The sequence below is a fragment of the Callithrix jacchus genome, chromosome 5 (genome assembly GCF_049354715.1).
Source record: "Callithrix jacchus isolate 240 chromosome 5, calJac240_pri, whole genome shotgun sequence".
Lineage (NCBI taxonomy): Eukaryota > Metazoa > Chordata > Mammalia > Primates > Cebidae > Callithrix > Callithrix jacchus.
In genome coordinates this window covers 36,754,190-37,042,547 of record NC_133506.1, presented here as the reverse complement: position 1 = coordinate 37,042,547, position 288,358 = coordinate 36,754,190, and the positions used below count along the sequence as shown (strand labels likewise).

The following is a 288,358-nucleotide window of genomic DNA, read 5'->3' as shown; positions in this document are numbered from 1 at the left end:
TGATCTCTGAAACCAAGTAGACTCATCCATGTAAAATTATCCTTGATGCAACCTTGGATTTCTATTTGCCTCTCTGTTAGTCATCTATTATTGCACAACGAATTACCCCAAAATTTAACAGCTTAAAATAACAGGCATTTATCATCTCATAGAGCCAAGGAGTGACTTAACGGGATGGCCTGGCTCGTGGTCTCTCATGAGGGTTCTTTCCATCAAGGTGCTAGCCAGGGATTCAGTCTCTGAAGGCTGGACTGTATTTTTTGTACAGACAAGGTCTCATTTTATTGTCCAGGTTGGTCTTGAACTCCTCAGCTCAAGCAATCCTCCTGCCTTGGCCTCCCAAACTGCTGGGATTACAGGCATGAGCCACTGTGCCCGGCCCTGCTTCTCCTGCATTCTGCTAGTGACATAGACCATTGCTGGTACTACATAGGAGGGGACCAGATAGGGTTTGAAAACCAGGAGGCGGGATCTTTGGTGGCCCTCCTAGAAACTGGTTATCACAGTTTCCAAGAACTCCCTCTCCCCAAACTCCACCTAAACTCTGGAACAGGGAGGTGTGCAAATGTCACTGTTTCAAAATATAGAGGCACACAGCAAACAGTGAATATACTCTGTCCTGGTAACGCATGTTTTAAGCCCAGTAGAACTGCTTTTCCTCAATTATACTTGAGCATCATGCCAGAGGCCTGCATAGAAGGACATTATAAGAAACAGCTCCAATTAAGTCATCACTGTATTGCATCACTGTTCAGTCAGCTGACCCCTAGGAGAAAAATCTCTCTTTAGTCTCAGGGTCAGGAAAAGTTGAGCTTCTCCCAAACAATTGTTTTTCTAGAATTTTGTTACAACTAACGTTTCCCTCTTAACTCTGGCTGTTCAGAAGCTCACAGCCAAACATGTAAGCTGTGATCTTTTTGAGCTAATGTCATCATGGAGTTATTTCTTCCACTTGTTTTCTATTTTCTCCAACTCCCTCAACTTTTTGTCTTGTCCTTTTGTATATTTTGTACTTTTGTAATTCCTCTCAAAGCTTCTGTGGATTGAGATGGAGTTTAAATACACAGTAAATTAGTTTTTGCCCAAAAGACTAATGACGTGCATGTGCCATCTAGTGGTGAGAGAGACAACTGCCAGAATAGAAACCTACCTAATTTTTCAGATGTTTTTTTGATGGAGAGGGGGGAGTAGTGGGCAAGGGAAGAGGAGGGAGACCAGGACCCCCTCTTCGTGCTTTGTCAGGAAATTGAGACTACTGAGGATTAAAGGGACTCTAGGCAGGGCCAAGGAGCAGGTGATTCAATGGTTAGAACTGAAGATGATTTATTGGAATTTGAAGAAACAGTCACAAAAATACTGAAGAGTGAGGAAGGCACTGGCAGCAAAAAGGTTAAGGAAAAAAAAAGTATTAGGAAAAGTAAACAATGAAAATAGACCTGATTCAAGCAAATCACTTGAAAGGTACTTAATGTAGGTTGATTGCAGATGTGACCAGCCATTTTTTAAACATTCACATTAACTGTAGAAAGAAGCTTAGAGTCCAGTGTTTTTCTTTTACGTGAGAGAAAACTGGGGCACAGAGGCACTGAGCATCTTGTTCAAGGTCACACAGCCTATGAGTCCCAGGTCCAGGGTAACTCCTAGACCAGTCCTTGTTCCCTAGCACCATGCTACTCTTAACTGTATGTAGCAGACGCTCATTTGGGCTTTCATTTTGCACACAGGATTTCAAAATAAAAATGAGATCATCACATAAAAATGCTGGATCCAGCATATTTTCAATAAATTACTACTTGCTGGTTTTTCAGCTACCCCCTTGGCCTACCCCCAAAATGTCAGAGTGGTGGTTTGAAGCACTGGCTTCATTCATCTTCACCATGTGGCAAGTCATCAGTTCACAATGAGAGAGAAGGATTCCAGAAGCCAATCACAGTAGGTGAGGGAGCCCCAGTCTGGGGAAGATAGAGTAAATGCACTCATCTACCGTGTTAACCTAGCATCTGCTCTGGGCCAGGTTCCGGGTAGGATGCTGGGGTGGCAGTATCAACAATGCACTGGCCATGTCTGGAGCTATACATGTACTATCTCTCTGTACCCCGACACATGCATTATTGGGCACAGCTTCGGCTAAAACTGAGGCATAGCCTGGATCTGGAGAGCCCCTGAAGACCCAGCCCAGGGATCTACAGTCTCAAGTTGAATGTCTTAGAAACAGCCTGAAGATGGGGACCAGTGAGGGTGCTAGAGATACTGCCTAAAAAGGAACTTGAGATGTTACCATACTGAACAGTACAAATATTGAACATTTTCATCATCCGAGAGGGTTCTATTGAATAGCATTAGCCAAGAGTACCCTTTCCTGGATTTTCTGTTCCTCTGAGTCATGCCAGTTCTCCCACACCCTTCAAAGACTGACATAAGCAGAGACTGATATGAGCCACTGATTCCTGGAAGAGGCAGAGCTCTGGTACAATGGCTGTTCCAAGTTGACGTCCTCAAAAGTACAAATGACACACCAGAGACAGAGGGCATCTAAAGTTGTTTCTTAAACTTTCCAGGCTTCTGTGCTGGTAAAGGGTGCCAGATGGGGCAAAAAGAACAGAAGGAATATTGAGGGGCTCAACGTTTGTGATTAGAAAGACCCAATTTCCTATCAAGGTTCTCCATTACTAGTTGGATAATCTTTAGGCAAAGCCTTTGGGCACCAGTTTTCTTGCCAGCAAAAAGCTGAGAACTATGATAGTCACGAAGATTAAACAAGCCAGTGGATGAGACAGTGTCTGGCTCATGGTTAAGTGTAGATTTCTTACTCATCTCTTCCTGCCCTTTTGGATGCTAATTTCCCCTCTGCCAAGGATAAGAGCCACATGTCACCTTCTCATCATAGTGGAGGCTAGTCATGCCTAGCTGTGCTACTCATTCTCTTAATGAATATTTGTTATGAAAACAGCAACTGCCTGGCCTCGTGTTCTGCATCAAACAAAGATAGAAAACATATCCCCAAGAGCTCACTGTCCCATGAGAAAGACTGGCAGGCAAACCAAGTTATATAGTAGGGGAACAAGAAGTGAATTGAGAGTACACAGGGAGAGAGAACAGAGGTGGTGATATTTCAGCTAAGACAGAAAGCGTGAATAGAAGTTTGCCTGATCAGCAAGCATTTGGGAGAGGGCATGCCGAACAGAGATAAGAGCACATGCAAAAATGGAAGACTGGAAAGCAGGGTAAATCCAATTATGAAGGTCTCTGAGCACCGTGCTAAGGAGTTTGAGCTCAAACTTGTAGGGGACACAAAGCCTCTAAAAGGAAGTCATCATATTTGAGTACTGAACATATTTCTACATTGCCAGTGTGGATACGGTTTAGAAGAGGCAAGACTCACGCCTGTAATCCCAACACTTTGGGAGGCCAAGGCGGGAGGATCACCTGAGGTCAGGAGTTTGAGGTCAGCCTGACCAACATGGAGAAACCCTGTCTCTACCAAAAATACAGAATTAGCCAGGCATGGTGGTACATGCCTGTTATCCCAGCTACTCTGGAGGCTGAGGCAGGAGAATCACTTGAACCTGGGAGGTGGAGGTTGGGTGAGCTGAGATCACGCCATTGCACTGCAGCCTGGGCAATAAAAGCAAAACTACATAAAAAAAAAAAAAAAAAGAAGAGGTAAGACTGGCAAAAGGAAAGTGAGTCTCAATTTGTTCCACTTTCCCCCATTTCGCTGCGCTCCAGTCACAAGGGACTTCTCTGAGTTCCTTGAATTACAAAATACCAAGCTCTTCCCCACCTCAAGGCCTTTACACTTACTGTTCCCCCTGCCTGGACCACTCTTCTCTTGGCTGTTACAGAGCTTCCTTCTCAGCCTTCGTGTCAAGCATTTCAGACCACGCATTTCTTTCTTTCCCTAATCAATCTAATTTATCAGTTTTCCTCCATTATTCTCTCTTGTAGCATCCTGGGGGTGGGGGTGTTCTATTTATCACAATTTGACATTTTATTCTTATTTGTATTATGTGATCAATAGCTGTCTTCCCCATTAGGCTGTAAACTACCATGAACATGAGGTCATGTCTGCCCCCATTCAACACCATGTCCCCATCACCCAACACAATGCCTGGCACTGCGCTAACAATAAACACAGGACTTAATAGACTGTGACAATAGCCGAGATGATCATGGCTTAACCTAAGGAAGTAGTAGCAAACCTGGAGAGAAAAGGCTAATGCTACAGGAAGTAAACAGGATAAGTCTTGAGGCAGAATATAGCCTGGAGGCACAGAACTTAAGAACTTACTATAACTAAATCAAGTGAAACATTTCAGCTATGATAAGAAGTATCTTCTTTATGAGGCCAGAAGCGGTGGCTCACGCCTGTAATCCCAGCACTTTGGGAGGCCGAGATGATCACGAGGTCAGGGGTTCAAGACCAGCCCGGCCAACATGGTGAAACCTCCTCTCTACTCAAAATAAAAAATCAGCTGGGCATGGTGGCGCACGTCTGTAATCCCAGCTACTCAGAAAACTGAGGCAGGAGAATCACTTGAACCTGGGAGGCAGAGGTTGTGGTGAGCCGAGATCGTGCCATTGCACTCCTGGCAACAGAACGAGACAAGAAAAAAGAAGGGAGAAAGGTCTCTTTATTTACATAGGCTATACAACTAGTAAATGCCTTTGTAACTTTACTTTAGCCTCTTCATTTACATAAGGCGCACATCAAGTAACCAATGGAAACCTCTAGAAGGTATTGAAACCTCTAGAGGGCAATTAAACCCCAGAAAATTCTGTAACTAATTCTTGAGACCCTATACTCAGCCTGCTCCCACCCTGTGAAATGTACTTTCGTTTTCAATAAATCTCTGCTTATGATGCTTCATTCTTTCCTTGCTTTGTTTGTGCCATTTTGTCCAATTATTTGTTCAAGACGCCAAGAACCTGAACACCCTCCACTGGTAACAGTTTGAGACAAAAATCCGAATCAGTTCCGCCTGTACAGAGTTTCAACTGCACTTCTAGCTGCCTGGGCAGGTCAATCACCTTTTATCCACCACGCCCTCCACATTCCCCTCGTAAAATGAGAACCACCCCCTTGCAGCTTGGCTGAGCGCATGTCCTCAAACGCAGAAACAACAACGCTAGGGCTGAGGCCGAGGATCGTGAAGGCTCAAAAGAGCACACCTGCAAGAGCTGCAGCCGGTCCTCGAGGGCGGAAGTCACTGCTTGATCTAAGTCCGTAGGGTAAAATGGCTCCCCCATATGCGGAGCACCATGGTTCTTTGCAACCTCATAAAGCGTCCGATAAGCAGCAAGGGCTGGGGGGTAATTTAGAGCCAATATCATTTGTTCCTTTTACATACTTTCGCCATTTCTCAGAATTCAAAAATTTGTTTAATCGAAATACCAGCTTGAGGGAAGCTGAAAACTACAGAGTAGAAGGAAAATCTCCGCTGAGGTATAACCAAGAGGTAGAGATGGGAAAACGTTCATGCGCAGCACCCCCTGGCGGGAGGGAGGAGCTGGTGTGGAAGATCCGCCCAGCCTGCCTCTTTCGCGCTGGTTCCGGTCCCACTGGGGAACCCCCGAAGTGCTAGCGAGTCCCGGAGACTTTCACGTTACCACATTGCCCCGGAGACCCCGAGGCCGGCCTCAGTCTTCTCACAAAGGGAGGGGCCGAGTCGTGGCTCGCTTCCTCGCCTTGAGAAGCGGGTTGTTTTAATCGAGCAGGTTTCGCTCTTCTCCGCCAGCCTGTGAAGCTCCCAAAACCGTGGGGCCAAACCGGCACCGAACCCGTCTAATGAGCCAGGGGAAGTAGGCGCCGCAAAGCCCTCTGGGAAATATAGTTTCTGGGAAGGCGCCTCCTGCTGCCAAATAGAGCCGGGCTCGAGGAGCGTTACGTGTCCTGTGCAGCCGGCTGTTCCGGGACGTGGCCTTTCCCTGAGCTGCTGTTAGGAGAGGCGCTCAGGTCTGGGAAGTACCTGCTGCCATCGCCTGCCCTCGATCTCTGGACTAGCCTCCAGAAGTCGACGCAATCTCTGCGTCCTCCCTGTTGCCCAAACCGGCACTGATCTTATATTTAAACACACTGAAACTTCTGGCTGTCCTTGACTTGGAGTTGACTTGTAGGCTCTGTAGGACCTCACCATGTTCTCTTACTCATGGCTTCTGCGGCAGCCAAAATGAGCCACTCCGTGTGCTTCAGAGCTTTAGGGAATAAACCATTAACCAAGTCATTTGATTGCCTCATCTTTGGGAACCTTTTCCACTACCTGTTCACATTCCTTGTATTCACCCATGACTGTCCCTCAGAAACTTAAGTCCTGGACCCTTCTGCATTCTATCAGTCCTCTCCTAGTTTCATTTCTTCTAGCCAACCTAGATCCTAAGAATCCTCTCCTGCTTTATTTCCTTCTGTAACAACCTCAAACCCTGGATTAATACAGTTGCCTATTTGGGTCTATGAGGTGCAGCTGGAGGCGGGGACTACATCTCCTAATCCCACAGGTTGATGCCACTACAATCAAGGTTTCAGACTTCAACTAAGCCCTAAATTCAACCAGCTGGTTACAGCACGGGGTAGGGGGAGAGGGGAAGGAGGCTAACCAATAGAGAGAAGGGGTCTGCTGCCAAGAGTCCTGGTGGGAATACAAGGCTTTGGTAGGACTGTCTTTATTGCCTCCCATCTCGCCCCTATACTTCATGTTTGTACTAGAATGGCATGAGAATGAAATGCAGAATTGATGCAGGCAAACCCAAAAACGGGTTCAGCTTGGGAGGGTTCTTGGCTTGACCCAGGAAAGAATTCAAGTGTGAGCCAACAGTATAAGAAAGCAAGTTTATCTGAGCAACAGTGTACAGGAAAATGTCTGCTCCATAGGCAGAGCAGAGCTATCCCATAGCAGAGTGCCCTGAGTGGCACTCATGGATTGCTGGCTAGCTATCTTTATATTCACTCGTTATTACATGCTTAATAAGGGACAGGTTATTCACACACTTTCTAGAAAAGGGGCAGAGAGCTCCTGGAGCCATATAAAGAAACTTCATATAAAGAGAGTTTCTTTCATATAAAGAAACTTACCAACCAAATGGAGAGCAAAAATAAATAAATAAATAAAAAGCAGGAGTTGCAATTCTCGCATCTGATAAAATAGATTTCAAAGCAACAAAGATATAGTGGAAAAAGGATCAATGCAACAATAAGAGCTAACGATCCTAACACCCAGATACATAAGACTCATAAAGAGATTTAGACTCAACGAGACAGAAAATTAATAAGGATATCCAGGACTTGAACTCAGATCCAGAACAAGTAAACTCAATAAATATTTATAGAGCTCTCCATTTTAAATACACAAAATATACATTCTCCATCTTAAATACACAAAATATTGATTGGCCATTATTAATACCCATTTTTAGAATAAAGCTACATTCCCATTCTCTCTCCCTCTTTTTCTTCCTCTCCTTCACTCCTTTTTTTTTTTACTTTCTTTCTTAAAAAAAAAAAAGAAAGAAACTTCAGGATTGTTGCCGTGGCATTTGTAAAGTGTCATGGCACTTGTGGGAGTGTCTTATGCAAACATAGGATAATTTCCAGTCCTAGCTAGTTTGGGCTGGTTTCTTTGCTACTTCCTGATCTGATCAGCAGGGTCATGATCAGTAGTCGGAAAACAAGTCCTGCTGATCTCCTACCTCATTACCCCCACAGAGATTATATACTCTGGACTAGTATATAATCTTAAAGGTTTGTAAAAGAGTGAAGAACCATCTTCTGTCACTGCCTCCTACTGATTTTGCGGACATAAGCCCTGCCTAGCTTTAGAGTCGTAAAAATCTCTAGATGCCTAATCTAAAGGGCCCAAAGACAGAACGTCTTTACTTACCAGGTCAGAAGACAGGATGGGTCAGAAACCTTGTACCAGAATCATCTTCACATGGAATTGTTGTAACCTAGTTGACACAAACTTTACAAGGAGGTTAAATACCCAAGGGTCAAAGACTAGTAGTAACAAAATAGCCACTAGAGGTCCTAAGAAGGGTGAAAACCAACTACCTGACAGGAGAGATACCTTCATTGAATTCTATTGGCAGGGACAAAAACGGTTTCTACTGGGGGAAAATTATCTGGAACTACAGAATAGAAGAATTACAATTAGGAGGAAGAGGAAAATTTTTGCTTTTATGCTCATGCACAGCAGCATGTTACTTATCTGTATGCTTGCTAAACAATAGCTTTAAGCCTTCCGGGGGTTCACAGCGTATGTCATGGTGTCCTCCTCTTGCGCCTGTGGGGATTTATGAGAAACAGGATTGATTCTGGACAGGTGTACCCAGCTAGTGACTCCCTGAAGTATAGCAGCTGCGGGGATGCTTAACAATGCCTGGTAGGGTACCTTCCACTTTGGTTTAATTGATCCTTGGGATCCTTCTTTCCAAGTTTTTAATGGAACTCTGTCTCCTGATTGCACAGGGGAGTTATTCTTTTTCTTTGTGAAAAAGGGCAATACCTTATTTTCATATTCTTGAAGGGCCTTTTGAGCCAGGTCTTTTATTAATATGAGTAAGCATTCTATGTATCTCCTCATCAAACAGGAAGTCTGAAGTGAAAAAAAGGCCTTCCGTAGGCCATTTCAAATGGGCTAAGTTTTAAGGTTCCCTTCGGAGCCATCCCAATGCACAAAATGGTTATGGGTAGAGAAGAGAGACCCAGGTCTCTGAGGTCTCCTGACAGAGTGTTGGTAATGTCCTTTTTAAAACATGAAGGCTGGGCGCGGTGGCTCAAGCCTGTAATCCCAGCACTTTGGGAGGCCGAGGCGGGTGGATCACGAGGTCAAGAGATCGAGACCATCCTAGTCAACATGGTGAAACCCCGTCTCTACAGAAAATACAAAAAATTAGCTGGGCACAGTGGCGTGTGCCTGTAATCCCAGCTACTCAGTAGGCTGAGGCAAGAGAATTGCCTGAACCCAGGAGGCGGAGGTTGCAGTGAGCCGAGATCGCGCCATTGCACTCTAGCCTGGGTAACAAGAGCGAAACTCCGTCTCAAAAATAAAAATAAAAAAAATAAAACATGATAGGCTATTTCTACCTTACCTAAGGACTGAGGCCTCTAGGAGGAGTAAAGATAATAGATAAGGCCTAAGGCTGAGGAAACCTGCTGGATCACCTTAGCTGTGAAGGAAGGCCTCTTATCACTTTGCAAACGTTTTGGTAATCCAAGGCTTGGGATGATTTTTTTTTTTTTTTTTTTGAGATGGAGTTTTGCTCTTGTTACCCAGGCTGGAGTGCAATGGTGTGATCTCGGCTCACCGCAACCTCCGCCTCCTGGGTTCAGGGGGATGATTTTTTTAAGTAACAATGTGGTCACTTCCAGTACTTTTTCTGTCCTTGTAGGGAAAGCTTCTATCCACCAGATGAAAGTGTTATAAGTAAGAAAGCTTCTATCCACCAGATGAAAGTGTTATAAGTACTAGCAAATACTTTAGTCCTCTCTAAGGTGGCATCTGGGTGAAATCTATTTTCCAGTCTTCCCTAACGTATATTCGTCAGTGTTTTACAGGTTTCAGTACAGGTGAGGGCATAGGGTGGCTTCCTGAGTTGTTATAGGCACAGAGTTCACAGGCCCTGTGACCCTTTTTATAATCTGCAATGGCCCCTTCCGCACAAATATTTGAATAGAGGTTCAATTTGGATAGACACTTCCCCCCAAATTTGAGGAGTCGTGGAAATGATTATTTCCCATTGCTCAGCCTCAGGGAGAAAGAGTTTGTTGCTTTCTAGCAACCACCCTGGGGGGTCCTTTTGCAAACTTCTGTTCTGCCGCTTGAATTTCCCCAGGTGTGTAGTTTGACACTGCTGACCTGAATGGAGTACCAGGTGTTTGTGCAGCAGCCAGTAGTACCAATCTTCCTTTGGCAGTGGCCTTGGCTGCTATGGCTGGCAGGGCATTTCCTGTAATCATAGAGGTTTCTCAGTTTTGGTGTCCCCTGCAGTGAATAACTGCTTTGTCTTTTGGGAGTTGAGCAGTGTCTAAAAGTTTCAAGATCTCAGAGTGATGTTTTACAGGGGCCTAGTCCTTCCTTTCATATGGTAACATAGGCACAAAGTACCAGGAACCCATATTCAGAATCAGTAAATATATATACACACACACACATATATATACTCATACACACACACACATATATATATACTCATACACACACACACATATATATATACTCATACACACACACACATATATATACTCATACACACATACATATATATATACTCATACACACACATACACACATATATACTCATACACACACATGTACATATATATACATATATATATATATATATACACACACACTTTTTTTTTTTTTTGAGGTGGATTCTCACTTTGTAGCCCAAGCTAGAGCGCAGTGGCATAATCTCGGCTCACTGCAGCCTCCACCTCCAGGGCTCAAGAGATTCTCATGCCTCAACCTCCCAAGTAGCTGGGATGCACCACCATGCCCAGCTATGTTTTGTATTTTAGTAGAGATGGGGTTTCACCATATTGCCCAGGGTGGTCTCCAACTCCTGAGCTCAGATGATCCTTCTGCCTCAGCCTACCAGAGTGCTGGGATTACAGGCATAAGCCATTATGTCTGGCCAGAATCAGTAAATATATTGCCTCTTAAGTCTTTTCCCAATCAGAGGTCCCTAATTAGAGTGATTAATTCCACTTTTTGAGCAGAAGTCTGGGGAGGTAAAGCTTTGGCCTCAATAACTTCTTGTTGGCTAACCACAGCATAACCTGCCTTCTTTATTCTCTCAGGAATAAAGCTACTCCCATCAGCAAACCATTTAACATCAGGGTTAGGCAGGAGCTTATATTTAAGGTTAGGCCTGCTAAAGTAGGTCTATTCCACAGTTTCCACGGTTCTTGGGACATGGAGTCCAGCAACAGGGTAGCAGAATTTAAACCTGACATACTTTAAGTAAACTCTTAGGTGAAGAGCAGAAGGGTCTACTACTTAAGCAACTGACTCTCTGTTAGCCATTAATGTCCTTTTGCTCTAGGAACTAATGTACTTGATTGAGTGGGAGAAGTAATGACATCTAATTTTTGTCCCAAGGCAGACTTCCTGGTTTCTTCTACCAATAGAGTGGTGGTGGCCACAGCTCACAAGCATCCTGGCCATCTGGCCACCACCTGGTCTAGCTGTTTAGAGAAATAAGCCCTGGTCTAGGATTATTCACTAGGCTTTGAGTTAGAACACCCAAAAGCTGTCCCTTGTTTTTCACCCATGTAGAGAGTGAAAGGTTTTTCTACATTTGGGAGTCACAAAGCAGAGGCCGTTCCCAGATTTTCTTTTAAGGTTAGGAATGCCTGTTGGCAGCTTCCATCCCAGTTCAAAGGCTCGTGATCATTCCCTTTGAGAGCTTCATAGAGTGGTTTTGCTGTGACCCCAAACCAGGGAATCCAGATACAGCAGAATACAGCCATTCCCAAAAAGGTTCTTAACTGTTTCTTAGTCTGATGGCACTAGAGTGCCAGAATGATCTCTTTTCATTCCTGGGCTATTGTCCTTGTCCCAGGAATGAGCATGTATCCCAAGTATTTAACGTTTGGAACAGAAATCTGGGCCTTGTGGGGGAATACCCACTTCCCTTGTTTTCCCAAGAAATTAAGGACCTGAATTATATTTTTATCAGAATCATCAGGCCTGGAAATTAATAGGTCATCCACATATTGCAGGAGGGATCTATTCACTAAATGTAGTTCCCTGAATTCTTTTGCCAATGCATTCCCAAAGAGATGAGGACTGATCCTAAAGCTTTGGGAAAGAACATTCCAGGTAAACAGAGATGTAGCATCACCATCTGGATCAGTCCATTCAAAAGCTGAAATATAGTGGGAGTCTGGGTGCAAAGGTGTACAAAGGAAACCATCCTTTAAGTCTCATACCATGAATCAATTAGCATCTTCAGGGACTTAAGTCAATATTGTATAAGGGTTAGGAACTATTGGGTGGACTAAAACTAATGCCTCATTAACTCCCTTCAGATCCCGAAGAAATCTCTATCCCTCACCTGTTTCTTTACAGGCAGGATGCTAGGATGGAGACTGACAGGGTTGTAATAGTCCTTACTTTACAAACTTTTCTATCAGGGGCCCTCTTTTGCTTCAGGTCTCAAAGGATATTGTTTTTTCCATGGGTAAAATATTAACAGCTCTATCAGAAACTTCTTGTCCCAAACAGAAGAGTCTACTTGAGAAGTAATACATAGTGGAAGGAAGGTCTTTTCTTTATCTGTATTAAGTCAAGCACTTAGAGCTAGAAGTAGTGCCCCTTCCCAGCCTGATGCCTTTTTGTGAGGCTTTCCAAATTGAACTGTGGCCTGTAATTGGAAAAGGATCTTCCCAGTAAAGGAATAATGCACTCAGACATAAGATAGAACCTGTGGGAAAACATATAGTCCCCTACAGTGCAACCAAGGGGATGGGTGAATCACCTAATTTTTGGCTGGATATCAGTCTTATACCTTGTACAAGGTACAAGAGTTACCCAAGGCTCCTCTGTGGAGATGGTAAGGTGTCCAGTGGGAGCCATGGGGAACCTCAGTCCCGTCAGTTCTCTGTTGTCTTGGCCATTACAGGTTTGGTTGGCCCAGGTTCCCCTTGGAGCCTGAGGCAGTCTCTTTTCCAATGGCCCTCTTGCTTATGGTAGGCACACTGATTCTGGCCTAGGGGCCAGCAAGTTCAGGGGCCTTCCTCTGGGCAGCCCAGACACCAATCTTGCAACAATTCCTTTGTAATGCACAACCTTGAGGCAGCAGGTAGTTTAAGGCAGCCACTAACAACTGGGCTCTCTGGCTTTTTCTTTTGGTTTTCTTCACTTCCTCTGCTCTGTCCCTATTGTTGTAAACCCCAATGGCCATGTACAAGAGTCGACTCATGGGAGTTTGAGGTCCCATTTCTGCCTTTGGTAACTTCCTCCTAATGCCAAGGGTATATTAAGTAATAAAATGCATACCCAGGAGAGCTCACCTTTCCTAGGAGTTTGGGTCTACATTAGTGTATTTTCTGCGTGTCTCAACCAAACAGCCCTGAAATAGAGTGAGATTTTTATCTCCCTTCTGAGTGAACTTCTCTAACCTTGTCATAATTAACTGGCTTAACCACACATTTTTTTCATACCTCCTGTTAAACAAGTTGCCATGTGATTTCTGTGTTCCAGATCTTGGGAACCCCTCTGGTAATCCCATTGAGGGACCAGATCCAGAGCTGCATCTCTCCTCACATGATAAATGGCATGGTCTTAGTTACCAGTTGCCATTCCATTTGCATATTCATGAGCAGTACCCAGAATCCTTTGTTTCTCCTTTACAGTATAGCAGATAGACAGTAATATTTGCAAGTTATGCCAAGTTAAGTCAAAGAACATGATCAACTGAACAAACTTCTCTGTAAACTTCCCTGGATCCTCTGAAAATCAACCAAATTTCTCCTTGCATAAAGCCAAATCAGACATAGAAAAAGGCAACTGTCCAAGCACAGTGGCTCACACCTGTAATCCTAGTACTTTGGAAGGCTGGGACGGGTGGATCACTTGAGCCCAGGACTTTGAGACCAGAGTCAGGCATCCCAGAGTCAGGACAACAGAGGACCTCTCAAAATTAGAAAAGAAGGGGTTAGAAACAAACAAGGAAAGTGTCTTGCCTTACACTGAACAGAAACAATTGCCCAAATAGCTAAAGGAAAGACCACAAACACAACAACAAAATAAATGTAAAAGTAAAACATGGCAATCCTTAGAGACTAAAGAGAAAAAAGAAGGTCCAGGAGAAAGGGTGACAAGGACATGCCAGGTGTACTACCATTCTGGACACTCACATGATGGGGACAATGCACTACCAAGCCAGAGGCTCAGTTCCCATTTCCTGGTTCACCCAAAAAGGTTGATATTGAGGGGGAATGAAGGGAAGACTGACCTTTGTGTATGGAAGTCAAATGATGCCAATCTGTCTTAATTTAGAGTTTGGGTGAAGGTTTCCTTCAGGTTCCCTTGTCTTGTGAGTTGCCAAGAAAGATGATGGCTCTAAAAAGAGTCCTTGAGGTGCAACTCTGCAGCACAAACTGCCCTAGAGTTACAGCGCCATAATGTTACAGTTCCACAACTCTGATCTGCGCTGAGTCCCTTTGTCCCATTCATCATATTTCCACTGTTTGTCCCATCTGGGTCACCAGACTGATGCAGGCAAACCCTGAAATTAGAGCTCAGCTCAGGAGGGTCCTTGTCTTCACCCAGAAAAGAATTCAAGAGTGAACTGACAGTGAAAGAAAGCAGGTTTATTTGAGCAACAGTGTACAGCCACGTGACCACTCCATAGACAGAGCAGGGCTACCCCATAGGCACATTGGTCCAGAGTAGCATTCATGGATTGCTGGCTACCTATATTTATACCCATTCTTAATTACATGCTAATATGGGGTGGGTTATTCACAAACTTTACAGAAAAGGGGTAGAGAGTTCCCAGAATTATATAAGATAACTCTGGGTCATTACCATGGCATTTGTAAACTGTCATAGTGCTGGTAGGAGTGTCTTATGCAAATGCATTATAATTACTAGTCCTACCTGGCTTTGGCCAGCTTCTTTGCTACATACTTCTTTGCTACATACCATTTAGACCCTGACCAGTGCTCAGAAAACAAGTTCTGCTGATTTCCTATGTCAAAACAAACCAAAACATTAGTCGTGAGAATATTCTAGAAAGACAAGTTGGTAAGATACTGTAAAGACTCAAACAGAAATGTAACATAACGTATAAAGAATGAAACAAGAAATAGCAAGGAAATATAGCAAAGACATTAAATCAGTGTAAGTTAAGAGTTAAATGAACCCAGAGAGCAAATGATAAAGTCCTTTAAAAAGCACTATGATGGAAAGAATGGGGTATTCCTAGTGGAAGGTTGATCTCAAACTCCTGAGCTCATAGGTAATGTTTTGTTAGCTTTCCAGAAAGATTAAAAGATTATGCCCAAAATATTCCCTTGAGAAGTGGCAGGTGTAAGAGGGCTCTGGAAATCAGTAAGTAATCTAGCTTCAAAAAACAAATAATTTTTAAAAAGGAGTCTCTTCTTGAGGAGAAATGGAGATCCAAAACAGATAGGTTTGGGGGCATCAGAGCCTCCAACTGTTCTGCATCTGCAGAGGCAGATTCCCATGCAGTCTGGGCTCCTATTGGCACCGAGGCCATTAAGCCATCTCTGAGCCCCTGCTGGGGGCCACACACAGCCTGAATCCTCTCAGGAGTGTACTGCCAAGCACTGGAGAGGTTTAGTTTGGTTTTATTCTTATCATGATCATGTTTTATTAATTTATATTTTTCATTTCTCTGTAACATGAAGTCTATTTGTCATCCCTGAAATACCTTAAGCCAGATCTATACTGTTTTCACATACCATGTAATATTTGATGTGATTAAGAAAAGCTGTGCTTGCTCTGGCAGCACAAATTCTAAAACTGGAATGTTGCAGAGAAGATTAGCACATGGCCCCTGTACAAAGATGAAACACAAATTCATGAAGTGTAAAAAAGAAAGAAAAGGGCTGGGCGCAGTGGCTCAAGCCAGTAATCTCAGCACTTTGGGAGGCCAAGGAGGGCAGATCATGAAGCCAAGAGATTGATACCATTCCTAGTCAATGTGGTGAAATCCCGTCTCTATTAAAAATAGAAAAATTACCTGAGTGTGGTATCACGTGCCTGTAGTCCCAGCTACTCAGGAGGCTGAGGCAGGAGAATAGCTTAAACCTGGGAGGTAGAGGTTGCAGTGAACCGAGATTGCATCACTGCACTCTAGACTGGCAACACAGCAAGACTCCATCTCAAAAAAATAAAAAGAGAAAAAATAAAGTAAGTAAGAAAGAAAAGAAAAAGCAGTAAACTGGTGCAGGAACAGTTAACTGTAAAAGGTATCACTTTGAAGGCAATCCAATCTATTACCCTTCTACATTTCAACCTTACCACCTGATTCTAAATTTAAATACTTGCTGTTTACCAACAGGAAATTACAACTCCATTTACATGTGTCTCTGGGGGAAAAGCACGCAAAGAATAGCCACATCTTTATATATGCCAGGCAAATATCTGGAACAAAACAAAATGATTCTGGAATCCCACATGACATTAATATTTTAGGAGTGGAGCACAGGATCCCCAAAGAACAACAACAAAAAATCCCCAAAACTTTACATTATAGAAAAAGAAATTACATACACATCAATATTGATTAAGAGCAATATATCTCAAACTACTTGTGAAAAATCAGTTGGTTTTTGTTAGTTTTAATTCATTTCAGCCAATACTTTTGTGAAATAAGAGTTTATTTCTAGAAAAAATGGTATTACAGTAAATTATAGAATGCAAAATACAAGCCTCATTTTTTAAATTATTGATTGATTCAGCACAAATAAAATCACTCTAAAATTGCAGGAAAAGTTCCCACACACTTAGGCTCATCTCTATATTTAGTTCATGGCAGACCAGGTCACCAACCTACACTTGTTCAAGGACCATACTTTGAATGCACTGAGATAAAACATCTAAAAATGGAAATCTTAGCCTGGCACAGTGGCTCACCCTCCTAGTCCCAGCTACTCAGGAGGCTGAGGGAGGAGGATCTCTTGAGCCCAGGAGTTTTGGTTGCAGTGAGCTATAATAGCACAACTGTACTCCAGCCTGGGTGACAGAGCAAGACTCCGTCTCGTTTTGTTGTGTTGTGTTGTGTTGTGTTTTGAGACATGTCGCTCAGGTTGGAGTTCAGTCATACAATCTCGGCTCACTGCAACCTCCACCTCCCGGGCTCAAGCAATTCTCCTGCCTCAGCGTCCCAAGTACTAGGATTACAGGTGCACACCACCATGCCCGGCTAATTTTTGTATTTTTTTGTAGAGGCAGGGTTTAGCCATATTGCCCAGGCTGCTCAGGCAATCTGCCCGCCTTGGCCTCCCAAATTGCTGGAATTACAGGCATGAGACACTGTGCCTGACGGATACTCTGTCTCTTTAAAAAAAAAATGAAGAATGAAAAAATCATAAAAATTGAGATATTCCAGAAGCATATCGTGACATACAAATCTCCCTGCCTCACACTTCCATTATTTTTACAGTATTGGCCTTTTTGAAGTAGTAATAATACATAGTTTAAAAGGTGAACCGGGAGTGCAAGGTTTAAAAAAACAAGAATCCCCTGTATTTTCTTTCACTTCCCAACTCCCAATTCCTTCGTCCTTTCCTTCTGCATTCCTTAATAATAAGCATATGATGCTAGTTAAGTGACACGTCATTCCACATAATACAAATAATTATACAAATAGTCCAAATAATAATGATACACATCACCCAACTTAAGAAATAAAGCATCAATTCTACAGTTTTAGCGCTGTTACACTCCTTGATTTCTTACCCTCCTGCTGAAAGGGAAGCACATCCTGAATTTGGTATTACTATACCTTTTTTTTTTTTGAGACAGAGTCTTGCTCTGTTGCCCAGGCTGGAGTGCAGGTGCTCAATCTCGGCTCACTGCAACCTCCACCTCCCAGGTTTAAGCGATTTTCCTGCCTCAGCCTCTGGAGTAGCTGAGATTACAGGCACTCACCACCAAGCCTGGCTAAATTTTGTATTTTTAGTAGAGATGAGTTTTCAACATGTTGTTGGTCAGGCTGGTCTCAAACTCCTGACCTCATGAATCTCAGCCTCCCAAAGTGCTGGGATTACAGGCATGAGCCACCGTGCCCAGCCTTACATCTTTTGATACTTTTACTATTAGGTTACTGCAAAGGTAATTGCAGTTTTTGGGCCAGGAGCAGTGGCTCACACCTGTAATCCCAACACTTTGGGAGGAGGTCAGGAGTTCAAGACCAACTTGGCCAACATGGCCAAACCCTGTCTCTACTAAATGCAAAAATTAGCCAGGCATGATGGTGCATGCCTGTAATCCCAGCTACTTAGGAGGCTGGGGAAGGAGAATCTCTTGAACCTGGGTGGCAGAGGTTGCAGTGGGCCAAAATTGCACCACTGCACTGCAACCTGGGTGACACAGCGAGACTCTGTCTCAAAAGAAAAAAACCTAATTGCAGTTTTTCTGTCATTAAACTGCACCAGCCTAATAGATACGTCTATATTCTAAAACATGTTACTTTTCATGTTATTAAGTTTTATAAAAATGGTACAATACTTTGTGAAACTTATTTTTTTAACTTAACATTATGTTTTTGACAGTAATTCACAATGACACATCTAGCTATGGTTCATTAATTTCTTCTGTTGCACAGTGTCTCGTTATATGAATATACCACAATGTATGTCCCATTCTCCTCTTGGTAGACATTTGGGTAATTTCCCTTTTTTTTTTTTTTAATTGTTACAAACAATGTTACAATGAACTTTCTTGCAAATGTCTCCTCTTGTACATGTTAGGAGTGGTGGTGCTGAGTTGCAGGACATAGGCACATGAGCTTTAGATAGTGCCTACTGAGTCTCCAAAGTGCTTGTGCCAATTTACACTTACCTCTGCAGTGTATGAGAGTTCCCATTGCTCCATATGGCTACCAACATCTGAAATTGTCGGACTTTTCCATTTTCCCAATATGATGAATTTAAAATGGCGCTTTATTGCAGTTTAGTGTGCATTTCCCTGATTCTTAATGAGATTATCTTTTCATACATTTATTGCTCATTTTGGTTTCTTATTCTATGATTTACCTGTTTGACTTTTACCCATTTTTCGAGGTTTTATAAAATTATCAATTTTTGAGTTGTTTATATGTTCCAGATTCAAATACTTTGTCAATTATGTGTATTGCAAACATTTTTCCCCAATCTGGGTTAGACATTTCCTTCTTTTTTTTTTTTTTTTTTTGTAGAGATGGAGTCTCACTATGTTTCTCATGTGGTCTGGTCTTGAACTCCTGGCCTCAAGCAATCCTCTCACCTCAGCCTCCCAAAGTGCTGAGATTACAGACATGAGCCACCGCGCCCATTTTCCTTTCACCTTATTAATGATGGTTTTCAGAACCCAGGTGTTTTTAATTGCATTGATGTTAACTTTATCAACTTTTTTCCTTATGAGTTGTGTTTTTTATATTTTAGTAAATTTTTACTTTAACCCAAGAGTGTAGATCTATTCCCACATTCTAAAAGTTTTCTTAATAGGTTCCTGAATTCCACTTGGAATTTTATTTGGTCTGAGAATTCCAATTTTATTTTATTTTTATATATATGAATAACAAATTACTCACTTTTTGAAAAGTCTATCTTTTCTCCAGTTATCTGCAATGTTGCTGTATCATATATATTAGATATCAATCTATGGGTGTGTTTCTGTGCTGTGTATTCTGTTCTGATGGTCCAGTTATACATCTTTGTTTTCATGCTGTCTTTTTTTTTTTTTTTTTTTTTTTTGAGATGGAGTTTTGCTCTTGTTGCCCAGGCTAGAATGCAACGGCATGATATTGGCTCACTGAAACCTCTGCCTCCCGGATTCAAGCTATTCTCCTGCCTCAGCCTCCCGAATAGCTGGGATTACAAGCATGCGCCACCATACCCGGCTAATTTTGTATTTTTAGTAGAGATGGGGTTTCTCCATGTTGGTCAGGCTGGACTCGAACTCCTGACCTCAGGTGATCTGCCCACCTCGGCTTCCCAAAGTGCTGGGATTACAGGTATGAGCCCCTACACCTGGCCCCTAGACCACACTGTCTTAATTACCACATTTAATATGTCTTGTTGTGTGCTAGGGTGAGTCACCCATTCTCTGCTTCTCATTGTGTCTTATCTGTTCTTATACATTTCCATTTACATTTTAGAATCAGTTTGTTAAGTTCCAAATAAATACATTAGAATTTTGATTAGAACTACAATAAAATCTACATATTCCTGTGGAGAACTGACATCTTCATGATATTACATTTTTATGCCCATGTTCATGTGTTTCTGTTTATTTAATAGGTTATCTTTAAGATTTTGTCATCACTTTCTAGAATTTTTTCATAAAGGTTTTAAACATCTTTTGTTAGCTTTATTGCAACATACTTTATCCTTTCTTTTCTGATGTTATAAATGACATTTTTTAAAAATCTTATTTTCTAACTCTGTCTGAAATGCTTAAAAACATTTGAATCACTTTGCTAAGCTCTCCTATTAATTCTAAAAGCCTGTTTTTGTCAATTATCTTGGCTTTCTCTATGAAAACAGTCATATAACCTGTGAATGCTTTTATGGAAGTGACATACAGTACGCAAAATGCCAGCTCCCCAAAGAAGTTTATGTCCCAGTCCCCCAAATCTGTGACCAAGGTACTTTATATGACAAAATGGACTTTCTATATGCGACTAAATTAAGGATCTTAAGTTGGAGAGAGGTTGCTGGGTTGTCCAGTTGGACCTAATGGTCTCACAAAGGTCCTTTAAAGAGTGATGTGGTTTTATTTCTTTTTCTTGTCCTCGCTGGCTCTCCAAATACAATGTTGGATAGAAAGGCATTAGAGGACACCTTTGTCATCTTCCTGATTTCAAAGTTTTCCTTTTAAAACTTTATCATTACGTATTCTGATGTAAATTATTAGTAGAGCATTTTCATCAAGTTAAAAAACTTCCGACTTCTAGTTGGCTAAGATTGTTTTTAACTTAAATAACTGCTAAGTTTCATCAAATATTTGTTCTGTGCCTACCAAAATAATCATGTAGATGTTTTTCTTTACATCGATATGTAAAGTATTTTGTATTAAAGTATTTTGCAATAAAGCTAACAAAATAATCATGTAGATGTTTAGTATTACTGTTTATATTAATACTAATGTTTTAATTTTTAAGTTGGATCGATTTTGCATTACTAAAGTAAGACCAGAGTGATTCTACCACATTCAGCTTGCTGACATTTTCTTTAGAACTCTTGTGTCTATGCTAATAAGTGAAACTGGCTGTGGTTACGCGTCTTCTGCTGTCCTCATCTGGTTTTTGCTTAGGGTTATATAGTCTGTACTTCTGTTTTGGTTGATTCTTTTCACTTTAGAAATTCCTGTAAACATACTTCCACTTGCCTTCATTTTCCCATATAGTTATATTACAGTTTTTGTTCCAGTCAATATTTCACATTATCAGAATTACATAACTATTATATGCTATTGAGCCACATGATATATCTATATATCCTTCCCTGTACAACTTTTGGACTTAATAAATAGCCTTTTTCTCTTCTTTTCTCTTTTGCTTTGTTTGTTTGTTTGGGGCTTAGTTTCTTGAAATTGTCATGCAGAACTGTAAATCTTTTCTCAATACACTGAAATATTAGGAAACTGATCTGTTGCATGTTTTTCATGGAGAAATCCCTCTTGGAGATCTCTTGTTGTTTTGTTCCAACCTGGATATCTTGTGCTCTCTGCCTACTTCCAGCAGTTTTGGGGGGACTTCCTTGGACTAACATTCTTTATATTCTTTTTGTTTCTTTCCTGTATTGGAATCTGTGTTTCTATGGTTCCCATTATTTCCTCTATTTACTGGCTCTTTTTGGTGGCGTATATTCTCTCATTTTGAGAAAGGGTAGGTGGAAGATAAAATTTTTGAGGTCTAACTTGTTTGAGCGTCTCTTACTTCTGCTCTCTCGCGTATTACTTTGTCAGGTCTAGAATTCTAGGTAGGAATCTTGTTCCTTTAGAATCTTAGAGGGCTATTGTCTTCCATTTCCAGTCTTGCCAGTGAAAACACCAACACTATTCTGATTCTTGGATTTTTGTATGTGAGCTATTTTTCATGCTCTTATGATAGTCTTTATCTCTGATGCTCTGAAATTTCATATATCCTTTGGAATTTTTTTTTCCCTCATTGCATTGGACTGTCAGGTCCTGTAAATCTGAAAACTCACATCCTTAATTCAGGGAGACTTTATTATATTATATGGGGTGTGTGTGTGTGTGTGTGTGTGAGAGAGAGAGAGAGAGAGAGAGACTTAACATACAGGTAATTTAAGTTACAAAACATAGTAGTAAAACAAATTCCCAAGAACCTACCACCCAACTTAGGAAATGGAATATGACCAATGCCTCAAAACATCTGTACTGACTTTTGCTGATCTCATTCCATCTTCTCCCTCACCTGCTGTGCCTCACCCCCTACAAGTTACACAATCATTCTTGTGACTTTTTCCCCAATTATCTTGCTTATTTTTATTGTTTCACTAAATATGTATGCACCACTAAACTATAGCTTATTTACTTTTGCTTGATTTTGAACATTGTAGAAATGGCATTGCACAGAGATGCCACACTTCCGTGATTTGCCTTCATTCAGCGTCGTCCCTAAGAGTTACCGGTATACATGGCTATGGTTCATTACCTTTTCACTGCAGCATAGCAGTCTGTTGTGTGAAGATACCACAACTTAGTTATTTATTTTCCCAACAGCAGGCATTACGTTATCCCCTCTTTTTAAAATCCTATCTTATCTACAAATGTGATCAATTCTTTCCCTCATTTTCTCTCTTCTCTGTGAAACTTAGTTAGTTATTGGATCTTCTGGGCTAAGGTCTGTTGATTTTTAAGATTTCTGCTGTTATATTTCACATTTTCCTTTTTTCAACATTTATTTTGGATTCAGGGGATTCGTGTGCAGGTTTGTCACTTGGGTATATTGTATGATGCTAAGGTTTGGATTACAGATGATCGCATCACCCAGGTGGTGACCATATTACCCAACAGGTAAAATTTTAAATTTTCTTTTTTTTTAACATATATTTTACTGCACTTTAGGTTCTGGGGTACATGTGCAGAACATGCAGGATTGTTGCATAGGTACATACATGGCAATGTGGTTTGGTGCCTCCATCCCCCCATCACCCATATCTGGCATTTCTCCCCATGTTATCCCTCCCCAACTCCCTACCCCCCCATCCCTCCTCTAGTTCCCCCCAACAGACCCCAGTGTGTGATGCTCCCCTCCCTGTGTCCATGTGTTCTCATTGTTCAACACCGCCTATGACTGAGAACATGCAGTGTTTGATTTTCTATTCTTGTGTCAGTTTGCTGAAAATGATGGTTTCCAGATTCATCCATGTCCCTACAAAGGACACGAACTCATCTTTTTTATGGCTACATAGTGTTCCATTGTGTATATGTGCCACATTTTCCTTGTCCAGTCTATCACTGATGGGCATTTGGGTTGGGTTCCAGGTCTTTGCTATTGTAAACAGTGCTGCAATGAACATACATGTGCCTGTGTTTTTATAATAGAATGATTTATAATCCTTTGGATATATACCCAGTAATGGGATTGCTGGGTCAATGGAATTTCTATTTCTAGGTCCTTGAGGAAGTGCCACACTGTCTTCCACAATGGTTAAACTAATTTACTCTCCCACCAACATTGTAAAAGTCTGCCTATTTCTTCTTATCCTCTCCAGCATCTGTTGTCTCCAGATTTTTTAATGATCGCCATTCTAATGGGCATGAGATGGTATCTCCAGGTGGTTTTGATTTGCATTTCTCTAATGACCAGTGATGATGAGCATTTTTTCATATGTTTGTTGGCCTCATATATGTCTTCTTTTAAAAAGTGTCTGTTCATGTCCTTCACCCACTTTTGAATGGGTTCGTTTGTTTTTTTTCTTGTAACTCTGTTTTAGTTCTTTGTAGATTCTGGCTATTAGCCCTTTGTCAGATGGGTAGATTGCAAAAATGTTTTCCCATTCTGTTGATTGCTGGTTCACTCTAATGATTGTTTCTTTTGCTGTGCAGAAGCTCTGGAGTTTAATTAGATCCCATTTGTCTGTTTCGGCTTTTGTTGTTAATGCTTTTGGCATTTTAGTCATCCTTGCCTATGCCTATGTCCTGAATGGTTTTGCCTAGTTTTCTTCTAGGGTTTTTATGGTGTTAGGTCTTAAGTTTAAGTCTTTAATACATCTAGAGTTAATTTTAGTGTAAGGTGTCAGAAAGGGGTCCAGTTTCTGCTTTCTGCACATGGCTAGCCAGTTTTCCCAACACCATTTATTAAACAGGGAACCCTTTCCCCATTGCTTGTTTCTGTCATGTTTGTCAAATATCAGATGGTTGTAGATGCGTGGCATTGCCTCCGAGGCTTCTGTTCTGTTCCATTGGTCTATAGCTCTGTTTTGAAACTAGTACCATGCTGTTTTGATTACTATAGCCTTGCAGTATAGTTTAAAGTCAGGTAGCATGATGCCTCCAGCTTTGTTCTTTTTGCTTAGAATTGACTTGGCCACGTGGGCTCCCTTTTGGTTCCATAGTATTTTGAATTTTCAAGGTCTTTTATTCTCTTTTTTAATTTAATTTTATTTATTTATTTTTTAGACAGAGTCTTGCTCTGTCACCCAGGCTGGAGTGCAATGGCATGATCTCAGCTCACTGCAACCTCCACTTTTCGGGTTCAAGCAATTCCCCCACCTAAGCCTCCCAAATAGCTGGGATTACAGGTGCATGCCATCACACCCAGCTAATTTTTGTATTTTTAGTAGAGGCAAGGTTTCACCATGTTGGCCAGGCTGGTCTTGAACTCCTGACCTAAGGTAATCTGCCTACCTCAGCCTCCCAAAGTCCTGGGAGTACAGGCATGAGCCACCACACCTGATCTGGATATTCCATTTTATAGCTTACTATTTCACAGTGTTCATGGATACCAGACTTACAAGGTTTGGGATTTTCTTGAAATTTTATTTTGCTTTCTGCAGTCTGTTTTCCTCTACTATGGCTGGTTGGGTGGCTGATTCACTTATGTCTCTGTCTTTCACGTTAGAAGCTCCCCTTTGATGTCAAGTGGTGCTAACCTATCTACTCAGACATAATAGTAAAGGAACCAAAATGGTAATTTCAAGTTCTGTGTGTATGGGTGAGGCTCATCTGCCAGTGGACTTCACAGTGGGATGATCAGGTGGGGATCCAGCTCTTTCATTGGGGAAACTTTGTTAGTAGGTCTTTTCTCTTGGCCTCATCATTATCCCCAGAGGAATCTTCCATTCTTCTTCCTGGAGGCTATAAGCTTGTCTGCCATCATGCTGGCTGCTGAGCAGGAAAAGCAAGTTGGAGGTTTTACCATCCACAGGTAGATGTCCACTTAGTGCCCATTTTCAGTATAGTGCCCTATTCTCAACTGCACCTGACATCTCCAACACTAGCATCTCCTCATTTGAATGTCCCATCCCTTCCCACTATAAGGGAGATAGTTGCCCAGCTCGTGTAGAAATGAGGTAGAAATCTGGGAGTCTCACTGCTCCTCAGACAGATAGCCAAGATGTGTGTCCTGTTTTCATCCCCACCCCTTGAAGCTTTGTCGTTGTCTGGGGTAATATCCAAGGGTCGTTGGGTCGTGCCAAGGAAATCAAGGACACGGACACACACAAGGAGTGAGTTTAAGAGTGAAGGTCTAATAGGCAAAAGAAAGAGAAAGGAAAATAGCTCTCTCTTCTGCAAGAGAAAGGGGTGCCTGAATGAGACTTCTGGCTCATGGCAGAGTGCACAGGGTTTTATAGACAGGCTTGAGGAAGCGGTGTCTGATTTACATAGGGTCCAAAGATTAGTTGGACCAAGGGTGATGTTTATATAGCATGTGAGGAACCCAGCCACCCCAGCCTAATCTTCTTAGGGAAATGGAGTCTTTGCCTGACCAGAGCCATGTTGTCTGCTCCCAACAGACACTTTCCTTGCACACTTGGTTGGCAAGGAAAAGGGAAGATGGAGTCCTCATTTTGAATAGACCCAGTCCCCAAGTAGCCCCTTTCCTATTGGCACAACTGCCAACATTCACCCATGCAAGCTTCTAGCCTGCTTTTCTACATCTGCAGCTTGATTTTACTGACTGCTCTTTCTTAGAAAAGAAAATGATTTGGAGGCTGCTTTTCATTAAAAGGAAAACCTTACCAAGGACGTCCTTACCTTCCTAAATAATTCCTTTTTAACTCCTATATCACCCTCATCCCCATCTTCGGGGTATTCCAATAGGAGTCCTGCAGTAAGAAATCTACTAGCTCTCTTTCACTGGGTACCACCCCCCTTTTCAGGTTTAAATATCAACTTTCTCTGCTCTTCTAAGTAAATTACCACTGACTCGATTGACCACCCTCCAAAATTTTCTTGGCATTCGTGATCTATTTCTATATCCTCTCTAAAACCCTTTGTCCTTATACATTTAGGGTTTTATTTGTTGTCATGTCTCCACTGTCATTTTGAGGCTTTGAGAAGGAAGAAGATATAAAGGCATATGTTTCAATGTCGCTATCCATGATGCAGATGTTAGAAGGTGGGCAAGTACCTGAGGGGAGAAGCACAAGAAACTGCAGGCAGTCTGCGGGCCTCGCTCGGTGTCTGCAGCAGCCTCTGGTTTTCAGGGGCCTCCATACCGCTGGCTGACTGTCTGACAGAGTCGGTATTCAGTAATGTGGCAAGTCACAAGGAATTCTCTGCATGTGTATTCAAACCAGTGACACTTTTACAAAAAGCAGCTAAGGAAGGTGCTGTTGAATTGGAGAAAAAGAATCCATCACAGTCAGAGCAAGCAAAAGTCTAACGGAAAAGCATTGACTGCCAAGATCTGGATAACCCTCTCCCACACCATTACTGGAGTTAATTCTGGGGAAGGAGGAGAGGAAGACAATCTTGAGTGCTATTGAGAAATAGCCCAGGGTAGCAGAGTTCACAATAGGAGCCCCAGCTTGGTCTCCAGGAGTCAAGGTGGACATGACTCCAGCACCCGCGGTTGAGTTCCTGAAGGAGGAGAACAGCAGATTTCTCATCCCCAGTCAGAGGCATCCCCACTAGGGCAGGACATGGTAAATGACTACACCCACTACCTTGCTTCCAGTGTGGACAGAGGGCCCCAGACAGGAGAGCTGTGTCTGAAACAGGATGATAGGTTGCCACCTTGCGTCTGGCAAACCAAGGGTAGATGGGGCAGGTTATGAATGAGGACAGTGTAGTAGCCCCCTGTGTGCCCAGGGCTCTGAGACCCAGGATTGGGGCATCTTCTTAGCAATAACCAGAGAAGCCCCTTTCTAGAAGGGGAGCTGAGCAACTCCATATGGAATTTCTGAGAGATGGACCCCTGATTTGATGTGAAAGCTCACTCTTTTCTTCCGATGCTAAGCATCTGGAAACTGAAGTCATCCTGAGAGCTAACTCATGCCAGATGGGAGTCAGAAAATGGGAGAAGAGCGTGGAAGAGTAGCTCTTGTCTTCCTGAGTAAGCAAGCTGACTCCACATCCTTTGGGAAAGCTATTGCTCTTGTTTTTTTTTTTTCAGAGACAGGGTCTCTGTTGTCCAGGCTGGAGTGCAGTAGCGCTATCGTAGCTCAATGCAGCCTCCACTTCCTGGGCTCAAGCAACCCTCCTGCCACAATTTCCCAAGTAGCTAGGAGCACAGGTGCACACCAGCATACCAGGATAATGTATTTTTATCTTTTACTTTATGTAGAGATGGGGTCTCCCTTTGTTGCCCAGGCTTGTCTCAAACTCCTGGCCTCGAGCAATCCTCCCACCTCAGCCCTGCAAAGTGCTGGGATTACAGTTGTGCACCACCTCACCTGGCCAAGCTGTTTCTGCTTTCTACAGAGTGGAAGAACTCACATCAATGAGGAAATTGTTCACACAACTGCCTTTCCACTCATGAAGCTGAGGAAGGGAGGAAGGAAGGAAAGACAACGGCAGACACTGTTGGTGCCTTGCCCATAGCCCCTCAGATCCCTGGACCATTCACTGTGCTCATCAGCTTCCCACGTGCCTTCACTCCCAACAGCCTGCACCTGCCTCTCTTGGTGGAGAGCTTGGGAATTAACATCTCCCTGGGACAGCCCTTAACAAATGACTGTCAAACACAGGAATACAATCCTCCAGCTCTTGCTCCCTGGTGGGGGAAATTGGAAGGTGTCTCCTGAGTTCCCAGGAGAGACTGAGCCAAAGCAGCCCTTCCCGCCCTCTGCCTACTGCCGTTCCTTTGCCTTCTTTCTCTCCTGGTCCCACTTTCCCACCCACACCCAAGCAGTTTTTTTCTAGGAACACTTCCTAGATAAATAATTTTTATAGGAATCCTCTTCTCAGAGTCTGCTTCCGAAATCTCAACCTAAGACAGCCTCCTATTTCAGAGTCCTTGCTGGTTCACTGCTACTAGAAAATTGAGAAATCAAGTAGCCCTTTCTTTGTTTATCAGACATGTTAAGGATGCTGTGGGTGTAGGAAGGTAGATTCTGAGGTAAGGAAAGAGGGGAAACTTCAATTGTTTCTTCAAATTCAAGGCAGAGAATTGGGCCTCTGAAGGGAACCTGGAAGTGGTAACAAGAGGAGGGAGCTGGGAGTGTGTGGTGGAAAAGGGTTGAGCAGGGTGCGAAATCTGTCTGTTGCACCGAGCCTTCAGCAAGGCTGCTGCTCACGTAGACTGTGTGGGTGTGAGGTTTGGGGCAAGGGTATCCAATGAAAAGGCTGCTTGGATGCTGCAGTGCAGAACAGAAGAATGGGATGGAAAAGCAGAGCAATCCTCCAACTGAACTCAGTTCGTGGAGACAGAAACTCTCAGCCAGAGAAGGACATTATCCACCATGAGCATGCCACACCCACCCACTCCCACCCCCCCACTGCCCCCACATCCCCTACCCCCTGCCCCCACACACACCAATCCACCAAGAGGTTGAAAGGAATAAAATACCTCCCTTGAGATCTGGATTATGCATGCAAATGATCAACTTGAAATAATTATTGAAGGGTAAGTTCTAAAATCATCCTAAGAAACTATCCAAAGGCATCTATAACCCTAAAACAGGATTTCCTAATGATTATCTGTAAACAGGATCCTGCCACAAACACAGGAGTTAATGGAAGGTGGGCAGTGCAATTAGAAAAGATAAGCTAAGGCAGTGAATCCCACACACATAATGCCATAATGCGGGACTCAGAACACAGCATCCTTCCCCCTACCTATGACCTGAGCCCCTTCCCTGCTGCCCTAACCCATGGCAGAGCCAGCATAGCCCTGGGACTTCCTCCTCTCTCCCCAACCACCAGGGACTCTGCAGCCTGTGCTGATAGCCCTGCTTCTGCCTGCCCTCCCACTCCCCAGCCCTGCTGCCAGCCGCCCCCACCATGCGGCCTGGGTCCTAACGGTGGATGCTCCAGGGCCAGTGAGTTCTAATAAAAACAGGGAGCAGGGGACCTGCCTCTGAATCCGTTCCTGTCTCTGACTCTTTCTCCCTTTCGAATCTTTATTCCACAGACACTGATTCACCACATACTACTCAACAGTCTCTGTCCCTGTCTCTGTTTTTGTTTCTTTGTCTGTCTCTCCCCGACTCCATTCCTGCCTCTCTCCTTGTCCCTTCCTTCCTCCGTCTCTCAGCACATCTTTTTTTCCCTCTACCTATCCCTTCTCACAGTCCTGGCCTCTTTAAATTAAATTGGTCTATGCCTCTGAAGACAGATGATGCAGCAAATTTGACAATGCCCACAGAAACTAATGTGCCACAATGCAGTTTGCACTAACAAGTTCACTGTTTTCTGCTATTATAAATAACCATGTGATGAACATTACTTTAGATCTCCATCTACAGATCTGATTAATTCCTTCAGCTTGCTGTACTCCCTAGATATGGTGTTTTTAAATCAAAGGGTACAGGCATTTTTAAGGCTTATTGTAGGTTTATTTGGAAAAATCGTTTTTACAGCAATGTCATACATGTAACTGGACTCCTTTAAGGTCATACAATTTCAGATTTAAAATGGGGTCACGTGTTTTTCCAGGGTCCCCAAAGACATTCACATTCTGATTATCTCTGCAGATTATGGGGTTTCTTAAGGACCTAATCCCATTTCTGCACACTTAAATATTAATTTATCTATCAGTTTGTTCATCAGCACATGTGCCAAGCCTAGTAATGACCCTGGACTGCACCTTGGTGATTTAGAGACTTTCCAAAATCATGGGCAACTCCCTCCTTTTATGGGCTCAATTTTAGTATTTGGTATTTTAAAAATCAAAAATAGGCTGGGCGCAGTGGCTCACGCCTGTAATCCCAGCACTTTGGGAGGCCGAGGCAGGTGGATCACAAGGTAAAGAGATCGAGACCATCCTGGTCAACATGGTGAAACCCCGTGTCTACTAAAAATACAAAAATTAGCTGGGCATGGTGGCGCGTGCCTGTAGTCCCAGCTACTCAGGAGGCTGAGGCAGGAGAATTGCCTGAACCCAGGAGGCGGAGGTTGCGGTGAGCCGAGATCGGGCCATTGCACTCCAGCCTGGGTAACAAGAGCGAAACTCCGTCTCAAAAGAAAAAAATAAATAAATCAAAAATAAAATGGAAGTTTTTGAGTACTATGAGACAGAATGTGATCAAAGATCATTCTATCCCCCATTTGTTCTCTCTCCAGATAGCACTGAAACAATGTTCAACACTCACCTACGCTGCCTTCAGTCTCTGTTGGTTGAGACTTCTCCTTTTTTTAAATATCTAAACAACTTCAGATGTCCTGTAATTTTTAAAACACTTCACTGCTTCAAAGAAGGCAGGTGTCTGGGCCTCTTTTATTCCTCTCCTAGAGTAGAATTCATGGGCCATCATGCCCACCCATATGCTTTTACCTCGTTTGAGATAGGTTCAATGGACTGGCCCCTCATTATCCACTGGCAACATGAAAACACCAAACGTTCTATTTTTCACTTCCTGCAATATATGCTCACAGATCTTGGTGTAACTAGCCCAATAATCACAAGTTATAGCTTAAGACAAGTGTCAAGGGATGTTTTTAAGTCCTCAAAGTTCTCCCAGGCCATTCAGATACACTGGAAGCTCATAATCTAATGTGGGATACAGGCACACCAATCAGATAATATCATAGAATAATGGCTTTTCTGCAGTTTTACTGTAGGTGGGATTTGAGGGGAGAAAAAAGGGCAAGAGTCCTTGAAAACTATGCATGTGGCAGCTAGCTACTGCTGCATAATGAACACTGCAGTAACCTCAGTGTTGAACAATATCTATTTGCGAGTTTCTCATCCAGGTGACTGGATGGGCATTGACTCTCACCTTGTCTAGGCTTAGATGGGCTTCGCTCCAGGCCATGTATTTGGTTCAATTCTGTTCTGTGCATTTGAGGCCTCCTTGTGGCTACCTGGTTATCATGGCAAAAAATAGGCATGCAAGAGACCAAGCCCAACATGGAAGCACATTTTAAGCCTTTGCTCACATCATGTATGCTAACATCCCATTGGCCAAAGTAAGTCACACGAAGAAGCTCAAAGTCAAGGTGAAAGGAAGAACATTCCTCCATGGAGACATAGTGAGAAGCAGTGAATATTTGCTGAATAATAATCTAATCTAACACAAACCAGATCTTGAAGAACCAAGGGATATTGGTTTTTCTCTAGGGAGAAGTGAGATATTCTGTTCCATAGGAAGGATCACATCAGGAAAAGCTGACAGATACAAAGATGCAATTACATTTAGGAATTATGGGTGGCTCAAAGGACAGAAGCTCAGGACACTTGTGAGAGATATTGAGGACATGTAGCAAGCTGAGGCAGGATCTCAAGGTTGGAAGGAAACCCAAAAGACCTAGACAGCTTGGGGCACAATAAGAGTCCTGCCTCCTTGTTGGCGTGTGTGTGTGTGTGCATGCGTGCGTATGGTTTTGTTTTGTTTTGTGAGACACAGTTTCACTCTGTCACTCAGGCTGGAGTACAGTGGCACAATCTTGGCTCCCTGCAACCTCTGCCTTCCAGGTTCAGGGGATTCTCCTGCCTCAGCCTCCCGAGTAGCTGGGACTCCAGGCACGTGCCATGATGCCCAGCTAATTTTTGTATTTTTAGTAGAGACAGGGTTTCACCATGTAGGCCAGGCTGGCCTCAAACTCCTGACCTTGTGATCCACCCACCTCTGCCTCCCAAAGTGCTGGAATTGCAGGCATAAGCCACCACACCCAGCCTTTGTCAGGTTTTCAGGGAACTCCTGCCCTATCTCTTGAAGTCTCTACTACCTGGTGGCAGGGAAGAAACTTTCATCACTCCTCCATGTTCTCCAGGCAAAAACATTACCTCCTCTTCACTGTCCAAGTGTAGAACCCTGCTAACCCTCCCTTTCCTCGTCACCTCAGCTATCCAGCATAGCATGTAACAAATCCTTATTATATATAAGCCAGAATGTGTAAACAGCTGGGAGTTCATTTCTCAAAATGATTTTTTTCTGATAAGGCATATTTATTGAAAGAATGGCACAAAATGGTGAATGTTAAAGACCTACTGCCTGTCTCCAGAAGTAGCCACTCTTCAGGTTTGGATGTACAACCTTCCAGATTATATGTAATATAATTACATAAGTAGAATCATATATTCTGTGAGGTTTAACCAGATGTTCAATATCAACTCAAAACATAGCCTATCACATTCTTTTTCATGGCTGTATAGTATTTTATTATATGGCTATGCCATCATTTATTCAATCAATCTCCCAATTTTAACCACTAGAAATAATACCCTAAAGGATATCCTTGTAAATACATATTTGCTTACTGATCTAGTTAATTTCCTAATCATAAATTACTAGCAGTAGAATTATTTGTTCAAATTGTATACCCATTTAAAGTTTTCATACATATTGTGAAACTGCCTGCCAGATGGTTTTACCAACATGTATTCTCAGCAGTGGTGTCTGAAAGTGGCTTTTATTCACACACTTGACAGCGCTGGATATTTAACACATTGCTAATATGAACAGTGTTATCTCAGTTCTTATTATAATAGAGCAATGACTTTTTTATTTCTTTGTAAAAAAAATTTTGAACTAGAATTCTCTCAGCAGAGCTACCAATAAGTATGAGGGAAGACCATCGATATTTTAGGAGAGAGGAAGTTTTAAGATAAAAGCTGAAATGTCAAAATAAACAGGCTTGATAAATAAAACTAAGCTTGTTCTTTAAAAAGACTAAGATGAAGAAGAAAAGGAAAAATGACTGTTAAGCTTAAGCAAAAAATTGAGAGAGAAATCGCATAATGCCAGGGATCAGGAGTAGGGTCTTTATCCCCACATATTAAGAAGAATTAAGTTATTCAAAAATGTTATGTTAAAATTTATGTTAATGTACCTGAAAATTTACCTAAAATGAATGGTATGCCATAAAAGTATAAGCTCTTAACATTGATTAACATTGATTCTAAGAAATATATTGATGGGATGCAGTGGCTTATGCCTGTAATCCCAGCACTTTGGGAGGCCAAGGTGGCAGGATTGCTTGAAGCCAGGAGTTCAAGACCAGCCTGGGTAACACAATGAGACCCTGTCTCTACAAAAAAATGTTTTTAAAAATTAGTTGGGCATAATGGCAAGCACCTGCAGTCCTAGCTGCTTGAGAGGCTGAGGCAGGAAGATCCCTTGAGCCCAGGAGTTTGAGGCTACAGTGAGCTATCATAGTGCCCCTGTAGTCCTCTCTGAGTAACAAGCAAGTACATGCCTCTAAAAACTAAAACAAAGCAGAAGGAACCTATATACTAAAATCCATTGATAAAACTGAAAAGGTAAATAATCTATGCCCGTAGGTAATTCTGTCCCAGGTGGTTTTATGAGGAGGTTTTAGGAAATCATATTAAAAATACCGTTTCTATGTTGTTTAAACTAGATATTTGAACTAACATCAAAAAAGATCCAATTTCATTTTATAATACAAAAATCTAACCAGGCTCTTGCCGGTATAAAAGTCTTAAATAAAATATTAGTAAGTCATACCCAGCATATATTAAAAGAATTATGTACCATGACCAAGTAGTGTTTATTTCAGGAAGAACGATTTGTTCAACATTAAGAAATCTTTGTTGAACTAAGCATCCTTTAATATATCAGATAGTGAAAGGCAAAAACCATATGATCATCTCAATATATGCCCAAATGCATTAATTAGAATATAACCTCCATTTCAGATGATGATAACAAGAATGGTGATAAACACTTCAGTAAGCAGAGAACAGAGGGCTCAGGGACACTTTATAAAATCAGAAGCTGCAAGCAGCAAGCTTTATAGTAAAACATTCAACATTGGAGGCATTTCTTTTAAATGGGATGCTCACTATTATTGCCATTAATCAAAATGTTTCTGGAGTCTCAGAACAGCGTCATTAGGTAAGGAAAAAAAAAAGGGAATAGATAGTAAAAGAAACAGCAAATTATCTGTATTTCAGACTGTAGTCTTTTCTTCTTAGAAAATCCTTGAAACTCAACAGTAAATATTACTGAAATTAATAAGAGAAGTCAATAAAGTTGTTCAATGCAAGAAATATGTATCTATGACTTTCTTATATTCCAATAATAGCCAGTTAGTAAATTGCACTGAAAAGAAATTTCATTCATAATTTCAACAATGACTGTAAATAACTGTGTGTAACTATAACCAGAAATACAGAAAAAATATATGAAGAAAATTCTAAAATATTCCAAATAAGAGCAAAAGTTGGAGAAGTATACCACAATACGTGGTACAAAAATGTTAAATTTCATTTCATGGATTTAAAACAGTTGCAGTCAAACTCCCCATGGGATTATTTTTGGAACTTGAAAGACTGATTCTAAAGTTGTTTACAAGAATGCATTCATGCAAAGCATCATGAAATTTTTGCGTGGGATCATAGCTGCACAGAATAAAGACTACATTTCCCATTCTCCTTTGCAGGTAGATGTGTTCATGTGACTAAGTTCTGACCAATGGAAGCATTTTGTTGCTGCATCCAGAAATCTTTAATCCTTTCCCCTTCCTCCAACCGCTTTCTCTATTCTGCTATGTGGAACACAAAGTATGTGGATGAAAGTGTGCAGGCTGGACTTTCAAGATGAAGTTCACATTTTAGTAGTGGCAGAGCAGAAAGCTGGAAGGAGCCTGGGTTCCTGGAATTTTCATGAAGCAGAGACACCATATCACCTCCAGATTAACACGGGGCTTAACATGAGAGACAAATGAACTAAATATCTTATTTGAGCCACTGTTGTTTTGGGTGTCCTTTGATCACAGGTGAATCTAATACTATTGATATAACCCTTCATATTTCCTCCCATGCTTATATAATTATGTTGAGACCAATACAAACAAATGTAGGCACACGTAAGTTTTATGCAGTTTTCTGTCATTGTTTTCTGGGAGAAAAAAAAAGAAACAAAAAACCTCTCTTCATCTTGTTTTTCCTCAGTAAATACATTGTGAAATATTATCCATGTTCATTGGTATAATGCTAATTCATGGTTTTTGTGTTTTGTTTGTTTTGAGATGGAATCTCACTCTGTCACTGAGGCTGGAGTGCAATGGCATAATCTCTGCTCACTGCCACATCCACCTCCTGGGTTCAAATGATTCTCCTGCCTCAGCCTCCCAAGTAGCTAGGATTACAGGCATCTGTCACCACGCCTGGCTAATTTTTCTATTTTTAGTAGAGACAGGGTGTCACCATGTTGGCCAGGCTGGTCTCAAACTCCTGACCTCAGGTAATCTGCCCGTCTTAGCCTTCCAAAGTGCTGAGATTACAGACATGAGCCTCTGCACCCAGCCTAATTCATGTTTTTTTGATAGGGTCAAAAGAAGTATCAAAATGTATGGCCCTATTCTCCCATTAGCGAGCATTAGCTTTGTTTCCAGTTTGTTATTTTTCCTCACAATTAACAGGCAATAAATATGCATCCTTGCATACTGGTGTTCTTGTTTCTAAAAGATAGAATCCTAGGAGTAAGCTAGCTGGGGGAAGGATGAATGTATTTTAAATTGTAATAGTTATTACTAGATTGCTTTCCAGAAAGCCTGCAACGCTTAGATTTCCATCAGCAATGTATGAGAGACACTTCTCCACGTCCCTGCAAGCAATAGCTCCCTTTTACTTTTTTGCAGTTGGTGGACATAAAGTGGTGTTACCCCGATTTGCTTTTCCCAGACTATTAATCAAATCTGACAAATATTATTCCTATGTCTTCTTTTCATAGTTCTCATCCATTTATTCCTTCATAGAACAAGATCACTTTATCCGATTCAAACAAATATCTATGGGATTCCAAATGAAATTACAATAAGTTGATATATAAAATTTTTGTGTTATTCCTTCCCATCCAAGAACATGATAAACTTTTTATCGGGCTTTTATGTCTTTCAATAAACTGTAGAGTTTTTTATAGTTTTTCCTATGCCTTTCCTGTTAAACATATTCTTAACTAGTCTGTAGTTTCTGAGGCTATTATAAATATTTTCCCATTCCATTTCTAGGTATTTATTTATAAAATAAAGAAAATATATGAATCTTTTTTGTATAGTGACCTTCTAACAAGCTGCCTTATCAAATTATCTTATTCATATTCTCTTTTATTTTGACTGAAACCTCTTGCATTTTCTTGTTAATAATATCAGGAAAAAAGGAGTAGGTTTAACTCTTTCTTTCCAGTATTTATATTAGCCATTTCATTTATTTTTTGTCATTTTCTAGAACCTCCAAGACCATGATAAGTATTAACAGCCCATGTTTCTTATTCCTCTCCTTCAGTTGCTATCCTTGATTGGACCTCATCACATCTTACTTAAGGGCAAGAATAATGTCTACTTTGCCAACACTTTGTCCCTGACCTTCAGAATAGTGCTAAGCACATACTATAAAAATGAAAAATACATATATATACTTCAAGAAGGAGGAAATGGCCAAATATTGAGTTTAGCTAAGATCAAATAAGATAAGGATTCCAAAACGTGTTTTTGATTTAGCAACAGGAAGGTCATTGATAAACTTACTGACAGTATTTTCATGGTAGGGGCAGAAGCCACAGAACAAACATTGGGGAATAAGGTCAGCCAGGCCCAAGGGAAATTTTTGTGCAAATATTTGAGCTCCTCTAGTGCTTATGGGATACTGAAAATCTTTCAGCAAGGTTGGAGCTTATGGTGCACATGGCAATGAGCAAGAGTCACGCTCAGCACTGTGCTTTACCCTGGAAGACATAGACAGCTGTGGAAGAACTATACACTCAAGCGTTATATAGATTAGGGTTACGTTTTAGAAAGAAAATAAAGTACCATTTCCTGAATTCACTCACCCATTTCTCTCCATTCTTACTTGCATTGCCTTTCCTTGGATCACCCTGTCCACCCTCTTCACACATGTGAATTGCTGCAAACAACTTCCTGGTCTCCTTCTATTCGGTCTTGTCTCTCTTCAACCCATTCTTCACACCAGCTCCTACAGTTGTCTCTGCTTTGTTTTTATTTTCTTTCATTTTGTGTTTCAGAGTAATATTTTCTAGATTTCAAATCCAATAATACCATTTTCTGCTTAAAACATGTCATTAGGAGTCAGTAAAGAACTACCCTGACTTCTATAAGATCCAGGCTTCCCAGGTAAGTTCCCAAGGACATCTGCTTCCACCCTTTGATTGGCAGACTCTCTACCTGAGGAGCAACATGTTCCTGGGGCTCCCACAGAGAAACTTAGTTTCTGCTCTAGTGAAACAAAGCTAAATGAGAATCTGGTGACCATCCTTTGAGCAGTTCAAATGGTCTTAAAAGTAACTGTGCTTGTCCCATTCCTCTGCTGTATGTTCCCTACAGAAGACCCTGATAGCCGTACATCTGCTAAGATAAGAGGATAAGCTCTCTGAAAGTTCTGTTCTGTAGATCTGTGTCTGATAGAGGAACCAGGCAGATTTGGATGGGGCTTGGGAAAGAGGTTTCCTCTCAGAAGACTTTGCATTCAAATGAGTTTAAGGCTGATATTCAGTAATAATAATGGTGACTATGATGTGGTAGGATGATTTTGCTTTTACATATTTTCCCCCTTATCCTCAAAGCCTGGTAGCTCATGAGGCTGAGATATTGGAATGAGCTCTGAAATCATGTAAGTCAAGGTTGAGAAGGAGATGACACCCTTTTAACATAATAAAACTCAAAAGAAATACATCCATTTATTTAGCAAATACTTGTATGTGCAAGACATTGTTCTGGGTGCTACAGATACTACAGTGAGCATGACAATCAGAAATCCTTACAATTAAGGCACTTACTTTCTCATGACAAGAGGAGACAGACAATAAATAGGTAAAACGTACAGCACATCCAATGGTGATCAGTGCTACAAATAATAATAAAGGAAGATAGAGGTAGACAGTGTTACAGGGGAAGGAGGTTTGCCATAGAACGGCCAGGAAAGTTCTCCCTGATGAGTTGACATTGAGCAAAGACCTAAAGGAGTAAAAGGAATGAGCCACATGTCTATCTGGGGTCAGAGCATTCCAATAAGAGAAAAGCAAGTGCACAGACCCTGGGGCTGGAAAATGCTGGTATCTTCATGAAACTCAAGGAGGTCAATATGGCTGGAGTGGAGTGAGAGGAAGAGTAGCAGGCGATGAGGTCAGAGAGGTACTGGAATCAGATCATGTAGAGTCTTACTGGCCATTACAGCACTTTATCTTTTACTTCTTGTCTCACCAGTGGTAGAGGTGGTGAGACTTGTCACATATCTAGAAGATAAAGCTGATGGAATTTGCTTATAAATTCAATGTAGGATGAGAAACCAAAAGATTGGTCATGAGTGACTTCAAAGATTTTGGCCTGAGCAACTGGAAGCATGGGCTGCTATTTGCTGACATGGGGGAAGATACAGGATGAGCATGTTTTAAAGAAGTCTGTAATTCAATGTGCTCTTTTTGAGATGCTATTAGACACCTAAAAGAGGATGTCAAGCAGGCACTTAGATATATGAGCCATACGTTCTTGGGAGAAGCCTGGGTTGGAGATCTAAACTGGGGAGTGTTTAAAGCCACAAGGATTGGATGAAGTCAGCAGGAAGTAACTGGATATGGAGAAGAGTACCGAGGACTGAGCCTGGGGAAATTCAACATTTAGATGGGGAGATAAGGAAGAACCAACAAAGAAGACTAAGAAAGAGCAGTTATTGGAGTGAAGAGAAAACTAGGAGAATGCAATGTCATGGATGCTAAGCACAGAAAGTGTTTCCAGGAGCAGAGAATCATCAGCTGTATAGGATGCCACAGAGAGCAAAACCATATAGTTAGAATAGTCAAGTCAAATTAGATGCTGTAATAGAGACATCTCCATATCTCAGTGGTGTCAACAACCTAACTTTGCTTCTCATTCATGTGAAGTGTATTAAGCAGCATAGGGGAATGATGAAAGGAGGGAAACAGCAGCTCTCTGCTCCATGACAGCAGTGAGGTTCTTATGTTGACCCTTATCTTCCATTTGTGGCTTCCGAGGTCACTCTATCCATCCAGTAAATGGAGGTGAGAGATGAGATGATGCATTGGTTAGAGTCTGGCAAGAAATAGAGGACACACTCAAATTTGAGAAAGGTTTAATAAAGACACGACTTATAAAGGTGTGAGCAGGGGCAGGAAAGCTGTCAAAGGATGCTGCTATGACCCAGAGATGGTTGACAGTAGGAGATGACCACCCCTGGGTCTGAAGAGGCAAGAGAAAGTAATGGTTAGTGGAATTGGGAGAGAGGAAGAGCTATTTGGGGTGAGATGCCTAACTGAAGCTTCAGTAGAGGAAACAGCCAATTCAAAGCAACCCTACAGAGAGAAAGCCAAAGGAATAAGTACCCTAACCCATTCCCCTTCTTCCTCCCAATCTCCTACAGATACCTCTGATTGACTAGACCCCATCAGAAACCAGAGGGCTCATTGAGAAAGTCTCTAGTGGTTAGGATCCCAAGGCAGGAGTAGAGTGGAAAAAGGTGAAGAGAGGAGGGGCAGACATCCAGCACAGGAAGGTTTTGTGGATGGGGCTTGAAAGTTGCATAAATCCCTTCCACCCACACTCCACTGGCCACAACCCAGTAATATGGCCACACCAGCTACAAATAAGTCTGGAAAATGTGGTCCAGCTGATGCCCAGGAGAAAGAAGAGAGAGACTTGGTAAACAACTAACCTCTGTCTACCACATGGTCAAGAAAGATGAGAACTGACTGTTGGATTTAGCAATATGGAGGTACTTGGTGATCTTGATAATTCAGTCTTGCTAGAATGGTAAATATGAAAGACTGATTGGAGTGGGTTCGAGAAAGGATGGGAGGACCAGGTATGGTGACTCATGCCTGTAATCCTAGTCCTTTAGCAGCTGAGGTGGGAGGATCACTTGAGCTCAGGAGTTCAAGACGAGCCTGGGCAACATAGTGAGACCTTGTCTCTACAAAAATAAAATAAAATAAATAAATTAGCCAGGCATGGTGGTGGGTGCCTGTAGTCTGAGCTACTCAAGGGGCTGAGGTCAGAGGATCACTTGAGCCTGGGAGGTTGAGGCTGCAGTGAGCCAGTAAGCCATGATATCATGCCACTGCACTTCAGCCTGGGCAACAGAGCAAGACACCATCTCAGAAAAAAAAGAAAGAAATAAAGAAAAGAAAAGAAAAAAGAAAGAATAGAAGAGGAAGAATTAGAGGCAGCAATTTGTTAAAAACAGTAACAACTTCTTTCCATAGGTTTTGCTGCAAAAGGAAGCAAAGCAATGAGGTAGTAGCTGGAAGCATTGTGAGATAAAGAGTTTTGCTTTATTTTTTTCACAATAAAGAAATAGCAGCATGCTTTTATGCTGATGAGAATGTTCCAGTAGAGAGGGGAAAAAAACTGATGATTCAGGAAAGGGAGGGAAAATTGCTGGAGCAATGTCCTTGAGTAAGCAAGAAAGGATGGGATCTAGCAATCAGTAAAAGGTTGGCCTTGGAAAAGAACACAGGTAGTTAACAATGAAAACCGAAAATACCAACGAACCCTGGTGGGAAGTAAATGTGGTGGGGGAGGTTTGAAGTTGTCTTCTAATGACCCGTATTTTCTCAGTGAAACAAGATGCAAAGTTAACAGCTGAGAGTGGAACTATGGGAAGAATTGTTGGGGGTTTAAGAAGAAATAAGGAAGTATGACATAGTTACCTAAGAGAATGTGAGATTGCTGCCCAGGAGTTAATCATCCTGGGGAGAGGGTCCAGTTGCCTCTGAGTCCACGGCCAGGTGAAGGCCTCCAGCCCTGCCTTCTTTCCTCAATCTGTAGACCTCTTCCTGCCCTAATCCAGCTTCAGAACTGAATAATAATAATAGATAGCAAATGTGAACACTTACAAGGCACTACTCCAAACACTTCACATGTATTCAATCATAATAATTCTGATTATTATTCTGATAATTCTGAAATAGGTACTATTGTTATCAACCTCAATTTGTAATGACTAAACTGAGGCAAAAGATAAGTAACAGAGTAGGTACCTAAGCTGAATTTGAACTCATGCAGTCTGGCTTAGGGCTCTTGACCTCTACATACATATCTATATGTACTGAAAGTGTCAGAAAGTGATAAACAATCCAGGGAGCTGGGCTTAGGCAGAGTAAATAAAATTTTTAAAGGACTGCGGTCAAGTAGGCAGGGATGAGTCTTTGTGCTTGAGAGAGGGTTGGTGAGGGATTGCTGCTGACAGAAGAATGGCCACATAGTGACCCAGAAAGCCTAGGACTAAAGGGCAGAGCCAATATCAGTACAAAGACAAGTCGAACAGGCTGAAGAAGACCTTCCTGAATCTTCCCCCCGCCCCCGTGTAGACTCTGCACCAATCAGCATAGGATGCTTGATTTAATCTTGATTAGCTGTTCCCTGGCTTCCATGTGTGTTTCCCTTGTTTCCACGATAGGGGAGCATATGCTGTGATGGGAGCTGTAATCATGATATGGCAAAATGGTTTCCAATCAATAAACACTTCATCAATGAACAATAAACTTTATGAAGAACTTCATCAGTGAAAAATCTATCAATGAGTGCAGAACAGGGCATTTTACTGACATTATGTAATTCAATGCTTATAACACCACTGTGAGTTACACAGCATCATTCCCATATTCAGATAAGGAAAGGGAGGCTCAGAGAGGTTTAGTGTAATACCAAGGTCTCATAGGTAATACAATGGTAGAGACAGAGCTTGAGCCCAAGCTTGCTTAGAGTCCGAAGCCTGTGTTGGCTACACTGTACCAGCTGCCTCTCTATTTTGAGATAAAGCACCAGGAGCACTACAGAACCCCTCAGGGCCCCCAAGCGCCTCTGGGTCAGGGCTCCTGGGTGAGTGGGACTCCCTTTAATGAAGGCAATTGAGAAACAATCCTCCTCTTTATTTGCCTGTAACAGGGACTCAGAAAAGCTAATTATCTTCCTGTGAACCAGTTAACTATTCAATTTTCTCCATTTGGGTAATTAATTATCAGAGTCAAATGCGGGATCCAGCTAATTTTAGAAGCATGCAGCTGTAGGGTCATCTGGGGAACGAGCTCAGTTGAGAAAGAAGGAAGAGCAGGCGCCAGCATTTGTCATGGCTTAGAGAGAGTGGGGGTGTTGAGGAGCCTCGGGCTGGCTGGAGTGGAGAGTAGGGAGAATGCTTAAGGCAGGCTGGCTGGGATTTCCTCAGCACCAGACAGCAGCATAGTCAGTGTCCAAACACAGGAGGACAAAGATGCTATTGCAGCTGCTAGTCCCATGTTGGAGTATTGAGGGGGGTGGGGCACCTGAACCATCAGCTTCTTTAACTCCCTCCTTTCTCCCTTTGGGGGGCCAGTTGGAATCTATAAGTCCCTTGGTCCTCATATTCTCACTTGGAGTCAGTTCCTAAAGTTCATAAAGTCACAAAGAGAAATTTGATAACATTGCTAACATTTATCAAGACTGGGCATAACTCACACTAAGAAGGTTAGGTACTATCCCTTCCCTGTACTAGAGATGAGAAAACTGCAACTCGGAGAGGAGATAAATCTTGATCAAGATTTCATGGTTAGGATACAGCAGAAGCTGGGATTTGAGCTCAACTGCTGAAACCATGATCTCACTGCCTCCTAAAGTGCCATGCTATGGGTACAATTTTAATATGAGCAGCACCAAAGCAAAGATATTGGGGTATTTGGGGCATCAAGGGTTGGAGGAGCACTTGGTTCACTAAAACAAAGTCAACTGGTCAAGAGTATTCAAAACTCTCAGCAAGCTCCTCAGCGGGGAGGGGAATGCTCCTCCCATCTGCAAATACAGAGGGTATAGAGATTCTCACCATTATTTATTCTCATGTGCTCCAGGGGTATCAAGAAAGGTTGGAGAATACCTTGCCATAGACTTTGTCCCTTGTGCCAGTAACTGGGGGGTGAGGATTGTGGGGGGGATGAGGGTGATGATAGTTTTACTGGGCATTTAATATATGCCAAGAAGTGTGATTAACTCATTTTATCCTTACAACAGTCCTTGAGATCCCCATCTCCAATGTACAGACAGATAAAGTGTACAGACACAAAATTTAGTCCCTTGCACTTGGGAGAGGAAGTTGAATACAAATCTAGGCAATTTGACTCTATCAAGTCAACTGGGCCCTTGCAGAGGGTCAGAGAGACAGCCAGAGCTGGTGAGGAGCCTACCCCAAACCATGGACAGCTCCCCAGTGGCCCTGTGGTCGAACGGCTCAGTTTCTGACACTACTTCTTTGCACTCCCTGGCCATCACCAATGTCACCCATTGTGAAGCACTCTGCTTTCTTGCAGAAGGGAATTCTCCCCGGACTGACTCTTAACGACCATATCCTCTGACTTGACTCAGGTCCCTGAGAAGCCCTATGGAACTGGTTCTTAAACCAGGCATATCCCTCCTCAGTGTTCTGAACACCCATCCTCTGAGACAAAAGGATTTTCTCTAGGGTAGGTCAGGCAGGGAACTGCTACCCACATCAGCCCAGCAGTCTGTCTTTGCCTACTTTGTCCTGCTCTTCCCACACCCACCACCCTTCTCCATTACTGTGAGAAAGCCAGCTCCCTCTGCCTCAGTTCCCCCTCTGTACCTTTACCATCTCTGCAAAAACCCAGGGCCAAAATGGTCTCCCCAAATTAGGTCTTCCTCCTTTTGACAACCCTTATGGGAGTTTCCAAGTTCAAAGCCAGGCTCCCTGGCCTAAGCTGCTGGCCCAGAGCCCCAGCAGGTGCAGCATGGTTGCTAAGCAACATCTCCGAATCTCTGTGTGTTCCTGTCACATGATTATTGTAGCTAAGGAAACAAGCCCTCTGGCATCCCAGGATGCAGCAAGGCCTAGGCAGCGGTGTGTTACCTGAGGCCTAACAAAAATCCTGCTGTCCCATATTCCTGACAAGTTGTGATTCCCTAAACTACTATAGGAGACTATCAGGTTGATCTTTGCCTTTTATCCAGGTACTGGCTCTTAGAAGGGAAGGCTTAAATTAGAATTTTAGTCATTTGGTGGGCACACATGGAATCCAGTTCGTTCTTTAGGGCAATAGGAACAGTGGCTTTAAAAGAATATATTAATAGGCTAGGATTCATAAGACAATCACATATCCCCAATTACCCCATTCTCTATTCTTAGATTCCACTGTAGAGGTAAAGTGGAAAAGGCTTGGATTGGACAATGGGAAAGCTGAGGAGAGGCTGAAGACAAGAGCATTGTTCCAGGGTCCCAGGACTACTGTAGCACAAGAGCCATGCAGGGATTTCCCTCCAATGCCACCTCGCCACACCCACATCTCAAACACTAGAGGAGGGTGGATGTCCCATCAGGGGATGCTACTGTCTCCTTGGAGGGCCTGCCTCCCTGGTCTTCCAGTCCATACTTCCTAGGGCTTCTTCTCTAGGACTGGCCTAGAAATAAAGAAATCTCTGTGGAGGACAAAAAGCAAAAGGGATAAACAATAGGAGAGGAAATATAAGAGATTTTTTTTTTAGATGGAGTCTCGCTTTATTGCACAGGCTGGGGTACTGTGGGGTGATCTCGGCTCACTGCAACCTCCACCTCCTGGGTTCAAGTGATTCTCATGCTTCAGGCTCCTGAGTAGCTGGTACTACAGACCCTGCTATCATGCCTGGCTAATTTTTGTATTTTTAATAGAGACAGGGGATTTATCATGTTGGCCAGGCTAGTCTCGAACTCCTGACCTTAGGAAATCCACCTGCCTCAGCCTCCCAAAGTGCTGAGATTACAGGCATGAGCCACCACCCTGGCCTAAATATAAGAGAACTTGAACACCAATGAGGAAGGCACAACAAGTGAATAATCAGAATTCCAAAAATAAAGAACAGAGAGAACCAATGGAAGGAAATTATCAAAGAAATAACTGAAATCTATTGAAAATAATTGAAATATTCTAGAAAAGAAAGGCATGAGTTTCCTTCCAGATTCAAAGATTTCAAAGGGTGGCCAACATAAACTCTGGAAATATTTCCATGTCAAGTCACATCTTTCGGAAGTATCAGATCACTGGTGAGAAAGAAAAGATGCTAAAAGCTTCCAGAGAGTAAAAGCAACTTTCATAGAAAATGTCAAAAAATCATAATGGCATCAGACTTCTCAAGTGGCAGACCCAACACCATGAGGCAAGATCCGCTAAATACCCAAGGAAAATAGTTTCATCTGTTCTATTATAGCTGTTTTCATTTCGACAGCCTCTTTTTTGAAATGATCAGTCCCCCTTTTAAAACATCCTGTCCTTTTCCGTAGGTGCAGGGTCTAATATTGTCTTCTCCCTACATCATCCCAAATTCCTCAAAACTGCATGCAGTAGTATAGCTCTTTATCTTCCACATTGGAGCCTTTTTTCAAATACTTGGGCATGTTCTCTTTGTCACCAGTGATCTGATACTTCTGAAAGACGAGACTTGGGCCAGGCACAGTGGCTCGTGCATGTAATCCCAGCACTTTGAGAGGCTGAGGCGGGTGGATCACCTGAGGTCAGGAGTTCGAGACAAGCCTAGCCGACATGGTGAAACCCCGTCTCTACTAAAAATACAAAATTAGCCAGGCGTGGTGGCAGGTACCTGTAATCCCAGCTACTCAGGAGGCTGAGGCAGGAGAATTGCTTGAACCTGGGAGGCAGAGATTGCAGTGAGCCAAGACTATGCCATTGCACTCCAGCCTGGGCAACAGGAGTGAAACTCTGTCTCTAAAAGAAAAAAAGAAAGAAAGGTGTGACTTCAGGTGGAACTATCTCCAGAGTTTATGTAGGCCACTGTCTGGAATCTTTAAATCTGGAAACTCATGCCTTTCTTTTCTGAAATATTTCTATCATTTTCAATAGATTTCAGTTATTTCTTTGATAATTTCCGTCCATTGGATCTCTCTCTCTATTCAATGACTAAAAGAAATTCTTGAGTTTTCAGAACAACAGATAAGAAAAGAAACAACTTGCTGAAATGCTGAACTTCTCTCTCCTTATGAGATAACAAAACTGGCTGAAACCAGTTGGAACCAATATGGCCAACTAGAGTCTGCACAGAACCAGCTTGATGAATAGCAGCTTGAATTCCACCACGTTTCATGCTAACTCCCCCCAAATTTGCACACGTGTTCCATGAGGTAGCATAAAAAGATAACCGCACATGTCCGACGACTGTCCAGATCTCCCCTTCTCTTCCATCAATCACCTGCTAATCCCAGAACTCACCCACTAAACCTTTGCTAATAAAATGACTGCCTGAAAGCCTGCATAGGGAGACAGGTTTGGGCTAGACTCCTATCTCCTTGTTAGTCAGCTTACAATAAAAATCTTTTCTTTTTTCAAAACCCCAGCATCATAGTAATGGCTTCTAGTGCATCAGGCAGAAAGCCCCTTTTGCTCTGTAATAGTTGTTCGGATAATTCGATGTTTGGGTTAGGCTTAGGTTTAAATGTTTAGGCTGCCTGGTCATATTTAGGAGTAAAGCACTAAAAACCTGATCAAAAGCTCTTTGCAGTTGGCTTGGGCATGTGATCTATGGGCCTCACTGTTCGGTGATCCTCCTGGGCCCATTTGTGAAGTCCTCCTTCTCAACCTGGTCATATCTCCCAGAGAGAAGTGTCTCCCACTCTCCAGCCTCAGGGGTATAATTCTGGCTACCAGCATTCTAGTAGTTATAAGAGAAGAAAAGGGTGGGAATCTCACAGTCAGTATGCAAACTTACACTTAATTTCCCTACTCTTATCAGGGAATATCCATCCCAGCCCTCAATTGTACCTGGCACTCCTGATGCAGAAGCCCTCTTTTACCTCCACCAGAAAATAAACGTGCAATCTTCTGCTGCGGTTGAGGAAAGGATCTGGGAGTCTGCATATCAGACACTGAACCAATCTTCCTGTTTCAACCCCATCTGGTGCCACTAATTCCTGAGCCTTGGGGAGTTGCTGCATGAAATCAGGTTGCTGTTTCTTGGCTTTTCTCAGTGGCAGTTTAAGATTCGGCTTTCTGGGCCTGTGAAGTCAGCCACCATTCATTCATCTGCTTTCCAGGTTCTAAAATTGTATTGCTGCTTAGGGATAGGGACATGTCTCCTCTCCCACACTCTTTGTCTTTGTACATTTAAACATTTTAGAATTTATTGCAGTATAGTTTTTGTATCTTTTTGGAAGAGAGGGTTAGTAATCAATTCCACTTGTTCAATCTGCCATCTTGACTTGAACCAGAGGTCTTTTTTTTTTTTTAGACAGAGTTTTGCTCTCGTTGCCCAGGCTGCAGTGCAATAGCGCATCTCAGCTCACCACAATCTCCATCTCCTGGGTTCAAGAATTCTCCTGACTCCACAATCTCCATCTCCCGGGTTCAAGAATTCTCCTGACTCAGCCTCCCAAGTAGCTGGGATTACAGGCATGCACCACCACACCTGGCTAATTTTGTATTTTTAGTAGAGACAGGGTTTCTCCATGTTGGTCAGGCTGGTCTCGCACTCCTGATCTCAGGTGATCCACCTGCCTCCGCCTCCCAAAGTGCTGGGATTACAGGCATGAGCCACCATGCCCCACCGAAGCAGAGGTCTTTATGCTGAATAATAACCAGTACTAAAACATCCAGATCCCACCTGGGTTCAGATGCTGGCTTTCGTACATAATAGCTGTTTAACCATGGGTAAGCTACAGAAACTCCCTATAGCTTAAACCATTCCATCAGAGTTAACTATTATTATTATTATATAGTATTTACTATGTGCCAGCACCTATGGCAAAGGCCATGGGTCTGCCAAGATGAAAATTTCAGGTTAGCTGCTGCTCTTTCCAGCCCCAAACTGGTATGACCAGTTTCCCTACTCTGGTCTATATCATGTAAATACAATATGTACCCTAAGTAAATTATCAAACAGGTGAAAGTTCTAGTTGTGCAAATATAGCTGGTAACAATGTAAACACAGTATTTAAAGGAACTAGAGCCCAGCAAGGCAGGGCAGTTCTTTTCAAACGTAGTTGAATCTCTTCTGTTTTAAGTATAACAGCCATGGGCATCATTTCCCCAAATGACTTACCCACACATTTATTTCTGAGCATCAAAATCATGTTGTCTATTACTTGTTTTGCAGGGCAAATGACACCATCTGGACCCTGGAAACAGCACAGGCTTAGTGAAGTCACCCTCCCCCAAGCCAGTATCTTAAGCAAAGTCTCCCCCCTTAAATCAGCTTCCTTAATGTTTTCCTTTCTTCTGGTCCCCTTGGCTTTCATGTTCCTCCCTCTACTCTCTTTGTCCTGAGCAGACAGCAAACCTGCAGGTTCTCTGATCCTGCTGCTTAGCTTTAAAACAAAAACCACAAACAAAACCATGTTGCAATTTGTGAACTTTCTCTCCTGGAGGGCATGAACCATCAGCTTTCCTGAAAGTAGCTACTGCAAGGCATTGGTCTCATAGAGAAAAAAGCATGAAGAGGGAAAGAGAAAGGGACACAGACAAAGGAAGAAAGGGAAGCGCTTGGAAAGAGGGAGACAGGCCAGCTGGCCCCCAGGTTGCCTTTAAGAAACTCAGCCTTTAAGAAACTGGGCTTCTTTAACATGGCTGCAAGTACCAGCCAAGGTATTTCCACTGCAGATTCATGACTGAAATGAAGGTGGCTATTTTTCAAACAAGAGCAATGGGGCCTGTACTAGAAGACGTATTCAGACTATTAACATCTCGATGCCCTGCCGTTCCCTCTGCCTGGAATGTTCTTTCTCCAATACCTTGTATTCTGATGGCTCTCTACCCTAGCTTCAAATCCCAAACCCATGCTTCTAGACAACAGCCTCACAACAGATCATTCAAGGGGCCATGTATGTACAAGCCTGGGAGATGATCCCGAAAGGTTTGCAAGTATATTCTTCTTTGGTTCCACCCATGCTCCAGTGAGTACAGCTGCATCTGCTCAGTTATGCTCTTTTCTTCCAGACACTGCCACCAATGCTGGGATACACAAGGTGCCAGGCCTTGAGAACCAATGAAAGATCCACAGCGGAACTTCTTGAAGACAGGGCTTTACCAAATATCTAGTGTAGCAACTCTTCCAGTTTTCCCATTTATAGCAGGTTCTCATTTTTCAGATTTCAGAATTTATTGTATCCCTTCCCTTTCTCCCCTCCACGTGTGTGTGTGTGTGTGTGTGTGTGTGTCTGTCTGTCTGTCTGTCTCCCCTGTCTCCCTCCTCCATCACCACCTTAAGATTCAGATATGTGCCTACTGAACACAAATCTGAATGGAAGCCACTTTTTTGAACTAGCTAGAACTGCCCAAGATGAGGGCCCCATTTACTAGGTCACCTTGTTCTCTGGTTCCCTCTTTGTTAAGGGTGAGTTTTCTCCCAAGAAGTCATTATGCAAACTGATGTCTGGTTGGTAAGCTCAACAGCTCTATACAGACATACCCAGATGTGTCATACCCCGCTGTGTGGGCACAGCTGATACCTTCCTGATCCCAGTAAAACACTGGTAATCCCTTTCATGCTGTCATTGCTTTCACCCAACAATTTCACCACAGAGAGTGAAGATGGAATATTTTTATTGACCAGGGCCCTTGGGTGCTTCTTGAGTGTGGCTTTTAGGGACAATGACATCACATGCTAAATAACTATTTGCTAAAGAGCTCTGAGTACAAACAAATGCTATTCTCTAACATCCCCTAAGAACAAAGTGAGTAGGTCCTATGCCTGCTCTATGCTTTGGCCTCCTGTCTGGGAATCTTCCTCCGCCCCCTGCCATCCACGTCTCATCCATCCCCAGAATTGACTGGTTTAGTCCTGTTGGATCCCAGGTTACTTGTGGGCAGGCAGAGCTATCTTTGGCCAAAAGTGGAAGCAAGTCCACACGGATCATCTGGGCCCCAGCCAGTGTCTGAAGGTACTACCACTGGATCCTTAGCCTCCATTCGGGTTGTTGGCTAGTTTCTTGGCTACAGAGGAAGATTATTCTACTTGTCTTGGGCCATTTCTTCATTCCCTACTCCTGATTTTTATGGTAGGCCCAGGATGCAAATAACAGTTTTCAACCTGCTCTCTCTTTGTGGGGGAATATCTGCCACATTGCACATAGCCTCGCAGTCCTGCTCTCCCCTGGGCAATAGTGAGCACTTAATTTATGTTGAACCCATTGGACCCTTTCCCTCTCTGGATTTTGAGCAGAATTATCCAGAAATGAAAATGATGGCTTTATAGTACACCTACTCCATCCAGGCTTCCTAAAGGGACTGCTAATTCTTATTTTCTAGATCCCAGAGATGCCCTTTTTCCTCTTTCCAAAAGCTGACCTATTCATCTTTCTTTACAATTCTGTGACTTTTCTTATAGTCTTTCAATAAGTCCTTTTTTGCTTACATTAGCCTAAGTCTCTCTCTGTTGCTTGTCACCAAAGAGTACTACCTGATAGAGATGGCCCTCTCTCCATCGTTTTCTGCCACCTGGGTATCCCTGAAGCTGTTAATTTTAGAGCCAGAAGGCTCAAGCTAATCCCCTACCCCCACCACATTCCTGCAACACCCAGGCAAACTTCACCTTCTGATTCCTTGTATCTTCTTTCAGAAAGTGGTCACCTCAGTTTAAATAACAAAAATGCTCCATCCATGATCCCTTTTAAATAACATCGCATTTATCCGGCACAGTACAACAGAATGGAAAACAGAATCATTCTAAGTATTGAAAAGAGGCAATTTAATGCTGAGATTTGGGTTTCCAAGTGGCAGAAGAGCCGATAAACCAAATCAAAGATGTTGAAGCAACTCAGAGCTTAGCAATAGCAGAAACCACTACCAGCCCTAGGCTGTAAGGACAAAAGGAGGTGATGTTACTAGGGTTAGGGTCACTGGAGCAAACTGGACCATGGTAAGTATGTTTGATGAGAGCTGCCATCAAGGAGAAGATGCAGTGACTGCTGAAGGTGCTACCTGTGGCAGAGGGAGGAGGAGAAACACCTGGGTTCTCCTTTCTTCCCGTCCTCCCATCTCTTGCCTCCCATGTTTAAGCTAGCTATAACTCAGCTGGCAGAGGAGCCCAAGAAAAGAGTCTGGGAGGTCGGTCTCACTGTGGCACAGAACAAAGCAGAAGGAAGACAAGGTATGGATCTGAGAGCACACAGAATTCGGACAGTACTTGCTTCCTTATTTAGATTATATTTGCTAACGTATTATTTAACGTGTAGAATAAAATGACTCTAGCATTTAAATAAATAGCATGTAATATGTATATATCAAGATTCAAAACGTATGCACAATTTTATTTTATTTATTTATTTTTTTTTAATTTTTTATTGGATTATAGGTTTTGGGGTACATGAGCAGAGAATGCAAGACAGTTGCGTAGGTACACACATGGCAGTGTGCTTTGCTTTGCTTCTCCCCTTCACCCACATTTGGCATTTCTCCCCAGGCTATCCCTCCCCACCTCCCCCTCCCACTGGCCCTCCCCTTTTCCCCCCAATAGACCCCAGTGTTTAGTACTCCCCTTTCTGTGTCCATGTGTTCTCATTTTTCATCACCCACCTATGAGTGAGAACATGCGGTGTTTCATCCTCTGCTCTTGCGTCAGTTTGCCGAGGATGATGTTTTCCAGATTCATCCATGTCCCGTTTGCGAATTCAACGCAGGCTCCAATCCTGGGTTGTTCTCACAGCGCCATCTTGAGTCCCCTCTTCCGTATGCACAATTTTAATTCCTTATTAGATATTATCACACAAAACACAATAGGAACATCCTATTTTTAAAATAGAAATGTCCTTTTCCAGACTAGGAAAAGCTGTGATCTTGATCGTGCTCTCAATGTAATCAACAGACCTGTTTCTTTCTTTACTATTCGTGCTGATGACACTTTCTTGTACTCATAAATTGTACAGAAATTTGTAGGGAGAAGGGATACAGCAACCCTCAAACTGCAGTTTCACTGGCAGAAGCAGTGCCCAGCATCCCCAAACCTCTAGGCCCCAGAGATACGAGAGAAGAAACAGGGCAGTTTCCACTTGGTAGCTTAAGAACACAAATTATTGAGTTATTCCCCAATCCTGCTGCCTTTTCTTCTGTAATTTCCTTACTGCTGATGACTGTAAGGCAGACTGGCCTCACATCAGAGCCCAGAGAAGTGGGAGTGACACAGTGACGTGACAACAGTGCAATGATTAAACAGGATTCTTTTTCTTATCTAAGGTGTTAGGACGTGTATAAAGAAACATTTTTGTTAGGTGACTTGTTTTAGTTTAGCTTGCTATTTTAACTACACAAGCAAGACAAGCACGGTCTGAGAACTCCATTTTCTGTCTGTGCTGTCTTAAATCAAGGCTCCTGCATTCTGTTCTAGCTTATGTAATTCTGAGAAAGCAGTTCTGGTGCAGTGCTCAGGCTCAGTCCCCATAAAAGCAGTGCTGGCCACCCTCCCTACAGTAGTAATGAAATGGTGAGTCTAGGAATGGGAGGGGGAGTGGAGGCTGCCAGGAGAGGGCACAGAGTAGGCCCTCAATAATGCTTATTGCACAAATATTGAATGGCAGAGTCAAGAGCAGAGACTGGGTCACAGTCCCAGCATGCTGGGCTCAGCTGCCCCTGCTGGCACAAACCCTGGCACATCTCTCCAGAGAGGAGGCTAAAGCTCCACCTGTGATCTATCTGGGTCTAGGTATGCTTCTCCAGGGCATAGACTGGCAACAGCTGAAGCTTCCACTTCCCGTGGACAGCTAAAACTAAATGTGTTGGCACACGAATTTGTTACTTACTCTCTACGCTTGACCTACCTGTTCAGTCATTCGTATCTCAGGTAATGGTACCTCCTGCCATTCAGTTGTTATGTTAGAAACCCGGATCTCATCCTTGATACCACACTCCCACCATCAGCATCACTATGCCCCTACCAGCATCTAATTTATTCTACGTCCCTCACATGCCATGAATCTGGGCACTTCTCTTCATCCCCACAGCCCAGATCACCTATTATTTAATATTTGGATTACACGGTCACCTCTTCAGTGATTATTCTGGGCACATTTTCTACACAGCAGTCATTCATTCATTCATTTCCCAGTTGTTTACTGAGTACCTATAGAGTGTGAAGTGCTAGGGATATGGTAGTAAGCAAACCAAAGCACTCATCCTCATGGAACCAATATTCTCACAGAAGCCAATTATGGTTCCTAAAGCACAGATATTGTCATGTCTGTCCCCAGATTAAAGCACATCAATGGCACCCCTCTGTCCTCAGCATAAAGTCTGAACTCCCTAAGATACCTTCCTCTCTAGCTCATGTCATCCCAGTATCTCCTTTGTTTACCTTCCCAGCCATATGGAATCAATTTCAGTTACTCAAATGCACCCAGCCTTCGCATACCCTAGAATATTCTAACCACCTCCCCCAACTTGCCTAACAGCTACTGGCCCTTCAGTTCTCAACTTGGAGCTCTCTTGGCCAGGGTTGGTTGCCAGCTATGAAGAGTTGAGTCATGTTGGGGATAATGAAATTTGCAGGATGCCCAAAATTCCTGAGACCTGAAACCTGTCCTGCCACAGCCACTACTGCCCATCTCTTCTGAACCCCAAGCCTTTGAAAGAAATACGAGCCCAGAGAATAAGGTCAAACAAATGTGGAAGGCCGGTTGCCTCACCGGGAGCTTGGACACGCCCATCCCTCTCCGTGCAAATGAACTACTTCACCATTACGGCCGGCATCAAGCCCTGCACTCAGCACCTAGCCCGCCATTGGAAAACCCCGCCAAAATTTAAAAGAAGCTCGGCCAAAACCTACCCCATAGCAGCTTGCCCCATCTACGTCCTGCTCCCCCATAACCAATCAAAGCACGCTGCTCCCCCTCACTCACTATAGCTATAAAAACCCTACGCCTCAGAAAGTCAGTGCGACTTCTCTGGCCCCTTTCCCCGGGACCATGGAATGTGGCCCAGGAGCCGATTAAATTTCTTTATTTCAATAACTGGCCTCAGTTGCCTCATTCGAACCCTTACAAAATGCATCCTCTTTCTTTTCTTTGACGTTCTGGCCTCTGGTTGTGCCAGTTGAATAATGTGAAGAATTTTACCTAGGCTTGAGGGAGACCTAACTAATCTCAGAAGAGGATATTTACTATTTTTAGCTACTAAGTATCTGTATTAGTTCATTCTCATGCTGCTGTAAGGACATAACCAATACTGGGTAATTTAAAAAGGAAAGAGGTTTAATGGACTCACAGTTCCACATGGCTGGGGAGGCCTCACAATCATGGCAGAAGGTGAAGGAAGAGCAAGGGCATTTCTTACATGGCAGCAGGCAAGAGAGCGTATGCAGGGTAACTACTCTTTACAAAACCACCAGATCTCGTGAGACTTACTCACATCACGAGAACAGCATGAAAAAACCTGTCCCCATGATTCAGTTACCTCCCACCAGCTCCCTCCCACAATACATGGGGATTATGGGAGCTACAATTCAAGATGAGATTTGGGTGCAAATCTCATATCAGCATCTGAGCATCCACTCCACTTGAGGAACCTGGAGCCCAGCACACGGGAGGTCTGTGTCCAGTGGAGCAGAACTGGCAGAAATGACCCAACTGGACCATTCCTGAAGTGGGTCTTAACAGGCTTTGCAGAGGCCAGTTTTCCAATCAGTTCTTTTTTTTTTTTTGAGATGGAGTCTCGCTCTGTCACCCAGGCTGAAGTACAGTGGCACAATCCTGGCTCACTGCAACTTTGCCTCCTTGGTTCAATCAAGCAATTCTCCTGCCTCAGCCTCCTGAGTAACTAGGATTATAGGCATGCACCACCACACCCGGGTAATTTTGTGTGTGGTGTGTGTGTGTGTGTGTGTGTGTGTGTGTGTGTGTGTGTTTGTTTTGTTTTTTTGAGACAGAGTTTCGCTCTTGTTACCCAGGCTGGACCGCAATGGTGCGACCTCGGCTCACTGCAACCTCTGCCTCCTGGGTTCAGCCAATTCTCCTGCCTCAGCCTCCTGAGTAGCTGGGATTACAGGCACGCGCCACCTTGCCCAGCTAATTTTTTGTATGTTTAATAGAGACGGGGTTTCACCATGTTGACCAGGATGGTCTCGATCTCTCGACCTCGTGATCCACCCGCCTCGGCCTCCCAAAGTGCTGGGATTACAGGCTTGAGCCACCGCGCCCGGCCAATTTTGTATTTTTAGTAGAGATGGTTTTCACCATGTTGGCCAGGCTGGTCTTGAACTCCTGACCTCAAGTGATCCACCCGCCTCAGCCTTCCAAAGTGCTGGGATTACAGGCATGAGCCACTGTGCCTGGCCCAGCCTGCCTACCAGCTGTATGAGCTACTTGATATTCTTCCAATGAATCCTTTTCTCTTTAGGGTCACTAGATATGGTGTCTATTGTTGGAAACCAAAAACCCTGAATAATACAATATCCTTTTTCCTCCCTCAAACCCCTACCATGGACCCATCTCCAATCCTCACCTTCGTGGTGCAAAATGACTAGCCCAAGGAAGATTGTAATGAGCAGGACAAAGATCCCAAGTTCCTCAGCAGCTCTGGACTTACCCACCCACCTCAGGCTTTTCCTAATGGGTGGGCAATACAATGACCCAGGTCATTTTCCTTCTTAGCCATCTGGGAGGAAGAAAAAGAATTTCAGAAAATAACCAATCCTAAAAGAGGAAGAAGATTCACCCTTACGCTGTGGCCCGGTTAGTATCCTGGCCCTTGACCCTTCCATATTGGCAGGTCTCCTGTCTAGGGAGAGAGGAGCTGGACCTCTCTCCCTGGAGTGCAGCAGTTGTGGATGAACAGAAAATGTTTGTTGTTTTTCCAGGCCTGTGTGATTCCCTGTGACATGGTCTCTGTCACTTCCCACCTTTGTCACTTTGCCATGCTCATGATGCAGTGCTTCTCATGATTTAGTACTTCTCTATCTCTGTCTTCTTGTAGCTCATGGCTTCTCCCCTTGGTGATGATGTTGCTTCTCTTAGCCCTGGCAAGAAGTTGGCTTCTTGCCAGGCTCATTTTCTCCTTCTGTTAACCCCAAAGCTACTGCTGCTGCTGTTGCTGCTTTTTTGTTTGGTTTTTTTTTTTTTTGAGGCAGGGTCTCAGTCTGTCACCGAGGCTGGAGTTCAGTGGCATGATCATAGCTTACCGCAGTCTCAAACTCCAAGGCTCAAGCAGTCTTCCTGCCTCAGCCTCCCAAGTAGCTGTGGTGGTACATACCACCACATCTAGCTATTTTTTTAAAGTAATTTTTTGTAGAGGTAGTAGGGTCTTACTGGGTTGCTAAGGCTAATCTTGAACTCAAGCAATCCTCCCACCTCAGCCACCCGAAGTGCTGGGATTACAGGTGTGATCCCTTTTTCCGTGTTTCTCTCAACTTCCAGGCCATTCTGCTGTTTAAGTTTATCTCTTAGATCCAAACTTCCCAAATGAGGATGTGATTAGATCTGCTGATTGCTGTTCACTGAGAGCCCTGTATGAGGCCTATAGGTCTAGAGCTGCTTTCCTCAGAAAGGCTAAGGATGTGGCAAATACACAGAGTGAATGGGGCCCAATCCAGTCCACATTTCAGACTCAACTTGTGCAAACCTAAGCATGTCATCTCCACTCACAGGTCTGCTTTTTTAAGGACCCGTGTTCCTTAACTCAGTGAGTATTCTGCTGTAGAGATCTGGTCTTCCAAACAAAGACCCCGCTTGTAACCTACCGCTCCAGCCTCATCTCTCTCTACTCCCACTGAATCACAACTATCTGAACTTCTCAATACAGACTTCCAAAACTGAAATCAGCTCTTCCAACTTTCTGGCCAATGCACTCTCCCTTCAGCTACACTCCACACCAGGGGGCTTTGTTTGCACTTCTCTGTCTCTACTTGTAATTTTTCTTTTCAAGAGAGAGTTTCACTGTTGATGCCCAGGCTGGAGTGCAATGGCACAATCTCGGTTTACTGCAACCTCTGCCTCCCAGGTTCGAGAGATACTCCTGCCTCAGCCTCCCGAGTAGCTGGGACTACAGTCATATGCCACCACGCCCAGCTAATTTTGTATTTTTGGTAGAGACGGAGTTTCTCCATGTTGGTCAGGCTGGTCTCGAACTCCTAACCTCATGATCCACCCACCTCGGCCTGCCAAAGTGCTGGGATTACAGGCGTGAGCCACCATGCCCAGCCTCTACTTGTATTCTCTTTCCTTTACAAGATCTCAACCTAGAAAGCTTTAACATCTTCATCTGCTGGACCATGAACCATCTGGGGCAGGAATTATGTCTCAGTAATCTTTGGAGCTGGCCAGGGTGAGTGTCAGTGAGTTTCTAAAGACTAACGCAGCAACGACCTCCAAACCTTCTTCCCCTAGAGCTTAGGACACACGGTCTTACTAGTTCTCTAACCCTTGATCCAGTAGCTCACCTTTGAGACCTGGTCTGAGAACTGGGTCCTAAAAACACTTTACACCAAAGAGTGACAACAGCTGAGAGGACGCAGTTATGACCTACGTGGTCCTCTGCCTGGCTCCTAAGGGGCTTTGGGCTGCCTGGCTGCTCCAAGTGCTTCTCTGTGAAATGAGCCAATTTCCTACTGCTCTGTCGATTTCTCTTGTGATGCGGCAGGACTCCTGGCTCGAGAGTGACTCAGCTGATTTGCCTTCTGCATGCCTGGAGTGGTGTAGGAGGGACAGACTGATAGGAGCGAAGCTAGAACAAAGGTTTGAGTCTTACAGTCATGAGGAGGCCTGGCCTCATGCCCATAAGACCATAGAGAGGCCTGGGAGGGTTAGGGCCTGGTCCTGCACTTACTCCAGGAACAGGACAGGGGCTGTGAGAACTCTGCCAGCTCAGAAAGTGTTTAAGAGGTTGCAGGGTTGTCACTGAAGCCCAGGCTTCAAGATTCTCCCAACAGGTAGCCATAAATAGGGATGAGGAGAACAGCAGACAGGTGATACAAATGAAGAAGTATATTGGGCCCTCATAGCAGGATTGAGATGAAATCAATCATTCTAGAGAGCTGGGGAAGGACGCAAATTACTCAAACAAGCAAATCAGAGTGAGATCCAAAGCAAAAACCAGCTCTGTGAGTTTGAGCACAGGGTAGGTGGGAAGGAGAGACCTCAGACTCAGAGGTATCCTCATCATTCATCACCCTGTACTGGGCACTGGAGATGCAGAGATGATTGATTATGGCTCCTGCCCTGAAGGAACTCCCTGATTGAATTCAGTGAAAAATCCCCCAGACACATAAACAGAAACTACCATAAAACATGGTCAAGGGGCCAGGCACGGTGGCTCATGCTCATTATCCCAGTGCTTTGGGAGGCTGAGGTGGGAGGATCAGCCTGGGAAACATGGGAGACTTCATCTTTACAAACAAACAAACAAATAAATAAATGTTATAGTGAGCCCCAAGTTTCTCTTCAAAGAATCAGTATGTCAGTATGTTTGGTTCTCTTATTCTTTAATTCTCTATTTTAAAGTTTAACTTCCTAGTAATTCCAGTAAACAACCTTCTCCACTGGTTCTAATCGGTAATACATATCTGCTACCCCTCCCCCCGGCTCCATCCTGACTCATCCTGGTCACCTGATCCCCCCCTGGCTACCTGCTCTGACCCTCCTGTAACCATCCTTCCCACCAAAACACCCATCCTGCCTCTCCAGCTAGGAGGACCCCGGCCCTTTTTAAAATAGCCAATAGGGATTAGTCTAGCTTGTGCAGTCTGACCCTAGCCAACGGGAGCTGACACAGCAGTAGGGATAACCCCATTCAGGCATAAGTACCCCTTCCCACTTTGTCCAAGCGTGCAGCCACCATTGTTCCATCCGTATGCTGCACCTGTCTATAGAAGTAAACTGCCTTACTGAGAGGACTTATCTTCCAGAGCTATTTCTTTTGTGGCATGGAAATTTTACTTATAAATTAGCCAGGTGTGGTAGTATGCCCATGTAGTACCAGCTACTCAGGAGGCTGAGACAGAAGGATTGCTTGAGACTAGGAGTTTGAGGCTACAGTCAGCTATGATGGAGCCAAATCCAGCCTGGGTGACAGAGCAAGACCCTGTCTCTAAAACACAAACAACAACAGCAAAAACAGGGTCAAGGCAGTGCGAGCAGTGAGCACAGGAGTGTGGAGCACAGACAAGGAGGGCCTAACTCTGCCTTTTTCAAAAGAGGGCCTGGGGGTCCTTCACAGTGGAAGGGAGGGTCTGAGGGGTCTCCATAGCAGAGATGAGATGGAACTTGAAGGAGGTAAAAGCATTTGCTAGGTGGGAAAGAGTAGTCCCTGTATAGGCATGGAGGCGTGTTACAGCAAAGCCTGTTTGGGGCACTGTAGGTAACTGGGTGGGACTAATACACTGAGTGTGTATGAGCACGTGACAGCAAATGCTGCAGATGTTGACAGCAGGTGCCTGGTTGGTATTGGCTCAGGTATGAGCTGAGGCGACCCCAACTGGGTCCCCAGATGTTGTAGTAAAGATTAGGTTATGGTCAAAAGAGCTGGGAGCCTTCTGGGAAGGACCTGCGTGACCAAGAGAAAAGAGCACATTTTTAGTTTCAGAGTTCAAATAGCTGCGTGTCCTTAAGCAAGTTACTCAGTCTCTCTAAGCCTCTGGATCCTCAGCTATAAAGTAGGAAACACAGCACTTGCTTCCTAGGAATGTTGTAAGGACAAATGAGATAATGCATGTGAAAGAATCTGGTACATACTGATTGTTCAGTTAAAGGGAATTCTCTTCTGCTTCTCTCCCATGACCCTGTCTCAAGAAGCCTGGAGAAGGGGAGGAGGCTTTATTTAACATACATAATGGGTTAATACCTGAATATATAAAGAGCTGTTTTAATCAATAAGAGGAAGAATAGCCCAATAGAGAAATAGGCAAAAGATAGAAGTAATTAATAAAATATATATTAATAGTTATTATGTTACAAATTTAATATCATATACATACAAATACACAGCCATATACATATAAATTTCACTAACCAAATTGGTGAATTATAACAAATATCATTTCCACTTATCGGCTTGACAAAGTTTATCAAGCATTTCACCATAAGGGCAGTGTGCTTCCTTGCACAATTGATAAATCATTTTTATTCTTTTTCTGTAAATTTTTTTTTTTTGAGACAGAGTTTCGCTCTTGTTACCCAGGCTGGAGTGCAATGGCGCGAGGAGTGCAATGGAGTCTTGGCTCACCGCAACCTCCGCCTCCTGGGTTCAGGCAATTCTCCTGCCTCAGCCTCCTGAGTAGCTGGGATTACAGGCGTGCGCCACCGTGCCCAGCTAATTTTTTGTATTTTTATTAGAGACGGGGTTTCACCATGTTGACCAGGATGGTCTCGATCTCTTGACCTCGTGATCCACCCGCCTCGGCCTCCCAAAGTGCTGGGATTGCAGGCGTGAGCTACCGCGCCCAGCCTTTTTCTGTAAATTATCCATACCTACCTTTTGTCCATTTTTCTGACACGGTGTTAGTCTTTTTTTAATTGATGCATAAAAAATTTGCACCAATTTAAAAAAAAGCTTTTTACATATTTGATTTTAACCTTTTGATTGACCTATGTGTTATAAATATTTTTCTAGTTTGTCATTTGTCTTTTGACTTTGTTTGTGTAATTTTGGTTGTACAGAAGTTAAAATTTTTTTATGCAGTCGAAATCATCAGTGAATGTTTTCCATTTTTGGCTTGGCAAAGAGGCTAAAGTTTCACAATATACAGTGCAGGAAAGGCTATCCCTAATATGAGATGTCTGGCTTGGGCTAGCTTAGACCGAACCCACTTTACATATAGATCTCCTAAGTCTCACTTCTCTGACTCTAAGTTTTATATTATGTAGTCTGTCTTTGAAGATTTGGCTTCCCAATAGGTATGAGCCCAGGGAGAAAATGATCACACTAACCTGAGTATTCTGGTCCTTTCAAAAGCTGTATTTTCATTGGAAATTAATTGACTGTGATCTGGTTAATACATTGGTATAATGAATTTGGTTAGTATGAGTCTTCCCCAGAGGTAGATCTCTTCTGAGTACTGAAAAAAAAAAATCGGGTTTTTGAGCTATAAGTCTGAGAGCCAGACTCTAGGCTGTGTTAATTCACCCAGACCTTGCTGAGAAATGTTAGTCTTACCACCTTTTCTTAGAGATAATTTCCCAACATTTCCATCACTACGCAAATACCTTTCTCAATAATAAACTGTGAAGGTAAATGTGCCAGAAACTCCATAACTAATAATAATTCATAATCAAGCCTGTGCCCTAATTAAGCACTTGCTAGGTGCCCAACACTTTTCTTGGTGCATTTAATGAACTGTATAACAGTCACAACACTTTTATGATGTATACAATCTTTTTATTTATTATTATTATTTGAGATGATGTCTTGGTCTACGGCCCAGGCTGGAGCACAGTGGTGCGATCTCAGCTTACTGCAACCTCTGCCTCCCGAGTTCAAGCAATTTTCCTGCCTCAGCCTTCCAAGTAGCTGAGATTACCGGTGTGTGCCACCACTCCCAGCTATTTTTGTATTTTTAGTAGAGATGGGGGTTTCTCCGTGTTGGCCAGTCTGGTCTCAAACTCCTGACTTCAGGTAATCTGCCCACCTGGGCCTCCCAAAGTGCTGGGATTACAGGTGTGAGACCCTGTGCCTGGCCTCTGTATATAATCTTAGTTGCTAATTTACACATGAAGAAACAGGGACCCAGAGAGATGGAGTCGCTCTACCAAAATTACAAAGTCAGGAAACTAGCGCTGCCCAGGTTTGAACCCTAGACTGTCTGCTTTCTTATCTGCTTGCGTTTGTAATATTTCATTATGACCCTGTCTTGACACCTCCCTTTAGTTTAGGGAGCTTCACTGTTACCTAATTATTCTAGTAACCATCACAGTCATAAGTTGATAAGCTCTTTCCCACTAACTTCTCCCTTTCTCTCTGAATTTTCAGATCTCCTGCACTAAATAAGGCACGTGAGGACTCTGTGGGTAACACACAGGGACCTCCTGCCAAATCCCTCTTCCCAGAAAATGTGAGCCTTCATTCTTCCACTAGCTTCATTGCAGCTGTGTCAAATTTAAACTATAAAGGGTTTCCTGTGCATTGTCTTCTAGCCAGAAGGATTAGCTTTAAGCTGGCACATTCCATATAAGGTCTTAAGCTTCAAGAAAAGTATCTTTCCTTTATGCTTTTCCAAAGTATCGATTTAGCTCTTTATTTTCTGAATGTGAATCTAGAACTTTATTTACCAGTTTCAGATGCTTTGGTAATGCGCAAATAACTAAAATTGACCAGTCTATAATTGAATTGAGTTATTTGGAGGATATAAAAATACTGTGCAATTTCATTTTATGTGCTGCTATTTTTATGAGGGCTAGAAAACGTTCTGCAGATAGAAGAGGGAAAAATAGAAAGAGAGATTGCTATTGTGCTGCAGGAAGAAACAAGAGAGAGAAACCTAGGAAGAAAGAAGGGTAATTAATAATTGATTATCACCTACCGTTGCCAGTCACTGTGCAAGATGCTTCATGTGTATCATCTTGTTTAATCCCTTCTAACCACCCAGGGACATAGATTTATTGCATCCATTTCATGAATTAGGAAATTGGGAGTCAGAAAGGTTAAGTAACTTGCACAAGGGCACACAGCTAGTTCATGCAGAGTTGAGATTTGAGTGCAGTTCTCTTAGATCCTTAGTGTGCTGGGTACAGAATGGAAGAACAGATCACAAAAACTCAAACTGAAGTCTAGCAGGTAACTGAAAAGATCAAAGTGAAACTAACTGGAGATGAGAAGAGAGAAGGGTGATCAGAGTGACAGGAGAGGATGTGCTAGCCTTTGGTAAGTGGTAGGGTTTCTGAATCTGCCAGCCTAGAGCAAGGCAGGGGCATGTGACTAGAGCTGGAACTGATGGAGGTTGGGCTAGAACCTTGTCAAGTCAGAGAGGATGCTGGTTCAGGGACAGCCAAGTGAGGAGATCTAAGTGAATGCAAAGAGATGATTGACCTGGCCCAGAGACCGGGGCTCTGGCCTCTCTGGAGGCAGAGGGGACTCTAGGAAGAGGGAGTCCTGAACTTGTTGGTTGACTCTGCCATTTAGGAGGAGTACTCTCTTTGTCAAAGCTTCCATCAGGAAAGCCAGACTTCATTGCCATAGTATTAATAATGCCCTAGCAATCCATCAAGATCTTTCTTGAGTGGGAATGCCACAGGAAGGTTTCCATTCATTTAAAAAAAAGTGCTTACTGGGTACTTTTCTTTATGACCAGGTATGACCTCAGAGATGGGGAGAAAATGGCAGGCAAAAATACTTTGATCTCTGTCCTTATGCAGCTCATAGTCTAATGGAGGAGATGGTCACTACTCACATGATCATACAAATAAGAGCAAAACTACTAATTTAAAGGCTGGGCGCGGTGGCTCAAGCCTGTAATCCCAGCACTTTGGGAGTCTGAGGCAGGTAGATCACAAGGTCAAGAGATCAAGACCATCCTGATCAACATGGTGAAAACCCCATTTCTACCAAAAATACAAAAAATTAGCTGGGCACGGTGGCGTGTGCCTGTAATCCCAGCTACTCAGGAGGCTGAAGCAGGAGAATGCCTGAACCCAGGAGGCAGAGGTTGCCGTGAACCGAGATTGCGCCATTGCACTCCAGCCTGGGTAACAAGAGCAAAACTCCGTCTCAAAAAAAAAAAAACAAAAAAAACCTACTAATTTAATAAGCACTCCAAAGGAAAAGTACACAATACTGTAAGAGTATATTTAGTAAGCCTTCCTTGAGAAAGCAACGCTTGTGCTGTGATGCAGATAATTAGAATTACTTAAAGAAAGATTATTATATTCTAGATAGAGAAACCAACAAGTGCAAAGGTCCCTTGTTTTAGCCGGTTCCTCCTGGAGGATGGAGGCTTAGTCCACGTTCAGAGCTTTACACACACTTTACAGTTTATCTGGATGTCTCCTTTCCTAACTGGAAACGCCCCTAATATCCAACAAATCCACACTTCATGTCAAAGATAGTGTTTGTCTCTAAGCATATTTTTCTTTTTGTTTCTTAATTTTGATTCTAATTTATTTTATTTATTTATTTTTGCAACAGAGTTTTACTTTTGTTGCCCAGGCTGGAATCCAATGGCGTAATCTCACTCACTGCAACATGCACCTCCCGGGTTCAATAAATTCTCCTGCTTCAGCCTCCCAGGTAGCTGGGATTACAGGTGCCAGCCACCATGCCCAGCTAATTTTTATATTTTTAGTAGCAATGGGGTTTCACCATGTTGGTTAAGCTGATCTCTGAACTCCTGACTTCAGGTGATCTGCCTGCCTTGGCCTCCCAAAATGCTGAGATTACAGGCATGAGCCACTGCCCTCATTTTATTATTTATTTATTTATTTAAAGACAGGCTCTTGTCCTGTCTCCCAGGCTAAAGTGCAGTGGCACAGTCATAGCTCTTTACAGCCTCAAACTCTCAGGTTCAAGTGATTCTCCTGCCTCAGCCTCCCAACTAGCTGGAACTATAGGCATGCAGCACCCTGCCCAATTAATTTTTAAATTTTTTATAGAGATTGGGTCTTACTGTGTTGCCCAGGCTAGTCTTGAACTCGTGGCCTCAAGTAATTCCCTTCCCTGGCCTCCCACAGTGTTGAGATTACAGGTGTCAACCACTGCATCCAGGCATGAAAGGCTTTTTATGTATTCATGCATATATACATATGTGTAAATACCCAGCTATCTAATCATATCTTTAACCAAGTATCTGCTTATTTGTGTATTCACTGATTACCCATTCATATATCTATTTAATCTTTCAACATACCAATAATCAACCCATGTATTTGTCTACTAGTCCACCAGACAAGCATCCCTCCATGTGTGTATACATCTACCATATTTTATCTCTGTGTGCTAATATATCCATTTATCCATCAATCTACCACCTATTCTTTCATTTACACATGAATCTATTTATCTCTCCATTCCAGGTATCCATGTATTCACTTATTCCTTCCTCTAGCCAACCAATCATTTATTCATGCATCTATTCCCCCATTCTCTCCACCCACCCACCCATGTGTTTATCTATTTATTATTCATTCATTTAATCATCCAAGTATTCATTTACCTTCCATCTATTTGCCCATTAATGTATTCAGTCATTTCTATTGCTGTGGTGATAAATGACCACAAAGTTAGTGGCTTAAGACAATACAGGTTTATTATCTTTTACTTCTAGAGGTCAGAAGCCCAAAATGTGTGTAAAGAGGCCAAAATCAAAGTGGTGACAAAGCTGTAGTCCTTCTGGAGGCTGTAGGGTTGAATCCGTTTTCTTGACTTTTCCAGGTTAAGCTTGCCTGCATTCCTGGTCTCATGGCCTCTTCCTCCAACTTCAAAGCCAGCAGCATAACATCTTTACATCTCTCTCTGACTCTGTTCCTTCGGGCTCCACTTGCACTCACAGGACCCTTGGGATTACATTGGGCCCACACAGATAATCCAGGGTAATCTCACCCATCTCAAGGTAAAAGGATTAACAACCTTAATTCTTTTTTTTTTTTTGCCAATCAGTTTGAGCTTATGAGGTTGCTCAGGTTAGCCTTGAACTGATGACCTCCGGTGCCTTTGCAAGCGCCATGACCTCCGGCGGGAGCCACTTTGGACCCCAACAACCTTAATTCTTTTTTGCCATGCAATATAGCATACGAAAAGTTTCAGTAATTAAGATATAAACATCTTTGGGGGGCTATTTTTCTGCCTACCACAACATTCATCCATTTATGCATTCATCTTTCCATTCATTCATTATGCATCTTTGTGTTCCTCCACCAATCCGTCACTTTGGTCATCCATTCATAATGTATGTATGTATGTACCTATTTATCTGTCCATCTTTCTATCCATACATACACCCAATCCAATTCTCCATTTATGTGTTCATTCATCCAACTAACTATTCAGTTGCCCATCATTTATTTATCAGTAACATCAGACATCCATCCTAATTTCATTAAATCCATTTATCTGTTCATTCATTCACCAATCATCCATGAATCAATTTATCCATCTATTTAACCCTCCATCTCATCATTCATGAGCTAACTTCATCTGCCTTTCCTCTGACCCTTTAATTATAATAAATAAACAGTATCCATCTAAGACCCCACCGACACACTCTCTCTGTCTTTCTCTCTCCTTGTTCTTTCTCCCTCTCTCCATCGCTCTGTCCTTGTTTCTGCTCTGTCTCTGTCCCTGCCTTTCTCTCTCTCTCTTTCTCTCCCTCCACACTTTGGACCTACTTACAAAAACAGATCATTCTACCTGGATCTTTGTGATTTCTTTTCAATCACCTTTTTATTTGATTGTAGCTCCTAACCCTGATTTGGTTTTGCCTGTGGTACATTGTGCTGGCTTATGCCAATGGATCTTTCCAGAATCTTACTTACTTTACAGAGCCCTGCCAGTATTGACTTTGTCTGTATTAACCCAGATCTGCCTTTCTCCCGATTATGCCCAGAAGGAGTGAAGGCAATAAGTAACCCTGCAATACGTGAGTGTGTAGGGAGGTACTGGGTTAAAACTGTGTGTCCCTATATCTTTTCTGCTACATGCCCTGCCACTCTGTGAAGAGATTTAGATGAAACCCATACTCCTCACAATCTATGTTGGGTATTTTTTTTCCAAGGAAGCAAGACAAACAGTTCTGTAAAATATTTGTGGTGTGATGGTAATAAAAGCATTTTGCAACTTCTTGAATAAAAAAAAATTTAAAGGGCTTAAAACTTGACATTACATAAGAAAAAGTTAAACAAATATGGCTAATTTTATTTTTAATGTTTTGTTTTTTCCCCCAGATTTTCCCCTCACAGTACTAGTAATAAGGTGAGAAAGTATATACTCCCGAAGCAAAAGGATAAACAGTGGCAGTAACCATAAAAATCACCACTCACAACCAGGCGTGGTGGCTTACTCCTGTAATCCCTGCACTTTGGGCGGATCACAAGCTCAGGAGTTTGAGACCAGCCTGGCCAATATGGTGAAACCCCATCCCTACTAAAAATACAAAAATTACCCAGGCATGGTGTTGGGTGCCTGTAGTCCCAGCTACTTGGGAGGCTGAGGCAGAAGAATTGCTTGAACCCAGGGGATGGAGGTTGCAGTGAGCCGAGATTGCGCCACTGCACTCCAGCCTGGGCGACAGAGCAAGACTCTGTCTCAAAATTAAAAAAAAAAAAAAATTATCACTCACAAACACTACCAAAATTTATAGTTGTCAAAAATGTTAATGGTCTCTCATCACAAGCTGAGACGTTATAAGGTAGATTGAGGATGGTGTGAAATTCCTGGCACTCAGCTAAAATGCCTCCCTCTGCCCTGTTGCTCAGGAGAGCACTTTGGAATGCAAAAGAATAGGAATGACATTACTATAAGAATAATTCTTCCTATTTTTTTTTAAAGAAGACAAATCTTTCAGACTGTGGTCCCTTATACACAATTAGTAACAAATTACTGGCCGTAGAACTCATGACTGATCATGTCAAGACGTGAGCACTGAAAAGCACGGCTAAATGACTGCTAGATTTCTAAACATGTTTAAGGTCAAGAATTCATCATGCACACAAGTTAAACCTGGAGTGAAGTTGTTTGGGTGAGTCAGAGTAGCCCCGCTCCTCTCCTGCAGATACCATTCATTCGTTGAGTATGCAGAAGTGTTGAGACTCCTTCACAGAGCTCAATACTGGCCCATGAGGGTATAGTCTACACTACTTCAAAACCTTTCAAGAAAGATGTAATGGAAAATGTGATGTTATCAGAGCCTTGGCCAAAGTAATATTTCAGAAATGAATAAAGAAGGACAATTCCTTGTGACTGATCAGCAATCTGGTCTGGGAAGGTGTTACTCCTCAACAGTTGGATGATTCTAGAACCCTGAGTCAAAAGATTTATGAAGGCACTAGCATTTCAACAATGTAAGGTCAGTGGTTTATAAACATAAGCTCTGGTCAGCACTAAGACATCTGTGAATTATACCTAAAGGGTTTATACTTTGAGCCTGGGAAACATAGTGAGACCCCATCTCTACACAAAAATAAAAAATTAGACAACATACTGGTGCATACCTGTAGTCTCAGCTACTTGGGAGGCTGAGGCAGTAAGATTGCTTGAGACCAGAAGTTTAAGGCTGCAGTGAGCTATGAAGTTGCTATCCTTCAGCCCGGGTGACAGGGAGACCCTGTCTATAAAAATAAAAAATAGGCCGGGCATGATGGCTCATACCTGTAATCCTAGCACTTTGGGAGACTGAGACGGGCAAATCACTTGAGGTCAGGAGTTTGAAACCAGCTTGTCCATCATAGTGAAATCCCGTCTCTACTAAAAATATAAAAAATTAGCTGGGCATGGTGGTGTGTGCCTGTAATCCCAGCTACTCGGGAGGCTGAGGCAGGAGAATTGCTTGAACCCAGGAGGTGGAGGTTGCAGTGAGCTAAGATTGTGCCATTGCACTTCAGCCTGGGTGACAGATCAAGACTCTATCTCAGTAAGAATAATAATAACAATTTTTTTAAAAAAAAGCACCTTTGAGAAACTGCCTAGACAAGGCTGATACCAATTTTACAGATGAAATGACTGTAGCTAGAAAGTCAAAGTCCTGAGATGGCAATTAGGTTTCATACTGCAAGCCATTTCTAGTTGATTAATAATGCCTGCCTAGCCAGACACAGTGGCTCATGCCTGTAATCCCAGAACTCTGGGAGGCTGAGGCGGGCAGATTACTTGAGTTTGGAGTTCGAGATCAGCCTGGCCAATATGGTGAAACAGCTGGCTCTACTAAAAATACAAAAATTAGCCGGGCATGGTGGTGTGTGCCTGCAGTCCCAGCTACTCAGAAGGCTGCGGCAGGAGATTCCTTTGAACCCAGGAGGTGGAGGTTGCAGTGAGCTGAAATCGTGCCACTGCACTCCAGCCTGGGTGACAGAGCAAGACTCCATCTCAAAAAAATATAAAATAATAATAATGTCTGCCTGGGGCTCTGAGATGATAGGAATTCTGGGTTAAATGCAGGATTAGCAAGAAAGAAGGTGATGAATTAGCCAGAATTTCTCCATGGATACGAGAGGGAGAAGCGAAAACAGGTGTGATATCATTTCCCACCACTTTTCTAGTGTTTTCCATCATTCAACCAACATTTGCTGAGCACTGCAAGGTACTTTTCAGGTGCTGAAAATACTGAAGAAGAACAAAGAAAGATCGTTTTCTATCTATCTAAATAATCAGAGAACACAATCCAGTTTTTTTTATCATCCCACTCTGTTCCCAATAAAAGATCTTGCTATCTCTTCAACAAAAATTCATTTCCTCTTCTTCCTGGGTACATAGGTAAACTACATTATTCAGCTGCTCTTGTGATTTGGTGTGGCCATTTAACTCAGTTCTAGCCAATGACACATGAGCAGAAGTGATATGTGTGATTTCTAGGCCAATGCCTTTAAAAAGGGGGTGTGTCCTAACCACAATCTCTTCCGGCTAGACAGATACAGATGATGACAAAAGCCTAGGGCATGAGTAGTTGTGGTATAGAAGGAATCCCTCTGAATCAACAGGTACAGGGTTGGGACTTGTCAACCAGAAATACTTTCCTTCAGGTCAGGCACAGTGGCTCACACCGATAATCCCAGCACTTTGGGAAGCCAAGGCGGGCAGATCATCTGAGGTCAGGAGTTTGAGAACGAGCCTGGCCAACATGGTGAAACCCCGTCTCTACTAAAAGTACAAAAATTAGCTGGGTGTGATGGTATGTGTCTGTAATCTCAGCTCCTCAGGAGGCTAAGGCAAAAGAATCATCTGAACCAGGGAGGCAAAGGTTGCAGTGAGCCAAGATTGTACCACTACACTCCAGCCTGGGTGACAGAGCAATATTCTGTCTCAAGAAAAAAAAATAATACTTTCCTTGAAATACTATATGAGCAAGCAATAAATTTCGTTTTGTTGGAGCCATTATTCTTTTGTGTATATATTTATTATAGCAGCAAGTGAACATTATACTACCTAATTTGCTCTAAAGTGACGTGTCCTCTTCACCCTCCTCTCGACAAGCTCTCATCCACTAAAGTTGGTACTTAATCTATATTTTCAAGTTTAATTAGGTGGGTACCCTTCACCTTAGCCCAAGAATCTGTATTTGACAGGGGGTACCAAAGGCATGTTGAAGATCTCTGCTTTATTCCATTCCTATGAAGGAATGATCGTCATGTTTCTTTTCGGCTAGAATATATTTTATTGTTGCTGTTGGACTCCAAAATTGGCACTGTAATGACTCCCCAGACTTGTCATGGGCTCTGAGTCACACAGCCCAGATTTAGCCACAGCTGGGTCCCCTACCTCCGTAGAGCTCAGACTTCAGCATGCATTTAAGCACAGGCTTCTAGCCCCACCCCCAAACTTTCTGATCCAGTTGGTTTGGGTTGGTGTCCAAGAATTTGGATTTTTACCAAGTTTCTAGATGCTGTCACTGGTCCAGGAACCATACTTCGAGAACCATTAAGCCAGTAAAGCTAAGCTGTAGCTGTTCATCCTTTTTTTTTTTTTTTTTTTTTTTTTGAGACAGAGTCTCACTCACTGCCCAGGCTGGAGTACACTGACGTAATCTCAGCTCACTGCAACCTCCACCTCCCAGGTTCAAACTATTCTCCAGCCTCAGCCTCCCAAGTAGCTGGGACTACAGGTGCCCACCACCACAGCTCACTAATTTTTTTGTATTTTTAGTAGAGCCGAGGTTTTACCATGTTGGCCAGGCTGGTCTCAAACTCCTGACCTCAGGTGATCCACCCACCTCCACCTCCCAAAGTGCTGGGATTACAGGCATGAATCACCGTGCCCAGCCCTATTCATCTTTTTAAATTACTACAAGACATCTGAATTGGGGTTCTCCAGAGAATAGAACCAATAGGTTCTATCATGCACACACATACACACACACACAACCACACACACACATATGAGAAGATTTATCATGGGATTTGGCTCACATGATTATGGAGGCTGAATATTCCCACTATCTGCCATCTGCAAGCTGTAGAACCAGGAAATCCAGTGTTTTAATTCAGTGTGAGTCCAAAGGCCTGAGAACCAGGATATCTTATGATATAATCCCTAGTTCAAGCCTGAAGGCCTGAGAACAGAGAGTAGCGGTAAGGGGAGTACAGGTGCAGGTTCCAGAATCCAAAGGCCTGAGAACCAGGAGCTCCAGTGTCCCCGTTCAAGGAGAGAGAGAATTTACTCTTCTTCCATATTTTTATTCTCTGTTGGCCCTCAGTGGATGATACCCACTAACATTGGCGAGGGCAATCTTCTTTATTAAGTCTACTGATTCAAATGCTAATCTATCCTGGGAACATCCTCAGAGACACACCCAGAAATGTTTCTCCAGCTATCTGTCCATCCCTTAGCCCAGACAAGTTGACACATAACATTAACCATCACAGCATCTGTGTTCTGCAAATATTTTTATTTGTATGCTTTGTAGGTGCTTTCTTTTCACTTTTCCTTCCATAAAATCTCAGCCTTGTTTTTGCTTGTGATACCTAGAGCAGGAGTCTGGGAAAGCTAAGACACTGGACTGAACTGCTATTGGTGTGGCAGCTACTGCTGCACTTTGGCACCTGGGCCTGTGGCTGATGGACAGAGATGGTGATAGCTCTAGACTCTACAGCCTTCCTTCCAGTAATGTGCCTCAGTTTTACTATTTGTAAAATGAAAATAATAACAATTTTTTCTTTGTAAGAATTAAATATTTTCTGCATGTAAAGCATTTAAAACAGTGCTTGGAACAAAACCGGAGGCATCAAATTACCCAATTTTAAGCTATACCATAAAGCTACAGTAACCCAAACAGCATGGTACTGGTACAAAAACAGACACATAGATCAACGGAACAGAATAGAGAACCCAGAAGTAAAGCCGCACACCTGCAGCCTTCTGATCTTTGACAAAGTCAACAACAACAACAAAAAAAAGCAATGAGGAAAAAACTCTCTATTCAATAAATGGTGCTGGGATAGCTGGTTAGCCATATGCAGAAGAATACAATTGAACCCATACTTTTTAACCACATACAAAAATTAATTCAAGATAGATTAAAGATTTAAATGTAAGACCTCAAACTACAAGAAAATCCTAGAATACCTAGGAAATATATTTTGGACATTGGCCTTGGAAATAATTTATGACTAGCTCCTCAAAAGCAACAAAAACAAAAATTGACAAGTGGGACCTAATTAAATTAAAGAGCTTTTGCACAGCAAAAGAAACTATCAACAGAGTAAACAGACAACCTACAGAATGTGAGAAAATATCTGCAAGCTATGCCTCTAAAAAAGGTCTAATATCCAGAATCTGTAAGGAACTTTGACAAATCAAGAAAGCCAAAACAAACAACCCCATTAAAAAGTAGGCAAAGGGCCAGGAACAGCGGCTCAGGCCTATAATCCCAGCACTTTGGGAGGCCAAGGCAGGCAGATCACTTAAGCCCAGAAGTTTGAGACCAGCCTAGGCAACATTGTGAAACCCCATCTCTCCAAAAAAATTCAATGTGGTGGCATGTGCCTGTAGTCCTACCTATTCGGGAGGCTAACGTAGAAGAATTGCTTGAGCCCAGGAGGTTGAGGCTGCAGTGAGCCATGATCGCAACACTGCACTCCAGCCTGAGCAAGAGAATGAGATCCTGTCTCCAAAAAATAAAGAAAGTAGGCAAAGGGACATGAACAAAGACTTCTCAAAAGAAGAAATATGAGTGGCCAACAAACATATTAAAAAAAAAAAAGCTCAACATCACTAATCAGAGAGATGCAAATCAAAACCACAATGAAATGCCATCTCATACCAGTCAGAATGGCTATTACAGCCATTCTATTTTTTGCCATTAAGTCAAAAAATAACAGATGTTGGCAAGGCTGCAGAGAAAAGGGAACACCTATACACTGTTGGTGGGAATATAAATTAGTCCAACCACTGTGGGAAGCAGTTTGGAGATTTCTCAAATAACTCAAAACTACCATTCAATCAAGCAATTCTACTACTGGGTATATAACCCCCACCAAATAAATCATCCTACCAAAAAGACACATGCACTCATATTATTCACAAGAGCAAAGACGTAGAATTAACCTAGGTGCACAGCCATGGTAGATTGGATAATGAAATGTGGTATATATATATACCATAGAATACTATCTAGCCATAGAAAAGAATAAAATCATGTCCTTTGCAGCAACATGAATGTAACTGGAGGTCATTATCCTAAGCTAACTAATGTAGGGACAGCAAACCACATACCACATGTTCTCACTTATAAGTGGGAGCTGAGGACTTCTAGTGGAGGGAGAGAAGAAGAAGGGAAAGACTGAAACAAACTGCTATTGGGTACTATGCTTCCTACCTGAGTGATGGGATCACTTTAACCCCAAACCTCAGAGTCACACGATATTCACACATAACAAACCTGCATAAGTACCCACTGAATTGAAAATAAAAGTTGAAATTATTTTTAAAAATTTTAGAAACAGTGCTTAGTGCATATTAATTACTCAATAAAATTAGCTATTGTGAACTGTCAATGTAACAGTGTGTGTTTTAGTAACATGGGGGCATCCTTCTCCAACTTTATTCCCTTCTGGAATATATTCCAAAAAGAAGCAAAAGAAATGGTAGAAGCTGGACTTCATGGCATCCAGAGTTTTTAACTACGGTCGTGAAAGCATAAGAATCATTGACAATAAATGGAATTGGATGGAGAAATACAACTTACTGCCATCAGTTTGGTTCAAATTGCTGATGGTTGATCTGGAGTTTTCTGTCACAAATAGGTTTTGAAACATGTAGGCAATGTATGTGATATGGTTTGGTTCTGTGTCTTCACCCAAATTTCATGTTGAATTGTAATTCCCAATGTTGGAGGAAAGACCTGGCGGGAGGTGACTGGATCATGAGGGCAGATTTCCCCCCTTTTGTTCTCATGATATTGAGTGAGTTCCCATGAGATCTGGTTGTTTAAAAGTGTGTAGCACTTTGCTTTTCTCTCACGCTCTCTCCTGCTGTGATGTGAATATGTGGTTGCTTCCCCTTTGCCCTTCTGCCACAATTGGAAGTTTCCTGAGGTCTCCCTAATCATGCTTCCTGTCCAGCCTGCAGAACTGTGAGTCACTTAAACCTCTTTTCTTGCTAAATTACTCAGTCTCAGGTAGTTCTTTATAGCAGTGTAAGAACAAATTAATACAGCATGTTTGCTGAATGGGACTGAAATGAGTCATAGAATAACCTAAAATATCTGGATGTAGATTATACGTTAAGAAAACACTTAAAATGTGGGGCAAATTTATACAACAGCCAAGCACCTTTTACATATACAATAACTTAATGATGGCTGTCACTTGTATCACTCAAGGAAATACTGTTATCTGTTGCTGCATAAAAAATTATCCCCAAAGCTTGGTGGCTTAAAAACAACAATAAACATTTATTATCTCACGTAGTTACCACAGGTCAGAAATTTGGAAGTGACTTAGGTTTTCATGAGGTTGCAGTCAAAATGTTGGCTGGAGATGAAGTCTCATCTGAAGGCTTGACTAGGCATGGAGGATCCACTGAGGATCCACTTCCAAGATAGCCTATTCACATGGTTCCTGAGAGAGGCCCTAAGTCCTTGCCACAAAGACCTTTCCCTAGGGCTGACTGAATGCCCTCATATCATGACGATAGACTCTTCCCATTGCAAATTACCCAAAAGAACAAGACAGATGCTGCAATGCTACATATGACTAGCCTTGAAAGTTACACTCTGTCACTTCTGCAATATCCTACTGGTTACATACATAAATCAGCTCTATGCAGTACTGGAAAGGGCGATATAAGGGTTTGAATCCCAGCAGGTGAATATCACTGGGGGCCAACTGGAAGGACAGCTACCATGCTTCACCTCAGCAAGAATGTGGAAACTAATTAATTTTTAAAAACTATAGTTTTTTTGTTTCTAGCATGTAAAACAATGTGTTTTTTTTTATTACCAGTTTTCAGATGGTAGCCTCTCCAAATTGGTCAGGAATGCTGATGGTAGAATTGTACAGATAAAGAAAAGGATTCTACAGCATCTGAGGCTTCATAAAAAGCCTCAGCTCTTTTTTTTTTCCACTTTGGAGACAGAATCTCACTCTGCTGCCCAGAATCTCGCTCTGCTGCAATGGTGCAATTTCAGCTCACTGTAATCTCCACTTCCCAGGTTTAGGAAATTCTCCTACCTCAGCCTCCCAAGCAGCTGGGGTTACAGGTGCACACTACCACATCCAGCTAATTTTTGTATTTTTAGAAGAGATGGGGTTTCACCATGTTGGCCAGGCTAGTCTTGAACTCCTGTCCTCAAGCGATCCGCCTGCCTCAGCCTCCCAAAGTGCTGGGATTACAGGCATGAACCACCACAAATGACAAGTTTTTATGGCTGAAACTGTCTAACAGTAATTGCAGGAAAGTACACTGCTGAGCAAGAATGAAGGATTTAAGAAGCTGTTTCAGGGTAGCGTGACCAGTGTTTTGAAATATCCTGCCCAAGAACATTTGAAGTGTGATTTTCCATAAATCATAGTAACTGAAAGGGACCCCACAGTCATTTTATACATTATCTTGGATTTAAAAAATCAGAATAGTGGCAGCACTATATATGAGTGAGCTTGAGAGCTCTGTGGCAGTGTAAGAGTTAAATCAGTGAGATTAATACAGGAGAGATGGAGGCCATATATCAGCAGAAGGCACTCCAAAAGATGGAAGGTTCCCCAAGCCAAAGGCAAGAACATAGATTGACTTCAGTTAAATCAATGGAATTAATGTTTCAAAAACAGCAGGTTGACAATGGGGGAAAGTCTATACAGAACACGGGAAATGGGGAAGCTGGAGGAAAGGCTGTAACAATTATACAGTAATAAACGATTTGTTGAGCAGTTGCCATGTGCTAAGCATTTTGCATGAATCATTTAATCCACGCAACAACCCTACTATTGAAATCAAGAAACTATAAGTTAAGTGACTTTCTTTCTCTCTCTTTTTTTTTTTTTTTTTTTTTGAGATGGAGTCTCACCACTCTATCACTCAGGCTGGAGTGCAGTGGCACAATCTTGGCTCACTGCAACCTCTGTCTCCCAGGTTCAAGCAATTCTCCTGCCTCAGCCTCCCAAGTAGCTAGGATTATTGATGTGCGCCACTACGCCCAGCTAATTTTTGTATTTTTTTTTTTTTTGAGACGGAGTTTCACTCTTGTTACCCAGGCTGGAGTGCAATGGCGTGATCTCAGTTCACTGCAACCTCCGCCTCCTGGGTTCAGGCAATTCTCCTGCCTCAGTCTCCTGAGTAGCTGGGATTACAGGCACGTGCCACCATGCCCAGCTAATTTTTTGTATTTTTAGTAAAGACAGGGTTTCACTATGTTGACCAGGTTGGTCTCGATCTCTCAACCTCGTGATCCACCCACCTCGGCCTCCCAAAGTGCTGGGATTACAGGCTTGAGCCACCGCGCCCGGCCTGTTAAGTGATTTTCTTAAGATCACTAGTGGTAGAACTGAGATTTGAACCACAACTGCAGGACTTCAAAGCCTGTGGGCTTACTTAGTCTTATTCATCTTTGTTCTGGGGAATGGAGCTTCTGGCTGGAGGATGCCTAGTGGCAGATCCACCCCTACAGTGGAGATGCAGGGACTGGACCAGTGTAGTTCCAGAATACTGGCTGTTAGCATCATCCCCTCAGTTCCAGTTTCAGAAGTCACCTTCCAATCATGACTCCTCTTCTCACGGAGAGAAAACAAGGTCAAGATCTGACAAAACAGACTGGGATGCTTGGCAGGTACAATTCTCAAGGGAAATAAAAAGTGCATTTTTAGGACGTTTAATCACAAAATATTTCAAACATACAGAAAATAATATGAGATGAGCTGGGCGCAGTGACTCATGCCTGTAATCCCAGTGTTTTGGGAGGCCAAGGCAGAAGGATTGCTTAAGGCTAGGAGTTTGAGACCAGCCTGGGCAGATAGCAAGATCCTGTCTCTGAAAAAAAAAAAAAAAAAAAAAGAAGGCCGGGCATGGTGGCTTATGCCTGTAATCCTAGGACTCCGGGAGGCTGAGGCAGGAGGATCACTAGGTCAAGAGATGGAAACCATCTGGCCAACATGGTGAAACCCCGTCTCTATTAAAAATACAAAAATTAGCTGGGCATGGTAGCATGCACCCATAGTCCTGGCCAGTCGGGAGGCTGAGGCAAGAGAATCGCTTGAACCAGGGAGGTAGAAGTTGCAGTGAGCTGAGATCACACCACTGCATTCCAGCCTGGGTGACAGAGCAAGATTCCGTCTCAAAAAAAAAAAAAGAGAGAGAGAGAGATAACTTTACCTTTATTGATAGTGAGTTGTGTTTGCTTCACAGTTTTCAAAAAAACTCTGAGCTATTAAAACACAGAGACTTTGGCCGGGCGCGGTGGCTCAAGCCTGTAATCCCAGCACTTTGGGAGGCCGAGGCGGGTGGATCGCAAGGTCAAGAGATCGAGACCATTCTGGTCAAAATGGCGAAACCCCGTCTCTACTAAAAATATTAAAAAAAATAAAATTAGCTGGGCATGGTGGCGTGTGCCTGTAATCCCAGCTACTCGGGAGGCTGAGGCAGGAGAATTGCCTGAACCCAGGAGGCGGAGGTTGCAGTGAGCCGAGATCGTGCCATTGCACTCCAGCCTGGGTAACAAGAGAGAAACTCCATCTCAAAAAAAAAACAAAACAAAAAAAACACAGAGACTTTAAGCACAAATAGGCCCAAGAGGCTGGGCGCGGTGGCTCACGCCTATAATCCCAGCACTTTGGGAGGCCTAGGTGGGCGGATCATGAGGTCAAGTTATCGAGACCATCCTGGCCATGGTGAAACCCCATCTCTACTAAAATACAAAAAGTTAACCAGGCGTGGTGGTGTGTGCCTGTAGTCCCAGCTACTCACGAGGCTGAGGCAGGGGAATCGCTTGAATCGGGGATACGGAGATTGCAGTGAGCTGAGATCGTGCCACTGCACCCCAGCCTGGCAAAAGAGCAAGACTCTGTCTCAAAAAACAAATAGGTCCAAGACCAGCATGCCTATAAACTGGCTGAGATGTGTTTGCAAGGGCAGCATTATTGGAAATAAGTATATGGCTTCCTAAGATATTACTTTGAAAGACAAAAATTATCAGCATGAGTACGTTTTCACATACGTCAGATCTCAGCTCAAAGGCAGCTTTTCTGACCTTCTTGACAAAGTCAGATTCTTCTAGCACAATCTCTCACGGTATCTTATACCTACCCTTATGGCACTCACCACTGCTGTGATGTTACATTTGTTCCCATGACTACAGGACTAATGCCTTTCTCTTCCACAGACTGCAAGCTCCATGAGGGGTGAGTTTGTGTTAAATTTTATTCACTATTATATCTTTGGCATCTAACACTAGTACTCGTCAGTAACAGGCAGTCAATAAATGTCTTTTCAATGAATGAATTCAATTGTAAACACGAATCTCCTTAAGTACCTACCCAAAAGAAATGAAAACATATGTCCACACACAGACATCTACTTGAAGGTTTATAGCAGCATTATTCATAACAGTCCCAATGCAGAGACAATCCGAATGTCCATCATTTGGTAAGTGATAAATGAAAGGTGGCATACGCAGACGATGGAATGCCATTCAAGCTATTTTAAAAAGTACAAACTGATAAAACACTCTACAACACAATGAACCACACAATTATTACATTAAGTGAAATAAGCCAGGCACAGAAGATTACATATTGTACTATTCTGTTTATATGAAATTTCTCAAAAGGGCAAAACTCTTAAGAAGAAAGCAGATCGATGGTTTCTGGGGCCTGTGGGTGGGAGTGGAGATTGACTGCAAGTGGGAACAAGAAACTTCTGAGGGTGATCTAAAACTGGATTGTGGTGATGGTTGCACAACTGTATAAATTTACTAAACATCCTCAAACTGTATACTTGCAGTAAGCAAATTGTATGGTATGTGAATTATACCACAATAAAGCTGCTAAAAATGTTTTAAAAAATCAATCTCCTTACTTAGTCATTTTATCCCAATTTAGGTTCTGTGGAACATTATTTCTGTGGGGCATTGTGCCAGAAACTGCTAGTTGAGTCTCTCAACTCTTTAGTGACAGACCCAATTTTTAACTTGGCACACAGAAAAGCAAAATAAAAGACCAGATTTCCTAGCCTCCTTTGCAGCTTGGCATGGTCATATGACCAAGTTCTGGACAATGAGACATAAACAAAAGTAGTGTGTAGTATTTCCAGGAAGGTTGTTCAAGGGACTCAACTCCATTTTTTCCATTTTGCCTTTGTTTTTCCTTCCATGGACTGGTGCTCCAGCAGCCATTTTGGACCATGAAGTGACCTTGGGAATGAAAGCTAAGGATAATGGAGCAAACACATTGAAGCCTGGATGCTCGAAGGTACCAGAGAGCTGCCATGCCACCCCTGGACAGCCTGCTTCCCAAACTTCTTTTTTGTAAGACAGAAATAAACTTTAATTTTCTTCTTTTTTGTTGTTTTGTTTTGTTTTGAGACAGAGTCTCGCTATGTTGCCAGGCTGGAGTGCCAGTGGCGTGATCTCGGCTTACTGCAACCTCTGCCTCCTGGGTTCAAGCGATTCTCCAGAATAGCTGGGACTACAGGTATGTGCCACCATGCCCAGATATTTTTGTAATTTTAGTAGAGACAGAGTTTCACCATGTCGACCAGGCTGGTCTTGATCTTTTGACCTCATTATCCACCTGCCTCAACCTCCCAAAGTGCTGGAATTACAGGCGTGAGCCACCAAGCCTGGCCTAAAATTTAATCTTATTATATCGTTCTCTCATATTTATGCAGCCAAATTGAGTCCTAAGCGATACCAGTTTTAACAGGTGTTAAATGAAAAGAAGGTTCTGGGGTCAAACAATCTTGAGAATTATTACATTAAAATTTAACAAATTTCTTATAATGCAGGACCTCTCAGAGTTTTTAATATGTGAATAGGAATCTCCAAGAACCTTCAGGAGGGGATAGAGTATACTCAACTTCCCATAACTTGTCCCCCAAACCTCTTTTTAGTGGAACACCTTAGGACAGATAACTTAGGAAGAATGAAATGTTGCTTTAAAATTTTTTTGTATTTTTGACTCTTCCTTTCTAACCCATCCTTTTCCAGGTAGCTAGAGAGATATTGGTTAAACATAAACTTGATGATATCACATCCTTGTTTTAAATCCTTAAATGATTCCTGTAAGATACATTTCAAATTCCTTCATGTAACATACAAGACTTGGCCAGGTGCTGTAACTCACGCCTGTAATCCCAGCACTTCGAGAGGCTGAGCTGGGTGGACCACCTGAGGTCGGGAGTTGGAGACCAGCCTGACCAACATGGAGAAACCCCGACCAACATGGAGAAACCCCCTCTCTACTAAAAATACAAAATTAGCTGGGCATGGTGGCACATACCTGCAATCCCAGCTACTCGGGAGGGAGAGGCAGGAGAATCACTTGAACCTGGGAGGCAGAGGTTGCGGTGAGCCAAGATCACACCATTGCACTCCAGCCTGAGCAACAGGAGCGAAACTCCATCTCAAAAAAAAAACAAGACTTTTTGTGATCTGGCCTTTGCCTTTTCTCTAGCCTCACCCTAACCATCTCCACGACCCTCTGCAGTGCTGAGAACTAAGTCTATTTTCTCTACCTCTACACATACTATGCCCTCTTCCTGGAACACTTTCTACTTGCCACGTTGCCTGGAATTCTACTCTGATCTTTAAGACCAGGCTTAGGTATCAGCTCATTCACTCTTATCCATACTTCAAGAAATGCCTACTATGTGCCACGCATTGCAATTGTGCTTGAGTTACAAACACAGTCCCTGCCCTGGAGTGACATGGAATCAAATGAAGTTAGACAAGTACTGTATCAGACAGGGTATGCTAATGGCTGTAACAGACAACTTTCACATTTCAGTGACTTGATATTGTGACATTTTATTTCTTGCTTACACCACAATCCACTGCAAGTGAGCACAGAGGTTCTACTCCATGCAGTGAGCCACCATTGCCATTTTCTGGGGCCTCTGAGTCCTCCATTCGATATTTTTGCATCTGGCCAGGAATGAGGAAAGGAAAAGTTTCGAAGATCACACGGGAGTTTTTAGGGGATGTCCAGAAATGGGATATATCTGCCACTTCTGTCCAGATTTCATTACCCAGAGCTCAGTCACATGGGCCTACCTGATTACTGAGAAATTTAGTTTTGTTACAAGCCTAGAAGGAAAATGAAATGGGCTGATGAAAACAGTTTTGGTTTTTTTTTCCTGCTACAGATACATTAACAAGAACAATAAAGAAGTTCATGGCCTAACAGAGGAAACAGACAAGTCAACAGAGGCATGAAAGCAAGAGAGAACATAGACAGGTGGGATGCAACTCTTCCTTTGTGGAGTTCTAGAACTGCTAGAAATCTGTCTGTGGCTCCCTTCAGAGCTCCTAAGGATTGCTTTTCCCAGCCCTTTGGAAATGGGGCACATTATATGGTACAAAAATTTGTGCATCACTGGCATCACCCTTGTAGCATCAATCATCGTTCGTTCCAGCAGCTGCTGTGGCATCAAGCTCTGCGTGGGCACCATCTGACTTCACACAGCTGCACCCTGACAGTGCTTTGCCTCATGGTCCTGCCACGTGCCTCTTGCCAGGTTCCCTATTGACACTGAGTTTTGGGACACTGCAGAAGCCCCCTCAGCACCTATGCATGAACAACTGGTGTGAGTCTTTATCCAATGAGATGAGCGGATGGATAGATTCCCTTCCCTTCCCCCTCCCATAGGCTATTCTGAGACTCATTCTACATGGCTTATTGGAGGATAATCCCTTGAGCAGAAGCAATCAACCATACTTAGGCCAGATTAATAACCATCTTGGTATTGGCTCTTCCTTCCTCCCTACTTTACTCCTTTTGCTTCACTCCTGCCCTATAGAATCAGGCTCTGCTTTTGGAGACGCAGGCCAAGACACCGCCATGAATGGGTATAGCTAAAAGCAACTTAGCCGTCTCTGTTTCCTTTTTCCCTCCAGTTCCTCCCCCCTGGTTCCTGCTGAAGTACCTTGGGTCAGACTCCACTAACTCCTCTCAGTTCTGTAGACCCAATTCTCATTGGATAAGGTCAAGTCTGCCACCTCTCCTAAATGTAGTCCCCAGACCATAGCTGTGCTTGTACCTGTCCCACTCATTTTTGAGTCAGTCATATACTCCTATTGATTTCTTTTTTGGTGACTCAGTATTGTGTCTCTGTGTATCTCTAACTTCTTATGTGCTACCGACTTTTCTCAATGTTTAAGAACAGCAATTACTGACAAGTCTAACTTTTGTCTCCCTCCTGCTCCCACACCTCCCCAGGATGCCTCTTGCATTGGTACATACATACTGCTCTGTCTAGAGTCCCACCTCATTTATGTTATTTCAATTCTTGTAGGCAAGAGACTTTATTATGCAAAGGGAAGGCCATTTGACTCCCACATAGGACCCACCAAATCTATCTCTGATTTAATTCTGCTCCCAGCCTCTTTCAAGACCTGAGAGCCCACAGACCTGAGTCCCATGGGCACTGTTGAGAGCTTTGGAACCCTTGATTCTGGTGTCTGAGCTGGAGAGGCTGTGGCTACCAGCTGCCTGGTCCTGCCTCAGGTTCAACTTCAGCTCCTGAAGCAGCTGGATCAGAAGGTCAAGCAGGCTATCCCCAAGGGCTGCAGCAGGGGGGCAGCCCTCAGTATTCTCACTTGCCAGCAGCTTGGCAAAATTGGATATCCTAAGGATCTATGCATAACTCTCTTATCTCATCCTCAACTAGACTATAAGCTCCTTGAGGGCAAAGATGTGATTTGTCTTGTTTAATGCCGCATCCCTTGTGTCTAGAACAATACCTGGAACATAGTTGGTGCTTAATAAATAACTGTGTAGGGGAGGAAGAAAGATGAAGAAAGAAAGACCATGAGACATCTTGGCCAGCCTTCAGTCAAATGACAGAAATGCACACAGATAAGAGAGATGGGCAGCAGGGGGCTTCTGCCTTTGTTTTCAAGCTGGAGAAATCTCTGGTGTCTGCCAAGAAGTGAAGAGTGCTACTCAGAAGAGAGTTAGGGCCACAGGCTGAAAGCCATCAGAAAACAGGGATTTCAAAGAAGCTAAAAATATTCTCTCTCTGGGGGGTACAGCAAGGCTCTGCTAAATCATTATCATTGCCCCCGACACAGTCAAAATGTTCTTATCCTAAATGTATCCCACAAGCTGCTCTTAGAATCCTCAGACTCAGATAATTTCTGCTTTAATTGAGGAAGAATGAGGCTGTACAGTCAGAATCCAATCAGTTTCGAGGAGAGCAGGTGACTGCCAAGGTCAGGGTGGGAGGGGGCAGTAATGGGATGCCATAAAGAGTATTCACCCAGGCAAGGCAAACTCTCCATCACTCCTTTCTTAATTTAGGATTTTCCTAATTCCTAAACTCTGGTCTAATTCCCCTCCTTCTTCCATATTATTTTCTTTACAGCATTTATTAATACCTACCCCTTGTACTCAGTCTTTCGCCTATTCCATGAAAGCAAGGGCTTTGTCTTGTTGACCGCAGTATTCTCTGTTTTATATCAGGGTCTGGAATTTAGTGGGCACTCAAAGATTAGCTGCCAACAGACGAATTCGAGAGTGTAACAATTAGTTGAATCTCTGCCAAATACTGGGCCCTGTCCTTGAAGATGTTGTAAGGATGGTAGGGGCGACAGGCCAGAAAGTAAATGCACCATAGCTTGACACCTGATTTCACGGAGATCTAACCAAGGCGCTGCAGGATCCCCGGGGCTGGAAAACTCCCGGGTTTGCGGGGCCTTGGGAAGAAGCCCGTCAGGAGCCAGGAGTGCCAGGGAGCCGGGCTGAGCGGCAGGAGACGCGGCTGAAGGGTGCTCCTCGGTTCGCTTGGTCACTCAGCATCATCTTTTCATAACCTGCGGGTTCCTCGCCTCTCCCTGCATCTTGCCTGCGTGACCTCGGCCCCAGCGGAACCCCTGTGTCGCGGGACCCCAGCCACATCCTCTTCCACCCCCGGAGACGCCAGCCCCGGATCTTCCAGATCGCTAGCCCGCTACCTGAGAGACCTCCACCTGCGGGCTGAACCCCCGCGGGCGCCCGCGCGTCCCTGGTCCCCGCCCCCTGCCTGCGAACTGCGAAGTGCGGGACCCCGCGGGACCCCGCCCCACCCCCTCGGCCCGCTGGACCCCGGCCCCGCCCCGCCCCTGTGGCCCCGCCGCTTGTCCCGGGGGGGCGGGGCCGCGCGCAGCGGCGTCTCCAAGGCGGGGGGCGCTAGGCAGGAGGCGGGGCGGTCTCAGCGCCGGCCAATCAACGCCGCGATCACATCCATGCAAATACGAGCACAATGGAGCTAGCCCATCACTCGCCCCTGCAAGCAAGCTTGAAATGGGCTTCTGCCTGAGCGGCAGCAGGGATGACCAATGGCTCAGTGTTTTGGGCCGGCGAAGCCCAATGGTGCAGCAGGGAAGGCGGGTCCGAGCTGGGTTAGGGTGTCCTTGCAGGGTGTCTGAGCTAAACTTCACCAAATAATAGCTGTTTGTATTTTGGCTGCTGCAGGAGCCATTTTAGGTAAGTTCTTCTCTTAACTTTTTATTTTCCTTCCTGGCCTCGGCGGACTGGCCTTGTCCGCGGGTCCTCGGCCCCGCCCCGCCGGCCGGGCTAGGGTGCCCCTATGAATGGAGCCGGGATGAGGGGCTGCGGCGGCGCCCAGGCCCGGTCGGACTGGGGTCCGAGCGGGGCCGGCGGGCGAGCGGCCTGGCGGAGGGCAGGCGGCGGCCTGCGGCCTGGGAGAGGGTCGGTCTCTGCCGCGCCCGGCTTCTGCTCTCGCTCCAGCTTTCTCTGTGGCCGGGCGGCCGTCCTTGGGAGTGCGCCGCTGCGGGCCGCGCGCAGGGGCGGGGGTCCGGGGGAGACCCCGGCCGCGGGCCTGGCGGGCGGGGGCGGGGCGTGCGGAGGCCCCCTCGGGGAGGGCGCGGTGGGACCCCCGGGCCCGGCGACGCTGGGGCGGGGCGGGGGTGACCGCTCTTCCCGCCGCCGCCCCCGCCGAGAAGTTGCTCTATTCGCGTCCTGCGTCTGTTTGCAGGGGTGGAGGAGGGTGGGCTGGTGCCAGGCTGCTTCTCCGGGAGGGGGCGGGGGCCCTGGCGCGGCCTCGGATCGCGCACCCCCTCCGCCCCCTACTTACGCCACTAGCGCGCACTCGCCCGGAAAACTGGAGCCCTGGGGGGGTCCCGGAACCCAGCTGCCAAGTTTTGAGCATTATTAGATTGCATGTTTGATCTTTAAAAAAAAAAAAAAAATCTGTCCTCTTCGGGGTATTTATTTTCTTCGCTGTTGAGAAGTAACGGAGTCCGTTGCGCCCAGATTTCCAGGGACCTGCCTGTCGGATGTGCAGAGGGTTGGCAGCTACTCGAATTTTTTTTTTTTTAAGGCGTTATTAGGAAATCCCCTCACTAGTGAGATAATTGAAATTTGAGTTTGTTTGCAGCTTCAATTTTATTTGATGCAATTAAAAATGCATAAGCAGACACTTTATATTTGTGTACCTAAAGTATTCCTAGTTCCAGTTATGACTAATGTGACTGTGGTTTCAGTCGTGTGGGATCTAATAAGGCAGTATAATTCAATTTTGAGCTTGTAGGCCCCTGTTCTTCAAATTAGGGTTTATGGACCATTAGTAATCCGGCCAAGGTTTCTCATGAATCTTTGGCATCTCTGAGGATCTCTCTGGGGCTGTGTGTGTGCCTTATCTCTCACCCCTTGAAAACTCTATGTTTCTGGTAGCAGATCCGCGAAACCGAAAATACACATTTTAAATATTTACAGTTTTCAAGATGTCTGAAATATTGCCTGAGATTTTATTATTGTTTCCCAGATGGTATATAACAGTACCATCCCAGTGGGCCCCAAATTTCGATGTACTTTATGGAAATATGTTTGTGGTGTTTTGGGGAAAAAACCCAGGCAGGCCACTGGGTTTTGCTCCCTTGGCTGATGTGAGCTGTGGCACTTACTGGGGGTCTGTCCCATTGATTTCATGGCACAGTAGAGTTTGACTGTAAGCCAAATTGGAAAATCACGTTGGCATCCTCAGAGAGAGTTTTTGTGAACTTTGTGGCTCTCTGGCAACAGAAAGAAGATTTGAGATCTGTGTATGATAAAATGATTAGGCATGAATCCTCAAGTAACATGGTTTATGCCAAGCAGAGCAGGTGGTTTAATGTAAGCAATGCATCATTATAACCAAAGGCCTTGGGAAAATGCAGAGTGGTAAGATTATTAATTTTGGAGTTCTTTCTGTTCCAGGGCAGATTTCATAGATGAATTATAAGTTCTTTTGAATTTAAACTTTTTTCTTGATGAATGGGCGACTAAAAGCTACCTTGCACACACCTTTCCCACCTTTTTGTTAGCTTTGGAGTCTGTCTAATAGTAACCAGACTACCGTACTGTTCTTGGTGTAGTCTGGCCGTGGGCAAAGTAAATCTAGACCTGTGGTGAAATTGAGTTGTGTGGATCAGTCTCCCTGGAGTCACGTTTTTTTATTCTGCAGTTATTTCTTTGCTTTTCCCATTTAGCTCTTGTTATATTTAATAGCACTGCCAACTCTTTCAATATGATCACTTTACAACTGTTAAATATTCCATGTCTTTATAATTTGTATAATTTATTATTCGTGTAGTTGGAAGTTCTCTGAACTCATCAGTGTATTACTTAAGGCAAAGTACACAAGGCATTTAAAGACAAGTTAGAAGTAAAGTGGGAGAAATACAACTAACTGCTGCATTTCTGGAAGATCCTTTGACAGTTACGTTTTTGTATTTATTGATTTTTGTATAACTATTTCAAATACCAAAGAAAACCTGAAGCAGAATTATATCTCATTAGAAACCACATCTTATTTGTGATTTTGCTGTAACATTGCAGAAAACCTGTCAGAAACAACAGGCGGCCCTTGGGCTACTTTGTGTTGGAGAGCTCCTTGGTTTATAAAAGTTTCGGAGAAATGTTTTGGTTTTCTTCGAAGTATGGCTTTGCCCCAAGCAGAGTTTGTGGTTATGTCTTCCTGTGTTGTACCACGAGGTTCCACAACGTCAGGCTTGATTCTCCCTGTAGGTGCCTATGTTTTTCACCTTTCATGGAAAGACTTTAATTGATAATTACTAAATGAGATCACTCATGGACCACCCATGTTCTAAATCTCTTTGAAGAAGTTTAAGGATTCAGATTCTACCTGCAAAAATATCTTTGGTATGGGAATGGCAATAACAGTATATCCATATCTACTGAGGAGGCCATACTCTCCCTCCCTCCTTCCCCTTTCCCCGCCTGGTATAACAAGGCTTGAAATAGTTTTGTTTTTAATACATATTTAATGATTCTCTTATATTTCATTGCTCATGCAAAGCTTTAGTTTAATTCAAGTGAAAGGTGCGATGAATTCCATAGGATTGCCTGTATTCTCCTGTACCAGGTTATTATATTGAAAACTCTTTGAAATACATAAAATGATAGCCAGAGCTTAGATACCTGTTCGAGAGAGAGAGAGAATATATATATATATATATATTTTTTTTTTTTTTGCAATGGAATGTGACATACTTGTGAGGGGAGCAGAAAGAACTAGCATTGATTGAATACCTGGTGTTTGTCCAGTACTCAGCTAGATACTGGGGCTACAGAGATGAGAAAAATACCTTTGCTTTCATAGCTACTTCATGAGGTTGGGCTGCAGCTGAGAGAGATAAAGTAACTTATTAAAGGCCATAAAGCTAGTCAATGATAGAGCTAGAATTTGAACCCAGATCGTTGGTGTCCAGGACATGTCCTTTTCACCAACAGTTCTCTCTAAAGGTTTCTTTAAATGCTCAAGTGTGCTGTAGTATTTTAGTGATACGGTGTTAGGTTACTTAACTAACACACCTTCCCTAAGTTCTTCTACACATGCATCCATTTTTACTTTTCCATTTCAAGAATTTGTCACTGAAGAGGAGTGTTAGAATACAGCGAGGATACCCTTTTTCCCCCTTTGTCTCCATGGAGTAGGAGTGGTCTTCCTGGGCAGTTTGGAGTTCAGGTGTACCCTGGTACAGTAATAACCATGAAGTGCAGAGGGAGAATGCAGTCACTTTTTCCTTGCCAAAATGTTCTTTTCTTTGGTTCATGTTGTAGAGGCGTTGATACCCTCATGAGAAATTCTCTTCTTTCCATAAAAGTCCTGAAGGTAGTAAAATTGAGTTATTTTAAAATATCCGTGCTTGTCCCTGTTCCTGAACTAAATCATCAGCATAAAATCCAAAGAAAAACGTTTTATTTTTTCCTATAGTACCTGTATTTGTTAGTTTTTACAGTCAGTAAATAGTAATTCTGTACATTCTCTTACATTATTCATTATGTTGTTTGCCTTCACTGTTCTATTTTGTAACCTTAAGAATTTGTAATGGGTGTATATGATATAACTTAAATAGCTCCTCTTTTGAAGAATCACAATTTTTTTTTAATTGATGAATGTTTTTTCTTTATAATCATAATAAAGGACTTAACAAATTTTAGCAAGGAACACACCTGAGTTTTCAATGGACTCCCATGGTGTTTTTGTTAGCTATTTCAAAAGAACTTAATATACTATTTGAACATTTCAGGACACTAGGAAGTAGAATTGTGAGATAACTTAGGGACAGGAATCCAAACATATGTAGAAAGTGATGGATATATCTTTAAATTTTCTAAACAAGTAAAGGGAGATTTCCATTTTTTTTTTACCCATTTATTTATTTAATTTTGAGACAGAGTCTTGCTCTGTCACCCAGGCTGGAGTACAATGGCATGATCTCAACTCACTGCAACCTCCACCTCCCAGATTCAAGAGATTCTTCTGCCTCAGCCTCCTGAGTAGCTGTGATTACAGGCATATGCCACCACGCTGGGCTAATTTTTGTATTTTTTAAGTAGAGATAGGGTTTCACCATCTTGGCTGGGCTGGTCCCAAACTCCTGACCTTGTGATCCGCCCGCCTTGGCCTCCCAAAGTGCTGGGATTAGAGGTGTGAGCCACTGCTCCCAGCCTTTTTACCCCTTTTTAAGGATACTTGCAAGGGATAGTCGCTGATCTCATTTTATGGATCAAATATGTTATTCTTTATCAAGTAGTTAACTTTTTAATATATTTTGGATTTTCTTGTATACTATGTGACCATTTTGTTTTTGGAATCTTTTTTTTTTTTTTAATTCTAAGATTGTCTTTATGTAAAAGCCTGGCTTCAGGTTAAAAGTTCCAACTACCGTGTTAACAGAGATCTTTAGTTCCTACCTAACTAGGTTTAGGCTTTTTATCCTGCAGTTCATGAACCCCTAGGAAGTCTTTGGCTGATGTGTGAAGACCCCAAAATAGTATGCAAATTTTTGTTTGCATCTGCCTATTTTATAGGCAGACAGTCCATTGCTTTTTATGATTTTCAAACAGATCTGTGACTCTTGTACCTTCACCCCCATACCTTTCCACCAGCATACAAAAAAATACTAAGGGTCATTAATTTAGGTAATTCTAGAACAACTGCTTTGCATGAACAAAATCTTCTGCCTGGATGCTAACTTCTTTGGACCTTTTTTGCCCTTTAGCAAGTTCTGCGGTCTCACCCTTGATCAGTTGGCCTGGGTTTGGGGAAGAAATGCATCCCTCTGGCAGCATCTAGGCATTCCCTGCCATTATCTCCTGAATTCTTCCCTCCCTGTGATCACATGGAAGCTGTCCCTTGCCCTTGCCGCCTGATAGAGTTAAAGTTTGAAATGGGAGGCATGGGCCTCTTAGAGGGTTCTCAGACTCTCATCTGCAGAGGCAGATGGGACCAGAGGGGTGGCCATGGCAAATGTCCCTGACATTTTCTTGCTTTGAATACTGCTTCCTACTAATTGTGCGGTTGTTTCATTCAATATGTTAGGAGGAAAAGGGTTTTTCTTTCTTACATTGAAGAATAATAATTAAAAGACTCCCTCCATTTTTATATTCCCCAGACTTTTATGAAATGCTTTGCAACTTCCATTAGTGCTAATTTTTAGTGCAGTTCTTCCTTAAAATACTATGTAGTTGAACATAAAAGCTTATTTTTAGACTGCTAACAATTGTACACAGAACATGCATATAAAACCAGGTGTTACTATATAAAAAAGGATTTCATATTAAAGTCATCAGAGCCTTATTATTTACTTAATAAGTCAAGCAAATTGCTAACATAATATTAAAGTAACAAATTCTAAGAATAACTCTAGGAAGTGGTCAAACTTAAGTTATTATGGAGATTTTTTTTTTTGGTCAGGCCAGACCAGAAGCTGAATAGAAGAAGAATCAGTTTATTTAATTTAATAAGATGTAATAATAATTAGATTAGGGAAAATATCTAAGCTTTAGGCAGATAGTGAAGGGCATTGACTTCTTTAAGAAAATTGTTTGGTTTATTCCTTAAGTGTATATAAGTAAAGAAATATACCTGGACTCTACTTTGGGTCCAAGAAAAGCCATCAGTATTCTAAGAAATACTTTGAAGGATTTTGTCTGGTAAGCTAATTCTAGATCATAGATTTTATTTACAGAAAGAATTTTACATAATTTAACATAGAGACTTTATTAGTGCTCATTGTGTATTTTGGGCTTAGCAATTCTTGCGCTGTTGGCAGTCTAAATTCAACTATGGGCTTGCATGAAAAAGTTAAGCCATCATTATTGTTAATCACCTGGTAGAATCAGATCACATTATCAGTGTTGACACCATTAGATTGCTTCTTTAAGCAAACCTGGTATAATATCACTTAAGGGATTTAGGGGTATTTTGCTTAATGGAATTAACAGTTTTGCCTTGAGTGGTAAAAATGCATTGAGGAAATGGTAGAGGATATGAAAGAGGTCATTAATGACCAGTTCCAGAAAGATAATTGTAAAAATGTAAAATAAGATCTTGTGGATTAGGCTACTGAAAGTAATCTATAGATTCCTGCAGGTCTACATACCTGTCTGACAAGGTGAGTACAGAACTTGCAAAGAAGCATGTAGATGCTTTTATAGCAGATGGTTAGAAAAATGATTTGTCTGTTAAACTTAATAATAAAAAATACTACTTTATAATTGTAGTCCTTTTTAATGTATTTTTTTCCCCTGGAAATTCATTTTTTGGTGTTCCATGAAAGTCTTGGCCATAGATTGGGAAAGAGCAAAAACAAAAACTAGTTCTTTACCATAGAGAGCACTAATCAAAGTGTGGGGAAACTTCAGCATTACCTGGGAGCGTGTTAGAAATGCAAGTTTTGCTGGGCACTGTGGCCCATGCCTGTAATCCCGGCTCTTTGGGAGGCCAAGGCAGGTGGGTCATCTGAGGTCATGACTTCAAGACCAGCCTGGCCAACATGGTGAAACCCCATCTCTACTAAAAATATCAAAATTAGCCGGGCTTAGTGGTGTGTGTCTGTAATCCCAGCTACTTGGGAGGCTGAGGCATGAGAATCGCTTGAACTTGGGAGATGGAGGTTGCAGTGAACTTAGATCACACCATTACACTCCAGCCTGGGCTACATAGTGAGACTGTGTCTCAAAAAAAAAAATAGACCACCCGGGGTACCCAGGAATTTGTGTTTTAACAAGCTGTGCTGATGATTTTGTGCGCATCATAGTTTGAGAAACATTGTCCTAGATCACCACTGTTCAGTGGAACCTTCCGTTACGATGGAAATCTTCACTACCTGCATGGAAACTACTGGCCACTTACAGTTTTCAGACCCTTAAGGTGTGGCTAGTATGACTGAGGATGAGAATTTTACATTTTATTTAATATTAGCATGAATTTAAATAGCCACACATGGCCATTGGTACCAGCATTGGACAGCACAGCTCTAGGCCCTTTAGCATCTCTACCCTCTTTGAAGCAAAGGTGGACTTTTTTTTCTGTGTCTGTAAAGGAAAGTATAATAGGAAACAAGATTGTCCTTTAACCTAAAATGACTCTGAGCAAGCCGTATAATTACATTTGAGAGTTATTTACCTATTTATGTTTTCCTATTTATTTTTATCTAAAAGTTGATTTGAATGTTCAGAAAATAGTAAGATCAGAGAATAAATTTAGATGTGTCTTGGAAGGCTTTACAAACAGCAAGGTAGCTGTTCCAGTGAGGCCTTATGACCCTTCCTGTCTATGACTAACATGCGTGATGTCTTTCAACATGACTTTTGAAGCTTTTTTCTTTTATACTAAGATTTAAGATAGGCAGCTTTTAAGTATAACACTGTAGTTCTCCTGTTGTCAATAAAAACTACTGGCTGTAGGGGTTCCCATTACTTTAGACCAGTAGTGGATATTTTTACCATACAAAGTATTTTAGGTTTATCTCTCAATTAACTTTATAAAGGGAATCTTGTTTTTTTAGTAACATTTACCAAGCCTTCCTTGAAAGACTTAAGTCTTATCTTCTGCCCCCTTTCCAATATATTTAAAAATTGATTTGTTAATAGAAGCAACTTCTTTGGTTTATTAGGGGTTACATAGGCTTCTCTGTCTCCTCTCTCTATTTGTAAATGAGGAATAAAATTTTAAACTACTAAAAATCAATGATAAGATTGATTAGTATATTGACCGAGATCTATTGCAAAATTGAAAATTACATTGTGATTGACAAGTAGAAGGAAATTACTGTAGAAGTAAACACAGGCCGGGCACCAGTGGCTCACCCCTGTAATCCCAACACTTTGGGAGTCCAGGGGTGGGCGGATTGCTTAATGTCAGGAGTTCAAGACCAGCCTGGCCAATCTGGTGAAACCGCGACTCTACCTAAAATACAAAAATTAGCCAGGCATGGTGGCAGACTCTGTAATCCCAGCAACTTGGGAGGCTGAGGCAGGAGAATGGCTTGAACCCAGGAGGTGGAGGTTGCAGTGAGTCAGGGTTGAGCCACTGCCCTCTAGCATTGGTGACAGAGCAAGACTCTGTCTCAAAAAAAAAAGTAAACACAAATCCACATGTAGAATTGTAGCTTTAAAAATGTTGTCCAGCCATAACAAAGTGAGTCTAATCATACAGCAGTTTTATTGGATATATTTACTAGGTTTTAGGTTTTCAAGCAGGAAATTGTTAGTCATTTAGGCAGTGACTCTTGAAGCATGAGAGACAGTAACGGGTGTCCCATGTAGTTTTTAGACTCAGAACATTAGAATTGAAAGGTTCCTTAAAAATCATGGATAGGGCTGCCAGCATAGCAAAATTTATAATGCAGCATTGTCTGTTTTGTTTATGGCGTGAGTTAATGCTGTATTGTCTCTCGTTAGTGTTCATTACAGATCACCACTGTTTTCTCATTAATTCTGTTGTAAGGATGGTTGTATACTCACAAAACAGTGAATGGTGGTAGGTTGTCTGGGTGGGTGCTTTGGTTTGACACAAGTGTCACTGATTAGGGGGCTTAACATTTTGTAAATTGCTGCTTTGGGCTTTTTTTTTCTGACTTTCTTCAAAGAATGTCAAGTTCTAGATCTCTGGGCATGTATTTTTGTTTGTCTGTTTGTTTTATAGAAACTGGGTCTCTTATGTTGCCCAGGCTAGACTCATGGGCTCAAATGATCCTCCTGCCTCAGCCTCCTGAGTAGCTGGGACTACAGACATGCCACTGCTCCCAGCTCTCTGGGCATGTATTTGAATTATTGCTGTAGGATTTTAAAGAATTGGAAAGCCCAGTGTGTTGGAATTTAGATCTGATAGTTTGACAGACCCTAAGCTTAAAGGTTTGGAGATTCCTTGCTTCAAGTTTGTTCCCATCACTGCCACTGGGTCCTTGGAATGCTGGATGAGATGTTACTAAAAGATTGTGATTTCATAAGCTACACACAAAATAACCATACTCTGTCCATTTTTACCTGCACTTTGCGTCTGCAGCATTTCATGTAGCAGAGCTCTCCCTGCGTGTTCTTGACTGTGTTGCATGTTTACTCTTGAACTAAGCTTTGTTGTTATTAGTGTGGTTGCGGCAGATTTAAGCGTTCTCAGGTTTTACACAGGTCAGCATCATTACTAGAGTCTGAAAGCAAAGCTTCTCTCCTGCTTCTTGGGATTGCACAATAGAGTTAGAAGGTACTTCTGAAGACATCTATCCATTTTCATTATGCATAATGGAATGGGGTCCTGGTCATGTAAATATTCATGAAGTCACAGAGCTGATCTGTGGCCAAGGCTTGATTAGAATTGATTTCTCATTTTGCTATATAGGACTTTCCCCTTAACTTCCAAGGGTTAGGGTCCTGAAAACCCACATGGGAGAATTTCCCTTAAGAATTTATGGGGAAAATATGAGACAGGTGTGCTCTGAGCTTAGGTGTGAAAGTGTGAAAGCCTCCATAATTTTTTTTAATGTTCTCTAGAATAATAAAGATAATGAACTGTTACATGTCTTAAATTAGTAAGAATGGGTATTTTAATAACTCTTGTTTACTAGAAACGTTTTGGCATGCCCTCTCTCATATCATGGTAAAATGCTATTTTGGTAAATCTTATTTACTAGTTTTTGCTTAATGGAAACTTTTTGGCATGTCCCTCCCTTATATCATGGTAAAATGCTTGTAAATTAACCTTTGCTTTATTTGTAAATAATGTGTATAAGATTTTTTTCACGTATTTTTATTTAGCTATTCAGTGTTATGACTTAGAGTTATTAGGATAGATTTTTTTCCCTGGATTCCTCAATAATCATGATAATAATAGCTGTCAATCACTGAGTGCTTACTCTGTGCCACGTATGGTGCTAGACTCTTTCATGGTGTGGTCATTAGCACTTTTCACCAGTATTTCTGGTTCTCTTTCTTAAGGACACATGGTAGGGTTGCATTCTCTCTTATACCTTGAAATTGGGCATGGCTGTGTAACTTGCTTTGGATATTGACATTTCAGTGGAAGTGATGTGTGTCCCTTGTAGGCAGATACCTTTTCTTTTGAAAGAAATATGTGATGGTTGCATAGTGTAAGCAAGTAAACCTTTGCTTTAAAGCCCTGAGCTTTTTTATTGAGTTTTCTTTTCCTCTCTGTGGAATGGTCTACGTTTGTGCTGTTTCCCATGCTCATCGTTTTCTGCCCCTCCCTATTGGCCCATCTAGATACGTTCCTTCCTTAAGACTTGAGGGCAAGACCCTTGTCTTCCTGGAGGCTTCCTTTTCCATATCAGCCTGAAGCTGTCTCCCCAGAGCTCCTCTTGAGTTAGATTTTCCCTCTGTAACTAATTTGGCATTTCATATCGAATTGCCTTTGTCTTTTGTTGTATTGTTATTCATTTTTCCGTAGGTACGTGATGCCCATTTATTTAGTAAACAGTTAATTGAACATTCATTGTGTTTCAGCCATTCATATGCCCTGGGAACTTGATAAATGCATGTGGCCTCTCCCTTTTTGGAATGCACTTCATGTTGGAAGAGACAGAAAGGTATACTGCCACTACAAGCATCATGATCAATGTCAGATTAGAGTTATGTCCAAATTTTGTTAAGACTCAAGAAGAGGGATCTACCATTAAGCCAGGGGAATTTTGAAACTCCCAGGCTTTTGAAAGGAAGGACCTTTTAAACTGGTACTTGAAAATTGATTCAGAGTTTGATAGTCAGAAACTGAGATTAGTGTTCATGAGTTTGGAGGGCCTTTTATGCATAAGAAATATCTTGCCAGGGTCACAGAGGCAAATGGTAAGTTCATTATGGCTGGAGTATGGCAGAGAGCTGTGGAGTACTGGTAGGTGAGGGGCTGGAGGAGCGGTAGGTTGGAGATGTTGAGAAAGGCTTTGAAGATCATAGTCAGTTGTTTGGATTTGTGTTGGCAGTGAGGAATCATCACAGGTTTTAATGCAGGAGAGTGGCTTGTGCTCTACACTCAGGCATCAGAGGTTGGTTCCCAGCAGTGGTGCTCAAACTTAGTTGTGTATAAGAATCACCTGAAGAGCTTATAAAAATATACCAGCATCCAGTAAAATCAGATTCTCTGAAGGAGAGACCCAGATATTGGATTTTTCGTAATTTCCCTGGTGATTCCAGTGTGTATCTGAGTTTGAGAACTACTCTTTAGGAAGGGCCTGATGGAGTAATGAATGCAGAGGCTACTGCAGTGGCCTGGCTAGGAGGTGAGTCTTTGAATTGAGGCATTAGGAGCTGGGACAAGGTGAGACAGTCAACCATTATTCTTTTCTGTCAGTATTCTAAATGTTTGTCTTTGCTGACATAACTGCAAGGCCCTTCTTTGTACCTTGAATTCCTCATAGAGATTTGCACATAGTAGGTTCTCAAAAACTATTTGCCTTCATTAAAGTCAGTTTTTCTTTGGTCAAGTATTCATACTTGCGTACTTTGGACATTTTAATTTCACTGATTTCCTTTCTGCTGTTAAATAGAATCTTATTTAGGAACGAGAGTGGATAGAGATGAATTTCTTTTTTTTTTTTTTTTCTTTTTAGATGGAGTCTCACTCTAGATCGTGCAGTGGCACGATCTTGGCTCACTACAACCTCTGTCTCCTGGGTTCAAGCAATTCTCCTGCCTCAGCTTCCCTAGTAGCTGGGATTACAGGTGCCTGCCACCGTGCCTGGCTAATTTTTTGTATTTTTAATAGAGACAAGGTTTCACCATGTTGGCCAGCTGGTCTTGAACTCCTGACCACAGGTGATCTGCCTGCCTTGGCTTCCCAAAGTGCTGGGATTACAGGCGTGAGTCACCGCGCCTGGCCGAAATATTTTGTCAATTTTTCTAATAGTTCTGATTAAAGTTAAAATTCACTAGTTAAAACAATAAGTCTTACACAGTAAGTCTTGCATATGGTTTATCCATGCTGTTTCTCTATATTAGCACAAATAAGTAAATTTGCCATTAACCCTTGGCATTTGTGTAAAACTCCTTAGTACTAATACACCCTTTAAAATAAAAGGGTACATTTATTTTACTTTTAAGATAAAGTCTCAACAACATATGGAAGGTTTATCTTAAAAATAATGCCTAACTTCTGTTAATTTATGTAATAACTCAGGAACTCAGCATGATATAGAGGCTGACTTGGTTTGTGCACTTGAAATTCAGTTTCTCTTAGGAAAATAAATTCATTTATTTGTGAATGGGGATAGTATTAAAGAATGTTTTGAGGCATTTTTGAGTCAACTCTTTGTTCTCCATTGTAATGGCGGGGAGTTGGAACCTGTAGAAATCAAAAACATTTTTTATACTTAAAGGATTTATACTACATCATGTTGTATCTTGAAAAGTGTCAAACCTACAGACAGGTATGAGCACAGTACCATAAACACCCGTGTCCCCTTTACCCAGAACCACTTGTTAACATTTTGCCAAATTTGCTTTATAACTTTATGACTCTCTATATATGTGCTATTTTTTGGCGATACCATCTCAGCGGTATTTGGAGACACTGTAATGCTTCACACTTAAATACATATTTATCCTAAGGAAAAAGATATTCTCTTGTATAGAATAATCACAGTGTAATTATATCACTCAGGAAACTTGACATAAAACCCAATATGGAGGCCTTTGTAAAATTTTCCCATGAAAATGTTACTTGTAGCCTCCTCACCCGACATACCCTGACTCCCATTAGGATCCAGTCAAGGATCCTGCATTGTATTGTCTTGTCATGTGCCTGTACCTTTCGGTATCAATTAGTTTGACCTGATAGTCTGAAGATTCCAGAAATGGAAATGAAAACACCCAGCTTCCTGAGCCTTCTTCCCTGCTTACCTTTTTCTGTGCTCCCCGCTGCAGGTGGGGAATTGGCCTTCTTAGAGAAGATGGGTGGCAGGGTTCTAAAGTGGAACCTCACATCCACTGCAGACTTGTTTGTTCCCATCTTCCTCAGACTCAGAGAGGCTTTATCTGAACAGTTGTTTTCCGTTTTAGGATTAAGGGCATTTGAGTCACCTACATGCTTAGTTAATGTGATGGTGTTAATGACACGTTAGGAAATGATTTTCATAGCCAACTCTAAGATATCTGCAACATTTAGAGTCAGGAGTCTTCTGCTATTTATTGAGGACCACTCACTGATTTTCATGACTGGTCATTATATAGTTCCTGGGGTTTTAATTTTTTAAAAAACTATTAAGGACTCCTCTAATCTTTAAATATTCCCCAGTCATATGTTATTGGTCTTTTGCCCTTCCAGTTTTATACTCCTTCCTGGGCAGGCTAGTCTCTCATGTCGTTTCAACTTTTGATGACTCCGAATTCTATTTTTCCATCCCCACCCTCTCCTGTGATCCAAATCTTTATTTCCAACCACACAATCAGCAGCTCCACCTGCCTGTCCCAGTGCAAAACGGAACTCAGCATCTTTTTGTGTAAACCTGAGCACTGGTTGGATTGTTAAGCATGGGATAAGAGTGAGATATTTAACCAGGGGCCTAGGAACATGAAGATCATGTTCTTTACCAGCCGTTGTTCACTCACAGACACACACACACACACACACACACACACACACGCATGGTAATAGGTGAACCCAGGGTAAGGCCTTGCTAACTATATCATTTCCAGCTGGATGTAGAATCTTGGGAGTTAGGCCTCATGAAATGAATTATTTTAATTCAGTGTTTCTCAACCTTAATGCCTTGAAATGAAGCATACTAAAGAGTCTGCTAGCTCTCCTTGCAAAAGGAATTTATCTTAGGCTCACTCCTGACGGCTGAAACTGAAGTTTTGTAATCTTGTGACCATAACTCACAGTGATAAAAACACTATATTGTGCCTAGTGTATACACATATGTGTGTATGTATGCATTGTTAAATCCAAGTTGGTTTTTTTTTTTTTTTCTGAGATGGAGTCTCACTCTGTTGCCCAGGCTGGGATGCAGTGGTGCGATTTGGCTCACTGCAACCTCTGCCTCCCAGGTTCATATGATTTTCCTCCTTCAGCCTCCTGAGTAGCTGGGACTACAGGTGTTTACCACCTACCCAGCTAATTTTTATATTTTTAGTAGAGATGGGGTTTCACCATGTTGGCCAGGCTGGTCTTGAACTCCTGACTTCTAGTGATCCACCCACCTTGGCCTCCTAAAGTGCTGTCATTACAAGCGTCAGCCACCACACCTGGCATAATTCGAAGATTTTAGTACTCAGTATTTACTCTCACCACTTGTGATGCACTCGATTTTTTGTTCTCTAATCTTTTAAAAATGATTTTGTTCAGGCACAGTGGCTCATGCCTGTAATCCTAGCCCTTTGGGAGGCTGAGGCAGGCAGATTGCCTTAGCCCAGGAGTTCGAGACCAGCCTGGTCAACATAGTGAGACTCTGTTTTACAAACATTTTTTAAAAAATTAGCCAGATGTGGTGGCGTGCACCTGTAGACCCTGCTACTTGGGAGACAAGGTAGGCAGATTGCCCATGATCATGCCACTGTCCTCCATCTTGGGCAACAGAGTGAGACCCTATCTCCGAAAAAAAAAAGTTTTGTTGAAATATAATTTACATGCCATAAAATTGTCCTTTTAAAATTCTATATTTTTTTAATCCAAAAATAAATGCTGGTGGTGACCCACTGACTTGTAAAAAAAAAAGCATGACAGTGGGAGGAGCGGTGCAGAGGCACAGCTGGTCTAGAGACCGTCTACCAAGGAGGCAAGATAGGCAGGCCAGCACCCAGTCTTGAACCACTGTGCTCACTGCAGTCACTGGACTGTGTTTCGTTAAACACCCTTAAACCTGAGCAAACTTGCAGTTTTACTCTTTGGTGTGAAATGAAAGCCAGGGTAAGCTCACCGGTAGAATTGCTCTGGTGGTCAACCAAAGGGCTTGCCTCATAGGAAGGTGAAATGGGCACCTTCTTTTGTGATTTGTGGTGCCAGCATCCCCTCTCCTTCTTGAAAGGAAGAAAGAGAGAGGGAGAGGAGGGGGTAAAAGAAAGAAAGTGTAGTCTCATTAGATAGTAAAGCCTGTAATTCTTGCAATTCATATTACTCTATTTAACTGAGTTTATTCATGAGACTATTGGAGAGAGTGTCTGTAGGGACATGGGTATTTGATCATTTTGCTGTCATTAATCTGCTGACTAAAAGGAGATAGAGCTCCAAGGAAATGAAATAGGAAACAACCAAGTTTTCATTAGAAGAGTGGGACTAAAGAATGCAGGGAGAGGGACTAAAGAATGCAGGGTAGTAGCTTTGCTTTGTTGGGGTGTATTTGTGGCCAGAGGGAGGCCCTGCCTGGCGAGGGGGAATCAGCTGTGCAAGCAAAGAAACCAGTGGTGGAGAGGATCAGAGAAGAGATTTGGTGCCACTGCCAAGTAGGGCAGGAATATGGTAGGACCAAATAAAACGGAAGGATCCCTGTCCCATCTCAGAGCAGTGAAATAATTAGAGCAGATGTTTATTGAGTGCTCATGATATGCCAGGCACTGTATCATCTCATTTAATCCTTTAACGCCACATGAAATTTTAGGTTCTGTTATTACCCTCATTTTACCAATGAGGAATCAAACACAGGGAGGTAAGGTAACTTGTTGGGGGTTGCTCAGTTACTTGTCTGGCATTTATATAAATGCAGGGCATTAAAGAGCTTGCCTTGAAGTGAGTGAACCCACTGCTTCTGGGACCGTATCTGCTATACCATAAGCTTCAGGAGCATACCTTTCCTGGCAGATCCCATAATCTTCATTTGAGTCATTTAGTTGCCAGGTTGCTACCCTGAAGTTCAGTCTTAGAGGCTGGTGACCATAATACTAAAAATAACATTGTCCTAGAGAATATTTATAGTTTTTTCACTCCCTCTTCATAAGTACAGACTGTGCCTTATCTGGGAAATACCACTTATTTTGGGACTCTAGAGTTGGGCATAGAAATGATAGGGCATGTCCAGTGGTAGTCATGTTTCAAGTCAGTTCAACAGACATTTGCATGCGTCTAAAGAGCCCTGCCATGTACTTGGTGCTAGAATGGCAAGTATGATCACAGGGGAAATAATAAAAGGAACATAGAAGGAGGGTTAGGTGGTTAGAAAGAACTTTCCAGGAGAGTTAACATCTGAGTTGGGTTTTGAAGGATGAATAGGAGTTTGTCAGGCAGGTAACAGTCACAGAAAGATTAAATGAAAATTGTTGGAAATATGGGCAGAGGTTTTCTTCTGATTTTATTGCTAGTATGTCTAGATTTTTGATGTGATAGAAAGCCTCCAGTTGTAAAATTCCACTTTATTCCCCTAGTGACTTGAAATGCTATTGGGATCCTATGCCTCAGCAGTGGGGCTGGATAAGTAGGAGTTATGTTTCCAGCCAGTCTAGGGAGGGGCGGATGCTACCCATGTAGCACCTGTAGGCGCACTGCAACTCTGGGCGGAAGCAAGTTTCTTGCTTGTGTGAGGTGACGGTGGTGGTTAGCCTAGCTCCAACCCAAAACTTTAACTGCAATTGCTTGACTAGGTTTTTCTTCCCTTATATGAAAATACTGTAGTTGATTGTTGTTATTTATAAAGCATTTAGGCATTCAGTCACAAGTGTTTATAGAGCACTGATGCTTGGATGTGGGTGGGGCGACGAGGACCACATATAGAACTTGGGTTTTTGAAATACAGCATACATGTCAGTAAAGGGTACTAATCTCAAGCATACCACTTAGTGGACTTTTACATGTGTATGTATCTGTGTAACCGCCACCCTCAGATCAACGTAGACTGTTGCACCACCTCATAAGGTTCTCTTGGATAAGACTCCCCCTTGCTCTACCCGACTCGGCTTAGTTCTGACTTCTGTCGCAAAGATTAGTTTTGCCTGTGGTTGAACTTCAAATGGAATAATAAAAAAATGTACTGTTTCGTATCTGGCTTCTTTACTGCAGAGTGTATCTGTGAGATTCAAATTGTTGGGAGGCACTGATCATAACATATGATTTGTGCCACTGAGGGTTGGGTCTGAATTTGTTGGTGGCATTCATTTATTCACTACACATTTACAGGTGCTCCGCAGGGGTTTGTAGATTAAAGATGAATACAGCTCGTGCCATCAAGAACTTTTCAGTCTATTGAAGGAGACAGACACACAAATAATTACAATGTAGAGCAGGTCAACTTTTAAGTGGTGAAAATGGTTTTCAAAAGACTTTATAGAGGTGGTGAGTTTCTTCTGATTCTTAAAGGATTATTGGGAGTTTTCCAGATGGTCAAAGGGCAATAGCTCATGCACAGATGTGGAGGTGTGAAGCAGAGCAGGCTGTCTTCAGAGACCTGCAGTAGCAGTGCTTTGATTTTAGATTGGTGTAAGAATGGCAGAAACATCACTTTGGGAAGAAATTTTGAGGAAAACATGGGCATATGAGTTTGATTTCCATCTTAGGCATGAGCCATGGGATGTGACTGCTTTAGCATATGGTCCTGAAAATACCACAGTGGAGAAAGCAAACAGTGTAAGTGAATTTTGGTGATGGTGCAGCTAAGGAAAAGGGTTCCAACAGTGCTTTACTATTGATATGGTGGAAGACTTTCATGAGGTTAGATAAAACTATAGGGATGTTTATTATGAATGTGGTATTTTTTTCAATAATTGAGATAAACTGATGAATTGAGGTGGTTCATTAAGCCATCAAAAACCCTCTAAGGGTAGATCTAGAAGTAGCATCTCTTCTCGGTTACGGGATTTTTGGTTTTAAGCAAAATTTGTTCTCCATTGCATTATTTTGCTAGGGCCATAACAAAATACTACAGACTGGGTGGCTTAAACAATAGAAATTTACTTTCTCACAATTCGGGTGCCTGGAAGTCCAAGATCAAGATGTCAGCAGGTTCGGTTTCTTGTAGATAGCTGTTTCTTGCCATATCCTCACCTGATCTTTTCTGTCTGCTTGTCTGTGTTCAAACGTCTTCTTGTAAAGACACCAGTCATACTGGATTAGAACTCACCCTAATGGCTTCCTTTTAACTTAATCACCTCTTTAAAGACCCTGTCTCCAAATACAGTCATATGCTGAGGAAATGGAGGTTAGGTCTTCAACATAAGAGGGGGTCAGACCCTGCAGCCCATAACACCCATGTTTCACAACTTGTCATAATAAGAGTTGGGCTTTTTGGGGGTTGTCACCAGAGGAAAACAGGCTAGCTGCAGTATCAGCAGGTAGCAGTGGTGTAGGCCAGAGTCATGTGGTATCCCTGTGGGTGCTAGGCTCACTTTTAAAGTGCCATCTCTGAGTTCTTAGTGGTTTGGGTCTGTGCATACACAAATCCTTTGGGTAATACAGCTTAACTCCTTGTGTGTTCTCATAAATTAATACTGAAAATAGAGACTAAGAAGAAAAGAAACCAAAATGTAACGGCCAAATGAGCATCACAAGGGAGATAATTTCATAACTTTCATAACTCTTAATAATTTATTCTAGTGCTGAACAAACCATATCCCTCTTTTAGTCTGTAAGCCATCACCCTCCCTTTTTGATTGGGCTGACTGAAACAGCCTTGGCATTCTCCTTATCAAAACATTTGGATCCAAAGAACTGTTTTAAAATGCGTGAATCTTCTTGGGGGCAAGAATTTGTTTTCTGTAGAAGGATTGCATTTTGATGTTTCTGTTGTGATTGCCACAAAGAGGGTAGAGGGATAGGTTTTTTTCTTTCTTGTTTAAGGAAGTCTTTTAAGGAAGTGCTTTTACAGAGTTGCTTCTTAAATTGAATTTTAGAAAGACTGCTTTTGTTTTTATCTGCGTAGGAATTCTGCGGTAGCAGATAAGCATGTTTTAGGTTCCTGTGAACTGGAAAGCTTTGATTTATTTATCATAATGGTGTGTGTCGCAGAATTTACCAAGATATGTTAGCTCACACCCACTGGTATTAGACTCAGCCTAATGTAAAACAGGGAATCTTGGGAAGTCACTACATGCCTAGGTGTTCTCATGTTGCGTGCCTCCTAATGCCAGTGCTGTTCACTGCCTTTTTGTTCTTTCCCTTAGTTGTGGACTTGTTGACCACTATTAGATTTTGCCAGGATAGTCTGGGTCAGGAGTAGGCATTTTTAAATCTGTCAACAGCAGCCAAATGTAGTGTGCATTATTTGAAACGGATCATAGTTCAAAAGTATATCTAGAATTTTACTTATTTTTGAGGAAACAAAACTATGTTTCTCAAAAGACTCTCTGTTTAAGACAGTAAACATTACCCATTACTCCAGCAAATTAAATGTGTTAACTTTCCAAGTTTTTCTATTTTGTTTTCTACCATTTCATTCTACTCCACACTTAGATTTGACTTTACCCACTTTGTGTGTGTGTGTGGGGGGGCTTACATTTTGTTTTGTTTTAACCATAAAGATGCCGATAGTACTCAAAAGTTTTGGATATTGGAAACCTGTGACCCTTGGATCCACGGGAGTCTGATTTGAAAATCTGTATACCTTGGTAAAGTGGTCTGTATGTTTTATCGGCACCTTCCATCTGTGAAAATTCTTGAATGATTGCTGCTGTATTTTCTAGACATGTCTCCTGCCTTTCTTAAGAGTCCCTCCCAATCACCTTTTGATTAAAAATATTACAGCAAAATAATGTCAGACCATACCCTACCACTTCAGGGGAGAAAGGGGAGATCAGGGTCCTTAGATGACATTGCATTAGAGAGTGGGAGCTAGGGTAGCATCTCTTTACTTCTAGAAAATTATCTTGATCCCTGTGTTTAGTTAGACTCTTCTAATTGCAGGGTACAGAGATTTAGGCCTACCTAGCTTAGAGAAGTGCTGTGGAGTGGTGTAGGAGACTGAATCATTGGTGTCAATTCTTCACTCTCCTGTAGTAGTTTTCTACATCTTTACCCTACCACAACCTCATGGGAGATGGATGTTTGTCCCTGCCTCTTCATTTTGGGCTTGGGCATATGACTTGCTTTGGCCCAGTGGGGTGTTAGTGCACAAGACAAAAGTAGAGGTTTGTAGTATGCTTAGGATGATGGGCTTATCCTCGAGTGCCTCTGCCATGACCATGGGAAGAAAAACCCTGAATCGCCACAGCCTTTTCGGCCTGTTTCTCAGTGTGAGACCATAGAGCAGAGCCACCCACACCGACCTGTGCTTAAAGCAGTGCCAGCGCAACTCAGATGCCTGAGTGAAAATAAAATTCTTATTGTTGTATGCCACTGGGTTTTTGTGGTCTGTTGTTCAGTGTTATTTTGGCAATAGATGATGACTAACATATTTATCCGATGGATCCATGACAACTCCAGGGGCTTTAGTAAGCAGGTTTTCTTGGATGGTGTCTATAGGATTTTGCTATTTACACCACTCCCTGTGGGTCAGCCTCACCCTTCTTTTCCCACCCACCGGCTTCCTTATTCTACCTATTGCTACTTGCCTCTACTTTATAGCTTCTGCTTGCTTACACACTATGTTCCCTCTTACCTTTTCCATGCCCAAGGCCCCTCCCTCATGGTGTTTCCAGGCTCTCTGAATCTCATGACTTCTCAACATTTACTCCTATTGCTTAATGCTTTATTCTTTTGGTACATTGCATTTCAAATTTGAAGAGAATCTATTTTGCCCAGCAAGGTTGGTTTTTTTGTTGTTTTTGTTTTTGTTTTTGTTTTTGTTTTTGTTTTTGTTTAGCCACAGAAATGTCATGTGCTCAGTTGCTGGTCCATTCGGGCATTGACTGCTTGCTGTTGGGCTAGGGAGTTCATCTCTGGTCAGTTAGATGTGGCACTGCATTATTAATAGGCTGTCCTTTGTACAGCATTAATGTCATTATGACACGTTTTGGGGAGTGAGTATTAAAACTTGTCAGTTTTTAGGCTCATCGGTTCCCCATTTACCAGAGGGAATGCTTTTCACTTTGCTTTTGCAAGCTTATAATTTTCTGAGGCTGCATTCCATTTTTCTGTTTCCTAGTTCCAAGATACCAACCTTACAGTGTGAGCTCTTGGGATGAACCTTTGTCAAGGAAAAGCATGAGAGACCCCCTACTGAAAGGAAAGCTGTTTCATCTTAAAGGCTCTCTGATTTTTCCAAAAACCTGAATAAGCTGATTTATTTTCTTCTTGACTCCACAGTAAAGAATAAAATAAGTCAGCTCATTTGGAAGGTTTAGGCTGCTTAGGCTATCCCATAGTATTTCTGTAGTGGAAGACATTGGCCAATTTAAAATTAGTTTATAGCAATTACAAGGCTGTGCTTAGAGTTATCTCCAAGTATTTTTCTAAGTATGTTTTTTAGATACTATTTTAAATGGTACTTTTAAAAAGGTTAATTTGTAATTGTTTCTTGCTAGTATGTTGAAATGTAATTGATTTTTATATGTCAGTCTTATAGCCTATGACCTTATAAAATGAACTGATATATAGTTCTAGAATCTCCTTTTCTAGATTCTTTGTGATTTTCTATGTTATGATAATTATGTCAAGTGCAAATAGCTATTTTATTTCTTCCTGTTTATGCCTTCTTTTTCTTTTTCTTGTCTTATTGCACTGGCTAGGCTCCCTCCTCCTCACATGATATTCAATAGATGTGATGAGATTAGATGTCTTTGCTTTGTTCCTGAATTTAAGGGAAAGTAATTCAGTCACATTAATTGTAGGTTTTTTTAAATCAATACCTTTTATCAAGTTGAGGAAGCTACCTTTTGTTCCTAGTTTGTTGAGAGTTTTTATCATAAATGAATGTTGAATTCTGTTGCATGGTTTAAAAAAGAAACACTTTTCTAGAGTGGCCCCATAAAATGAGACGGTAAGTATCCCCTCCTTTTATATTTTCTGAAAGAGTTTATGTAAAATCGATATTATTTCTTCCTTAAATATTTGGTAAAATTCACCAGTGTAGTCATTTGCACCTGGGGTTCTCTTTGTTGGAAGGCATTTAACTGTAAATTCACCATCTTTCATAGATAGAGTACTGTTCAAGTTCTGTTTCTTCCTCCTCCTCCTCCTCCTCCTCCTCCTCTTCTTCTTCCTTCTTCCTCCTTCCTCCTTCCTCCTTCCTCCTTCCTCCTCCTCCTTCTCCTCCTCCTCCTCCTCCTTCTTCTACTTCTTCTTCCTTCTTCTTCTTTCTTCTTCGAGAAGTTTCCCTCTAATTGGCCATTCTGGAGTGCAGTGGCATGATCTCCGGTCACTGCAACCTTCACCTCCCAGGTTCAAGCAATTCTCCTGCCTTAGCCTCTCCTTGTAATACCAGCATGCACCACCACACCCAACTAATTTTGTATTTTTAGTAGAGACGGGGTTTCTCCATGTTGTTCAGGCTAGTCTCAAACTCCTGACCTCCGGTGATGCACCCACCTCGGCTTCCCAAAGTGCTGGAATTACAGGTGTGAGCCACTGTGCCAGCTGATCTATTTCTTCTTGAGTGAGCTTTGGTAGCTTGCACCTTTGAGGAATTATTTAGCTTATTTAAGTTCAAATTTATATACAGGAAATTGCTAATAATATTCCATTATTATCCATTACTGTATACAGTAACTCTTGTGAGATCTCCTCTTAGAGTCCTAATACTGGTAAATTGAGTCTTTTCCCTTTTTTGACTTGATCATTCTGGTTAGAGGTTTATAAAAAAAAAACTCTTTGGTTTTCTTCCTTTTCTCTACTATTTTTCTTTTCTTAATTTCATTGATTTTTGTTCATTATGATTTCTTCTGCTTCCTTTGGGTTTAATTTGGTCTCCATTTTTAGTTTCTTAGGTGGAAGTTTAATTGATTTGAGGTCTTTCTTTTTCCCCAATATAAGCTTTAATGCTATAATCTTTTCTCTAAGCACCGTTTAAGTTGCATTCCATAAACTTTCATATGTTGTGTTTTGATTTTTATTCAGAGTATTTACTAATTTTCCTTGTTTCTTCCTTTTTGATTCATGTATTGTTTAGACGTGTTTTTTATTTGTATTTATGAATTTTCCAGATATCTTTCTGTTGATTTCAAATTTAATTACTTTGTAGTTGGATAATATACTTTTAATTCTTTCAAATTTGTTGGGGTTTGTTTTATGGCCAAGAATATAGACTGTATTGGTGAGCATTCTGTGTTCACATGAAAAGAATGTATATTCTGCTCTTTATAGGATGGGGTGTTCTATAAATGTTAATTAGGTAAAGTTGGTTGTAGTGTTATTCATATCTTCTAGATACAAATTTTTTTCTACATACTTTATGGATTACCAAAAATGGAGTGATGAGTCTCTAACCATAATTATGGATCTGTATATTTCTCCTTACAGTTTTCTCAGTTCTTGCTTAGTGTGCTTTTAAGCACTGATGGCAGGTGCATACATATTAAGAATCATTATATCTTGATGAATTAACTCACATATCATTCTGGGATGGCTCTCCTTATTGCTTTTAGTATCCCTTTATTTCAGATCTGCTTTGTGTAATATTTATGTAACCTCTCTGGCTTTCTTTTGATTAGTATGTGTATGGTGTATCTTTTCCCATCATTTTACTTGTAACCTATCTATGTCTTTAAAGTGGATTTCTCACAGAAACAAATAACTGGGTATTGTGATAATCTCTGCCTTTAACTGGCGTATATAGACTGTTTACATTTAACATAATTATTAATATGGTTGAATTTAAATCTGTTATCTTGCCAATTGATTTCTATTTGTCTCTGACCTGTTTCCTTTTTCTTCTTGTTCCTGCTTTTAGATTGAGGTTTTTTTTTTTTAATTCAATTTTATCTCTATTATTGATGTATTAATTATACCTCTTTATAAAAATGTAGTGCTTGTCCTTGGATTTACAAGATACATCACAACCTACCTTCCCATATTACACTAATTCTCATATAGTATGAGATCCTAACACTACAATATACTTCTAGTTTTTCCCTTTCATCATTGTATGATACTGTCATACAATTTACTTTTATATTTTTTATAAACTCTACAATACACTGTGACTATTTTTGGTTTAGGCAGTTATCTTTTAGAATGATTAAAAATGTGAAAAAAAAAGATCTTGCAGTGACCTCTGTTTTCGCCATTTCTGGAGCTATCTATCTCCTTCTTTATTTATGTAGGTCCTCACTTTTGTTCAGTGCCATATGCCTTCTAATTAAAGAACTTCCTTTACCATTTCTTGTAGTGCAGGTATGCTGACACTGAATTATCTTAGCTTTTGATTGTCTAAAAACTCATTGTTTTGCTTTCATTTTGGGGAGATATTTCTGAGTTGTGAGGGTTTCCCCACTTCCCTTCATTACTTTAAAGATATTACTCTATTGTCTTCTGGATTGCAGAAATTCTGGTGAGTAGTCTGATGAGTTTTTTATTTTAATTATTTTCTTCCAAGGTAATGTCTTTTGCCCTCTGGCTGCATTTAAGATTTTCTGTTTCACTTTGATTTTTAGCTGTTTATGAAGTGTCTAGATGTGTGTCCTTTATCGTATTTATTATGTTTATTTGTGTGCTTGCTTGCTTGCTTATATTTATTCTGTAGGGTTCTCTGAGCTTCTTCGAGCTGTGGTTTGATGACTTTATTTTTAGAGAATTCTCAGCTTCCCCCCCGCCCCTAAATATATTTCTGCCTCATTCCTCTGTCTATTCCCTTCTGCCATCCGGGACTCCAGTTACATGTATATGATGCCATTGAGAATATCCCACAGCTCTCCAGCCTTCTTTCTGTGTTTTCTTCCACTTATTTTTCCTCCTTTTTGTTTCAGTTGGGGTGATTTCTAGTGACCTGTCTTCAAGTTCATTGATTGCTGCTACCTTGACTGTGTGGAGTGTTCTTATGAGCCCATCAAAGGAACTTTTAAATCTCTGATGACTTAAAAAAAAGTTATGCCATTTCCATTTGATTCTTTCTCACATATTTCATCTTTCTGTTGAAGTTTCCCATCTGTTCATACATACTGTCTACTAAATTCTTTAACATATCAATTGTTATTTTAAATTTACTCTCCAATAGTTACAGCTTCTTAGTCATCTTTCTCAGTCTGGCTCTCTGGTTTGCTTCATCTTTTGATACGGGTTCTTCCCCACTTTGGCTTTTTCATACGCCTTATAATTTTTGATTGACTGGTGGACATTATTGCAGAATAGTAGAGACTGAGATGGACATTAAATGTTGATGTTGAGACTGCTGCCATTACTTACAATTGTATTGGGGTTTGGCAGGGAGTCATATTTGTATATATAGAATATTTAGTACCTGTCATGGGATGTGGAGTACAACTTTACTATTTTCAATTATTATAAAATTTTACATTTCCATAATGTTTCCTTTTGTAATACTCCAAAGATTCACCTTATCAAGAATTTCTCCCTGGAGTTGCCGACTCCTTTATTTCTACTCACCGTGTCTGAAGCTCTTCCTTAGTTATATCAGCTCTTGCATCAAATGACATTTGTTAGCAAGTTTGTCTTTCTCACAAAACTGATTTCTTAAAAGCAGGTTCAGTGTTTTATTGGTATTTGGATATGTAGATTCTTTAACTACATTTTAGGTGCAGGGTTTTTAAAAAATAATTGAGTTGAGATTATTTAATGATTTTTATTCCTTAGAAACCCACACTGCCCCTCCTACCAACAGTTTGTGGGCAGATTGTCTCTGTGTTTCCACAGTCAACTGTGATGTATCTTAAAAAATGCACTGGAGTAGGAAGTGAGGGCTGACCATGGATGAATTTATGAGGAAGTTGCTTTTATACCAAGAAGACATACATTTTCTCTCCTAGTTACCCATGTATGTTTTGTGTCCCTACCTTGACGGTAAGGTTTTGAGGGAATCGCTGTCTTCTGCTTCCCAGTGTGCCTTTTAGTAGCAGTACAATGCTGGGTACACAGCAGATGCTCATCAAATATTTCTTCACAGGATTTAATGAGACTAATGGATTTTGGATGAAGGTACTAATAGATTTACTTTTTGCCCCTTAAAAACTCCAAGTGGTGATAATGGTGATATTATTTCATTATTGTAGATAAATCATGTGTGGCTAAGAATGTGAACTCTGCAACCAGACTGCCTGGATTTGAATCCTGGCTTAGCTACTTACTAGATCTGTTTTCTTTGGCAAGTTACTTAACCTTCTTGTGCTTCAATGTCCTCATCTATACAATGGGAATGATAATAGTACTGTACCTATCTCATGGGATGATTATGATGATTAAGACAAAATGCATTAAATGTTAGCTGATATATTCTACCTTTATTATTATTAACAGTGAATATTACACAAATCCAATTTTAAGTTCTTAGAAGGTAAGTTCTTTGAGTAGAAGGACTTTTAATATCTGAAAGCCATCTATCAGTGTGGGTAAATGTAACTACTACTTCTGTATTAATTAAGGAAGTAACCACCTTTGCTTGGAATAGTAACAACAGAAAGGGAGCAGAGCTAATTAATTTCAACTTTGCTACCAATAATGTCTCTTCTGTCTTACCTTAGGAACAATCTGCCCTGTTCCTAAGGGAATAAGATCAATAGATAAATAAATTTCCCAGATTAGCTTTCACTACAACCAAATGTACTTCTTATAGCTTATTTTGAATTGTATGTTAAAATTCTATTCATTCTTACCTAAAGAAAGGCAAGGCATTATTTATTCTTGTTTTTATAGTGTCTCTTCCTTTTTGTCACCATTATTGGCCAAAACGTGTTCAACGGATGTATTTTTTGTTGTCTTTTTTTTTGAAACTGGGTCTCACTGTGTTACCCAGGCATAATCATGTCTCACTACAGCCTTGACCTCCCAGGCTCAAGTAATCCTCCTGCCTCAGCCTTCCAACTAGCTGGGACCACAGGTATGCACTGGCATGCCCGGCTAATTTTTAGTTTTTCGTAGAAATGAGGTGTCCTTATGTTGCCCAACTTGGTCTTGATCTTCGGGGCTCAAGCCATCCTCAGCCTCCATAAGTGCTAGGATTACAGAGGTGAGCCAGTCAAGAGATAGGTAAAGCAGAGAAGGGAGTCACAGAAAGGTGAGTTTAGCCTGGTAAGACATATTTGGCAGACAGCTGTTGGGAAAATAAGATACAATATTTTGGATTCACTATTTTCTTGACCCAACAAGAAGAAATACAAAAGACAGTTATAGAGCAAAAAGGAAATACTCTTTGCATAGCTTTGGTGCCTGTATTGCTTGCTGAACCCCTTTATTAAAATAATAGTTTATAACATTTGAACAATGCCCTCTTCTATACATTCAGTAGACTAGTGTTAAGTTTTGCAAGGAAATTGGTGATGCACTTGACCTATGAATCTGTGATATATTCAGTTAATGTTTTAACTACACTGATACCAAGTATAAGGTGATAATATCCTGACTTAAGTTGGGAAGAGTGGAAATGGAGAAGAGATTGCTGTAAATTTACTTGAAAAACAGGTGCTTTTTCTTTTATTGTACAAAAGATTATTTCTTGGATTGTATAAAAATATTTATATGAGTGTTGAAAAAGCTTGAAAAGTAGAAAGAGGCAAGCTGCTGAAGTCTTAGAAATATATATATCCTATTTTAAAATATGTTTTAGTGATCAGTTTCTTTGAATAACTTTTCTAAGGGTATGGAAGTTAGAAGAGTTCAGTTTGGTATCAAGACATCTTGTTTACACTTTGGTGATAGATATCCATTGCTTAGTGGAAAGCACACCTCCGTAGGAATGTGAAAAGAATTTCTGCTGACAAGGAAGTATGCTCAAAGCATCTCACTTATAGCCTTTAGAGGCCACTAGTATGCGATGTTTTTGTGTTTTACAAATGTAGACCTTCTGCAGGTTTTCATGCCTCGTGGATGGTGGCCAGACTTAGAGTTGATTATGAGTTCCTGTCTATCGTTTCTTTTAGCCTTTAATTTTTCTTTTTTTTGAGACCGAGTCTTGCTCTGTTGCCCAGGCTGGAGTGCAGTGGTATGATCTTGGCTCACTGCAACCTCCATCTCTTGGCTTCAAACGAATCTCCTGCCTCAGCCCCCCGAGTAGGTGGGATCACAGTCACATGCCACCACGCCGAGCTAATTTTTATATTTTTTGTAGAGATGGGATTTCACCTTATTAGCCAGGCTGGTTTCAAACTCCTGACCTCAGGTGATCCACCCACCTTGGCCTCCCAAAGTAGATTTTGTTTTTCTTTTCTTTTTAATGGGGGACTTGCTGTGTTGTCTAGGCTGGTATCTTTAACTCCTGGGCTTAAGTGATCCTCCCACCTCAGCCTCTGAGTGGCTGGGATTACAGGTGTGCACCACTGCACCCAACAAGAAAGTATTTTTATTATAGAAAATTTCAAACGTAGACAAAAATAGAATAATAAAGAATTTTCATGCCATTCTTGTTGTTTTATCAGTCTCCTCTCATTTTTCTTTTTCTTATGTTTACAGAACATCCCAGACAACCTATCATTTCAACTATAAATATCTGTCAGATATGGGCATTATAGAGAGTCACGTTATATTGTCATACACAACAAAGTTAACTCTAATTCCTTAATATTATCTAAATCTTTTTTCTCATTTTCTAAAAAATGTCTTTTTACACTTAATTCTTTGCATTAGGTCCACATAATGCATTTGATTAATACATCACTTCAGTTTCTTTTCTTTTTTTTGAGATGGGGTCTCACTTTGTTGCCCAGGCTGGTCTCAAACTCCTGAGCTCAAGTGAACTGCCTGCCTCGGCCTCCCACAGTGCTGGGACTATAGATGTGAGCTTCCAGTGCCCGGCCAGTTGCTTTTAATTCATAATAATTCACATGCCACTCCCTGCCTGTTTTTGAGGGGTTGGTTATGCTATTGAAGAACCTGGGCCATTGCCTTTCCCTACATTCTGGATTTTGCCACTTGTATCCTTGTGTCATATAACCTGTCACTCTTTCCCTATCTTACCTGTAAACAAGTAGGTGAATTTGGAGGTTGCCTGTTATAATCATTCATTTTTTAAAATTGTACTTGCTGTTTACATTAGAAGACATATAATGTTTGATTGCCCCACTTTGTTTTTTGATCCAGTTTCCCTCTGTTGCCCAGGCTGGAGTGCAGTGGTGCAATCTTGGCTCACTGCAACTTCTGCCTCCAAGGTCCCAGCAATTCTCCTGCCTCAGCTTCCTGAGTAGCTGGGATTACAGGTGTGCGCCACCACACCCAGCTAATTGTTGTATTTTTAGTAGAGACAGGGTTTCACCATGTTGGCCAGGCTGGTCTTGAACTCCTGACCTCAGGTGTTCCACCACCTTGGCCTCCCAAAGTGCTGGGATTATAGGTGTGAGCCACTGTGCCTGGCTGATAGCCCCACTTTGTATGCTGATTGATTGGTGGGTTTATGGTGGCAAAGCCCCTTGTTGTCAAGTTGTGTTTCCCCCATTAACCAACAAAATCTGTTGGATGACATTTGACCATTTGCAGATTTCCAGGTTTGTCCGTCTTTCACATATTGGTTTGAACTTGACATTCATTGGTGATTGTTGCCTAAATAGTTATTTCACTATTGTTACATTTTAAGAAGAGCTAACTTTGATTTTGTTAAAAAGTGATACAGAAATTATTTATTAAAAAAAAAAAACTCTTTAAAAAACCTGTGAGCACAGTCTGAGGTGTCTGAAAATTCATTTGTTCACTATGCACTCTACCGTTTTCTGTGATTATACCTTGTAAAAGAGGTGTCATTGTGATAGATAAGAATGTTTAAAAGTTGTGTTTAGCTAAATTAAGGGCCCCTCTAGTTACTTGTTTTTGAATATGTTGTCTTTAAACAGTTTTATGGGAACAGATTTTGATCTAGAGTCCTGTTTCTGGATTATCATGGATTTGTGGTTTTTATCTATATTGGGGATTCGGGACTTGCTCCTTCAACCAAGGAAAATAAAATTCTAAATCCATATAGGTCACTTACTCTCACTGCTGTTGTCACATATTTTTTCTATAACCCAGGATGGCTATTGTTTAAATATCAGTATTTAACTTTATATAGTGTTTCCTATGTGCCAGACACTGTACTTTGTAATTTGCATCTACTAATTTATTTAATCCTCATATGATTATCATTTCTGTTTTGTAGATGAGAAAACTGAGGCAAGGAGGTTAAGTGATGTGCCCTGGCCATGTGGCTAATAAATAGCAAGGACTAAGATTTGGACCCAGGCATTGATTGTAGAATCCATACTCTAAGAGAGGGAGAGAATGGATTATCTAGTGTCTGTATTACTAGAAAAATACCTCAGGTGTAGTGTCCTACTGGCCTTGGAAGATAATCTGTTTATTCAACATATAGTAATCTACACATATATTTATTTTGTTGATTGTGTTTGCTACACATATATTTATTTTGTGTACACATGTTATATGTTTAGTGAATACAGACACACACATATACACATACATTAAATGTCTACCTAAAGAAGCAAATATTTGGGGTTTTCCCTTTGGAAAGTCCTTCTTGATGTAGAATCTTTTTTTGAATCTCTTCACTTGATGTTAGAGCAGAAATAGTACCCAGATTATGATCTAGGGTAGAGAGAACCTTTGAGGTCAGAGTAGATGGAAAATCAGGAGAAACATAGCAGACAGCTTGAGGTCACAGATTCACACTCTGACCCTTCGACCCTATTTCCTTGAGGTTAAAGCTGCTTGTTACAAAGCAGCTACCCAGATAAATCTTAGCTATATAATTTCAGGCTACTTTTGGAGCAGAAAACCAAATAGCTGGTATCTATCTAGTGCCAAAGAAACAATTTTTCAAATTATCCAATCATGATAAATAGTGGCCTTAAGTCTCTGATTACAGAACCAAGCCAGGAGGTACTGTAGAGACTATCTTGTTCTAAGTTTATTCCTGCTGTCTCTTTGCTTAGCAATTTTTTTTTTAGTTGAAGTAATGTGTCTTGTATTTTAACAAATTCTTAAATAATTCTCTTTTTCTCTTTTTTTGCCCTTCATTCTGTTTTTACTTTAGCATGTGTATTTATTTCTGCCAAATGTTAGTTCAGATGGGAGTTGTAGACAATTTGAGCAGGCATGTTCTTTCACAAAAAAGTTAACCACCTTTCCCTTTCTCTGTTTTTATGTTTGGATTGTGCTTGTTTTGTGTTGGTCTGATAAGAGGTTAATCTGTGTGAACAAGAACATGACTAGATCCTCAAGAATCTGAACGTTGTAGTAACAATCTGAATAGTTGTATGTTATTGATAGGGATAAGATAGAAAAAGATGAGGGAACGTCCTCAGGTCTGGTGCTAAGACGTACTTATCTTGTGTCTTTGAGTCTGTATTTGAAGTTACTTTCTTTCTTTTTTTGGGGGGGGTGGCGGGGAGACAGAGTCTTGCTCTGTCACCCAGGCTAGAGTGCATTGTGCATTGTATGATCTTGGCTCACTGAAACCTCTGCCTCCCGGGTTCAAGTGATTCTTGTGCCTCAGTCTTATGAGTAGTTGGGACTACAGGTGCATGCCACCACACATGGCTAATTTTTTTATTTTAGTAGATACTGGATTTCACCATGTTGGCTAGGCTGGTCTCAAACTCCTGACTGCAGGTGATCTGCCTGCCTTTGCCTCCTAAAGTGCTGGGATTATGCGTGCCATCCCTGGCCTGTGTTTGAAGTTTCAAGTGGCCTATGCCAGTGGTAAAACTTAACAGTAAAGGTCTCAAGGGATTGATTCTCTACATATATAGTGGGGATGGGCTTAAAGACAAAATACTTAACTTTTACTTATTCTATTTATAGATTCAAATATTGATGCTGTATATGATTTTGGTAATCATTATTGCAGGGTTAATTTTCTTCACATATAGAGAATTTCTTCAAGTACCTAACATGTTTTGGTAAAGATGTTTGTGTCTTCTCACAGAAACAGATTTCCTGAATTATCTTCCTGGCTTCTATGCAGCTTTTCCTTTTTAGTAAGTTTTGCTTGAAGAAAAAAACGAATTAATTTTTCTTCTATATTAAAAACTTGCCTTTTCACTTAGATAATAGATAACTCAGTTAATAGAGATCATATTACTATTTCTGCAGAATTCATTTCCCAGATTTTTTTTCATGGCATATAGTTTTAGGTACCGAGTTACAGAATTATGGGATTTTATGGCATAGCATCTTTCAAAAAGGATTTTTTTTAAGGCTTCACTTTAAAGTTGAAAAAACAAAAAGAGTCAGTTGTTTAGTTTCATTGATGATTGTTGTATATGTCTTCTCATGCTGGTTGTTGAGTGAGGTGACTAGCTCCTCAGAGGGACAAACCATACAATGAAAGGGAGAAATTTGAGAAATGATTGGATTTGGTGTAGTAGAAATTCAAGACGGATATTATGTTGGACATGTTAGCACAATTCTATGTGCATTAATGGAGACAGGATAAACGAGAGTTCTACTTTTGTGGCTTTTTTTTTTTTTTAATGTTAGGGTCGGTTCCAGTGCGGTGCCTAACTGTCCTCTGGAAGGTTGACTTCTCATGTCTGGTCTGTGTGTGTGGGCAGGCGCTCCCTTGGCCCAGTCCCTTGTGTTTGCTGTTGCAGCCAGTTGGTATTCACTTGGTATTCATGACGTGAGCCATAGCAGGTGCATGCATGAAGAAAGCTTGAGGTTTCTTTTCACAAAGTTATTGATGTTTGTATAAGTATATTTTTACTGGCCATCTTTTTACCGATGGAGGGTGTCCAGGTTCTTGGCATTTGGAACAAATAATTGAACAAAATATACAAACAAAACAAGGAAAGAATGAAGCAACAAAAGCAGAGATTTATTGAAAATGAAAGTATACTCCACAGGGTGGGAGCAGGCTGAGCATAGAGGCTCAAGGGCCCTGTTAAAGAATTTTCTGGGGTTTAAATCCCCTCCAGAGGTTTCCCTTTGGTTACTTGATATACAGCCTACGTAAACGGTCTGATTGGTTGCGGAAAGCAAAGGTTTGACTAGTCAGAGGCTAAAGTGAAGCTACAGAATTGCGCATCTATGCAAACAAAGACTTGGCTGCAGTCAGTCTGGTTGGTTGGCCAATCAAAGGCTAAAGTGAAGTTACAAAGTTACACTTCTATTCAAATGTCCTATTGGTTTTCCCTCTGTCATGCAGAAAAGGAGGGGCCTTCTATGGAATTTTGATTTGGCTCTAGGCTGAATTGGCCTTAGGTTCCCTGCCTCCAGACCCTATTTTCCTGCCTCACTATAAACTCTTGGTCTTGGTTCTCATGGTTTTCAAGTCGTTTCTTAAGGGCTTACAAGATGAAGAGTCACATCATATAAATAAATAAGAATTTTGTGGTTTTTCTTTCCAGTGTATTATTATCTCATAATCACTCCCCATATTCTTCAGACTGTCCAGAGCAACACTCATAGCTGGCATCCTTGTCTTGGTCCCAACTTGTTAATGGGAGTACCTTTAGTATTTCATCATAAGATTTGACTTGATTTTGATGAATATTTGTGAGTGTTCATACTACTTTAACCTGATAAAGTACCTTAGTTCAGCTTTGACTTTGTAAATTAAGGAGTATACAGAACATGGAAAGATCAGGAGAGAGCAGAAAATGTGTGAATGACTGAATAATACCCAGTAGAGAAGCTAGAAACCTGATATATTTATCCTAGAGAAGGGAAAAAAACTAGGGGATGATTTACTTATCTCCAAGTATAGGCATTTTGGAGCTTACAGATCATCTTCAAGAATGAAAAAACTGTTCACTTTTTTCCTTTGGTAAACTTTTTATTGAACAATAACATACAAAGAAGTATATCAAATTTAAATTTTAGATGGTTTGCCTCTTCCTCTACCCACTCCACTCCCTCTCTTCCTTCATCTCCCACCCCCACTTCCCTTTCCTCTTCCTCTCTCCCTTTCCAGTGTAGTGAGAGCTAAAAATAACATTTGCTTGCCTGAGGGCATTGCCGACCTGAATTTAGGAGAAAGTTAGATCCACTCATTTATCTGAACATTGAATGATGGGCCGCTTTTACCCCTGTGCTCATAGGATCAGGAATCCATTCTTGTCCTTTTCCCTGTGGTCTATAAAGACCCAGAGCTGGGAGTTAGTTTGTTGGATCTTGGGGCTACAGTAGCCCTTATCGGAGTTGATTTCTCTAGAATTGCCTTATGGGTCAGAGGTGCCTCCTGTGGTGAAATGTAGAGTGAACTCCCCAGGTTTTCTTTGTCTTTACTTCCAGTCCTTGCTTACTTTGTGAAATAGATGGTCAAACTTTCATTGATATTATAGTCTCTTAACTTGCATGGCTCTTAGGTTTTTAAAGCTTAGGTCTTGATGTTTATTTTTATTTTTCTTTTTGCATTGTTCTCCAGTTACTGTGTGCTAGTCTTCCTTACTAGGTCATAGGTCTTAACCCCCTTTCTTGGGCCAAAGATATTTGTATCACTTTCTTCTAATTTGAAACTTTCAGAATTTAGCTCTTCCTTGTCATTTGATCTAGATGTTTATGTGGTTTAATCACGGTAATCTGCAATATTATTTTCCCAGTTAGAGTTGTCACGTAACATTGATAATACAGGCTAAAAATCATGAAATTTGAGATTATAGGTTGCATAAAATGGGTAATTCCAATGTCAGAATCTTCATTCATTCACCAGATAGTTATAGAGCCAGGCACTATACTGGGTAACGAAATGTAGTGGCTAGTATGACACTGCCTCAAACTTCATAGAATTTAGAAGAGTTTAGTGAAATGTCCTTAATCTCTTCTAGATTGGTGGTAGTAGAAGGTCTTGAGCTTTAGAATCATACTGTCCTGGGTTACAGATCTAAGCTTTCCTAGCTGTTAAAGTTGAATAGCTTCAGATAATTGTTTATACTCTGGATGTAGGATAAGAGGGCCTTTTACCCAGGGTTAGGGTTCAGATTTCATTGGTAAAGGTGTGGTTGTAGCTCATTGGGTAGCAGAGCAGTTCTCTGGCTGCTTGGGCCAGAGCTAGTACACAGTCGCTGGGCAGCAGAAAACCAACCCTGGTGGGTAGGCATGCAGAAGGGAGTTGGGGTGGGCACCCCACAGTGCATGCAAAGTCTGCATTGGGAAGGCTGTGTTGAACAGTCCTTCAGGGTCCAGATGAGCCAGGCCTGGTAGGTGGGCATGCAGAAGGAAGTGATACATGGCATCCTTTTTAGGAGGGTTGCAGGAAACAACTCTCTGGGATGCAAGCCAGCAGAGGCCTTCAGGAGGCTATTGGGTGTGTGAGGCCTGGTGTCCCTGCTCTCCACGTCTACAGGAGCACAGGAAAGTAGTCACCAGGCCTCGTGTGGTCGCTGAGGGACAATGTGCTTTGTGCTCTGTGTGTATGGTAGGCAGAACACTACCATATCGCCCCATATACTTGCACTTGACCTTGGGGCAGGAGCAGAACAGCAAAATCACAACACTTTTCAACCTGAAAGACAAGCTAAGCTCCCTTCTTCCTGCGTTGTCCCTCTAGCTCCCTCTGCTGACCAGGCTTAGCATCATGTGCTCTGTGAAGGAGAAATTTTGGAGCGTCCAGTCCATTATTACAGAGCTGGTACTCAAGGGTGAGTTTGGAGTTAAGAGGCAATAAATTGATGACTGGCACAGAAGCCAAATACAAGAGCAATGACTATATAATAGACAAGTACAAGAATACAGATTCCACTTTTATAAGGTAAAGGAACAGGTAAAACTAATCTACACTGTGAGAAGTCAGGCTAGTTGGTTACTTTCGGGGAAAAGTGGTAGTGAATGGAGTATGGATTTGAGTGCTAATGTTCTGTTTCTGGATGTGGATGCTGGTTACACAGCTGTGTGCAGTTTATAAAGAGCTGTACTTTGTATCATACTGTCTGTTAGACTTCATTAAAATTTGAAATATGGCATAACCTGATTCAAAAAGTAAAAGCTTTAAAACAAGATCCACTCTAGAATAGAGGAAATATAAAATAATCCAAGGTATCTCATCCTTTTTCTTTTAATGTTTAAAAACCATTTGAAGGTTGTCTAACTTAATGTCTAAAAATAGATATCTAATTCATTCAACAAAAATATTAATGACCAAGGAGTTCGAGACCAGCCTGGCCAACATGCTGAAACCCTGTCTCTACTAAAAAATACAAAAATTGTCTGGGTGTGGTGGTGGGAGGCTGAAGCAGGAGAATTGCTTGAACCTAGTATGCAGGGGTTGCAGTGAGCCAAGATTGTGCCACTACACTCCAGCCTGGTGACAGAGCAAGACTCTGCCTCAAAAAAAAAAAATAAAAAAAATAAAAAATTAATGGCCAGACCTTTTTTTTAAAATCAAATTGGTAACTCTGAAGTCTTCAGTAGATCAACTTATACCATTTTGTTGTTTTTACCAAGTCTCTGAGCAGCAACTTCTAAGCTTTTTTTATGGCCTCCCAAATACCTCTTTGTTCTTAGTGTAAATGAAATCTCACTGCTCTCTTCTGTAAGTGTTGTCTTTGCTTTTATCTGTGTCATATTATATCGTTTTTGCAGCTGACAAATCGACAGACCTCCTTTTTCTTCACTAAGAGATTTGGAAGCCCTCCATATAGGAGTTAATGATAACAACAACTGTAGACTTTGGTTTGGGAACTGGTGGTGATAGGAGAGACTCTGTAGCTTTTAAAAGCCGTAACAGAAGCAGCTCAGTACTGTGATTTGTTCAGGAGTAGGTAACTCTGGGAGCAGAATCTAAGGAATCCACCAAGTTAGCGGTTAAACCTGGATCCAAGGGATGAATATGGAATCTAGAAAGAGTTCATGTTCACAGAAAGCAGAGGTTGTTAAGAAACTCTGGCATTACACTGTGGGCAAAATTTTGGGAAATTTCAAAGTGGAGCCAGCTGCTTAAAGCTCAATTGTTAAATCAAAGTGAGTAACATTAGTAGACTAATTCCACTTTTGTGGACAGACTTTGATATCTCCCAGTATATAGGGTATGAGGTTGTTTTGTGCTTTGAATAGGTGATGATATTCTTGTATATGGGGTGGTTTTGGCCAGGGCAAGAGTTACGGCAAACATGTAACATTGAAGGCTAAGAATCTAGAGTGATTCCCTTGCAAAAATTATTTCCTTATCATCTTTGACCCTTAAGTTGTTTGGGGGTAAAGGAAGAAAACAGCATAAGTGGTGAAATTAGCCAGTGGGCCCTTCATATATACATTCATTCCACATACTTGCCCAACCAGTATATGTGTTCTGTACTTATATTAATGGTCTGTCCTAGATACTGGGGACACACAGGTGAATCCAATGCAGTCCCTTGGCCCTCTGAGTTGTTATTTTGTATTCCTCTCTTTGAGGGCTGCCTTCCATCACTTGCCTGTGATACTGGGGACACACAGGTGAATCCAATGCAGTCCCTTGGCCCTCTGAGTTGTTATTTTGTATTCCTCTCTTTGAGGGCTGCCTTCCATCACTTGCCTGTGATACTGGGGACACACAGGTGAATCTGATGCAGTCCCTTGGCCCTCTGAGTTGTTATTTTGTATTCCTCTCTTTGAGGGCTGCCTTCATCACTTGTCTGTGATACCCAGTTTTGCACCAACTCCTTGTGGATTTTGATGAGCCTTTAAGAATTTGATACTTGGATTTCATATACAACCTAATTTGAGTTTCCTGACTTTCAATTTTTTTCATTTTATTACTAGTCTGGGCTTGTACTGCCAGCAATAAAGATTGTCATTTTCAAATTTAACATCTTGAGGAAAGTTGCCTATGATTGAAGATATGAGTCTCATTCTGCGCATGTATTCTAGAGTAGCAGTTTGGAAATTTGCTGTACTCCAAACTGGTCATCTCTATCTAGAAAAATCTTAAATCATGCCATTGCAGCTGGTTCTCGGTGCTTGAACTGACGATGGAAGGGAACATTGGAACAGGTAACGTAAATACAGTAGTACCTCAGTGTCCACAGGGGATTGGTTTCAGGCCCACCCCACCCCCACAGCCCCATGCCAAAATTTGAGGATGCTCAATTCCTTATTTAAAATGGCATAGTAATTGCCTACAACCTACTCACATCCTCCTATATACTTTAAATCATCCCTAATATAATATAAATGGTTTGTAAATAATTGTTATACAGTATTTTAAAAATTTGTATTTTTATATTTAAAAATTTTTATTTTTTTGTTTTATTGTTATTTATTAAATATTTTTGGTCTGCTGTTGGTTAATTCTGAGGATGTGGAGGGCTGACTGTATAAGCAGGAGGTGATATATGATAAGAAATTAAATTTGTATTATAAAATGGTTATCTTTTGATCTGGAAATTGGTACTATTTACCAAGAAACGAACAGGCTTTACTCTGTGATTCTTGTGCTCATTCTGGGCATGAATTCTGTCATCTCTCAGGCCAGTCCCCCTAAAATAGTGCCCCATGCCAATCTGAAAACTTTACTTTTACAGGCTGGCAAGAAATGGAAATCCTCTACTCGTGCATAAGAAGCAACTGCACATGGTCCCCTCAATAAGGATAGTGGTTTGGTTAGGGGACCTTATCCATAGGAACAGAGTGGAGAAGGGAACTTGTGGATAGACCATTGGAGATCTTTCCAGTTTCAGATATCAAGACAGCACATAATATTGGGCCTGAATTTTAGGCTTTACACTGCATAAACCATTGTGTGGGACTTTGAAGACTTTTTTCCATTCTCCCCAAAGCTAGTAGTTATCCCTTCCCTCACTATCTCATTACCCCTTCATTCCTCCTCCTACCTGCTCTCTAATAAGCACTAGGAAATACAATCTGTCAGGGAAAATGCATGGCATAGTGATTTCATGGTTGAGTTTCAGCCCAGATCTTTTTCTGGATTAGAGGTCTTCTAGCCTGGCTGCCTATTAGAATCATATGAGAGAGTTTTAAAAAATTATATGGGGTCTCACCTCAGTCCAATTACATTGGTGTCTTTTGGAGATGGGAGTGAAGTTGTTGTTTTTTTTGTTTTTTTTGTTTTTTGAGGCGGAGTTTCACTCTTGTTACCCAGGCTGGCGTGCAATGGCATGATCTCGGCTCACCGCAACCTCCGCCTCCTGGGTTCAGGCAATTCTCCTGCCTCAGCCTCCTGAGTAGCTGGGATTACAGGCATGCACCACCATGCCCAGCAAACTCTTTGTATTTTTAGTAGAGACGGGGTTTCACCATGTTGACCAGGATGGTCTCGATCCCTTGACCTCGTGATCCACCTGCCTCGGCCTCCCAAAGTGCTGGGATTACAGGCTTGAGCCATCGCGCCTGGCCCATGAAGTTTTTTTTTTAACGAGCCTTTTATTGTTGAGAATTGCTTCTCAGGGATGCCAGCAGAGTCACCATGTCTAAAACCAAATGCCTTATCTTACTCCATGGAGCCAGCTCTTCCCATGGACTGTTTTCCCCTCTTAATGGTACTAATATCATCTTCCCCATCTCCCAGGCTGGCAAAGTTAGAATTCTCTTTGTATTTGTTCTCCCACTTTCCGTAGAATGGTATTTGTCATTGATCTAGCTTTGTTAATCTCATTTCATCTTTACTGTTGCACTTCTAGACTGTTGGAATTTATTCACAGTATACCTTTCCAACCTCTGCCCACTCTCTGAGTGCCCCAAACAGAACATTTCCAGTCCTGGTCTCTCACTTTAATATTTTCATTTGTCTACAAGGCAGCTTGATGTAGTACTAAGAGAGCCAAATTGGAACCCAGGAAATCTAATTCTTATACCTCTGAGTCAATTTGAGGCTTTGGGCAGATCAGTTGACAACTCTAACCCTAAGTTTCATTATCTTAAGATAAAAGGATTACTCTTTCTTCACTGTGATTCAGTCTTCACTGTTCCTTCAAACTTAGCCTGTCTAAAATAGAACGCATCCATCTACTCTCCCAAAGGTTACCTCTTTCTCATGCCCTGTTGCTTCTTGCCAATACCAGCATTCTACCGTTAGGCCACCTAAAAAGAGAATCCGTTATCATTTTCATTTTCTTGGACTCTATGACTTCACTTCTGTTTTATTTGCCAGCCTGCTGTTTACTGTTACTTCTACCTGGGTATGACTTGCTTGTCTTTTGGGCCCCAAGCCTGCCCTTCCTATTCTACCTGATGAATCTTTACATCAAGCAAACTTTGCTAATTTTTGTCCTTTTCTCAGAAATCTTCAATTAATGGCTTCCCATTACGTAAAAGATTACATTCATCACTTATCTCTAGCCCCAAACTTCACCTGCCTTTGCTGGTTCCTCATCACCTTGTTCGTTACCTATTATACATGTTAGATGTCTAGAAACAATTTTTTAATTGAATTTCTCATTAACTTTGGATTAACACATCCTTTAAGTAAGATTTCAAAAACATTTTATTAACTTTTTTCACACAGAAAAATTTCCTCTTTTTGGTGAGGAATTCTTTGAGTTTCAGCAAATGCATGTAGTTGTGTAACCAACATCACAATCAAGATACAGAACAGTTTCATTATCCCCTAAAATTCTCTTTATTTTTGACCCTCTCTCTACCCCCAACCCCAACCACTGGTATGTTTTTTGTTCCTACAATTTTACCTTTTCTTGACTGTCATATAAATGAAATCATACAGTGTATAGACTTTTCAATCTGTCTTCTTTCACTCAGCGTAATACATTTGAGATTCATCCATGTTGTGTATATAAGTAATTTGTTCTTTTTTATAATTCTCCTTTTAAAATACCTCCAGGAGTGAGTTTACATTTGGAGTTGTGAGTTTTTTGTGTCTTATATGCTGTTTTGGAAAATGGGAAGAGAAAATGTCATCCAGATAATTTTTAGTGCCCCAAAACTTGTTTAAGCTATTTTGTAGGTGTTTTCTCATTTCAGTGTTGACAGAATAACTTTTTGTTCTTAGCCCATGTGGCAGGCTTATATGATTGGCTTTTGTACCAGTTCTACAGATGAAGAAACTGAGACCCAGGGAGATGGAATAAATTGTTCAAATCACACAATCCTTGTGTTCAGAACCTAGATATTTTCACTTCCAATTCTACAGATACTGCTGTTCTACCACAAAAGGTATTAAATTGTAATGAGTGAAAAGGTCTTGTGTTACTGGTGAGGCCTCTTGAGACTGAATATATAGTGCTGTTTGTAAAGCCCTTTGTCTTCCCCCATAAGATTATAACTTGAATTTTCAGGGCTCTGAAGCTCGAATGGGCTTGGCTGTCAAGATATTGGTTTATTCAGTCCTGTGATCACAGCTGTGTTCATTCCTGATCTGGGTCGATTGACATTATGGCATAGGGTCCAATAACAACAAAAAAATACAGTCAGATTTTACCTTACAGTGCGATATATGATAGCTCTAGAGGGGCCTGGCCACTTGCTTCTGCTGCTGTTTTTAATAGTGATTCTTATCAAGCTAGTTGATTTTTATCAGCAGATTAGGAGTCACAAATGATTTTTTCTGACCGAAGAAGATGAACTGGAGTTGATATTTCCCCTCTTAAATTGTGCAGATATGTCTCACTCATTGTTAAGTTAGAGTTGGACGCATGACCTCAGAAATCCCATTCAGTTCTGATTCTGTTAATGCGGCATTGTTGAAGTATTTCTGGACTATAGAAACTTCCTTAGTTTACACCTTTCTATCATCTCAGGTAAAAGAGATTATAGAAATTATAGCAACACAAGATACTGCTTCAGGTTAGTAGTATTTAGTTTGAATAGCTGGAGGAAATTCATTCAGTGAGTAAAAGCCTTGTTATTCAGCATTTGGCCCACTGGAAGCTTCTCAGAATGGACTTTCCTAATACTCTCGGTTCGGTAATGATTGTTTATTAGGAAGTTGTTGTCACTCTTCTGCTACTGGTTTTTGCCATATTCTCACAGACAAGGATTAAAATCACTACTGTTGATTTGCCTTTGGCTTAACATTACCCATATGTAGGGTAACAGAGCTTTTATTCTATAATTAATTCACTGAATGTTTAAAACACTTTTTTTGAGGAGTAGACTCTTACGTTAATGTTAATGATGGTAATGCATCCTTTCAGGCCAGCCAGGCACAGAGCTTCCTCAGTTTGGAAGTGATGACAGTACTAGTGTCGTCTCACAAGTGATAATATGTGGCAGATCTTTTAAGTTAGGTGTTTACATTTTTGGAGAGATGGATTTTTAGTCCAAGCTTTATAGCTATGTGTATGATCCTTCTCTTTTGACCTACTATTGATAAATCCATATATGCTATTAGTATATTTACTCATTTATCAAATACTATGCTAATATTAGTTATGTAATAGTAGTCAAGATATGGTCCCTGTCCTCATGGCCCTCTTTTAATCTTGTAGATACTTTTTGACATGTAGTCTTGAGTTTAAGGTGATAGTTTTTCTCTAGCCTGTAGTAGAGAACATCAGAAATTCACCGATATAGACTTTCTTTGGCCTGACTTATACACAAAAGATAATTTTTCACTGAAGTTGATCTAATTTACAAATTGCCACATGTTTCAAAGAAAACCTTTGGGCATATAAACGAATTCATAGATTAAAAAAAAAAAAATCAAACCCTTAGTATATTATGGTGCTCTGCCTGCCACCCTTAAGGCAAAAATAATTTCTCATCCAGAGCTTGAATATATAAGAAATCCTTAAAACTATTACAGAAGCCTTTCCTCATGCTAGTTTGAGTATTCTCGTTGTGTAGAAATGTTACCACTAGACCACAAGGTCATCTTTGAAAGAAAAGAGTAAGCTGGGCGTGGTGGCTCATGCCTGTAATCCTAGCACTTTGGGAGGCTGAGACGGGTGGATGGATCACTTGAGGTCAGGAGTTAGAGACCGGCCTGGGAACCATGGCAAAACCCCATCTCTACTAAAAATACAAAAATTAGCCAGGAGTGGTGGCACGCCTGCCTATAGTTCCAGCTGCTTGGGAAGCTGAGGCAGGAGAATCACTTGAACCTGGGAGGTGGAGGTTGCAGTGAACCAAGATAACGCCAGTGCACTCCAACTTGGGTGACAGAGCAAGACTCCATCTTAAATAAATAAATAATAATTTAAAAATGAAAAAAGTAACCATTTGTCATTTCAGTGCCCTTCCATTATTGGTTAGTTGACATGAGTTAAAAAGACCATAAAAATAAAAACATTAGAGTACACTCAGAATTATTGAATGTTAAAAACATACTAGCTATAAAGAAAAAAGAATGGTTGGAAGAGAAAGTTGAGGAAACTGCTCAGAGAGTAGAACATGAAGATATATATATATATATATATATTTTTTTTTTTTTTTTTTAATGAGACAGAAAATTAGAGGTACAGCCCGGTAGATTCATCGTTCAAATAGTAACATGAGTTCCATTAAAATAAAACAATAGGGAATTATGAAGAAATAATACCCAAGGATTTCTCAGAACTGAAAAATCTTGACAGTTTCCAAACTGTGAAAGAATCCACCAGTACCTAGCCTCATTGGTGAAAGTAACTCCAAGGCACACCATTTTGAAAAGATGATTCTAAAAGCTTTGCAAGAAGGAAGAGATGTAACATACAAATGGGCAGAAATCAGAATTGTTCAGATTCTTCAGCAGAAGTGGTGGAAGGAACAGAACAATGGAGTAGTGCTCTCAGAATTCCAAGGAGAACTCCAGCCTCTAGCCTGTGATTTGCAGCCCACCAGTCCATCCAGGTAGAATAGAAACATTTTCATACATGAAGGTCTCAAAAACTTACATCTCATTTTTAGGATTTTCTGGAGCATTACTAGATGTTGTACTTCACAAAAATGAAAGTGTAAAACTAGAGAGGAGAAACGTAGGAGTCCACCTTGGAGAGAGACAGAGGGAGTAAATCTCTGGGAGGATGGTGATGAGATGCTGGAAGCAGATGAGAGACAATGATTAAGACTCCTGTTGGAGGACTCTAGCTGTAATGACCCAAGAGAAGAAAATTGAACTTAGGTTGAGGGAGTTTCAAGGTTTTAGAGGAGCATTTTAGGAGAAGTTAGTGGTTCATGGAAAACCATGCAAATTTTAAAATGAGGTAGTTATTATCTTCAGGGAAAAAAATTTGCATGCAAAGTTTTAGCAAAGCATAGTTCATGGCTTAGCTGTGAATTAAATTTTGATTTGGTAAATAGGGGTGATAATAACTATATTGGGAAGATAACACTTCATATTCCATAGTACGGGGACTTCCTGTTTTTGAAAAAAAGTTTTATTGGAACACTGCCATACCCATTTGTTTGCATATTTGTCTATGGCTGTTTTCGCATCACAGCAGAATTGAGTAGCTTCAACCATATGGCCTACAAGGCCTAAATATTTATTATCAGGCCTTTTTATAAAAATACTTGCTGACTCCTCTTCCATAGGAAGAAGCCAATAAAATAATGCTTAAAATCGAAAAAGAAAAATCTAATAGCACTAATAACCATGTTATTTAAAAGAGAATGGAAAGGAGCAGAAGAAACAGCTGAAGTTCAAATGATTGCATTTTGGAATAGTGAATCAAGAATGAGGAGTAGAATGGAGACTTTATTTTTTTGCTTGTTTGTTTCAGGCTTTATGTTTTTATTGAATTCTTAAGCTAAGTACATGTATTTGAAAGGGTGTGAAGGAAAAGTAATGAGAAAATTTGATTGGATTAGTAGAACAGAATGAGCAGGAAAGAAAAAAGAGGTAACTAGTTATAATGAAAGTAGGAGTTTAAAGCTTTTTCAGAAAGTAAACACAGCTTTCCCATTCATTCACTTACTCATTCCGCAGGTAATCACTGAAAAGTCCACCACCAAGTGCTACACTGCAGAGCAGGGTTCCTCCCTGGAAGATGCTTGGGCACTCTGTAGCTGATGGCATGCACAGACAGGTGAAAGATGATGATAATAACATGGTGATACAGCTGCTTTAGTTTAGTGCCTATCACAAGATGCTTAAGAGATTTAGGCAGGTCAGGGAAGACATCTGGGAGAACATGACACCAGATCTGAATTTTGAAGGATGAGACCACATGAGGCAGGGCCTGAGCAAGACCTGAATGAACAGGCAGGAGTTGGAACCCACAGGTGTTCAGTATAGTTGGATGAATGGTGGAAAATAATATCAGAGCTGTAGACAAGAACCAGAGGCCAGATCACATATGCAGGGCTCTGTGCTATGAGGAATATGTTTTTATTTTGTTTTAAGACACAATACCCACTGAAGAGATAGCATCTGATTTTGTTTGCACTTTAGGAAAACATACTGTTGGTAGCAATGAGGGTAATAGGGGTGAGGGTAGAAGACATGGAAAATAGAGAAGCAGTTAAGAGGCGGTTTCAGGCAAAAATGACAACAAAAATATACAAGAATAAACCAGAGTCAGCTGGAGAGGAACCAGGGAGGGGATTCTGGATCAAAAAAAGGAATTATGGGAAAGGGAAGGAATCAAGGATGACTCAGTTTATACATATATATATGGTACTGATTTTCGGTTTGGAAGAGTTGTGGGGTTTTTTGGTGGTACCTGTGGAATGTCTCAGGAACTGGCCAGGATGTGGTTGGATATAGCCACATAGAGGTCAAGAGGAGGGCTTAGATTTGGAAATGTACAGTGGTCATTGTGCAAAGAGATGAAGTTTGGGAGTTGAGTAGAAAACTCAGGAAGCCTTTTTGGTATTGACAACATTGAACCCTGGGAACAGTGATATTTGAGGATTGAATTTTATCATAGGAGGAATCTAGGGAGGAAGCTGAGCCTGGAAACCTGCAATCAGTGGGATCAAGAAACCAGTGAGATAGAATTTTAAGAAAACAAAATGATCCATAGTTTAAAATGCTGCAAGGCAGTCAAAATGAAGCCTAAAAATGCCCATTAGATTTGGCAACTAGAGAGTCATTGCCAATAACAGCTTTAGGGAATTAATATGAAAGGAAGTAAAATTTCAGGTGTGTAGAAGATATGTTTGTGTTGTTACTGTTTTGAGATAGAGTTAAACCTGTTTCTTTGTTGAGAGGAGGAGAGCTATAGAAAGGGGCATATTTAGTGATAACTTAGGGAAAAGAAACGATTCTCCACCTGCGGAGCTCAGTCCCATTCCAGACTCTGGGAGTATAGTAGGAACAAGACAAAGTTTACCCTGTGTGTGTCTTTGTGTGTCAGGAACAGGCAATAAGCTTAAAACCAAATAGATACATAGGAAATCCTCACTTCAAGCAAAACAACATATAAGGAAACTAATTTTTCCTCATCAACATTGTAACAAAATGCCTTAAGTTGTTTCACTGAAAGTGGTTGTTTCACTTAAAGGCGTAGCTTTTTCCAAGAGTCTGGACATTAAGTAAAGTCTTACTATACTATGTCAGGGAGTAATAAGTACCTGGAGGAAAATAAAATTAGGATAAGAAGATAACAGCGGTGCTGGGTGGGAGGTGAGGGTGCTGTTTTTTGTAGGATGGCTAGGGAAGGCATTGCTGCTAAGGTGACATTTGAGGAGAGTCCTGAATGAAATGAGGAAAGAGTAACTGTCAGGTAATCAAGAGGCTGAGGTGGCTGAGAAGGGCGAGAGAGGGTGGATCTCAAATACAGATGGGAAGGTTAGTTGTCCCCAGGAGATGGGACAGTGTTGCAGAATTTTTGAACTGGAGAGAGAGAGAAAGAGAGAGTAACTTAAAAAAAAAACTTTGAAAGAAACTTGGCACCCATTTTTCTTAATAGGAGCATCCTTAGATGGGTGAGTGTTAAGAAGTAATGGGAGCTTTTATATTGTTTGTTTTTGCATCATTAAAACATGATCTTCGTCATTTACATCTTCTTTCTGTGACACTGGAGGGAAAACCATAAGGACTCTTCACCATGTGGGGGATGCCACAGATTGTCATCCCTTTTAATTCTCCTAAGGCCCTCTGAGGCATATGTTGTCAGCATTTTACAGGGAAGGAAACAAAGTCTGGAAGGGGTTTCTCATGTCTTGTCCTCATTAGAGCCCAGATTCAGACTGCTTTCTGGTACTGCAAACCCTTGCTATTAAAGTACCTCCTGTAGACTGCTCACACAGTAGAGATAGGTACATGTGTCCAGTTTGTGGGAGTGGTGGGTAGTAAGGTAGGGAAATGGGAAGTTGGGGGATTTCTTACCTATCGGACTGCCTTTGCGGTTAGGAGTCTTGGTAAGAGGTGTTTGGACAGGGGTTTGAAGAAGGTGGCATTCCTTAAGACATCTCTGCTGTCTTGATTTGTCAGTCTTCACAGATGAGTTATTCTCTGTCCATATTCCTATTCCTATTCCTATCTAAAATCCCCACGGCATAACAATGTGGGATTACCTTATTTATGCCTGCTATTGTTAAAGTGGTTCTTAAGAAACAATCTCAAGGTTGAGGATGGGCATGAGTAGATTATAAAAATGCATGTTCATTGTGGAAAATCTCAGGTGTGATTTTTAGAGTTGCTTCCTATACTCTGTCTCACAGTGTCTGAGAGAGTGATGGCGGGTAGAGGCCTATTAATAGCAAAGTTCTCCATCGTTACTGTGTTCAGTTGTCTCTACTCTCATCTTCTGTGAATATGAAGGACCTTGGTAGGGGTCTACTGGATATGCACTCATTTGTGTTTGCAAAACACACACTCTTGTAATGAAATAGACCCTTGGACTGAGCAGGGATTGTTAGGTTGGCTCTCAAGGTATAGTGAATTTAAGTCATTTTCTGTGAATGAACGATTGAATAGTGTAAACCTGATTTTTTGTTATTTTTAAAAAGTTACCATTACACAGCACCAAGGAACTTGAAAATGGCACAGGCACTGTTGCAAAATTTTTGGACTGGTGAGAGAGAAAGTAATTTTTAAAAAACTTTCAAAATGTTCTTATTGAAACGTCGCACCCATTTTTCTTAATAGGAGCATCCCCAGATGGGTGAGTGTAAGAATGGGAGCTTTTATATTGTTTGTTTTTACATCGTTAGCAGCTTACCTTCTTGTGAGGGTAATTAAATGCTGCACTCCTACAGAAGCACTCACACATAACACAGCAGGGAGAGCGGGAGTCCCACCAGCTTCCACCAGTTTCCCCAATTCAGAAGTTAGACACGTGATATTTTCCGCTGTTGACAAGTTTTCTGGTTTGCCCACACAGAATTATCTGTAGAATTATCTGTATTATGTTTCTAATTAAGTATTGAGACCCTGAAATTACTTTTTGATTTGTTCTTTATTGAACCAGAAGGATCTAATCAGAAGTTTTGAGTGATGGCAACAGAGGCTGTAAAGACATTTCCCGCATTGTGCAGAAATACAAGCTTTACGGTGTATCTATTCATCTATTCCTAGCACCTAAAATTTAGCCTTACAAAAAGATGACATTGTTATATGTATTTTCTCATGTGTGCCTTCAAAAAGGTTTAAAAAGTAGAGGTAATTTAAGAGTGTCTGTAAATTATGAGGTGCTGTTTGGAGAAGTACAAGTCAGTACATGCTTATTGAACACCTATTAATGTTGATGAGGTTTGTTACTTTGTGGGGTGGCAGCGTGCTGGTGTGTTTTGTGATCTGTTAGGGTACCAAAAATGATTTGACAGGAACACAAGATATGCCAGAGTTTATTTTCAGTGAACCAGACAGTTATTCTACAGTAACATCGCCATCATTCATATTTCACCTGCACATTTTCCCTGTCCCAGAGGATGGCCACGTCTGATGTGATGGATATTTTCACATATTACCCACCTCATCTCTGACCTTCCCCTGAGGGTCAGGTTCATTTCCTACTCATTCATGGCCTTGGGATATATTTCTTAAAGAGAAACTAGCTTACAAAAGGATTGAAAACGTTTATAGATCTAGTGGTACATTGTCTGGGTGCTCTTCAGAAAGGTTGAAACAGTTAAAAGTGCCATTAGCAATTAATTATAAGTAGGACCTGTTTTCCCACATTCCTGGCAGTGTTAGGGGCCCTGTTTATTTTTGTTCCAGTGCTAGTTTGTGGTAGTGAATCAAAAATCGTGCTTTCTGATGTCCCTGCTGCATCATACTTATAGCAGTTCTTTATACATTAAAAAGATAATTTTCTATTAACATTGGTAGAGTTTTCCTGTAGTGTTTTGTTTTGTTTTCTTTTGGAGACAGGGCCTTACTCTGACACCTAGACTGGAGTGCAGTAGAGCAAAATCACTGCAGCGTGGACCTCCCAGACTTGGATGATCCTTCTACCTCAGCCTCCCCAGTAGCTGGGACCACAGGTGGAAGTCACCACACCTGGCTAAGTTTTGTATTTTTTGTAGAGACAGGTTTTTGCCATATTGCCCAGGCTGGTCAACAAATCCCTAGGTTCAAATGATCTGCCTGCTTTGGCCTCCCAAAGTACCGGGATTACAAGTGTGAGCCATTTGCACCTGACCTTTCTTTAATTTTTCTTTTAATTGCTGTCCATAAGTTTATTGTCTTTATATGAAAAATTCTTATAGAAAACTGGTTTAGCTCTCAGCAGCCTGCTCCTGAGCTCTGAGGAAGCTTGCCTTCTTTTGAGCTACCCGATCTTTCTTCTGAGCAAGGGACATTTTGGGGCGGTTCCACCTCTTCTTAACTTCTTTCTTGGGCTTCTTTTCATAGACTGGATTCTCTCGTATAGCCACGTGAACTTTCTTATACATCTCCTCCATGTCTGGAGTTATGCTGTTCTTTATGTATTGAAAGAACTGTTTCTTGTAAGCATCTCCATCATCTTCCATTAAGTTGCGCATGTAATCTGCAACATTCTGGTCCATGATGTGCTTCCGGTGTACTTCTGCATTAAATTCCTTGCTTTCAGAATCATAACCAGGGAATCACTTGGTACTATGAGGGATAGACAAGCCTCCATCCACAGCACCCTTCAGGGCACCAAAAACTTTATTGCCAGTGGTAGTTCTGGCAAGGCCTGCATCCAAATAGTGGGTAAAGGCACCTGGCTGATCATCAATACTTTCCCCATTGTATTCATCACCAGTCACCTCCACTTGGCCTTCATAGATCTTGTCCATGCCAAACCTATTGAGAAGCCTGCGGGCCAGCAGCAGGCCAGTATAATACGCTGCAGCGTAATTTGTCAGGCCAACCTTCACACCATATTTTGGCAGTTCGTGTGCATATGCTGCGCAGACTATCACATCCCCCCTATACAGGCATAAGCAATCTGACAAATGATATCTCTGTTTGTTACACAAACTATCATCCTGTATTTGGGTGTGTTGTATTTATTTTTATCCTGTATCACCAAGCGTTTCCGAGCATAGTAATCCGTTTTACCCTCTTGTTGTCTTCTAAATTTCACTTGGTATCTCTTAAAGTAGACCTTATTCTTAACAACTTTAACAAACCCCATCCTGCGGAACAGAGACCCGTGTCTGCGGCTCAACAGAGACCTACAGGCCCAGCAGTGCTGAGAGGGGGCGGGGGCTTTCTGTAATTTTTAACGACTTCATTTTGTTGGGCAGAATTTTATTTGAGACATAGGTCTTATTATTGATAATACCCTTTTTTATTATCTGGAATTTTCCCCCAAACTTCTTTTTGACTTTGTGGAAGTTTGTGTTGGTTGAGAATATCAGTTTTCTGGGGTCTGATAATTCAAAGATTTGAAATAAAGGAGATAAACTTGCACAACATAATTTACCTATAACTGACTCCACTGTAATGAAGCTTAGGAGAGAAGTTTTTTCTTTTTTTCTTTTTTTTTTTTTTTAATTTTAACTGCCTCGATAACGAGCACTTAACCATTTATCTGGAATTTATGGCTTCTTGAGGTAAATAATTGTTCTATAAAACACTAACCCTTGCATTGATTCTTAGACGCATCATTTACTAACTGGACTTGGCTTTCTCTGATTTAGCCAGTTAATCTCTGCCCTCCTCTCCTTCCTCTTAGCACCTGACCATGCCTGCTTTCCAGCTACTTAACCTCCTTGGCTGCTGCGCTCTTTGCAAACAGCAGCAGTACCTTGGTAGACATGTTTCTCTAGGACAGAATCCATGGCATTTTGTGGTTCTTTTTTTTTGAGACGGAGTTTCGCTCTTGCTACCCAGGCTGGAGTGCAATGGCATGATCTCGGCTCACCGCAACCTCCACCTCCTGGGTTTAGGCAATTCTCCTCCCTCAGCCTACTGAGTAGCTGGGATTACAGGCACGCGCCACCATGCCCAGCTAATTTTTTGTATTTTTAGTAGAGATAGGGTTTCACCATATTGACCAGGATGGTCTGGATCTCTTGACCTCGTGATCCACCCGCCTCGGCCTCCCAAAGTGCTGGGATTACAGGCTTGAGCCACCGCACCCTGCTTGTGGTTCTTTTAATAGAACATGCCTCTAACTCTTAAGAGGAGAAAAATCTAAATTGATAGACAGTAAAATGATAAGCTGTAATTGCGGTCCCAAGGATGATTAGAATCATGTCTTTCATGTTTCTGTTTGCGTCTAACATGCCATGAACTCACTTAGAATTGGAACAATCTCACTTTAATCTTTTTTAAATTGCAAATTGACAAATTATGGTTGTATATATTTATGGCGTACAGAGTGATGACATCATTTATGAATACAATGTGGAATAACTAAATCAAACTAATTATCATATCTACCACCTCAAATGCCTATCTCACTTTAATCTTAAAGCTCTAATCTTAAAAGCTCTTATTAAAACTTAATGCCTACACATCACATTAATTTGGATATGAGAAATAATTAGGAAACTTAAGGGGAATTTGGTTTTCTGAGTGAATGGTGTTCTGTAGCTGTGTGGGATGACCAGGAAATCAAAGTCAACAAAAAATAGGAATCAGTGTTTATATCCCAGCTAGAACCAGAAGCCTGAGATTCTATGATCTTTGTATTGTTTGTTAATGAGGAAGGTAAGAGCTTCAGATCCGAGGCAGTAGTATTACTAGTTAGTGTTGCAGCAGCCCCAGATTCTGGGTTTCATAGACTAAAAGTTTGTTCTTTTCCCTGAGATGCCGCAACAGGCCTTTGTACCTCTAAAGACAAATTAGTGGGCTCTTACTGTGTTTACAAGTCATTTATGAGAAGTTCAGTGTCGTCAAGGGGCATTATGGTTGCCGTGGGAATAGGGGCTTAAGTCCTGGGTAGAGTAAAATCAGTCCTTTTAAGAAATTATACAAAGTATTGCAATGGAATTTTTTTTCAAGTAATAAATGCACGTGGTTTAAAATTTCAAGTAATATACCAACTCCTGTCTCCTTAGAGAGAATTGCTTTGAACTCTTAGCTCTTTTTTTATTGTCTATTTTTCTGTTTCCTGATTTATCCATTGTAGACATCGATTGTCTTCTTCCGAAAGGGATGAGGGCTTACCTTAGTTCCTCCCCATCTCCTAATACCTCTCAGTAAAGGCATGTTACTGGTTTTGCCCCTTTATTAGCTACCAGTAACTTTCCTACATGCAGCAGCTTTTATAACTGATTTCATCTACAAACACAGTATCTTTTTTACTTCATTTTATTGGGTACCATAAATTAAGGTCTAATAGAGTTAGACCCAATTAGGTCTACACTCAGGGCTCTGGGAGTCGTTGGACATAAATGTTCTGCAGAAGTAATCCCCTACTTCTTGTTTTCCTTGTGTGTTAGTTAATCTGGAGATACTGAAAATGTCTCATTTTGGGTTTTGTTATAATCTTTGACTTTTAAAAAATGTTTTACAGAAAGAAATATCTTCCTTCAATAGATGAAGATGAAAATACAGAAGAAAGAGAAGCAGGTAAGTGAGCACATTTCTTTTAAGTGAATGCATCCAGGGTATCTTAGTGCTTTTTCAACAAGGGGAGACACCTGGCAGCATTGGCTCCATCCCTTAACCTCTTAACTTCCCCTGTTGCCTGTATTATTGTAACTGAGAGCTCTGTTCTGAATGACTTAATATGAATTTTTCTTGTTGCTCAGTTCATCTTCACAGTAAATGTAATAGTAGGAGTAAATGTAATGAAAACTGTACATCAGAATATTACTCAAATTAGCCAAATAGAAGGGAAAAACTTCCTCCCTTGGAACAGCTTTCTGAGTCTTATCTGAAAGATGTGACCAATTTGTTACAGTTTATACATGTATGCTTCTGGATTTTTGGTTAAACTAAAAGCTTTCTTACTTACAAAATCCTTATTTATAATGATCTGTGGATGGGTTCTCCCTAGAGAGAACAGTGAAATAATGAGAAGAATGGGAGGATAACTCTTTGGTATTTGGTTTTTTGAAGGGGATGTGGAATGGAGAGTGTGATTTATCTTGCCAGGATCTCTTTCCTTGGTTGGTACTGCTTTGCTGTGGGTGGTAATATATTCAAAGGAACTCTGAGACCTCAGTCAGGAGGTGAATTGGGAGATTTGTCTCTGTCTCTTGGAAATGGGCTATTTCTGATGGACTGGTTTTTCTTTTACAGAATTGAATGATAACCCGGGAACTGGGGTATCTAAATCTCTGCTTTTCACTGGGACTCTGTAACAAAGAGGTTGGATGAGACTGACTTAGGGTTATAGTTCCAAGGACTACCCTCTGGTCTGTCCTCAGTGGATAGGTTGATTTTGGAAATTAATTAACTCATCTGCTGCCAGATGACAAGAAGAACAGTGACTAAATATTGTCTTCACACTGGATTTATATCTGTCCTAGCTCAAAGAGTTGTCAGCTGATAGGCAAATACTACATGGAATGCAGTTCCATCTGCCAGGAACTTACCCTATGGATATACTTAGGTGTGCAGAACTGTGTGTATAAAGGCTGAATTGCTGTTTCACATATGTTAGCAAAAATGGAAAAGAACCTACACATCCATCAAAAAGGGAACTATTTAAATCATAGCACCCCCACCTAGTGGAATATTATGCTGCTGTTAAAAAGAACACAGCACTGGCTGGATGCAGTGACTCACACCTATAATTCCAGCACTTTGGGAGTTCGAGGAAGGCAGATCACCTGGGGTCGGGAGTTCAAGACCAGCCTGGCCAACATGGTGAAACCCCATCTCTACTAAAAATACAAAAAAATTAGCCAGGCATCGTGGTGGGTACCTATAATCTCAGCTACTCAGGAGGCTGAGGGAGGTGAATTGCTTGAGCCTGGGAGGCAGAGGTTACAGTGAGCCAAGATTGTGTCATTGCACTCTAGCCTGAATGACAAGAGCAAGACTCCTTCTGAAAGAACACCTTACTGAAGAGAACCTCAAACCTTCAAAACTGTTGTCATTTGTGATATATGAGCAGGTTTATATTTCTTAAAGGAATCTGCACTTCTTTTATTTTTACACATCCTTTATGATAAGCATTTATTTAAATCAAAACATTCTATAGCAATTACATCAAAATGAATTCTGGTTTCTTTCTTGTGAGATTTTCTGGTTTATGTTAAGACCTTTTGGTATGTTAGCCAGCTGTTACGTAGCTTCAGTTGGATGGGTTTTTGTTTTAGACCTCATGATAAGGTTGGTGAACAGAACGGGATTTTTCATTTAAAAGTTAATATTAGATGCGATAGAGAAAGAGGTTAAATAAGTGAGCCACTTGCTTCTGCTCCTCTTATAAATACTGATGATAGGCCATACTGATGACTGAATTGTAAGAAGTTGCAGAGCATGAAAATAAAAAGTTGTGTTCAAGTTAAAGCAAAATAAAGGCTCCAGGATGGAGAGAGTTCAGTGCTTAACAGAGAAGAGGCCCATATTCTGGAATGAACTTCAGCTTTGATGTCCATAGAACAAGATTGAAATTCTGACCCTACCGTTTAGTTGTATAACTTTGGGTAAGTTCAGCCTTGTCAAATGATCGTTTATCAAAATATTTTCCTTTGTGCTTCTTAACTAGCTGGGCATTCCTCAGCACCACTGTTGATGTCATCTATGATGTCACGAGGGTGGTGGCCATCAACATTGCAGCCCACAAACTGGGCAGTCCCCACTATCTCTTTAATAGTTCCAGTAAGTTCTCTGGCTAAAGATCAGTGCTGCATCTTTTGAGCAATGTTGACAGTCTCATCAAAAGTGATATTTCCACTGTGTTTAATGTTTTTCTGTTTTTGTCTCTTGGCGGTTCCTTGAGGGCTTTGATGATCAGGGCAGAGGCAGAAGGTACTACTTCAGTCAGGGCCTGTCTATTCTGAATGGTCAGTTTCACTGTAATCCCAGACCCCCTCCAGTCACCAGTTGCCTTGGCAATGTCATCACCAACCTTTTTTGGAGACAGATCATGGGGGCCAGTGCAGTCATGGCACCAACTTCACCCCTACGATCCAATCTCATTGGGATTGAACTTCAGTGACATGGTGGAGGCAGCTGGTGTCAGATGAATTCAATTCAAGACAGCCCAAGAAGGTTGCACCTTAACCTCCCTTGAGTTGAAAGACAAAAGCCAGCCTTGTTGTTCTGTCACTGAAATGGGAGCAATCATACACGCCTCACATCATAAGATTAGGATTAAGTGGGGTAATTTGTCAAGTACTTGGTATTCAGTTTGTCAGTGGCAAGGAATCTTTCAGTTTAACAGTAAAAGTAACCATCAGACTTTTGTCTTTTCTCTTACCATGATTCTGAGGTGTTAGAAGTAGCAGCAAATAAAACATCCACCTTTTAAAAACCCTCATTCCTATTAATTCACTTTTCCTCTTCCCTGGAGAAAAATAGCATGTAAATATACTCTGATCTTGATAGTCCTCATTACTTTGTTCAAAATCTTATCAAGGTAAATTAGACTGAGATGGTAGATTTTTACAAATTAAATGAAAACTCAGTAATAAATAATCATGCTTCTTATTAACCAGAAAGGGCATAATAGAAGTACTGTGCCCAGAACAGAGGATTCAGAGATTGACTTTGTTTTGCCTAAAGAAGGGTTATAAGAAAAATAGACTTTAATAAAATGTTTAAAAATGAATCACTCGGGAGAGCTATAGACTTTTTATCTACATTAAAAAGAACTAAACTGCTTCTAAGAAATATGTTTATTTTAATTCTTAAGATGATTAAGCATTATTAGGCAGAAAAAAAATTAGAGAAATAAAATGTGGCTGGGTATGGTGGCTCACATCTATAATCCCAGCACTTTGGGAGGCCGAGACAGGTGGATCACCAGAGGTCAGGTGTTTGAGACCAGCCTGACCAACAAGGATAAACCCCATTTCTACTAAAAATACATAATTAGCTGGCCATGGTGGTGGTGCATGCCTGTAATCCCAGCAACTCAGGAGACTGAGGCAGGAGAATCGCTTGAACCTGGGAGGCAGAGGTTGTGGTAAGCTGAGATCGCACCACTGCACTCCAGACTGGGCAACAAGAATGAAACTCTGTCTCAAAAAAAAAAAAAAAAAGAGAGAGAGAGAGAAATAAAATGTGAACTCTAATCATTAAAAACCTTTTTGGCACTATTGTTGTAATATAGTTGTAAATACTTCTTTGCAAGAGGGCACATCTTAATGTTAGCAACAACAAAACTGTGATGTAGGAATATTGATTTTTATTCATCTCAGCTTCTTGCTTGGCACTGGGAAAAGCATAAAAAATGATAAATATTATATAATGTATAATATATTCTGTAGGCTGGTATAATCTTAAGGGGCAAGAGGGCTTTGGGACCACATATCCAGTGTAGAAGACAGTTAATAAGCAGTGAATACAATAGAAATACATAATATTATAAATAGGATGACACCTTGGAGCTGTGACCAGGAAGTAACCCAGACTTGAATAACTACAGGAGAACCTTGCTTCCTGACCCCATGCTAAGAGTTGGGTAAACAAAGCCCTTCATTCTTAGGTCCTCTAGAAAACAAAGATGAGAAGAATTTTCTTCAGATATGCTGTGAGAATATCAAAGACTTTCAGATTATTAGACCTTATTTTCTTCCCTGGAGTGAATATGGGTATAATTTATTCACTAAACAAATATTTGTTGAGTTTTTCAGCATTAATTCGTTAATATTAATTAAGAAATATTTGCATTCTACTTGGGGCCAGGTTCATTAGTAACGAAAACAATTGCTCAAGAAATGTCTAGCCTGGTTAGAAACTATTTATATAACCAGGGGATGAAATATGCCTCAGAAGAGCCAGAGTTTTACCTTGTGTGGAAAATCATGCTCTGTAATTGGAGACTATGGGGGCTAAGGGAAGGTCAGCCCCACCAAAGAATTTGAGTGTTCTAAAAAGAGGTGATATCTTCTGTGGGGAGCCAGGACAGGCTTTTTGCTCATGGGACTCAGAAGGAAAGCTTTGGGTGGGAGAGAATAATATAGGTGGATTTGGAAAGTTGAAAGACATGGTAGGAAGGGAGAAAGGAAAGGCCTGGAGTATGGTGCTAAATTTTGGGTGGTGACCAAGGGTGAACTAGGACAGAGAATCATGGTGGATTAGCAGACTGCCAAATTCCCAAAAGAATTGGTCCCAGCAGTCCTCTAGGGAGAGATGAGAACTCAGTTCCTTAGGAAGATGTTTACTAATAGGATGGATCACTATAAGTCATGGTTCATAGTTCAGAATAGTGAAAGAGGAAGAATAGCAAAGTCAATAATACATTTGAGTGAATAATTTACCTCTAAGACTTTTCGGCCTTATCCTCCAGAGGATCTGAAGATCATCCGGGCTAATAATAGTCAGACTTTGAGTTTGGTAGTCATTGGAAGGCCTTTTCCAACATGTATAAAGAAGGTTAGTTAGTAAATTGTCCAGTAGAACCAAAATTCAAAACAGCCTCACCCTAGAATCATGTTTCAAAAGGACTTAAAAGGTACCACTCCACCTCCTTTCTTCTCCCCCCGCCAAAAAGGAAAAGAGCATTAAATGCTTTCCCCTATTTGAACATATCTTAATAGTTTTTTTTCCCATTATTCTAATTCACTTTATGTTCAGAAACATATACTCAAGGCCAGAATCAAGTGACTGTAATAGCAAAATAACACTGACTTATTTCATGTGAGCTGTGGATGAAGCTAGGACTGTGTAGCCTGAAGAAATGAAGACTTAAGGGCATCACATGGAGAAGAGGTTAAATGTTATCTATTGCTGGACATGGGGAGAGTTAGAGGAGGGTAGGCTTTAGCTTCATATAAAGAAGGACATCCTGAGAAGTTGAGCTGTACGGCTCTGTCCTATGCCTTGTGAGCAGTAAGCTCCCTGCCTCTAGAACTTACTCATTATTATTTTCTTTCTCTCCTAATTCTTTGCTTGTATGTTAGAAAGGTTGAGATGGGAGATCGAACTCGACCTCAGAGGTCCATCCTGACTAGAATCATAGAGTTTGCCAGCACATTTATTTAGGGTCTTTAAAGACCAAAGTAAATTATATATAAGTTGACACAATTTTAACTAAAATACTACATAGTAATCATATGTTACTATGTAGTCATATTATATATTATGATGATATATTACTATACATATACAGTAACATGATTACTGTGATGTAGTAATATGATTATGTGATTATATAACATTATTTTAGTACATATGATACAGTAATCATATTACTATGTAATATTTTATTAAAATCCTAATATTTTAATTTTTGTATTAAAATACTATTTTAATTTTTGCATTAAATATTAACATTAAAAATTATAAGTAGGATTAATTATAACAATACTAATATTAACATTTAATATTTGAATTGTACTGTGGTTTTTAGTTTATGTTACTATGTTATCAAATATGTCACTAGCATTTATGAGACAGACATAAATTTTTTTAATGGAAATAAAATTTTAAAATCCTATGCATAAAGAAGCTGCAAGACTTGTAAGTTTACATGTAAAAAACACTATCATAAAAAAGACTACTAAAAACAGTTAGTAGAATTGCCTCATCTCCTGTCTTGACCAGAGGTATCTGGGAAACTCTGGTAACCAAGTTTTTGGCACAGCTTCTAAGTCGTGATGAAGGATTTGGATCCGTGACGTTTTTTAGCTCATACACAAGTGTTGATGTGACTGTGAAGAATTGTCTTCCTCTGCCTAAGCTTTTTTTTTTTTTGGAGACAGAGTTTCACTTTGTTGCCCAGGCTGGAATATAGTGGCACAATCTCATCTCACTGCAACCTCCACCTCCCGGGTTCAAGCAGTTCTCATGCCTCAGCCTCCTGAGTAGCTGGGATTATAGGTACCCACCACCACGCCCAGCTGATTTTTTTTTGTATTTTAGTAGAGATGAGGTTTCACTCTTTTGCTCAGGTTGTTCTCAAACTCCTGAGCTCAGGCAATCTACCCAACTCAGCCTCTCAAAGTGCCAGGATTATAGGCATGAGCCACAGTGCCCGGCCCCTCTGCATAAGCTTTGATTCATCCTTGGGAAAACTAGCCCAAAGTGTTAAAGTATGAAAAAAAAGCAAAAGTACAATAGGAGCTTCTTTTTCATTTTGATATGGTTTGTAACTTTATCATAAACTCACTGTCCAGGAACTACGTAATATTTAGATACTGAGAACAAAACATTCTCATTTTGTAAGGATAAAAGAAAAATGATGTCTACTGCTAACAAATTACGTTCTTACGGATGGTGGTTGTAGACCTTTGGTAGCTGCGAAGTCCACGTTTAAAATGACCCTCATCTTAGGACCCTTCTGGGTGAAGTTGAAAAGTCTTAGACATCATTTATTTAATATATGTCCTACTACATTTATTTAATATATATCCATTTATTTAATAAATTGTTTATTCTTGATGTGTTTCTCATCTGATCTGGAGAACAAGTGGATTTATGAAGAAATGGATAGAAGAGGAAAAGTTAGTGAGTTGAAAGTCTTCTGGGGAAAGGTTGAGAAGATACAGGTGTGTTGGGGAATGGGTGATAGAAACAAAATGGAGCTTGGTTAGAGGTTCTTGCTGATTCTTATTTCTAAGTTTGTTGTATCCGGTACACAAGGCAGTGTGAAGTGATTAAGAGCAATGGCCCTTGAAATTGGAGTCAAATCTGGGTTCAAATCTTAGCTTTACCAGTTACTAGCTGCGTGACCAAGCTAAGTTATTTAGCCTATCTAGGCGTCTGCCCTGTAAAATGGAGTCAGAATATGCCTCTATCTTAAGGTTGTTTTGGTTATGTGATAACATTTAATAAGCTTAGTATCTTCCTAATATCCAATTTTTAGTAAAAATTATTGTTGGCATCTATTTTATATTTAAAATTTGAAAGTAATTCTGGGTGCTCAGAGTCATTGTGACTACAGGGCTGAGATATATAAAAGTACCATTTCTTATCCATGAATACAGTTTTTCTAACTCTAGGCCGCAGTCTTGGTTTATTATGTGGCGGTGATATGAGCAGAGTTTGCCTAAGTTCTGGGCCCAGGGTCTCTTGTAGCCCAAAGCTACAGTAAAACTACAAGTGGGCCAGGAGTGAAGAGGTAGGAAAATAGTCTTATTCACTCCACCAGATTCTGTTCAGCATCTGCTTGTCCTAGAATATATCACCAAATAATTCTAAAAAAGTTATCTCCTGGCCTTGGTTGGTAGAGCAGATTAGGAAATTGAGTTACCGTGAGGTTTTGGTCTACCCAAAGCCATAGTTGTTGGAAATAAAACAAGTAGTTTCAAAAAACAACATAGGCACTTATTAATTATTATTTTCCCTCTCTCCTCCTAATTCTTCCCTGTCAGCATCTAAATTTAGTCATTAAGCCAGCAGTTTTTGTTACTGCCTAGAGTTTACAAGAATTAGGTTGGTTGCAGATTTAGAGAATTCAAATTTCTAAGACTCTTGAAACATCATAAGAGAAAAGTATCCCCTACCCCCATCTCCCCATTTTAAATGCAAAAATATGGAAGCAAAGGTGGGGACTAAAAATAACAGAGTCAAGGATTTAGGGGTGGAGAGGTGTTGAAAAAACTTACATTACCAAATTTGTTGTCCACTCTTCAGTGCTTAACTCACCTGCTTCTCAGCAGCATTTGATGCCTGTGATGATTCTGTCTTGAAATGCTCTCTTCTTCAGGCTTCTAGGATATCTATCATGCTTTCTGTCTTATATATTTTCCCAATGACTTTGCTCATCTGTTTCTTCTCATTCTGTAGGTTCTTCCTCTGGGGATTCTTAAATGTTAGTGTGTGTCAGAATATGGTCCTGTTTTCTCTTCTCTCTTTATTTTTCCTGAGCAGTCTAATTCGTTCTTGTAGAAATTTTCCTTGGAAAATTATCCAGGAGCCTACTGGATTTCTCCACCTGAATTATCCTTAAATACATGCAACTGAACTCTCTTCCTCATGGTTCTAACCAGCTGTGACTGTGTCAAGAACATGAGGATCAAAGTACCTGCTTTGTCATCTAAAGCACAGGACTCCTCAGTAGAGATAGATTAAAATACAAATGTTCCTGGACTTCAAGATGAAGTTATGTCCTGATAAACCCATCTTAAAGTCAAAAACTCATAAGTCAAACCATTATGAGTTGGGGACCGTCTGTATACTAAATGCAGAAAAAGAACCAGAGGGAGAAAGAGACAGACAAATGCACAATGGGACAGATGTTGTTCCTGCCCCCACTCAGGTCAGTCTTGCTAATTCCACACAAATGTCTTTGCTGAATGGGGAAGTTCCAGTACAGTTGCAGCAAAATAAAAGCCAAGGATATGTGAGGAATTTTTTTTCCCCTGCATTTAGTATGTTCCATAGTCAAATACCTGCTTTTAAAAACACCTTTCAGAAAAAAAGTGAAAGTGAAAAAATAAGACAATCCTAATTTTAATTAGAAAATAACTTTAGCTACCTGAAGTGTTGTCCACACACTGATTTATTAATAGGAACAGTTACCTCTTACTTTGAATTTTCATTTTTATTATTTGAACTTTTAAAAAAGATAGAAGGTTGTAAATTTTGATGAGCGTTTCTACTCATTTTTATGTTTAGCTAATTTTTACCACAGAACACCGTCTTCTCCCTGCTGGGGAAGATAGAAGACTCCAAAGCCAGCCAGCAGCGGGAGCCGGGGCCAGGCCTTGCTTACTACTGGGTTGGAGGTGCAAGGAAGCACAGCTGGATAAAGGGTGTGTGGTGGCCTTTCCAGCCCAAGTGCAAAGTGCACACTTTGTCCTGCACTTCAGTCAAACGTAATCTCTCAGTGCTGGCACCTCTCATATTCTGCCTTTGATTCTTGAATCTTTATGATTGGAAAAAACATGAAGTGTCTGACAAAAGTTTTTCCCATTTATTATAAAAATCTATAAAGTTTTTCTGTTATGTGTGTGAAAGTTTTTCTATTAAAAATACCATGAAAGTAATACATTAAAACTGTAGATGTCTATTAAAAATAAAACAAATTTGCATAGCTTCAGGTAATTACTATTAACATTTTGGTTTTCTTCCATTCTTTGTTCTATGCATAGATATTTATTGCCATTTCTGTTTACACATACAATTCTGTAGACTTCCTTTTTCTCTTTTCCAAATGGTAGGTATCTGTTTCATTGGGTAACCACAGGATTGAATTATATCATAAGCCAGGTACTTTCCTAGTTACTAGGGAATACCACAAAATTACTGCCTCATGAAACTTACAGTCTACTCATGGGAGACAGGTAAAAACAAAGAACAAAAAAGAAGTGAAAGTTGCCCGCAGTCATATCCCTCAGTCGTAATGATGGTTAATGTTTGGTACATGCCCTTGCAGACTTTAAAAAACTATTTTGAAAAGCTGTTATTCATATAGTATTTTTTAAAAATAAAATGAGATTAAACCATAGGTTTTCTATGTTTGCTTCCCAAATGTAGATATGCTTCATCTCTTTTTAAATTCTGTGTAATAATGCCTGCATAGTATTATTCCAGATGATGGATGTACTATTCATTAAATATTTTCCTAAAGATTGGCAAACAGGTTATTTATAGCTTTTTTCTCTATTAAAACCAATGCGTATCAGATATTCTTATACATAATCCTTTGGAGTACTTACATGTTTCCTTAATTTATGTTCTAGAAGAGAAGTTGCTTCGTTTAAAAGGATATCCACAATTAAAATTTTAGTATTATTGTGTTGTATTTTTCTCTAATTTGGTCTTAAGGTTGCTCCCTGGATAGTGGCTATAAATTCTAGCCCTGCCCTAATGGGGCTCCAGGGGAGTGGTCATGTGTGTTTACAGTGTGCCTTTCACCAGATACTTCTCTGTCCTGGAGGGCAGCCTAATGCCTAAATGACCAGTGACCAGGTGTCCCTCTCACAGAAGACTTATTTATACTGGCAGACACCTTGTAGCTCTTGTCTAACCTGTGTTTTGTGTCTAGTTTATTCCTACCAAGATACCCACCCCTCTAGGAGAGCCCGGACCAGGAGGAGAGTTAGTTAATGTGTGTCAGTCAGGTGAAGACAGCATAACAAAACGTGCAATAACAGAAAGAGTTTTATTACATGCAGATCCTAGAAAGAAGAGAGCGGCATACCTCACGGGGCCAATAAGAAGTAAAGAGCTGTCCAGGGCACACATGTTTAGTCAGAGTGTGGGGAGCAAGAGAGAGAAAGATGAACCCAAGAATCAAAGCCTTCATTGGGGTCCAGGCCATTATCCATTACCCAAGCAGGTTTCCTGCAGGGAGTCCTAACTGATGGGTTTAGAGCAAGCAGTTAGAGTTCAGTGGAGTCACTGGGTATATCTGGGCAGTCCATGCAGGGTGTGGGGCCAGTGAGGCAAGACACATCAGTAGTTTCTCTGGCTGTCCCTTAGGTGGGTGGTCACCAGGAGGCAGTTGTAAAAGGCAGATATCTGGATTGACCACCTTGAGGAACTGGGAGGAGGCAGTGTCAAAGGTAGAAACTGTATCAAAGGTGATCAACCTCTACTTCTGGTATGAGAAAGTCCAGTGTACATCCAAAATGGATGTCAAGGCAACATAAAATTACAAGAATTCACTATATGTTGCTATTCTGTGCAAAAAAAAAGGCTTTTAATCGTTTACGCGCTTGCCAGCAATGTATGAGAGCACCATTTTTGGTATGACCTTGTATTGGATTTTTCAAAATAAAAATGTAATTTACATACTATAAAACCCACCCTTTTAAAATGTGTAATTTTGTGGTTTTTATAATATTCACAAGATTGTGTAAACATCACCACTATTTAATTTTAGAACATTTTCATAACCCCCAGTCTGTCTCTTTGTTTTTTTCTGAGCATTTCATATAAATGGAATTATGTGGCCTTTTGTGTGTGGCTTATTTAGCATCTTTTCAAGGTCTATCCATTGTATAGCATGTTTCAGTACTTCCTCTTTTTATTTTTATTTTTTGAGACAATCTCACTTTGTCGCCTAGGCTGGAGTGCAGTGGCACAATCTCAGCTCACTGTAAACTCCACCTCCCAAGCTCAAGTGGTTTTCCTGCCTCAGCCTACTGAGTAGCTGGGATTATAGGTGTGTGCCACTCTGCCTGGCTAATTTTTGTGTTTTTAGTAGAGATGGGGTTTCACCATGTTGGCCAGGGTAATCTAGAACTCCTGACCTCATGTGATCCACCCGCCTTGGCCTCCCAAAGTGCTGGCATTATAGGCATGGGCCACAGCACCCGGCCCCAGTTCACTCCTTTTTATGGCTGAATAATATGCCATTGTATGGACATACCACATTTTGTTTGTCTGTTCGTCTGTTGATGAACCGGGTTGCTTCCACCTTTTGGCTATGATGAATAGTGCTGCTGTAAACATTTGTGTATAAGATTTTGTTTAAACACCTGTTTTCAATTCTTTGTGTCGGTGTGTGTGTGAAACTATGAATAAAATTGCAAGATCATTTGCTAACTGTGAGTTGTTGGATCATTTGCTGTGTTTAATTTCTTGAAGGACTGTCACACCGTTAAGTGGCTTCACCATTTTATATTCCCACTAACAATGTATGAAGGTTTCAATTTTTCTACATCCTTGCCAAAATTATTGTTGTCTTTTTTTATTATAGCCATCTTAAATGGGTGTAAGATAGTGTCGTTGTGTCCTTGAATTTGGTTCTTTTTTTATTATTGAGTTGTAAGTATTCTTTATATATTCTAGACACTAGACCCTTACCTGATAAATGATTTGCAAATATTTTCTCCCATTTGGGGGATTTTCTTTATGTAGTTGTTCCTTAGCATCCATGAAGGATTGTTCTGACGCCTTCCCTGAATATCAAAATCTGAAGACGCTCAAGTTCCTTATTTAAAATGGGGTAGTATTTGTATCTAACTCATACACATCCTTTCATAGAGTTTAAATCATCTCTAGGTTACTTATAGTATCTAACACAACACAAATGCTACATAAATAGTTGTGGTAGTATGTTGTTTTTAAATATGTATTATTTTTAATTGTTGTCGTTTTTAATTATTTGCTTGTTTTCGAATATTTTCAATCCTTGGTTGATTTCATAGATGCAGAACCCATGGATTTAGAGGGCCTACTGTACCAAAAGTACAGTATCAAAACTGTATCAAATGTTTTAAAGAACATTTGATAATGTTCTTTAAAATGCAAAATAAATAATTTTGATAAGTGTATTAAAGTTTTAAATGAAAAAATTTAAATTTCTTAATTACTATATTTCACATAAAATATCCATACTTTTTAGGAAAAATTGGAGGTCTAATAGGATTATCACTTTACTAAATTTTTCTTTCAAAGAAAGAATCATCCTAAATTTGAGGGAGAGAAATGTCATCACAGCTTGGAGAGTATCTTCCCTTTCAACCTTCACATCTCTATATATACCTGTTTGCCATACCAATATTTGAAGAAACTTTTAAATGGTTAGTAAATACTGTTTATATGAGTAAGAATGAAAAGCTTTCTCTATATATTCCTCAGGAGCTTGGATAGAGAATAGTACCAGCTTGGAAGCAGCTTACAGGAAGTGATTGTCAGGTATCCATGTATGGATTCATTACAGACAGAAATATGTGTTTCCTGACCCAAAACAAAAAAATACAGTGAAATATGCTTAATTTTTTTCAACCTGATGTACTGAAATTTAATGGTTTTTGCTGCCTGAGTTTTAGCATATTATTTTAAGGCCTTCTGTTGAAAAGGTATGGAAATGGTTATAACTGATGAAGAAGATTCTTTAACAGATATGCTTATTATTCTAGATGATTTTCTTAATTAGAATCTATTTTGACTTTCAAGTTCTTGAATAATTCTTAAAGGTTTGTCCATGGACCTCTGTTTGGAAACCACTGCCCAGAGCCATAATTTTTTTCATTACTTCTTAACTCCTTTTCAGCTGACCTGATCCGGTTTATCTAGATTCAGGTCTTTTAAGTGTCTTTTCCAGGAATATTGTGGATTGATAATTTGGAATCACAGAAACAGGTTTCTTTCTAACAGTGCAGTTGATGAGCTAGCGTTGCTGCGTGTGTTGCCAGTGGATCCTCTTCATTTCATTCTTATTTTCCTGGATTCTTGTCTCTATTTAAATTGTTGTCATAATTTGTTAAGTACTCTTGGGACCTTGTGGCCCATCATCTCTAACCTGTTCCTTTTAGGGTCCATTTCAAAGTGGTGATTTAATGAACTTGGTAGAAGCTGAAACAAAGCTTTTATTTAGGCTCTTTGCCTTTCCCCCCCACTGACCTTGAGACACATGAAAGAAATATTTTTGTCTTATATTTTTTAATATTCATCAAATATATTTTCAAAGCTCCCAAGGTGCTTCAAAAAATACATTTCTGGTAGACTTTTCAATTGTAATTTTATATATTTTACAACTAATATCTGCTTTTTCATCAAGAACTACATGACCTTTCCCAAAGTGATTGCATGTGCCATCACATTTAACGTTTATTTTCATTTTTATTTTCAAGAGATAGAATCCTGCTCTGTTGGCCAGGCTGGAGTGCAGCAGCGCAATTATATCTCATTGTAACTTAAAACTCGTGAGTTCAAGTGATCCTCCTGCCTCAGCCTCCTAAGTAGCTAGTACTACAGGTGTGCACCAACACTGCTGGTAAATGTTTTAAATTTTTTTTTTTTTTTAGTAGAAGAGATAGGGTCTTGCTCTGTTGCCCAGTTCTAACTCTTGGCCTCAAGCGGTTCTCCCACCTCAGCCTCCCAAAGTGCTGGTATTACAGGTGTGAACCAGGATCCCTGGCTGCATTTAAGATTTCTAATCAAGTTTCATCTTGCTGGTCTGGTGGCCTAGCAATCATTGTAGTTCCCTGGGAGGTCATACAATGCTCATTGAAGTAAGTGTTAGCTTTGGCCAGACAGAGAGTTCAAATCCAAGCTCCTGTACTTGCTAGCCTTGGGCACATCAATTAACATCACTAATCTTCCATTTCTCTGTATACAAAATGGGCATCTTATCTTTATACTGACCCTGGAGGATTGTTAAAAGATTAGAGGTCACGAAACATGCCTTGCACAAGCCCTAGTATACCATATGATGTGTTTTAAATAAATGCTAGCTGCTGCTCTGTTTATTGCATAAGGATTGAATGCCCCCTTACTGCCTCCTGCTTCTAGCTTCTTTGGGGACCCCTGTTCTTCCGAAAAGAGACCTGGACATGAGATACGAGCTGAAGAAAGTGTCTCACTGTGACCACCAGAGAGCTGCCTCAGTGGGAGTAGATCTTTTATGTTATCTTTGAAAGCCCAGTCTTTACACCCTTGTATCTTAAACAAAAACTTGTTCCTTGAGGGCCAGATGCCCTTGGCACAGAATTCAGGAATCTCCCAAGGATGGCTCTGCACCTCACAGGAGCCTAGCTTTACCTGGATACCTGTCACTCCACTGCTGGATTTATTCTTGCCTTGTAGCCCATTAAAACAGTTTTTTAAATTGTGGTAAAAAGCATATGATAGGAAATTTACCACCTTAACCATTTTTTGGTATTTGATTTTAAATTCCTTTTATGTCCACTTAGCTCCTCCTTCTCCAAAGCCATCTCATGTGCTCAGTCAGCAATGAGATAGCCAAACTGAATTGTTTTCCTTTTTCACTTTTCTTTTTTTTTTTTGAAAGTAATGAGTCCTGTCAGAATGACCATTTCCCTCCGGATTTAGGCTTGTCTATGAGGCTGGACTGTATTGATATGATAAAGATCCCCCCTAAAAAATCTTCCTTTTCTTTCATCTTTTTCTCCTGGGATTCTCAGTGTTATGTTTGGGAGCATTGGACTAGGGAAAGGAACTGGAAAAAACAGAAGGGGAAATATGTAGCTGAATGTTACAGTCTCTGTAAATACCAGGGCGGGCCTGGAAGTCCAAGCACAGATTGGGTAACCAGCATACTGAAAGGAAACCATGCCACCTGGGCAATTGTCTGTGCCCTTTAGCACATGCCAGTCCTCTTGTTCAGAGAGCAGGTTCCTCACAAATGGTGCTGTTTCTAAGTTATCACGCAAAGGTGATTATAACCGTCTTCCTAGAAAGCCTGCTTGTCCCTCCCAGGCTCTCCTTATTTCTTTGTCCCAGACCAAGGAGAAGGTGCTGTTCTTGAAACTTAACGCTCACATTGTTACTGATTATCACCAACCTTAGCTTTGTTATGAAATTGTAAATATTTTTTTCAACACCAGATCTGAAATAATGAGATATAACTTCTATACTGAAAGGAATATTTTCTTAAAAAAGTGGTCAGCTTGGGAGACTGTACTTTTATTTGTTGGTGCTCAAAAACAGCTTTGAAATTTCCATTTTAGGGATGCCTTCAGCACCTGCGACACATGCTTTCTAATGGATTCTGTCACAATAAAGCTTCCTCCTATATAGGTAGTTTGGTTTTTGCAAGTGGCCCAAGGTTGTTTCGTGCTCAGTCTGGTGGCTAGATTAGATGATTATACAGAACAGCACAATTTTTAGTTAAAATCAAAGGTGTACCTTTGAATAATCCTGATTCAGTATTCTAACAACACATTGGCACAGCTCCACAAGTGTAAAGGCCATATGTGTCCTGTTTGCCACTCTATCTCCAAGGTGAGCACTGTAAGAACTAACAGAGAGTGAGAACTCAGTAAATATTTGTTGAGCAAATCCATGTATTCTAACATTCTTTGTATGAAGCATGCATTGGAAGGGTAATATGCTTGTTTCTCTTGCTTTTACAGTTGTCAAATTTAAAAGTTCTGAATCACTCCCCAATGTCTGATGCCTCCGTCAATTTTGACTACAAATCTCCATCCCCATTTGACTGCAGCACTGATCAAGAAGAGAAAATTGAAGATGATCCTAGTCACTGTCTGCCCCCGAAGGATCTGTATACTGCCGAAGAGGAAGCTGCTACCCTTTTTCCTAGGAAAATGACATCCCATAACGGGATGGAGGACAGTGGGGGAGGAGGTACTGGAGTGAAGAAGAAACGGAAGAAAAAGGAGCCAGGTGACCAAGAGGGCGCAGCAAAGGGAAGCAAGGACAGAGAGCCCAAGCCAAAGAGGAAACGAGAACCGAAAGAGCCAAAGGAACCCAGGAAGGCCAAGGAGCCGAAGAAGGCCAAGGAGCACAAGGAGCCGAAGCAAAAAGACGGGGCAAAGAAGACACGGAAGCCCCGGGAAGCCTCGGGCACCAAGGAGGCCAAAGAGAAGAGGAGCTGTGCTGATTGTACAGCCAGGACGAAGTCCAAGAAGGCCAGGTATATTCCTTTCTCCCTTCTCTAAGCACTTGACTGTGCCATTGCAGGATGATTTGCTTTTGGCATTAGCCCAAGCCCCTGGCATAACCTTGCTGCACTCCTGTGGGCCTAAGATTCACATCTCACCTCATATAGGATGGGGAGCAGGGTAACCCCTTGGTGCTAATGCAAGGGGCTGTCCTTGGAGGGCGCTGTTTCCTCATTGCATTTCTGAAGTCATGGTGTTTCAAAAACGACGTTTGTGTTTTTAGGATATTCCCAAGAATTCCCCACCCGCTTCAGACCCCAACCATTCTTTTTGGTCTGTATACTTAGTACTTAGCATTCTTTAGTTGGTGGCTGGTATCCTGCCAGATGTGTAGATTTGTCCCCTATATCCCATGGTTATGTGTTCTTTGTGTCTGTATTAGCTTTCAGCCAAAAATGAACCACTTTTTTCACCTTCTAATGAGAGAAAGATAACCTGAATTAATACTGGCCATGCAGTTTCTTGCCATTCCTTTTGGACTAAAAAGAATTGAAATGTTAACATGAACAGGGTGTGAGGGAAGTAACATCCCAGGTGTGATACAGAGGGCAGTGAGTTTTGGAACAGCAATGGTGTAGAGTGGCAGAGGGGCTGCTATGAAGAGGATGCACAGTCATGGGAATCAGTGGTGCAGGAAGTCTGATAGAGCCATGGGTATATGCAGAGTTTCAGATAGATGAGGACTGACTAGCTTCCCCTGGCTCCAAGCTCTGAGTGCAGGGCCATTCCTGATCTTTTATCTAGTTCGGTGTCTAGCACAGTGCCTGACACATTTTCAAGTGCTTAGGAAATACTGAGTAAATGAGAGCAGAGGAGACCATAATGACTTACAGAGACATCAGAGTGCATAAGTACAGATTTGCTTTATAGATCCTATCAAGACAGCAAGTGTACTCCTTAAGCAGGGAAATACAATATTTCTCATTTTGTTTCTAAATTCCTTGTGCAGAACTTTAGAATTTTGAGGAAACACCGAATGTATGACTCCTATCTTAAGGAATTTACATGTCTAAAATCTCAGTGTAAGAACAGGTTAATTATATCTATTGATGTATCTATTATTTTAGACCAAGAACACTCATAAAAAACACAGAGATTGATGTGGATACTAACAAAACATAAAGTCGTGAGGCCATCACACCTATGTTGGTCAGGCATGAAGGAGATAATTTTAAGAATGCGTTTTAAGTGGTGTGTGTTGCAACTTGGAGCTTACTATATGGCTAGGTTCTTTTTCAGAAGGACAGTTTGTTGGGACCAGATGGATAGTTTCTTAATCCAAATTAAAATTTTGCCTCATAATATTCTCTCCCTTCTGTCTGACAGGGGATTTCATCTTTCATCTACCAAAGAAACTTGGGTGGGATCCCAGGAATGTAGGTTATAGAAAATGCCCATAAAATACCTTACGAGAGAGAGGTGGACAAAAATCAAGATTCTGCCTAACTAAAAGCTTACAGGATTTGTTTCTTAGTGAACCTAGTGAGCATACTCTGATCTCCAATGTGTGGATGGAGTAGTAGAGTAACTTTTCAGCCCCTGCCAATAATTTTCATCTCCAGATTACTTTGGAAGGACTGAAGTGGTACTTTGGGGTACTAGTGTCTATGTAGAAGGAGGATCAGACATGAGCTAGTGTGGTGACTTTTTTTCTTTATTATTATTACAGAGAATAATAAGGAATAAAGATTGTGTTTGAGAATTTAGGGTAATTAGAGGAGGTTTTCATAGCCCTAGTAAGGAGTCTTGATTTGTATCTAGAAGACGTTAGAAAGCCATAGGTGTCTGAGTGCACTTAGGCGCTGGTTTCTGATGTTTTTACAATTTTATCAACTCCTTCACTTTTAAGGAATTCATATTTACATTGTGTGAGGACTGAAACAAAGTGATGAATAACAAACATTGTCATAAATTTCATTTTGGGGGAATAAGGAGGCATTTAACATAGTGTTGGATGCCAAATGCATAGGCAAAATCAGGATTCTGAAGATTGAAAATGGAACAGCCTTTGTATATAAATGTAGCAATACTAATGCAGCTTATTTGATCTAATTAAGCAGTATGAAATATAAGTGAGTTGGAGAAGTGCTTGGTAGTGTTTTCAAAGGCTGCTAACTTAGAAGACAGCAGAACCTTTTGAAGTTTAGAAGTCCAAGAGATACCCTATTAGAGAAGGCTGACAGAAATGATCATCTCTTTAGAATGTGGACAAGTTACATGAGCTTTCTCTCTCTTTATTTTGGAGCTATATTATACTGATCTGTAACATAATAGAATTCTGTATAGTTCAGGGTTCTGGACTGGTTTGCCTTTGATTCCTTCTCTTTTGTATCTTTATAAAGTTGTTTTGGTTCCTTTAATTAGTGATCCTACTGGTAGGGAGAAGCAGTTTTAGATATGAAGGATGTAAATTGATTTAAAAATACATCTATATATATATGTATATGTTAGTAATTAAGTCTTAGTTTTTTTGTTCACTTTGATTTACTCTTGCAGATTGGCTCAAGCACATGTTTTGATTTGAGCAGATATTGATTAGACCCTGGATAATACTTGATGGTTATAAATGATTCGCTTAATGCTTGGATTACTGTAGGAGCTCCACAACTGATTTACGGGCTTCTGGCCTTTTCCTCCTTCAGTCCATCTTGCCAGCTGCCACCTGGCTAGTCTTCCTGAAGCACTGCTGTTCCTTTATTTATGTTGGCAACAGTGGTGGTGTGGAGGTAAATCAAATCTCCTTTTCTCCCTTCTCAATTCTAAATCAGTTGAGAAATAGTCAATAGAAATAGGCATTCATTTATCAACTCTATTATTGATGAACTGGACTGAAGAACATATATTAGCTTGTGGCCACCATCAGACTTGCTGTTACTCCCTCACTTGAGTTTATCTGCTAGCACTGCAGGCACTCTGAAGCAGAGGTGGTAGTGCTGGGCCATGTGTGCTCCATTCCTTCTTCTGGTCTTGCTCTTCATGTATTTCACCAATCGGTCTTGCTATTCATGTATTTCACCAATCAAGGAAGTGAGATAAGTTTGAAGAAGGGTGGAAAATATATTTCCAGTATTTTTCAGTCCTTGGAAATAAAATATGCTTTTCCTCATGAAAACATGGAGACAGGGAAATGGGATTCCCTCGACAATTTATAACCACTTAGAATCTTCTGGTTCTTCCTATTGCCCCCGATTGTTCCTCTTGCCTCTAGGACAAAATCCAGACTCCTTTCTCTGTCATTCAGACCCTCTGGGGTCTGACCTCTGCCTCCCTTTCCATCTCTGGCACCACACCTGGCCAGCTTGATTAATCTCATTAGCTCATAAAAGTCCTTAACTCGCTTCTCCTTTGGATTGCTTTTGCTGTTTTCCCAGCTCTTTTCCTTCTCTCGGTCCCAAATCCTTTCTATTCTTTGGATCTCAGTTCCACAGAGCTTCCCCAAACCAGTGTACCTGTGTGTCCCCTCTGAACTTCCATTGCATTTGGAGCCTCACTTTTCATTATAAATCATAACTGTAGACCTGGGAAGGCTAAAAGATAATTAGTTCAGCCCTGTTGTATTGTAGCCAAGGAAATGGAGACCTACAGAGAAGTGACTTGTCTAAGGTCATTCACAGGTGTGTGTAATAAACTTAGGTCTGATTCCCAGTCTTGTATGAAGTCTAAAATAGGCTACTTTCCCATCAATTGTGGCTTTCATGTACGTGTGACTTGTTTTCTTCAACAAAGGCTAAGTGCCTGTAGTCAGGACCACCTTGCCTTGTGCCTTTTTATGTTCCTGGGGGACTGGTCAACAGAGAGGTTTGTCAGGTTCACGCATGATATTTTATATATATATACACACACATCTATACATATATACATATATAAATATGTATATATGTGTATACATAAAAATATAATTTTATTGTATTCTAAGATAGAGCTCTGCTCCTTGAAAATAAGACCTGTATAAGGTATCTTATAACTCCCATTGTTATATAACAGTAGATAACATATCCATTTTATAATTGAATGGAAGTTCAAAAAGTTAAGTAATTCGTCCAAGGCACAGAACTAATGAACACCATTGTTGAGATTTGACTCCAGGTTCACCTGACTGTAAAACCCACTTTTCTCCCCATAGCCGTGTGTCTTTATGTTTTGCTAAGGAAGATCAGAAATGGATGTGGGGAGATTTCAGTGTCAGAGAAATTGGTTTTTATTTGTAGGAAATGGCCCCTCCTCTATAGGATTTCAGATTCCATGGTATCCTTTCAAGGACTAAAATGTCTTCAGCTTTTTCCTTTGCTGATTTTGTTTCCATTTGAGAAGCAACAAACAAATTATTAAACATATCTCTTCTAAACAGGTGATAGGTAGAGTCTAGCAAATTTTTCTTTTCAAGGATGATATTAATAGTGATCAGTATTCATGTACTGCTTAAGAGATAAAAGCCTAAAACTCTTAAATAGAAGTTCCAGTTGAAACTAGTCTCTCTTCTTTTCCCTCGAAATTATTATTATTATTAGAGATGGGGTCTCCGAAATAGCTGGGATAACAAATGTATATCACCTAAACTGGCTTCTCTGAATTATTTTTAAGTATGAATGTAGTTCACTTCTTTATTGTAATACTCAAGAAAGAATGCTGCTTCAGGAAGCCAAGGTAGGCTCTGTCAATTTCCTGACTCTGAAATTAAAATTTCATATGGTGTAGCTTCTATGCTTGCACTGTTTTTAAAATTACAGTACCTTATTCCAGAGAGGATTGGAGCCACTTGACTAAGAAGACATACATAGATGTATGTGTGTGCTTATACATACAAACCCATACACATAACTCTGGATACATAGCTGCACATGGCTGGTATAGCTGGAGCAGGGGATCAGAAAGGCAGGGGTCAGATCATGTAGAGTCATGAAATGTTGATAAGGGCTTTGGAAAGATGTTTTGTTCTTAGAAAAGCAACATGCCAGTTTCTCAGAGAAGCTAAATTTTTACCATTTGAGAAAGAAATTTCTTATTAGAGAACTGTTACAGTTCATTTTATGTTGCTACAACAATACACAGACTGGATAATGTATAATGAACAGAAATTTATTTGGCTCACCATTCTGGAGACTGGGAAGTCCAACAGTCAGGTGCCAGAATCTGGGGAGGACCTGTGTGCTGCTCCTCATCCTGTGGCCAAAGGCAGAGGAGCAAGAGAGAATGAAATGTTACTCTAAAGAGAAAAAGAGATAATTCACTCCTGTGATAACAATATTAATCCATTCATGAGAGCATAGCCTTCTGACCTGATCTCTCATTAGGCCCCAACTTCCAACACTGCTGCACTAGAGATCAAGGTTTCCAATACGGGAATTCTGGGGGACAAATTCAGATCATAGCAAGAACTGTTATGCAGTGGATACTGTGCTCACCAACAGTTTTTGCATCTAATGCTTGTAAATGCCTGTGAATTCTTTTTTTTTCCTCCTGAAATAGCTTTTAGTAAAAAGTCAGCTCCGTGGCATTAAGGCACAGCTGAGTGAGCAGGAAAGATGATCCATTTCAGTTGTGTATGAAGCCTTCTGAGTCTTTTACTCAATATCCAAGGAGTGAGTATCTGAGGAGTAGGTCTGTGGCCAGCTCTTTAGGTTGCCCTTTCTCACATACAGAGCCAAGCGTTTTGACTGGGCTGAGGGTTGCTCTTTTCTTTGGAAACAGTCTCGCTCTGTTGCCCAGGCTAGAGTGCAGTGGCACAATCTTGGCTCACTGCAACCTCTGCCTCCTGGGTTCAAGCAATTCTCCTGCCTCAGCCTTCCGAGTAGGTGGGATTACAGGTGTATATCATTACACCCAGCTTATTTTTTGTATTTTTAGTAGAGATGGGGTTTTCCTGTGTTGGCCAAGCTGGTCTCAAACTCCTGTCCTCAAGTGATTCGCCCACCTTGGCCTCCTAAAGTGCTGGGATTGCAGGCATGAGCCATGGTGCCCAGCCTAAAGGTTGCTTTTAAAAGCTAGGGTCATGAGTTTTGGTGTTCATATTGTTGGTGAGGGCAGAGGATAAGCTTTGGAATTTCCACACATCTCAGAATGGTTCATATTCTTTCTTGCAAGTCAAGAAATTAGTCAATGTGCTGGCCCAAGTGGAGGTCTATGTGCTGTGATCTCTGGTCCTCAGACTTTGCTATGCGTAGGGAGCTACCTGGACAGCTTGTTAGAAAAGTGGATTCCCCAGAGAGAATGGTTTATTAGGTCTGGGTGGAACTTAGGAATCTGCAGTTCAGAATTCTCCCAGGTAATTAGAGTGTAGCTGATTCTTAGATGATCCTTTGAGAAACATGTTTCCTGGGTGAAAGATCACAGGAAAAATGGAGCCTGTGTAAGTTTTTATATGTAACATCTGCTAGGAATGAAAAAGCAAAAAGAGGAAAAGGAGTGGTTGGTATGATCAGCCCCAATTTCAGTTTTTCATCCCCATTTGTTCGGTTTGTCAAACCAGAGCAGATTGTTCTCCCAAAGCCAGCATTTTACCTTTTTTTTTTTGCTTTCATCTGTGATGATTGCTTCTGCAAAGTGTTAAACCCCAGGCCTTCTGGTTATATAACCATTTGAGCTGCCTGATTGCCGCTGAGTCAGCTGATAACTGTGTGGTGCAGGAAGAGTAGTAAAACTCAACCAGCTTTCTTCCTCACAAGAGCTGGTGGCTCTTTCTCATTTATATGAAGGTCAATTAGCTATTTCTGTTTAGAGAGGAGAGCTTTATTGAGGCTAATTTCAGGTTCAAGAGATTACATAAATGACATTCTTTCTGTTGGGAGAATTTGTTTTTACATTGTGACCATTTATTAGAATAAGGAAGACTTAAAGGTGTGTATGCGTCCTCAGTAGAAACCCTGAGCTTGGAACCCATTGGACTTTGTGTTAAGCAGGGTAGACATCTAAATGGTAATATCAGAAACCCACCTTGGAAGCTTAGCACTAAGTCTTTATTTCTGTTTTTTTAAGAGCATTGGAAGTGCTTAATCTGTGGCCTGGTACATAGTGACCTTTAGCAAATCTGTAAGGAAACAGTTACTAATAATAATGCTTGATGAATGCCTACTCATTTATTTATCCAGTATATTTTTAGTGCCTCTTCTGTGTCTTGCTTTGTTGATAAGTATTTTTATTGGGAATGAAACAGTGAAGGAAGCAAGGTGTCACAGAAGTATCTATGAGCCCTGTCATTGAGGTACTTTTACAAGTTTGAGGTGCGTTTCACAAGAAACAACCGTGACAAGTGTTCAAGAAACAGGCAAAAATGTAAACAAGTGAAAAACCTGGTATAACTGCATACAGAGTAGCTGAAAGGATTTAGAAGATAAAGAGTATGTCATTTCTGGTCTGGGGAGTCCCTTGGAAGAGATGAGTATTGAGCGACTTATTAAAGGAATTAATGGATGAGAAAAGACTTAAAGCAAAAAGACCATAGGTCATTTAAATAAATGTTCTTTTTAAGAGCGTCCAGATTTTAAGATGGTACATGCAGCTTGCTTTCATTTTCACTTCTCCAAATCTTACTGAAATGATAGAAAGAACAGAGGTCTCTCATCTTTCAAAGATGAGAGACACTACTGAATTTCTGGACAAAGAAAGCCAGTGGTACCATACTGGTGGATAAATGCTGTGGAGGGAGTCCCAGCTCGGAGCTCATGCCGGTGCTGTGTTTGCAGCAGAGATAGAAGTGCTTCCTCCTTGCAATGGAGCAGGCAGCTCTGGAGGCAGGCCAAAAGTGGAGGTGGCTGATTAAGGGACTGTCTGCAGAGTGGCTGTGTGGTTTGTCAGCTCCAGGATGAACTCAGGCAATTACTCTAAGGATATTGGGCAGTGTGCCCTGGGAAAGGGACTAGGGCTCCATGTAAGGAATGACACCCACAAGAAGGGCACTAGCTTCTCTGCCCTGTCTTGCCCATACCCTGAAAGGTGGAGGGGAGGGACAACCACTTGACAAATCTTGCCATGTGTGTAGAGTCCTAGACTAGGCTTCCTATTCGGGTGAGGCTTGTAGAGAAAGCAATTTACTTGGTGGTAGAAGAGAGCCTCACCAGCCACCTGTATTACCAACCTAGTTGGTTTTCAGTAGGAACAGTCTACTGAAGAGCACAAAACCATAGAGGAAAACAAGCAGCATAAAGCAGGAAAAGGAAAAATGAAAAGAAAAACTATCATCAAAAGAATTCAAGGAGAAGAATGAACACATTTTAAGTTAGCATCCTCAAATTCAGGATGTTTTGTGTGCAACACGTAAATGGATCATGACAGAGGAGCAGTCAAAAAAAAAACAAAGAATTAATGAAAATTTAAAATGTGGTGCTTACACTAAAAGAGTTCAATGAAAATATTGAGTAGGGACAGGAATAGGGGAGTTATATAAGATCCAGATTCATCAGTTTTCCTATCAGGATGTCAGTAGACATTTCTTAATGTTGATTAATAATGAACTAGAAGCATGAACATATTTGGGGTTAAAGAGGCATCAGTCAAAAGTGATCCTCTCTGGGGATTTGGTACACTAAGGATGGGTTATACTTTTTATTTGAAACTCTTCTATCTTTCTGAATTTTTATTTTCAATTGCTTTTATTCCTTTTAATAGGATTACTTGGTAAAACCCTGCTTTTTCATCTTAAGAGGAAGTCATCTTTTTGTTTCTTTTTTACTAGGAGAATATCACAAACCTGGGTAATCTCTGTTTTGAAGGTATTGATGATACGGTTTAAGGGACTGACAGAGCAGATTTAGTTCACAGTTTGTCTGCAGCAGACTATATCTGTACCAAAATAATTAGGGTCTTTTTGTGCTTTCTCTTTTAAATAGTATCTTTAAAAAATCGATACCAACTCAGTTCTGTACATAGACTGAACTAATAACTGGTATTATGGAAAAGCTGAATTAAGTGCGCAAATGAGCTTCTTCAAGGTGATATCCATGTTTTCAGTATTGTACTCCTGGGAAGAGGATCAAAGCCTATAGGAAGGTCAGTGCTGTAAGTGTCTTTGAAGCATTGTTGCTGGAGTAGAGTAGTGGTTCCTGGACTGGACTCCTGAGACTCTGCATGTGTTTGGAGGCGATCGTTGGGATCATGAGCTATTTTCAGTGGCTGTAGTAGTAACTCATTCTTTTTTAAGGCTCTGATGGATATTTTATAAGGTTTTAATTTTAAAATGAGAAGATGAATCATTTTGAATTAATTCAGCTTAGTAGATAAGATCTTTCAATACCTGGAGACCCGGGGGACAGAGCCATAAAAGACGGTAGTACAATGTCATGACACATACTCAGATCTTTTCCTTGTACTCAGATTCAGCGCTCAGTTCCTAACTCTCAGTTCTAGCAAAGAAACCTGGAGGTTAGAAACTGGAGATAGGGTTGTAGAGGAAGTTTAAGAAATCGAGTCTACCTAGTGCTTTCATATTATAATAAAATTTCCTATTTGGAAAGCAAAAAAAAAAAAAAAAAAAAGAAAACCTTATTTTTTCTAGGACAAACTACAGAAAGTAAAGATGAAAAAGATCTTGGCTGATGAAGCCATGTGGAAGACAGGATAAAAGCTTTGATGGTTGTAAATGATAGTTATTCTCAGTGTGTGATATAATTGATTGGGAGTTTCTTGCATGTCATAAGTGTATAGTAGGTACTTTCTTGAAAGTGGATATATGTTTGATTGTAAAATCAAGTTTGAATAAAAAGTTACTTTGAATCTCAAAAACGTTATTTCTTCTTTTTTTCCCCTTGCAAGTTAGTTTGTTCTAACTCTGAAAACTATTAATAAAAAAAAGGATTATAGAAATAAGATTGCTTTGATTCAACCTCCAGTCCCATTAATTGGTGGGAGACTTACGCCTTTGTATTATTCAGAACTCTCTCGATTGTAAGTAACATAAACCAAATCAAATTAGCTTAAGTTAGAAAAAAATGATAATGAGGTTCACTGGCTTAAGGAATCAGATCCAGGAAGTTTAACTGAGACCAAGGCTCTTTGTCTCCAGTGACCTGCTGCACCTGTCTGGGTGCCACCCCATTCTTTGCAAATGCATTCCTCTCATGGCTGGAATCATGGCCACCTGTAGCTGTGGGTTTACAGATTAACAACTTCATGAGCTAGGAAGAAAGATTCATTTTCCTACCTACTCCTGCCGAAACAAATACATATATATATATGTTTTATTTTTTTATTTTTGAAAGAAGGACTCCTAAGTTGGTCTTCTGGGTCATGTGTCCATCCTGGACCAATCACCTTGGTAAAAAGAATAGAGTACCATAGCCCAGTCTGACCTTCTGCCAGAGCTCTTTTATACTGTAGGAATCAGTGTTGATTGTGGAAAAAAAAGATGCGAAATACATTATCAACTTCTGCAGTGGAATAGATACATGTCAAGATAAATTATTTTTTAAAGTATATATGGATTTTTGTTTTAATTTAATTAAAATTTAATTAATTAAATTAAAACTTATTTAATAAATACCTATTTATGTATATATTTGTGCGTGCGTGCGTGCGTGCGTGTGTGTGTGTGTGTGTTTCCTGAACCAGTTGCAAATAAGTTATATATGTCAGGCCTTTTTGTCCTTAAATACATCAGTGTGTCTTTCCTAAGAGTAAGTTCTTATTCTTCTGTAACCATTGTCTAGTTATTCTTTTCATTCCCTTGTAACTAATAAGTAATCTGCAGGGAGACACTTTAAGATCATGCAAATATCCTGTTTCTCTTCACCTCATTCTCCCTAGATTTAGCATCCCTTGATGATTCTGTTCCATGCCTATCTTTTCTATGTTGGTTACAAAATGGCTTTTTTGTCATTTCTTTTTTTTTTTTTTTTTTTTTTTCCGAGACGGAGTTTCACTCTTATTACCCAGGCTGGAGTGCAATGGCGCGATCTCGGCTCACCGCAACCTCCGCCTCCTGGATTCAGGCAATTCTCCTGCCTCAGCCTCCTGAGTAGCTGGGATTACAGGCACGTGCCACCGTGCCCAGCTAATTTTTTGTATTTTTAGTAGAGACGGGGTTTCACCATGTTGACCAGGATGGTCTCGATCTGTTGACCTCGTGATCCACCCTCCTCGGCCTCCCAAAGTGGTGGGATTACAGGCTTGAGCCACCGCGCCCGGCCGCCATTTTTTTTTTTTTTCTTTTTGAGACAGGGTCTTGCTCTGTTTCCCAGGCTGGTATGCAGTGGCACAATCATGACTCACTACTGCTTCTACTTTCTGGGCTCAATTACTCCTCCTATCTCAGCCTCCCAAGTACCTAGGGCTACAGGCATGCACCATCATTCCTGGCTGATTTTTTTTTTTTTTCCCCAAATTTTTTTTTGTAGGCACGGGGTTTCACTGTGTTGCGAGTCTGGTCTTGAACTCCTGGCCTCAAGCCATTCTCCCGCCCCAGCGTCCTAAAGTGCTGACATTACAGGCAGGAGCCACCTACCCAGCCACAAAATGATTTTCTAACTCTACCACTTTACAGTTACCATTTGTATTTTGTAGTAAACAAGGGCTCCCCCTTATCTCTTATTTATTCATTATTTATGTATGTCCCATTGGTATATATTCCTATTGTTTTCAATGACTTATAATTCTTTACTGTCCTCAATTGCTATGGTGTTCAGATGGTCTCAGTTTAGGGCAACAAAAGCTCTTCAAACTGACTCCTTTGTCATTTTGACATGCTGCGTTCATGGTTCTGAACACTCTCTCACTTTCTGACATAGCAAGATGTTTCAGGCTCATCTTCTGTCTTCCCTGCTTTAGCCTTGGAATCAGCCATTCCTATGAGGCTTCACTATTAAACACCAAGATCTCAGTGGGCATCTTTGCTCCCAGGCCCTTCCTGTTGTCAAAACTAGGAGGAAAATAACATACAAACATGCACATAGAATATATGGTCACACGTATATGCATGCATACTTATATCTACACATTCTGCATGTTTATATACATAGATAACATGCACATATGCATGTGTGTGTTCATACAGGTTATAGAACTCATGAGTTCAACTGATGATGCCTCCAGTTGAGATTCATCTCATAGTTTCTCCCTTGCCTTGTAACATTTCATATTTTCCAGTTCCCAACATAAACACATTTACTCATTTGCTTAATCCTATACCACATGTAAAATAGTTTCAGAGTGACTTCACCATATAACTACCAAGAAAAGTTTAGAATTTGTTTGCTGTTTTTCCCCTTCCCCCAGAAGTTGAGAGTGTGTAGTCAAATGCTGTGTTCATCAATTAATAGAAGGGCTTTTATTCTCTATGAGGTGCATTTATATTCTTTGTTTTAAACGTGCGTGGATTCATTTGTTTCAGCTTGTTTTCATCTTTAGTTTTTCATGTTTTAGTATGTAGAACTTTAACGGATTTCCTAAACTCAGATCTGTGTACAAAGGTATAGTCAGAGAAGTGCCACTCCCGCCTGTATCCCGGCTACCCTGACCCTGTTCTCTCCCTGCCCCTTGAAGATAGATAGGCAGTGTGGGGTTTTTTTGGTTTATCTTTCCTATGTTTCTTTTTGTTTTAATAGATATATACATTTTTAAATTTTCCCTTTATTCTTACACAAAAGATAGCATATTATATTCTTTTAACACTGCTTTTTTTCACTTAATGTATCTTTAGAAATCATTCCCTGTCAGTTTGTAGAATTCTTTCTTAATTGATTTATAGATGTGTAGTATTACATTGTATATATCCTAATTTATTCAATCACTTATGTTTAGATAGGTAGTTTTCATTATTTTACAATTACCAAAAAATGTTATAATAAATAACCTCATGCATATGTGTTTTCATATTGTGTGATATATCTTTAGGTTACATTCCTGTAAATAAATTGCTGAATCAAACATTGTTTGCATATGTAGTTTTGTTAGATCCTGTTTATCCACTTCTTTTTGAGACAGGGTCTCACTCTGTCACCCAGGCTGGAGTGCAGTGGCATGATCTCTCCTTACTGCAACCTCTGCTTCCAGGCTCAAGCGATTCTCCCACTTCAGCCTCCCGAGTAGCTGGGACTACAGGCCTGCGCCATCATGCCCTGCTAATTTTTGCATTTTTTTTGTAGAGACAGGGTTTTGCTATATTGCCCAGGCTAGTCTCAAACTCCTGAGCTCAGGTGATCTGCCTGCTTGGGCCTCCCAAAGTTCTGGGATTACAGTCATGAGCCACCACGCCTGGCCTTATCCACTGTTTTTGAAGAACCTGGAACTTCAAGGAGCAAACATTCATAGGCCAAATCATCTATAGGTATAGCAGTTTGGAGATTAAAATGTCTTCAATTGATAAAACTCTCAAGCATAAGGTTTTAAAACTTTTTCCAAAGAGCAGAAAGATACACCTTACGTAGTCTTCTGGAGGATGAATTCAGATTATATTTTCTTACTATCCTATTGAAGATCCCATTTGTAAACTTACAAGAGATCTTTTCTTCCTGATACTTGCCTTCATCAGTAGAGCTCCAGGAAAAATTTTTGGAACTTAAAATGTCTTCCCTTGGTTCCCTTTGGTAACCTCCAAAAAATCACTTTGAAGATTTCCCAAGTAGAGTTATCTTCTTATTTACCTGCAAATAAGGGAGCAGGTTTCAGCTGGTATTTTCCTGTTTTACTGATAAATATTTGAGAAAGTATTCCCAGTCTACCTTACCCCCCAGCTTCTAGCTGGGAAAATCTAGTAGCGCCTTAGGCTTGACTTAGAAAGTGTCTCACCATGACTCCTCCCTTCTTTCAACATTTAATGTGTTTCTTAAAATGCGCAGAAGTCTCCTAGTAAAGTGTTACATTTTGACTAAGTTCTATTCCTTAGTTATATGATTTGGGCTTGGTTTAGCTTTGAGTATAATGTTCCACAGTGAAGCATGTGATTCCAGCACACACACACACACACACACACACACACACACACACACAATGAATATTTAAAATGAAGATTAAACATATACAGACATAGTCTTCTAATATAATGAAGTTACATTTAGTAAGTAGATGAAATTGATTTCACATGCTGGGAAGAAAGATTTAAGATTTTATAGGGCCGGGCGTGGTGACTCAAGCCTGTAATCCCAGCACTTTGGGAGGCCGAGGCGGGTGGATCACGAGGTCAACAGATCGAGACCATCCTGGTCAACATGGTGAAACCCCGTCTCTATTAAAAAATTACAAAAAATTAGCTGGGCACGGTGGCACATGCCTGTAATCCCAGCTACTCAGGAGGCTGAGGCAGGAGAATTACCTGAATCCAGGGGGCGGAGGTTGCAGTGAGCCGAGATCGCACCATTGCACTCCAGCCTGGATAACAAGAGCGAAACTCCGTCTCAAAAAAAAAAAAAGATTTTACAGAAAAATTCAAAGGCCAGTGAGCATGTGATTATTTGGGTAACTTTTGGGATATTATAAGCTTTCAAAAGAATTGTCAAAGAATTAAACACAAAACTTTTTCTAAAAGAGCTATCAAAAACTCAGCATTTAATATTTTTCTGTATTTGGGTCATTGGAATGTTTTTGTTGCTGATTCTTATAACCATTATTCAAATAACATTAAAAGGATATTTGAAGTTTTTACATTTATTAAAAGGGAGACTGGGATTTCAGGAAAACAACAATCAAAAAACAAGATTTGGTGTGAACAAGTAATACCTTGTGACTCAGCTGACCTGAGAGTATGCCTCTACTCTGCTGCTGACTTTGGGTCGTTTGCTGCTTTTAAATCTCAGCTTCCTCATCTGGAATATGAGAATTATTTGCTGTGACTCCCTCATGAGATTGTGGTTCTAACAGTTAAATGAGACATGGAATTCACAAATACTTTGTAAAATGTAAATTGCTATGCAGAATGAGGAACCACATAATGTGAGATAAAGATTTGTGAAAATTTAGCATCTTTTAAAACTGTTTTACCTGAATCTCCTCTTCTGAATTAAAAAGAAGTGGAAGAACTTTTGCTTTTTCCCCTGCTTAAGGGTACAAGTCCCTTGTTAAAAATTGATGATCCTTGAAAATGGCACAACCCCTTGAGTTTCAGTTCTTTGGGTTGGATCAAATTTTTTTTTTTTAACCTTTAAGTTCAGGGGTACACGTGCAGGTTTGTTACATAGATAAACTTATGTCATGGTGGTTGATTGTACAGATTATTTCATCCCCTAGGCATTAAGCCTGGTATCCATTAGTTATTTTTCATGATCCTCTCCCTCTTCCACCCTCTACACTCAAAAAGGCCCTCGTGTATGTAGTTCCTCTCTATGTGTCCATGTGTTCTCATCATTTAGCTCCTACTTATAAGTGAGAACGTGTAGTATTTGGTTTTCTGTTCCTGTGTTTGCAATAGCTTTCATCCTGAACTTTCCTGGTAGATAGGCAAGCCAGTCTCCAGCTTGGGGAATAAATGTGGGCTGGGTTTGTGCTGACCTGGTTGGGGACATGTGAAGGGTGAAGGATATTCAAGAAGGATGCAGGCAGATTTAGCAATCAGTGGCTGGTTCGTGTGCTTGATCACCCCTCTGAACAAGGTCATCCAGTTTCCTTCTCTTCCCCATACTTTCTACTAACTCTCCTGATGGGAAATACCACAGTTGGCTCTTTTCTTGTCCCCCACCTTCTGTCACTTGCCAAGACTTCCTGGTTCTACACTCCTACTAGGCCTTTTAAAACATTTTCAGCCTTGAAAGGCTTCGGTCCCTCTCTCCTGGACCTGCTGTCATGGCCCTTTTAACACCGAATGAAGTCTAAACTTCCTGGCCTGGTGCACCTTTGACTTTTCCTTTCAGCTCCATCTTGTAGGGCTTCTGTTCACTTGCCCTGTTACCCAGACACATAGCCAGCTGTCTTTTACTAAATGTACCCAAAACATTGTTGCATTCCCCAAGCATGCTATGACGATTAAGAGCACAGACTCCACTTGGGGTCACATCTTGTCTTTACCATTTACTAACCATGTTACCCTGGAAATCTATCTTAACCTCACCATGCCTCAGATTCCTCACAATAAAATGAGAATAAGAATTCTCTCTGCTGGCCAGGCGCAGTGGCTCACGCCTGTAATCCCAGCACTTTGGGAGGCTGAGACGGGCAGATCACTTGAGGTCAGGAGTTCAAGACCAGCCTGGCCAATATGGTAAGACCGTGTCTCTACTAAAAATGACAACAACAACAAAAAGTTAGCTGGGCATGGTGACGAACACCTGTAATCCCAGCTACTTGGGAGGCTAAGGCAGGAGAATCGCTTAAACCTGGGAGGTGGAGGTTGCAGCGAGCTGAGATGGCACCACTGCACTCCATCCTGGGTGACCGAGCGAAACTCTGTGTAAAAAAATAGTAATAGTAATACTGTCTTCTTACAGCTGTTGTGAAGAGCAAAGGTAATAATTCATGTAAAGGCATGTGCCTGCAAATAGTAATTATTATATAAAGTATTGGCTGCAATCATTATTATTCGTTATTACTGTTATTCCTACTACTGTCTGTCAGAATTGTGTTTTTAAATATATATGTAGCTCTGCTCAAATACATTTTCTTAAATCTCCCCAACCACAGTTACTCATAGCCATTCATTAAGGCATCCATCTGTCCATTGCTTAAAAAACAATTTTAAGACTTGCTTAAATATTACTTGAATACTTATCGTGTATAAGGCATAAGACTACTCATTCTGACGAATACAAAACATAGTCAACCACATACTGCCCTCTAGGAACTTCAGGTCTGGTAAGAAAGATCAGAGAAGTATAAAATACTCATCTATCCAGCAAATGTTTATTGAGTAACTGTAGAGGATACAGGCACTGTATGTAGTTATGTGAATTCTGAGCTTGATACAGTAGTTACTGACTAATTGTGGTGAAAGATCATTTAAGTAAAGCACAGCTGAAGTGCTTTGGGAGTGTAGCAAAGATATTTTACCAGATAGGAAGGCCAGGGAGGGCTTTTTAGAGAAAATGTTGCCATCTTATAGGGGCCTTGCAGGGTGGATGGACTTGACCCATCTCTACCTCACTGAGGAAGCATTTATGTACTGCCTTGGGCTGTGGTTGTAGGTGAACTGTAGGATTTTCATAATTGTAAACTCTTCAAGTGCAGAGGCAGCGTTGTCTTCATTTTTGGGTACCTAGTTTCAGTAGAGGATGGTGAAAGGTTAGGGAGATATCTCTTCCTAAGTAGCTTAAAGGGAGATTGTAATGTGACGATTCTTACTATCTGTGAAGCAATTGAACTTCCTAGAGAAGACATTTGTATACCCTGAAAGTGAAGTCTTTGGAGATGTTTATATTATTTCTTACATATTAATTGTAGCTATGATAGTCATGATGGGGTGTAATAAAGTGAATTCTGCATTGACCCATGTAGATATTTCTTCCCATGTTTCTGTTTATTTCTGGGAAGAAACCTGTAGATTCCCCATTAAAGACTGCCCTGGTCCTAGAATTCTAGGGTGTGATTTCATGACCTTGATCACATGAGAAATCTTAGTTTTAAAAGCTGCCCAACAGTTTTAATTCTGAATTTCTCCTTGTAGCAAGGAGCAAGGACCAACCCCAGTGGAGAAAAAGAAGAAAGGAAAAAGGAAAAGTGAAACTACAGTGGAGAGTTTAGAGCTGGATCAGGGCCTGACGAACCCATCTCTGCGGAGTCCTGAGGAGTCCACTGAGTCTACAGACAGCCAGGTACAGCTGTGACCGGGAGGCATGGTGGAGGTTACGGCTGCTGGAAGGGATCTGGCTGACACTGATCCTGTTGCTCCTCTATGCCTATCTTCTAGCACCCTCCCTAGCTCTGGGTTGGGCTTTTACTGTTTTGGTGGGTGAGCAGGTAGACTGTAGTCTTCATCCCTAGCCCAATCAGCATACTAATAATGATAGCCCAGTTTTTTAGTGGTGTTTGCCTCATTCTTAGAAAGTAGCAGGATATTAGGTTGCAGAGGGAGTTGATATGGAAATCAAAGTTGTGAGCCAAGCTAGGTACGGCCTGTTTTTCCATGCAGGTAATGCATTTAGTGCTCAGAGTGCAAGACCAGTCTGTACAAGGACATTTTCGTAATCCCAGATGTTGGGAAAATTAGAAATGTATCCATTATACCAACAAGGAAGGAAAGTTTGGCCAAACATGGAGACAAGGAGTTGCCCATCTAAACCAGATTCCTAAAAATTTGCCAAAGTGTGCCCATGACAGTGTTAGGGATTTTCTGAGTTGAGAACCTCTCCTGAGCATGAAGTCTAATATTTGAAAGTGCTCTGTTTCCTCTGATATTCATAGCAATTTATCTGAGCCACACTGCTGTAAGGTTCATTTAGAATAAAACTGACGTACTCTACCTTCCAGGATCATCTGGACCATCATGGGTTTCTCAATGCTCTTCTCTGTATGGAGATGACAGCTAGTAATATCATAGTATTAATAAGCAGCAGTATCTGTTGTCAGAGCATAGACCCCCTCACTGCCTATAAACTGGGACTGGTGGCTGTTAAGCATCTAGATTGGCAGAGGAGCCAAGCACATTGAGTTGATGGGATTTGGCAGGGAATTAGGTGCTTGCAGAATGATCTGTATGTGGTGTTGGGGAGAGGGTTTTATGTGGAAGCCCTCAAAACATCATAGAGGTGACTTAGTGAAGAAGTGAACACAGAGAGATGCTGAAGAGGAGGTATCTTTTAGAAGAAAAGAGAGGTGGAATTTTGCTTTTGCTTTTGCTTTTTAAGGTTTAAGTATTTGAGAATGAGCTGGCTGGTAAATGGTTCCCTGAAGTGATTCTACTGTTGAGATACGATGAGTCTAGAGATGAACTGTATGCTGCTCTGTTTGTGGAAAGCCACTGGGCTGTTTTGTCGTTGAATATTAAAAGGTACAGGCTTCTTAATTAGAGATGAATCCTTAGATCATCACAATCAAGGTGACTCAGGATCCTTTTTTTGTCACACTTAAAATATATGTCCCTGCCTTATGAGATTCTCAAAGTAAGTCCAAAAAATTGATATTAATTAGTTTTCAAACTGCATTTTTAGAAGTACATGGTAAGGATGGTGAATTCAAGAAAAAATAATAAAAAACTGTCATGTCATAGAATCTGTGCTTTCAGTATATGCTGAAAGGGACCCCAAGATAGCTCCCATCCTTGTTTTATTGGAGAAGAAGTGGATTCTGAAAGGGGGGAAAGTCACTACCATTGATGAACAGAACACATCTTATTCGACTGTGAGACACCACCTCTCTTTTTAGTGGATTGTGGCAATTTGGAGATCGAACTCAGCTAGATCCTGTTTTGACTGAATTTAGTCCTTAAAAGAGCTGTGTTTAAGAAAGATTTCTTTTGTTAGGCAAGAAAGCACTCCTTGGCATGTTGGTAAATGTAGGTGAGGGTATTCTTGTGTAGGCTGTTGTCTTTGACTCAGAGTTTCTCTGACGGGTGTGTTTGCCCTACAGAAGCGGCGCTCGGGAAGGCAAGTAAAGCGCCGAAAATACAACGAGGACCTGGACTTCAAAGTGGTGGATGATGATGGGGAAACAATCGCTGTCCTTGGAGCTGGTCGAACATCTGCACTCTCAGCCTCTACACTGGCCTGGCAGGCGGAGGTATGGCCTTTGCATGAAGGTACTGACCTTTGGCCTGGGTGACAGAATTGTTCCCTAGCTCTTTGCTAAAGCCTAAGTCAGATCATTTTAACAGCTGCTTGTAGCCTTCAAATGATTTTCTGTTGTACTTGGAATAACATTCAGACTCCTTACTGTGCTCAGCAGGACCCTCTATGATCACACTCTTGCCTTGTTTCACCAAATTCATTTTTTTAGATAAATAATTTTTCCCTGTCTCATTACTCTCCAGCCAAAAGACTGGCTATCTTTTAATGCGTTGATCTAACAGTTCTTTTCCATCTGTAGACCTTTGTCTCAGTTGTTTCTTCTGCTTGGGATGCTTTACATGACTGGTTTATCAGTTTTACCTAAAATATCTCCTTAGAGGGGTCCTTCCTGACTCTTTTATCTAAAGTAGAGTCCTTCCCCTCATACTAATGATGTTCTATTTCAGCACCTTCTGTATTTCCTTAAAGCACTTACCACAATTTGTAATTGCATTTGATTGTGTCTGACCTCTGATTTTGTTTTATTTGTCTCTCATTAAAATGTAACAGTCTTGGCCGGGCCTGGTGGCTCACACCTGTAATCTCAGCACTTTGGCAGTCCTAGGCAGGTGGATCACTTGAGGCCGGGAGTTCAAGATCAACCTAGGCAACATGGCAAAACGCCATCTCTACAAAAAAAATACAAAAATTAGTTGGGCCTGGTGGTGCAGGCCTATAATTCCAGCTACTTGGGAGATTGAGACACAAGAATCACTTGAACCCAGGAGGTAGAGAGGTTTCGGTGAGCCAAGATCACATCATTACACTCTAGCCCAGGTGACAGAGCAAGACTCTGTCTCAAAAAAAAAAAAAAAATGTAAAAGTCTTTTGTATAATAAATAGCTGTTAACTGGATGAGATCAGATGAACTAGTAATTACAGTTGGAACTTGGAACTCTAATTCAGTAAGTGTGTATTGCAAGTCTAGAAGTATGTGCTGGGTCCAGAGGCTACCCAGAAGCAGGAGTGGACTGGAAAGGAGTGGTCACATGTATAGGAAGACAAGGATTCAGGAGGAACATTTCCAACATGCACTTTATAAAGCCCCAGAAACTGAATGGCATCACAGGCTGTGATACGACAGATGGATAATCTCGGCTGGATGCTAGGGTGTAATTTGAGGGGTGGGGAGAGAGGAGGGCTGAGAGGTAGGAGCAGTCACAGTATGAAGGGCCTTGACTATCACCTAAAGTATTTAATTTTTATCCTGTAGATTGGACAAGGAATAGGCAGCATTGATGAGTTCAAGCAGAAGAGTGGGACCACTATATCTGCATTTTAGCAGTTTGCATTGGCAGTAGTGTCAAGGACGAAGATGATAGTATTAGTGCTTGATACTAGAAAGGAGAGAAGGGTTAAATGTTGAAATCGAGGAGGTCTGTGCCAAGGAACTTACAGAGAAGACATGAAAAGCAAGAGAAGAAGCAGGCTGTGCATGTAGGAGGGGCATCATTGCCAAGAGCACATTCTGGGACACGGACTGTCTGTTATGGAGTCACTATTGCTGACTTGGCAGAATTCACTCTGGAGCGGCAGCAGCACAAATACCTGTCATTCCTCCTGGATGCTAGTGTTTCTTATGGTAGCTGATAATACTTTATCTTCCTCGACCACCTTGCCTCTAACTTAAAGCATTTTCATATAATTCCACATATTCTTTCACTCTTTGTTTGCATGGGAAGTATCAGGGAGCAGGGACTATTATCCCTATTTTAACAATGAAGAAACTGAAGCCCAGAACGATCCAGGTCAGAGTTACATAGCAGCAGTTAATCAGTGACTTAGTAGATAAGAGTGGATTTCATGTCTCTGCTTAGGGTTATCCAACTAATGAATATAATACTTAGTAGGAATAATAATTTGATGTATTGTCACTATAATACTTTTCAAGCAAATATTAATAGTTAAAAATAGCACTTGCAAGACTGCCATGAGGTGATAGAATTGTATTGCTTTATAATGGGGTTTTCATTCCTTGGGGATGTTATGGTTGGTTTGGTAGTTAAAATACTATAAGGGATTTTATTTTCTCCTAGTAGCCGTTTAGCCTAAGCCATTAACCATATTTCAGATGTTGTTATATGACTTCTCCCCTGGCACCTGAAGGGCAGCAGTAGCTGATTTAACTAACATAAATAATTCAGGAAATGTTATGTGTCTTATGCAGGCCCTTTTTTTTTCTTCTAAGGATATAGCAAAGAGAGGGTTTATATATGGCAAAACAGAAATTAGAATCTGAATTCTATCTCAAAAAAATTTACTGAATTTAAGGAAGAAAGAGGCCTGATTCATGGTTTTGGCTTTGACATTCAAAGAAGGGACCATGTGGGCCTTGGCCTCCGAGCCAAGGCCGGACCTAGCATGCAGGGCAGGCCACATAGCCAGTGAGGGGACTGGAGAGATTGGCTTACGGAGAGATTGGCTTACCGAGTGATGTTCAAAATCGGTGCTCTGTAGAGTCCTAGTTGCTGCAGAACCAAAACAGCTCTACTTGCAACTGTTTTTACATACTGGGCTTCCTGAGGAAGTTTGAACAAAGAGTTCCTAGACTAATGAAAAGCCTGAAAGGCTTGGATCTCATTTAGGAATCTAGGCAATCTCAAGGCACATCTAGTGGCACAGAAAATCACTGAAGAAGATGAGGCTTTTTCTTATATCCTTCTCCCAGAAGGATAAGTGGTATCTGCCTGCCTGCTAGCTTTAGCTCAGGACAGAGAAAGGGATGGAGTCAGCACCAGAATGGCCCCACTGACATCTCTCTGCAGATCTGTGCAATATCTTCTCAGCATGCTCAACCCAGTTCTATGACTGCTGGCCTTTGTCCCAGCCCCCGATCACAACTTCAGCATTGGTTACCAAGTGGTGAGTTGCTACAACATCTTTCCACATCATTTGCTTTAGCTCAGGACTGGCATATCATCACTGCTCTGCTTTGGACTCCATAGCACAATCCTGAGCATAGGATTCAGGGGCGGGAAATAAGTTTCCATCCTAACTGTGACTCTTTGCTTTCTTATTCTTTGTAAATTGATTTTGGTGTCTGGAACACAAACAGACTTTTTAGAGTTCTGCAGTGCATTTACAATGTATAGACTGTTTACAAGGCTGTGTCAGTTTTTGCCTCCTGCAGTTTGGGTGGTTTGTGTGATTTTGCCTTTTGAAACAGAAGGACTTGAATTTGAAATAAGGCTTTGGCTCATAGTGCTCTCCGGTGCTGTGCTCTGTGTCTTTGCATACAACGCACTTTTCTTTGTTGAGCCTTTTCCTGTGTCTGGCAGGCTGAGCTCAGTTGTTTCCTCCTCCAGAAAGTTCCTTGCTCCTCTGAGCTGGGAATAAGTGTCCCTCCCCTTTGCTCTTAGAGCACTCAAATATGTTTAACTGTCATTGTCCTTCTAACACCTGCCAAATTTTTTGTTTCCTTATTCTAAACCATGAGTTATGTTAGTGTAGGATTTGTATTTTTTTTTTTGGTCCTATGTGCCTCTCAGAAGAGTTTCAATAAACCAAAGTGCACATTTACTCCCAGGAACTGTTCAGATGAAGTGGCACTTTCCATCTTCTGTTTTATAATGTTTTTCACTATTGTAATGATTATTCCCAGAGTCTAAAGTCAGTGGAGACCCTTGCACCACTTATTCAGAGCCTGCAGCGGTCCTGGTTTTCGGTGCCTCTGCCATACTGTTGTGATGATCAGTCCTGATTGTTCCTCTAATCAGATTGCAGAGTTTTGCAAAAATAGGCATCACATTTTAATTTATTGTATTTTCACTTAGCATGGGTAGAACTTTGTTTCTATTTGTTAGTAGCCAATATAAAGATGTACTTAGTTGAACTTATCAAATATTTATTCAGTAAGTGAATAAATGTGTTGAAAACTCATTTGTGTAAACAGGTATGATTTGTTTAAACTTCTGTATTAGAAAGGAAAGAAAGAGATTTTTCTTTTTTCCCAGGCTCTTGTTTCTCCATTTCCTTATACTGGCATTTTTTCCTAACTGGTATTCATCTCTTTCTCACTTAAACCCTCAGACAGACCTCCTTTCTGAGGCTCCTTGCTGCTATTTGGCATTGCAGTAGCTTTGTGCCAGGGTGTGTGGCTCAGTGCAGAAGTGTTAGTTGGGGTCCTTCATCATGAGGCTCCTGTCAGCTCAGCCTGAGTGGGTAATTTCCTGAGTCTTCCCATTTCTTCCCTGGGTACAACCACTAATTCCCACTTTGTTTTCTTAAGGTTGTTTCCTATATTTGTTCCCTCTTGGTTTCTGCTGCCACCCCCGTGCTGAGGCCAATGTACAGTTTACTGCAGCATGCACTTTTGTCGTTTCCCTGCTATAAGTCTCTGCTCTCCCCAATCTGATACCAGACCAACTTTGCCAAAATACCAGGGCAATCGCTGGTATTTCTTAGTCTCCTGCTCACAAAAGCCAAGATGGTTACTTTTTAACTCCATATTAGATCAGAACTCCCGTCTTTTTTTTAAAGATGTGGCCACACGCTACCTGTTTACTCTCATTTCTTCCTATTCCTCATTTTGTGTAATGCTTTCACTCTAATAAGGCAGGTTACTTAGCATTCTAGGATGTATCATACATCCTGTACTATTGTTCTTCCAGCTCTGGTTTCAGCTTTTATGTCCTCTTTTATGAGCCGCTGTACTTTAGGGCCCTACTAAAACCTCACCTATCATGTGAAATCCATGCTGTTTTCACTTTCGGAACTCTCATTGGACTGCAGTTACTGTTAAACCAATTAGCATATACCCTGGGATATTTTTCAGACAGATATGTTTATTTTGTCTTCCCTGAATGAGTGTAATCCCCTTGAGACTGGGCATCAAACTCGATACGACTTTTGTATAGTCCATGGCACTTGGTAAACACTGTGGTTTGAAACGTGATTTGCTTCTTCTTAGCCTCCCTCCTTATGATTAGCTAAATAGAAGTAAAAGAGGTAGTTGGTTGAGGTTGAGGGCAAATAGGGTTAAAATTTTTTGAAATTTTTCCCTAAGGATAAAATATTAAGATTATATAAATCTCTGACATAAAATTGCATGAATTAAAATGGTCTTCTTTGAAGGATAATTTAAGGAAATTCCAAGCAGTTGAGAACAGATGGTTGTTATGGAAGTATGTTTGGCAAGCAGATTTAGTTTATATCTGTGTGTATCTGTACACACTGAGTGTTTATACACACATGATCGTACTTAGGCACAATCTCTGTTTAGGAAAAAAAAGATTCTGATTTTCCAGTTTCCTTCCTACTTTGATGTGTATTTTGGAAAAGCTGCTCTCTTTTCATTTCATTAGTATAAAATAAAAACTTGTTTTTCTTATTTGGATGATCACTATTGATTCTTTAACATGAATGCTTACCCTCTCTTTTTTAACAGTGCCAAAAAAAAAAATGAAGTTTTATTTCAAACTCCTTAATTTTCACTTGAAAATTTTCTGTAATGAAGAGTATTTTAAACCCTGACTTAATATTCAAAGCCCTGTGCTTTCTTCATCATGTATTAAAGTTTCATTAGATTTGGTGCTAGTTAAATATTCTGAATTGTAATCAAAATCCTATCGTTAGAAACCATTTTTATCTATTCTTCATGGTAGGTAAGAATAAGAAAATATTTGAAGCAATCTGGTAGTTAGGAAGAGAACTTCGTTCCTTTGAGTGTATGTGTATATGTGTGAATGCTTGCTTGCTAGTCTGTGGTATACATACAGACTTAGGAGGAGGTGGGGAAAGTAGTCAGCAGTCGTGAAAGTTTACTGCTTGCCCACAGATCTAACTTATATGTCACATCATTTCCAGAGCAATTCGCCCAAGTGCTCTGGCTTCTGTGTCCTCATAGCACATGCTTTTTACTTTTATTATCATGTTCTATTACAAAACCTCATAACATTACTTATTCAGAAATATGTATTGAGCACCTACTGTGCACCAAGGACTTTCTAATTTCTGGAAAGAACTCCAAGAAACAAAAGAGACAGAAATTCCTGCCTTCATGGAAGAGCCTGCAACAGACTTGCAACTGGTCTTTCCCTCCAGTGTTTGGCAGATTTTGAATCTACGTGGGATGGGAGGCCAAAGGACCAAGGTCAAAACTTCCAAAGAGTAGAAATAAATAGGGAGAGGCTGTTAATAAACATATTAAATAAGAAAATTACCTAGTACCTCAATGGCAGCAAGTGACATTCTAAAAATATATTAGAACAAGGGTGATATGTAATTCAGGGTGAGGATTGCAGTTTTAAATAGGGTGGTCAGAGTTGCCTTCACTAAAAGTATAATATTTGAGCAAATAATTGAAGGAGGTAACAGAGAGAGGGAGTTGTGCAGGGCAGAACATCTTAGAGGGAATCGTCTATACAAAGTCCTGAGGTAGAGGCCTGCGTGGTGTGCATGAAGAATAGACAATGGTAACTGAAACATGACAGAGGAGGTAGGAGGGTGGTTATAGACCCTGTAGGTTTTGTAGACATTGGAAGATCATTAGTTTTACTTTGAGTTAAAAGAGAAGCCTTTTAAGCAGTGTAAGCAGAGGAATAGCATAATTAAAAGGGTCATTCTGAATGGCATGTTGAGAATAGACTAGTGGGACAAAAACAGAAGCCGGGAGACAGTTAGGAGACTCCCAGGAATAATCTGGATGAGAAATGAAGGTGGTACAGACCAGGGTAGAAGCAATGGACATGGTGAGAAATAGACTGGATTTTGGACATACTTTGAAGATAGAGCCAACAAGATTTGTAGGCCAGTCAGATATGGTCTATGGAAAGGAAAGAGAAAAGTCAAGATTACACCAAGATTTTTGGTTTGAGTACCTGAAAGGATAATTTACTCTAACTCAGGTGAGAGAAGACTAGGTAGAAAGGGTAGGGAAGCGGGGTTGAGTAGGATTGTACTGTGTGGATAATTTAAATTCGAAATACCTCTGAAATACTCAAGTGGATATTGCATATAGTAATTATGCATTTGAGGCTATTGCCAGGGGAGCGGTTCTGAGCTGGACAAAGCCTGTATTTAAAACCGTGGGACTGAATGAGATCACTAAGAGAATGAATACAGATAGAAAAGAGAAGAAACCCAAAAACTAGGCCCTAGGCAGCTCCTGTAATAGGAGTTAATATTGGGGGGAAAAAAGATAAATTGCAAAAAGCTCTTTTTAAACGCATCATACAGCTGTGGAAGCAACAAGAATTAGATGAACTAAAATATCAGACAGTAAGAGTCATCCCTAGGTGGGCTGACTATTGCTGGCTGTTTTCTTGACATTGCTGGCAACACAGATTTCTTAAACAGCATACAACAATACTATTCGTAAGAGAAAATATTGATAAAATGGATTATATAGAATTTCTGTTCATGAGAATCTACATTCAGAGACTGAAAAGGGAAACTGGCTGGGCATGGTGGCTCACACCTGTAATCCCAGCACTTTGGGAGGCCAAGGTGGGCAGATCACAAGGTCAGGAGATGGAGACCGTCCTGGCCAACATGATGAAACTCTTTCTCTCCTAAAAATATAAAAATTAGCCAGGTGTGGTGGCACTCGCCTGTAATCCTAGCTACTTGGGAGGCTTAGGCAGGAGAATCGCTTGAACCCAGGAGGTGGAGGTTGCAGTGAGCCAAGATGGAGCCACTGCACTCCAGCCTGGGTAACAGAGCAAGATTCCGTCTCAAAAAAAAAAAGGCCAACCATATACTGGTAGAAAATGTTTGTAATTTGTATATCTGAGAAAAATCTTATTTAAAATAAATAATTTTGAAAATAAAAAAGAGCAATTTATAAGATAGGCAAATGACTTGAATAGTAGGCTCACAAAAGAGGATTTCCAAATGACCAGTAAGCATATGAAAAGGGGCACAGCATCCTTTGTTATCAGAAAAATGTGAATTAAAGAGACAGCACTACACATCCACCAGAATGCCTAATGTGCTAAAGACTGACGATATCAAGTCACCTAGAACTCCTGTACCTTGCTGGTGGGTGTCAAAATTGTTGCAATCACTGAAAAATTTTTTTACAATATTCATTAAAACTAAACATCTACCTACCCATAACCGATATTTCTACTCCTGGTTGTGTGTGTGTGTGTGTGTGTGTGTGTGTGTGTGTGTGTGATGAATGAGCATATTTTTCCACCAAAAGACATAATTTATATGAATTTTTTGTATAATACAGATATTGTAAGCAAACCAAATATTTCTCAACAGTAGAGTGGTTAGTGTATTTATATTACAAAATACTACACAGTGTTAAAAAGAATGAACTGCATACTGTATGATTCCATTTACATGAAGTTTAATAACACGCAAAACCAGCGTATTGTGGTAGAAGTCTGAACATTGGTTATTTACAGTGAGGACACAGGATATTTCAGAGTGTTGGAAAAATGGTCTAACTTGATCTTGGGTGATAGTTATATAAGTGCATATGTATGCATGTAAAAATTCATCAAGACGTACACTTGAGATTTGTGCATACTACAAGTAGGCCATACCTCAATAACTAAGCATTATGTTAGCAGGCCTGATAGTTCCTTGATGATCAAAACTAGACATATCTCATTTACTTCTGTAAGACCAGTACAGAAACTCAAAGCACTTCATAAATAATGTGGAATAAAAATTTAGAAAGGAAATGAGGTAGGCGGCTGGTGCAGTAGTCTCGTTTCTCTTAGCCTAGCACATGTTCACTCCCTATTCACCATAGTCAGACTTTTAATTTGTTGGCTGCAAGATCAGTGGTAGTGGTCTTTGCTGCTCATTAAAGTATACCTGGCTTTGGCCCTTTGCTGTTACCGTCCTGACACTATATAAGTCTGAGTGTATGGAGAAGGGGAAGACTTTTCACATTAAGTGGCATAAATCAAGAAAAATAGCTCTCTCCACTCTGTGGCCTCAGTGAGTCTGACACTTTATTTCCTCAGTGTATTTTCTTACTTCTTTTCCTATTCCTTGTTATTTAGCATTCAACAGTTACCTATTGATTATGCATTTTGCCTGGCATTTTCTATCTACATGGGTATATAAAACAAGGATCCTTGTCCTCAGAAGGTTATGTAGTAAAGGGAGAAGACAGCAATAAGCAGTGAACTGGCACCTTCACCTATCTATGTTTAGGAACCAAGCAGAACAAATACTTAAACAAAGAGACAAAACCTTAGGCTGTATTCGCACCCCTTTCTTCTGTTGTATGGTAATTATAGTTCACTTGCCTTAGTGTGGAGTGGTGAGAAGGGACGTGTGTGGTTTTGGATTAACTTCTGCATCGCATCTAGCACAATGCCACGTGTCTGGGAGAACTTAGTAGATATTTGTAACCTTTGGGAGCATCTGCCTATGCCTGCTTGCTGATTTCCATAATTCTTTTCTGCTATGTGCCTTCCTCATTTCTTTTAACCCATCCTCACTTTCCTGGGAAAAGCTTGATTTAAGATCTTAAGAGACGTTTTCCATAATTTTATGGTTTTGTGCCCTAGAATGGGTAGACTGAAGGTATACAAATCATCCTTCCGGGACGTTCCAACCAGGAACCCAGAATTCCGAATTTGGCTGTTACGTTGTTGTGATGGGTGTTCTTTTCATGAGGTGTTTTAAGTCTCATACTGTAATAGATCTGAAAAGGTCATTGTGCATACGAAACCACTGAGAAATAATGCTGCTCGAAGTTCTAGAAAGAATGTTAAACATACGGTGTTTCTATATTATAAATACTCTGTAGAAAGAGATTTCATAGAGATTTGGAGCATAGAAGTGTTGATGTTTAGGGTAAAAAGGAATTTATGTTTTTAGTTGGGATTTACATTCAAAGGATGATCAATGAAACAGCCTTTTCCAGCTACAAAGGGGAAAGATGGTACAATTTAGTAGACAATAATTATACCTTGATTTAGAATAGTATGTGAAAACATTTTTCCAATAGTGTTGGGAAAATGTTTTCACATACTATTTTATCTTCCCACTAATCCAGTGAGATATGTATTTTTAACTCCTATTTCAATAGATTTGAAAACTAGGAGGTGTTAATTGACTTGCCTAAAGTCAATAGCTGGTAGATATTAGAACTAATTTTAAGACCCAGACTCAGAGCTTTCTGAAGATTTTATGCAGCAATATGTAGGTCGTTTTGTAAAGAAGGTTAAGTCCGAGGACCAATTTTAATTATGTTAAATACAGATCTGAAATTGAATCTGAAAAACTTGTGTGCTCCTGTGATAGAGTTGTGTCCAGAGGTTAGAAGCCACCACTTTGAATTTTAGCTTTGCAAAATGTCTGTGACCTTTTGACCACTCTGACCTGATGGGAAGCCTTGGTACTCAAAGATGAACTTTTGAATGAAGTAGTACCTATTGTAGTATTTCTTATAGAATTATTTTCTTGGATTCTATGGTTCCAGCAATTTTCTTTCTTTTTCATCTTTGTCCCCAGGAGCCTCCAGAAGATGATGCAAACATCATTGAGAAGATCCTGGCATCTAAGACTGTCCAGGAGGTTGGTGACTCATGTTTCTAGCTTTTATATCATTAGCACAGATTACAGCCTCTGTGAAGAGATTTTTGGCTAGAGGACCTAGAATGACCATTATTGGCTGGAGTCAGAGCTAGGCAAGAATATTTTCTGGCTAGCCAACACTGATTTTTACCCCTAATAGAGCATTTTAGGACTTAAAACTCATAAAATGTCTAGAATGGCTCAAGCTGATGATTTCCTCCATTGTGATCTCGGCAAAAGCCATATATCCCTTAGGTGCTGTAGCCCACCAAAATTTAGCAGAGGGCCAAGAAGAAGAGATGGAAAAATTGTCATAATGGAGGCCAGATATGATGGCTCATGCCGGTAATCCCAGCACTTTGGGAGGCCAATGTGGGAGGATCGCTTGAGCCCAGGAGTACAAGACCAGCGTGGGCAACATAGTGAGACCCTGTCTCTATTAAAAAATATATATATGTACACACACACCCATATGAGTCCTAATGGAAACGTCGTGGGGGGTTCTTTTCTTCAGACATCCCAGGGCCATTGTAGAAATCTCCTAGAGGAATTCCTGGAGTGGTAGAATATGTTGGTGCTGGTGAGAGCATGGCTTCAAGTATTTATGAAAGTAAACTTTCTTACTTGGAGAGTGAATACCATTGGTCTTTCAGAAGCAAGGCACTAGGGGGACGCCAGAGATGAATGTAGTCACTTCTGCACCAGGTTCTGGTTGCTGACGTTTCTCAGAGACCTGGATTTATCAGCTGAGTGCCGTCCCAGCCTAGACTTTGGAAGGACAGCAGGAAGATAAACTTTTTACCTTGCAGCTGTGTATTCTACCTTTGGAAAACCTGACCAGTAGTTGTCAGGAAAAGGCCTGGGAAAATGAAAACATGCTCAAGAAATCTTTATGGAAATCAGGCAGAGACGTTGGTTACCTGTTTTCTTTTGGCTCATAGGGTGATCTGCTTAGGATCTAGACTGACAACTGCTTGCTATTTGTTACAGGTTCACCCAGGAGAACCTCCATTTGACTTGGAGCTATTCTACGTTAAGTATAGAAATTTGTACGTCTATTTAAAGTATTCTCTGTATTTGCATTTTATATGAATAAAACTTTCTTTCCCTTGTGACTTCGTTATCTTCTGCATCTTCATAGTCTTGCCTCTAAGGCATGACCCACAGGTCTTGGCTAATTCAAGTTTATCTTAGGTAGTAACACTCAACTGTAACTGCACACAGAATTACCTAGAGAGCTTTTTTAAACCACTGAAGCGCTTGCTCCACCCAAGGCCATCGGCTCAAACTCATTGTTATTTTTTTAAAAACTCCTTGAGCAGTCTTCATGTGCACCCAGGGTAGAGAACCACTCTCCTGTAGCATATGCTCTGTTCCCCTCTTGTATATTTTCATTTCTGCTACAGGCCCACTTTCACTAATGTGTATTTATGATCACCTGCCCACACCTGCCCTCCCTCTGTTCTCAGCCAGTTTCTCTAGAAGCTACAGAGAGATCAGTTGCTTGCAAGTTCTTTCTATTTTGTTCTCTGTTGTTGCCCTTAAGAGGAAGGCATTTCGAAGCCAAATCTCCAGCAGTTTCACAATAGACCATGTCACTATTTCTGTGTTAGATGGTCACCCTGCTTATTGCACACCTTAAAGCTCTATTGTTTGCTAGTTACGTGCTTGCCTGACAATTTCTGTGTCTTTGGCTAGTTCCTACCTGCATTGTAAATGGGCCACAATGGAAGAGCTCGAAAAGGATCCTCGCATCGCACAGAAGATCAAGCGATTTAGGAATAAACAAGCCCAGATGAAGCACATTTTTACGGAGGTGAAGCGATATTTACTGACTCATTTACTGCTTTTCTTGCAGCAGTAAATGTTGTGTTTACATTTCTAAGTCCATGTTAAAGTCCTATGTAGATCTGTTGCTCAAGTCAAATTGATAAATGTGTGCCGATTTGCAACAAAACTAATCTAGATTTAAATCAACGAAAAGTATCCCCCAAAGTTAAGGATCAAACCTTATAAACTGACAACTCATAACAGCATACATCTTGGTCTGAATACTAATAAATAGCTAGAGTGAGAGGAATATGCACACAATTCTTTCATCCCTGCTCCCTCAACCCCCCTCACCCAAAAAGGACATTTCAGAAGGTCCAAAAGTGTGAATGTAAAAAACAAAACAAATCTAAAAGTGTGAGAAAGTAAACAAATGCATAATTTTATTTATGTAAACTTGGGAATTTCTAAGTATTATACCTACAGCAAGAGGAAGGACTGATGGATTTTAATATTATTAAACAAATCTGTAAGTGCTATATATCAGAAAATGCCAGCCAGTCATGGTGGCTCATGCCTGTAATCCCAGCACTTTGGGAGGCTGAGGCGGGTGGGTCACGAGGTCAGGATTTTGAGACCAGCCTGACCAACATGGTGAAACCCTGTCTCTACTAAGAATACAAAAATTAGCTGAGCATGGTGGCATGCACCTGTAATCCCAACTACTCAGGAGGCTGAGGCAGGAGAATCAAGTGAACCTGGGAGGCAGAGGTTGCAGTGAGCTGAGATCATGCCACTGCTAGACTGGGTGAGAGAGCAAGACTCTATCTCAGGAAAAAAAAAAAAAAGAGAGAGAAAATGCCATAAACCTTAACCTTAATGTGTTGTTGTTGGAATAAAGTCTAAACCCTGTAATATACCCTACACATCCCTGTATGTCTGTTTTCTGAGATATTCCCAAAGCAGTGTTTTTTCCTTGGCTGGGAATAAGGAAACTGTGCTGGAGTAGATAGAAATAATGTAACAAGAGTTCATATTCTTGTGGGAAGGAAAGGCTCTTGAGAAGATTGGAACACTTGAAATTAAGGAGGAATAATACTGGGGAGTAGTTCCTATAACACTGTCTTTGGTCTTGACCTATTCAACATATTTATTAATAACTTGGGGAAATATTTTTGTGATATAAATAGTAACATAGTTTTGAGTCGAGCTTCGTATTCATTATTTCCAGCTGCTTTATGTGGTAGCTAGAGTACACATGGAGGAAACTCAGGCTCCTAGAGGCTGCAGCTTTTCACACACACAGAGGTAGCCTCCTCTGACTAAATCCTAACTCCTGAACACCCAGGAGACGTTCTAGCCAGACCCAGTACTGGGAGAATAAATGTCAGGATCGGTCTGGGTTTGTCTGGACAGGCTAGGATGAATAAATATGGGAATAAATGTAATATCCTACATTGTTCTTGGAATCTTTCTAGTTTTGAAGTGAGGAAAATGACTGGGTAGCAGTTCTAGGGAGAAAAGATATTGCCAGTTTAACTACACATTTACTGTGTGTCAAGGGTATTGCTTAAAAAGTAAACTAATCCTAGACTGCACCAGTAGAACAGTCTGCTGTACCATGCTCTTTTCATTTCTAAATGTTAGGTTCATCTGGGTACCAGGATTCAGTGGGGGACTTTGCAACACCTGAGGGTAGCAACAGGAGGACTGTCATGGTGGGAATGGGGCAGAGGTGGAGAGCAGACTGCACAGTGGTGAGAGCCTGGGCTCTACAGTCAAACTGCCTCACCCAGCCCAGCCCCACACCCATCTGGTGGCCTCAGGCCATGGCATAAGCTCCTTCAAACTCAGTAGCATGTGGATAAAGTAGGACTCCTGAGAGAATCAGCCTCACAAAATACCTGCAAGGATTAGATGATAGTGCTCTTGCCATTTTCAGCTTTACTGGAGTATAATTGACAAAAATGTTATTCAAGGTGTACAGCTTGATGTTTTGATGTATGTATACATTGTGAAATAATCACTATAGTCAAGCTAGTGAGCATATCTGTCACCTCACTTAAGGTTTTTTTTTCTTTCTTTCCCTCCTACCCCCACCTTAGGGTGAGAACACTTAAGATTTATCCTCTTAGCAAATTTTAAATATATAATACAGTATTTTTAACTGTCATCACAATGCTTTACATTAGGTTTCCAGAACTTATTCATCCTACATAACTGAAATTTTATACACTTCCACCAACGTCTTCCCCATTTACTCCTCCCCTTGATCCCTGGCAACCACCATTTTACTCTCTGCTTCTATGAGTTTGATTATTTTATATTTCACATATAAATGAGATAATACAATATTTGTCTTTGTGTGTTGGGCTTATTTTCTTAGTATAACATCCTCCAGGTTCATCCATGTTGTTGCAATGGGATTTCCTTCTTTTTTAAAGCTGAATGATATTCTGTTGTGTAGATATATATACCCCGCTATCTTTATCCTTTCATCCCTTGATGGGCACTTAGGTCGTTTCTGTGTCTTGACCGTTGTGAATAATAAATGACACATGTTTATAGAAGTATTTAGTTGATAGTCGCTATTCCATAAATATTAGCTTTTCATATCATTAAGATGGAGACAGGTTACGTGAAGAACTGTTGAACAAACTGGGATTTTTTTTAACCCAGATAGGAGAGTGCTGAAGAGCCTATACAGCGCGGAAAGAATCAAATTACATATTGCTGCTGTAGAGGAAGCAGTTCATGCCAGTGAGCAACAGTTATAAGGAAGGAAGTTAAGTTATACTTTACTAATGATAAAGATCATGATACTGCTACTGAAGAGGTAAAGATAAAGCTGTTTCGACAGTGAATCAGCTCTTAGAGGATAGTAAATTTCTTAATTGGGAATAATGGAATCTGAGAGGTTCGCCAAGGATGTTGTAAAAAGTATCCTGCATTGATGAGACGATGAAACTAGAAAGCCCCAAGAGTGCCTTGCAGCCTAAGTGGCAGTCAGGGCTCTCCAGCACTCCTGGAGGAGGGCTTCGGCTTTTGAGTAAGAAAGACCTGAGTGAACCATCCAGTTAACATAGCTCTGTGATCTTGGTCACATTACTTAATATCGCTGAGTCAGTTTCCTAATCTGTAAGGTAATTATAGTACCTACTCCATAAGGTAGTTTTGAAGCTTAAATGGAAACACTTAGCATTGCTCTGGACATACATTAAATATTTCTGTATGTTGCTTCTTGTTGTTTTGCAGGTAAACTTTTTTGAAGCATAGTGTGCATAAAGATAAACCAAGTGTACATTTCAATGAATTTTTACAACATAAACACAATTGTGTAACTACTACCTAGGTCAGGAAATAGAACATTGTTGGCACCCAAGAAGCCTCCCAAATGTCCCCCTCCAATGTTATTTATTTTTGTTATAAGAAGAAAAAGAAACTGTAATTCCTAGTTCCCAAAGGCTGTGTTTAGAGTAAGGAGCAGTGAGGAAAAGGGAACCCTTGTGCTGATTTTTGTACATTGCTATAGTGACCAATGGAATTATTAACCTGGCTAGAGTGTAGCTTCTAAGATAATGGTTGGATCCTTTAAATTTAGTCATGGAGAACAAGATTGGAGATGGAGAATAAATGCCTGTGACTTCTATTCTTAAGCACACCCTTTCTTTTTGTGTTTGTTGATAGGGCAAATATTATTGAAATATTTTTGTGATATAAAGTTATTATCCCCAAGTTATTAATAAATATGTTTCTTTTTGTGTTTGTCGATAGGGCCCAGAGTAGGAGTCACTTAGAGGTAACACCCTAGGTGTTGGAGTTGAGGGAAGGGGACATACTTCCTAACTGTTCTCTGTTTGTGGTAGCCTGATGAAGACTTGTTCAATCCAGACTATGTAGAAGTCGATCGCATCTTGGAGGTGGCCCACACCAAGGATGCAGAAACAGGGGAGGTGGGTGTTTCCTTCTCCTAAAGCATCTTCCCTTCTTTCCACATATTTCAATTGTTTTACTGTGTGGCCTTTGTCTTCATGATATTCCTGTCTAGTCATGTAGGGTGGTTTTTCAGAGGTTGGCAGGTATGACTGACTCCTTTAATCTAATAGAGCATGAAGTTTTCCTGTTTTCCCACCAGGAGGTAACACATTACTTGGTGAAGTGGTGCTCACTACCATATGAAGAAAGCACATGGGAGCTAGAGGAAGATGTGGATCCTGCAAAAGTTAAAGAATTTGAATCTCTTCAAGTTCTCCCTGAAATTAAGCATGTGGTAAAGTAGTCTTATCTCTCTCTGACACTTCTCAGAACATGTAATTTTATGAACTCTGCAATTATGGAAGTCCACCTGGCTGTGGTTTTGGTGGTATTTTACCTTTTATACTTCACGTTGAACCTGCAGTTCAGTGTTTCCCTCCCCAGATTGAACTTTGCCAGCACCCTGGTCACCTTTAGGTCTCAGCTCTATTTTCATGTATATGACCTTTAAGAAGCTTTGATATTGGCTCAGATTTCTTGGTGTGTGGCTGTTATATGCAGTCAGTAAGATAAAATGTATAAGAAGTGGCTGGTGTGCAAGAGAAGCTCAGTAGTATCTTTCCTGTTTCTTATCTCTTTTCAGCTACCTCTTTTGTTTTTCCCTTCACTCAACTGGAATATTATTAAGCGGAAGAACTGTCCTTTATCTGCAGATCCCTATGGTCCCCACAGAGAGAACATAGGTTTTTGATACACATTATTGAATCTATTTGTTTTTCTGATTCTGGATTATTACCACTCAACTACCAAGATCTCCCAGGGTGCCTGAGAAGTATATAGATTATCCAGCGATTAAAAGGAGGGAGAGTCGGGATCAGAGCTTTTATTTATTTACTTTTTTTTTTTTTTTTTGAGATGGAGTCTTGCTCTGTTACTGGAGTGCAGTGGTACAGTCTCAGCTCACTGCAACCTCCATCTCCCACGTTCAAGTAATTCTCCTCCCTTCGGCCTCCTGAGTAGGTAGGACTGCAGGTGCGTGCCACCATGCCCAGCTAATTTTTTGTATTTTTTTTTTTTTAGCAGAGACAGTATTTTACCATGTTAGTCTCGTCTTGAACTCCTGACCCCAGGTGATGGGCCTGTCTTGGTCTCCCAAAGTGCTGTAATTACAGGCGTGAGCCACTGTGCCCGGCCCAGAGCTTTATTAAGGTGTAACTAACTTGAAAAGAGAATCAGGTTGGAATGATCCGTTTCTGTTTAAAAAAAAAATCACTTGTTTTTATAAGAAAAACTCTTACACAATTCCTTATTAATATTATTTGTTGCTTTTACATCACTGGAAAGATGATAGTTAGAACATTAAACTTAGGTCCCTGTTGGAGTCCATTCAAGAGCAATGTTTTGTTTTTGTTGTTCTGGCATATGAAAGAGACAGAGGTGTCTTGAGTTGCAAAACTGTGATTAGAAACTTACGTAGTTCATAGTGTTTTGTTTGTATGATTGATTATTAAATTATTCTTTCAACCCTCTCCCATATATACTATTTTCTGCTTTTAATTCAACTTGTCAGTCATCTATTAAGTATTTGCTATAGGTTGATTCTTGTGTGAGATATGGTAAGAAAAAGGTGCAGGCCCTGCCCTCAGGAGCTCACAGTCTAATGGAAGAAGCATGGGTATACGTAGATAAATACAGCACCAGGCTCATTGTGATGTGTGGGGTAATGCAGAGACAGACCAGGTAGAGAGCAGAGAGAGTTTCATTCTGAAGCTAATTGTAAGTTATTATCTAGAAGCAATCAGGATTTCTACCCATTCTCTCAGCCTGATTCCCAGTTAGTTCCCCAACCTATGCATTACTCAGAAGGTAATAACTATAGTTTGAAACCAGCCTGGGACAGTGAGATTTAGCACTGTCCTCATTAGTATCCATGTTATGCTCCTAAAATGTCATTCTCTATTTTGCTGTTTGCTTTCCTCTCTAGGAGCGGCCTGCTTCAGACTCCTGGCAGAAACTCGAGAAGTCTCGCGAGTATAAGAACAGTAACCAGCTCCGGGAGTACCAGCTGGAGGGGATGAACTGGCTTCTTTTTAACTGGTATAACAGGTGAGGAACCAAAACCAACTCAGATGTTTGTACCTGGAGGTACATTATTGCCTTAGCCTGGAAAAGGTAGAATAGTAGTAGCAGACTAGTGAGAGAAAGCTTCGTGGCCATCAGTTTAGGGTGGTAATCTTTGCATATTAATCCCCCAAAACTTGATTTTTGTCAGGTGTTTCTCCAACCAAAAGGAATTATCTTTAGATATCATTGACTTTGTGCCTTTTTTTTTTTTTTTTGCCAACCTTTTGATTGGGCTCAATCTAGATGAAACGAAACCCAGAAGATCTTTTAAAGCTGCTTTCTATTTCTAAATCGTTAACAACTACAACAACTATATATATATATATATATATATATATATATATATATATGGGAATATACAGCTGTATAAAACCTTTTAAATATTTTAAAACTTCTTAACTCTTTGTAATAACACTTAAGAGTCAAAAAGTTTCTAGAAAATTGGAAGTTCATACAGTAAGTTACAGTAAGCTAGGGTTAATTTATGATTGAAGAAAAAATATTTTTAAATAAATTGAGTGTAGCCTTAGTGTACAGTATTTATAATGTCTACAGTGGTGTGCAGTAATGTCCTCAGCCTTCACATCACTCACCACTCACTCACTCACTCACCCAGAGTAACTTCCAGTCCTATAAGCTCTATTCATATAAGTGCCGTATGTATATATACCTTTTTGTTGTTTTTTAATTTTTATTTTTAGTTCTGGGGTACATGTGCTGGATATGCAGGTTTGTTACATAGGTAAATGTGTGCCATGGTGGTTTCCTGCACCTATCAACCTATCACCTAGGTATACCATTTTATTTTTTTATTTTTTATTTTTATTTTTTTGGAGACAGATCCTCGCTCTGTCACCCCAGGGTAGAGTGCAATGGAACCTCTGCTTCCCAGGTTCGAACACTTCTCCTGCCTCAGCCTCCTCAGTAGCTAGGGTTATAGGCACCCGCCATCTCGCCCAGCTAGTTTTTTATTTTTAATAGAGACGGGGTTTCACCATGTTGACTGGGCTAGTCTCAAATTCCTGAACTTAGGTGATCTGCCCGCCTTGGCCTCCCAAAGGTCTGGGATTATACAGGCATGAGCCACCATGCCCAGCCAGGTATACCATTTGTAATCTGTATTATCCTATATTTTTACTGTGTCTTTTCTGTGTTTAGACATGTTTAGATACACAAAGACTTACTACTGTGTTACGGTTGCCTACAGTATTCACTATAGTGACATGCTATATAGGCTTATAGCCTAGAAGCCATAGGCTATATACCATACACCCTAGGTATGTGTAGTAGGCTATACCATCTAAGTTTAGTAAGTACACTGTATGATGTTCCCACAGTGACACAGTCACCTAATGATGCATTTCTCAGAGTGTGACCCCATTTTAAGTTACACCTGACTGTATTTTCTTCCAAAGTAGCACAGTTCTGTTTTGGAAGTAGGCAAGGGATGAATAATAATAATAACTAACCTCAGTTTAATATGTAAAATGATGATAAAGCTTTCAATGATAATCTTATAGGTAAAGGTATATTTGTGAAGCATCTTTTCAAGTCATGACCAGTCCCTGTATGTTTCCAATATTGATAATGAATTACCTATATTTCTCACTCTCTGCAGAAAAAACTGTATATTGGCTGATGAGATGGGCCTAGGGAAAACCATCCAGTCCATCACATTCCTTTCAGAAATATTTCTGAGAGGAATCCACGGCCCATTTCTCATTATCGCCCCTCTTTCCACCATCACTAACTGGGAGCGAGAGTTCCGGACATGGACAGAGATGAATGCCATCGTATACCATGGCAGCCAGATCAGCAGGCAGATGATCCAACAGTATGAAATGGTGTACAGAGATGCCCAGGTGAGCCTCATGTGAATCAGAGACCCAAGGACCACCTAAACTCAGGACAGCCTTTCTATCACTTATTTTCAGAAGATCCAGTGCCCTGCATCTTGTGTTAATGTGGAATGACTTTGTAATATATTTGTCAAGGCAGACTCCAGCTCTCCCTAGTAGTTAATTTTAATTTATGATACAACACAGGGTTGTAGGACATGCTGTCCAAACTCTGAGATATACCTTTTTTAGGACTCTGGAAGTTTGACTGACTTACTGGTTTATGAAGTTACTTTTATATGCAGAAGAATTTATCTGAACTGATATGTGTTCAGTGAAGAAAGTGAGCAAAAGAATCACTATACAGAGAATGGATTCCCAGCCAGGGAGTTTGGAGAGGAGGTTAACAGATTTGACAGAGAAGGATAAAGAGAAAATAGGTTTCAAATCATTAAAAACACAACAGCAACATTTTCTCTTAAGTTTTTAAGTGTTGTCACTTAGCTGAATATAGTTGTGTGCTTGTCCTGGGCACTGGTTTTTATAATTAAGCAAGGTAAAAATTAGATTTCAATCAGGAAAGCTGGTGGGCTCCCCAGAGGTGTCACAGACAGCAGAAAGAGACACCTGGAAGATAATTCAGAAGTGCTCAGCATGACGCAGCTCTGCTCTTGAAATGTGATGGCAACACCAAGACAGGCTAAAACACAGAGCAGTGTCCTGCCTGGTCGTAGGTGAATCAGGATCAATACTTTGAATCTATTCTAGAACCCAAATTATATGGTGAAATTAAGTCTGAAAAATAGCAGCGAGTTTTCTTTAGGCATTCAGACTATGCATGATTTAGACTGACTCCTGGCTGGGAACTTGTGAACCAACACCCATCTGATTTCCTTATCACGGCAGCTAAGAAAATGCTCCCTTGCCGTATTGCCCATTCTTCTCACCTTTGTGAAGGCAAATGTTGTCTTGCTTCTGTTTCATTGATGGTATGAGGTCTTTTGGCTAACTAGTTGGTTTGTTCTTATATTCTCTCTCTTCTCTCATGAGGAAAAGCAGTGCCTGTTGTCTTCTCACCTAGGCCCTAGCATTTATAGTGCTGCCTCCTCTAATCCAGCAGGTACTAGCAGAATTCTATAGCCATGATATAAAGACTTGTCTTTGGTTGTGTCATCCTCAGGGAAATCCCCTTTCAGGGATCTTCAAGTTCCACGTCGTCATCACAACATTTGAGATGATCCTAGCAGACTGCCCAGAGTTGAAAAAGATTCACTGGAGCTGTGTGATAATTGATGAAGCCCACAGATTGAAGAATAGGAACTGCAAACTTCTGGAGGGTCTAAAGCTTATGGCCCTGGTGAGAGTTAGCTGCTCTTTCCATAAACACAGGTTCCTTCCGTTCAGCTTGGAGGAAACATACTTTAGCCATTCTGCATCTAACTTATTTCTGCTTAGTCCTTTTACCTTAGATTTTCTTTTTGCTCTCTACAGCTGTGATAGTATAGGAATCAAAGTTGTTGGGTTTTTTCTTTGTTGTTGTTACAAACTGGGTCAACAATTTGGCCTTTGCCACAGATGGATTTCCCTAGACTTAGGACTCTTAAAAACCATGAAATATGTGACTTGGAAATGTGAGGTGTTTTGGCTTGTTTCCAGGCCCCTGAATGAACTGGTACCAAAGATGATGACCTTTTATCATTACTGCCTTGGCACAGTGCCCAGTATCTGGTGGGTAGGCACTCAATAATATTTAGTGAATGAATGAATAGTTGCGTTAATTAACATGAAAGTGCTGCTGGAATCAGTGATGTGAAAGGAAGGTTGATTCCTTTATTGACTGTACCCCTATGATGGCATATTATCTATTCGTTAAAGCAGATCAGAATTGCCCCAAATTGAGTACTGAGTGCCCTGGCTTAATTTCCCCCACTAAAATGCATTGTTTTGGTGGCTCAAGCACTGTTCATCATGTGCGTTTAATTTGTGCAGGAACATAAAGTGCTTCTCACTGGAACACCCTTGCAGAACTCTGTGGAGGAGCTCTTCAGTTTGCTAAATTTTCTGGAGCCATCACAGTTTCCTTCAGAGACTGCTTTCTTGGAGGAATTTGGAGATCTGAAAACAGAGGAACAGGTAATTAGGGACGTGAATAATTGAGGAGACAATGTGATAGTTATCTTCATCAAGAAAAGAGCAGGATGCTATGGGGCCAGGTTGTCACATTCCTGGTAAAATGAGCATAACCTCCTTTATTTTATGTGTTCGTTTATTTTGGGGAGGGTAAGCTGATTATTAGTAGTTCTTATTGCCCCAAAGAATAGATGGGTCCATACCCAAAATATCTTATGTTGGTGCATCAGGCTTCCTTACTTCACTGATTGTTTAGTGATTTTGCTTATATTATTGCTCTGGCCTCAGGAGCATGGTGCTTTCTTCTGCTTCCCTCATCCTTCATCCTTTCCCCTTCAAAATCTGTAACTTGTTCCCAGACCCATATTCTTGAGTACAACACAGTACACAGTTAATGAGGAAAAGAAGGCCACATACCTAGAGTAGTTGTTAAGTCTACTTTTGTCCAGATCAACTGCATTTTGTGGTTTTGCGGGTCCAGTTCCAAGTCTGGCTTGTTGGACTGAAAGCTAACAAAAAACAACTGATAGTAATAAAGACTTATTTCATATGGGTAGAAATCTCTACCAGGGATTATAGAAATAAGCCAGACAAATTTACATGCCCTAAGAGGAGCAAATAGAGTTGGGCATTCAAAGGAGAGACAGGTCACATCTATTTGAGAATTAGAAAATACTCCAAGAAGAGAGTGCGATTTGAAAATGCATCTTGAGGGATGGGCAGGTTTTCACAGGTGTAGACAGAAGAGGTGGTAACCGCTTTACACAGAAAAAAAACCCGGCATAATCAGAGCCATAGGCCGGGCACGGTGGCTCAAGCCTGTAATCCCAGCACTTTGGGAGGCCGAGGCGGGTGGATCACGAGGTCAACAGATCGAGACCATCCTGGTCAACAAGGTGAAACCTCTACTAAAAATTCAAAAAATTAGCTGGGCATGGTGGCGTGTGCCTGTAATCCCAGCTACTCAGGAGGCTGAGGCAGGAGAATTGCCTGAACCCAGGAGGCGGAGGTTGCGGTGAGCCGAGATCACGCCATTGCACTCCAGCTTGGGTAACAAGAGCGAAACTCCGTCTCAAAAAAAAAGAAAATCAAAGCCATAGTATTTATTCATTAGTGGGGAAACATGGGATTGAGCTGAAAACAGAGTGGATGAATTGGGAAGTATAAGGCCAGAAGGGTTTAGCATTGTATTGTGGGAAGATCTTGAAAGGTAGGCTGAAGAATTCAGTAGGTAACAGAGAAGCCATGCAAGGCTTTATTACAGGAATGACATAATTAGCTCTGCCAAATTAGTCTACCAATGGTGTGTAAGAGGGTTGGGGCAAAGAATGAGGGGAATGAAAAGGTTTGGGAATTTTGCCCACATGTCAGGTGTATACTCTGTGGTTCTAATCTCTTTCTTCCTACTTCTGATGCAAGTCAGGCTTGCATCAGAGCAGTGAATAATCAAACTTAATTCCTACATTTGCAGTATCTATTGATTTTCAAAAGCCAGCTCCAGCCTTCTCTCCATTTTTGGACCATTAGAAATGCATCCTCTTCTCCCATTGCACTTAATTTGTGGTATGCATTTTTTCTTCTTCCTAGACAAAGATCTCCTTGAGGACAAGGCCCACATCTTCTCCCAAGTTGTGTTTGTTGTATTGACCAGCACAATGTCTGGCATATAGTAAACTCTAAATGATTCAAGGTATGAACCAAGTGAAGGGCGAAAGCTGAACCCAGCATGTGGCAGATTGACATTTGTCCCTATCTTTAATAATCAGCTAGCTGTGTCTTTTCCCATTAGGTTCTCATACCCATATGGGGGATTAGATTTCTAAATACCCTTGGTTGGTAAAACAAAGGTCTCATAAAAAGGTTAAGTTTAAGACTGGAGTTAGGTAAGAGAAACTGTAAAAATGACATCAAGTATTTTATTTGATATTTTAAATATTTATATATAACTATTAAATTTTTAGGATTTCTGTATTTTTTAATTGACAAAAATATATATTTATCATATAGTATATGTTTTGAAATGACTAGATAGAGCTCATTAGCACATGCTTTTTGTGAGAATGTTCAAAATCCACTCTCAGCAGTCTTCAAAAATACTGTACATTGTTATTAACTGCAGTCACCATGTTGTACAGTAGATCTCTTGAACTTACTCAACTTATCTAACTAAAATTTTGTATCCTTTGCACAATACCTCCCAACTCCCTACCCCACCCCACCCCACCCTAGTCCCTGGTAACCATCATTCTAATCTCTGCCTTTCTGAGATGTCTTTATTTTAAAACACAGTAAATAAAAGTTCTGGAAAGCATCTGTTTCCAAAATAAAGTGTATTCATCAGTGCCTAAAATCTGCTTTTGTAAGTAACTCTTCTAAATCACTCTCTGTAAATCACTTTATATTTCTTCAGGAAGCATTGCTGCAGCATGCAACTTACTTATGCAGAGTCTACCCCTTTTAAAATTTTTGAACAGCCCTTTCTGACTTGAAACTTGATTTCTTTTGCACTTTCATCTTTTCTTATTTTGTTTTTCCATCAGAGTAAATCTTACCAGCATCATATTTTAGCTCCAGGTTAACTCAGGTACTTTGACTTTGAATCCCTTAGTCTGTCATTGTCTCACTGGGAGAGGGAACAAGTCACCTTGCTGGTGCAGCCAGTTGCGTAAAGATCTGCTGTCCAGGCCTGTGCTTTTAGGGTTAGAATAGACAAATCATAGCAAAGAACACATTTAAGTCCCCCTGATGTGACAGATTCCATGATAGAATAGCTGTCACCTATAATTCTTAACATACTGCTATACCCATGTATGCTGCTTTTGTTACTTAAAGGTATAGGAGGAATTCTTTTCCAGATCATCTCTACTTCTTGCTCTGTTCTCTCAGCATCTAAGTTCCCCTTGTATCACTCATACCTTCTAACATAATTTAAAATATTCTTCAGGTAATTACTGTGCATGTGGTGTGTGTATAAGGGAAAGAATGACAGAGAGACATGTTTTCTCCAGCCTAAAGACTAAGTACTATCTTTTATATCTTTCTCCCTTTTTTATCTTCTGAGAGTGCCATTAGATTCTCAGTAATTGCTTATGAATTAAAATCATATCCCTTATTTCCTTTCAGTACTATTACAAACTCCCCATTTTCAAGGATCTATCATGATCTTTCTTTTAGTCTACTACCACGTACTATGCCTAAATGTTCAAGAAATTATAGTGAAGGTTGGAATACCCCCGTAATCATTAAATCAGGATTGAGGCAGGTAAATAGGTCTCATTTCCCTGGACAGGTAAAGAAACTACAGTCTATTCTAAAACCAATGATGCTTCGACGGCTGAAAGATGATGTAGAAAAGAACCTTGCTCCCAAACAAGAGACAATCATTGAGGTGGAACTGACCAATATCCAGAAAAAGTACTACCGTGCCATCCTGGAAAAGAACTTTTCCTTCCTGACCAAGGGGGCAAATCAGCACAACATGCCCAATCTCATCAATACCATGATGGAGCTGAGGAAGTGCTGTAACCATCCCTACCTGATCAATGGTGAGTCAGGGGCACTAGGAAGTAACTCAGGACTGCCATGGCCTCTGCCAGAAGCTAATGATAATCAAATAACTCATGTATTGAATTTTCATTATATGCTAGGATGTATGCCTTCTCACCTTAATACAGAGTATAAAACTGAGATTCAGAGAGCTTGATGGATTTGCCTAAGCAGCATAGCTACTAAGGACCAAGAGCCAAGGATTGAACTTAACTTCTGCCAACATGCTGCCTTGCAGCATGTACTCTGCCTGGCAGAAGATGGATATCGCTCCCTGGTTTGCTGCCTTTATTTGCTCAAAGTTTGGCCCACACTTTCTACTTGGGGATGGAGAAATAAGTTACTTAGTTGAATGAGTAAAAATGCTGCAATAAGATTAAAACTCTCTGCAGACAAATTAACAATTAACCAAACTGTTAGAAAAACTATTGGGAGGATTTTTTTTACAATGAAACTTTTAGAGAAACTCTAAAATCAAAGTGTGGCCTGGATTCTCTTAATTGTCTTTGTGATGTCAAGAGGTATGAAGGTCCTTCTTGTCTGGGAAGGCTTCTTTACTTGGGTGAGTCAGCTTAGGACTTGGTATCTCAGATCCTCTGTCTACTTGGTGAGACTTCCCAGGAGAGTGGAGCACCTATGTTCTCTTCTGCTGCCACTGCAGAGCCCTCTACTGAAGGCACAGACCAAAGAGCACACTCAGCATTTCCTTACTGGACTGCTGGTCTAGGACCTAAGGATTCACTTCATTTTTCCCAGGATCTATAAAGCAGAGTACAACCTTTATCCTTATATTCTGTTCAAGGAATAGTTTTGTTCCGTTCCTTTTCAGGAGCAGAGGAGAAAATTCTAGAAGATTTCCGAAAAACCCACAGCCCTGATGCCCCTGACTTTCAGCTGCAGGCCATGATTCAGGCAGCAGGGAAGCTTGTGCTGATTGATAAACTACTCCCCAAGCTGATTGCAGGTGGCCACAAGGTACTTATCTTCTCCCAGATGGTGCGCTGCCTCGACATCCTGGAAGATTACCTCATCCAGAGAAGGTGAGACTCATGTCAAAGCCCTGCATTCAGCACTGGGACAGTTCCTTTTCTTTGATCTGCTTGATCCATTCAGAAATTTTGTTTAAACACAAGAAAACATTCAAAAATGGAGAAAAGGTAGCTCCTTTTAAAGTTTGGCTGAAATTCAGAGTTAAATTTGACCAAATAGACTCAAATTTAACTGTTGAGAGCAAATTTCATGGCCTATGATCTGTAGAGTCCTTGCTTTGCTTAAAAAATTTTTTACATATTTATCTCTATTCACTTTGGATGGAAGAGACAATTCAAATAGCATTAGGAAGGACTAAAATAATGTATTTACATTTTTGTTGCTTAATAATGGTGAAAGAAATATATCCTAGAAATCATCACTATATCAAATTTCTAAAAGAGCATAAGCTGGCAACTCACAGAGAAAAGAATTTGGGGATATTTTATGTCCTCTCTCAGCAAGCCCTCTAAGGTTATGTTATGCACTGGCTATGGCATCCCAATTTATTTTCTTGTTCATACTCTTATAATTCCTTGAATCTAAGTTTTATTCCGTTATTTGGATTCTGTGTGGGAACTACATTTGTTACCTCATATGCATTACCTTAGATTTTCAGTCTTTGTGACACATCAGTGACCTGAAGATGATAAATGAGTTTTTAAAAATTCATTCTTAATGATAAAAGACTTTCCAAGATCATAGAAACTGGTAGTCTAGGCATTGCTAAGTCTAAAGAAAATCTTGTTTTCATAGCAAATCTCAGGTGTCTTAATAGATGTTCTTATTTAACGTTCTGTTTGCCCTTATACATTACATGTACTTTATAGAAAGAGGATTAAAAGAAATGACAAATTAAACTATGGGTATGTTGACATTTAATGTAACATAAATAATTCTTTGAAGTCTGATTAGACAATAAAATAATTCCTCAGAGCTCTGTAAGAGAGATTTCTATGTAATGGATTTTTGAGACTCATATTACATGAATAAATCAAAACTTGTAAAGCAGTTTTGTAGCTTTCAATTCACTGTAGATTAAGAGCCCATTGCCAGAGCACTGCTTCTTGTATTATCTTACTCTTCAAAATATTTACAACTGTTAGTTTGCAGATTTTTTTAAAGAACCTCCAAATGAGTGATGGTATATATAACAGACCATTGGCAAGTATAGAAGTCTTTATTTAGCTCTCTTTTATGCTATTTTCTCTTTATTACTTACTGCGCATTTTACGTTCAAATTACTTAAGATTACACTTTCTCTTGAAAATGCAGAAATTTATATATAACATTACCACCTGCACAACTCCCCATTCATGCTTGGGAGTTTACCTTTTCAGTCTGTTTTTTTCCATATACATATGTTTAGCTTTATTGTTTGAATCGCAGTGCTGTTCTACATTGTACTTTGTAACTCTTATTTTGAATTTTTTTAAGTTATTTTTCTACAACAAAATGTTAATGATCTACATGATACTGTACTTTAAATGTTTTCAATTTTTCAGCATTTTAAGGGACTCTATAAAGGAATATCCCTTTAAAGTACTTGTGAATGTTTTAGGTTATTTGTTTAGGATAAATGTCAGTGCACATTTTTTAAAACATTTGATAACTCAGTATTTCCATAATGCCCTCTAGTTAAGAGTGTTTTATTTGTATTCTTTCAGAAATAGGACATAAGAATGCTCTTTTCCATATTCTGATCAATATTGTTTTTACTTCTTAATCTTTGGTAATTCAGTAATCCAAAATTATGTTCTTTTATTTTAATTTGTGATTGTGATTACTAATGAGAATGAAATATTTTTAATGTTTATTATTTATATTTTATTTTGTAGGTTGCATATTCATGTTTTTCCTGCATTTTCTCTTGGTCTTTGACTTTTTGTTTATTAATTTATAAGAATTATTTGTTTACTTGGGAATATGTCACAGAAACTTTCCCTAGTGTTGTTTTTGTTTTTTAATTTTATTTATAAGTATAGGTTTTCATTTTTTTTGATGTCCTAAATTTTATAATAGTCAAATCTTTGCCTTAAAACAACTTTAAACTTGCATCCTTATTTATGCCTAAACTTAAGCTTAAATTAATGTGCTTTAAAAGACTTCTCTCTCATCTTAACTGTGAGACCATATAAATATTCTGAAATTATATTTTTTCTTTTTTTATGAGGCAGTGTCTTGCTCTGTCACCTCAGATGAAATATAGTGACTCAATCCCTGTATTTCCTCCCATGGGCACACCACCACCACACCCAGCTCTTCTTTTCATTTGTTATGGTTTCTTCACCCAAGCTGCATCCAACAGGATTCTTCTGGCCTTAATCATTGCCTTCCTCTTTTTAGTTTAGTTTTTATTTTCATTAAAGTTGTACGTGCACATAATTTAAATAGCCATATCATTCTGTTATACTTATGAAAAACTGTTTTCTAATTTACTCTCTACCTTCCCCCAGTTTCTCATTGCCCAGGAGCATTTACTTTCAACTCTTTATGCTGTTTCTTTTGGTATTTATAGCTGTATCTAAATAATGCTATTAGTTGTCATTTCTTGATGGTTTTCAGTTTTAGATATTATCTCTTCTCACTGAGGAAGATGAATGTTTAGCCTTCTTTCACTGCTCTTCATTCCATCACGTATACAACTTCCTGTCCTCTCATCTTCCCAATATGCCACATAATACTTTGAGTTAGGTTAATATTTGTAGTTTATTATGACTTATGAAAATGCTAAATTATGGCTGAGCTGTGTCATATACTATTTACTTTTCATTCTTATACAATTTTTATTTTCTCTGAAACTAAAAATTATCTTTTTGATTCCTTATTTTTCTATACACCTATTATAATTCAGCAGCAAACTTTACCCTGATTGTCTAAATCTCCTCTGGTTATGTTCTAACACGTCAGTTTCCTCTTGTTTGGGCCAGACCTTCTAAGGCCTCCTGACCTGCTCCTCCCTGGCCTGTTGCTGTTCTCCACAGAATACACAGTTGTCAGCTATGATCTGCCTTCTTTCTCATGCTGACAACTTTCTTTTTTTTTTTCCTCTTAAATCACATCTTCTTGTTGGCGGATTCCATGTTAGAAAGCCTCTTCCCGGAGCCTCCCGAGAAAGGGTGAATGATAAGTACATTTTGAGACATTGTCTGAAAATGTTTTACTCTGCCCTCATTCTTAAGGAATCTTTTCACAGGATTTGAGATTCTAGGTTGTAAATTATTTCCCCACAGAATTTTAAGGGTGTTAATCCAGTCTTCTGGTATCCAGGGTTGCCACTGAGATGTTCAAAACTTTTAGGATTCTTAGTCTGTGTATGTATTATGTTTGTACTTTTTAGAAGTTTGTATGTATTCTTTTTGTCCCCAGTCCTATGAAATTTTACAATGAGCTGCTTCACTGGTGCTGGATACTCAATAGATCTTTCCCATCTGAAATCTAAGTTCACATTCCAGGGAATTTTCTTGACTTTTATCTTTCATTATAATTATATATTTTAATTTCATAGAACATTTTTTATAATTTTTCCATTTTTATACCACCAGTTATTTCACAAGTACAATGTCTTCTCCTGTCTTTCTAAGGCTTACCATAATAGAATTTTTAAATTTTTAGCTGTTTTCTCTAAGTCATATTTTTTTCCATTTGTTTATATCTGTCTTTCATATTGGAATTTTAGGTTCACTTTTTTTCCTTTTCTTCCCCCTTCAGCTCTTTACAGTGTTAGTCCACTGTGCCCCAGCTTCTGTGGTTTCTTATGAGAAGTTCTGCAGTTGTTCACATTGTTGCTATGCTCTGTGCAATGCATTGGTGTATTCTGGTTACTTCTAAGATTTTCTTTTCATTTTTGGTTTTCAGCAGTTTAACTGTGATACCTGGGATTCATCCTGCTTACTGAGCTTCTTGAATTTGTAAATGTATGTCTTTCATCAAATTTGGGAAGCTTTTGATTATTATTTCTTCAATATCTTTTTTCTTTTTGCCCCATTCTCTTGGTTCTTTGTGAGACTCTAATTACCTATTTATCTGACCTTGAGATATTCCAATGGGCTCCAGTTTTGTTTTGTTTTTTTCTCTCTCTTTCATCTGTCTTGAGGTTCACTGACTCTTTTCTTTGTCATCTCCATCATGCTTATTAAGCACACTCAATACTTTATCTCTTAGTTCCAAAATTTCCATTTGGTTCTTTATTAATGTTTTGTTTCTCTGCTGAGTTTTCTTGTCCTTTCATTCATTACTTAACACTCCTTGACTTCAGTAAGCGTAAGTATAATAGCAGCTTTAAAGTTCTTGTCTGAATTATAACATTGTAGGTTTGACATCTGTTAATTGTCTGTTCCCTTGAGAATGAGAATAACTGAGGTTTTCCCTAGACTTAGTGAATATTATGTTCTAGAGATTTAGGGTTCTGTTATATTGCTCTAAGATGTTGATGGGTTTTATTTGGAAACAGTTAACTAGATTATGCTCTGTCAATGTCTATTCTGTCAATGTGCAAATTCTGTCAATGTCTCTGGTAGATAGTAGCTCCCATTTCAGACTACCACAGTCAGCCCTGAGCAAGTTTGAGTCAGAAGTCAGTCAGAAACTTGGAAAGAGTTTATACCCAGAGTTTGGGGTTCCCATCTCAGTCTTGCTGCTTTCTGGGGATCCCCTCTCACTCTCTGGAAGTCTTAGTTGCCCCAGGCACCTTCCCCTGATGTGTGTCAGAAAGACAGCTTTTATCAATTATAGCTGACCAACACCTGGTCACCATAATTGTGGCCTCCCCTCTGGCCAAAACCAAGAATTTCTATTCTTCTCCAAGATCTGTCTGCTTTTGTTAACTCTCCAGTGCCCTCAGGTAGGTTTTTCTGTTCATTCGTTTTGTTTTTTATCATTTGTACTGAATTTGTCATTTGCTAGAGGGTTGGTGTGTTAGGAACCTTGCTCCTCCTTACCAGAAGCAAAGGCTGTGTGTTTCATATCAGCCTCACGTCTGGTATCTTAGGCCATCAGATGAGGGACGCTGTGGAGCCAACCAGAAGCTCATGAGTATGTGAGCAAGGTTTGTGGATTGTGCACTTCACTTTCCATATGCGAACACTGTGCATCTGGCTGGGTCGTTTTCATTGGGGACTCTTCTATATCAGCATATTGAGGTCTTATTCCTCTTACTCTCCCCTGCCTATAGGTAGAAACTTGACTGTATTTAGAGTTAATTGGTGAGGGATGGGATTGAGAAAGAGTAAGGGGTCTCAACATCACTTGTCTCTCTTCTCCTTTTCAGTATGGTACATTCACTTTTAACTGTGGTTAGTATCTTCTAGAGTAGAAGGATCAAGATTCTTTATTTTACTCTCTTCAAGGCAAGGTAGGTGATCTAGGGGCTAAGTAAATACTACAGCAAATATTCCACCAGTTTTCCTGTTTTTACACTCTTTGCGTCCCCGCTTTCAGGGGTACCTAGTGCCACCAATGTCTGATCCCCTCAAGTGTTCTGCACTATTAAATTAGATTGTGTCTTGCCTTCTTCAAATTAAATACGACTCTCTAGCTTCCAGAATTTTATCACTTCTGTTCTTTGGTGGATTTATTTGGGGAAGGGATTATACCTTTTGTAAAAAGTACTTAACTAATCATTTTACTAGAGGTTTGGAGAGATCAAAGAATTAAATGTGTATGTTAATTCATAATCTTTAACTGGATTTTTTATTTTCTTTTTTAGTGTAAGTCTTTAGCCCTTCTGTGATTTTGGTAAATGGCATATAATGGAAGTATGATTTTCATTTATTTCCAAATATATTGAATTTTCTAATTTTTGTTTATTAAAATAGTCTATTTCTCTCACTCATAAAATTCAGTCTGTGAAATATAAAATATAGGAAGATATTATATATACTGAATATATATCTAGCCATTCTGTTCTTTTGATCAGTAGTTTTATTCTTTTGCACATTTAGTATTCCAGATGAACTTCACAATTATTCTATTCTATTCTATTCTATTCTATTCTATTTATTTATTTATTTATTTACTTGAGACAGGGTCTTATCCTGTCTCCTAAGCTAGAGTACAGTGGCATAATCATAGCTCACTGCAGCTTTGAACTCATGGGCTCAAGCAGTCCTCCCACCTAATCTTCCTGCGTAGCTAGGACTATAAACACATGCCATGTCTAATTTTTCTTTCTTTTTTGTGGAGGTGAGGTCCTACTATGTTGCCTAGGCTGGTCTTGAACTCCAAGCTTCAAGTGATCCTCCTGCCTTGGCCTCTCCAAATCGCTGGGGTTACAAGAGTGAGCCACCATGCCTGGCTTATTTATCTGTCTCTGTCTCCTCCAGCCCCTAACTCCAGAAAAATGTGTGTGTATGTATAGATGTATGTATACATACACACACATTTACATGTTTACGTATACCTACATCCATATGTTGGGATTTTTTTTTAGGTTTTTTTTTTTTCTGAGACAGAGTCTTGCTCTGTCGCCAGGCTGGAGTACAGTGGCGTGATCTTGGCTACTGCAGCCTCCACCTCCCGAGTTAAAGTGATTCTCCTATCTCAGCCTCCCGAGTAGCTGGGACTACAGGCATGCACCACCACACCCAGCTAATTTTTGTATTTTTGGTAGAGACAGGGTTTCACTGTGTTGGCCAGGATGGTCTCGCTCTCTTGACCTAATGGTCTACCCGCCTCAGCCTCCCAAAGTGCTAGGATTACAGGCGTGGGCCACCTAGCCTGGCCAATTTTTTTTTTTAGGCTGACATCTTTGCAAAATCAAAGAACATGCTTTTCACTACACTTAACTTGGGTCCTTCATACACATTACTGCCTCAGTAAATAAAGTGTCTGCATTATGCTAGAAATTACAGACATAATGGTGAACAAAGCATGGCCCCTCAGTGTTATGTTACCAGTGCTTCATATTTCTTACTGAATTAAATTCTAAGTATTTTATATGTTTGTAGCTGTTGTGAATGGTTTTTTGTATTTTTGTTTTATTTTTCTTTTCTAATTAACTCTTCATGTTTTCCAGTTGATTATTGTTAGGAGATCAGAAAGTTGTTCATTTCCCTTTAGGCCTTCCTAAAGCCAACATTCCTTGTGCCAAAAACATGTCACTCCACTCCCTACCAGTTCTTCTCCTGGCCAGTCACACAGAGGTTTTTCCTGAGTTCCACCTGCTGCTTGTTGATAGATAGTATTTGATAGTGACTCAGAATTACAGTTTGAAACATGTCAACTCCTAGGTAGCTTGTTAAAAATACAGTTGTTGCAGAGGGTTAATTGCTGTGCTGAAGTTCAGAATGGAAAATTTTATGATGTCTGATTTCTTCATTCAGACTTACTAGCCCTCAAGGTTTTCTTTGTTCTTGAGTCTCTCTGCCTCTCCAGCTGTCAGTTTGGTTTTGTTCCCGTTTAATTTCATGCCAGATGCTCATACAGGAATGAGGGCATGGCCAGAGGATCTGGCTCAGAAGTGAGGGCGAAGCTCAAGTAATTCAATTATTTTTTTTAAGTTTTGTGTTCTTTGAGAGCACTCCCTCAAAACTAAACAAGTGATAGAAAGATAATTATTCCATTCATCTTGTTCTGAAAGTTCTAAAAGCGTTATTACATTATAATAGACAAAAACACTTACCTAATTTTATGGGAACTTTTTCTCTAGGTGATGGCTGAGCTGTGTCATCACTGTGTATTGATTTCCCCTCCCTCTTAAGGCTAGGCTAATTCCCAGCCTCACTCTAATCCATGTGGTATCTAACTCTCATCTGATTACTAGGGGTGTCTTTTCAAAGAGCATGGAGTCTGTTCCTGCAGCATTAATCATTCATATATGTGATGGTGGTGGAGGGTGGAGAGGGGCTAAACGGCTGTTCTTTAATGGAAGCTCAACCCTGCTTTTTTGACTCTGAGTATTGTGCTTCCTCTATTGCATCATATACATGGCTAAACTTCTGTGACTGTTAACAGATCCTCTGATCACTGATTTATCAGAATCATTTTGATAGCGAGTTATAGTTTCTATTTCCACCTCCTGTTAGAGTTACAAGCTTCCAAAGTTTACTAGTGTCCCTTATGTATTCTCCATTTCTCTTCTTAAGTGGTTAGGAAAAGTTTTCTGTCCTACTGCACTGAAATGTAAGTTACAGTGTAAAAGGTACAGTGTGAAAGCCGTAAGTCAAATGGATGTAGGTTCAACTCACTTACCACCTTTTAGCTTACCATTTCCAGCTAGGGGACTAAGTAAGATATTTTACTTGTGTGAATTTTTGCTTTGTTTTTTTTTTAGGTTTCCTTAGTATAAAATAAGGGTGATAATAGAAACTAACTCATAGGATTACAGTGAGAATTAAATGTAATAATGTATACCAAGCATGTACAGCAGGGCTTGGTACAGAACTGACACTTAAGAACTTGCTGCTGGCTGGGCACGGTGGCTCACGCCTGTAATCCCAGCACTTTGGGAGGCCGAGGCGGGTGGATCATGAGGTCAAGAGATTGAGACCATCTTGGTCAACATGGTGAAACGCCACCTCTACTAAAAATACAAAAAATTAGCTGGGCATGGTGGCGCGTGCCTGTAATCCCAGCTACTCAGGAGGCTGAGGCAGGAGACGGAGGTTGCAGTGAGCCAAGATCGCACCATTGCACTCCAGCCTGGGTAACAAGAGTGAAACTCCATCTCAAAAAAAAGGAACTTGCTGCTGATATTATTATTGTGGTTGTTATGAATAATGGTGATATATCTGTAGAATTCAGACATCTAATCCAGCCTTTGTCTATGACACAAAATCTTTTTGGTCTACCTTCATGACGGTCCAGTCACTACCACCCATTTCATTTGTAGTTCCCATTTATTATTCTTGAGTGTATTATAATTTTAAGTAAAGAGGAAACAAAAAAACTCTACCCTTAATTTTAAGTTATGGTTGCATTGTGGCTTTGTAAAAGGGAGACGGTATTTTCAGACTTGTTTCTTTGCTTTATACATGTCCCTTATAAGTCTGAGTTGGTCAGGTTTCTTCCCGTGCATTTCCTTGGGTGGTTTCTTTACATGGCTTTTTCTTTTCTTCAAGAAAGTCAAGATCATTTTGCCAAATTTAGTTTTCCAAAGCCATCTTCACACTGGATTATCTGCCTCTAGAGTATCTATTCTCTTACTGCTTATTTTTGTAAGTTTTAGAGATCTAGTTTCCCAAATTCTGGGCTGCTAAGATTTTGCCAGGATTGATGGTCTTGACTGTTGTTGGTTTGGGATGATTTGGTTCTTTTCTCACATGGTTCCTGTTACTTCTACTTCACCAACCAGTTCATGCTTATAGGTCAAAATTGGGCCCAGAGTAATAGCTCCCTTGTTAATTCATATGTTGTCAGGGATAAATAAAAGAATAAGACACCCAGCAGCTGTCCAGATTGCTGCTGTATCATCTGTGTTAATTCCATGATCTCCAGCATAAAGGTCTCTTCTGTTTTCTCTCTAGATGGATACAAGTAATATGTTCCCTTAACAGTTTCATTTCTTATTCTCTTTACTTTTACCCTTACCTCTACCATGCATTCCACCCCCATTTCTTGATTTTCCACACAGGTATATGCTTTCTCAATGATACTCAACTTTACTTTCTCACTTTATTTTCCTCTAACTATTCATCAGTTTCTTCACCCTCGTAACACACACACACACACACACACACACACACACACCCCTCAAAAACCTTTCCTGTGATTTATGCTTGGCAATATACTGCCCAGAAGACCTTGGTTTTAGCTATAAACTTGGAGGCTTTGCTTTGTACCTCCAAAGTGTTGAGGAACTTGATAAGCTAGAAGTGACATGAAAGGACTGCCTCACAGTGTAATCATCTTACCATTTCCAGTTTACCCTAAAGTAGCTGGGAACTGATGAGAACTCTGAGTCCTTTTTCTGAGCACTACTCAAAGTAGATGGGAAAGGCTTTGTTTTTCCTGATCTTATGATTAGATTTAGCACAAGTATAAACTGGGAAATACTTGAGAGAATAAGTTGTTTGGGCTCTGGGGATCAGTATTTTATGATTTAATTCTAGTCCTTCTTAGTTTATGGCTGGTTTTTTTGCTTTGTTTTGGTTTTTTGTTTTGTTTTGTTTTGAAAGGGGGACATTTTGCAATACAGTTTTAAGTGTCTGCCCTGTTGCATATGAAGGGGGCGGGATTCCTTCTAGACTGCTGTCATTTGGTCTAAATTTAGAAGTGAGGGATTTAAGGCCATCAGTCAACAGCTTCCTGCATTTTGTGCTGTTCTCCATTGAAGTCATGATTAACGCCTGGGCTTTCGTTCATTTGGGTCCCCTCAGATACACCTATGAGCGAATTGATGGGCGAGTACGGGGAAACCTGCGCCAGGCAGCCATCGACCGGTTCTGTAAGCCAGATTCAGACCGCTTTGTCTTTCTTCTGTGCACCAGAGCGGGAGGCCTGGGGATCAATCTCACAGCTGCTGATACCTGCATCATATTTGATTCTGACTGGAACCCACAAAATGACTTGCAGGTAACCACTAGGATGATTGCTCTTTACCTTAGCTGCCCTGGATCCCAGAACATCATGATAGGGCCTGGCTTGGCTACAGAGCATCTATGATGCTCCATGCTATGGTGTCAGCTGGTTGACAGGCTTAGGGCCTTGGTCAGGGGTGAAACTGAATGAAAAGTAAATGTCGATCCCTCCAACTAATTAGAGTGTGGTTCTTTCCATTAAATCAAATGATGTTTCACAGTGGTAGCCTCCAGATATAGACTAGAACTACTAAGTGTTAATGATCAGAAATAAAGATGCTAAGTTTGACTAATTCTCTAATTCTTGATATGTAGATGATTCGGGCATTTTCACTTGGTTTGGTGGTTAGGACGGTCATATTTCATCTACAGTAAATTAGTTAACCCAGAGGGGTAGGAAAGTTCCATGGAGTGGCAGGGGCAATGGGGGAAGCCTCACCAGTTCCTTTCTTCTCCACACAATTCAGCACGTTTGAGTTTATATGTGTCCAGTTGACTGGCTTTATGGATTCTATTTTTGGTTTTAGCCAAACTAAATAACAGGTGACTTTAAAAGATTACTGCAAAGATTGGAGTTGATACATTTTTTTAGAAGCTAACATAAACAAGCAAGAAAATGGCAAGATCTGGTTTGGAATTCTTCCATCAACCCTGTTTCAAAGTAAAAATAATGGCATTCTAACTATATGGGCCGCAAAGTCAGACAAAAAGATTCTAACTTGTCGATAAGACCATTTGGAATGTAGATTTACAGCCATTATCATTAATGATGAACTTCGTCTTAAATGTGTATTGTATGTATCTTGAGATATTTATTAATACTAGGATTATGGGTATGTGGAGAAGAGGGTGGGTGAGTGGCTCAAAATCTTTATCATAATACAGGTGATTGATCAAAAGAAGTTTGGAGGCTGTTCTTTGACAGGATTCAAGAGGTACTCTAGGGATGCTGCAAGAGAAGGGATGCAGGGAAGACTGCACGAAGCTGATGGGTATCTGGGCTTCCCTACCCACCCACTCCTACATAGTTGTTCTACTTTGTTTTTCTTTTTCTATTTTTCTTTTTTCTTTTTTTTTTTTTGAGACAGAGTCTCGCTCTATTCCCCCAGGGTAGAGTGCAGTGGCACAATCTTGGCTTACTGCAACCTCTGCCTCCCAGGTTCAAGTCTCTTGCCTCAGCCTCCAGAGTAGCTGGGATTACAGGGGCTTGACACCATGCCTGGCTAATTTTTGTATTTTTAGTAGAGATGGGGTTTCACCATGTTGGCCAGGCTGATCTCAAACTCCTGACCTCAGGTGATCCGCCCGCCTCGGCCTCCCATAGTGGTGGGGTTAGAGGTGTGAGCCACTGTGCCCGGCCCTTTGTCTTTATCATTTAATGAGTTTCCACATAAACTTTTGTTTGAAGAAAGCAGCCTAGTAGTTGAAAACTCGTGCTTTAAATTATTAAATTAGTGATGGCTCTGAAAATATTTCATGGTATATATCATAAAGTAAACTATGTTCAACATGTAGCCTCAAAGAAAACCTGTGATTATGGCTAGCTTGCCGTCTTCTTTCTACTGGTGAAAACATGGCTGAAGATAATTGCTAGATATAATGAATAACCCATTTTTAAAGGAGTAACACATTCAACACTAAAATAATAAACAAAAATGAATATTTGATCAGCTCAGTATCAAAAACCTACTTACGACAATGATACAGATTACGGAGTGGAAAGTGATTGCCTTTTGGACTGCTGCCTGTTTTTAAAAATAGTTTTATTGGAATATAGCCATACCCATTTGTATGTTCATTATCTATGGCTGCTTTCATGTTATAGTGGCAGAGTTGAGGAGTTGCAACAGAGACCTGATAGCCAACTAAACCTAAATATTTACTGTTAGGCCCTTTGCAGATTTTTGCCAACCCTTACAGATTTCATGTCCCCCTCAGAGACCACAAGTTCTCTTCTTTGTGATGCTCACCTGACTGTGAGGTATGGCACCTGGGAGAATAATGGCACAGGAAACCAAAGTTGAATGGCCAGCTGGACATGCCTGAAGGGATATCCAGGAGGATCAGTGAAAGCATGGGGCTGGTGACAGGTCATGGCGGAAGCAAAGATATTGGAATGACCATGCTTCACCTAGACGAAGTCTAAACATTACCAATTGAGTAGGTGCACTGCCAATGGAAAAAGCAAGAACGTGAATGTTCAAACCTACTGGAGAAGGCAAAGTCATCTGAGGTGACTGATTTGTATGTGTAGCAACCAGAGAAGTTGGGTGGGACTGTCCAGAATAAGGGTCTTGGAGGAAGGGAGAAGCTCTGGAGTAGCTGTTCTCAATGTCCCACTGCTGGGGAGCTGGCAAGAGATGAATTAAGGAATAGCAGTGAAGTCCAAACTGAAATTAGATAGTGTGAACTTTATTACTGTGTCGAGTCAGTTTCTGAACTTCCTCTATTGCTCAGCCTGAATGAAGAAATGGAGAAGCCCAGCACCATGGAAGATCCAAGGTGGAAGATGCAGGGTGGGAGCTCATATGGAGAATGCAGCAAAAGGTTACTGCATGAGAGAGAACATTTCTATAACTCAGAAGGAATCATTTTTTATTTTTTTTAATGTCTAGCCAGTCTAGATAGAGATGAAAGAATTGAGAAATGTAGAGCAGTTTTAGGACAGGGGACTAGAAGAGCGGCTGTAGCGAGTGGGATTGGTGGGCTATAAAAAAAGATGTGATAGAGGAAGGTCCAAGTTCTGTGTCTCCCACAGAGGTGGAGCAAGATTCTTGCTTGCTTGGTGTGATGAGGAAGAGAGCAAGAGGGCTTTTCCAAAAGCAGGAGGGCTGGAGACTATCCACCAAACGATGCACACTCCCCACACAAGCAGATATACCCATGCCCCTTGGCATTTGCCCTTGCACCTACGTGTTATAAATATAGAATATTTACTCCAGAGAGTCTGAAGACTGAGACACTGAGATCATTGTGTTCCTCTTCCCAAATCCTCCCCTCTTCCCAAATCCTCCTCTCCTCCTCTTGCTCTCCAGAAAATGGAGGCACAGGTTCATTAGGATACAGGCTAGAAATTGGGTACTACTGAGGAATAACAAAAGCGATTAAAGTTAGCTCTGAGAGATCTTAACAATATTATTGTTCTATCTGGACTGTCAAAGGAAAACCAATTTTTACATTCCCCTAATGGGGAGATCTTATCTAGAGTCAGGTAAGTGCCACACCTGCTCTCAAACCTTGAATATGTCTGTGTTGGCATCAGCATGCGTAAAAAAAATTGAAGGGTATCAGTTCGCCTTTTCTCACCATCATTCAGAAGACACAGGCTCTAATTTAGTCCTGGCACATCAGCAGCAGCAGGTGTTGTCTAGGTTTCCCGTAACACCTAAGGTTAAGAAGTGGCACAGGGCAATAACAGTTGCCTGAAAAGGAAAGAGAAATGAAAAATTGGGTTTTTATCTTCTCTCTTCTTTTTTTTTTTTTGAGACCGAGTTTTGCTCTTGTTACCCAGGCTGGAGTGCAATGGCGCGATCTCGGCTCACCACAACCTCTGCCTCCTGAGTTCAAGCAATTCTCCTGCCTCAGCCTCCCGAGTAGCTGGGACTACAGGCGTGCGCCACCATGCCCAGTATTTTTAGTAGAGACGGGGTTTCACCATGTTAACCAGGATGGTCTCGATCTCTTAACCTCGTGATCCACCCACCTTGGCCTCCCAATGTGCCAGGACTACAGGCGTGAGCCACAGTGCCCGGCCCCTCTTCTCTCTTCTTAGTAGGAAGAGGCCACTGTTGCTGCTACCCCTGAGGGCAACGGCAGACATGGTTTCATGCCCCCCCCAAAGACCACAAGCACCTTTCTCTTCCATTGTTCCATGGTACCTCTGCTTCTTACTCTCTGGGGGGCTTTTTGCACCTGGAGGCAAGAGTTCCTTAGGGTTGAAGAGGGTTCAAGATAACAGTGGTGGGCTGCACAGTTCTCCATCCTTCCTGCCGCTAAGGTCCCTGAAGGCAGAATTCAGAAAGTGTGGGAGCAGATGTCCTGGCCAAGAGCACAGCCACAGGGTAATGCAGCTGCTACATGTCTGCAGGATTTTGGAAAGGAATTGGGAGTCCAGTGTGAGGAACCAGGGCCCTTTCCAGGATTGACAGAAGCAGAACTTAGGAACCTTCCACACTGCTCTGAGGTGTAGAGGTGTTGGGCCTCTGTGCCTCTTCCTCTGCTGCCACCATGTTGCTTGCACCCCCTGTTTCTTCTTTTTTATTTTATTTTATTTTTTTGAAGACAGGATCTTGCTATGTTGTCCAGGCTAGAGTGCAGTGGCTCAATCTCAATTCACTGCAACCTCCACTGACCTCAGCCTCCCAGATAGCTGGGTTATAGGCATGAGACCATGCCTGGCTAATTTTTGTATTTTTTGTAGAGAAGAGGTTTCACTGTGTCACCTAGGCTGGTCTTGAACTCCTGAGCTCAAGTGATCCACCCACCTCAGCCTCCCAAAGTGCCGGGATTACAGGAATGAGCCACCACTCCTACACCCCCTCTTTCTTGATTGTGTGTGTGTGTCTGGAGTTTGGAGGATTGCACCTGTTGAGTTTTCTTTGCTATGAGAAAGTACGAATTTGTAAATGTATACACAAATACTCTCCTGTGTAGTCATTTATTCAGTAACTATCTCTTGAACACTGGGACATGCCAGGTGTTACTTAAAGTATTGGAGAGACACCGGTGAGCTAGATTGGCAGTTTTATTTCAGTGGGATAGGCAGACAGTAAATGAGGAAAAATAAGATAATTACAGATGAGCAATATTTACTGCAAAGAAAATAAAATAAGAGGATAAGAATGGTGGGAGTTGGGGCTGGGTGTGATGGCTCATGTTTGTAATTCCAGCACTTTGGGAGGCTGAGGTAGGCAGTCACCTAAGGTCAGGAGTTCAAGAGTAGCCTGGCCAACATGGTGAAACCCCATGTCTACTAAAAATACAAAAATTAGCCAGGCATGGTGGTAGGCACCTGTGATCCCAGCTACTCGGGAGACAGGCAGGAAAATCCTTGAACCTTGGAGGCGGAGGTTGCAGTGAGCCAAGATAGTGCCATTGCACTCCAGCCTGGGTGACAAGAGCAAAACTTCGTCTCAAAAAAAAAAAAAAAAAAGAATGATGGGAGTTCGGTGCCCTGATTTAGATAGAGTGGTCTGGGAAGATGACATCTTAAATTATGAAATAAGAAGGAAGAATGTTCCAGGCAGAGAGAACAAAGAGTATAACCATGCAGAGTAAGAATGTGAATAGGTGGCGCCCCGAAGCACAGGATGGGACAGGCTCTTACTACACAGCATCAGTCCCAAACAGAGTGAGTCAAGTTCTTTTTGAGTACCCTGCTGCATCTCTTTGTCAGTGTCCTTTTTTTAAAAACTCCTTTCTGATACCCAAAAGCACCCCTTTCCCATTCTGTGAATTCATCTTCCCTTCCTGTTCTCAGCCAGTGCTTGACTGACTTATCTGTCAGATTTATTGAATCCCACACAGGGTCTTGCCATGTTGACAGCCCAGGCTGGTCTCAGACCCCTGGTCCTTTGTCAGACTCCCAAGGTGCTGGGAAGGTGGGCAAGAACCACAACACCCAGCCTGTTTGTTTTTAATTGTCAGAACATCGTTATTCATTTCTCTTTGGCTTTTGTCCACCCCAAATGTATTAGAAAACAAAGAACAAATTGTAAGCCCAGAAACGGTTAGAGCTCCATAACCTTCTCCAGAGATTAGGAGTGGGGGATTGTAGCACCACTGCCCCCAGTTGTGTTTTACTCCAGAGGTTTTTATATTTATACCTTTGCAGATGCATTTCCTCCAGACTTCATCTGAGTTCCTGGCCCTACTTCTGAATGTTTCTTTCTCTACCTCATGTTTTTTGGGGGGGGTGAGTTCTCTTAGGAAAATAAAGAAGGGTTTGAGGTTTGACTGAGGAGTCTCTTAAATGTGACGGGACTCACCCTATTGTCCCTCAGGTAAGTCATCTTGAGAGAGAACATGTTTATTTCCATGTAATTTAGCTGCTTGTGGCCTCGGCTCTCCTAAACGGGGGTTAATTTTTCTCTGTTAACAAGAAGTCCAGAGGTAGGCAGTTGAGGATTAGTCAGAGTGTCATCAGAGTCCCAGGTTCCTTCTGTCTTTTTCCTCCACTGTCCTCAGTGTGTGTGGTTTACAGCCTCTTGATTCCGTCCCAGAAAGGAAAAATAAGGAAAGCAGGCATGTTGGTTTTTACAGGAAAGCAGAACTTTGGCACGTATCTCCAGGAGGCTCTATTACACCTCATTGTCTAGGACTGTGTTACCTGGCCAGCCCTGGGAGTCTGGAAGTGATTTCGGTTGAACATGTTGCTGCCCTATACAAGAGTCAGGGTTCTGGCAGTGAGCAAGAAAGAGCAAGGTATGCCACGAAGGCCGTTAGCAGTGTCTGCAGGGCCCCTCTATCAGACTTCTGTCCAGAACTTTTCAACTCCCTCTTGTATTTTACCCTCAGAAACACCATATGAGCCAGAAAAAAAATCAGGGTCAGTACTTAATGGCCATATAAGATTACTCCCTTGAAGGTCTCAAAACCATATTACTTACCTTGATCACTTAATTTCCAGAATTTTTCATCAAACCATCTCCCAGTAACAGATTTGCTACTGCTAAAGATACAGAAAGAAGGCCCAGCAACTAATTGCAATAGCCAAAGACTACAAAACTCATTGTTCAGCAATAGAAGACTAATTGAATAAACTATAGTATATTCAGCTTTGAAAAAAGAATGAAGAATATCACTATATCCTGCTATGGAATTGTACCCTGTATATATTGTTAAGGCGGGGGGTGGGCGGAAATACGGTGGAAAAGGTTTGTATCGTATGTTAGCATTTATCTTAAAAGGCTGTGTGTCTTTGTAGCTATCTGTCCCTTCCCTACCAAGGATAAAACTAAAATAAACTTTGCTTTTAAATGGTTACCTTTAGATAACAGGATGGAAGTGACAGGGAAAGAAGCTAGTTTTTCCAAATATGCCATTTTGTGTATTTGACTTTAGAACCATTTTAAGTATTTTACCTTGTTATTAAAACAAAATTAATTTTTTAAAACTTTTTTAAAAATTGCAAAAATTATGGAGAATTCCAATGTACCCTTCACCCAGCTTCCCTTAATGTTGATATCTTATATAACCATAATATAATGATTGAAACCAAAAGCAACATTGATATGATACACTTTAATCTACAGACCTTATTCATATTCCCTCAGTTTCTCACAAGAATTTTTTTTTTGGCCCAGTATCTGCATTCCATTTAGAAGTCATGACTCCCTAACCTTCTCCAGTCTGTCAGTTCCTTTGTCTTTCCTTATCTTTCATGACCTTGACACTTATTTTTTTTTATTTTTTTTTTATTTTTTATTGCATTTTAGGTTTTGGGGTACATGTGCAGAGCATGCAATACAGTTGCATAGGTACACACATGGCAGTGTGTTCTGTTTGCTTTCTCCCCTTCACCCACATTTGGCATTTCTCCCCAGGCTATCCCTCCCCACCTCCCCCTCCCACTGGCCCTCCCCTTTTCCCCCCAGTACACCCCAGTGTTTAGTACTCCCCTCTCTGTGTCCATGTGTTCTCATTTTTCATCACCCGCCTATAAGTGAGAATATGCGGTGTTTCATTTTCTGTTCTTGTGTCAGTTTGCTGAGAATGATGTTCTCCAGATTCATCCATGTCCCTAAAAAGGACATGAACTCAGCATTTTTGATTGCTGCATAATATTCCATGGTGTATATGTGCCACATTTTCCCAGTCCAGTCTATCATCGATGGGCATTTGGGTTGGTTCCAGGTCTTTGCTATTGTAAACAGTGCTGCAGTGAACATTCGTGTGCATGTGTCCTTATAGTAGAATGATTTATAGTCCTTTGGATATATACCCAGTAGTGGGATTGCTGGGTCAAATGGAATTTCTATTTCTAAGGCCTTGAGGAATCGCCACACTGTCTTCCACAATGGTTGGACTAATTTACACTCCCACCAACAGTGTAAAAGTGTTCCTTTTTCTCCACATCCTCTCCAGCATCTGTTGTCTCCAGATTTTTTAATGATCACCATTCTAACTGGCGTGAGATGGTATCTCAATGTGGTTTTGATTTGCATCTCTCTGATGACCAGTGACGATGAGCATTTTTTCATAAGATTGTTGGCCTCATATATGTCTTCTTTCGTAAAGTGTCCGTTCATATCCTTTGCCCAATTTTGAATGGGCTTGTTTTTTTTCCTGTAAATCTGTATGAGTTCTTTGTAAATTCTGGATATCAGCCCTTTGTCAGATGGGTAAACTGCAAAAATTTTTTCCCATTCTGTTGGTTGCCGATTTACACTAGAGACTGTTTCTTTTGCTGTGCAGAAGCTGTGGAGTTTCATTAGGTCCCATTTGTCTATTTTGGCTTTTGTTGCCAATGCTTTTGGTGTTTTGGTCATGAAGTCCTTGCCTACTCCTATGTCCTGGATGGTTTTGCTTAGATTGCCTTCTAGGGTTTTTATAGTGCCAGGTCTTATGTTTAAGTCTTTAATCCATCTGGAGTTAATTTTGGTGTAAGGTGTCAGGAAGGAGTCCAGTTTCTGCTTTCTGCACATGGCTAGCCAGTTTTCCCAGCACAATTTGTTGAACAGGGAATCCTTTCCCCATTGCTTGTTTTTGTCGGGTTTATCAAAGATTGTATGGTTGTAGATATGTTGTGTTGCCTCTGATGCCTCTGTTCTGTTCTATTGCTCTATATCTCTGTTTTGGTACCAGTACCATGCTGTTTTGATTACTGTAACCTTGTAGTATAGTTTGAAATCCGGTAGTGTGATGCCCCCCGCTGTGTTCTTTTTGCTTAGAATTGACTTGGCTATGTGGGCTCTCTTTTGGTTCCATATGAAGTTCATGGTGGTTTTTTCCAGTTCTGTGAAGGAAGTCAATGGTAGCTTGATGGGTATAGCATTGATTCTGTAAATTACTTTGGGCAGTATAGCCATTTTCATGATATTAATTCTTCCTAACCATGAACATGGAATGTTTCTCCATCTGTTTGTGTCCTCTCTGATTTCGTTGAGCAGTGGTTTGTAGTTTTCCTTGAAGAGGTCCCTTACGTTCCTTGTGAGTTGTATTCCAAGGTATTTTATTCTTTTTGTAGCGATTGTGAATGGCAGTTCATTCTTGATTTGGCTCTCTTTAAGTCTGTTATTGGTGTATAGGAATGCTTGTGATTTTTGCACATTGATTTTATATCCGAGACTTTGCTGAAGTTGCTTATCAGTTTCAGGAGTTTTTGGGCTGAGGCGATGGGGTCTTCTAGGTATACTATCATGTCGTCTACAAATAGAGACAATTTGGCTTCCACCTTTCCTATTTGAATATCCTTTATTACTTTTTCTTGCCTGATTACTCTGGCTAGAACTTCCAGTACTATATTGAATAGGAGTGGTGAGAGAGGGCATCCTTGTCTAGTGCCAGATTTCAAAGGGAATGCTTCCAGTTTTTGCCCATTAAGTATGATATTGGCTGTTGGTTTGTCATAAATAGCTTTTATTACTTTGAGATACGTTCCATCAATACCAAGTTTATTGAGGGTTTTTAGCATAAAGGGCTGTTGAATTTTGTCAAATGCCTTCTCTGCATCAATTGAGATAATCATGTGGTTTTTGTTTTTGGTTCTGTTTATGTGGTGAATTACGTTGATAGACTTGCGTATGTTGAACCAGCCTTGCATCCCCGGGATGAATCCTACTTGATCATGATGAATAAGTTTTTTGATTTGCTGTTGCAGTCGGCTTGCCAGTATGTTATTGAAGATTTTTGCATCTATGTTCATCATGGATATTGGCCTGAAGTTTTCTTTTCTTGTTGGGTCTCTGCCAGGTTTTGGTATCAGGATGATATTGGTCTCATAGAATGATTTGGGAAGGATTCCTTCTTTTTGGATTATTTGGAATAGTTTCAGAAGAAATGGTACCAGCTCCTCTTTGTGTGTCTGGTAGAATTCGGCTGTGAACCCATCTGGACCTGGGCTTTTTTTGTGTGGTAGGCTCTTAATTGCTGCCTCGACTTCTGCCCTTGTTATTGGTCTATTCATAGTTTCAGCTTCCTCCTGGTTTAGGCTTGCGAGGACACAGGAGTCCAGGAATTTATCCATTTCTTCCAGGTTTACTAGTTTATGTGCATAGAGTTGTTTGTAATATTCTCTGATGATGGTTTGAATTTCTGTGGAATCTGTGGTGATTTCCCCTTTATCATTTTTTATTGCATCTATTTGGTTGTTCTCTCTTTTCTTTTTAATCAATCTGGCTAGTGGTCTGTCTATTTTGTTGATCTTTTCAAAAAAACAGCTCTTGGATTTATTGATTTTTTGGAGGGTTTTCCGTGTCTCAATCTCCTTCAGTTCAGCTCTGATCTTAGTTATTTCTTGTCTTCTGCTGGGTTTTGAGTTTTTTTGATCTTGCTCCTCTAGCTCTTTCAATGTTGACAATAGGGTGTCAATTTTGGATCTCTCCATTCTTCTCATATGGGCACTTATTGCTATATACTTTCCTCTAGAGACTGCTTTAAATGTGTCCCAGAGATTCTGGCATGTTGTGTCTTCGTTCTCATTGGTTTCGAAGAACTTCTTTATTTCTGCCTTCATTTCGTTGTTTATCCAGTCAACATTCAAGAGCCAGTTGTTCAGTTTCCATGAAGCTGTGCGGTTCTGGGTTGGTTTCTGAATTCTGAGTTCTAACTTGATTGCACTATGGTCTGAGAGGCTGTTTGTTATGATTTCAGTTGTTTTGCATTTGCTGAGCAGTGCTTTACTTCCAATTATGTGATCAATTTTAGAGTAGGTGTGATGTGGTGCTGAGAAGAATGTATATTCTGTGGATTTGGGGTGGAGAGTTGTGTAAATGTCTTATCAGGTTTGCTTGCTCCAGGTCTGAGTTCAAGCCCTGGATATCCTTGTTGATTTTCTGTCTGGTTGATCTGTCTAATATTGACAGTGGAGTGTTAAAGTCTCCCACTATTCTTGTGTGGGAGTCTAAGTCTCTTTGTAAGTTGTTAAGAACTTGCCTTATGTATCTGGGTGCTCCTGTATTGGATCCATATATGTTTAGGATCGTTAGCTCTTCTTGTATCAATCCTTTTACCATTATGTAATGGCCTTCTTTGTCTCTTTTGATCTTTGTTGCTTTAAAGTCTATTTTATCAGAGATGAGAATTGCAACTCCTGCTTTTTTTTGCTCTCCATTTGCTTGGTAAATCTTCCTCCATCCCTTTATTTTGAGTGTTTGTGTATCCTTCCATGTGAGATGGGTTTCCTGAATACAGCACACTGATGGGTTTTGGATTTTTATCCAATTTGCCAGTCTGTGTCTTTTGATTGGTGCATTTAGTCCATTTACATTTAGGGTTAATATTGTTATGTGTGAATTTGATACTGCCATTTTGATGCTAAGTGGCTGTTTTGCCCGTTAGTTGTTGTAGATTCTTCATTATGTTGATGCTCTTTAGCATTTAGTGTGATTTTGGAATGGCTGGTACTGGTTGTTCCTTTCTATGTGTAGTGCCTCTTTCAGGAGCTCTTGTAAAGCAGGCCTGGTGGTGACAAAATCTCTGAGTACTTGCTTGTTCGCAAAGGATTTTATTTTTCCTTCACTTATAAAGCTCAGTTTGGCTGGATATGAAATTCTGGGTTGAAAGTTCTTTTCTTTAAGGATGTTGAATATTGGCCCCCACTCTCTTCTGGCTTTTAGTGTTTCTGCCGAGAGATCTGCTGTGAGTCTGATGGGCTTCCCTTTGTGGGTGACCCGACCTTTCTCTCTGGCTGCCCTTAGTATTTTCTCCTTCATTTCAACCTTGTTGAATCTGACGATTATGTGCCTTGGGGTTGCTCTTCTTGCGGAATATCTTTGTGGTGTTCTCTGTATTTCCTGCATTTGAGTGTTGACCTGTCTTCCTGGATGATGTCCTGAAGAGTATTTTCCAGCTTGGATTCATTCTCTTCGTCCCCTTCTGGTACACCTATCAAACGTAGGTTAGGTCTTTTCACATAGTCCCACATTTCTTGGAGACTTTGTTCATTCCTTTTTGCGCTTTTTTCTCTGATCTTGGTTTCTCCTTTTATTTCATTGAGTTGATCTTCGACTTCCGATATTCTTTCTTCTGCTTGGTCAATTCGGCTATTGAAACATGTGCATGCTTCGCGAAGTTCTCGTATTGTGTTTTTCACCTCCTTTAATTCATTCATATTCCTCTCTAAGGTATCCATTTTTGTTATCATTTCCTCATATCTTTTTTCAAGGTTCTTAGTTTCTTTGCATTGATTTAAAACATGTTCTTTTAGCTCACAAAAGTTTCTCATTATCCACCTTCTGAAGTCTAATTCCGTCATTTCGTCACAGTCATTCTCCATCCAGCTTTGTTCCCTTGCTGGTGAGGAGTCTTGGTCCTTTCTAGGCGGCGAGGTGTTCTGGTTTCGGGTGTTTTCCTCCTTTTTGCTCTGGTTTCTTCCCATCTTTGTGGATTTATCCACCTGGACCTTGACACTTTGAAAGGGTACTGACCAGCTGTTTTGTGGAAGGTTCCTCAGTTTGTGTTTGCCTGATGTTTTCTTAATGGTGAGATTTGAGGTTATGATGCTTTTGCATTTTAGGCAAGAGTATCATAGAAATCATGCTATGTCCTCCTCTGTGCATTATATCAGGGGATGCGTTATATGAATACATCTTATTAGTCATGATGTAACTTTGATTACTTGGTTAACATGCCATCTGCCAAGTTTCTCCACCGTAAAATACCTTTTTAATCTCTAAAAATTAGTATCCTCTGAGTGGCTATTTTGAGGCTCTATCCTGTTTCTCATTCTCCTTCTTTCCATTAATTTTAGCATCCATCAATGGTTCTTGCTTTCAGTAAATTATTACCATGGTGTTTAGCTAATGGTAATTTTTTATTCTCATTCTTTCTACATTTATTAATAAGAATTCTATAACAAAGTTGTCTTTTGTCTCCCATTTATATCAGTATTGGCTCGTGGATATTTCCTTTGTTTTATAATCCTTACTCATTATTTATTTTATTTTCAAGTTGTTCAGATTTGGCCATTGGTAGCTCCTTGACATTGGCTTCTGTGTTTTTTTAAAATTCTCCCATAGTTTTTTGAGTGCTTCTTACTTTCTGGCACCATGAGATGCATTTTTCCTGCCCCAGCCTTGGAATTGACCATTCTCCCAGGATCCTTGCTTTCTTTTATTTGAGAATAGCATTTATAAACCAAGGTCTGGCTATTAGGCATGCCCACTGGTACTGGAATGTTATTGCTTCTAGATCCTCTGTGCACATGTAGCTAGGAAACAGATGTATGTATACTTACACTAGCACTCATACAACACAGCTATATTTATTCTGTGTATATTCATCCATAGTGAATTTTCTGGTTACAGTGTGTATAGTCTCCTCTTACTTATTAACTTCTTTCTCTGCAGGATGAGGCCTTTTATCATAACACAGTATATTTACTTATTTATTTCATCCTACTATACTACACATCAAGTAGTTTTCGAATTGCTAACCCATATTTTGTGGAAAATACATTTACCAGAATATGATATTGGTCTAGTGGGGTTTTTGGTCTTTAGTAGTACAGTATATAAGCAAAATGCGATTTACCAAAGTTGCTAAGTTGATCACCATCTCCTTCAGTGTAGTTAAATTAAGAGGGGGAAACATCAATTCCTAAAACTCAAAAGCAAAATGAAACAGTTGACTCTAGCTGTGTATCGAGTGAATAGCATATAACTCACAGAAAAGGATTTCAAGGGTCTGTATTTAATATTTTTATACATTTTCATTTCTGTATAATTTCATTTTGTACTCCAATGTACCCTTTATCCAGATTCACAAACTGTGTTTATATTTTGCCTCACTGACTCTACCATTTTTGCTCTTTCTCACTCTCTCCTTTGTGTCTGTCCCTTTCTGAGTACATGTGTAGACACACACATCACTTTTTGTTTGAGGTATTTGAGAATAAGTTGCAGGCATTGTGCCCCCTTGTCCCTTAAATACTTTCAGTGTGTAGTTTGCTGGGACTTTCTCTTGTATATCCATAGTTGAGTTCTCAGAATCAAGAAATAAGAATATTTTCTCCAATCTACAGTTCATATTCAAATCTTAACCGTTTCTTTCAACGTATTTTATAGCTGTCATGTCTCTTCAGTCTCCTTTCATCTCAGTCAGTTCCTCAGTTTTTCTTTTTATTTTGTGGCCTTCAAGTTTTTGGAGAGTACTGGCCAGTTTTTTTTTGTAGGTTTTCCCTCAGTTTGGGTTCATCTGTATTTCCTGAGGATTGGATCTAGGTTTAGTACCACCCCAGAACTGACACATCTTCTCAATATATCACATCAGGAAAAACATGCTGTCCATTTGTCTGATGATAGTAACTCTGATCATTTAGTACAGTGATGTCTGTCAGATTTCTCCACTATAGAGTTTCTGTTTTTCCCTTTGAAAATAAGTAAGTTTGGAGAAATACTTGGAACTGTATCTATCCCTCATCAAAGTTTCACCCACTGGTTTTAGCATCCATTATTTTTGGCTGAATCAGTTATCACTGTGATGAGTACAAAGTGGTAATTTTCTAACTGTCACTCTGCACTTGTTAGTTAGCATTTTACTATAAGGAAGAGTGTTCCCTTTTCCTCCCATTTATTAATTTTTGTCAATACGAATACATGGGTTCTTTTTTTAATCAGTGAGTTATAATCTATTACTGTCTTTATTTTGATGTTCTCTTTGTATAGTTCTAGACTTAGCCAGTGAGAATCTCTTCAAGCCTGAAGTGTTATTCTCATATGTCTCCCTCATTTGTTGAGTACTTTCTTACATCTGACACAGTAACATGTTTCAAGTTTATTCTATACTTTCTCTACCACAGTCCTAGCTACAGTTAGCCATTTCTCTTGCACACCCTGGCTCTGTCATATGGAGAATGGTTTTTAGAAGTCAAGATTCAGGAGTTAGGTGTGTTCATTGCTACTGCAATAATGTTTCTTCTAGGGCTTCTCAGTGGACATAGCTGGAATACACACAGAAAGAGAGACTAGGATATATGCATATGTATAAATATATGCATTTATTTGTATATGCACACAAGTGCATACATAAACATGCATATCCATATCTATTTCTGTATCTTTACGTATATGTATGTATGTGTATAAATACGCATGTAAATCTAGCCATGAGTTAACACTGATACCTCCAATTCATTCTAGCACCACAGAGTTTATTTTTGTTTTCTTCCTTTCCATTTTGGTAATTCCTTCTCCAACAGTGAAAGCCCTTACTCCTGCTACCCCCAACATCTTTACTCATTTGCTGAATCCTAGATTAAACAGAAAGTAGTTTCAGGATTGTTAACCCTGCAACTACTTTCAAGTGTGTATTTAAAACACTATACATACTTAGTGGGATATAACCCTAAGTGGCTGAGGGAGAGAAAAATCTTGCAATCTTGCATTGTTTTTGAGTGAGTTGTAATGGTTTTGGTTTTCTGAAAATATTACCTTATGGGACAAATCAAATGAGTAATGATATTGGTGTGATTGAAAATTGAGTTTTTCAACATGATTAAAGAAATACAGATGTGAGGTTGATGAAATTAAAATCCCTCAGTCATAATTTGAACTAAAAGTATCAGTATGACCTCATGCTGTATTTTGTCTTATATATGCTTATGTTTATATACACCGTATACACACAAACACTTCCTATATTTGCCCGCTGAGTAGGCCCTAGAAACCATGACCATTCTAGTAGCAGTGACCAACCCTAGGGCATCCGGATTGTTGTCTCTTAAGTTTTCAACTCCTACCTATGGCTAGACTGTTAGCCACTTGCCCTGCAGCCTGGCCAGAGAGAGGAAAAATTAGCTGTTCCCACACTATGAAGACCTTTGCTCTGGTCTTCCTGGTGGCCCTACTGAGCACAGAGAGCCCCGGGTCTGTTTTGCTGCCCCTGCTTGGTGGCCTCACATGTAAGCTCTTGCCAGCCAGCCATGTGCTCCTTCCTCAGTGGGGTCTGGGTCTCCCCGTAAGTGACCACCATTGTTGAGTCTAAGAAAGTGACAGTGGAAAACAAGTTCTGCCTTCCCCCTGCCCCAAGAACAACTTGGTAAACCAGGATATATTAGTCCATTTTCACACTGCTAATAAAGACATTCCAGAGACTGGAAAGAAAAAGAAGTTAAATTGGACTTATAGTTCCACTTGGCTGGTGAGGCCTCAGAATCATGGCAGGAGGCAAAAGGCTCTGCTTACATGGCAGCAGCAAGAGAAAAACGTGGAAGAAGCAAAATCGGAAACCCCTGATAAATGCATCAGATCTCAAGAGACTCATTAACTATCATGAGAATAGAACAGGAAAGACTGGCCCCGTGATTCAGTTACCTCCCCCCTGGGTCCTTCCCATAGCATATGGGAATTCTGGGAGATACAGTTCAAGTTGGGATTTGGATGGTGACACAGCCAAACAATATCATAGCATATGCAAATTTGGGGCACCAAGATGAACTTCAAGCTTTCTTATTGCAAGGAGGACCTCTGTAACACAGTGGGCCGAGTAGCATGAGGTGCCTGGGATCTACCTTCCTTTAGCCCTGCTCTGATAGTCATTTTCTGTACCCCCCAACCCCAGTGGCCTTTCTTCTGTCCCAGTACCCTTACCGAGCTTCTTGGTCTTTGAGTCACTTTAGTAGTAAGTTATAGGAATTCTGGTGTCATTTTCAGCCATGAGGTTAGGGGAAGAATGTGGGCAGGGAATGGGTTGGAGGCTGCCATATCCAGGAATTCTGGTACCAGGTGAGTCCCTTATGGGCAAACATAGGATTCCTGCTTAGACTCACCCCCTTTCTATGGGCCCAGTAACTTCAAATCCAACTTAAATAGCCTGGCCTCAGACACAGGGGCCCCGTTGCTTGATATTCTGATCTCCAGGATCAAGATCATGGGGCAGGAGCAGGAATTCAAGACTCCAGTCTTGCTCTGCCACTAACTCACAGAGGAGCAAGGGCCACATTTCTTACTGCTCTGGGCCAAGGTAAGTGAGGACCCTGGGTGTCCAGTGATACCTGGAGGGCTCACTCACATGGCAAGGCCACCCCTTCCTCTCAGTGTCAATAATCACCCCTCTACTTGCTTTCTTGGGGGAAAAAACATTCCCACAAAAGAAACTAGGACTCCTGGAAACAAAATGGCTGAAGCCAGGTCTGGGCAGGAATTGTACAAGAGGAGTATGGAATATGTTGAAAGCAAAGGAGCTATCAAAAGACTTTGATATAATAAACATAAATGTACACATATTCATATCTGTTTCTGTATCTGTGTATATATACATACACACCTAACCATGAGTTCATACTGATACCTCCAGTCCATTCAAATACCACAGAGTTGATTCCAGTCTTCCTTTTTTCCACATTTGACTAGGTCATGTTGAAAGAACTCAGCCATGAGCAAAATGTGAACAGCAATAAGAATAATAACCACAGTGCAGTGGTTATTTAACATGGCAGATGTATTTAAATGTATGCCTTCATTGTATTCCATAAATAAGTAATTTTAAAAATTTCATTGGATCTCTTTTTGGGATGTTATTTTGGAAACGTTAAATAAAGAGAAAGAAGCAAAGATCTAGCTTGTCACTCTTACATGAACTGGACATTAGGGTACCCCTGATGAATTAACAGATCTAGGCAATGATCATCAATTCAGAAGAAAGATGACCAGATACCATTTGCCTCTTGATGGACATTTAGACACTACCTATGAAGTACTCTTGCCAGAAGTCAAATCTTAGACTGATCAAGTTCTAAGGTAGAACTCCTGATTTTGAGACAATGCAGGGAATAAAGGCACCTATTCAGTGGCACAGCAGAAATTGAATTGTTTTTAACTGTGGCAATGGTAATAATATATATTTTACAAGAGTCTGTATCTTTAGAAATGGATATTGAAATATGTAAGGATGAAACAGTATGATGCTTAGGATTTACTTCCTAACAATCTGGGAGGGTGGAGTGTGGTAAAAGTAAAACAAGATTGTTCATAAGAAGTCATTATACTTTTCTGTATGCTTTTGTATGTTTGAGAATTTCTATAGCAAAATTTTAAAGTGCTACCAGCTCTGAACCATCTTCCAAGAGTACAGGACAGCATCCTGGGAATGAGTGCCACTCATGCACAGACAACAGCGGGGGTGGGGACACCATGTCCTTCTCATTGCTGGCGCACAGTAGTCAGTACAACATGGGAGAAGAAATGAGTGGCCACAGAGGTGGCAGCCAAGTTTTGGGTATGATTTCTCTTCTGAAATCAGTCCCGTGACTCGTAACTGAGAGCTGGCCACTCACACAACATGACATTTAAGCACTTCCCTATTCCAAGGGCTGCTGCTGTTATATTTATGGTGACATGATGCATATGACCCTCCTTCTTCCCAGGCTCAGGCCCGATGTCACCGCATAGGCCAGAGCAAAGCTGTGAAGGTGTATCGCCTCATCACTCGAAATTCCTATGAGCGCGAGATGTTTGACAAGGCCAGCCTAAAGCTGGGGCTGGACAAGGCAGTTCTTCAGGACATCAACCGAAAGGGTGGCACCAATGGGGTGAGTGTGATGGGCCTGCTCTGGAGTCTTACGGGGCATTGATCGCACAGCCCAGGCAGGCTTCTCTTAGCACTGTTTCAGGGTTACTTTCACTGCATTGAGCCAGCCCTCGCATAATTGTTGGGTAATTCCCTACAACAGGGTATTATTCAGATTCAGGTCTCTGTGTTTTCTGAGTGGATACCGGAAATCTGTAGAAGCAGTTATGAGGTAGGTTTGTCCAGCATGGTGTGATATATCAGTAAAGAAGTTTTAACCATGCCCATTAGAAGCCAGCAGATCTTAACATTGTATTTGTTACTATGCCTTATCTCGTACCTCGGACTTTGAGCTTTGAGAGTGACTGGGACCAATTTTATCTATGTCCCCTCAGCCCCTAACAATGGTTGTCATATTAAAGACATAAGGTGCTGGATGGTCAGTAAATGAATGAATGAATAAATAAGCAGCTTGAGACAGTTAAAATATTTTTCCCCTTCTAGGGGGATAAGAATTGCAGCTAAGATTCTTAAATGGTCTTAAAGTATAGACAAACAAAGCAGAATATCTCCTTCATCTCTGAACTCAGGGCATCAAAGATTGATGCTTAAACCTTCTAAATGAGTTGTCTTTAGTCCAGATGTTCCATATCCTCTTAGCTATGCATATGTTGCTAAGTATAATACTTCAAGTTAGTCATACAGAGAGTCATGGAATTCCCTCTTGTGATTGATATAAAGAGAACCAGATTCTTAATTAGAACCAGAAGAGGGTGTTTGGAACCCCATTTCCTGTTTTCCTCAAGAGTTGAGAAGATCACATTTGTCATGGGATCATTTTTTTTTTAGCTGAGAAATGACATCATTTCCAATACTAATATACATATTTATTTAATAATGAATAAATCATTGTTCTTCTGCTTGTTTGGTACATCTGGAGGTTTTTAAAGATACAGGCTCAAAGTAAACTAGAACGATGTCAAAAAATACCATCTTCAGTACTGCATAGTTGTAGTGGCCTGTGACATTTGATAATAACCAACGTCCTGAAGAATGTTAGGGACCTTGGATCATGTGCTGGGCTAGTTACTGCAGAGCTGCCTATAGAGGACTGTCTGCCTATCCTCCCCAGAGTATCCTGCCTGGGTTTTCATTAGCTGAAGTTTGTTGCCCACGTCCTTTGTTCTCCTAACATGTAGAGTTGGTGGAGGAACGATGTACTCAATCACAAAGACCAGTTTTGAGGCTGTTTTCCTCCTATACATTTTCCACTTTGTGAGTAGCCTTTGGTAACCTGTCCAGGTACAGCAGCTCTCCAAAATGGAGGTGGAGGATTTACTTCGGAAAGGTGCTTATGGTGCCTTAATGGACGAAGAAGATGAAGGCTCCAAGTTCTGTGAAGAAGACATAGACCAGATTCTGCAGAGGAGAACACACACCATCACCATCCAGTCTGAGGGGAAAGGGTCCACTTTTGCCAAGGTACAGGGCTGTCTCTCCAGAGCTGTTGGGAGTGGGAGAGGAAAAAAAAAATGTTTATTCTCTGAAACCCATTAGCAGGGTTTCTGTTTTTCTGAATGCAAAGCCTTGAAATTGGTTGCACATTTAGTCTGCGTGACTATCTAAAGAGGTAGACCCTTAGAGGAAGGAAGTCTGAATAGGGAGTCAGGGGCTGTAGAAAGAAAATGCCACTCCTCACCTTTGAGAGCTGATCTTTAACAGACAGAATAAACGCTCTGTTATCAGTTGGCTCGGTTTGCAAGGACTGCTCCGAAACCTTCCAGTGGACATCTTGATTCCATTATAGAGCATTTCTTGAAGCTCCAGTGAACAGTCCATTCCCCAAACTCAAGCAAGTAGTTTGTTTATTTCATGGGAAAGAGATTTCACTTAAAGTTCTCAGCTTCTAGTCTGGGTGCCTCTTTTCCTCTGCTGTTTAGTCATTGTATTTAGAACTTAGCAGATCACTCTCAGGTTTCCCTAACCACAGTCAGTGCTGATTCCTGTGTGAGCTTTGTAATCTGTTTGATTAAATCTCCTGTTTGGTAACATCTGGAAGTTTTTTAGTAGGATATTCTGTGTTTTATAAGGAGAATATGGGTAAACTATCTCTTGTTTCTACACTTCATACTGCCCACCCCAATGCCTTTTCCATAGCAGACATTGGTAACTGTTGCACTAAAACAAAAAAATCTAGAAAAATTTTAAGAGTTGACTCTTTAATAGGGAACTAGACACCAAGTGGCACATTGCCATTGTCTCTGGGGTTTACCTTCCTGCTTCCAAGTTTGAGCTCCAAAAAAAATGATCCCTTCTGTTGAAATTGTAACTTCCTCGCCCAATCTTTAAAATAAATGAATAGAAAAGAATAGCCTTGAAATTTTCGCATTCATTTTGGAAGCTCTGTTAGGGTTTTGATTTTGAATGCAAATAGATAATATACTTACTTAGGCTTCTCCTGTATTTGAAATAACACGGGTGTTTTATAGTTTGTACTATGTTTAAGCACAGTTTGTTAATTCTTGTCTTCTTCACAGGCTAGCTTTGTGGCTTCAGGAAACAGAACAGATATTTCCTTAGATGATCCTAACTTTTGGCAAAAATGGGCTAAAATAGCTGAACTAGACACTGAAGCAAAGAATGAAAAGGTATAGCATAATAATATTTTATTCCATGGAACATTCACTTGTGTCATACATGACAATAAATTCCTACACAGCTCAAGTTATTATTTACTCTTGAGTCTTGATTATTAAATGATATTTGTACCATACTTAACACATGCCTGGCACATAGACAACACTCAATAAATCTTAACTGTTGTCATTTTTAAATGACCAGTCTGTTGGGCACCTGGGAAATTAGACGAAGGCAATTAGAACTGGAACTGGACACATGGGTCAAGTTCAGGTCTCTGTCTCAAGCCAACGTTCTATCCCTGGCATGTGACCATTTTATTTCTATTTCAGTACTTCCTGTGAGAGAAACTTCACACATAATAGAAAGAGGGGAAAAAGCGTGACAAAAGTTTGTTGGCTTTACCTCCATTCTTTCAGTGTCTCATGTTTTCTTAATTCTGAACGTGAGAAAGAGAATGGGCTTTGGAATGAAACCAGAGTGTGCCTTTGGATGAAGTACTTGACCCCCACTGAGATGAGTAGAAAAGGAGGTGGTGAGGCCCACACTGTGGGGTTACGAGGTAACATTTGTGGATATAATTGGCACCAGTGCCCAGCCCACTGTGAGGCATGCCTTAAATGTTAGTTTCCCTTCCGTCACCTCACTTCAGGATGAGTGTCTTCTCAGGTAAGTATTGAACTTACGGTTCCACAAACCCAGGAGACAGTCCCTGCTTGTAGTTTAGTAACCAGCACCCGGCCAGAACCACCACAGGTTGCTTAATCTACCTTCTTTTCTCCTATAAATAGAAATGCTTATTTTCTTCTTTTAAGAAGATCCTCCAGTCCCCTTTAGTAACCAGTTCTAAGTGTTTTACAGTGTCACAGTCAAGAAGCTACTGTGTGTGCAGGACAGTGGGTGCAAGCAGGGGAAGAAAGTGCTGTGGCCCTATAGCCAGGCAGAAGCACTTGGAGCCTTCTGAGTTGGGAAGCACGGTGACCAAAGCAGGGATGACACTGGACATACGCTGTCTGGGCTATGTGGAGGAGTAGTCAGGAGGTTAGCCTGGCTTGGGGAAGAGGTATAGGGGGAAGAAGTAAGGAGCAGGGAGTAATGAAGACTAGGGAAGACAAATGGCCAGGGGGGCCATCAGAATAAGGGAGGCTTCTGAGCTAGAGATGGTATTTTCAGTGAAAGGCAAAAGGTTAGTAGATAGAACCAGCGGAAGGCAGATAAATAAAGCAGGAATATGCATTTGTCTTCAAAAAGTTGCTAAGCAGATGGAATTCTCTGGTTTGTCTTGTCTCCAGAGTGCAGCCTGCTCTCTGCATGCTGGGCAGAACATCTGGGGCTGCACCACTCCAGTCTTTCTTGGCAAGAGCCGACCACCACTTTGGTCACTGGGGGGGGCCTTGCCTGCCCACACTCCGGGTGGAATGACTGCAGAAAGAGCAGATGGTGACGAGCAATACTGGGGGCCAGGGAACACACCAACTTGAGCAAGTCCCAGAGAATCCTCTCTGCTTGTCCTGTGGTCATGGAGACAGCAGCTGTGCTGGGAAGGGAAGAGCCTTTTGTGCTGGAGGATAAGACAGGGGCATGTTCTCTCCCAAATGTGTCCTGGGGATACACTTGTGCATTGTGATAGGAATAGAAGAGGACTTTCTTCCCAGTAGTCCTCTCCATTTCCAGGAAAGCTTAGTGATCGACCGACCTCGCGTGAGAAAGCAGACCAAACACTACAATTCATTTGAGGAAGACGAGCTCATGGAGTTTTCAGAGTTAGACAGCGACTCAGATGAAAGGCCCACGAGATCCAGGCGCCTCAATGACAAAGCCAGGCGCTATCTCCGAGCCGAGTGCTTCCGGGTAGAGAAGAACCTGCTCATCTTTGGGTGGGTATTGGCTCTGCTTGGTTTTGTTGTTGTTATTGTTTGTTTCCCTCTGTTTTTCAGTCCCTAAGATTTGTCTAGGGTGTCTCTCCAGTCCCCTCTGGAATTACAGGGCAAAGGGCGATCTGTTGGAGCAAGAATGTGCTTTCTACCCAGAATCCCTCTCAGCCACTGTGTGCTCTGCAACCACAATGCAGACGTGCCATGATTTTCTCATATGCTTGTCACAGAAAATCTTTGGTACTAATTTGCTGTCTGGTACTGATTTCCCGCTTCCCCTCATCCCCCAAGGATATATAAGGAGTCCACACAATAGATTTTATAGTCAAGGCATGATTCGTGCAGGGGTTTGGTTCTGGTAGAAATCAAAGGTTTAGCTTCTGTGAGCTCATCATTGCTTTTGAATAGTGCTTCTGTATTTTTTTAATTCCAAATTTATTCCTTGCTCCCGGTATTTTGGTTCCTTCCTCTTTAACATTGTAGTGGCCATATGAAGCACTCAGTGTCTAACATCCAGGTCACCTTAGTGATACTTGGTGTGCCACAGTCCGGTGGTCCTCAAAGGCCTTCCGGGACAAAGCCCTTGGGATGATTAACAGACCTACAGAGAACAAAAATCATGTATGGCTCTTGTTTCTCCTTCTATGGGGAGGCTGCATGGATGGCCTGGCCCGTCCTTCCAATACCTGTCTGTATGTCCACTGTCAGCTGGGGCCGGTGGAAGGACATCCTGACTCATGGCCGATTCAAGTGGCATCTGAATGAGAAGGACATGGAAATGATTTGCCGTGCCCTCCTGGTGTACTGTGTCAAGCATTATAAGGGGGATGAGAAGATCAAGAGCTTCATTTGGGAACTGATCACACCTACCAAAGATGGGCAGGCCCAGACCCTCCAAAACCATTCAGGTGAGAGGTGGCAGGGCCACGCCTAAGAAGCACAGATTCCCATGCACTTCATTCCCTCTTCCTCTGTGGGGCTGTGGGGCTGTTTTTGGGGGGACTTCTCTTTCTCAGGTATTTTTCAGCATGTTACCAGTGGGAAAAGATGATGCTTTCAGTTCTGCCTCAGAATCTCCCCATGTTACTACCTGTGATATTTTGTTTAAGTACAACTGGGCCTTCTTAAAGTTTCCCACATCCAGTCCTGCCCACAAACCTGAGTCTCACGCGGGTTCCACCTCTGAATTAGGGATGCACGCCTTGTGCTCTGGGACTCGCCTTTTGCATTTCACCATCCTGTCCCTTTCCCACCTCTGTCTGTGCCTTCTCTTATGCCACACTCTTTCTTCCCTATCCTTGACCAACATACCCCTTGAAGTTTCAAGTCAAATGTTCCTTTTCTCCCAGCCAGGTTTAAGTTCCCAAAGGCCACAGGTTATGTTACACCTTCCTTAATCCCCACAGGGTATTTGGGAAATCTTAGTGACTAAATGGTCCTGGAGTTTACTAAGGAAGAGACGAGGTGCATGGCCTTCCCACCACCACTACCTATGGGCTGAGGAGTAGGGTCTGCCGTCCAGACCAGAGCCCAATTCTGTTCTTACCCCAACCCAGCTGTGTCCTGAAACCCATGTTTAACCCCCCTTGGCTCATCCACTTGCCCTATGCTATCTTTCTGTCTCAGGCTTGTCTGCTCCAGTCCCCAGAGGAAGAAAGGGGAAGAAGACGAAGAACCAGCTGCTAATCCCAGAGCTAAAGGATGCAGATTGGCTGGCCACCTGCAACCCCGAGGTGGTCTTGCATGATGACGGCTATAAGAAACACCTCAAACAGCACTGCAACAAGTGAGTGTGCCCCCTCCCATACGCTGGTGGCAGCCCGGCTCAGACTGCTTCAATTCCTGGGAACTCCACAGGGAGACCACTTCATGCTCTTGTGCTACTTCCATGCAGGGTCTAGAAAGACCAGATATGTTATCTGTGGTCTAAAGTGGGTCAGAATTCATGTTGCAGCTCCCGTAACTCCTTTAACAATACTTCTGTTCTCCCACAAAACCTGGCCCCTCTGCCATTGCATTGTATATACTCCTGATGATTTTTCTATTTTAACCCTCAAAAACCAGTGAGCTCATCCTCTGCTCCTGAGGTCACATTAACAAGGGCAGAACATTGGCCTTGGTCGCAGCTACTCTCAGCCTCCTCTTCCAGTTTGCTGTTGCCATTCATGGCCTTCAGTTATTTGATAGGCATGCATTTAAGATAGTATTCTTTGTATCTTAGGCTAACAGCTGGGGTTGGGTGGGGTGGAGACAGCAAAAAAACAATGACTGAAAATGAAACTTTGTTCATATATAGTTTAGTCTTGGGGGGCTAGAACATTCAGCAACAAAACAGTGGCAAGTTTGCATGTGGATATTTGCATCACTCTGCAATGTATCTGACCCTTGGAAACTATCTAATTCATGTCAAAGTCATGCAAGAGTTATCTTTCCAGCATTGCTGGTAGGCAGTGTGAGGGCCTCTGGTTGCACACTTCTGGTAATCAAGAGTTTATTACCTTATAGGTTAAGAGCTTTTGCTTGGGTTTTCCTGCCTCCCTGTAACATTTTCTTAATTATTCTGTAGTTGTTGGGTTGCGGGTGTTTTTTTCTTTTACAGATAAAGTATAATCCTTTCTCTTGATCACCTCAAATATTTGAAGATAAGTTTCATGCCCAATACTGTAATAAAAACTATTGTACATAAAAGTACAGGTTCTTCAGAGGCAGCAGTAAGCACTCAAAATGTCGTTATTACCACCACTATATTATTTTAGCCATGTAAAGAAACTTTACAAACTTAAAAAGCATTCTTTCAAATCCAAGCTAATAGCAGACAGGATAATGGTTATCCACTGCGGGTGGGATAGTAACTGGAAGGGAATACCAACAGGACTTAAGGGAAACAATTCTGCTTCCTGATCTGAATGCTGAATATATATGTATGTTTTGTTTGTAGGAATTATTTAAGCTATACGTTTGTGCAGTGTGGAAGTATATTTTACATCAGTAAAATACTTGTAAAAAGAAAAAAGGATATGTCACCACACAAAATATTAATGGGTTGTTTTCTTTGGCTAAACCAAGGGTGTTTCACACCTGCTCCAGCTGTGTGTCCCTTTGAGTTCAGACACCAGCTGGGAGGAGGGGGCTGTCTATGAGGAATTGTCCATCCTTCCTCTGAATTGATTTCCCTCCCATTCAGAGGAAAATTGAATACTATTGGCTTTAAATTCTGTTCTCTCATGTTGCAGATATTGTCAGACGTCAACACATTTGTTTCTCTTTATAGAAATGGAAACAGCTTTCCCTGTCTTATATTTTCAGGAAAGCCCTACTCTAAATGAGCTAAGTCTCGGCAGACAGAACTCTGACATTCTGTTTCAGTTTTTACTAAGGAGGCTGTCAGCTACTACCATCTACAAATAAGGATTGGCAGTGGTTGTAAATTCTTAAGAGTTCTTATTCTCTGGGCTTTGAGAGGAAAAAAAAAAAAAAACAGGCCGGGCAGGGTGGCTCACTTTGGGAGGCTGAAGCAGGTGGATCACCTGAGGTCAGGAGTTTAAGACCAGCCTGGCCAACATGGTGAAATCCCATCCCTACTAAAAATACAAAAATTAGCCGGATATGATGGTGGGCACCTATAATCCCAGCTACTCTAGAGGCTGAGGTAGGAGAATCGCTTGAACCCAGGACGGGGAGGTAGCAGTGAGCCGAGATCACGCCATTGCACTCCAACCTGGGCAACAGGAGCGAAACTCCATCTCAAAAAATATATATATATCAGAATTATTTGAGTTGATTGACAGTTGAGATAAGAAACGGTATACCAGAGATAACAAAGGTTCTTTCCAATCTGTAAGTTCTAACTTTATGTGTTTCCACCTATAACTTGAGCCCACAGTGGCACTGTCTACCCTGATTTAATAGACAGAAATTATGCTTTGTTAGAGGCCTCACCCCTTTGTCTTAGTCCATTTTCTGCTGCTATAACAGAATACCACAAACTGGATATTGGCTCATGGCTCTGTAGGCGGGGATATCCAAGAGCATGATGCCGGCTTGTGGGCAAGGGACATCTGATGGCGAAAGGCATCACGTGGCAAGTCTGCATGGGATACATAGAGAAAATGTGGCTGAGCTTATTCCTTGTCAGGAATCCACTCCTGTCATAACAGCATTAACCCATTCATGGGAGCAGAGAGCCCTCTTGACCCAATCACTTCTAAAGGTCCCACCTCTTAATATTGTTACAATGGCAATTGTTTCTAACACACGAACTTTTGGGGGACACATTCAAACCATAGTACATACCCTTCAATGCTAACTTCTTTTGAATAGGTAATACATTTATGTGTTTAGAATCTCTTAAACAAAAGTAAGGAAAAGTAAGTTTTCCTCCCACCTCCAGTTCCCCTGTTGTCATCTCTAGAGTCAACCACTGTTAACCTGGTTCTTCCAAAGATACTCAGTGCATGTACCAGCATATGTGAATGTACAGACACTTTTTTCCATCCTTAAAATATCTGTGGTACATACTGTTTGATCCCTTTTTAAACGATTTATTTGGAGATCAGTTCTTACGTAAGCTTATGTAAATGGGCTTTCGTTTTTAATGGCTAGCCTTCATTTCTGGCTGGTATTGAGCAAATTACAGGCCTTCTTCTAAACCTCTTTACGTCCCTGAAAGGAAGGATTCCTTCAAAGTGGTCTGCCCTATGGTCTGGTCTACGGTCTGCCTACCCTTCCTTTTACCTTGTTTTTACACGCATTGAACCTGGGCCCTCACTGTTATCTCCTGTGCTTTCTTTTCACGGCTGGTGTCATTTCACAACTAGACTGCTGTAGCCTCCTCAAGAACAGGGTTGAATTTGTTTACTTTTGTTATACACCTACAGCACTAAGCATGATGCAGGGCATATAGTAGTTGCCCAACAAATACTTGCTTAATTGGTTTGTCTGAGACATGTTTGATGCATTCCCGTGGAGCCTGAGTATGGTCCATACAGAATAAAAATGAATTGAGCACCTCAGAAGAGAAGATATATTTCCATGAAAAATCGACACCTGCCTTTATTCATTTAACTGTGTACAAGTGAAACTTTGAAAGCACCACTGTTCACCCTACTCACTCTTCAGTAGCTGGCCTCTCAGAAGCCCATTCTGCCTAAGCGGTCACTGTGGCCACATGGAAGGAATGAGTACTCTTAAAGATGGGAAGCGCTGTCTGTTCCTGCTGCCTGCTATGGCTCACAGGATGGTCTAACAGATAACTGATGCAGTCATTTTCTTTTGTAAAATGAGAATGATCATAATAATGTCTGCCATAGTGTTTTGTTTTTCTAGTGCCTTCTCTTCTATTACTTCGTAATATTAACTACATGGGAATGCCCAGAATTTCCCAGTGTTAACTTGGGGATGTGGTTCACAGACAGTTACAGGTTCTAATTTGTTTTCATTAATGTGTTCACCTTTAATAGAGTACTTCTGCGAGTCCGGATGCTGTACTACCTAAAAGCTGAAATTCTGGGAGAAGCAGCTGAGAAAGCATTTGAAGGAACTCCTGCCAGGTAAAACAAATCAAACTTAACATATCAACGTTAAAGAATTGATATAAAATGCCTGTTCATGGAGCTGGCCAAACTTGCCTGTGCTTAAAGGGCCCGTGTTCCTCCCACCCCTTGCCCAGGACCAGTGACCCAGATGGCAGAACAGGCAAGTAGAGTAAGGACAATTCATCAGGTCATCTACAAATAAAATAAAGGAGAAAACCATTTCTTAGAAACCTAGCCCTTGGTGAGTTAGTTCATTTTATTTCCCTCAAAAATGTTGTAAATTGTCTTTTAAAACAGTCATTTCTGTACCTTAAGTGATTACAGTAGAATTAGTGTCAGTTCCTGATCTGACATGTATAGACTGGAAGTTTTACCCAGAATCCCATTGTTGGCCTTAGTATTCATATACATACTTCCTTTATTTGCTAATCATATTTGTAATACATGCGGCCTATTTGATTTGTTGAATATTAGTTTTGCAAATTAGTGTTTTGAAAGCTATAGAATCCTGTGGGAGTATCCCAAGATTTCCAAAAGTGAGGCTACTAGGTTCTCAGCGGCCACTTAATAAAACTGTCAGAAAGTCCCAGTTTATAGATGGGATCACCAAGTGCAGTTTGCTAGCTCTGTGCACGCCTGTCATTCCAAGAGAATACCAAGAGTGCTGATATTTGGACTTTGTGTTGGGATTAGCTGGGGACATGGTTTCTTCTTTCTCTTGCTTTCCACTGAGCAATGCTAGTGTCTTTAGGGGTCATAGGAGCACTAAAGTAAGAAAGAGGAACATAGACAATCCTACCCTTGGGGCAACTTGTAATCAGAGCTAGGCCTCTCAGCAACTGTTATCATCTTCTATGCCTTCCAGAGTCACTATTATAATTTCCAGCAGGGACAGGGAGTCTATGTGTTTTGGTAGACAGATTCAATTTGAGTCATATAAATGCAGCAGAATTCATCCTGATTATTTCCATCAGGTGTTACCTGGCAGCAGTACTCTGAATTTACTCTGTCGTGTAGGAAGTCATAGGTGGTAGCTGGGTAGAACACAGAGAGAATAAGTCTGCTGCCCACCCTCTTTCTTCCTCTCCATTCCTCTGTCTCTCACTGCTCCTATTCAGGTTAAATATCTTATTGTGGAGAAATTGCCATGAGGCATGAACAGCAGTTCATTCCAAAAAAGTCATTCAGTCATGGCTCTGTGCAGGCAGAGCCTTGGGTACTGGAAAGTCGAGGGCCAAGAAACACTATCGCCACAGAGGGAGCTGGGCCTGGCAAAGAGCAGTCAGTCCTGTGTCACAGTAAGAGCCTGATAGAAGAAGAAACTTCATAGGCAGCTGGAGGGGGAGGGAGGAGCCATCCAGGTACATGCTACAAAGCTTTAAAGAGCAAGGGACTGTACTCAGATGAATGAAGACAATGAACTTAGGGTGTATGTGAGCTCTTGAAACATGGACAGAAACTCAGAGAGGGGCTAATACCTGCATGTCTGTGCCCTAGAGTGAGTTATGTGCATCCCTTTGGCAAGGAGCAATGCAGTTTGTGATCAATTTTGACCTAATAGACCACTGCCAGGAGGTGCTACCTGTTACGGCAGTCAGCCTCTGAAAGGCCCTCCTGATATCCCCAGTTGTTCCATTGTGGACTTGTTCTCAAATGGTGCTTAAGATCTCTACTTGTTGAGGCAACATACTGAGCCAAGATGATTTGGGCACTGTCTTAAACCTTCAATCATGTATGAATTCAACTGTTTGGGGAAGTTCGGCCTTCAGAGGTCCAATATATCAATGGCCTTTGCTGTGGTTCACATGAGGTGCACATCAGAACTCCATACATGTGGATCTCAAAATGCTACCCTATACCAACTGGGATTGAGTTCTCCAAGAGGTGCTTCAAGATCGTGTAACTGGCTCAGTCAGTCAAAGGTAGAGCCCAGAAATCAAGTATTTATGCTTAAATCTCTCCCTAAGTGATTCTGATGCAAAGCCCTGGTTGAGAAACAGTGACCCACAGCCTTCCTAACACTTTTGTTTATTGTTACTTTAGCATCTCAGCATGTAACTAGGACTGTGGCCTAATACCAGGGTTGGGCCAGTAGCTTTTGTGTTGTTTTGAGTCTACGCCCTTCCTTCCCTAGGGAGCTGGACGTGCCTCTGCCTGACATCGACTACATGGAGATCCCTGTGGATTGGTGGGATGCTGAGGCCGATAAGTCCCTTCTCATTGGCGTGTTCAAGCATGGTGTGTATTTCTCTGAAGGTGTTCCCTTCTGGATCAGTTTCCCCCAGGAAGGATAAGTTCAGGCACTCTGACTAATAAGCTCAGCATGTTTCTGCAAAACTCTATCATTCTGTTACACATTCATCTTAGAGAGTAGACCCTCACCACCGCCCCCTTGGAATTTCCACCAGATAAATATATGGCTCACAATAATACTGTGAATATTGTATTATTGGGAAACATTCAGGCCTCAAAGAACCTGTTTGGTGTGTATCTTCCTCCCTTGCCTGTCCATGCTGTCGGATACAGGGCTGCCTCTAATAGTTCCAGTGCCTGGCACCTAGTTTCTTGAATGAAGGAGTAAATAAATGGTGGGAAATGCTGAGTTTCAACATTTCATATATATGCAGAATTCTAAGGTCATTCTAGATAATCTACATATTCCTAGTGTATATCTTTTTCCCCATTGGCATTTTAAAAACTAAGCATAGAAGATAAAAATAGATTATCTTTTTTAAAAATGTGGTAATCAAGCAACTAAAGGGGGCTGAGAGGTTTTCTAAACACTTGAAAAAACCGAAGTAAGTGCCTCCTTTCTTCACCTCTGACAGTGTTTTAAACAGCTGCCCTTGCTTTCAGCCAGCTGCCAGCCATTAAAATGAATGATGAAAGTGTCAAGTGATGGTCACCCATAATATGCCTGATACACCCCTTCCCTGCCAGGTGAATCAACAGAAAGTTTTCAATGAGGAGCAAGGTTTAAAGTGAAAAGAGTTAGGTATACCTGGCTTTAGCTATCAACTTCACTACTTACTAAACGTGTGACATTGGGCAAGTCATAAGCTTCTCTGACTTATTTTCTCACATATACAATGGAGAAGGTATAGTATCAAAACTGCCTACCTAGGGGTTATTTAAAGATTAAATATTACATTAAATGTAGACCACCTTGAACAGTGCTTGGTACATAATAGGTGCTGGGTGCTATTCCACTCTCCCATACTACTCTGCCTTTGGAAAGTTGTTAACTTTCTAATGCATGCTCTTTAAAGGGAATTCTTCAATTTTTACAGGCTAACCAGCTACATTTAAGTAACAACCATGCCTGTACATATTTTAATTTGGAATCCACTCAAAATTTGGATACTGGTATTGAGAATGCAGTGCTGCTCAGAGCCCTGTGTCAAACCACTGGGGTTAGACTAAAGCAGTGCTGTCCGGTAGAACTACATGCAGTGATAGAAATGCCCTAATTCTGCACTGTCTGCTGCAGAAGCCACTATTGAGCACTTAAAATGTGACTAATGTAACTGAGCAAGTATATTTTTATGAACTTTTAATTAATTTAAATTAAAAAGCCCCATGTGGTTAGTGGCTCCTCTGTTGGACAGTGCAGGAATAGAACTCCGCTCCAGAGTGGAAAGAAGTGTATGACCTCCCTGTTAGTCACAAGGTACCACAGTGCAACCCAGACTTGGTTTGATCTAGTTTTGGAAGGACCCCAGAAGATGACAGGCTGCTAAAGGCACCCAGATTCCAGAGTATCTGAATTTGGTGTGTGTGGGAAGGCCTAGTAACCCTAGGTCTCATTTCAGTGGTGGTTTTGGGGCACATTGCCAAATCCCTGTATGTTGACAACATGCTGTGAAAAGAGAACACATTTTGAAGTCCCAGCAGCATGACAGGTAGAATTTACTTGCTGCTCCTTCCTCCTCCATCCCAGCACACCCACCATAGACATACCGAAAGCCAAGGCGAATCAGGACTTGGAAGAAATAAGGGAAAGTCCCCAAGTACAAAAGTCATTTAAAGCCAGAACTGAAAACTTAGGGGCCAATATGACAGTGGACCAGAGAGACTAGATTTTTAATACCCACAGAAATGGGAAACGTGGCCTCGAAAGGGTTGCCCCTCCAGCAAACAGAAGCAAGAAAAAGCTCTCTGGCCCAAGAAAGCAGAGCTAAAGAAACATATCCCTGAGAGATAGAGATGAAGACATAAAAGAGAAGATGAGACATAGAAGACAGAGTGAAGTTGACATCCAAGAGGTGAAACAAGACATGCCCAGAAAATGCTGCCAACAACCCAGTAAGGCAAATCAATATCACACAGTCTGTGAGGCACAAAACATAATTTGGAAGAAAGGGGGTCATTACACAATGATGATAGATTTAACTCATCAGGAAGATAAAATTAATCATTCTCATGCAAAGGACATAGCCTCAGAAGGAGGTCCAAGTTCACCTCAACTGGCAATCTGAGAATCTGAATAGAATTGAGTGATGAAGCATCATCTTAACATCTCAAAGGTGTGATCACCTAGAAGACAAGTTATTACTGGTGCTCTACCTTCTAGTTTCCTAACCCTAATCACGGTTCCTGGTATTAGGATTAATCAGTGGCTCTCTTAGTCTCATATTGGAGATAGAGAGTCAACCCATAAGGTCATAAGGTCATTCCCAAACTCTTCTGCTCATTTAAGCAGTTTTGCGGAGTATAAATTAATTTGTGTTTCCTAATCATATAATGTTAAGATGATACTTCATCACTCAGTTCCATTCAGATTCTCTCAGATTGCCAGTTGAAGTGAGCTTGGAATTTACAGGTAGGGCTGAGGGGCAGATGCCTTGAAGGTGATTTGTGCCATTTCTAAGTGTCTTGTACAGGATGAGTTTGGCAGATAACAGTATAAAGACAGAAGAAACAGCCTCTGTTCTCAGTGCTAGGAGACTGATCCTAAGCCATAAATGCAGACTCTACATAGGGCCAGATCAGTTTAGTTGGATGGTTACATTGGAGTCAACTTAGATGAGGTTGGACAGATGCCTCGTGGGCCCATTCTCCTTGGCACCCTCTAGACTCCAAATCTGATCCTGCCCCTGGTGGGGTGCTGTCTATTCCGTGATTTAAGGCTTAGACCTGTCCTCATCTAGGTAGCACATCTGACCACCCCTTTCTAACCTTAGCCCTAATCACAGAATAAACAAGCCCACAAAACATGTCTTACCAGGTTACAGCTTCCCAGATACTCAGCAGCTTTGGAAATGTGATACTCAGCCATTTTCAGAAAGCTAGTCTGTCTGATGTTCACTTTTCAGGGATATTGTATCTGGAACCCCTCTCCACTTGGTTAAGTTTGAGCTGTAGTGCTGCAACCATTTTGTTAAGAAACACATGACGGGCTGGGCACTGTGGCTCACACCTGTAATCCTAGCACTTTGGGAGGCTGAGGTGGGTGGATCACCTGAGTACAGGAGTTCAAGACCAGCCTGGCCATCATGGTGAAACCCCATCTTTAAAAAAAATAAGAAACACATGACTGTTCATTGACTGAGGTTCTGCGTATTTTTTTTTTTCTAAGAGACAGGGTCTCACTCTCTCGCTCAGACTGGAGTACAATGGCATGATCACAGCTCACTGTAGCCTTGAACTCCCAGGTTCAAGTGATCCTTCCACCTCAGCCTCCCAAGTAGCTGAGGTTACAGTTATACACCACACACCACCATGCCTGGCTGTTTTTAAAAAAAAAAAATTGTAGAAAGGGATCTTACTGTGTTGTCCAGGCTGGTCTTGAACTCCTGGACTCAAACAGTTATCTTGCCTCAGCCTCATAAAGTGCTGGGATTCTAGATGTGGGCCACCATGCCTGGCCTTGTGGACCCTTTAGTTCACTCCAGACATAGCCTGCTGTAACTCTGTTAAGTGAGATGAATATAGCCAAGGATCCATCTCCAAGCTGACCTGACCCCATTAGCATTGGCTTAGCTTTTGGTTCAGGATTTAGCCTGCAGCAAGAAGGCGTCTGTGGCAAACTCATTCTGAATGATGCTCTTGACATTTCAGTTAGGTTGAGTGACTACTGCCCTTCCAGCCTGGATCTGTGAAATTTTCCTTGACATACAGACTTTAGTATTTCTGTTGATATTCTTAGAGAGCAGCTTATAGACTAAGTGAAAAGAAGCAGGCAGCCAACACCCCCTCACAGGCCTGTCACATTGCTGTTTGTCTTTGTATTGCTGTTGTAGCTCCTGCTGGCCTCTTTTCAGGACAGTTGTTAAGGTTTTCTAGGGGACTGAAACAGTCATTCTTCCTTGCCTCCAGCTTACAGCTAATTGAGAAATAAAAATACACAATCTGTCTCTAGGCTTCAGATCCACACATGACAAGAGAAAGTCTACAGAAGGGAACCTTGCTCAGGTCAGGGAGCGTCTCAGCCTGCTCCATGCCTGAGCACAGAGTGTGAAGGTGGTATACTCCTGAACAGTTGGCCTCCCTCAGTAGTAAGGGGACAGTAAGGGAAGGATTTCACCATTTCACCTGTCATATAAATTACCCCTCTCATCATGAGGAGCAGGTGGAGAAACTGGCTGGTATCTCCTTAGGAGCAGGAGTATTGGGGAAGTTTCTGTTTTGATGTGAGCTGAGGCAGGAACATGGGGAAAGGGAGAGAGTGGTTCTTCCTACAACAGTGACTGGAAGAGAAGGAATGTAGGCAAAACTGACTCATCTGGCCAGTTGTTTGTTGAGTCTGTACAGTATCAGGCCCTTTGCTAGATACTGGCTATATAATGATGAGCAAAAACAGATACACGTTCTCCTCCTAGGAAGCTCATGACCTCATAAGAGACTTAGAGCAATCAAGTAACTACCCTAAAGAATAACTGAGTAAAGAACATAAGGCACCACAGAGCTTCTCCTGCCAGGTACCTATGTGGGCAGCACCTGTTGTGGAGATGGCAGGAGAGTCACTGTGGATTAAAAGATCAGCTACCCACAGCTCCTGAGGGAAAAGAACCATGTGCTACCTACAGCGTGAAGGATACAACTGCGTCAACAATGATGCAAGAACAAAAACCAAGGTAGAAATGAAATACCAAATGCAGTAAAATCAGGTTTGTTTTTAAGACCCAGGCTCATTCTCATTTACACTCAGCTCTTCCATCTCCTGTGATGGGGACTCCTTGCCTTTTATGTGGCCAAATGCTGAGTGTACATTAGGTTCAGTAAAATAAATCCTCACACATAGATTTATCAAACTGAAAAGGGTTTTTTTTAAATTGTTTTGCTTCCTTTTTGAGGCCCCTCTTCTGGGTCAAAACACTGTTGTTAACTTTGGGGTATGCTGAGGAGCAGTTCCAAAGCCCTGTCCAGTATGGATTAGAATTTGTACTGAGTTTGTGATACAGAGGCCACAGGTTTGTCTTAATCCAGTAAACAATCATCATAGTTCTCTTTATATTTCAGTCCTGCTTTCCTTCATGTTATTCAGCTTCCCTTACCAATATATAGGATAAAAATGAACTAGAAGGAAAAAAAATGAACTATAAGAAAACAAGGGTTATTAAAGACATAACAAGGTATCCAGAGTTGAGGTTGGGGGAAGAAGTTGCAAAACCAACTGACAGGAAGCAGCAAACATGAGACTTGTATCTGTACAATTGTATCTTTATGTGGACACTGAGTATTTCTGTAAGCCATTGTTTGTTGGTCAAACACTACTGAAAGGTGTCTGCTTTAGCTCTAGGATTTTTCCCTAATAGTCTTATAGGATCTCATTAATCTTAAATAAGTACTTTTTGTGTTTGTTTTTTTCTTTACTAAATAAGGAAAATAAAAAGACTAGGGCCCAAAGCAAATGTTGTGAGTTCTGATATGACTTCTGGCATTTCTCACCACTGTTTATCAGGGTATGAAAGATACAATGCCATGCGAGCAGACCCAGCACTTTGCTTCCTGGAGAAAGTTGGGATGCCAGATGAGAAGTCCCTTTCTGCAGAACAGGGAGTTACGGATGGGACCTCAGACATTCCTGAAAGGTGAGAAGTCATGTAGGCCAGCACTGATGTGATGTGCCATGCCACTGATCTGTGACCCCTTCCTCATACACCCAGCACTCTTTGTATCTCTCCCTCAGTGTCAGGTATCTCCCTATACCTTGCCACACTGCCATTGTTTTCCATAATTGCTACTTTGGTTACACCCTGCTCTGCCTCAGACCTGCTCTTGGACTTCCAAGCACTCTGAACCAAATACCGGTTCCTGTTCCTCATGAGTTTTCCAAGCTGCCAGACCATGCCCACCTTTTTAACCATGCCCATCTCTTGTCTGGTCAGAGGATTCCTGTGGAAGAATTCAGACCTCTATACCTGACAGAAAGCTAAGAACAGACACAAGTACAGTCTTCCTGACTGTGAATTGCAGTTCCTCAGATGAAGTTCCAATACTGTCTAAGGATTGCGGAGTCCATGACCAGGATGACCATTGCTCCTTGATGGCGATGACATTTCAGCTTGTCCATGGATTGTGTGCAAAAAAATATGGAAGGCATCTCCTTTGACTCATTTTTATTTACTCTTGACATAAATACATAGGAAAGCTAAATAAATGGCTAAAAATTGTAGTTCTCCAAATTATATATCTATATATATTTTTGAAAACAGCATTTATCTCTTAGCTTATCTCTTAGCATTTATCTCTTAGTTTCTCCCCAAAAGTAGCAGATACTGCTTTGCATTGCCCAGGGCTGTGGCCAGGCCTGAGAGCGTGACACTGCCAGGAGCCCCTATTTACTCAGGCAAAGAAAAGTGTGCAGTGCATTTTCCATCTGTCCTTAGTCCCTGACCAACACTTCAGCTGCCCCAGCGTGTTTCTTGTGGACAGATAACAGAGATGCATTCTGGGAGATGTTAAAGAAGGCCCACGTGACTGGCGATTCTCATGTTACATTCACTGATTCAGGGAAAACACTCCCTGAATGCCTGCCTAAAGGTGGCACAAAGGCTGTTTTTTGTGGGGTGTCTTTTCTTTCTGTGGTTAAACAGTTAAGCCTGGAGCTTATCTTGCCTTAGAACTTGAGCAGCAAGGACAAGAATATTTGGGATAGGACTATTTCAATCGAAGTCAGTTTTTAAAGGAACCATTGTAAAATAGGGAAACATCAGCAATAGTTAAGCTCACAAAAGAGAAGACATTAGGCATCTGACCTAGCATCAAAGGGTCTGATGGTAACAAGGGGAAAACATCCTTCTTAACCAGTGGCAGCAGAGCTCCCTTCCAAGGATTGACTTGTGCCAAATGCGATTCTGTGGGAAGATCCATCGTACTCTGACCAGTGAGTTGCAACATTAGGCCTCATTTGGGGTGCACAGCCTTCAGTTTCTAGAGTGTGTTCTTTTATCAGAGTCCCATGTTCAGATGACTCTTGATGGGCAGAAATTACCTTTTTCAGAACTTGCCTGAGTAGACGTGAAGTTGGAGCCTCATACTGCAATCTCAGTTGAATAAAGGTCCTTGGCCTGTAGAATTGATGACTGTTTGGTGTTAGTTTCTCTCATTCTCAGTGTCTCTTGAGTTCTCCCACAAGGGAAGAAAAAATTAAGACTTTGAATACCTACAGAGGAAGGGATCTATTGTCAGCCCTCATTGTCTGTGGATGCAGAATTCTCAGATACAGAGGGCCAACCAAGGATCTTGATCATCTGCTGATATTGGTATCCCTGAGGATCCGAGAACCAATCCTCCATGGCTACAGAGGGCTGACTCGGAAGTCCCTCTTTATCCGTGGGGGTACCTGAAATTTCAGATAGTACCAAACCCTGGATAAACTGTGTTTTCTGCTATATAAACATACCTATGATGAAGTTTAATTTATAAATTCAGGACAATAAAGGATTAACTACAATGATAATAAAATAGAACAGTTATAGCAATATACTGTAATAAAAGTTATGTGCATGTGATTTCTCTCTCTCCCCCAAAATATCTTAGTATTTTTGGACTGTGGTTGACCAGGGTAATTGAAACTGTGGATAAGGGGGCCTAGGTAGTATGTGATGCCTTTTTTTTTTTTAACTTTTATTTAGAGGCAACACAGATAAAGAAGACAATGCCGAGGACAAAGTAGATGGCCTCCAAAAACAAACGGTGAGTCAAATGTGCAGTTTTGGTCATCCACACTGTCTTTCATATTAAGAAAGAAATCCCCATCTTGATAGTGATCTGGGGAACTTGATTGCATTGCTAAAATGACGTTGCATTTTCTCCAACATTTTATTATGAAAATTTTACATGTACAGACTGCATTGCATTTTTATTCTAATTAAACTTTATTTTGAGATAACCGTATATTTGATACGTAGTTGTAAAATATAATATAGAAATCACATATACCCTTTATCCAGTTTGCCTTCATAGTGGCATCTTGCAAAATTGTGGTACAATATCACAACCAGGATACTGATATGGATTGAGTCAAAATACAGGACATTTCCATGACCACAAAGATTCATCACGTTACTGTCTTATAACCACATCTTCTTCCTTCTGCCTTCACCCCCTTTAAATTCCTGGCAACCACTCATCTGTTCTCTATTTTTTATGATTTTGTCACTTTAAGAATGTTCTGTAAGCGGAATCATACAGTATGTAAACTTTGGGGATTGGCTTTTTCACACAGCAAAATTCCCTGGGGATTCATCTAGCTGGTTGTCTGTATCAACAGTTCATTCCTTTTCTCTGCTGAGTAGTACTGACCACAGTTTGTTCAACCATTCATCCATTGAAGGACATCTGGGTTGTTTCTAGTTTTTGACTATTAAGAATAAGTCCTCTGTAAATATTTGCATATAGATTTTTATGTGAACATACATTTTCATTTCTCTGGGATAAACGCCCAGGAGTGTAATTGCTGGGTCATATGATAGTTAGGTATTTTGTTTTTTTAAGAAATTGCCAAATTGTTTTCCAGACTGGCTATACCATTTTCCATTCCCACTAGCCATGTATGAGAGATCTTCTTTCTCTGTATTCTCCATCCTCACCAGCATTTGGTGTGGTCACTATTTTTTACTTGAGCCATTCTGGTAGGTGTGTAATAATACCTTGCTGTGTTTTTAATTTGCATTTCCCTGATGGCTAATGATGTTGAACATCTTTTGTGTGTTTAGTTGCCATCTGTATATCCTTTTCAGTGAAATGTTTATGTCCCTTGCCCATATTCTAATTTTATTGTTTGTTTTAGTGTTGATTTTCTAGAGTTCTTTATATATTTTAGGTACTAGTGTTTTGTCAGATATGTGGTTTGCAAGTATTTTCTCCCACCCTGTAGTTTGTCTTTTTAGGGAGGATCCCTTGAGCCCAGGAGTTGAAGACTAGCCTGGGCAACACAGTGAGACCTTTTCTCTACAAAAAATAAAAAGTAAAAAAAAATTTTTAATCAGTTGGCATATTTGTGGGTTCTATTTCTCAGTTCGCTGCCCTTTTCCATTGATATAGTTGTCTTTTCCTCTGCCAGTAGCACAGTCTTGAGTGCCGTAGCAATACGTAGCTTTAAAATTTGATAATTGATACCTCCCACGTTTTTTTTCTTTTTCAAAATTGTTTTTGCTTTTCTTATTCCTTTGCCTTTCCATGTAAATTTTAGATTAATCTTATCCATAGAAACTGTTGCTGGGATTTTGATAGGCATTGCATTAAACCTTTGTATCACTTTGGGGAGAATTGACATCTTCATTGGGTTTTTATGATACTGAATCTTACTATATACCTCTGCATTTCCTGGTTTTTGTTTTGTTTTTGTCTCAGGGTCTCACTCTTTCACCTAGACTGGAATGCAGTGATGCAATCATAGCTCACTACAGCCTCGACCTTCCAGGCTCAAGTGATGCTCCCAGCTCAGCCTCCCAAGTAGTAGGGACCACAGGTGCATACCACCACACCTAGCTAATTTTTTCTTTTTTTTTTTTTTTTTTTTTTTTGTGGAGACAGGGTCTTGCTTGCTGTGTTGCCCAGGCTAAGACTGAACTCCTGGGTTCAAGCAGTCCTCCTTGGTCTCCCAAAGTGCTGGGATTATAGGCATGAGCCATTATGCCCAGCCCTTTTCTAAGTTTTTGAGGTGGGAGCTCTTCTGTATTACTGATTTGAAATTTTTCTACTTGTCTGATATATGCGTTTAGTGCTATAAATGTCCCTCAGCATTGCTTTAGCTATGTTTCATTAATTCTGCTGTGTTATATTTTCACTTTCATTCAGTTTAATGTATTTTTTATTTCCCTTGAGACTTCCTCTTTTGATTCATTAATTATATAGGTGTTTATCATTTATTGTCCAAGTGTTTCGAGATTTCCCCATTACATTTCTGTTACTGATCTCTAGTTCGATTCTATTATAATCAGAGAACACATCTATATAATTTCAGTTGTTTTAAATTTGTTATTTGTTTTATAGCCCAGTATATGCTATATCTTGGTATATGTTCAGTGGGCACTTGGCATGCATTTTGGTTTTGTTGGATGCAGTATTTCATAGATGTTGACTAGGTCCTGTTGGTTGATGATGTTGAGTTTTTCTGTATCCTTGCTGATTATCTGTCTAGTCATTTCATCAGTTGTTGAGAGAATATTGAAGTCTCAAATTGTGGATTTTTTTATTTCTTCTTTCAATTCTGTCAGGTTTTGCTTCACATATTTTGCAGCTCTGTTTGGTGCATACATATTTAGAATTATCTGTTCTTGCCAGGTGTTGTGACTCACACCTGGAGTCTTAGCACTTTGGGAGGCCAAAGGGGGCAGATCGCTTGAGGCCAGGCGTTTAAGACCAGCCTGACCAACATGGTGAAACCCCATCTCTACAAAAAAATACAAAATTAGCCAGGCATGATGACACATGCCTATAATCCTAGCTACTCAGGAAACTGAGGCATGAGAACCACTTGAACCCGGAAGGCAGAGGTTGCAGTGAGCCATTATTGTGCCACTGTACTCCAGCCTGGGCAACAGAGTGAGATTCTATCCCAAAAAATGTATAGAGAGAATTATATGTTGTTGGCAAATTGACCCTATTATCATTATGTAATGTCCTTCTCTTGTCTCTGGTAATTTTCTTTGCTCTGAAGTGTACTTTAATAAATTAATATAGCTACTCTTAGTTTCCCTTGATTAATGTTTGCATAAATATAACTTTTTTATTCTTTTATTTCAACCTGCCCTTATTGTATTCGAAGCAAGTTTCCTATACAGGTAGATCATAATCTTTAATACACTCTGCCAATCTCTGTCTTCTAGTTGTTATTGTTCAGACCATTTACATTTAATGTAATTATTGATACATTAAGCCATTGTCTTCTCTTTGTTTTCTCTGATTTTTTTATTTTTCTTGTCTTCCTCTGGTTTACATGAGCATTTTTTATTATCTTATTGTGATTTACCTGTATTTAATGCCTTTTTCATGGTTCTAGGTGTTTTATATATTTATATGTAATATATCACGGTCTACTGTCATTTTATCAGTTCAAGTGAAGTGTAGAAACCTTACTTCATTTTTCCTTTACCCTCTCCCATTTATAATATAATTGTCTTAACTGTTTTTTAGCAGATAATGTTAAAATTTTTGCCCTAACTGTCAAACATAACTTAGAAAACTCAAGAGGGGAAGGAAAGTCTGCTATATTTACCCCTATTTTTTTTCTACTGTGTTCTTTTTCTTCCTGGTGTTCCAGGGTTCCTGCTCTTATTGTTTTCTTTCTGTTTAGAGAAATCTCTTTAGCTACTCTTTTAAGGTAGTCTAGAGAACTGTCAGACAGTTGAGTTAGTTTTTCTTCATCTGAGAATGTCTTAATATCCTTAGTTTTTCTTTGTCTGAGAATGTCTTAATATCCCCTTTATTCCTGAAGCACATTTTCACCAGATAGAGGATTCTGAGTTGATAGTTCTTTTCTTTCAGTTCTTAATGTTGTACCACTTTCTTCTGGTTTCCATGGTTTCTGATGAGAAGTCTGTCCTTCAAGTTGTTTTTCCCCTATTGGTAATGTGTCTTTTCTCTCTTGATGCTTCCAAGATTTTTTCTTTGTCTTTAGTTTTCAGAAGTTAATGATTTTATGTGGATTTTTGTGAGCTTACCCTATTTGGAGTTCACTTATCTTAAATCTGATTTCTGTCTTTTGCTGAATGTGAAGCATTTTCAGCTACGATTTCTTCAGGTATTTCTTTTGCCCTGTCCTCTTTCTTCTCCCCTTCTGGGATAGAAGAATGAAATGAGATCTTTTGTTATAGACACATGGGTCTATAAGGCTCTGTTCATTTTTTTTTTCCTGTTATTCACATTGGGTACTTTCCATTTTTCTGTCTGGCGGTACCTGATTATGGTCATCCTCCATTCTGCTGTTGAGCCTTCTGCTGAGGGTTTGGAGTTTTTGTTTTTGGCTTTTGTTGTTTTTGTTCCAATTTATTGTACTTTTTAAACCTAAAATTTCCCTTTGAATTCCGAGATTCTGTAGATTTTTGTTTCTTTGCTGAAACTTTCCATTTTTTCCTTTGTAGCAAGCATGTTCAGAATGGTTCACTGATGACTGTGTTAAGTTCTTATGTCAGATCATTCTAAGATCTTTTCTCTCAGCATTGGCCTCTTTTGTCTTTTTTTCTTTTTCATTCAGTTTGAGGTCTTGGTTCTTGGTATGTGATTTTTTTTTTATTGAAACCTGGACATTTTGGACATTATATTGTGAGATTCTGGTTCTTATTTAAACATTGTCTTTCAGCTGACTTCTGACACCTCTCTTGGCAGAACAGAGGTGGGGGGGGCACCTTGTTTCTGTGAGGTGGAAGCAAAAATTCATCTTCCCAGTCTCCTCCCATTATCCCCTCAAGGGGATATTTCTCATTACTGTTGAGCAGGGATGGAAATTCAGCTCCACCATGGGTAGGGAAGGGGGACCTCATTACTACCTGTCAGGGTTGAAAGTCCTAACTTCCTGCTTAGCTTTTTCTGATACCACCCCAGCAGGGGACTGGGGTACCCTATTACCACCTGGAAAAAGTAGAAGTCTAAGCTCCCACTCAGCCTTTGCTGCCATGAGTAGAGTTGAAACACAGTCTCTTCTGCATTGTTGGGCTGGGGTATAGTAGTTATTGTCTTAACATTGACTGTGTTCCTAACCTGCCTCTTTCTACTTTTTTTTTTTTTTTTTGAGACGGAGTTTCGCTCTTGTTACCCAGGCTGGAGTGCAATGGCGCGATCTCGGCTCACCGCAACCTCCTCCTCCTGGGTTCAGGCAATTCTCCTGCCTTAGCCTCCTGAGTAGCTGGGATTATAGGCACGCACCACCATGCCCAGCTAATTTTTTGTATTTTTAGTAGAGACAGGGTTTCACCATGTTGACCAGGATGGTCTCAATCTCATGACCTTGTGATCCACCTGCCTCGGCCTCCCAAAGTATTGGGATTACAGGCGTGAGCCACCATGCGAGAGCAGGCTTTTGTTTTTGAGACAGAGTTTCACTCTTGTTGCCCAGGCTGGAGTGCAGTTGCACAATCTCAGCTCACTGCAATCTCTACCTCCTAGCTTCAAGCGATTGTTTTGCCTTGGCCTCCTGAGTAGCTGGGATTACAGACATGTACCACTACAGCTAAATTTTTGTATTTTTAGTAGAGACCGAGTTTAACCATGTTAGCCAGGCTGGTCTCGAGCTCCAGACCTCAGGTGATCCACCCGCCTCAACCTCCCAAAATGCTGGGATTACAGGCATGAGCCTCTGTGCCTGGCAGGCTTTTTTTTGAGGGCTTCTTTTGTCTGCATCCTTTGCCATTTCCAGGTAGCCCGCTTCTTTACCTCCAAATCTAGGATATATGAAGCAAAAAAAAAAAAGTTTGTTTTTCATCATGTCATTTCTTGAGTCCTGAGGTCTCTAGTTTGTCCTTTTTTACACCATTCAAAGTTTTCTTATGTTTGTTTCATATGTAATATCTAGAGGGTTTAATTATATTTAAAGAATAGGGAAATGCATCTCAGAAGCGACAGTCTGTATTGCATTTTTAAAATGAGTTTCCGAGATTTTGCATAAGCAGACTGAGACCTTACCTGGGCCATAAGACCAAATTTTCTCTAGCTTTGAGTAATAGAGCAAATATTAGGATGTTATAGATTCTGGATCCCAGAGGTTACTGTAGCATTGTCCCCAAGTGACTCCTCTGCAAGGGTCATCTCTCTTATTCTCCTGATCGCTAACCAAAAATTATCCATATTTTTTATTCTATTCTGTTTATTCTAGCTTGCAGTCTGTATGGTATTTATTTACTTTGGCCTCTATCAACTCTGACTCCTATAACAGTAAGGATGGCATCCCTTTCTTAAAATAGATAATAATAACTTTTCAAAGATAATGCTTCCCTGTGTCCTCAAGGTTTGAGAAGCAATGGATTGAAGCAAATCAGCATGAAGCCTCAGACTCTTGTAACATGAAGGAAGTTAGGTTCTCATCTTGACAATTAAAATCCATGTTCTGCCATTTCAGTCCCTAGTTTATGTTATTTATTTTCTGGAATTTGGGACGTGTTTTCCTGTAGAAACAACTCAAGTACCAAATAAATGAAAGTAATACATTATTCTCATGTGGAACTTGACTCTCTTCAAACCAGTTATTCCATTCGTTTTAAGTGATTCTCACCTCATCCTTGTGAAGAAAGCACAGCAGATATTTACTGTCCTCATTTGAGGGCTGAGGAAACATTAGGCCCTCCCTGAAAGTTAAAGAACTTAGCCAAATTCTCACAACCACTAGATGACAGAGTATTCCGGTATTCTTTGTTGTAGTTGAGTATTCTTTTCATAGTCCAGGTAGTAGAGAGTATTTCAGGTGCATGTTTATGTCCCTTCCTCCCATCAGCAGCTCATCTGAAGACTCCAGCCTCTGAAAGTCTTTGACATTAAACTGGACATGCTTAATCAATTAGGAGGGCACCAGAGGGCTATGACAGAATCAGTAAAAATAACTTAAATGCTCTTATGTAGTAGGATTAAACTCTGGAATTACTTTTGTATTTATTTACAAAATTTACATGTTTATGATTTCTTTGCTCTTCACCTCCTTAAAACCTGGGGTATAGAATATCATCAAAAGCAGATGAAATGGGGAGTGGGTTTCCCCAGATTCTGAGGTTGACAGACTATAAATAGATTCACCTTGACTTCTAGTCCTCATGCTAAAACCACACATGTAGGAAGATGGCCAGCATCTGAGCCCGGCCTGCTGCCCACCCTGCTTCTCTCTTGCTCCTTACCTCCTGCACTGAAGACACTGCGTGGTGTTTCCTTCTTTCAGCTCTGTCCTCAGGCAGTATTAAAGAAGCCCAAAGCATTGTGTAAAAAGAGCCTGTTCATTAAAGCAGTTCTCCTGAACTATACAGACCTGGACATGGAAAGGGAAACATTTAACAGATTGGCAGAGTCTTAGCATTGCAAGGAACCCCAGCGCATGCCCAAGTGGTCTCTCAGTGTGGCGTTGCCTCTCCAGCCACAGTATGGCTGTCGGGGTCGTTCCAGGTAGGCTAGGGACTCCCAGGAGTTCATGGGGAAAACAAGAGGAACATGCCGCCTTCTGAGGACGTCCCTTTTATTACTGGATGATACTTCCTTTTACCAAACCAGGAATCTGCCTCCCAGCTGGTTCCATGGATTCCATCTAGCTTTCTTTTTGGTACTACAAAGAACAAAATGCTTGTTTTTCCCCTCTGATAGAATTTTAAATTACTGAGACCAGCTCATGACCTTAATTTCTTTAAAGTTCTTTTCAGGTGAAATATCTCTAGTTCCTCTATATTTTTTCATATCATATCATCTCAAGACTCTTTTCTATTCCAGTGCCTTCCAGAGCACACTGTGGTTGTTGTCCTCTTAAAATGTGTTGTTCAGAGAGTCGTAGAATGTTAGAATTTGAAAGGAGATTTGAAATTATCTAAGTTACAGCTTCCCACACCTTCTGTTTTAATACCAATAGCACTTTGGATTGGCAAATCATTACAGATGTCACCTGCAGCCAGATTCAGTGAACCTACAGAAATCTTCAAAAGTAGTTAGTCTGAAAGTATATTTGGGTTGGAATGGTCTGGAGCCTAGAATTGTAAACAAAATCTTTCTCTATCACAGCCAATATGTGGGGAAAGGAACATGTCTTTTAACAGAATAGCAATAAGTAATGCACAATTTTTATTATTGTAGTTATGCTATAATAAGCATGGCATGTCCATGCTGTGCCACACAGTTCCTATGTTAGTTGGCTGTGACATCTCAGGTGTCTGTGAACCATGGGGTCTGGGCGTAAAATGATGAAGTCATGGCCAGGAACTTGCAGGAAAATTTAATGCCTAAAATGGACAAATTCCATTGTATGAAAACTTTAATTAGGAACTGAACAAGCACCCTCTTCCTGTGAGTTCAGAGTTTGATATTGCATTGGAACCGAAGCATTTTCTGAGTAAAAGAAAAAAAGAGTTCAAGGATTTTGTTAACTCAGATATTAGTATTTGTGTATATTTTGATACTTACAAAGCACACTTCCCCATCTGTTAGGCATTATTCTTATGCCCATTATAGAGATGAGGGAGCTCAAATAATTTTAATCAATGGCAAAAAAGTCATACAGCCAGGGGACAGAAGAGCAGTGTCTCCCCTGCCTTCTTCTTTCTCTAAATTCTGTAATCTTTCCATAATAAAATCCTTGAATATTATGTTAATGGCATTTGGGGTATATCTCCTTTCCACCAGAAGTTTATGCCAGAGTAACATGCTTGTTTTTCCTGCAAAGTAAAACCACAGTGGGGTCTGAGGACTTTGTAGCTCTGCCTTTGTACGTCCTGTCACCTTAATACAGAGAGCCCTTGTGTTCTCCTAGCAAACTCTGTACATCCTTCAATATCTAGCTCAGAAGTCACCTCTTGGTTGACTTTCCCCCTACCCAATTTGGGTCTGACAGAGTTGGTAACTCTTTCCTGTTTCCCTACTGTTTTTAAAAGCACTTACCACACTGCATGTCCACTATTTATTAATGTGCCACTTACAACCATTAGACTGGGCTCCAGAAGGATCATAATCTCATCCTTTTCACTGTTGCAGCCCTGGAACCTAGCACAGTTCCTAATACTTCGGAGACCTTCATTCTTTAGCTAAATGCAAGGAGACAGTTGGCTCTGGGGTTTTGTAAGAGCAAAGAAGAAATTCCATGTCTGCAAGTCCTGCCTGGTCTACACTCCTGCTGCCACCACCTCACCCACACCAAAACCAAGTAGGGGAGGCAGCCAGGCCTGGAGACTAGATCTCCCACTTTCAGATAGGAAAATAGAGCCTCATGCCCCAGGGGAAGTAGCATGCTTGGAGTTAGGTTACTTTTAGTTAAGGACAATGCTTTTCAGTCAGCTGAGTATGTCTTTTTTTTTTTTGGAGACAGAGTTTCGCTCTTGTTACCCAGGCTGGAGTGCAATGGCATGATCTTGGCTCACCGCAACCTCCGCCTCCTGGGTTCAGGCAATTCTCCTGCCTCAGCCTCCCGAGTAGCTGGGATTACAGGCACACGCCACCATGCCCAGCTAATTTTTTGTATTTTTAGTAGAGACGGGGTTTCACCATGTTGACCAGGATGGTCTCGATCTCTTGACCTTGTGATCCACCCACCTCGGCCTCCCAAAGTGCTGGGATTGCAGGCGTGAGCCACCACGCCCGGCCCCCAGTGTGTCTTTTATCCTCAGAGGCAACACTGCACAGTAGTTAGGAGCTCGTCCTCTGGAGCCAGACCTTCTGGGTTTGAGTTCCATCTTCACCATTTGATAACTATGAGTTATTTTGGACAACATTATTAACCTCTATGTTCCAGTTCCCTCCTGCCTAAAATGGGAATATATGAAAAAATGCATATAAAGTACTTAGTACTCTATCTGGCAATTGACAAGGGTCTCAGTAGGCCTTTGTTGTTGTTGCTGCTGCTGCTGTTCTCCTATTAAGCCATACACACTTTAGTTGAATGTTAGAAATGTTAAGTGACTACCTGGTAGTTGGGAATGTTTGTCAGTATTTTCTCAGTCCCAGCCACCACTTGGTGGGTATTTGCTTAGTGCAGCTTTTGATTACACACTTTACATACATCTACTCATTTGTGCTCCATGGTCACCCTATAAAGTAGGTATTGTCTCAATTTTACAAAAGAAGAAATTTTACAAAAGAGATCAAAACAACTTACCCAAGGCCAGAGAGCTGTGGATCATGGGACTCCAAACCACGTGTGTCCTCAAGATGGAGAAATTGCACATTGTAACCAATCAGTGTCCTTTGTTGTTGACATTCTTGTCAGCACTTTGGGGCCCTTCACTCTGAGATGATTGATTCATACCTCTTCGAAGATGAACATTTCTTTCAAGTTGATTCATGTAAGCAGAAATTGAGGTAGCAAATATTAGACTACAAAGCAATTGCAGGGCCTCTGCGTGCCCAGGACTGTCACTTACAGCATCTCACACTCTCACATTAAACTGGTTATTAACTAAAAGTCTGACATCTTTTTCACTTGAGCTACTAACAAATGAGGTTTTCTTCATTCTGTCATTTCTAGAGAGAGGAAGTGCCTCCAAGAGAGGACAGGAACAGAAAAACACTAAAAGCTTTCCTTCTTGAGTGTTTTGCCCAAAACTATTCATATTAACTGTACCAACAGAAACTACTAGGTGGACTGGAAGGGAAGCTAGCATTTGCTGTGTGCCTGCCTCACACCAAGCTGGGAGCCTTCTCTCATGGACTTGGGGTATGATGATCCCCATGTCAGCCACCAGTACATGGCAAGAAGGAGCATGGTAGCTCTGGGATCTGCCAGCCATGTTCTGTAGGCCATAAAACATTTCTCAGCTGGAAGTACTACACTTATATATTTCAGCATTCAAAGGATCTTCACAGATGCCATGGGGACATTTAAAAGGTTTTCTCTGGCAGGAAATTATTTGTTTTGTTTTTGTTTTGTTTTTGAGACGGAGTTTCGCTCTTGTTACCCAGGCTGGAGTGCAATGGCGTGATCTCGGCTCACCTCAACCTCCACCTCCTGGGTTCAGGCAATTCTCCTGCCTTGGCCTCCTGAGTAGCTGGGATTACAGGCACGCGCCACCATGCCCAGCTAATTTTTTGCATTTTTAGTAGAGACGGGGTTTCACCATGTTGACCAGGATGGTCTCGATCTGTTGACCTCGTGATCCACCCGCCTCGGCCTCCCAAAGTGCTGGGATTACAGGCTTGAGCCACCGCGCCCGGCCTCTGGCAGGAAATTATATAAGGCATAGTAGGTTATTTTTTAACTACCTAGATAGTAGTATAGGATAAGATGGTATATTTAACTGCCACTTCAAAATGGTACAATAGATCAGCCCTAGGTTTTCACTCTTCATTAATATTAGATAACAGGAGACAATTCTGGCCCAGGCAAAGGAGACTTGCTAGTGTTCCCCACTTCTGTTATAAATATGTTTTCACTCTCCAAAACAGATTTTCATCTAAGATTCTCTTGTCCTTTTTTAGATAGCTTGATAATTGAAAGTATTGGCTCTCAAATCACATTATCCGTATTTGGATCCCAGCTCTGCCACTTGCCAGCTGTGTGTTATTGGGCAAGTTACTGAACTTTTCTAGGGCTTGTTTTCTGCATCTGTAAAATCAGCATAGTAATGATTTTTACCTAATGAGACAGTTCTGGTAACTAAATGAGATAAGCCATGTAAAGGGTTTTGTGCAATGCTTAACTCATAGTTCTCAGTAATATTAGCTATTATCACTGCTCTGCATAAGAAATTCATTTAAAAAATGGGCTCGTGTTCTTCTCAGAGTTTTCTGTTTTAGGGCTTTGCATGGTATCGGGCTCAAGAGAGCATTTTGCATTTTCACTGTTGGCAGTCATGCGTGTCTCCATTCCTACTGTACTAGGTTAGTGCTCTCTCGTGTTGTGTATTCCAGGGAATGGTAAGTAAAGGACCAGATAGTAAATACCTTGGGCTAAAAGGCCATATGTGACCTCTGTTGCATATTCTTCTTCCCTTTTTTTTCCACCCTTTTTTTTTTTTTTTTTTTTTTTTTCTTTTTTGAGACAGTCTCAGTCAGTCACCCAGGCTGAGGTGCAGTGGCATGATCTTGGCTCACTGCAACTTCCACCTCCTGGGTTCAGGCAATTCTTCTGCCTCAGCCTCCCAAGTAGCTGGGACTACAGGCATTTGCCATCATACCCAGCTAATTATTTTTTTTTAATTTTTAATATAGAAGAGGTTTCACCATCTTGGCCAGGCTTGTCTTGAACTCCTGACCTCGTGATCCACCCGCCTCGGCCTCCCAAAGTGCTGAGATTACAGGCATGAGCCACCGCGCCCAGCCACCCTTTTTTTTCCACCCTTTAAAAATGTAAGAACTGGCCAGGTGCAGTGGATCACAAGGTCAAGAGATGAAGACCATCTTGGCCAACATAAGTGACACCCTGTCTCTACTAAAAATATAAAGATTAGCTGGGCGTGGTGGCACTGCCTGTAGTCCCAGCTACTCGGGAGGCTGAGGCAGGAGAATTGCTTGAACTGAGGAAGCAGAGGTTACAGTGAGCTGAGATCGCGCCACTGCACTTGAGCCTGGGGACACCGCATGACTGTGTATAAAAAAAGAAAAAAAAAAGTAAGAACCATTCTTAGCTTGAGACCCTCACAGAAACAGCCTGAAGGGTGCAGTTTGCTGACCCTTGTCTCTGACTCTGTACTCATTTTAAAATAGAAAAGTTTTGAATCCTTAGGTTGTTCTGTACTGTCATTCAGGTCATAAGATGTAGTCAAAATATAGTAAGTTTTAATGTTGAAATTGGAGTTCAGTTGAAAAATAGCACAATCATTTCTCCTACCCCTCAAATTCCCACCTGCATTATATATAAGGAGTGTTAAAAGTTCCATTCCTGAGACCAAGAGAAGGAATCCATTAAAGCCAGTTTGACATAACCACCAACTCGGGCAAGCTCAGTGCTTGTGATATTACTCCAGATTCACTTAGAGCTCAAGTTGTGATTTTAATTTCAAATTCCCGGGGTTTTGCGCCATCAGGTTTCATGTCTGGAGCAGTAGTGTTTTATGAAAACAGGGTCTGTTGCTGTGAAGTAAGCTAACCATAATGAACACAAGCGTGACACTTTTTCACAGCAAAAGAACAGAAATGCAGGCACAACCTTTGTGAAATGACAGTATTAAATTGCAAGTGACGATAGTAAAGCAAATATTTAAATTCACAACTAAAATAGTACTTGTAAAATGTAATTGCCAGGGAGAGCATGCCAGTTCATCATTGCTCAGGCTGATTCTCTACAGGCAGAGGCATTCCACATGGTTCCAGGAAAAGGAAAAAAAAAAAACTTATTTTAAATAAACTGCTTTTTGGCTCTTTTAAGATTGTGCAGAAGTAAGCTTTATTTATCAGCTCCTATCTTGGTCTGAGTTGTTCATTGGCAGGAGACGTCTCTTATGTGTGATGCTTACTCTTTCTGTATTGGGACTCTCTGAACTAGTTTCTTCTAAGCTGCAGTTTTGCTGATGGGATTTACTGATGGGGTGGCTTTATTTATCCCTAGGAGAGTTCCAGTGATGGAGGTGATGGCATTTTTGGTGAAAAGAAGGATGACAGCCGGGCAGGTGAGACTATGTCCTTCTGAAGGCATAGAAAAGTAAGGTCCCAGTTTGTTAGCTATCCTAAGGGCATTGTTGTGTTTGCTATTAACATGTGGGTTTTTTTTAAGGAGGCTCTTTTAAAAAGCCAAGTAAGTTGACCTTCATCAAACTCTCCTGGAGTTACACATGGAGCTTTAACATGGCTCTGGCTTCCTCTACCTGGCATTAAAATTTGAAAGTGAAGTAAATGTTAATATCTTAAGTTAGAATAGGGTCTGAGAGGTAAAAAGGAATTGTGATGACTCTGATTTTTTTTAATATTTATAAAGAAAGGTTGGGGGATTTGGTTTAGTTTGGTTTTTGAATTTTCTAAATTCAGACATGACAAGAGTTTTGGTAATTGGAAGGCCCAGCTACAAAGCTCATAGTTTTTTATGGAGAAGGCAACAAAGGGTCTGCTCATTCCTGTGCTTTAGAGCAAGAGCGTCAAATCAGTACTGCCACCACGCAAGGATACTTCTGTGTTTGAGAGATAACAGAATTGGCATAAGCTGTATCTAAGGTAAAATTGCAGCCCTTCCAGCCATGCCTAGTTTCTGGGCCAGTTACTAAAACAGTAACTACTTTGACTAAGTTATTGAGTCAGCTTTGTTTTTTGTTTTTTTAAACAAAACCATAAGACAGTCACTCTTGTTTTAGTTCTGTTTGTAAATACTAATATCCTCACTGATGTTTGAAGCCCAGGATGGCTCCGACCCAGACAAATCGCCCTGGCCAGTTTCATCTGCCCTCACAGCTCGTCTCAGACGTCTGGTCACTGTTTACCAGCGCTGCAACCGCAAGGAACTGTGCCGGCCTGAAATTCTGGGACCAGGTAACCAAGGATACTGGGTTCAGGAAGAGATGTTCAGGAGAACCTCAGAAATGGACCTCATCAACAAGGAAGCCCAAAAGAGGTAAAAGCCAGTGGCCAAAGAGGCATGCTCAGCCACCCACTGGGTAAAGTTTTCAAAAGGTAAAGCTGGTAGCTGGAGGACGAGTGTATTTCTGTTCTCGTGTGAAGTTAGATTATCTCCAGAATTCATTACATTCAGCCTTCAGTTGTGATGGTATCATGGTGATGAGAGTCTGATGAGGTCTAGGAACACCCTGTGTTTACAGTTTCCAGATGCTTATGATTTTCTAACTTGACACTCTTCCCCAAGTGAAACCCCAGTCTCTAGGGATGTGGTTTAGAAACACCATGCTGGAATGTCTCAGACCATTTCAGACCCCCTAATTCTTTTAGCAACAAAGGAACAATGTGCATTGAATCTGTCTTATTATAGCTAAATACTTCAAGCCTTTGAGGGCAATAAATACCATAAAAATGCAAGCCCAGAAGGAAGGAATAAATTACTAGCAGTTACTTGCCCATTTGAGAATTAAGCTCTAAAAGGCTTACAGAAGGCCAGCATAGGCTAGGAATGACACCACCAGAAAGTATCAACGAAGCTGCAGTTCCTTGAGTCCTCTCTCTGTATCCTTCTGATGAAACATCCCATGAATTAAGAAAAGAGTGCATAACAAATTCAGTTACTTCTCTCTACCCCTGTCTTGTGAAATTTGATAGTGCAGGGAATGTATTTCTTCCTTCTTATCTATCTCTAAAGAGAAGAACCAGAGCCATTTCCTCCCTGCTTCTCACTCTGACCTCACTCTGCACCCCTTAGGCCTAGCTAGGCTCCCTCTGGAGAGGAGAGCACCCTGCCCAGGAGCCCTTCATAAAGACTATGGTGGTATATAATTATCCACCTCCCTTAAGTCATATAGAATAGAAAGACTAGAGAAGCTTTGTGTTACAGAGAAGTTAATTATTGTGGACACTCTACCTCCATAAAACCACAAAGAAAAGCTGTATGAGATGGGGAGGCAGGGGATGTGTTACTGAAGTAGTCACTCCCTACAGGACACCAGTAAGATGAGGAGGTTGAATTTAATGGTCTGAAAGATCCCTCCAGGATTCTCTGATTCTATATTGCCATACAGGTTAAAAAAATAATAATAAGGCTAGATATTTAAGCATATATAGTATTTTTTAAATCTTCATCTTCTACAGGCAGAAGTTAACTAGGTAATTCCTAAAATTGATGAATCAAGAGATAGCAAGTGTATACCTGATTTAGAAATAGGGAGATAAACACCAAAAAAAAGAACTGAAAGATTTGAAAGTAGTTACCTCTTTGGGAGTAGCAAAATAGGCTGTTTTCATTATAAGCCTCTCAGCCCAGTTTACCTTAAAGAAAAATAATAAAAGACACAAAGCAGCTCTGCCTCCTTTCTTGACTTTATGGGCTGTCATAGTAGGCTCTCAAGCAATTTAAAAGAAAAGGAAGAAGAAGAAGAAACAGCTCACTCTTTCTGATTAAATCTCAAGGTGGACTAGGAGAGAACAAGCAGACTTCTATAGAACAGTGTCTTCCTTTGGTGTTGTTTATGATCAAGAAAAGAAAACCTTTGACTGGACACAGTTCCGCATCATTTCCCGTTTGGACAAGAAGTCGGATGAGAGCCTGGAACAGTATTTTTATGGTTTTGTGGCCATGTGCCGGAATGTATGTCGTCTACCCACATGGAAAGATGGCGGTGAGAAAACTATTGGTATATTGTCATATGAGACAAGGAGAGAACATTCTGATTTTCAAATTACAGAATTACTTTAGGTATACCTATGAAAACTAGAGGCTACCTGAAGAATTTAGATAAAGATAAGTGGGCTTTCAGAAATTCATAAACTTCTAATTGGGTCCACCTCATAAAATCTCTCTCCCAAAATGATATAACTTCAATGAAGGTTGAAATTCAGCTTAAAACATCACAGAAGTATTAAGAGACTATTAACCACTTTTTCCAAAGCATAGGGGTTTAAATCATGTTCAGATTTATCCTATTCTGAACTTTGCACCTTCCTTAGATTAAATCTTAACAATTTTAAGTGTTTTCTCATGTGTGGACTTGTAACTATAGAAAGTAAGTGGCTGTCATTTAAATATCCCCTGATCCAATAGAGAGCCATTTGGAGAAATGTCCTCCTGGTCAGCACTTGCAACAGCTTCCTTCAGGCCTCCCTTTAGCCTCATATGTAGATGAACTTGCTCTGGATCGTGGGACCATATTTTAGGATAGGTAAAGCAAACATTGAGCCTACTCAGTCACACACAAAACATCCCAGCCTTTGCCCTCTGTGTGGCATGGCTGAAGTGTTTCCATCCAAGCCAGGGAGCTGGATATATTGGAAAGATGTGGACCTTGGAGTCACACTGACAAAACCTGGATTTAAATCCTGGTTCTGCCACCTGAAGCAAGGTAGTTTATCTGAGCCAATTTCCTTATCCTTGAAACAGGACAGGCATAATGATGGTGTATGGCGGGATTTTCGTGAGAACTAAGTAACATATATAAAGTACCTAGTGTAGAGGATACTGGCGTGATCAGAGCTCACTGTAACCTCAAACTCCTCAGCTCCCGGATCCTCTTGACTCAGCCTCCCAAGCAGCTAGACTATAGACACATACTAACATGCCCAGATAGTTTTTTTTATTTTTTGTAGACATGGGGGTCTCACTTTGTTGCCCAGGCTGGTCTTGAACTCTTGGCCTCAAGCAATCCTCCTAGCCTCTGCCTCTCAAAGTGCTGGGATTACAGGCGTGAACTACTACTATACTATGCCTTGCCTTGTACATGCTTATTTAAAGTAAACTAATATTATTTTCAGAACTGGAGTTTTTATGCTCTTCTTTCATACCCCTTGGGTCTGTCCTTGCTTTAGAAAAGCCTTTCATTCTTTTTCAGTTTCCTATTTTAGCAGGGGCCTACACATTTAAAACTGCCATGCTGAGGAGCCAGGGAGCTAAACACCCAAGACCAAAGATGCAGGGGCTCAGGTGGGCAGCTAGTGTCTGAGGCCACCTTAAGTGATAGGCTTTATTTCCCTTTCTCTCCAGCTCCCCCAGATACCACCATCTACGTTGAACCCATCACTGAGGAACGTGCTGCAAGAACTCTGTACCGCATTGAACTGTTACGGAAAGTCCGAGAGCAAGTGCTCAAGTGCCCTCAACTGCATGAACGCCTCCAGCTGTGCAGGCCCAGCCTCTACCTCCCAGTCTGGTGGGAGTGTGGGAAGCATGATCGAGACCTGCTCATCGGCACCGCCAAACATGGGCTGAACCGCACTGACTGTTATATTATGAACGACCCCCAGCTGTCCTTCCTGGATGCCTATAGAAACTATGCTCAGCATAAAAGATCTGACACCCAGGCACCAGGAAATCTCTGTTGCCTTTACCAAACCAACTCCAAATTATATGAATCACTTACATATACTCAGATGAGTAGGACTTCAGAGACCCTTGAAAATGAACCTGAGAATCTAGTGAAAGTAGAAAGCAGAGATGATCATCTCAGCCTGCCTGATGTGACTTGTGAAAACTTTATTTCTAAAGTTCAGGATGTCATTTCCATCAACCATGATGAAAGTCTGCTACCTGAGTCCCTAGAGAGCATGATATATGGTAAGAAGGTGCTCGGCAAAGAACCAGGCTCTTTTCGGGAGAGCCCAAGTACCAATACAGAATCTACAAAAGATGTTATTACCATCTCAACAAGCAAAGGTGGGAACTGCCAGCCTGGTGGCCATGAGGCAGAAATAGCTTCCAGTCCCGCTTTTATGGGTAGCTTAGAAGCAGAAAGAGTAGCTCAAGCAAACATTAAAAATGGAAAACATTTATTGATGTCTATTTCAAAGGAAGGGGAGCTCTGCTGCAATGAGGCAGGACAGAGACCTGAAAGCATTGACCAGCTGGAAGCCAAGTGTTTAGCTTCTCCTTCCTTGAATCCAGGAAATGAAAGTGGGTTTGTAGATATGTGCAGTCTTAATGTCTGTGACTCCAAAAGAAACTTGCCATCAGATCAGCAATTAATTGATTTGTTGGAAAACAAAAGCCTAGAAAGTAAATTGATTTTGAGTCAGAACCACAGTGATGAGGAGGAAGAGGAGGAAAATGAGGAGGAAAACTTTGCCATGGCAGCAGGCATGGGGGAAAGATCAGAGATATTGCAGCTCATGGAGCCCACTACTGACATCTCAAGGGAGAAGAGCCAAGGCTTCCATGTAGATGAAACCATGAAAGGAAGCTTAGAGGCAGCAAACCAGACTCACGGACTACAGAGGGCTTTCCCCCTTCCAGCAGCCTGTGAGTGCCACTGCAAACACATGGAGAGGTGGATGCATGGCCTTGAGAATGATGAATTTGAAATCGAGACACCCAAGACCTATAACCCAGATCTATTCAGAAGCAAAACCAATACTATCGCCCTGGAGGGTGAACCTACTGCTATTCCATCAGAGCTGTTTAAAGTGAAACATGAGCTTTTAAAAGAACCTTGGAAAGAAAGTGCAGAGGGGCAAAAAGTTTTCCCCACGTATCCTCTCGAAGGAAGCGAGCTCAAATCAGAAGACATAGATTTTGAGAATAAAGATGATTATGAAAGAGATGGAAACTGCCACAGTCAAGGTACAGTATGTAGGATCTTGTGGTATTTTGGATAAACTAGTTCTCAAATGACAAGGGGGGATGGGTTTTGGGGGAGAGAGTGCTTCGTATTTTTACAGCTTCTGAAACAGACCTGCCTACCCTTACCAAAGGCATAGGCCCTGGACTGAAAATCAGAGTAGCTTATTAACTGTGGTCATGTTGTAGAAAATTGAGGAAGATTATAGACAATCATAGCACTTTGGCTGCATTACCCATACAGTTTGGGTACACATCCTCCCTTTCTGGGGCAATGATTTTATGTTAAAGAGAGCTCATGTATTTTCATTCAATAGTTGCTATGTATGGTGTTAAGGGGAAATAGTTTGTTCTTCCCCTAGGTAAGGTGCTTCAAACTGGCTAAAGGGGAACAACCTTGGTATGTTAGGAACTTGCAGTTTAATATAGGGGCAGCTAGTTTTTCAGGAACTGTACAAACATACAAATAAAGTTGATCTTAGTTAAGATGAGCAAAAAAAGCCATTTATTCATGTCATTATCAAAACTGTGTGGCTTAATGTCAGTGCATTTGGTTTAGATTCCTTTCAGTAACTCAACGGAAATTAAAAGTTTACAGCAATAAAGAAATAGATTTGATTCTTTTAAATAGGGAAATCTTAAATAAGGATTCAAGCTCAAAGGAATTTCAAAATGTTAAGAATCTAGGTGACCCTGAGATTCTATGCGCTTTTCAAGAATAGACATACAGTGATCAGGGATCTTGAGGAACAACAGCAACAAATGATTGTTAGCTGTAGTTTTAATTTTTTCAGATCTAAGAAGGCCTCGTAGGGTGAACAGAAAACCAAAAACAACTGTCTTCATGCCTGGTCCACTGCGGTGCTCAGGGGTGTAGGCAGACACATCCTCCCTTTCTGGGGCAGTGGTTTTATATAATAAGAGGGAATGAGAGGATTTAAGCTAAGTCCCTCAAGTTATTTGAGACAGAGTCTTGCTCTGTAACCCAGGCTGGAGTGCAGTGCCGCAATCTCAGCTCACTGCAACCTCTGCCTCCTGGGTTCAAGCAATTCTCATGCTTCAGCATCCCAAGCTGAGATTACAGGTATGTGCCACCATGTCTGGCTAATTTTTTATATTTTTAGTATAGACAGGGTTTCACCATATTGTCCAGGCTGGTCTTGAACTTCTGGCTTCAAGCAATGCGCTTGCCTCGGCCTCCCAGAGTGCTGGGATTACAGGCACGAGCCACTGCACCTAGCCTCAAGTTACCTAGCTTTTTATTTTTAAATTCCTCATCTTGGTTTTAGTCATTCAGAGCTCTTGGGAAGAGTTCTGAACCCAAATTAAAATTTACACACTAGTTAAGATAAAGGCCAAGAAGCCAAACTGAAAGTAGCTTAATAGAATTGTAACCCCAGCCAACCCAGAAGGACTCAGTCTACAACTATGCCTGATCCTTCTCACCATAGGCCACGAAGGGTTGCTGCCACGTGTTGAATTATAAAACCCACCTTGTTTTTTGAACCCTATTGTGGGTTAAAATCACCAAATAATCAGTCCTTGGAAACCCAGGCAGTCAAGTGAGTACAAAATAAAGACAAGTATGGTTTAGAGGAGAAATTATGTTCCCGAACTGGTGTCCTTTGGTGGCAGCATCAGCGTTGCTAAGTCGGAGTAAAAGGAGCAGTGACCTTAAGCTTTGGTGAGCATCATATGCACACGTGGGTGGGAGTCCCTTTCATTGATGCTTTTAAAAGTGCTTTTGCAGACCTTGGAAGGGATCCTCCAAACATACAAGGTGTGGGACAGGTCGGGCAGAGAGGATTAGCCTTGCTTTCGAGACTAGAAATCTACAGTCCTGAAGGAAGAGTAATTAATTGGTACACCTGTCAGGGCCAGCCCCCAGGTCTCCTGGCTTTTTCCAGGTTTTCTCTCTCACATCATTTTGCTTTTTTAAAAAAACTTAAATTCAGCTCCTCTGCTTAAAACCTTTCAGTGGTGGTCCCCCATTGAATCTAGAATAAAATCCAAATTTTCTATCCTGGGCTACAGGACTCAGCATGTTCCAGATGATTTCCACCTCTCTAGCCTCATCTTTGTACTTTTCTCCTGGCCATCACTTAGTTCCTCAGCATGTCCACAATGCCTTTCCCCACTGCCTCCTCATCTTCATGGGAATTTCCTCCTCCGAGAGGCTCTCTACTCAAGAACCTACTTGAGTAGGTTCTTCCCTCTTGTTCCCTATCACGGCACCTTGTTTCCTTCCCTCGATAGCACTTAGCTTAGCTTATAATTTTAGTTGCTCCTGCTTTCCTGGCTGTCTTCCCTTATAAGGTTGTAAGAACCTTGAGGGCCTGGGCCACATCTGTCTTATTTATCCTGAGTCCACCAAGCCTAGCAAGGCACTGTTTTTCATGGTCAGGGGCTACTACAGCTCCCTAGGGGACTTGTTGCACATTCAAAAGTAAAATATCCACATGTCAGGATGGATGCTGCTTGTCATTTCACCAAGAAAGAGGTCAACAACTTTTCCTGCCTTGGTGTTTCACCATTGTCTGTTCATTTCCTGTAAGTGGATCTTTGAAGATTCATTCACGTTGATGATAAACTTTCACCATTACCGAAGCATGAAAGAAGTTGCATGTCCATTTCTTTCCATGAGTGAAGTAATCAAAATGTTCTGAGTTTCTTTTCTTAAGTGAATTAGGTCTGTCTTACCTGTTGTAAGCTTCATGAATTTCATCCTTTCTCATATGAATCACCTTCGTGCTGTGATTGCATTTCATAGACAGTCCCTTCAAAGATCTCAGAGTATTAGAATGTTCAGCTTTCCCTTGACTACTACATTAAGTGAGAAAGAAGCCTCTTTGTGGTTATTCATCTCCTTTCCCTCTTGGATACACAAGAAAAATTTCCTTTCTCTTTTCTTCTGTTGGGTGTGGATGTAAACTCTCACTAGAGGACTTGCCTTGGGAGCCCCAGAGCAGGTTGGCCTTTTACAGCTTAACTGATAGGGTTCTCCTGGAAATAGAAGCTATCGTAATTAATATTTTATTTAAAATAAATCAGCACAGAATGAACTCATTTAAAAAGCAAAAGGAAAAGATAAGTATGTCCTGATCTCTCAGATCACGATTATCTCACTACTACAATTAAGTGCCTGATCAGTTTTTTTAAACTCTGTCCAGATTATCCAGGGAAATACTCTGAAGAGGAGAGCAAGAGCTCAACATCGGGCATCGCAGGAGACATTGGGGATGAGCTACAGGAGGCTCGAGCTCCCACCATTGCTCAGCTGCTACAGGAGAAAACTCTCTATTCCTTCTCTGAGTGGCCAAAGGTACCCCAGAGCTTGCATTTCCCACCCCCACCCCACCCCCACAAACCATTCTCAGCTTTGAATTGCCTTTTTTAAACCTTTTAGAATCGTTCTGAACAACAAACTCAGAGAAATGTTTAATACCTTTAAAAAGTATTAGTTATATAACATTTAAACATTAGATACATGCCCTTAACTAATTCGACTGTAAGATGAAGGTGTGAAATTGTCCTAATATTTATGGTATCATGGCTTTAATTTGTATTGTCTAGACTATGATTTTTATTTTAAGGCTTATAAAGTGAGTACATTTGAGTGTGCTCTTATCAGCTCCTTCTGGTGAAAAACTTGACCCTTGTGAATTTAGGCAACTCGATCCTTATTCGTCAGAGCTTTATCCTTTTTTCTAGGACCGCGTGATAATTAACCGCCTAGATAATATCTGCCAAGTGGTGTTAAAGGGGAAGTGGCCCTCCAGCCAGCAGTATGAGCCCTCAGGCACACTGCCTACTCCAATACTAACCAGCAGTGCTGGTTCTCGAACCAGCCTCTCAGAGCCAGAAGTGGCAGAACACAGCTTCAGCAATGGCGCAGCACTGGCAGCCCAGATCCAGAAGGTGAGCCTGCAAGAATGGAGTGACCACAGAACAAAGAATGATGGGCATGTTCCACGTCTCAGTTGAGTTCATTCATTCAGCAGATATTTACTCAGTGGATAGGGTTTGTTGTTGTTGTTGTTGTTGTTTTTGTTTTGCCAAGCCTTTAGTGTTGATTGGGGAATTTAGCCTTTATCCTGTATGTAGTAGAGAGCTAGTAAAAATATTGGAGCAGGAAAAGGCATGATGAAAGCAGGGGTTTGCAGCTCACCTGGAGTGGTATACAGCTTAGCGAGGGGCCAAGCAGGAAACTGATGAAGAGAGGTTCTAGACTCCAGTTGGTTCTGAGTGGATACAAAGATGGGGGGAATTGACAGACATGACTCCATGACTAATAAGTATATAAACAAAGGGAAGCATGAATGGAACAGTGTGATCGACCCTTGGAGCTCACAATGGAAGCTGATAGAAATTAGGGAAATCAAGGCAGGAGTTTGTTTTGGTGGGGGTGATGAGTTTTCAGATACATCATTAACATGCTGGTTTTCATGCTCAACTGCACGTTGGAATCAGCTGGGGACTTTGATAAGCTAATGATTCGATTTAATTGTTCTCGAATGTGTCCTAGGTACTGGGTTGTCTTAAACTCCCAGGTGATTGTAATGCACAGCTGAGGTTGAGCATTCCTGCATTATCTTGCAACACCAAGTATAGGTAATGGACTAGCAGCTTTAGCAGCACTTGGAAACCTGTTAAAAAAATCAGACTCGGGCCGGGCGCGGTGGCTCACGCCTGTATTCCCAGCACTTTGGGAGGCCGAGGGGTGGATCGCGAGGTCAAGAGATCGAGACCATCCTGGTCAACATGGTGAAACCCCGTCTCTACTAAAAATGCAAAAAATTAGCTGGGCATGGTGGCGCATGCCTGTAATCCCAGTTACTCAGGAGGCTGAGGCAGGAGAATTGCCTGAACCCAGGAGATTGCGGTGAGCCAAGATTGTGCCATTGCACTCCAGCCTGGGTAACGAGTGAAACTTCGTCTCAAAAAAAAAAAAAAAAAGCAAACTCTCAGGCTCTACCTCAGACCCACTGAAGTAGAATCTGCATTTTAACAAGCTGTCCAGGTTTGAGGAGGCCTGAGTTGGAACTCTTAAGAAGATGATTGGAAATAATATAAGGCCTAGGGAAATCAGGTCTGGAGAAAGAGTTGGCGTGAAGCTACTTGTGTGGCATTCAAACCTCTCTTGTTGTTTGTGTGTTCACAGGAGAGCTTCTTAGCTCCAGTTTTCACAAAGGATGAGCAAAAGCACAGGCGTCCCTATGAGTTTGAGGTGGAGAGGGATGCAAAGGCTCGGGGCCTGGAGCAGTTCTCTGCCACCCACGGGCACACCCCTATCATCCTCAATGGCTGGCATGGGGAGTCAGCTATAGACCTTTCCTGCTCATCAGAGGGGTCCCCAGGAGGCACATCCCCTTTCTCAGTGAGCTCCAGCACCCCTAAGATTGGGGCTATCAGTTCACTTCAGGGGGCCCTTGGCATGGACTTGTCTGGGATTCTGCAAGCTGGCCTGATCCATCCCGTGACCGGACAGATTGTCAATGGAAGCCTCAGAAGAGATGATGCAGCCATGAGGAGGCGGAGAGGGAGGCGGAAACATGTTGAAGGAGGGATGGACCTCATCTTTTTGAAGGAGCAAACACTTCAGGCGGGAATCTTGGTGGGTATCGAGGTCATTAGATTAAAAACATTCACCCTTCTACACTGAGAAACAAACCCTTCTTCCTCAGACACGAAACATTTTGTGGATCTTTTATCTCTATTTCAGTTGTCCTGCTTTATTTTCCCTCATTATAAGATGCACTCCATTCTCTATAGAACTAGGTAGTTACTAAGTCGTTAATGGCGCTTAATCTGCCTACAGTCTGGAGAACTGAGCCAGGAGGTCTTGCCATTTCAAATAGGAACAGCCCCGCTCCTCCAGGGTTTCAGAAGAGCCACAGTTGACAGCACAGCAGTGCAAGATGGCAGAGTTGAGTGTGCAGCGGCTTTTCTCCAGGGTAGTGAGGCTCTCCAAGAGTGGGGTGTGGGAGAAGGAAGAGGGAGGAGTAAGGGCTACCTGATTGTGAGCCTGGCTCTGCTAGTTGACTTGGTGACATTGGGCTACAACTGAGCCTCACTTTGCTCCTCCTTAAAGTGGGGCAAAGCGTCTACCTCAGAGGGTTGAAGATTGACGGAGATCATGCTAAGACAGTTTGTTCCAAAGTCAAAGGAAATCATTTACAAGCAACAGAAAAGGTCAGAAACCATGTACCTGGCCAAGAGAGGTCCCTTTTATGCTTTGTTTAATGCTTCATGTTGTGTTTTGGGTTTTCCCATTTACTGGATTTTGAGCTCCAAAACAGAAATCACATTTTATGTTTTATTTTAAAAGGAATAATAGCTAGTACTGATTGAGTGCCTACTGTTTACTATGTTCAAGGCTTTACGTGATTATCTTGTTTAATCCTCACAACCATTCTGAAGATGGACTTCATTATTCCCATTTTATAGATGAGGAAATTAAGGCCTTAAAGCGTTAAATCATTTCCCCAAGATTATCCAGCTACTAAGTGACAAACCAGGAAACCAAACCAAAGACCTTGTTCTCTAGGGGCTGAGAACTTTGCTACTAAGCCATATTGCTTGGGATGTGTCTTCCTCTTAAACTTTCTTTTTTTCTTTTTTTTTTTTTTTGAGACGGAGTTTTGCTCTTGTTACCCAGGCTGGAGTGCAATGGCGCGATCTCTGCTCACCGCAACCTCCGCCTCCTGGGTTCAGGCAATTCTCCTGCCTCAGCCTCCCGAGTAGCTGGGATTACAGGCACGCGCCACCATGCCCAGCTAATTTTTTGTATTTTTAGTAGAGACGGGGTTTCGCCATGTTGATCAGATGGTCTCGATCTCTTTACCTCGTGATCCACCCGCCTGGCCTCCTGAAGTGCTGGGATTACAGGCGTGAGCCACTGTGCCCAGCCCTAAACTTTCAAAGTAATTTGGGAAGCTGAAGTGACACGTTCTTTCCCTGCTCAATCCTGCACGCTTTTAAGAAGTTTATCTTTTTTAGATGTCCAGTGCCATGGTTTCTCTATAACGATCATAGAATTCCAATGGAATAATCAATAAAAATTTTAAATGTGTTAATGCAAACACTTACTTAGCACTGACATTGTTATAGACCCTGTTATAGGCATTGGTAAAACAGAAGTAACAGCCATTCAAACTATAGAGGGTGAGTAGCTGAGTGAATTGTGGTATGGCGTTTTCTTTACATGAGAGAGCTAGGAGCAAAGTGCTGTGGGGACAGGAGCTGGAGCAGCGAGTGCTGCCTGGCACAGTGGACAATGGTGACAGAGGAGGAAAACTGAATCCGGCAGTCAGGATGGAATTAAAGTGTACCAAGTTGACAAGAGTGGGAGAGGAGTATTCCAGTGAAGGGAACTCCAAATCACGTGCAAGAATTTATGCGTGGGTCAGTGGTGTGTGTAGGGTTCTAGTTCAAGCACCCCAGCTGAGTAATATCAGGGTGGAAATAGATGGAATGATTGAAACAACGCCTTCTGTGTTTTCTTTTTTTAGAAACTAATTTTCATTCTGTCGTGATTAACTATACATACCCGTTTTTCCTTCATCCAGGAAGTCCATGAAGACCCAGGCCAGGCCACTTTGAGCACCACACATCCTGAGGGGCCAGGGCCTGCCACCTCGGCCACCGAGCCAGCCACAGCAGCCAGCAGCCAAGCCGAGAAAGCCATTCCCAACAAGAGTCTGCTTGATTGGCTGAGGCAGCAGGCTGACTACTCCTTAGAAGTTCCTGGCTTTGGGGCAGTAAGTGTGTGTGTTGGTGCTGCCTGAGATCACTGTTTACTTCCTGCTGACTTGCTGCTATTTTTGATGAAAGCATCCTGAGGAAAATCAGGAAGTTGGGAGCTATTTGGGAGAAATCTGTCAGCTGACAACATCATGTTAAAGGCCTTCTGTTTTTAAGTTTAAATTTCGATTAAATTCCTCAGTAACAGAAACGATAGCCCATGTTAAAATACTATGCCAGAAACTAAACATGCAAAATCCTAAGAGGGCAGAACTTGTCTGCTGTCCCCACAAAAATTGCCACATAGTATCATAAGTTCAGAGAGAAATATTTAGGTTGCATAAACTCTGCCACCTGATGAAAATGTTCCGTTGTGTTCTTTTCAAGTTAACACATTACTATTTGTGGTGGTTGGGGGACTGTCTATTCTTAGTTTTAAGGTTACTCTGCTTTGGGACATTCCCTTCAAGCTGGCTTACTGCCTTTGTCCTAAGACCTTCAGACTAGACATTTTTAGGAGAGGACTCTTGAGCACTAATACCTTTTTTTGTTTCTCTCTTCTCACTTACTCGTTTACCTCACCACCATCAGTGTCCCGGGTACACCTAACTAATAAGATACGTAGGTAGAGAGCGCACAGGAAGAGGAGAACACATTCATAGATGCACACCCTCCAGAGACAGATGAAACCATCCAGGCAAGTAGCAGTGGAGAGAGAATCCCAGGAAATGATCAAGAGGAAAAGGCCAGGGATTAACAGGGCCCTGGCAGCCTGGTGAATCAGCTCAGGCGTTCTAGTCTGGAGGGCCGGCGGCCCACACAGCCTGTTTTCCAGCTTACTGCAGGAACGCTGCTGCTTCGGGAGAGAAAGCCTAGGTGGAGCCAGGTGGCTATTTCCTTTAGCTTAACCTGGCCAGCTTCTGTGCACAGAGCTATTGATGAGAACAATAGCAAAACCAGTTGAAAAGTGTCAGCCTCATCAGAAGAATCTGGGATTCAGCATGTTTTGTAATACTGGTCTCCGTTTTCATCCTAGAATTTTTCAGACAAACCAAAGCAGAGAAGGCCACGCTGTAAAGAACCTGGAAAATTAGATGTCAGCTCTCTGAGTGGGGAAGAAAGGGTTCCTGCCGTCCCCAAGGAGCCAGGACTGAGGGTAAGGAAGAGGGCCACGTGAGTTTGGGGCCAGAAGGAGCATCCCAGTTAAGCCATGCCTTATGCACTTAAGAGAAAGCCTGAGCTGGGAAGGGGTTCACTGGGAGACCTCTTTCAGGAGGACTAGAAGCCAGCACAGGAAGTTGATTAGCAGTGAGAAATGGTGCTGTGGCATTTTTGAGCACTGTGTGACTCCCAGTAGTCATTTGTTTTCAGCCTTTACGTCCAGAATTGTTTGTAAACCATTGCTAAAGCTTGGGTTTGTGTTTTGTTTCTCCTATTTGTAGAGTTACAAGGGGAAAGAAACTTTAACCTTTGTCAGTGAACAAAATTTATTATTGGAAGTTTTCATCTCCTAATTTTTTTCTGGCTACCATTTAAGACATTTCTTCCTAGTCCAGCCTCACTGGCAATGAAAAACAGCTGACTCCGAGCGCTGCCCTTTTCCTGTTATAGCATCATGAGACTGGAAGGAACTTCAAAGACTTCTTTACAATACTTACGAGTTAATTATAGTTTACAGATTAGTACGAATTTGGACTAGAAACGTCATAACCTCTAGGGGGTGGTAACAACATTTCAACTTGAAAATGTGTTGAGCTTGGGCAAATTATACCTAAATGTGCTTTTAACCTCCTAAAAGCGCTTTCTACCCAAATAGGGAGCTTCTGAAGATCCTCGTGGGGACATTTGCCTTCCCCAGGTTGTTCCATAAACTCAAGCTTTCCTGAATGCCTTCTCTTAAGTACTCTGCCAGCTCTATCTTTCCTTGAGTAGGAATTCCCTTCTCGGTGGGATTGCTTTAATGCAATTTCTTTTTATAGCGCCAAAAGACTGCCCACCCTAGTCATTTCCTCCTTGTGCAGAAAGAGGTTTGAATTTAATGTTCTCAGGGAATGTGTTCCAGAGTTTGTCACCTGGATTACTGCTGGTCTAGCAGCTCCATGGTGGCCGTTGCTCATCTCCATCTGCTACCATGGTCCCTTTGGGGGAAACCTGGACCCCAGACAGTTTGTCACATTGGACAAGCTGCCCTTTTTTCCCCTCTTGCTTTAGTCTCAGAAAGTGTCCCTTTTACCCATTTCTTAGGATTCTTCCCCACTTTCTTCCACCTGTTGAGCAGTACAAGCTGGTTCACCTTCGTTTGTGTCCCATCTGTCTTTCCTCGCCCCTTCACACTGCCTCCCACCTTCTCCTTGTGTCTTGGCATGCCATGTCTTGGATACGCCATCAAGGGATGACCTCGGTTCTTGTTTTGTTATAGTCTCTGAGCTCTTGCTTTAGAAATGTGTCAGGAAAAGCCACGTAGTTCCCCCTTGGCTTTCTTATTTGTTTCTCCATGTCTAACAGTTTCCCTCATGTTCCCTGGAATTAGTGCTCATCCCTTCCTGCAGATGCTGACCCCTTGCCAGAAAACCCAATTCTAAGCTGTTCTTCCAAGCCAGCCTCTTCCCAGGGATGTTAGCCTCCTTTGTTAAATAAACAACACACTGCCTGCCTCTGAGGACGTTTTCCTGCAGTAAGGCAAGAACAAGACCTCAGGCAGCTCAGCCTTCCCAGCAGGGGCACCCGAGTATCTCCTGCAGATTCTTGGGACACAGGCCTTCTAGGGCGCACTGTGCTCATTTTCCTTGCCATAGAAACTTAGTCCATTCAGACTACCATAACAAAATACCAGACTGGGGAGCTTATAAGCAACAGAAATTTATTTCTCACAGTTCTGGAGACCCAGATATCCAAAGTCAAGGCACGGGCAGATTGAGTATCTGGTGAGGCCCCATGCCACATTATCTAAAACAGGTGTCTTCTCACTGTGTCCTCAAACGGAGGAACGGATGAGCCAGCTCTCATAAGATCACTAATCCCATTCATAGGGCTTGGCCCTGTCACCTAATCAGTGCCCTAAATCCCCCCATTATCCTATTACTATCACCTTGGGGCACAGCATTTCAACATATTAATTTGAGGGGACACAAATGTCTATAGCAGAAACCCTACCCTTCCTTTTAGAAATAGATTTAAATCTCACAAGGAACTCCTCCTCCCTTCCTTTGAGCTCACTTTGAGCCCTTCTGCATATGAGCTGTGGTTTGGATGGATGGCGTCCACAGAATTAGCATAGCACAGGCTGCTTGGTTGTGGATTGAATTTTTAATGCCCAATACATAGTGGTTGCTAATCAAATATATGTAAATACATACATATACTTAATATAGTTTATATATGTAAGTTATGTGTGTATGCGTTTTACATATATGTGTATAGTTTTGTTTTGCCGAGCCATTTGACAGTAAGTTACAGATGTGACATATCACCCTAAATACTTCAGCATACATCTCAGAAAAAACATTTTCCTGCATCATTATTGCTATTGCATGTGCATATTAATCTGTTACCTAGTCTCTATTTCAGATTCCACCAGTTATCCCAAAAATGTCTTTTAGAGCTGGTTTTTGCTATGTTTTGGTTTGGTTTTAGGATTTTTAAATGAAGAGCCACACATTGCATTTCACTGTTTGGTCTCTTTTCACCCAGCATGTGTTTGTTGCATGAATGTACTAACCTTCTGAGGAGAAAGGAAGCTCTGGTCACTGCCTTCTCTTAACTCCATCCAAGGTTTAAGTTTGAGTTGAAATAATACTACCACACATTGATGAGGATGTGCTTCTTGGGCCGGAATGCCTGTGCAGTCATATAGAAAGCGAATTTATCTCCAGTGTGCTTGAACATAAGGAAGCTCCTTGTCCTTGTTCTCTTTGCCCCCTCCGAAGGCCTCCCCTGGAAGGGGAAGCAGGTTTGCTCAAAGGGTATAATTACCAGGAGGGAGAGCTGCCAAAGCCCGCCTGGTCGCTGTGTGTGGTCGCCGCGCTGCTGGGAGGGGCACCTGACTGGGGTGGGCAGCAGCTGGTAGCTGGGGTGACTCCTCCACAGGACGTGGTTAAAGCTGACTTCCGTGGCCAGCACTCCTCTTGCTGTGCTGCAGATGAAGAGCTGTTCTCTGTACCCTCGGGGCCTTTCTTCTTCTCCACATCTAGAGGGGAAGGAAGATCAGCTTGTGCCTTAAGCAAGCTCTCATTTCTGAAAGGACCCACCATTCTGTCTACATCTGTGGTTCTCAGCAAGGGTGGGGAAAGGATGCTTTTGACATCCCAGAGCCTGTGAGTGCTGCTTGCACTTACTGGGCCAGGGCCAAGGTGGCCAAAGATCCTTTGGGGCTTAGGCTGGTCCTCGATTCTCAAAGTGTGTTAAAGAAGATCTAATTTAGAGCAGATTGCTTGAAAATAAGGAGCCACCATTCATCAAATGCTGGGCTTATTTTCTTCCTAACAGAAAGACTTCTGAGATGGAACATGCCACCTCTTGCTGGAGAGTTATGAGGGCACATTTATGTATGTAAAGGAAGGACACTCCCACCACCTTTCTCTGCCTCCCGGTTTGTGGGTAGGCTGTGGGACCAGGGCTCAGAAAGCCCTGTGGTCAGGTTGTTGTTTCCCAGGCCAAAGCGCCCTGGGCTGTGGTGCCATGCCAGCAAGGGCCTGAGACTGTGCTGTGTAGACAGAGTGGCTGGCCCAGAATGAGGTGATTTGCATTGATGAGCTCAAGACAAACTGGTGAGAAATTATCCTTTTAGCCTGGCCCTGATCCAACAAGTCCTACTGTCTCTCTTTAGAAACAGAAACCAGCCAGGAATTCTTCCCCAGTGATCATCCCTGGAGCCAAAGTGGGTAGTTGCCACCCTAGCAAATTGCAAGTGGCAGGTCATGCTGGGAAGAAGAGAGGGTGTGGTATGCTGTGGAAAGAGTCCTGGGCTGGGAAGTGGGCCTGTGTTCTTACCTGCTCTGTCTCTGACCACCTGTACCCTGCCCCTCCCTGTTTGTGAAAACAAAGGGGACTAAATCTAACAGTTTCAGGAGTTTCTTCCAGCTCTGTGATACAAACCAAGGCTTTTGAGGAGAATTTTCTTCTTAAAGTTGCCATCATAAAGTTTTTTTGTCTATGATGAACAGGGTTTGTTTTTTTTTTTAATATTCTTGGGACACTGAAGGACAGATGTAGGACTTCAAAAAGTAACTATTTCTGGGGACTCAGAAACATTCAGACATGTACATTTTCACACATCTGTGAATCTGAATCCTCTGTAAAGCAGGCATGACAATAGTACTGACTCCACAGGGCTCAGGCACTGATTTGTTGAGTTGCCACTGGAGCCCTTCGTGCAGCGCCTGACATACGATCAGTGCTTCCTTCGTGGTCTCCCACTCTTCTGCCGCTCATCGTGTTACCACCACCACCTTCCCTGCTGCCTCTGACAGCCGTTCCCTTGCTGCTCATTTGGGGCTCACTACGCACATGTGTCCTTACAGCCCATAAGAACTTGAAACCAGTGCCACTAACTAACCTTACACCAAATAAAAATCTGGTGGGTCTTCTAAGGGTCTGCTTCTGTCACAGTTTTGGGAGAAGAGAGGCAGTGGAAAAAATGGGAAATGCCACAGCTGCTGAATTAAAGTTAAAAGTAGGTGTCCTTCGGAAGACTGTAAATAGATTTCTTAACTGCCCTCAGGCCTGGTGGCCAGTCTCAGCCCATAGTTATCCTCAGCTTCCCTGGCTTCTTTCTCTACATTCTGTGGTGTTTTTCCTGCCTTTCTGGTATCTCTTTGTGAGACCTGCACCTCCTTTCTTGCCCCAAGAGTGTGCTCCATGGAGGGGTACAGCCAGGTCCCTGCTTCTGATTCTCACGGGCAAGGAAGCTGTGGGCTGGTGGAGCCTCAGCTGCTGCTCGTCACATCCCCACCCCCCACTCTGCAGACTCTAGTGGAAGGGAAAGTATTCCAAAAGAGAATCCTGAAAAGGCTGCAGGTGTAGCTGGGGGAGTCACCACAGCTGCCCAGAGGCCTCACCCCTCACCATTGAGCTCTCTCAGCTCATGCTGCTCCTTAGGCTCCGCAACCCAGCCTTGATGGTGACCATTGTCCTCCATGAAATCCAGCATGACAAGATCCATCGAGGCCACTCTGAACATTTTGCTTCACCACTGCTGTAATCAAAGGGAAGGGGGTAAAACAGCACTGACTTTATAATAGGAACCATAAGAAGGAGATGCCCAGGCAGTCAGGGAGGGTGTCAGCAGGGAAGGGCTTTGTCCTCACACCGTACGCCTCATCTGTATGAGGAAACACAGACTGCTCAACTGCACAAGTATGGTTCACCTTTTTTAATACCATGGGCATGTACTACTTGATAAATTAGCTGATAGCAGTGAGGGCAATCGAGAGAAAGGTGTGCAGTTCTCCAGGCGCACAGGGACTGCGGCACTAAGCCCTGAAAGAAATTGCTCCCTGTCTGTGGGGAAGAAATTCTCTCTCTCTCTCTTTCGCTCCAGGGAGCAGGTTCCTGGCTGCATTTTCACTGCCCTGCAGAGCTCCTGAGCTCCACTCTCAGGAAGGAGGGTGTGGGGCTGCAGTCTGCGCCATCCTCTCCACATGCCACCTCCTGCTTGCTGATGCTGCTGGAGCGATCTGCCCTCCCCTGTGATTTTGTGCAGCTCAGCCATCCTTATGGGTAGTGGGAATGTCCAGTAGGTGCCAGATCACCCATGTTGAGGCCTCGGCCCTGTCACAGTGTAGTTCACATGCAGCAGAAGTGCTTTACTGCAGAGCTCTCTGCTAATTAAGAAAATCGGAGAGTAAACCTCCAAATAGAGAAAAAAAAAAGACGGTCTCCCTTAGGGAGAACCACCACTTACTTTGGTGGCAATTTCCCCAACAATGTTCAAGAAGTCCTTCATTTATTCAGCAAACATGTATGTATCCCATTATATTCAGAGAGGAGTGGGACGTGCGCACACACACAATAAATAATGTACTATTAGCAAGCACTGCTTCCTGTGGATCAGGTAATGTGTTAAACAGGTCACTTTCAGCACTCTATCAAAAGATAGGAACAATTGTCCTTTTTCACTTAAATGCAGAGGCTGACATGTCCTAAGTCCTACAGCAAGGAGGTTATGGTCAGGTTCTAAACTCGGGTCTATCTGACTTCAAAACCCTGCCTTACATATTCTGCTTTATTCCTTCAATAAAAACCTGTGTCAAGAGGAAGGCAAGTGTCAGGATCTGGTGAAGCGGACTCAGCTGTGATAGTCTTGCCAAGAACCAGGACACCTTTAGTGCTTTCTCCAGCTCCCCACTCTCTTGCCAGCTTCTCACAAGCTGGGTGCCACTTTTGCCAGGCAGCATGTTGGAATTACCACTGGGCAGTGACAGGTGCCTTGTAGTGCCCATGCCACAAAATGCTCTAAGTTGCTGAGGGAGAAGCCTGTCAGCCACAATCAGGCCTGATGGCTGCACAGGTAGGCAGGAGGTGCTCCTTTACTGGGAACTCTTCATGCAACTGGAGACAGGCCAGCCCGGGACAGAGCCCTGGTCGTCACCCTCAGCAGACCACCTGCCATCCTGTCGCCTTCAGCATTTTGTGTTTCTGTTTTTCCAGGGGTTTCTTCCAGAAAACAAGTTCAATCACACCCTGGCTGAGCCTGTTCTTCGAGATACGGGCCCCCGCAGGAGGGGGAGGCGGCCTCGGAGTGAACTCCTGAAGGCTCCTTCCATTGTGGCAGACTCTCCCTCTGGAATGGGGCCACTGTTCATGAATGGACTGATTGCTGGGATGGACCTGGTAGGACTTCAGAACATGAGAAATATGCCAGGCATCCCCCTCACTGGGCTGGTGGGGTTTCCAGCTGGCTTTGCCACGATGCCAACGGGTGAAGAGGTTAAAAGTACCCTGAGCATGCTGCCCATGATGCTGCCGGGCATGGCTGCTGTGCCCCAGATGTTCGGCGTTGGGGGACTCCTCAATGCACCCATGGCAACCACCTGCACTTCCACCGCTCCAGCGTCTCTATCAAGCACAACGAAAAGTGGTACGGCTGTGACTGAAAAGACTGCGGAAGATAAGCCAAGTAGCCATGATGTAAAAACAGACCCTTTAGCTGAAGACAAGCCTGGTCCAGGCCCATTTTCTGATCAGTCTGAACCTGCAATAACTACTAGTAGTCCTGTGGCTTTTAACCCATTTCTCATCCCAGGAGTGTCTCCTGGACTCATTTACCCATCCATGTTCCTCTCCCCTGGTATGGGCATGGCTCTGCCAGCCATGCAGCAGGCCAGACACTCAGAAATAGGTCTGGAGAGCCAGAAGAGGAAGAAGAAGAAGACAAAGGGGGACAACCCCAACTCCCACCCAGAGCCTGCTCCCAGCTGCGAAAGGGAGCCCAGCAGTGATCAGAACTGTACCGAACCCAGCGCCCCTTTGCCCACAGAGAGAGAACATGTGGCACAGGCTGGGGAAGGGGCACTCAAAGACTCCAACAACGACACCAATTAGAACTTTTTTCATTTCGGAAATTGTGACTTGTAAGTTTCTTATCCCATAAAGGTTTGTTACTTCCCTCACTTCACCTCCATAAGAACCTGTGTTTCCATAAGTAAAATTACCTACCTGATTTCCTGTCTGAGAACTACGGTAACAGATGTTAATAGTCGCAGGGTCTCACCACTTTATTAGATAAGTGTCGTCTACCTAGTCTAGGAGGCACAGAATTCTCCTTCTGTTATCCAGTTCATTCCAGCAATCGTAGTTGATACAGTACTTGGTGACACGCCCTACCCCCTTCTCTTCCAAGTTTTCCACTTACTTGAGGAGGAAAAATGGCAAAAGAAAGCTGTCTAGGGATTTACCATTGAAGGGCTGAAGAACAGACAAAGAGGAGCTCTTTTCCATGAGCTGGGTTGCACAGAAAGAATGTGACAGGGAATCAAAAAGCACAGAAAAAGGAAGTGCTGGTGCATATTTTTGAGTTAAAATCTTTCCCTATTTTATGATTACTAAGTGAGTAGTATAGACAGAAGCATATAACTAATGGTTGAAAATACATATATTCATTTCTTTATAAAAATCAAAAATCTCACTAGTAGTAATATAATTTCCCCCTTCATGGTTTTTCAGACACCTGCAGCAAGAAGAAATACTGATTAGGCATTATTTTCTATACATCCCTCTCCCCAGTTAAAAGATGCTTCTCGCTTCAAGAAAGCTTTACCCACCACAAGTTATTGCTGGCGACGGGGGTGGGGCAAGGACCCTCGCTCCGTCGAGCTACATGCTGCTTCACAAGCACACGAGCACTCCGCTCTCACCTGGTTCGCGTACAGATTTCTCTAGCCATTAATTTGCATTTCTGTGTTGAAAGAGCACCAGGTCTGAATGGATTTTCACTTCAGGCTTTCCTTCACCCAGAATAAGGCTCTTTATGGAGCCTGCGAGAAGACAGTGGCCCAGCACTTTGACACTTGCTAGTAGGTCCTCTGATCAAGAGTATCTGAGGCTGTCAAGTGGGTACCACCCTTTATAATACAGCTGTGAAAAGTTACTTCTCCACTAATTTCTGCATTCTGTTTATATCTTACAGTTAGACCCAAATTCCAAATTATCAGTTAATCAAAACTGCGTTGCACGTCAACATTATTTTCTCTTCTTCCTCAGCTTCTCCACGTTTAGGAACTGAGAAAGAACCTGCCTAAGCAGCACTTCCCCATTTCCTTTCACCTTCATGTTCACGTCCCTTCTGATGGTCTCACTCTTCACAGGTAGTTCACACTCTGAGACTTGAAATCAGCTCATGGTTCAGTCCTCTGGGGGCGAAGGGCTGCACAGGACCCTTGGAAATGTTGCAAGTGTTACTAGTACCAGTTTCACTTTTTGTTGTCACAATTTACTGTATTTTTTACTTTTTCTGTTACAGTTTTGCTAATTTATCAGAAGGTCCAAAAGTTTGACATAACTATTTCATTTTGCATTATTTATTTATGATGCTTTTGTCATTGTCTTTTATACACTTGGGATTATAAATTATGTAAATGTTAAAATGAGCATCTCAAAGAAGTCTGTTAAACCGTGACTGAAAAAAATCAGATGTATCTTCAAAAAGTGGAGTCCCAGTTTTATGAACCAGAGATATAAACCAGAAATTCTATAACTGATCATGGAAGAAGAATCCAGTAATTGAGCAAATCCTATTCATGACATCCTTGTAGCATCTGGTCTACAATACTGACCACAGATTTCTTAGAAATGCTGCTCTATTTCACTAACATTTTGTTCAGTTTTGCCTCCAGTGGAAGCAGAAAGGGTTTTTTCAGCTGTTAAATCCTAAAAATCAATATAATTTATTTATGTAAAAAAAATAACTCAATCAATATATTTTTGAACCTTTTAAGTACTAATTTTCTTTTTATCAAGTAGAAAAAAAAATGTATTTGCCCTAAATCCTTAAAATACAAATGCTATAAAAATTCCTGTATCTTGAAAGCCTTACTGCAAATGAGTATTATAGACATCCAGCAGAGTCTGGTTTTCTTTGTTGTCGTTGTGTTATTGTTGTTTTGTATGGAAAAGCTGCTTTCCCCAGGTTCCACTTATAACCTCCAGTAGGTCACAGGGTTCAATGTGGATCTGACTTAAAAACCCACCAGCATGCTCAATCCCTTGTTATACCTTACCGATTCTGTATGTTAACTCTCTGGGTGTTTAGGCTTCTATTTGACTGCTGTTGTGACCCTGTTTGCAAAATGAAAATGACACTCTGTGGATTATTTGCTCTGTAAGGCAAAAGTGCTTCTTATGATTATTTTGACGTTTCCAAGAGCAAAAGCCAAATTTAAACTCTCTTCAGCAAACTTGAGCCTTTTCATCTAATTCCATGTCACTCACAGCCATAGCTTTCCTTGATCATTCTTCACCCCGTGTCTTACATAATAAATTGTGGTCTTGATCCTGGATTTAAAAACAAAAAACAAAAGTTTAAAAGTCAAATTTGTATTTGAGGAGTTCAGTGGCACTTGGGTGTCTCTTGCTGCCTGGGGCATTTGTGAGTGCA

General features: G+C 41.1%; 1 protein-coding gene, 1 long non-coding RNA gene, 1 other non-coding gene and 1 pseudogene across 4 annotated transcripts; 2 read left to right on the top strand and 2 right to left on the bottom strand.

The window, feature by feature from the left end:
• The first annotated feature begins 15,464 nt into the window (after positions 1-15,464).
• LOC118154275 (U6 spliceosomal RNA) lies at positions 15,465-15,573 on the top strand. The gene has a single exon (XR_004744156.2). It is a non-coding gene; the product is annotated as a U6 spliceosomal RNA (small nuclear RNA).
• Positions 15,574-81,206: 65,633 nt separating this feature from the next.
• LOC118153603 (uncharacterized) lies at positions 81,207-84,166 on the bottom strand. Its single transcript, XR_004742872.2, has 3 exons — positions 84,031-84,166; positions 83,788-83,900; positions 81,207-81,329 (listed from the first exon to the last, which is right to left on the bottom strand). It is a non-coding gene; the product is annotated as an uncharacterized LOC118153603 (long non-coding RNA).
• Positions 84,167-84,836: 670 nt separating this feature from the next.
• On the top strand, positions 84,837-287,827 carry CHD6 (chromodomain helicase DNA binding protein 6). Of its 2 annotated transcripts, XM_002806769.7 has the most exons (37): positions 84,837-84,870; positions 137,722-137,777; positions 154,043-154,563; positions 172,104-172,251; positions 174,005-174,154; positions 184,630-184,692; positions 185,683-185,741; positions 186,391-186,508; positions 190,329-190,415; positions 190,598-190,732; positions 192,422-192,543; positions 194,180-194,423; positions 195,580-195,756; positions 196,389-196,532; positions 199,819-200,074; positions 200,905-201,115; positions 211,421-211,616; positions 230,145-230,309; positions 231,590-231,769; positions 232,825-232,935; positions 234,599-234,801; positions 235,507-235,706; positions 236,425-236,584; positions 240,258-240,347; positions 242,467-242,570; positions 248,236-248,365; positions 250,412-250,472; positions 263,935-263,995; positions 264,711-264,927; positions 266,388-266,596; positions 267,955-269,526; positions 272,694-272,845; positions 273,235-273,441; positions 274,685-275,137; positions 277,092-277,283; positions 278,303-278,422; positions 284,914-287,827. In XM_002806769.7, the coding sequence occupies exons 2-37, from the start codon at positions 137,745-137,747 to the stop codon at positions 285,805-285,807; spliced, it is 8,145 nt and encodes a 2,714-aa protein (XP_002806815.5). In that variant the 5' UTR covers positions 84,837-84,870; positions 137,722-137,744; the 3' UTR covers positions 285,808-287,827. The 2 variants fall into 2 exon arrangements, with proteins under 2 accessions (XP_002806815.5, XP_078227825.1); XM_078371699.1 differs by lacking the exon at positions 172,104-172,251.
• LOC103792896 (large ribosomal subunit protein uL18 pseudogene) lies at positions 134,389-135,503 on the bottom strand (annotated as a pseudogene).
• Positions 287,828-288,358: the final 531 nt, after the last annotated feature.

Excerpts from the sequence above, each read along its gene's own strand:
- CHD6 (XM_002806769.7), top strand. The coding sequence starts at position 137,745 with ATGAAGATGAAAATACAGAAGAAAGAGAAGCAG. Across the intron at positions 240,348-242,466 it reads TTTGAAGGAACTCCTGCCAG|GGAGCTGGACGTGCCTCTGC; the intron begins GTAAAACAAATC and ends TTCCTTCCCTAG. Across the intron at positions 250,473-263,934 it reads ATGGCCTCCAAAAACAAACG|GAGAGTTCCAGTGATGGAGG; the intron begins GTGAGTCAAATG and ends ATTTATCCCTAG.